This window comes from Buteo buteo, chromosome 1 (genome assembly GCF_964188355.1).
Source record: "Buteo buteo chromosome 1, bButBut1.hap1.1, whole genome shotgun sequence".
Lineage (NCBI taxonomy): Eukaryota > Metazoa > Chordata > Aves > Accipitriformes > Accipitridae > Buteo > Buteo buteo.
Genome location: NC_134171.1, coordinates 77,621,349 through 77,909,706, shown reverse-complemented (window position 1 = coordinate 77,909,706; position 288,358 = coordinate 77,621,349). Strand labels below are relative to the sequence as shown.

At 41.8% G+C, this 288,358-nt stretch overlaps 1 protein-coding gene across 1 annotated transcript; it reads left to right on the top strand.

Annotated features, from left to right (window-relative positions):
- The first annotated feature begins 108,093 nt into the window (after positions 1-108,093).
- On the top strand, positions 108,094-257,832 carry FAT4 (FAT atypical cadherin 4). The gene is made up of 17 exons (XM_075036840.1): positions 108,094-113,840; positions 185,864-185,995; positions 190,072-190,333; positions 192,878-193,228; positions 197,497-198,419; positions 199,192-199,366; positions 216,446-216,626; positions 220,946-221,196; positions 224,048-228,397; positions 235,414-235,518; positions 236,912-237,219; positions 241,005-241,090; positions 242,520-242,699; positions 243,579-243,703; positions 244,840-245,057; positions 249,717-249,978; positions 254,263-257,832. The coding sequence occupies exons 1-17, from the start codon at positions 108,555-108,557 to the stop codon at positions 256,143-256,145; spliced, it is 15,078 nt and encodes a 5,025-aa protein (XP_074892941.1). The 5' UTR covers positions 108,094-108,554; the 3' UTR covers positions 256,146-257,832.
- Positions 257,833-288,358: the final 30,526 nt, after the last annotated feature.

Genomic DNA, 288,358 nt, shown 5'->3' with positions numbered 1-288,358 from the left:
CACCAGCTGGCTCGCTGAATTTATCGCTACCCATCCTTCTTCCCAGGATCATCATTCAAATCTTTCCTGTCCTGTCCTAAAATGTCATTACGATTAGACAGATGAAGGGAATGAAAGTAGAAGTAGAGCCATAAAATGGCATAGTATAGTCAGAAAGTAAGTTTAAAAGTCATAGGTCTCCTTCAGATTTCTGAGAACATAAGTGACATTCTCTCTTTTGGCCTCTTGCTGTTTGTAAAGTTAAATGACAAGAATATAATATCCAGTAGTATCTACTCTTATTTTGAATATATTTCATTAATCCTCTATTAATGCTTTACAGCTTGATTATTAATAAGAAACCTTAATTCTGGTGTGGGAAGGAAATACTAGTGGACTGAGATGTACGTGACTGTACAGCTCCAGCAAGTTAGACAACATACTGTCCCATACTGAAGAAACTCGCTGCTGAAATAAAACTAAATATTTATACTTGCAAGGTAAAAACAACCAACTCTTTTTAAATGGCCCACACCTAAATATGGAAGTGTTTATTTCATGATATTTTGAGGCTCATGAAAGCAAGTTAGTATCAAATGAATTGGCTTGATATTAATGAAGGAAAACAGAAAAATGAGATCTACGGTAACATATCTATTTAAAATAGGTATACCTATTATATATGCTGCTATATGTGTATGTGCCTCTTTCAAGAAGCAGGCACAAATTGACTGAACTGGCACAAAGAGAAGCACTGTCACCTCCATTTTATACAGAGAGAGAAACTGAGGCACAAGGAAGGCAACATCTTCAGTGTCGCTCTGCAGCTCAGCTGGTAATAAGAAGAGGTGTTGCTAAGCCTCCTCTCAGACTTATCCCTCTCACATGTGGAGTGCTTTCTCTTGCCTTTCCCTCAAATATTTGATTAATTAAGTTGCGCTGCAGCCCTGGCTTTATTAACCTATACGGAGCATCTTTATAGGTACACGTTATGGAGTACCGTCGCGCCTCTTCGGTCGCGAAGGATTATTCATTCTTATGGCAAGGGAGCAGACTAAAAAATTTTTAATCCTGCCGTGGATTCAACTGTGATAACTTCAAGTTATATATTTAAATAGATAATTTTTGTATATTTAATAGATAAATTTGCTTTCCACTGAGGGGAAGCAGGACTTCATCCCACTTTATGATCCCCAGGGAGGAACTAAGTTAACTTCCACTAGAGGTAAATCTGGCCCTGCATGGCTATCTGCACCCTCCATCTAGTTACACAAGAGGACCCAAATGGCACAGTTGTGTCTAGATCCTGTAAAACTGTCAGAATAACCAGCAAAGTACAATTATTTATGATTCACAGTTCATTTATTTACAATAATGTTTTGCATAACAAATAAATGAGATTTCGAAATCTGCTTGTGGATAAGTTCATGGTTATTAAAAGTGGGGAGATTCATCCAATAAATAATTTACTGTGAATTAAACATTCATCACCAGTGCTAGAAAGGCAATAAAAGTCTTTGTTTGCAATCCTTTTTTTCTTTTTAATTGGTTTTTAATGATGGATTTAAGCCATAAGTGTACATGTAGACTCTGAACATGTGCAAGGGATTGTTTTCACCCCTTGAATTTTACTTCAATCTATTATAAAAATAGGAAATACTTTGCAAAGTATGTATCTAAATACACAGGCTGGGGAGACTCAACGTTTCAGTGACTTGGATCTTGGACTTTGATTGAATAAATCAAATCAGGGAAACATTTACAGGGAACAGGTATTGAATCTGTGTGAATTGTGTCTAAAATGTAAACCAATCTATCTTTTTTACTATTATTCTTTTCTCTTTTGGATAATGGACCAAAAATGTATGCTCAGAGTCACTAGTTTATTGCTACAGAATGTTAAAAGCCGAGCATGTTTGCAGGCTACTGCTGCATTTCACTTGCTTTATCTTATAGATAGAAGGCGAAGATCCTGAGCAGCACTGCTCCCAAGGAATAATGGCTCCTTTGCCAGAGGAACAAAGGTCAGAAGAAAAAGCTGTTCGGTGAAACCCTGTGGGACACTACCACCAAAAGAAAGGACCATCCCAAGCTTCACCTCCAGCAAGTGAAGTGGTGCATTTTTTATTTGCCTTCTTGTATCAACAAATAACAGCACGTGCAGAACTTAGTTCTGCCAAAGCAAAGTACTGTCCTGTATGCACCGTTCTTGCTTCAGAAGCCAAAAAACCCCTCATCCCATCGTTGTTAATGAAGTCATTGGAAAATGTGAGCTTACTCCATCCGAGGGCCGGGTAAGACCCTGGGTAGCCAGGAAAGCCCAGAAATTCAGGATGAAGACTTCATGAACACCTCCCAGCTTGAACACAAACAAGCCAGACACAGGGTGCTGCTGAAGGGGAGCAGAGCCAGGGTTAGCCGTGCTTTCCAGCTGCTCAGACACCGATGCTATTTTCAAGGGCCATGTATTTTGTGCTCTCAGTAGGAATCACCCCCATTTTTCCAAGATGGAAAAATGCACAAAAAAAAAAAAGAGCTCTTGGCAGAGTTATCCAAAGCATGAAATCTTAATTTTGCAATTTGCGGCAAGATTTCTGAGATTTCAAAGGAGCCAATAGTTTAATCCAGGTCAAGTGACTTTGTTTTTATTTACTGTTACACAGGAGCTTCTTTTTTGGAGAGGAATACAGATTTTTACAAATATTTAGTTCAGGCAAACATTTGATGACAATTACTAAGAAAAAAAATATTTTCTCAGAAATAATTTTCCCTCTCCAGGGGAGTTAAAAAGAAGGAGGCTTTTTTTGTGGGAAATAGTTGAAATATGAGACAAAAGTATTAAGTGTTTTGTTTTGTACAGCTATCAGAAATGTGGTGTTTTATTGCTTTTGGCGCTAGCATACATCTTTTTCCAGCTCCACCGCTCATGTTGCAGCACATACAACCTTACACAACATGATATGCATGTCACTTCAGTACCTTATGTAATAGGAAATTCCCAAGAAAGAGAATGGGATGACTCAGATAGATGAAGCGCAGCCACACATTGGCCAGGAGAAGATAATCTCTTCTACTTCTAAAGTACAGTGCACTTTAACACTCCTCGTGACTACCGAGGAATGAAGCCCATGAGATGCGTGGTGGCTTCTGTTTCCCACGAACCTCCTGCAGGACTGCAGAGAGGTGTTAAAACTTTCCTTGTTTTGCAGTAGTTGCTATCATCTGCAGCATCCTAAAAGTGGAATTTCTGAGGAGGACGGCACAAATCTTGCAGCTTTCGATGTAAACAGCAGAGATCAGCTGTCAGCCCTGACCACTCTCCTCTGCAGTAGCCAAGACTCAAACAAGAATTCACATGTTCCATAGGCAACAGCTTGCTTCTGGGTTAGCCGTCACCTTTTCCTACTTGTAATGATGTCAGCTGCTCTGAGGTTATCTCCAGCCGAGGAGGGCTTTTGCATATTTTGCTTCAATGTGTCACTGTCGGAATAGAAAATGCAGTCTGCAAGCACAGAGCGAAAACGTATGTGTTCGTCGATCTGGTGGAAATAGGGCCAGCTCTATTATTGGCTCTGCTATTGGCGTTCTAGTTCAAGAACAGAATCTGACTTGTTGAGGCTGATTTTCATAAAACTTTTGTTAATGATTTATGTTCTTTCTGCAGGTATTAATTTAAAGGACTGAGAGAGGTTTGGGCCATTGCATTAAATATATTAACATGTAGTTTTGAGAGTATTTCTGGGCATGTATACTAAATTTGAAAATTCAATGTACTTGCAAAATTAGAAGTATAAATCAAATAACAACTAAAGCATTTCCACAGACCAATGGTTTTAAGTGCTCTCAACAGCTGGAAAAAGTGCAGACTCTTTGCTATGCAAAATTGGCGTGTATAGGTTTGGAGCACAGACAGACCTTTGCAAAACTACAGCAATCCGTCATGTTTAAATGTGTTTGTTGTTAGCAGGGCACAAGCATGATTTGATTACCGTGGTGTTCTGAAAAAAAGAAAACTATGCTCGTATTGGGAAAGGCAAGAGAAAAAGCTTTTGGGAACCAGCTTAAGCTAGAAGGGGGAGTTGTGGTTGTCATCTCCATCTGTTTTGGCTTTTTTGAGCTTTTGGGGGAGAGAAATGGACAAGAAATTAGCAAAATACTTAAGAATTCACAAAAGCACATGACCTTCAAGGTGAAATTTAGGACTGCAGCACATGAAGTCTCATATTTTTTAAATTATTTATATAGTTCATTATCAATCTTAGCAGTTAAAAATAGCCCCTTAACTTTTTCAGCATAAATCCTGCACCCAGCCGGGGAGCGGGGTGGAGGGGCAGCTGGGCTGAGGGGGGTTATAAAGCTCCCTGAAGGGGGAAGATGTAGAACAAAACAGAAAGATCTGTGAACTACTTGGGGATTACCGATCCTACTTCAAGTCTCCGTGGTATCTCCTGTGACTGGCTAGATGAGAAATCCAGCCAGCTTGCAGATTTAATTAGACTAAGGCTTGCTAATTTTATGGTGAAAAACGTACTCTGAGGTTCACTCTCCAGAACGTCCAACTCCTTTGGCTTTACTTGCATAATTCACCTTCTGTGGAGCAACAAGTTTGTGCTGCTTCCACCAGAAGAGTTCATTAAGACGTGCCACTCCAAAAAAGCCTTTTGAGTTTGAATGAATGACCACCGTTTGGGAAGTGCCTCCTCCGTTATCGGCGTGCGAGGAGAGGACCTGGGCACCACGCAGACCCCCCCTTCACCAACAACCTGCAACGCACAAGCAATTGTCCTGAAGCCAGGGAAATCGGTGTGTGACCACGGGAAAAAGGACTTGAAGACCACAATTGCACACCGAGATGGAGCTCTGGTGTCTCCCAGGCTGTGTGAAGAGGGCAGCGGGTCCTGATGAAGGAGCTGTGTCGGTAAAATCAACAGGGTGCAACCATCAAGGGAGTGGGGAGAAGAGGGGGGCACGGGCACAGACTTTTAATGAGCTCTTGGATGGTACGGCTGCCTAGGTTTTCTCCTGACAGAAAGCGAGAACGGTGGTCGCCTTCTTCACGGGGCAGAGACGCCCGTGAGCGGAGTTGTGCACGGGACTGGCGTTCAAACCACTTCGCTTCTGTACGCGTGGGACTGCGCTACAGCATGCTTGCTTCAGGTTTAAAATAATCATCTTCGTTAGCTGCCATAGCCACATATTTCATCTTCACACAGTGGTCGTTGTACTTGAATTTAAGGGAGGCTTAAATTGCACAGGTGAACTCATTACCGATAGATCTACACCCGACGTTAAAAAGCAAAAGTGCACATGCCTTCCTCTCATAAACAGGCATGATCATAATGGGCAGACGGTTGCAGGAGATGAAAGCAGATAAAAAGTCAAGGATATTTTTCTTTACTTACAAGGCACATGGGAATTAGGAATAATGACTATGTCCTGGCACTTTGATAGGAGCCTGGGGAGAAAATCTGCCAAATGCGGTACTGAAAAACAATGACAAAATATTTATCATTTTCAGCAACATGCATATGCTGAGTTTAACTATGCAAATAGCCTTAGCTACAAAGGTCTTATGTAATAAATGAAAATAATTCCTGTATTCTTCTTGTCCTAGACAAACAAACAAACAAAAACCAAGTAGTGAGCAGTTCTTTTCTTTATGGTAACGATGTTTCTAAAATTCCCTAAGCGCAACAGGTATTCATCTAAACTTGGGAAAGAAAAAAGAAAAATGAGCTGGTAGGCAGAATCCAAGTAATACCTTAATTTTCTAATAAATTTTCTTTCCTTTGAACATTGACAGTCTTTTGTTTTCCTTTCCAAGATGTTGCTGTAAACCAGTTTATCAGATGCAAATAAAATTTTCTTAAAATCAGCGGAGGAGAATAATGAATTGGTTTTATAGGCCTATAAAACAACCTGAGTCTGTGGGCATTTTGAAATAATGGTGTCAATTAAGATCTGTAATGTATTCTGGGAGATATCATGAGAAATGTGGCAGCAAACTCATTTTTTCCTTTCAAAATGATCACCTGCAATATGCAATAAAATACTAGGATGTACTCATAAAAGAGCCATTGCAGTATCCTCCCTAATATATATGCAAATATTTCATCACTTTGAAACTTTGAGGCACACGAGAAAGCTGTTAGAAATTAACATCAGCTTCCAGTTGCCATATAAATCAAAGCAACAGCTCTTCTCTAAATAAAGTACCTGCTTAGGGAAGTAAGCTACTTTGATTAAATGCTGATGGGAATTGGTCCTGCTCGGAATCATTGCTGTCGACAGGCAGAGCCCGACTCTCATCCTTCTTTGCAAATGTTGTGACGTCTACCATCGCTGCTAGCGTGTCTTACGTTGTTCTCACCTTGGGACCATCACCTTTGTAAGGTGAGGACTTTTGTGGTTTAAAGGACTTTATAGTCATCTTTGGTCACTGCACCAAATGGAGTATGTTGTTCTGGGGGATTCTGAGAAGTCAAGAGGGGATGGAAATAAAGCCTCTTCCTCTGAAAACCTTCTCTGAAATCACAGGCAGTGGGATGTTCTCTGCTCTTTGTACCAAAAAGCACAATAGTTCTGCAGGAGACTTCACCCTTCACAGCAGCAGGAGGCAGCAGGATGCCTACCCACATTAATGCACTTCTGGAATAAAGCAGCCTGAAGGAAGTAATCAACATTTTTCCAAAGTTTGTTTAAGTTGGGAAAAAATACATATTGCTCTCTAGGACTGAATCGTCACAACAAATTGATTACAGAGGAGATTAAGCAGAAAGTCAGGAAGGTCAAATTACATTAGTACCCACTGTGATGCTACAATGGGCGGCATCCATTCAGGACCAACAGTTACTCAAGTGGCATCTTATTTTTTAAGGTCCATAAAGTATTCTTGCCCTCAGTGGATGGAGAAAACGACCATTTAATCTCTTTAGGAAGACTGTAAATGAGAAATCATTTGTTCCCAACCAGATGGGGAAGTGCAGAAAAATGGGACATTTATTTTAATAGGTGGCAAGAACCAAAAGGTACAGGTAGTGCAACAAACTCATTTCCACTTGTCCTCCTGTGTATGCATACTTTTCTATGCATAATCAGCCTTTTTATCCATCCCTGTCAGACGAACATTGAAACCAGTATCTAGTTCTGTACAGAACTCAGAAACTCAAGCCAGCTAATGAACAAAGTGGTTTTGCAGCCTGCTGTTTGTCCTCCCTGCTCTCTGGTGTTGCCCTGCCACCCTCTGTTCTTTAAAAACAAACTAAATGGCATTGTGGGTGTAGAAATGGACACTCTGCAACAGCTCATCTAAGCTCCTGCCCTGCTAATGCAGGCTTGTTCCCTGCTGACAAGCAAGTGTGTTCTCCTTCTAGTCTAACTTTAAATGTGTCAAGTAGCTCTGGTGGAAGTTTATTTCACAGGATAATTGATTTCACTGTCGGAAACAGAGCCGAGAAAATAACTCATGGCAAATAATGTATTCAATAAATAAAGTTTCTTCCCTTGCCCATGCTCATCCTGCTAGCAGATCATGAGTCCCTTGATTGCATTCAGTCTTCGGAGTGTTTTGTACACTGGTTTGCCAACAGGCAAAGAGCCACTCATTGCAGGTGCAATCTTCCAGGGCTGCTTTGGCTGGTTATTCACAACATTTCCTTGCTGGACACAAAATTCATATTCAGCAGGAGGATGTGAGCAAACCACCGAGGCTCATAATCTCTCAGGAAAAAAAAAAAGATGAAACATGATCAAACAGCCAAAGGGAGGAAGACTCTTACCGGTGAGGCGGACACACATGGGGTATGAGCTGTTCTGCAATGCCTTGACTACGTGTTCAACACCATGAAGACAAGTGGTTTGCTAAGGTAGCCTTCTTGTCAACCAGCAATGTTTCTTACTGAGCCCCCGTCATTGCGCTTCATCATCACTCCTCCATTCGTGTGAGCATTGTGTAGACCCCACAACTCAGTATTACTTCTCATCTATTTTAGACAGGGTCCCTAATTAATGGCAGAGCTGAGAATAGACCCTGGATCTGACTCTCATCTCTTTTGGCCTGTAGTATTTCTGGAAAATTTCAAAAGCACAACATGTCAAGCAAAAAAAAGTGAAAACTTCTGCATACTGTGAAATTTCAGAAAAGAAAACATTTCACAGACTGAATGTTGAACATTTTTAGCGCTAAACTCCAAGGAAAGTTGCACTACGTGCTAAAGTTCTGCTCTGCTTTTTGAAAAAGATTAAAAACAGTAGTCTAGTTTACATTAGGGAGTATGTCTACATATTGTCTGTGAGTTATATAGCATAGAAAATATTGCCCATTAAACAACAGTCATTGAAAGCCCATGACTCCTCTCCAAGACCTAATGTTTCTTTGCCTTGCCTCTCTGGGGAAGAGTTTATGATGTATGTGCTCCCCACACAAGCCATGACCTTGCTCATTCCAGAGGTGAGATGTCTTATTCTCGGGCAGACATAAGGGGGAAATGGTAGGAGAGCAGCAAGGTTACCAGTACTGAGGAGCAGTGCCTTCAGATTTAGCTGGGTCTTATGAAAAGCAAAACATGCAGGAGAGCAAAGAATGAAGAAACACAGGTCTTGGCTGCAGCCAGACAAGCAGACATGGTTTATTAGCCAGTGCAGAGCTGCAACCATGGGAAGGAATAGCTGCTTCTACCAGCAGCGTGGAAAGTCCAGCAGTGTGGGGACTCGCATTAACTGCTTTTATATTCATTCATGGGAACAACTACTAACTCAGCCCTGCTGATTGCAAAAACCAGGAATTTCATGCTTTGAACAACTATAATAATGCCTTTGTATGTGCTTATACTATGGAAAAAAAAGGACAATCAAGGCCCTTGCTTTCAAGTTAGAGATGAGTGCTGGGTAACACTAGAAATGGTTGGATGCTGTGGAAATAATTCAGGTAATACATTTTGTTCCCACAAGGATGTCTTGTTTATAAATTAATTCTGGATCCTGCACTCCTGTGATAAATTATCTACTCTGCTTAGCCCCCAAAAGTGTGACTGATTGGTAGGAGCAAGCTCGGCTGTGGTCTCCAGCCCTCTGCTCCCCTTCCCATCTCCCATGTCCACCTCTGGTGACACAGCCCTGCCGCTTGGGAGAGGAGTGCCAGGCATGGGCTCTGCTGGCTGGAAATGCTAGCAGAGAGGCAGGACCCATGGAAGGGGCTTTTGGAGGTGGTTTAGGGGCTGAAGGATTTGGGGGTATTTCTACAGAGTGGAAAAAGCTGATATTCTCAACAGCAAGTGGGTACGACCAACCTGCTGGTGGGCAGCAGCTGGCTTATCTCTCCAGCAGCTGGGGACTCCAAAATACACGGTCCTGAAACCCAAAGACTCCCTGCACTGAAGGTGAAGGCAGAAAAAAAATCTTTGGGAAACTGGTAGTGAAGGCACAAAAGGGCTTGTTTAGTTATGTTCCCATTATTTATTATCTACAGCAGCACCCAACATGCACATCCCTCTTCTCAGGCAGTCCTTGCTGTGTGGAGACCATAACCATCTATATGCAAACTCTGAGAAGAGAAACTATTACAGGGTCCCAAGTGCAAGCCCGTCTCTGCACAAGAACAGGGGAAAACACAGAAAGTGCCAGTTCTCTGGACTGCTCGAAGAGACTTTAAGAACCAAAAGGACAACTGCATAGCAATGAATTTAAAAGACCCTTTCACATCTTTTATTTTGCTTCCCTTTTTTTTAGACAGACATCAACCATTCAAAGAAAGATTTTTGAGTGGGCAGATCTTTTTCTTTGCTTACCCACCAGGGCTTGTGCTGGCACAACATGTTAAGTGTGCATGCAAACTATAATTTGGTGCACAGAGTAAAAGAAAGAAAGAAATCTATTCCTTCCATGACATTTTCCCATTCTAACAGTTCCCAGACTTTCATAATACTTTTTAATGCCAGTAAAAGACACTACTCTGGATGACAAATTCAGAATGCCCTCACTCCTTTCCCTGCACATGAAGGCCGCCAAGTCCTTGACAGGGCAAGGTACTGAACCACAGTGCAACGTTACTGCCCTGCACAGATTTTGGTAAGCTGGTTATGGTAGAGCTGGAGCTCAGGAGCAGTCCCAAAAAGGTCTGTGAGTAAGTGCAGTCTCCTGTATCTGTACCCTTTTGCAACCAGCACAGACAAAATCCCACTTGCGCGATTCCTTTGAAAGAACTGCTGTTTGTGAAATCAGTTCAGAGCTATGAATTTCAATGAGAACATTGTGTTGTGCACTAGGCAGCCAACACCTTGCCTGGCTCTTCAGGGATAATTAAGCCAGTTAGCTTACCTAATGGGATGGCTGAACCCAGAGAGTTTAAAGGGTATGTTTGGATAAGCATATAAAGCTTATCCCAGCTCCTAAGCCAACAAGAAATTGCACTCCCAGCCTTGCTAGAATGATCATTTCTAGCTCCAGGGGGCATTTTCTTCAGCTTTCATCCAACTACCCTTTAAACAAAATACGACTGCAAACGTTTGCAGAAAGTCTGAATTGAGCATATCTGAAAATTACTAGTACTCTAGTTTGGCTCTATCTATCTTTTTCACCGCTAATCGCTAACCTCTGACTAAATACAGAGAGTTCTTCAATGTTACCTGCTGTGCTTTCTGCCCCTGCCCTGCCTTGATGCTCAAATGTTATTTCCATGGTAGTGGATCAAAACAATCAAGGCAACGGGAAGAAGTGGTTTATTAATGAGGTACCCGTGGCATTTTAAAAAAAATAAACGAGTGCCTGAACAAAAATCAAAAGATGGAAAAAATAACAGGTTTTTATTGCAGGAAGCACACAGATGAGGGAAATAACTCTAGAGGAAGCAAAAAGACATATCATTTTTAGAGAAAAGAGGAGACATGCAATCTGCTACATGATTTGGGGCTTGTTTGAATGACGCTGAGCAACCCTTCTTTTTAGCTGATGCCTAGGAATACAAATTGTCTACTAAATATCTGCAGCTGCAGTCTGTTCTGCTATTGAAGCGGCTGCAGAATGTCACTGCTATTTGCTTTGTATAGAAGAGCGAAGGGGGAAGGGTTCAAAGAAAGACAAAGACCACAGCAGCATTGCTAAGACCTCCGTATTAAGCCTGTGGTTTTTAATGTTTCCCCTGTCAGTGTACCCTGCTCCTCATGGTTTGTTCAGTAAGAGGAAGAGGAGTGGCAGCACAAGGATAGCTGAACAGCCTGGGCTTGGTCAGACCCGTGTTCACTTTGAGATAATTATTATTTACTACTTGCAATATAGTAGGATCTAGAAGCTCTGGTCATGGCTCAAGATCTTCTTTTTCAAGGGACAAATGCAGACTAAGGCAATGTAACCTTTTAAAGGACTAAAGATTTATTGATTTTTTAAAAAATGTCTGTAGTATGCAAAGGGTACTCCATAATGCAGCAGATCACATTATAAATAACACACAAATGGCATACTGGAAGCTGAACAGAATGCAAAGCACAGCTTTATCAAAAGCTAGAAAGAGTCATAGCATGCAAAAAAGATCACACTGAGCCTCAAGATATGAAACTCATATGACCCTCTGGGATTAGATATGACGTGCATCTTTCACCTTCAAATATGAGTGATTAGCAAGAGGAGTAGAGGAATTCATAGCAAGGTTATATACTCTCACATTGCCAAAGTTAGAGCTTTCTTTCAAGTCTGTCTTATCTGTAATTCACGACTGCCGGGAAACTAAAAGCACTTTTTTAAAAAAAGAGTGACTCAATTATAATACAATGTTAGACAACAAGACAAAGATCAAACAGTCACATTTTTAACATTTTAGTACAGCCATTTAAAATACAATATCCATGATGGGCCACAAAGAGGAATACTGTCCCTTTAGGATCGGGTATGCTATGTGTGTGTGGAAATCTCAAAACACACAATGCTCCTCTTCAGCTCTGAATTCCTTCTTTTAATGTCAAATAATATCACCACTGTTCAGTCATGAAGAGTGTGAATCCCACTCTCTTCCCACTGCCTTCATGGGGGAGAAGGGCTTTCTTCTGTCCGACTTCGAGGGACACACCTGCCCATAGTACCTAGTTGTCTGAATAGATGGATACAGAAGGCAAGTTGAATTACTTCGGGAAATAGAGACAGAGAATCATACAGTACTTTAAATCATTTCAGCTACCTCTATTTATCAGAAAAAATCTAAATAACAAACGTACATAACTTGCAGTTAACAAAAATCTCTCCAATTCAAGGCATTCCTTAGTCACGCTTAAAAATCCAGACATTATGCTATTCAGACACACTTGAAATAATTTTGGTTGTGTTTTGAATACCTAATCAGCTAAAAGATTATACCTGAGTCCTACAAGTTAAACTTAGATTCACAAAAAAATATACCCCAGTTGCATCATGCATGTGTAACACTTCAAGTTGGGGATATTATGATTAATAACAGATCTGAATGTTAATTTCCTTTATTTTTCATAGTAAACATATTATTGAAATATAGTTAATCAAAGTTATGTGACATCTTCTACATGTAGTAGCGTGAGTACAGATTTTTGTAATAAAAAAATGACAGCTGAAGTGGGATTGAGAGGCAGAAATATGCAGTTCCATGAAAATAACTGTATGTTTCAGACTCTTATGTTTGACAGCAGGAGAGGAATAGGAGTAAAGAAGTAAAAGAGAGGAAAGCGAGGGAAGGATTAAATCAGAGGCAAAAAAGACATTCAAAGGTGCTGAAAGGCAGGTTAATATATTGAAAGAAAAATGCAATGGTTTGGTAAACGTTAGACTAGTCTTAGTCTCTTGCTATTGAATGTAACGTACAGTAACACGTTGAAATGAATGCCCATTTACTGAAGCTTTTTCTGGTTTAGGTGAGTATTTGCGGATATATTAGTAGCTTGCCTGGGTCAGGGTGGTATCATAGCTGAGCATTAAGTGCAGTCACTGATACGTGTGTTCATTTATGCTGGCAGAACAGAGCTTGACAAGTTTCAGTGCATTTCTGCTCTATCGGTCGATTAAGACATCTTTTCAGGAGGAATCATCTCCAAAGGCTCCTTCAACCAGTGTTGGATTGAATGTGATTTGTCCACATGCCACAGCACTGCAGGCAGTATGAAACCGTCCTCACCTCATCCTGCAGTGCTCATCTTCATCCTCGCCCCGTCTGACCTGAAGGGAGTAAGGCAAAGTTTTGCGAGCTTCTGCCTTTTCAGAGGGTATTTTGTCATCCTCTGTATTACCGCACATGAGAGAAGTTCAACAAAGACAAGGGAACCTTGGAATGATTGACCGAAGAAAGCATGTAATAACAGCAGAAATTACAAGTTTTCTCTGTTTTTAAATATATTGCTGGTTTCCAGTAGTATTTCTCACGGTAATATTAGGAACAATTCTTAAGCCAGTATAATTTGCTAAAATGCAGCTGCAAGCTGTTTTTTCTCTCTCTGCAATGAGATTTTTTTTAATATTAATAGAATTTTACCTTCCTTTAAGCCCATGAGAACCGTGGAACCTTTCATAAGTATCGGTGACCTGATTTCTGAGAGCAGTTACTGAAATCGTGCCTAATTCGGGGTTCTGCGCCCACGTATGTCTGAAAACCATTCTGGCTTTGCAAGTGCCTAACTGAGAGCAGGGCAGTTTTCAGACCTGCACAGAAACCATCAGGCACCGAGACCTTTTGGAAGTCTTGGCAGCTCCTTTTTCCCGATCTCCTTCCAACTTTTCCCTGTTTGCAGAACACCCACAGAGCAGCTTGATGACAGCACCAGTGCTATTGAGAGTTGGGAAGCAATGCAGGACCGCAGCGTGACATGGAGGAAGCTTCGGCTAAGGCTGGGATACATCTCACCCAACTTCAGCCACCCAAAAGTCAGGCTTGCAGCTGGAACCACCTCTGTGAGTCCTCGCCGTAACCAAGTAAAAGGGTTGGGCACCACTAAAGGCCAGCGATGTGTATAAAATAGACCCATAAATGATACACTGAAGGTACTTACCTCTCCCCGTGACTACAGAGAAAGCTGGGTCACGAGTGACAGAGCGCCTAGGGAGCTGACTTGGACTAAATGTTTATTTTTTTAGCGTCTTTTAGTGTTAGAGGTAGGTGAGAAGAGTCACATCCTAATTCACCATATGTTCCCTCATTCCGAGATAGTATAAAAGGCGATCTGGCTAGAATGATAGTTCTGCTCTCCTATCTTGTGTATGTGGAGATCTGCACTTAAACTTACCTATTTCGTTACTTTTAGTGTTTTATTTCCAATATAATCACACATGGCTTATATCAGACAGGTGCTATGCATTCTATTAAACTGCTTCCAGAAACAGCTAAAAGTGGTTATAGGTGACACACTGAAATTTGATTTATTTTCCACTGGCTAAAGGAAAGCAAAACAATTACCACTATGCCTATTGAATGTTTGAACATTAGCATGTTCTTAAAGACGTATTGTTAGGTTATGGGGTTGCTACTTATCTTAGAAAGGCAATTCTGCTGGCAATTTGGCCATTAGGAGCTGCTGAAAAGAAATTAAAATCTGGGCTGAGTAACATTGAAAGAAAATCATCTGAAGGGATTAATTGATTCTACACTGTAATGTAACTCTTCATTCAGCATCTCTTTTTTGTAGCGCTTCTTTAAAATCAGGAGCGAATTTCGGCTGAACAGCTCACAAAGACTGCAGAATGGCTTGCCTGGGACTGCGGAGACCACCCCAACATCAGGGATTAAACCTGCCTCTTGCTTAACAGGGATTTGTATGGGCTCCCAGCATCTTTAGGGCAACGAGCTGCTGCTGCTGCTGGGACACTGGGGAAGATCTGGGGCTGCTGCTGCCAGTGTGCTCTGCCAGGGAAATAGCTCCCTTTTATTTGAAATAAACGCTCATATTACATTTCTTCACGGTTATGTACTTCGGTTGAAGTTAGAAGGCACTTCCCATATTTGTGTGTGCTGTTTACAGTTATTTCATTACGTGTCGTGTCCAAAATAACCTACACAAAATCCCCTCTTACAGAATCTGGCCCCGTCAAATCTGTTGAATGGGGATTTCTATCAAGCATAGCTATATCTTTACTTCATGTAACGAGTGATTCTTGCTATTTTACCCATCCTAAATAGACATATTTCACATGTGACATTTCAAACTACTCTAAGAAACAGCATCCTTCTGTTGCATGAAGTACTTAGATATTTTGTCCTACAGTAACAGAATGGAACAGGTAAAATGTCTGGATCTGGCTTATGAAAAGTTTATGACTGCACAGAAGAGATTTGTAAATATGACACTTGATGGTTTCACTTAAATAAAAAATATTTAACAATGAATAATGAATTCTGACCCATATATTATATTTATGGTTTTAAAGTATTTTATAAACTAACCGAAAAAACTCACCATGTGACTGAAAAACAAGTCAGGTAATTAAACCTATGAGAAACTGGACAGTCTGAATGTATAAATACCATTGATGTTACTGATAAACATACCAAAGCTGCTTTCCAATTGAAAATAGTTTCATTTAAAAAGTAACTTTCTGAAAAGATATACTTTCCATTGAGGGGAAAAAAAAAGAAAAGCATATTCTGATAAACCCTCAAGTGCCTTTCTGTTTGCAGACTTTTTGACAGAGACTCTCTGGGGCTGCTGCCCACCAGAGCCCACTGGTGACACTCCCCCGCCACTGCCGAGGTGTAAATCCCTTGGTTCAATCTGCTTCTTGAAGCTGGGTTTCCTTCTCTTTGCCACTTTTTCTGCAGGTGTTTTTCCGTGGTATTGTAAAGAACTTCTGTTTATTTCCCTTTTGGATTTTTAAACCAGCAGTTTGGAGCAGTAACCGTATTATTTGCTCCACCGATTGGCTGCACAAAGCTGTTACAGACACTTTATTTAGTAAAGGCAGCTGGCTAGGCAAAGGCAACGTTAACTACTATCATAGCTATAAAAATAAAACAGAGTATAAGATCATAACTGTAGCAATAACCTTGCCCTAATAGTATAAAACAAAATAGGATCCATTATGGATTTTTTTTTTATTGCCATCTGTCACAATTTCCATTTTGGATGATTCTGGAACAGTTTCATAGTCTCTTCACACTAAACAAGCTTGGAATAAAATGCAAGTCAGAAGGAAATGAGATAGCATTAAATCAACTTGTCCTGGTAAGTGCAAACATTGGCATCATCATCTTGATTTATTTCTTCCCATCCTTTAGGATGGCGGCATATGGTCTCCATTCCAGTGAGAGTGTACGAGTGGGGAAGCAGGGAAGAGCACAGAGGCACAGAGCATTTCTGTTTGAGTAAAACTCCTTGAAATCACACCAAAACAGAAGGGGTACAGAAGGTAAAGCATCTTACCTCTGTCAATGGGCATGTCTAAAGAGTTTTGGGTTAACCTTCCTATTACCAGTTTGTGTCATTTTCCCAATGTTTACTGACCACCAGAGAAGACCTCCACTCTGTGGAAATCTCTGTTCTCTTTCTTCCTTCTATTCTACTGACTGCCTTTTCCAGGCTTTCCATAGCGAGAAGGTCCTTCAGGTAGGAGAGCTCAGCAACAGGACCTCCACAACTCATCAAAACTACTTTTAGTGTCACTGTGAAGGTCACAGCAGAAAATCTGAGCTCTCCTATGGGCAACCAGGGCAGGTACTCTGACAAGGTGACTAGGATAAGCAGAGGTATCAAAAAACATTATGCCAGAAGAGACTTCGTCTTCTAGAGCTCTGCATTTTATACAAGAGAAAGCTAGAAGGGATGTCATAAAAAGACCATATTATCATACTACGAGAAACAATATTCTTTCCCTTTTAAAATAATACTGCTCATAAGAACTCGGTGAAATCTAGGATCATTACAAACAGAAGTAATACACTGAGGGATAAATATGATATATTGGGAAGGAGCCAACCTAGCTTTTGCAAACGGCAAGTATGAGCTACGTGTCTACCCAAGCTTTGGGAAGGGAGGTTGACAATATCACCGAGTATATTGAGATGAATGATCTGGCCAGAGGAAGAGCAAAGGGACAGCTTCCACAGCAGAAGAGATCCTGCTGGAGGTGACGCGTTGTTGTATCCCCGCTGCCGATCCCAGCGCTGCAACCCACCCGGCCATCGCTCTGGCTGCACCGAAAAGCTACTGTCTGCCCCTGCTCTGTGAAGCCGTCCCAGATCACACCAGCGACTGACCCGTCTCCTTCGTTATCTACTGCTTCGTCAGGCTTTGGGCCACCTGGAAACCAGATTCGCCGTGCTTTTGAGGTTTGCTCTCCACGTCACTGTAAAGTGGCACACAGCCAAAATTTCTGGCCATGCTCTGGCCGCCCACTGTGAAGACCCACAAGAAATGCCAGAGGTGAGTCCTCGCTTGTAATTAAACTGCTATATCATAGCTATCAATACTGACCCCATTTAAGCCAAGGCCACCGTATAAATTTCTGCCATCAAATCTATATCCATTAGGAGTATGCAAAACTGCAGTCTGTGATTTACAGTTACATCAGCTGAAGAGCCCAGCGTAGATGGGGTTATACTCTTGCTCTCTCTATATATCAGTTTAAATTCAATCTGGTTTCCACCTACAAGAGGCTACAAGCTGCTGTGGGAAGAGTATAGCTGGAATAATCTAACTACAGACACAATCAGAGGGTTTTGATAGCATGGCTATGTCATTCTAGCTATGCTGGCACAATTTTTGGGGGGTGTAGGTACAGAAAGGGTGTCGCAGCGGGTGAAAACAGTCCTCAGCTATCCCCCAAAATATGAAATGAAAGGATTTTAGTGTTAAAATTTGTCACCAGATTAAAATGTCCTCATCTGGATAGGTCCATGCGATATTTTTTTTTATTTCTGTTGAAATTATTTTAACATTACAAGGTTTGTTTATGAGAAATTATTTTAAATCCAAAATTGTTTAGTTGCTAGCAAACTGAGTTATAGTAAGTATTTATTTACAAATTTTTACATACGCTTCTAATTTATGGTTTCACTGATTCTTCTTTCCCAAGGAAAAGAATTAATAAACTGTAACTGTAGAGAATTTCCTTGACTTCATCTTTTCCTTTTCTAACAAAATCAATCTGGAATTAGAGAATTTATCACCGGGACAAATTTACAAGTACCACTACATGTAGGAGTGAAACAGAATGTTTGGGCAGAGGTCCCTGAAACAAAGTAAAGCAGCTGCTGGCCTGTCAGTATAAAACATCCTACAAATGCATAAATGTGTGACATATGTTCACTGGAACATTTTTGACATGATTTTGGCTCAACATACTGTATGTATCTTTCCGTAAATGCTATATATATAAAACCTTGTTTAATACTCACAGAATTGTGTATCATTTCCCAAAATCATAAATTAAAGAGACACTATTTCTCTGTCATTAAATGTTTATGTCCTAAAATAAAAATTCAAGGTCAAAACTATTTCCCAATTGCTGTAACAAAAAGAAAGCATCACAGAAAATACACATACATGTATATTTTAATAGACAAGTAAATGTTGTATGTTGCAGCGGCAGAAGAGAATTATTCACTTTTGTAGCAACCGAGAGAACTTGGTGCTCAGTTTTCAGCAGTTGTAGAAGTTGAGGGAAATCTGGCTGTTATTTCTGTTAAATGATTAACTGAGTGGCATTACCAGCATTAGATCTAGCACACAATGCTTTCTGAAGAAGGTTTGAAATTCACTTCTTCCTGCAGCAAAACTCTATCATTGAATAATTTATCCCCTTCCCTCCAAGCTCCGGTTTGCCCATTCAAAAGAGAAAAATGCTCTCGGCGACCAGGCGTTCCCACCCAGCGATCTCCTTCTTCCCAAGACATTGACTGAGTCACAGCCATCCCCAAAGAAACCCAAAGAAATCCCCAAAGTCCGAGGCAGCCTGCAAGCTGCCAGTACTCCAAGGGGCAGGCGGGGAGAGGATGGGAATTTGGAGGGGATCCCGATAACCTGGAGCGGAGCGTGCCGGCGAAGCTTTTCCAAGGCGCGCACCCCGTGCCTGGCAGAGGAGGCCAGCTCTGCTTGTGGCCATCAAGAGGAGAGTCCCCTGACTCATATTGTCACCTCTACAAGCCACGAGCATCTTCCTCCTCCCGGCATTTCCGATGGGTTTGCTCATGGGAGGAAAATGGCTGGTGGGGGCCAGGAGGTGCTTGGCAGCGGGATGCGGGGTCCCGCCGGCTCCTTGCCCTACGCTGGGGGATGGAGGGATATCCTTTATGGATATATCCTTTATATCCTTGGTTGTGCTCGTCCAGGTCCAAAAAGCCACCGCTCCAAGATCTGTCAGCAACACTTGCTCCTGGCTGGGACCGGGGGCTCCATCCATCCCACGCTGAGCTCCCGCTCTGCCACCGCCACCGGGCCACTGCTCTCGGGCTTGCCCCTGACGGGGCGTAAATAATGCATTATTTACACGGGGGGGGGGGGAAATGAGTTGCATGCTGCATGCCAGATTTTATTTGTTTACCTTTCCGAACTCGAGCTGAGTTTTAAGAGTCCATTTCACTTGGCACTAGGAAGCCTTGTCAGAAAAGTAGCAAGATACATAACGTGGGTCTTCACAGGAAAGAAGTGTAAATTTTGCTCGGCGTTTTTTATGTTCTAAAGAACTTAATGTTTTACAAAGTAATAAGTTACATACTATTGATTTTTATATGATCTACATACTGGTGAATAAGTTTATATCCAATAACTAATTCCTATTCCACCTTTATTTATCTAGTATAATGTTATTTCAGTCAGGAGCAAAGCTGCTGCAGAAAACCGTTGTCGTCAATGAGTTGAATCAATATGTTTCCAATTCTGCTTTCAGAAGCTGTAGTTTCCATTGCAATTTTTGTGGATGTTTTGGTACAAATCTCACCGGCAGAAAGAGTGGCACAAATTGAGAGAGCCAGAAGGTGTGTCTGGATCCATCCGGTGGGTTTGGTTTCTGTGCTTACTCCCAAGCCACAGCTGGGACATTTGCCATAGCAAGAAGCATCCCGGAGCATCAGCACCTTCACCTGAGCAAAAATATAGCCTTATCTAAGTGGAAACAAAGAAATGAAACCCTTAATTCAAACAGTAACTGGCTTTTTCAATCAGGCCACATGATTACATTTGTGATTTAATTTGATACAATTGCAAAGTTCTCCTGTCATTTATTGGCTGTGGAACATTCGAAAATGCACAGAATGAGGAAGATACTGAAAATTGCTTTCAGCTAGTAGAAATACAATTTCATTCTGTATTGGTATAGGACGTATGTGTCATTCAGTGCCAATGGGAAGATTTAATATCATTTCCTTTTATGCTTATTGTTAAGAGAAGTCAGACAAAAGTAATTCACAAAGTCTCATCAGCTCATGCTGCCATGAAAAGCAAGATGACAGCAATTAAACCAGGTTGATGCTCTAAGTCCCCTTCTGCTCTCTCTATGAAGAGCCAGCCAGCAAAGTCATTCCTGGACAGTAGGTGCTCCAGAGGGCAAATCTGGAGAAGGACAGCTACACCAGAAACATCTTGTTTAAGGAAATGAAACAAAATGAACAAACAAACAAACAAATAAAATTAATCCCTCCCAAAGTCCTCTGAAAATAAGAAGGCAAAATTACTCTGAAAGTCACCTTCAACCACTTCGGAAGGACCCAGAAGAAAGATGAAATCCTCTGCCAACCTCGCTTGGTCAGCATTTATTTACCTTGACATGTATACCTTGACATTTATCTGAGAGCAGGATCTAAGCTGACCAGTAGCATTTCTATATAGCAGCCTCCAGACAAACCGCAGCCTTTATTTTTCTCAGTGCAGTAGGAAGAGTTGATGGCAATCTCTGCCCATTGATAGAAAAATAACATGGTTGAGAGGTTTTTTTTCTTATGATTTTGAGAATTACTTTTTTCCTTAAGAATAGGCTTTCTTCACAGCAGGGAATATGCTATATGCTGGAAGCAGCTGCAAATTAATTTCTCAGTTTCCATAATGCTTAGCATTGTACATATTATGCTATGCCTATTAATATTAGAAAGTAACTAAAATCTCTTAGTGTGAGCAGAGGGCTAAAACTAGTAAGACAATAGAAACCCTAGACTCAATTTTAAGGGAAAAAAGAGTGGGCAGGAGGTCAAGGAAAAAAGGATGTATGGTCTCTACCTTATTGCAAAAAGCATGAGATAAATTCTGATTTTTGAAGATTGCCTATATATCTATAAGATTTCTCCATTCTTTTCTCAAGGTTTTCTTTTATAGAAAACCTTCCTTTTAAGGACAAGGGCTTGTTGCAGAAATTACAGGGTGAAAGCAGATAGCCCATGTTTTGTAGCAGGTCACATTCTGTTATCATCATGGTCCATTTTGCTGGTAAAATAAAGCAGCTAAATATTCACAGATTTCGCCAGTAGTTTCTGAATTGCTTTGACAGCCTTCTGTAGCAAAAGCTGTAATTAAGATTATCTGATATTATCTTAACAGGGACGGACAGTGATATGGCCACATCTACACTGAGAGATGAGAGTGTGTATCGCACAAATCAGTGTTAATGAGGGTCCTCGGGCCTCCTTCACCCTTTGCCTTCTTAGTCCCCAGCATTTCTTCTTCTTATCCGGAAATCATCCCTGAAAAATTCAAGGCCAAGGGGAACTATGTCCTAATTGAAAACAAAGCCTTATTGAGTAAAAGGATCAGTGCATTTAACTCAATTAGAGTCTATGTTTGACCCTGTGAGCCATAATTTATCTGGGAAAAATGTGCCTGTAGTTATATAGCAGCCCTTCAAACTGACCTACATCCTTGGGGAATGAATTTTGTTCTTGCATCCCTTTGAATCCGTATCTACTGAACGTTGCTGATGGCATAAAGGAAAGGTTTGGGGATTGCGGCTCTTTTCGTTTGTCTCAATGTTGTGTGCCATAAATATTGTTGCCTATGCGATGGCTGTGAGACTGCAAACTGAGCGGGAGAGCAGAGCGTAACAGTAACTGTTAATGAGCTGACTTCCCAGCGTCTGTGGGCAATAAGGTCAATTTAACAGAAAAAGGGGGATCAGCAAAACATTCCATACTCCTAAATATAGATTTGGTATTTGAGTTCAGTTCTTTGTCAAAGCACCGCTTTGTTAAGTCACCACTTAATCCTTTGACTGATGGAGGTCTTCAGGACCTCTTCGGAAGTTATTACTTTCTCTCGTCCTACTCTTTAAAGTATTTAACACCCCTAAATCTCTAAAAAGCACACTTATGATATCCGCTGCTTTTCTATCAATATTCTGTCTCCGTGGTTGCTTGGAACAGGACACCTTTGGGCATCTGGCCTTTATAATACCAGTTATATCAGTCACAGAGGGACACCCGCGCCTGACATCGGCTTACAGCTCATGCAGCAACACCTCCAGAAGATGAGCTGTCAAGCTCCTTGGTGCCTGAGGGATATCACCTATGCCACCGACACAGGAGCTGAATATATAGGTGTTCATTCTTAGCAGCTGAATTAAAGGCACTTCACTAGTTAAATGACAACAATGTGTGGACAGAAGTTTCGGGTTCCGTACTGAAGAACATTTCATCTTCAAGATCCTAGTACATGGCAGAATAAGTGTACGTGGTTAGCAGGGCAGGGAGGTGGGGTGTATGATGACCTACATTTTTGCTTTGTAAAGAACTTTTAAAGAGTCTTCAATGTCTTTAAAAGTGCAGATATATATTAGAAAAAAATACAGCTTGAATTCATTCATGAACAGTCACATTTGGCAGTTTTTTGCCAATATAAAACTCTTCACAAGAACATACATTTCTAGTATGGGACTAAGATCAGAGGCTAAGGTTATGTTTAGGTGGCAGAGAGCAAAAGAAGGTCAGCCATTTCTTAACTTGTCACATACATGGCACAAAGGCTTACAAAGCTCTTTACCACGTTTTGGTTTTCGTCTCACATTCATTGTTTCTGGGTTTTTTTCCTCTAACTTTTTTTAGATGAGGGTGATATTCTGCCATTTAGCCTACACATTGCTCCCATTGATGTCCTACTTATCAGGAAAGGACAGTGTATTTAAGAGTTAAACATCTGAGCTAACTGTTATTCACATATCCTTCCTGCATGTTGGTTACCTCCACACCCATACATAATTTTCCCCTTCCCTGTACCTTTTCCCCTCCCTCTTCCTTTCTCCCCAGTTTTCCTGTTTGATTCCCTTTATTGTCCCATTTACCAGTTCTCTCTGGTTCACTCTCAGGCTCGTTTTGTGTCAGTGAATAGCAAAAAAACATTTGCTCCTCACACCACCACCTCCACAGAGCCCTTTGCTGTTAGTGTCCACTTGGACGAAAAAGAGACTTTTAGCACGAGAAGCTGCCAAACCACCGTAACCAAACCAGCACTCAGCCCACACGACCACCGCCTTGTATCGGGGCAGATTCAGGCTTATATTTTAATAAAGTACTGTACTTTGGAGGATTTGAAGTTTTGCTGGGCTGGGAGTTCTGGGAGGGCAAGAAGCTTTGGATCAGCAGGGAGAGTCTCACAAAGCATATTCACACAACCTCATCATGCTCCTTGGGGCTGGCTACAGTAACTGGGAATTATCTCCATGTGCTCTGGCTGCTATGGCAGTTCTTTTTTCACTGAGTGGTGGAGAACAGACAGCTGTAATTTATACATCAACAGATCTGAGGATTTAAGTCATGGAGCTTAGAACAAGGGATGAATTGTTTTGATCAAGCATTTTTAGAAAAAAAAAATAGACATCTGTAGCCACAGTAAAACACTAAGAGGCTTGATATATGTGCTCCTTCAAAAAGAAAGACAAAAAACCTCAAAACTTGGAAAAAATGAGAAGTTTCACTTAAATATATTATCACCACACCTGCATGCCTTTCATTTTTTAATGAGTAAATGTTGCAAAATTTCTTATGTTTCTTTTAAAAAGTCGTCCGTTATATGGCACGTGGGGTGTCCCTACTGATAGTGCTGGTGACAAAAATCGCAAGCATGGTCTACTCAGAAGAAAAATGAACCGGTTTTATTCCTTGCAAAGGTTATGACAACCACCAGCATCCCACCGCCGCTATCCATGCAATGTATTTATCTGCCTTTGCAAGGAAGCATACCTTCACCTGGGACACCCATCCTCTTCACTCCTTTCCCTTCCTTCCCCTAGACAACGTCCTTCCCTGAACTGAACGAGCTCCAAACTCAGTTTTGCACCAGTAGAAGTAAAACTAGCTAACATCCAGCAAAGAGAAAGAAACCCCAGCAAGGGCCCACACTACCACAGGTGCTCCCTGCGCTCCACCAGCCTGTAGGTTCCTCCTGGGATTCAGTCACGAGATGCAAAAGATCAACGGTTGGTTTTTGTGCATCATTAACGTCTAGACCTGAAGCTCATAAACCTACCAGTAATAAAAGATTTGTCCAAAGATGCCCTGTTTTCTTTTCCTGCCTATGAGTCTGCTGTGATCTTGTTGGAAAACCTCTGGACGTGTGGATCCTCAAGGCGACCTGCTCCCCATCAGGTTTTAGTGGGCTGATAGAGAATTCCACGCGCCTGCTGCGCTGCCTGACAAAGGCTGCCGGAGGTAGAGTGTCAGGTGAAACGCTTGCCATAGGATGAACAGAAGATAAATGTGCTCTATCACTCCATTGTGTTTATTGATCACATTCAGGTTGTGCTGGCTTGAAGACAAATAGCCCAGAAATCTAAGACAAGAACAATCTTTATACGTCTCTGTATATATGAAAAACAGATTTTTAAACTTCATATATATATATATAATGAAAACTTGACACAGGTTGGACAGTAGTATTCCTAGTCTTGTGGATTGCTCTCGTACTGCAAACGGCTGCGTCCCTTGCTGCATCTCTGAGAGTAAATCACACAACACTTGAGATGATTTCATATTTTAACAATCTTCTTTTCCTATTGTATGGCTGGGAGGGACTTCCTACATTTCATGTAATCAACATGCAAATTTGAGAGCTTCCCATAAAATCCTGCAGTAAACAGGATATGTTTGCTCTAAACAGATTTCATCCAGTAACAATTCACTATAAATGCAGCTAGCATCAACAAACTGTTATTTTCCCTCATGTTCCTCTAACATCTTTTTCCCGGTGTAGAACAACAGGAGAAAATTGCTGCTATTTGTCCCCAGATTGAAGTATTTAAGGAAAGCTAAAGACACTATGTACCAATAATGATAGCACTCTGGGAGTCAACTACATTCTTTTTCATTGTAAATGTAAAGTAGTAAATGGAATTACAGTTGAAATCAATTGGATTCAGTAAGAGTAGTTCAGAGGTATTGCAGAAAACTGAAATGGGGATAGGTTATTAGAAGTTTACTACTTGAGATACAGAGCAATTTCACAGCAGCTATGTTTACTGAAGTGTACTAATAGAGTATAGATATTACAGAATTGTAGCATGTTATTTAAATAATTGTCCCAAAGATTGACCCTGCCACAATGTTAGAAAGGAAAAATAAATTAAAGGATAATTTCCAATTTTACACGTGCTGAAATTCCTACCTGCTGGTTTTCGGTGCTGAAGATAGGGATAATAACATGCTAAGGAAGCCATAAAAACAGTAAAAAAAATCTTCACCCAACAGATTTAGTGCTGTGTAAGGTTGGGACATGGCAATGAGTCTCACTAGGCATTTACACAATACAGATTAAAATATATACTGTCCTAATTCATAAGCTGCTGTTTTCAGAGAAATATTTTCAGAAACAGGTTTTTTAGTTTCTAAGTAGTCTTACCAAGGAGTAAGAGAACAAACAAAGTAGACGCTCAAAGACAAATGTCAACGGTAACTTGGGCGCCACATTAAAATGGTTTGAGACTGGGATCAACAGTTGGCAGAGCAATAAGAGGGTGACAAAATGGGCTGATTTATTTTAAAGGGAACCTAAACATTGTGTTAATGTTGACAGTTGACAGCGAAAACACTGCTGAAAATTGAGTGTGAGACAGAGGTTTTCTTGATAGCCACAGGATGTCCTTGGAACAGAGTCTGCATCTCAATGAGCTGGATGCCACTCGCAGTACATTAGAAAGAAATTAGTTAGGGCTGAACATAATTATAATGTCAGGGTAGTTTCTAGTCCGAGATCCATTGTTCCGGTTAGGAACCATGTCATAGGAAGGGAAAATTAGCTTGCTTACAAATGCAGAGCAGATCATTTCCAGACCAAACATGATGCTTCTCTCCACTTTTCTTCTTCCTCCCACTGTTTCTTTTTGTTTAAAGCACAGCTATAAAGCCTCACATCTCATCTCAGCTGCTTTTGTCAGGACAGCTAATGAGCTGGGGCGGGATGAGAAAAAAACACAGTGGAAATGGGGTCATGGAGAGGTTAAACTTCATGAATTTATTCATTGGGATTCAGCTCACGCCCTCCTGAAATGAGATGTCATCATTAAAATTGTGGATGATACTGTTGCACAATGATGTTTCATGACAAGCTGTTAGAAAGAGATGAAGGAAATAGTTTCCATTTAGACTTTAATACATCACTGTGGTAAGAAGACAAGCCTGACTTGAACAAACAATATCAGAAAAGTCCTGAAAACAATCTATGTAGAGATGTTTGCAAGGGAGAAATGCTCCAATTTAATTTAAAAAAGCAAGGATCTTGACATTCTTTTCCACTTTTCTGGAATTACAGTTGTAAGACATGGATAGCACAAGTATCTTGGAAATAAAAATACTGTTTATTCCATCCCAGTACTTTTGATATAGCAGAAATGTCGACTGGGTATTTTTTAACAGGAGCAAAGAACCTAATTGTTTGAAAAGGAGAAAAAACAGAGTTACAATCAATTGTAGTGGAGTCTGAAAGGTACAGACTAATTAGGGGTGTGACCTGGAGTGGAGCTAGCCCATTTCAGTGCACGGGCTTACAGCGGAGGAAGGTGACTCCAAGGGCCATCCTTTCCCCTGACCCAAGGCAGAAATCAGCTGTATCTGGGTCAGTCCTGACAAGTGCTGCTCTGCTTTCTTCATAAAGGCTCGTTATCCTCTCCCAAAAATCTGGTTCAGTGCATTATTATCTTCTACTGTCAGATGCTTTTCAAGTGGCTAAATGAAATCTTCCTTGCTGTAACCTCGCTGAGACCATTACTTCGTGTCTTATCCACAATAAACCCTTTCCTCGAACACCCCCTTATTTGCTGCAAACCATACCTGCACTTTGGGAAGAACTTTTTGAATTTGAACCCCATCGCCTAACACATCTTCAGCCCTTCCCACCTCGGTGTGGTCTGCAAACCTAATAAGCCTACTCTCTATTCATATATCCAGCTTATTATAACTGGATGTCTCAGTTATGAATGGTATTTTTCCAGCCATCCTTGAGGGCTGCCTTTTTTTTTGGAGAATTTACGGGACTCTGAAGCTAACCGAGTTGCCCACAGAAAGGTTGCTGGCTCATCAGTGAGATTTATGGCCTGCTAACTACTTCGTAATAAGGTAAATACAGAACTGGTGGGCCATCGGGGAGTCCGTCACAGAAGAAAACTGACAGCAGTTTCTGTTCTTTTCCCAAGCCTCTTTTCTCCTGATGTGAAAAAAAAAACCCAAAACCCACCCCCCCTCCCCAAAAACACCACACACCCCCCAACCTGCTCTGTGATTTAAAAAGAGAGTTAAGTTTTAATAAAATGGAAACTTTCCATTGTAAGATAAAGCTCGAGCTCCTAGTGCTACGCTTTAAATGCAGTTGGTGAGATTAAAGGAAGTCAGGTCTGAATAAATACGGTGGAATGCTAAACAGGATTTCTATCAAACAATAACAAAAAGCTCTACAGAAGAAAACCTGCGCGCTGATTATTCTCCAGTGCTGTGTAATTACCATCCATTTTATCATAACTCTCCAATTTGGAACAGCCTTGATTTTACAACTGAGAAAACAACATATAGGAGAAGACAAAGTCTCGTGAGATACTGATTTTATTGGCAGGGAGCGGAAGCATGCACATGTCCAGTAGATAAACTATGCTGTAAATTAATTTTAATGGAACTGAGATTTCCTGGAAAAAAATCTTATCATTTTCTAGCAGAATCTATGGCACTTTCACTGCTCTGCATTGGTGATGTCTCCGCTTCCATTTTGCATTGCTCTGGAATAGATTGACTTTCTGGATATCCCTTGTCACCACATTTCATTGTGTCGCAGCATTTTTGTACTCCTAAGCTTTTGAAGATATTGCTGTACACCTACTGCTGGATCCTTTCTCTCCTAATCAGCTACCCAGGGAAAGATACAGACTGTAAACAAATTTGTCTTTTCTCTTCTTAGAGTCAAAACATAAATCTTGACATGATGAAAAAAAGTCCAATTTCTCGGTGATATTAGCTACTAAGAGATAAGGTATCCGAATACAAGAAACTTTTTAATCAGAGCCTATATTAGCAGAACTCCAGCACTGAGACGGACAAAGACCTGAAGGACCACTGCTGCCTTTGGAAAAGGCACATTGAAAAGAAGCTATTTTTCTCTCATCTCAGTACATTTACTGACTATAACTGCATAACCTTAAGTAAGACAGCCACAAAATGCAGGTTCTTTTAGTAATACTTTGCTTAGGTGCCTTTTTCAGAATACTGTACGAGGTGGGGTTTTTTTAGGCTCAAGTAAACAGATAAAAAAACTTGGTGCAGGGAGGCAGAAGTAAAAACCGACCTAGAAATTATCACATAAATGGAACTGCAAACACTGATCTTAGTAAAAACCTGGAGGAAAATGCCAGCCAGAATTACACATTACAATGAAAAGAACAAAGCAAATATTTTTTCCTAGAGCTACTGAAGTATCTGTTCTGGGTCTACAGGAATATGGTGTGGTTTATATTCCAGGTGTCCTCAGTGCTCTTGCTTCACTCCTGATCTTAAGAAGTTCAGTCTGCAATTTGTTCCGTCCAGGTGGACAAGTGCAAGCAACAGAGTTACGCTGATTGTGACAAATTAGTTAATTTGCTTGCAATTGCTGTCAAGTATTAGTTGGAGGCTGAGAGAGTTGGAAAGTGGAACAGCGAAGATTTTCCAAGTAAATGGCAAAAAACTGCACACACAAGCATGCAAAATCTCAACTGCAAGGTGGTAGTAGGGGACAAACTGTTATCCAAAATACTGAAAACAGCTAGGGCAAGGGCAAGGACAAGGTCCTGTGTCGAAGAAGAAAATCTGGGGGGAAGTTAAGACTGAGATTCTCCTGGAAGACCTAGCTCTGCCAAGGGCTCTGTTTGAAGTGGGCAGCTGGTAAAGAGTGCTTGAAGTGAAATACAGAAATGTCATAAAATCACTTTATTTTGAATAATTACACTTTTCCCACAAAAACGACGGTGTTTTTAATGCAGCAGGCGCTGCTACATGCCAAACCAAAGCAAGCCAAAATCAGCAAAAGCCCATAAGCTGCTTCCTCTGAGAAAGGCAAGATACGGCTTTTCGTAACCCCGTCACCATCATCCAATCCCTCTGAAGGCTTTGCTTGTTTCGTCGGCGTTTGAAACCCTGTTCTCATTTCAGGCACAGCCTGTAGGGACAGAGCGAAGGTAGCTGTGCTACGTGGCCATGGTGTGATGCCAAGGCACTGCTTTCTGTTCTGCCGCTTGATTGTTCAGCCCCTCGCTGCTGTACACTGATATTAGGTACAGAACACGTACATCGACTGTGAAGTGTTTCACAACGATGCCTTTCATATGCTGGTAGAAATTACATCTGCGCTAAAGCTCCTGACCCAAATCCATAATCCTGATCTGAGTTGCCTCCAAGAGGAAAAAAAATGTTTGCATAATAAAGATATGCCTCACCTCAGATCTTAATCTGGAGAGACAAGAATCAGAAGGCAGGGCTCTGGGATGACAAGAACTATCTTATATTCTCATTTCTGGTAACAGCTCACTCTGTGACCTGAGGGAGTCATTTCATCCCTGTGTACCTTGCTTTTCCATGTAAACAGAGGTAATAATGCTTACCCTCGCAAAGGTAATTTGAGGTCGATCACCAAAGGCTGCTATACACATTTATAACTGCCTGGGAAAGTTTGTGTTTTCTTTCCTAGAGAATAACCAGGATATGCAGCTTCTAGTTTTGAGAGTTTTGAGATGTTTACATGGGGCTGTCCAAATCAGCCCATTGCTAACACAGATCTCATGAGGTCTTTGGGAACCTCCATATATTTATTGTCCTTTGGTGCACGCCATAATTAAGCTGCAAATACAGGAAGAAGCTGCTGTTTGGAGCTTCTACCACTGTCTCTCTGTTACAGTGAATTTCTACACCGGTTGCCCTGTTGCAGCATAGCAGACATTCTGGGGGAGGAGGAGGAGGGAAAGAGAGATCGGAGCAAAGACATAATTTCTCACAGCCCTGCTACATCCCTCTGGGAACCAGGCCCCTTGGGGCAGACCCTTCTTTTCTAAAGGGACCCTGAGATCCTCACCATCCCTCTTCATGATGCCACCCGGGTACTGGCTTGCTGTCACCGCTACCCGCTCTTCCAGCTCAGCCTTGCTCTTTTCTGCGTGAATCTGACCTTTCCATCTCAAAGAAAACCCCACGCATCTTTATCCGGGGGAATATTATTCGCCTGGCAGAGAAGTGGGCTGATGTCTGTGGCAGCCCGTTGTGGGTCGGCTGCTGGTGGCGGCTCCTTGCAGTGTGTTAGTACAGTTAGCCCCGTCTGAGTCACTAACCCCAGGCTGGATATACAGGATGCAAACCCTTCATTACAGGAACTCCGTCAGCTAGATACACGGTCTTTCTTCTTTCTCAAACTTTGAAGTGGTTTTGCGGTCGTACAGAAGCTCTTTAGTCAGCACAGCTTCCCTGCCGGGCAGCAAAGCAGTTCCTGGGATCAGAGATGGAATGTCAAGAAAGACAGAAATTACACTTTTGCATTCATTTGGAAATTATACATTCATCTCTTTGTATTCCCGCAAGGTGGGAAGCGTCTCAAAATTCACCTAGAAAAGCCACCGTCTTCAGTTGTTCCCATCTTGAACTTTGAGCGCGGGGCTGACCCCAGCGCCTGTGCCCACCGCTGGAAGGCAGAGCCGAGCCGAGGAGCTGCAGCTGGGGGTATGGGCTACCAGCACACCCAGCAGAGCCTGCTTCCCCATTGCCTGCCCTCCACTCTGCAATAAAAAAGATCCCACACTCCAGTTTCCAGGCCCTGAAATCGGTTCTGCCTGTGGAAATCGCCTCATCCTAAGTCTCACTGCATTACGGATGCCACTGCTTCCCATTTGAGGGCTATCTGACAACGCGAGCAAATAGGACAGACTGTCTCTGCAAAGGCTTTGCTACATACAGACACTTCTATCAAAGTCACAAGGCATATGCAGGTTACGAAAAAGAAACAAAGCCTGCCTGGAAAAGCATTTTACTAACCCTGAACACCCATTGAGTTCAGAGCAGTCATTTCAGAGGATGAGTTTCATAGACCTCCTTACTCACTCTCCACTTTTTGCCTACCTCTTATACTGAGATAGATTCCCTCTTTCTAAATTTGCAGTGCCTTTCATCAAAGAGGGCACAGTCCCTTCAGGGGATCCAGACTTTGTTTTCTGGGAAGAAAAAAAGAAGGAAATAAAAAGGGAAAAGCTTTTTTGCATAGATGCATTGAGAAATACTGGTGCATTTGACTATGTGGTGTTCCAGGTTCATAACTCTTGATCTCAAACTCTAGTTCACTTTTGTAAATGTTTGTGAGAAGTTTAGTCCAGCAAGAAGAGAAGAAAAGAAAAGGAAAGCAATCGAGTTGCCTTGTCAACATCCTGCTCACAGAGCAAGAAGGAGCTTTTAACCTGAGGAAAGTCTCCAGTTTTCTGGCTTTTCATCTAAACGTAAGGCACCATCTCTATCTATAAAATTAATATTTATTTGTAGTATTGTATTACTTAAGGATTGATCCATGGATGAGAAATGCTATGTAGTTCCTTAGCAAATATATGCGGAACCACAGAGTTGGTTGTTGCTGCAAAGAACTGATCTTAAAGGCTCAGAGAAAAAAGATGAAAAAGCAAAAAATTTATTCCCAGTCTAACTCTCTTTTAACTCAATCATTTTTCTAGTTTCAGATGTTCAAGAAATAGTCTCCTGTTTTATATAGCCAATTAGTCAGTGCTTCTGCTGCATTATAATCTGTGATTTGATGTAGATTTATATATGAGAAAGCCGTACTTTGCACAGTCTACGTGTATGAAAGCTTTGAGTAGTTTCATTTACCTCAAGAAGATCGCATTGGTCTAACAAGTACACACTGACAAGAAATTCATTCCAGTCAGATTTTTACACATCATTTTTTTCCTTCTCGGGTTGGCTTTTCTCTGCTTTTTTTTCTTTCCTCCCTCAGTTCATTAGCCTTACCCTTTCCCTCCTCTCTCCTTGTCCTTCCCCAGTACAAGCTATCGTCTCAGGTTTTCCTATTTGATGGCTGAAATATATCAGGGAGCAGCTGCTTTTACTGCTACTTCTGACAGTACAAGCATAAGCAAAAGGGTGACAAGGCTTCAAATAACAGCCATGAGTGCCTGTAAGTTGATTTTTTCCCCCCCCACATTTCTCTTGCTTTGGAATTAAAGGGAAACCAAACAGCCCAATGCCTCCCCTGCAATACACTAAGTCCCATGCTGAGCAAGGCTGCGTGGCATGCAAGGGTTCAGCCTTAATTACGGAGCTGCACAAGTAATGTCGTGTCCTGAGGGTTGGACAAGACCCAACCAGGGTCCCACTCCCTGTCTGATTCACGCTACCTCTTCTTTAGAGTTATAAACGAAATCTCTGCTGAAAAGCAGACTGGAGTTTTCCTATCCAAACTGAAAACCAACCAGGTTTTCAATGCCAGAGGCTGGCAGGTGCCGTTCCATACCTGCATGGTACTGAGCCGAGCCGTGGTGGGACAGCTGGTGAGATAGTGCTCACTGGCTCCAAAAGTTTAAGTCGCCTTCTTCACCTTAGAAGTCGTCTTGTGAGATGTATCTCTTCGTAGCAATATCATTTCTTCTGCTATGAAACCTAATTATTACTTCTGCTCCTCTGATTTGAATAGATTTACACTAAAGAATAAAATCCCTTAAAGTTTTAAAGCTCTAAATGTGCTAAAAAAAGACAAAAAAGCTTCCTAAAAGATAAAAATTTTGTCCTCTGAATATTTTTTCCTGGTATCCAAAAGAACATAGTGGTTGTTAAAATTCAGCATCCTGGAGGTTAAAGCCTTCTGCTTGCCGGCTGGAAGAGCTGGCAGCCCAGAAGTTCTCTCACGTGGCTCCACCAACGCTCTTGGGGACACGTCTGAACGCGGCAAACCTAGTTGACAAGATGACCCAGCATGGCTATCGCTGTCTTCAAACAGCAGCTGCCCTAAACCAGTGCTCTGGTTGAGAGCCAAGGTCCATCTGGTCAAGAGCTGAGGGCCATTTTTATGGGGCAGAGCCCTGTACCCCTGCGGGTACCCTACCGGCCTGCCCTCCCAACTGATTTGGGTGAGGAGGTTTGGTTCAGGGTTTGCTCTGCTTTAAGCGGCTGATTTCAGCAACGTCTCTTCCCTGGTTTCGTTTTAAACCTGTCTGAAGGCAGCTACTGTGGTTTGCCCCCGTGCCGCAGAGAGGATGCTCAACCCCAGGGGCGCAGCACGTAACGGGGATGCGTTTGAGCATCGACCCGGGACCTTGCCCAGGTACCGCTCTGCCTTCGCTTGTCCCAGGGGCACAAACCTTTGGTCATCCTGGCCAGTGGATTTTCATGCAGAGAACTGGCCCCGGGGCTCGCCTCTGGCAGGCAAAATGCTTCTGGGATTTCCAGCATCTCTGCCCCCGCGGCTGATGATCTTCCTACGGCAGCCAGCCGCTCGGCGCCGGCTGTCCCGGCACAGCTGTGGGGAATTATTTTGTATAAAACTGCAGTTTGGAAATGCTCTGGATGCATTCTTTTCAAGCCAAGGAGGCTACTCTCCTTCAAACAGGACTTTGAATTGTAAATAATGTCACTTGTCTTTATAGTAAAAGATGACACTCAGTTAATAGGATGGCAAAGTTCATACGCTACCCTATAATTAAAAAACAAGGGGAAAGACAGACCACTTAAAAGGGTTTCCCGCTGTGACAAATTCTGTGGATAATAACATTTTCGCACTGCTGTGAAAAGCTACTACGCTGGCTGTAAATTCTCCAGCAAGGGTAATGAGTAGTATAGTTCACCTTTCATTTGTTTTGTAGTCTGATGCCCAATCTTTTCTGAAAATAAAAGCACAATGCTTGCATCCCTTGATCAATTGATCCAAAATATATCTTAAAGAAACAGCTTTGCTTCCCCTCCAGTGCCTAATTTCAGTTGTCTAATTAAAGCAATATCGTTTGCATTTCTGAGGGACGTGACTTCTGGTCTGCACAAATAAATACCATGTCCGTAATTTAATTCTGGTATTTTTTCTTTAGTGGCTCACTTTTCATATCTGTCTGTACATTGGCTTCAATTTATTTTATTTTTTAATATTATTTTTATTTTTAATTAAGTGTCTCAAACACTCCCATCCCCTCCTTCCACCATAAATTTTTGTGGCAGGGACCAACTTCTTTCCTTGTTTGCCAGCAGTCTCTTAGCACAAAACCCTCGGTGAAGCCCACTTCACAGTAGACAACATTTCAAATCTTAGTGGGCTCAACCTTCGAATTTCTTTTGCACCTTTGTTCACCTTAGAATATAGCAATTTCACAGCTTTTTCTTTTTTTTGTCTAAAGTATAATGAGAGAGACCCCTCCTCCCATCCTCCTATTTCCTCCTGAGATTAATTGAAATGCAGCCCTCTAAACCTCCACTAATTTGTTTTGAAGCCAGCTATTTCCTCAAACAGTTGCAGAAGATGAAAGTCGTTGATAGGAGCTGCAAATTTTTTTTTCTGTTCCATTGCTACGTGCCGCTTAAATCCCTGGCTTTGCTCCCGTATCTCTTGACACATGTATCTGAGCCACCATGGATAAAACCCACAAGGCTCAAATACACATTCGTTTGACCTGCGGGAGGCTTGGTTCGCTTTCTCCTGCACAGTTTGGTAACGGGCTGTGCGCGCAGAGGCAGAGGAGGTGGGAGCAAAGAGCAGGGGGTTTAGAATTTAAGGTTATCATTTCACATGCTACTTCGGGGGTCAGATTTTTCCAGCCTTTCCCAGCCCGAGCACTTCAAAAGCACACAGCTGCTGAGCCAACGCAGGCAGGCAGCATGGAGGGCTCTCCGGTTCAACTTGCAAAAAAAAACCAACAACTGGATTACAAGACACATTTATTCGAGCACTGGAATTCAAGGCAGCGGAGGGACTAATTTTACCAAACCATTGAGAGATTAAAACTCGCCTTTAATAACGTGCGTGGTAGCACTAGCGAAACCTATTCTCCTCCTGAAGGCTACACATAACTGGGTTGTTCAGACAAAGCTCTTGCTCCTTTTTTTTTGTCGCTGCAGTTAGCTTGATTTCGTCTGAGTCATTCTCATTCTTCGCATGGCATGCTCTGCGTATGCTTGCTGCCAAATTTACATCCTAAGTCGGTTGTGTCAAAACCTTCTGTACAATTAAGGTTTTTTTCCCCCCTTCTCAAATGTAGATGTTTTCTTTCTGGGCCTGAATCCCAGTTTCCTTCTGTTTATTGTTGTCCTTAGTTTTCGGCTTGTTTGGGGCGGGGGGTTTCCACAGTCCTCTTGGTGTAGGGGGAAGCTGAGCTGCAGTTGATCCAGTACTTGACTGATGTACTATGTTTCTGTTTCATAAGCTTTCCACACAACCAACCATAAAATTAAACGTACGTTTCTAAAGCCTTTCAGAGAGCTGTAAAAATTACCCATTATGCTCACTTCTGTATGGGGTTTTTTATTTTATTTTATTTTTTTATGCCGGTCTACTACTTTGCATCTCAATGTTCCCATTAGTAAAAGATAAAAGGGGCATCGAAGGGCCACAGATGCAGGGAGACATGTAGCCACCAGGCTCTGAATCATGGGGTTTTTTTCCCCGCTTTTGTCTCCACTGGCATTGGCAGTGTTCGTAGCCCAATAGAGTCTGTAAGAAAATGTCTTCAAAGTGCAATTCTGTTGCTGCTTGACTGCGTTTGTCTATGGGTTTTTTGGCTGTCACTGAAGCATTGACTTAAGAATTACTGAAAACTACCATCAATTTCTAATGAGTAAGACTTTACCAAGCAGGTATTTAAACAAAGAACAACAAAACCCACTTTTCTCTCCACCCCAGCTGCTTTTGATCCCATTGAATGCTGTCAAATGGGTTAGAGTCATGCGTGAAGTTTGTCACTCCTGAGTTGCTGACAGTACCTACCTCAATGTACTACATGCTATGAATTTTAAATGTTTTTATTGAAATAACCCAAAATTTATTGAAGTATTGCCATCTGTTATGTAGCACTATTCTTTCCACTGGCAATTGGGAAAAACAAGACAAAGTGGCTGCATCTTGCCATTAGATGTTTTATTTCTGGGAAATATGAACATTTCAGTTGCTGAATAAAAGTAGTCACTATACCATATTCAGCCCATCTATTCCAGCACAAGTTTGATATTCCTACTTAGGGCTGGCTGTGCTTTTACATACCTAAATATGCGACAGGAATAAGCTTTCTGTCAGCTCACAGTGATATAAAAACTTAATAGCAGGCAAAGACGGCCTCCTTGTCTTCCAGCTTTCTAAAGGACACTCTTCAATGTGCGTGTGCCCTCTCTGTTTCTCAGCATGTTTTTATCAATGCTGAAGGACCATGCACAATGACTGTTGCACATCAGACGATCCATCACGGACCCATCCGTGGGTCCAGACAACAGGAGGTATAACGACTCACTTAGGGACTCCTTCAGTATCCAAAAGACTCCTTGGGGTTATATTTAGCGATGTACTGAAGACTTTTCCTGAGATATCTTTTCTGCAGAGGAGAATAATCAAGCAAAATACTAGATTGCTTGGCAAAAATCAAGTTTGAGTATCAGAAATGTCTTTATCGATTACTCTGAAGAACACTTACTATAAAATAACCACCCCAAGCCCCACAGTATCACTATTTCATCATATGGTTTAGATCATTTTTCCAAGAGCCATAAGTAAGAAAATGTATTCACTGGAAATGGCATCCCTGTGGTAAGATATTAAATGAAGTTACTTTTTGTTTTGTTTTCAAACTTCAAAACCACTACAAAGTAGGGCATCATATTAAGTGGTGAAATGGAGAAGGTCCTTTTTAATTTCGTCTCTCTGCCTGATCCACACTAGAAAGCAGAGTTATTTTCTTAGGAGACCAATTCTTCGATAAGATCTGTCTGTACCCAACTATCTGATAAGCTGGGAGCTAGAGATTCAATGTCACCTTTTATTTTATTTACTTATTTATCTGTCAGTGGTGCAGGGATCTGGGGATATGGTCACTCCAAATTTTTCAGAATATTTTCTTAGCCATAATTTATAAAATAAATCCCCACCTAACTTTTTTTTTTTAAATTGCAAATGAAATATGATTTGAAAGGAGGGGAAAACCCCAACATTTAAAATGGTTTAAAAGGTTTGAAAGCTGTAAATCAGATCTCCTAGGGATATCTCTTGGCATTTGTAGTCCAAATCATAAGGTTTGGGCATTACTATTCAGAGGCCACCTGTGTTGTACTGGCCTAGCATTTTGACTAGATAAGTAATAAATCGGTTAGATTGTTAAAACATTAACCAGGCTAACAAGCAGTTCTTAATGCCGTATAAATCAGTAGTTACCTCTTTTGCTCGTAACAGAATTTTGTGTGAAACACCTTGGCCTAGGATTTTGAGATGCACCTGTTCCCAGGCTTTGTATTTTGATCCGTCCACCTGACTGTATTTTAACATTTAATGCTCTGTTTTGAAATTCAGGCTTGCTACTTCAAAAGAAAATGGCCTGGAAAGATGATTTAAATAACTAATGATCAGTCATTTATTGTTTTTCAAGGGAGACTGCAATGTAGCATGTATTTTAACACCAATGGAGTTTATATAATGAAATTATTGTACTAGTAATGTAATTATGGCAAAACCACAGTTTGGGGCTATTTATTTATTTTCTGTTACTGTATATGTATATAATGCAAGGCTTTCCACAGATCCTCTGTGTGGCTTTTTTGTAATCTAATTTGATTCTATCTTGCTTTCCCTGATTAACGCACATTGATTTGCAACTCTTTTAGTATTTAAGCTTCAGCTGCAAAAAGGTTGCCTACTGCCTCTGCGAGCATGCCCACTCCAGGCCTTTTTATCAGACAAAATCATCACGAAGGAGGAATCGCAGGAATCCCACTCTGGGCTCTGCTGGCCATTAAAGCTTGACCTGTGACTCTGTGGCATTCCTCACATCTCCTGTGCAGTCATTCCTCTGCTGCTACAGAAACTCCCAGTTATTACTGGTAGCAATGGCCAGCTGCTTTGATCACCTGCCTTGCAGGGCACGCTTGCGGTAGAGGAAAATTACGTACACTCTTCCGGCACAGCTACAAAGGCAAAACTTAGTGTTTTCCTCAGCTTCTTCCTAAGTCAATAGTCCCTAAAATAAAAATACGAGAAGTTTAGGCATTATTTTGACTATGTCTGCGTGGTGAGGAAGATGCTCAGCTTCTTTAGAAGGATTGCTTTAGAGGCACGATGACTGTGAGCAAAATGAGGATCTGCCTCATCCCTTCTTGCTGGGGATTCCCTGTACTGTGTTACTACTACAGTTTAGTTGGTCATGGGAAAGGTGGCCATTATTTTTTTTTCCTTAAACACTGACAACAAAAAACTTTATTTTCATTCCTGGGCTATCACCTCCTAGTGAATACATCAGCTTTATCCCCAAGCTTGTTCCTTATCTTGTATTAGGCTTTTCACATACTCGTACTTTACACTTTTCATATCCTTTATATAGCTGCATGGATATTTACGTAACCATATGATAATTTAGGTTTTCATATACATTTTGTTTTCATTATTTTTTTTTATGTTGCTCTGGTTCACTTCATTTCATGAATACAATCTTATAAATGCTACTGAGAAATAAAGCAAAACAAATTTCAGATGGAACAGAGTCTTAGTAGTGCCAAGATTTTCTTTTCTGCGTTGCACACACAAAGTTTTTCTAGTTAATTAAGAACAAACACGCACACAGCACAACTAGCTCCTACAACATGAATTTCATTTCCTTGAAGCTAAATAAAGACCAAACAAAACCGTTCTTGTTACAATTCCGATCTTCAAAGGAGTTTATTTATTTCCTTTTATAGGTCTGGACAGCCTTGAGCTCTCTCTGTTTAGATTAAATCAGCTCCAGAATCCTCCTGTCCCTCTTAGCTGTAAACAATGCTGAAATGGGAATGATACCTCAGGATTAAAGCTGAAATCGGTGGGATTAAGTCGAAAGAGGTTGCCAAGAAGCAAGAGTAGCCCCGGCGTAGGCTCCCACGGTCTGGAGCCCCTGCAGGTCTCTGGTGCTGGGCTGGAAACAACACCATGGTTCCCTCTTTATTTACTGGAAGGGGTATCTATTCAAAACACACTCTCCAGCATACTAGAAGTAACACTTTAATGCACATGAATGTTGGTGAATCTGTATGATGCATTCAATAACCTTCTTCATTTTCTGTTTCTTTGTCTTAAAACTGAGAGCTGCACCTCCAAATTACAACATTTAAACTATTTTTGTCCACTACATTCTCATTTGTAAAGGGTTTACATCCCCTGCAGATAGCTAAAACATAAATCATGGCAACAAGTCTAAATTTTTTATTAGCCACAACTATTCCTAATTTTTTCTTCACAGTATTCAGAAAACTTTGTTGAACTTTTAAGCTGCCCATAACAAAAGAAAACAGTGTCGTTTCTTTTCCCTAAAAGCTCGGGTTTGTTATGTTGATGGTGGAGCTATGTAGGAGAAATGAAGCCCACGTAGGAGTGATAAATGCTGGATGTCTGGTGGAGCTGTGCTGGAGCATGATGGCGTAAAGTCACCAGAGGGAGGGGGACCACAGTCTAAGAGGTCACCTGGCATGTATTTCTTGTTTAAGCAATAGCAAAGATGTGTTCGGGATACTCTGGTGTGCAGAAACTTTGCCTCTAATAGGTCGGTTGAGGACAGGCAATTGTATGAAGGCTAGAATCAAGGAGTATGGGAAGATTTATTTCAAAGCGTCATAACTTCTTGTGGTCTGCTGGGATTGTTTAATCGTTTTCGATATACATTTTAAAAATAGCATGGTATGTGAAAAGTTCAGTTTTCATTGCAAGGTATAGTCTGTACAGAATGTACTTCAGTTCAGAGAGAGGGTCCCTGAAACTTAATAGCCTTGGCCCTCCGTCCTATAGCTCCTGCCTAGCACCAGAGCGCTCATTTCCATCGCCGCTAAAAGCTCAACTGTTCACCTACAGCAGACCATCTGGCTAGATGCTTGTAAACTCAATTTTCATGATTGGATAGAAAACGTTACTCAAAATAATGCTATTTACAAAGCCCTTTATTACATTCTGGTTGTTTCTGTGCTGTCACTTGAGAGACTAGCTGAGATTGTCTTTGATGGATGAGCAGCGGTTTATAATCCAGGGTCTACCTTCCCTCTCAGGTTTGAAAATGCCAGCAGTGAAATCTCCCTGGAAGCCAGTGGAGCCACCACAGATTAATATTAGAAAGGAAATTACAGTATAATACAATATTTCAATATAATACAATATTGCAGTAACCCCACATTACCACTGCTTATTCCTAGCATGTTACCACTGCTGTTTCTTCCAGTGAGGAGCAATTGTGTAGAACAAACTGCTGCCTTGTCTCAGGTATAAAACACCCACGGTGAGATCTCCCTTGCCTAATCCCAGAGTTTTCCAGCCCAGTCCCTGGCTTCCATCATTTCCCATGAACAATTGCCCAGTAAAACTGAATTGTTGAATACTCACGGAAAGCAGTCACTGTAGGGGTGTAAACAGGACTGAGACAAAATTGTTATATCTTGGGGTGAACTAATGAAAAGAGGAATTTACGCCTGTGTCTGTTGTCATGACTGTGCATAGCAATCAGACTGACATGGTATACGTGCACCCGTATCTTGGCTTATCTGGGAAAAACCCATCCTACTCATAAAAGAAATGCTTTATTGGGGGTCAAATGAAGACCTCACTGTCTGCCCAGACCTGGTGCTATCTGGGAGAAAAAGTGCCCTTTGGGGGACTTGTGTCCTTGTCCTTATCCTCCCCATGGCTGTACCAAAAATGTTACGTTGACTCGGCTCTTGATTTAAGTCTGACTCTAAGAATCAGGGACTGCTCCATGTTCCTCGATCTCCTTTAAGGCTCTACACATCATCAGAAATGCTTTCTACGATCCGATCCTGACCTTGCCCACCCTCTGGGAAGTCCTGAGCTCAGCGTTACTCCAGAGGTCAAACACCATGATCACAGTGGTCCCTCCTGGCCTTTTAATGGACAGGTCAATGAGACTGGTTGTGTGAGTACTCAGATGGGTAAAAATAACAATTTTGAGTGTTTGAGCAACTCTAATTCTCCTTCTGATATATTAGATAGAGATTCTTAAAATCAGAATAACGAGATCTCCTGAAAAAAATACAAGAGAGTGGTTATGAAAATGTGGTCTAAATACTGACACAGGCTTATAGGCTCGCTCATAGGAATATGTGCTTGTATGAATGTATATGAGCATATGAAGCAGAATGTATACCCTCTGGTACGTATGGCAGCTGATGTCTCATACCCTCGGCTGCTTGGAGAGACCCACCTCAGTGTAACTGCGGTAGCTGCTGGTGCTGAACCTTCGCATGAGGTGGGGCTCAAAATTTTCTCCCTTGCCAGTGACAGCAAGAAAATAATCTAGTTTAAATAATTGCCCGATAGAACACAGGTCATGCACAAATGACCTGCTGGCATACTTTCATTAAACTGCTTTTTATGCAATTGAAATAAATGAATAATAAATAAATTGGATTGCTAGTAGTAAACAGCAAGCAAAACAGTGTTTATCAAGAAAATTATGATGATGAATTATTCACTGAACTCTGGTTAGGAGAAAGAACCCCGTGATGAAGAAAATGATAATTTTATTTGAAATGAAGTTTGGCTATCCATGCAGTTTAATATTTTTTGAAGTTGTTCTGGCAAAAACAAGATTACCTGCATTAACGTATATTGGATAACTTTTCAATTGTTAAAATAAACATTCCAATTAAAATAATATGAAGTATGGTGAAAACATGCTATACCTAAACTGTATATAGAGCCCAAGAACTTTTTTCCCCTCGTTGAACAGGCAACTATGTCTGCCACTGCTCTGTGATGAACGCTGGCTGGAAGAAACAAAAAACTCGCATCAGGACAGTGCCGTGCTGAAAGTGCTGCGCTTAAAAGAACAGGAGGTTAATGAGATCCTTGATGATATTTCAGTACTTGAGAAGAGCATACTACTCACGGAAAACTTTTTAAGTTATTTATAAAGTATGTTAAAAACAGACTAATTCTCCTCAGACTACACCAGTGTGTGAGGAATTCTGTTCTGTAAAAGCCAAAAGCCATTTCTTCTCATGAAAGTGATGCTTAATTTATACAGATAGAATCACTTTAGAACACTTTCATTTCCATTTATCATTATTACTGTCACAAGTAGCTGATCTTCTGTAGTATTGAAAAGCCAGTAAAGGCGAACATCTCTACCAAGCTTGTCACTAATTTATATCATACTGGGCATGTTTCACAGGTTGTCTGCCTCTTAATCTCTTGTTATAATTGCAGAAATAATTGTACTTGCCCTCCTTTGCACAGTACTTTCAGATCCAGAGGTGAAACTACTATAAAAGCATTAAGTGTTATCTTTCCAGTGGCAAGTATATTAAAAATTACTTCAAAACTTGCAAGGAGAAAATGTTGCCAAACCCAAATGTAATTTTTATTGCATCCTTTTCATATTACCCTGGCAATAATGTATCTGTAATAAAGCTGAAACACACGACTTTTTTTTTATTAGATGTAATTTTGCAATTAGTTCCACGGTATAGCTCAGGAGACAAATGAGACCGATAAAAGTATTTAGCTGTTTCATCTTCAGCATGCACGACAGTTCAAACATTATTAAACTGAATTTGCAACCGTCCTCTGGGATTGCAGATTGGCCACGAGTTGCCGGTGCGGTGCACCTTCCCTGGAGAAGTCATCCTTGTTTTGCTTTGAGCTGCCCTCCCCACTCCTTCCCCTTACTCTGGGGGCTGTGAAAGCCACATAACCCACCGGTGAAATGGGCTGCTTGTTTTTTTCTACTGCTGAAAAGCAGGAAAAGTCGGATGTGGACGGGAAACATTTCCAACAGACAAAGTTAGTCACAAGGAAGGTTTCAGCGTGATAACCCAGAGGAGGAAATCCTATCAGTGTGAGCAAGAGCTAGAATAAACAAGTCACTACAAATACTTCTTTCCCCTTTAATAAATATTTGACTGAGGTCGTCAACCTTGCCTGAACTGGACCCGTATTTGATAATGCAGACCATTCCTCTGCCTTACAGCTGAAAAGTCGTTTTGCTTGTTTTAGAAGTCAGAGCTTGCAAATTTGTTTGCACACAGGCTTTTCTGCCTTGTAAATCAGCAAGAAATCAAGAACTATTATTCGGTAGATTATAAAAATCCAATCACACGGCCTCTATTATTTTTAAAGCTGGCAAGTGAATACTTATTCTTTGTCCCTCTGCCCCAGCACACCACTCAAAATTGTTTCTGAAAAGTGATGCTGATCACGGCACCCAGAGCCATATGCCCATGAGGGACAGACAAACCCAGCTTTGGCAGTTTACAGCCATGCCATGCTGGTCACTAATGATTCAAAAGAGTTTAGGCGACATATCCCTCCACTTTATTTGTCTCAAAGACACTGTTTGGTCTATAGGGAAGAAATAATTCAAGTATTCCTCCAGTCCAAATTTCTCATTTTATGTTTAGGCACATCCAGTTTTATTGTGCTTAGTTACAAAAGATGAAGAATGGGAAGAAACCTGAGAAGCATTGAAAACAGTTATTATCAGTTGCAATGTATTCCCATTCCCCTTTGCTTTCTGAGCTTTCTACCTAAATATCAGGCCCCCACCCTGTGGCATCCTAATTACCTGGTATTGCAAAAGCTCTCTGGCCAGCAGAAAGCACTGGGATCTTTCCAACCTGCACTTCGCTTTAGAGTATTTTCACAGAAATCAGTTTCTTTGGCATTTGCTGCAAGATTATTTCCTTGTACCATGTATCTGTACGTACATGGTCTCACCGTACAAATGTACAAGTTATCAAAATATTTGAAGTCCCAAAGAGACAGCAGCCATCATCTCAATTTTGGAGGAAGATCTGTCTGATTTCAGAAACTAGCATGGCAATTCTTTCTCAAATCCTGCAAGTTGACATCGTAATTAAGCAGAACGTGCTCCGCTTTGCTCTCTAAAACACAACGCAGGTGATAGCTTGCAAGGAAACTGCCTGGATTCCTGGTGACTAGAAACTACAACAGCCTCATTTTCCCTACGCTGGTGCTGCTGGAGCACCAATGTCTAAAAAATGTAGTGCTCCTATCTGTAAGGCAGCGTTTCACGTAGCTGAATATTTCACAGAAAATGCGGCAAAGCTGTTGTAACTCTATGTGAGAGATTTGGTAAAATATATTATGTCCTAAAGGCTAAAGAAAACATTGCATAAATTTCTGAGCTGTCTGAGAGCCAAGGTGTTTAGTAATTTTCTTATCTCAAACTGTGTCCTCTAAATTGGGCATAAAAAGGACTCGGACATCAGCAGAGTTTGCAGCTTAAAATGCCACCACCATTTATTGTAGCTGAGGAAAGGGTGTTACAGGCTGGTGCTTCATAAGGAACCCAAGGGGGAAATTCTCAGGCCCCAAAACTTTGTGCTTGCTGTCACATCTGCCACCTTACCGTACGCAGCAATTCCCAAAGTCTTTGGCTTTGCTATGGGCGTCGATGTTCACAAATCTCCATCTCCCTCACACCAGTCATGGGAGCAGAGCAGGCGAGCTCCCAAAACATGAAAGAATATCTGCAAATATACAACTGCAAACTTTCACTGAGTCATGCATACCCCAACCACTGACATGTTATCCGTATGGTCTGGCCTCCTCCGAGCCATGGCAGGATGCCCACGACTGTGCTGGTTTGCTACTTGAGCCACCAGTAATAAAAATACTGAAAAACGAATACCTGTATGTTCATATAGAGACACAGAGGTATGGACCTAGCTTGCTTTTTACTGAACTCAAGATACACATCAGGTTTGACTTCCACAGCCTGTGGCACATGTATATATCTGGATGTTTAAGAGGAACAAGCTCTCTCAAGCATTTTTCCACTGCTCTATTTCTTCTAATATTATTGTAATCTCTTTCTTAGTGCCTTCCCAGTACATCTAAAGAACAAGAGCAAAGTCTTTCTGTGGCTAATCTAGTGACCATAAATTCTCAGACCATAGTGAAAGCTTGTGTGACCTCATGGATAAAGTGTTTGCTTCATATTTTGAAGGCCATAAATTCAAATCCTGTTAATAGTCTCCTTTTATTAAATGTCTCATAGCTTATTTTCAGCAGTATAATTACACACTAGGTCGGTTAATTATTACTGAATTCCTCCAGCAACAACAAAAAGGGCAAACTACCCACTAAAAACAACTTAGAAAGTAATACTTACAAAATGATTAGCAATTTAAACAGTCCAATTAAATGAAATAATTAAGTTTAAGTAGATTCCTCATTAGAGTAATGTTCTGTACTCATAAGTGTACAAAAGTCTTATAAGGCTTTTTGGGAGCTGGGGAGCTTGATGTATTTCCATGAACCTATGTGTGTCGTGACTGAGGCTCATATGTATGTATCTGATGAAAGAATTTGGCTGGGGGAATTTATAAACACACATATGGGAGCTCTCGGTCAGAGAAAGATCTATTTTCTTTAATAGAATCTTGTTTAACTTATTGAAAGACATACCACAGGCCTTTCCTGAGTTTATTGAGAAGAACGGCCCTATTCCATACTAGAAGAGCAAATGACACCTTGTTTTGAACCTATATTTCTTGGAGACATGAGAACATAATACAAATAAAAACAGCCTTCTGTGGGGCTTCACGGTTGTATATCAAAATGAATGTGCTGCTTCATTAAGTAGCTGTAACGTTTTGCGTGGAAACACCTTGCCTTTCCTGACTTGGGAGAACATACATTTGTTTTCAGGGCTCAGTGGCAACGCTTTTGCTTACCTTGAATAATGCTTGACAGAATAAATAATAAGCCAAGGAAAATGCTTGTGATAGAAAGTACAGCCATGTGTTAGAAAGTCAGTCTGTGTCTTTTAGTTATGTTTTAGGGTGTAAAAGAGATTTCTGATTACTAGTTGTGTTTTATTCCTTGATGCCCTTTCTTTATAAGCGTTGGATAAATGCAACGGTCCCAGGCAGCATGGAAATGACAAATTATTTGAGGTGCCCCTTGGGCAAGCTTGCTCAGGGAAGGCAAGCCTGACCTGTCCACCGCTGGCCATGATTTCTGGGAGCTGCGGACAAGACCCAAAGAGCTCCGCGTTCGCCTTCAGGCGTGTGCCAAGAGAGGAGTACAAAGCTGGGGAGGAAGAGTTGTCATTGCCTAGAGGACTGCAGCTCTGCCAGCGAGACGTGGGGCGAGAGGGCTGAGGAACTCCTTGCTGAAGGAAGGGAGCCTTCGGTGGCTGCAAAAGCCTAGAGAAAACCAGCCCCGAAGGAGTTCTTGTACCTGTACAGCAGTGTACAGGTTTGTATTTAAAGAGTAAGTTTTGATGCGACAATTTTATCTTAACATGTCAGGATTTAAAAAGAAATAAAAAGTGGCATGAATAAGAAAATAAATGCATTCCTCCCAGAGGTGACTTTCAAACTAAAGCCAGGACCATTTGTCTTGAAGCTCATTTCACATTAGGACGTGTTTCTTACAATGTTAAGCCCTAAGGGGATGCTAAGATGAAAAATGAGTTTTAATTATTTTGTATGGGTTAAATAAAGAGACTTGAAACTTTATCTCTGCTTTCTACAGCCATCCATGCATGAAATGAGAAGATTCTATAACACACAGCAAGAGAAATAAAGTAGCAACAGTACAAAGAGGTTCAAATCCGGCACAGACCTCAGCACTGGGGGAAGAGGGCAGCCGCTTTTCTGTGTAGAAATAACCCCACAAAATTCCCTGGTAAGGTTTGTATACGTGTATCTTTGCAGATAGGTCATCTTGTAAATTAAAGATGAAAATAATTGTCGGCAGCAGATAGGTATTTATGAGAGCAAGTGGAAGTTATCAATGGTAACACACAATGTTACTGATTCTTCCACAGGTGAGGATTTACTCTCCCTATCTATGATATTATATGAAAATACTTAGTTATCCCCATTATGTTGAACATAATATCCGAGGCAGGAAAAGAGGTGCTATGAAATAGCCTCACGTGTGCTCTCCTTCTCTGGGGCAAAAATGAACCCCTGTCATAGTCTAAGTTTATCTTCCTGCATGGCTGCAGCCAAAGGAACTAAATATTTCCTTCTTCCAGACTCCTGGGCAGTTTGGCAGTCGGGATTGACCTTATGCATACAGCAGAGGATGAAATAACACTTCAAAAGTGTTCAGTGATGAGGAATTCATCATGCTGAGCTGTGCTACCAGGACTCCGAGGTCTTGATTTGAGATCCAGAGATAATAGGAAAGAAATACCAATGAGCTGAAGCTACCAAATGACACTTCAGAGTGCTGCTCTAGGAGGAGAAGAGCTATTTTTGCACATCTCCATACTGCCATGCCCAAATCTGCAATCAGTAAAGGTAACCTTAATGTTATATTTTCATTGCAAATTTAGAAACACCTGTTATATCCCAGAGGTATAGGACACAGCCTGTGTATTTGATGAAGATTTATTTAGCTTGTGCACTAACACGCTTTCTGATCTTTTCAACTTAATTAAAATGTAGCTTTATCAATGACTAACTTATTCACAAAACCTACTGTCACAAATTTTAATTTACAGCATGCTACTTATCAAAGAAATTTTCTTTGTTGCTTACATGATTGAGTGCCAAGTGATTGCTCTTTAGTTTCCAGAAGATTATTATTTTTTTTTAATGGAAGAAATTAGAGATTATAGCCAAATAGCTAAATAGTGTTCATGAAGAACAATAAAACAGAACTGTGCATTAGAATACAAGCTGGGAAAATTATTCATCTAGCTGTTTTATTGGACATTCAATTACAAAAACTATATGATAATCTTTATTTTTGTTCCCGTGTTTTATTTCTCATTTCTTTTTTTTTTTTGTTGTTCCCTAAACCATAATTCAGAAAGGCTGAAAGGAAGAAAGTTTAGTTAAAATGGTACACAATCATATATATACAGAAACATTTTTAACTCATGTGGGTTTCTTTAGTCTTGGCTTGGAGGATCTTGACTGAGGTTATAAAATATATTAGCCAGTGCCAAGAAAGAATCCTAAACACTGTAAACTGAGAAAATGGCATTCTGCCCTTCTCCCAGCTTCAGAAAACCCAACTAAAATCTAAAGCAGCCATATTGTCTTATGAAGCAAAAGTCTGAATATTGGTCCTATCAAAATCAATGATTAAACTCCTCTGTCAAACTGGGGCCATGATTATGGCTCCCTGAGAATAAATGTATTTGCAGTTTCGCATAATCTGTGTTCATTTTTTAATTCAGTTTGAATTCAATGAATGGTTTCAAAGTAATGAAAAAATAATGAAAAGTTAATTAGCCCAAGCAGTGGAGAAGAGCAATTAGCACTCCACGGCTCCTTGCAAAGTGACAGTGCATCTTTGGAAAATACAGAAAAATAGCAGCAAATTGGGGTTTCTAGCATATTTACCTTATAAGGACAGAAAGCATAGTTAAAAAAAATACATTAATGTTGCAATTCAAAGAAGCATTGCATTAGGCTTTCAAGCTGTAGTTCTTCTTTATTGTAGCTGATATTTACTCTGTATCCACTAGTGCTTTTGCCAGTCATAGTAAGATGCAGAGATCAAAGTTAGCAGGTTGATATGCAATGCAACACGTGGAAGCAAAGAAAAAACATATGAGGAGAACAGGAGCAGCCAGCTTTATTGTACTTGCATGAATAAAGTTAGACACATGTGTGTGCATGTTCGGGCCCAGATACATACCTTGCTGTAAAAACACTGAAATGAATAAATACAAGGAGTTCATAATGCCAATTATTGTGCACCGAGTAGAGGTTTGCTCAGGATAGATAGTTCATAGGTTTCAAGTATTTGAAAAGCTTCACAGACGCCTACCATTAGTTGTCTATCTTTAGACAACCCTTAGCACTGTGTGTATTTGAACTGTTTATTTGGTTTGTGTTTTGTTTACATGCTCTGTTTTGCTACTGTGCCACCCGTAGAAATCTCTCATCTGCCGTCCCCAAAGAACAAATAGCGCAGCAAAGTAAATACACAACATGAGAAGGAAAATACAAAACTGGGCGAGGCCACAGATGTATTTGATATGACAAAAAAGGGATCATGAGCTGAATTTCAGTTCAGTGAGAGCACTGCTCGCCTGGTAATTACCTCGGACCCATTGCATCAGATTTTCAGTCTAAAAGCTGCCACCTTTCAGATAAACCAACCTCGAAACGTACTACTGAGTAATCACAGAATGCAAAAGTGAACCGCATAAGAGTTTGTCTCAAATAACAAATGAAAAAGCAGGATTGAAGTGTGCAAAACAAGCGAGAGGCAGGCAGAAATGGGAAAATCAAGTTGTTGTGGGCATCAAGTCGGGGCTGCATGCTGGACTCCCAAAACTGCAGATGAAGGTTTTAGAAACAGCCAGAGACTTCTGGAAGGATTTGTACTGTGTCAGCTAAGGCTCCCCACATGGACACCTGCTCCCCAAACCCTCCTGCTACCAAAACTCCCAGCAGTTTCCCTAGGTGTTTCAACAGTAAGGAAAGAGCAAGCTCAGCTGCTCGGGAAAAGAAAAATCTTTGTTCTCAGGAAAATGCTTCAGGACACCGAACAGGGTGATACCAAGCATGGGCTTTTTTTTCTAGCCTCAGAGGTGCAGTGAATTGTGCATTCGGATAGAAGAAAAATAAAGCAGGGAAAGCACTCACGTAAATGGGCCCCAGGAACAGCTTAAAACCCCGCTCCTGCTGAAATCCATGGGCACGGGACCACTGACTGCACTTTGGACAGGACTCTGCTACTAGCACAAGGGGCTTCAATCCACTTGCTGACATGAAGACTCATTTTCAATTATGCTGCTGTTCACTGGACTATTTATAGAAATAAGGCATTTCAGGTAGTTTTAATTAATATCATTCAGAACGAGTGCATCCTAAAGCTCCCTAGAAACTCACAGTCCTAACTATTTAAATCAACAGGAGTCTTTAATTGCAACAGAGTTCTCCATGGCTTCCAGACAGGGAAGATGGAAGTTTGTAGCAGGAAACAGTATTGACATTTTGTAGTCACTGCATTAAAACGTTCAGTAATGGACAAATAAGAGAAATCAGGGTAAACAAAAGAGTGTGCATTTGTAGAGGTATATACAACATCCCTCGGGGTGCCGTGAGCACAGAAACAAAGTCCAAGTGACTCTGCATCCAAGACAAGCACATTTATCTTTGGGACTGGACACATTTGTTGTTCTACCTGCACAGGGGCACATTTTATTAAGAACAGAGTATTAGGGTAGAAGTATTTACATGTCTTAAATGTATACAGGCCTTTTGTTTAATAAGTATTTAATTGTTTTCATGTCAACGGCATGTACAGTTACTCTGTTAGTATCGTCATTTGTCTCTGTGGTGATCTGTTCAGAGTTTCAGTGTACATCTCATACAGTGACCGCAGTCAGAAGTTTAACCAGCTTCTTTATGACTCCTTCATTAACTTTTAACCTTCAGTTTCCTATTTCCTATGTAAGTGTCACAAAATAAATAGCAACTCCATGGCCACTTGTATGCAATAATCCTGGAACCCTTTGGTGTGCACTACTGCAAGAAAAAGCAAACAGGGTTTTAACTCCTTGAGAACTGAATCATCACCAGTCTATGAAAGTGTAAACAGTGGTAAGCATGAAGGAAGAGCAAAAATGAAAAACAAGTTTGTGGAGACAGAAGTGAATACTGCAAAGCATTGAACCCGCTCCAGAGATGAGAGAATCTGGGAAGACTCACGCGTCTGTAAGTTGTGTTAAAACAACAGCATGAACAAGGGCATAGGAAAGGAAAACCAAAACAAACCAATTAAACCCAGTACCTTATATTTTGGCCTTCCTTTAATCCAGTAACATGCCAATTATGGGCAACATTGTTTTTAAAAGACGGCTTTACTCAGGAAGACTTTAAAACCTGATGTGCTTTGATAAGCAACATTCTTTTAAAGTAAACCTGAACTAACAGTTTAAAGCTAAATAATGTAGAAAGCTGAATTAAAATTCTGGAAAGGTTGTAGGTTAGGTCAAGGAGCTTACTGGCACCTAGAAAATCAGTGCTGCTTTCAGATATCTATTGCAACAGAACAAGCATGACTGTAGCTTATGATAGGATATTCTCCTAGGAGATTGAAAACAAGGCTTCCAGCCCCTCCTCCACAAGCTTTCACATTTTATTTAGTGATGATTTCTTGCAATGTGAGTGAAAAATCTTATGAAGAACAGATTTCCCCCTCTAAGGGCTGGGACCTAGACACTAACAAAATCATCTTCCTCTTTGGTTCCTCTCTAGAAGAAGAAGCCCTGAGGACAGAGCAAGGGAAGGTGCTGTTGCTGCTACTGGGTTTTTTTTAACCTTTATTAGAGCTGCTTTAACAAGAGTAGTACCACTCTTCTGAAGTTTTTGAAGCCTTCAGTACTTTCTCCCATAGTTCTACTGCTTCACATCAGCCTAGAAGTCTAGAGAAAATTTAGAGCCTGCTCTAAATATAAGGAGGACTTGAACCCAAGTTTCTGATGAAGAATGCTGTAATCACAGCATCTGACTGAAGGTACCAGGGACCAATTCTAGGTCCTTGATGTCCTTTTCCTGCAGGTATGCCCTGCCTCACAGCCCAGCTAGAGCTGAAACACAAAATGCTTACCCGTAACCAGAGAGTCAAAGCAAAGTCCCCTACACTAGAAATATTTTTTCAATTTTTTTAAGTATCTTAAACCCTATCAAATAGAAACAAGTAAAAGAGATACACTTTGCCAGAAACAAGACTATCAGCTACTGAGAACCAATATAGCCCCACTACCTGAAAGACTCCTCAGTAGCTACTAGCAAGAAAAAAAATCCCCAAATCTCTTTCTGCCCTGAACTCTCCTTTTAAGGATTTTAACAACCCTGGGCTCCACCCACCATCCCAGGTGAAGGGCATAAGTTCTGGAGTCACAGTGTGGGTGTTGTGATATATAAATAGTGCACCTGGGGCAAGTAGGAAAAAAAAAGATAGTACTTATTTCTTGGGCTGAGCTGCTAGCAGAGAAGACCTGATGTACCTTGATGCTTGAGAGCCTGCATGAAAGGGGGTAGGTGAGTTTATCTTGCTTTAATAAGAAAATAGGAGATGGTAGAGAGTATGTGAAATTAGTTATTTTAAGGTATTTTTTCTTGTGGGAACAAATTCTAGTACTAGAAGAAGAGGGGGTTTATATTTTTGATGCAATACAGCAACAAGTATTTAGTGACACTGAAGGCTGTTTCATATATTGAGGGATACCACCTGTGACTGCTTTTGAGGAAAAAGAAAGAAGAGATAAAGATTAGTGGTAGCAGAAGAAGGCTAAGAGAAATAATTTATGCAACTCTCTAAGCTTTCTTACAGATTTGTGCTAAGAGTTAAGGATGGTGTGGTACAGGGTTTGAAGACCCACTGCAGGTCTGTAGATCCATTCAACATTTGCTTAACCCACCTAATGATTCTTAGGCTATGCAGTAACTTTTAAGTTTGCAGCCCAAATGTAAAATATGAAATACAGGATTTCACTGATACAGAGAAAGGTGTACTGCTTCTTCATTGTCTTACTACTGATTCCAATGTCTCTTGACCTTATGATATTAAGCCATGAAACAGTTTCTGTAAACCAGGATGCAGATGTAGAGGAATGCAACAAAGCCCTTATTGTAAATGTAAATATCTGAGGCTTAGGTTGTGTGCATAAATGGTATTTTTCTTATGATCCCAAAGATGTATAAAAATAAAAGACAATTATGAGAAGGGACTAGGCTATTAAAGCCATATTTCTGCAATGAAGTATTTGCATAAACATGCTAGAAATTCAGTGGAATTCAAATACAGTATGATCATGAACAGTGTAATTAAATTACAATTTAAGATATGTGAACCATCTGCACTGCAATGTGAATTATAGTGCTACATTGGGAATATTGATGATGAGTTTTGTATTATGTAGTAAAATAAAATCTACCAAAGCTCTGCCTGTTTTCCTGTCCCTTCAACATTTGCTATTAGTAGAGCATTCCCCTTGGTCTTGTCTAACTTATTACTGAGTGTTACACTTCTATGGCTCCGTAATTGCTTTAAAGACCTTGCAAAAGCTGCATCTAATGTGTTTTATCTTGGGTATGCCTTCTCTAGGCTTATAGCTAAAAGGAATAGGAAAGACACTGAGAGAGCTAGGTGAACTTGCAGGAGAGAGCTTCAAGTGAAGAAATTAAAGCAGGCTGGAGAGTATTCAAAATAAAAGTTCTTTCTGGATTGTTCTTTTTGTGCTGGTAGCAAATACAGGAGAGGGTAGCAGGTTGCCAAGCTGGTGAAGAGGGCTTTAAACTAAGGTTGCCGGGGGAGGGGAACCTCAATCCATCCCACTCCTACCAGTTTGATGCCAGTGCCAGCAATAGATGCCCAGAGCCTGGAGAGGGATCACAGGTCAGCAGGAGAGCACTGAAGAGCAGCACTGAGGAGCTCCAGCCACTAACTCAACTTCATTGGGGACCCACCTTGAATGCCTCTATGCAAGTGCATGTCGCACGGGGAATAAGCAAGAGTTGGAGATGCGTGCACGCCTGCAGGGCTGTGATCTTACTGGCATCACGGGGATGTGGTGGGATGGCTCCCAGGACTGGAGTGCTGGAATGGAGGGATACAGGCTCTTTAGGAAGGGCAGGCAGGGGAGGTGAAGGGTTGTTGGCCTCTATATCGATGACCAGCTGGTGTGCATGGAGCTCTGCCTGGGGATGGATGAGGAGCTGGCCGAGTGCCTATGGGTCAGGATGAATGGGAGGACAGGGACAGGTGACATTATAGTGGGGGTCTGCTACAGGCCACCTGGCTAAGAAGACTGAGAGGATGAGGCCCTCCCTAGACAGATAGGAGCAGCCTCATGTTCACAAGCCCTGCTCCTCATGGGGGACTTCAGCCACCCCAATATCTGTTGAAGGTACAACACAGCAGGGCGTAAGCAATCCAGGAGGCTCCTGGAATGCACTGATGATCCGATACCTTCCTTCTCCAAGTGATAGAGGAGCCAATGAGGAGAGGTGCCATGCTGGACCTCACCAACAAGAAAAGGCTGGTGGGGAATGTGAAGCTCGAGGGCTGCAGTGACCATGAAATGGTGGAGTTCAAGATCCTTAGGGCAGCGAGGAGGGTGCACAGCAAGCTTGCTACCCTGGACTTCAGGAGTTTTTTGCCTTAGTCTTCACCGGGAAGATGGGAAGTTGCCAGGCAATGCTATACAGTAGCCTTCTGCTACCATTTGATCCTGCTGCAGTTTCCACATCTGATGGCTTTCAGTGGGATTTCAGGCTAATTCACAGAGGCTGGTGTAGGGGAGAGGCAAAAAAACCCACCATTAGGGGCTCTGGTAAAAAGGGAAAAGAAATTAAATGGGAGCACTCTCTGAAGGGGATGATCAAGAAGTGGTGGAAAATGCCTTTTAAATATTCTGAGTAAGAAGTAGAAGGTATAGAAGTAATTTGTTGAGCAGACTGGGCTATATGGTTGGACATTGTGTTAAATCAGAAGTGCAAACTAAATTGGTACTTTGTAGGATAGTTCAATGCAATTTCTCTTTCTTTCATACACTTTCCCCTTAAGAATGACCATAGGAAGACTTTGCTTCTTTCCTGACTAAGGTAAAGGGAGGAAAACTCTTAATTGTTTTGTATTGTATGTATTTTGGTGAGATAATGTTTCTTCCTGGACTGTGACATGAACTACTTGTCTATTTTAGCTCTCAGATTCCTGAAAATCTGAGTACATTTAGGACTGGACTTGCCATCCCGTGTTCTTACAAACTTAAACAGAGGGAAGAATTAAATGCTGGGAGGAGGGGGCAAGGGCAGATGGTTTTCATAAAGAAAAAAGCTTTTGCAAGGAGAAAAAAAAGGCAAGAGTGAAGAGTTGGCTTGATTTTGATATTTGATGCCACCTAATTTTAAAAATTAAAAGATAATAAAGGGTCAGGACCCTAGAGAACACTTCACAGCAAAGCACAACAGGAAAGGAAAGTCAACTAGGCTTACGCAGGAGTGAGAGTTTTGTTTTGTCCCATACTGTTTAGAAGTGTTTGTAAACTTGTTTCTTCAGGCTTAAGTTACCTTATAGATGCAAGGGGAATTTGAACCATGCTGTATGTGCATACAATCTTTTCCAGTCACTCCCATCCAAAAGACACCAAAACTACCCTGGAGAGATCACTGCTTCCATGTCCAACAAGACCTTCTTTTCCTGACTCTTCTTGAAAGGCAGGAAGGAAAGAGTTTTTACAGGCAAGCTCTATGTAAAACTGTAATCAAAGTGGGTTAATTTAAAAAAACAACCAACCTCATTAAAAGAAAAAAAAAAAAACCAACCAAAAAAACCTCAAACCAAAGCATTGGAAGCTGGTGCAGAATTGATACTGCATCAGGTATCCCTAGATGTTATGCAATAATGTTACAGGGAAGTCTTGATGAATCAAGAAATTTAACACCAAAGCTGTGACAGCAGTCCTAGATGGCTGATTCTCTCAGCTGTGAAGACTGCATCTGGATCAAAATTGTATTTCAATTTAAAACCTATGTGAAAGATAAATGATACTCTAGCCAACCTTCTTCCAGTAAGTTTTGAGTACACTGAGTAAACTTAGTCAGGAGCAGTATCTCACTAAAGCAAGAAAATTGCCATAAGATACTGCTGGTCTATAAAATCCATTAACAGTGATGCATTTCTAGTCTAGTTCCTGCAGCATATTACTGATAATTGGCAACTCCAGCATTGCTCATGCTGAGGGGGTTCCTGTTACCTATATTAACTGGGGACTGTGATCCTATGCGGCCAGAGAGCTGTGGTGCTCCTTAAGCTAAGGATGTTCGTGAAGAGTACTTTTGGACTGGATCAGTAAAACACATGCCCGACAGAGAAAGTCTAAAATATAGTTGTACTGAAAATCCTAGATAGATAACTTCCTTTTTATAATCAAAACAACAAATTACAGAGACATAAGTTGCTAAAAGGAATATAATAGTTATTGTTTCTTTCTTCCTGTAGACTAGTGTGCTGGCATGAGAGTGTGTGGTTTAGGTAGTTTATTTTTATTAGTTAATTGCAGCTGATGTTTCATCTTTTGTATGCATTTAGAAATATTTGCTAAGTGACAATTTCCTTACACCTAAATGATCCTATTTGGGCTGAATAAATATTATTTCCTAGGACTAGGAGCATAGAGTAAATCCCTTTAATGTTGTTTCTTTTGCTACAACAAACCTAAATTTGCCTTTTACCAATTCTTAAACATAGGTCACAGGCTATTTATTATTCTTAACTTGAGAACGTTAAAAAACCACCCCAAACATCAACTGCCTGTTCTAAATCCTTCTTTCTATTTTACATGAAGAATAAGGAAACAATGTCTTTTTTTGGTGTGAAATATGGAGATGTTAGACCGATTTTTAATCAAATTTATTGTTTGTCTGGAACAATTATACTTTCCATAGCTCATTGAGATTATCATGCATGATTTGCATGTCTAATAAATAATGCATATTCCAACTAGTCTCTGTTGAAACTCCTGGAACAAAGATGATGAACTCCCAAAGGACTGCTGGCAGATATAAATTTAATGTAAAATACATATAAATATGTCTTCACTTACCTCCTTAGACTTTAATTGTGGTATCTGAACAAGGTCCCTACATGCTGTACTTCTTCCTGTTTTTCAGATCTTGCCTTTCAATAGTTCTCTGAGCTAAAGTAGCAATGTAATATAGCTTTACTTGACAGAAACCATCTTTCAAAATTAGCACAGTCTGGTTTTGCTACATTTAATATTCAGCATTATATTAAATCATGTAATGACATCATCACCAGGTTGGTAAAAATACAAATGGAGGGAAGGGGAAGAGAACTGGTATGGGACAGTCTTATGACCTGTATTCCAACCACGAGCTTTTGTTTTTCATCTCTGGGATATGAACCTCCAAAAACCGCAAGAAGCAGGCAATTGTAAATACCTGGCATCCTGGGTAGGTCTAAAAGCATTTTCCATATCCTGGGTGGGTTTTCATATGCACGCTCATGTCATGTCTTCCTGCAAAGCCCAATCAGAGCTGGGACATTCAGTTATAATGCAGTGCTCTCGTACCATTTTTTTTTGGCCAAGGCTGTTATTGCACCTGCATAGGAAGGCTGCTACATCAAAGGCAACACATGAAAGGGAGAAAAAACCCCAGTAAATTTAGGGATTTGATTATTTGCGTAAATCATCATAGATATGGCATCTTTCTTTGATGTAGCCAGCACAGCAAAAGGTTGGAAGGTCATACTTAAATTTAAACTGCTTTCCAGCTCCTGCATTTGTCCTCCAGAGTGAGATTTTGGTGCAATAGTTTCCCCCTTTCTTTCCCCCCCACCACTTCCTACTTTCCATACAGAGTGATTGCTCATTCATTATTTATGCAACTAGCGGAGAGAACACTACCAAAAGTCTTGACATATAGCCCAGTCTCCCTTTTGGTATACTGAGGTCTTCAAACTAGCCCTCCAAGTATGGATTATAAGAGGATATTTCAATGAAGCTGAAATCTGCCTCCTGAAATCTCCTGGAAACCAGGCTAGAAGCACCACAATAAAGTAATGGTTCTTGCAAAACCAGGAGACAGCCAGGTTGGGAAGATGCTCTGAACCTGGGAGATGCAAACTGGGCTGCTCTCCGTGCTGAGAAGTAGCCTAATGCTTGCTGAATGTCACTGAGGTTCCTCTAATCCTCAGCCTCACCCATAGCGGGGTGAGAAAATCTGGTTTGCATCAATAAATGGTAAATTAAAAAGCTTACTAGTGTTCAGAATCTTATGTAAAAAGTATTTGCTGTTTCAATCACACTTGATCAAGATAACCGTAGCTCATTTGCTTAAGCTAATTAGCTGGGATACTGTTATCAGTGTCTGCCAAATAGCATGGAGTTCTATACAGGCAAAGGTCTCCGTTAAAGGAACTAGGTAAAATCTCACATCATTGGTCCACGCAAAAAAAGCATGGCTTGACTTGGCAAGTTTGGTGCAACTATGTTTACACGAGCTGCTAATTTCTCTTTGTCATGCGTGGCATGCGGTCCACAAGGCAGGTTTGCCATGGGAACCCTAGCAAGCAGAGATTTCAGATTACAGCTCAGGCATACTTTGAACTCACTCCTGCAAAGTCCTACTCATGAAATAAATCTCAGTGAAGTCAGGAGGATTTAGTGAAACACAGACTTAACAACAGTCTTTTTAAGGTCTGATCCTATTCTTGCATCTGAGTAATTTCCGACACCACAAGCCATCAGTCTTCCTGTGCTTTTAACTAAAAGGCATCTTTCAAATACAGAAATTCAAGGCCATTTCTCTCCTCAGTATGAGGAAAGGTTTTTAGGGCTGTGAACTTGAAGAATAAAGATGTTCCTAAAGTGGAACTCTTTGGCCTCTTTGATGTCGTTATTATTCTACAGGTGTGGATGAAGTATCAATAATCGCTTTGGGGAAGCAGTATGTCCAAGCTCAAGTCAAATTGTTTCTGTGAATTGGGGAGACAACTGGAGAAAAGCATAGATGTACTAGCAAATTACCCACAGGATATCACAGTGATCTATCCCATGGGGCTGTTGAGTGGATTAATTAGTAATGCTTGGTGAAATAGTCACAATTAATGTATTTTATTAGCTCGATTTTTTTTCCTTTTATTTTTCCCCCATGAAATTGCCTACAAGAAGCCTATGGATTTTTAAAAATGCATGTAATTGGGATAACAGTCCGTCTGGATTTCAAGTGCTTACCCAGCAAAGCAACCTTCCTGGCTGTTCCGTCACATAGAGATTGTACAGACTGCGGTCCCAAAATGATGCTGAAAATGTATCCTGCTGTTTCTTCACCTGCCTTCTGAATCTGACAGCTGATGGAGGGAGCTGCCTCCCACCTCTCTGCGACTATAACACCTCCAATTCTGCCCAGCTCTAGGACACCCAGTGAGTATGGGTCTCGCTATGAGAAAGGGTGGTGGTTCACTCACCCTGCAGAGTTTGTTGTATAATGTTCCACTCCAAAATTTTTGCCATCAGGCAACAGTGATGTCCTTCAATAGCTTGTGCATCAGAGACTGAATTTTGCCTTTAACATATCACTGATAAGCTGCTGCAGGCAATGACCTAGCTACTTAACTCAATGAAGATGACCTGAAGAAAAAAATACCAGTGGTGATGACTTTAGGGGGAAAAAAAAAAAGGCACATTGTTAGGGTACTATTTGAGCCCATACTATTGAGGGAAACAGATGATCTTTCAGATCAGACTAATAGCGACTTAAAGATACTTTAATGTTTCAATCCAGAATTCCAGACAGCTCTGAGAGAGGAAACTGCAGTTTCCTATGCCATAATAATGCATTATTACTTTAAAAATACTTCAAATGCATCCCGAGGCACAGAAAATTATCCTACATCTTGAATACAGATTATGCGCAGAGTGCAGGGGATAAAACAGGAAAAGTGTTTTCTGAAAAGCACATTTCAGTGAAAAAATGGATTCTCTACTCTTCTACATCAATTTTAATTGTGCTAATCAATGCGGACTGGAATGCATATGGAAGCCTCTAGTGAGGTAGAGAAAAATACATTATATTTTCTTTATATGCGCATGGCATTCTAAAGCACAATAATAAGAAAGAAGGCAATTACATCTACATCATAGATTTTGTATTTCATAGCAATAAATTGCACTTTAAGTCTCATGTGGTGGAGCAATGGATTAAATAATATGCATGAGAGCAGACCAGTCACTATCATTTCAGAGAAAATATCCCTCAATGATTTCAGAAGGAACCAGGCTTTTTAACACCGATGGGTGGGTGGGGAGGGGAATTAGAGTTCTCATGAGTCAATTGCTCAGGATTAACTTTCAAATTCCTTGAAAATTACATCTAGGAAAAATGTGATATGGCATGTTTCTTTATTTCTGGCAAAGCCATTTATTCTCATGTGAACATCTCATTAAAGGTAAGATCCAGGTGTAATTCCCAGAGGGTTGAAACGGAACCAGCAGCAAGTGAACTGCCTCGCGCACACGCTCTTCCCCAGCCCCGGGAAACAGCAACGGGGCATTGAGCGTACACATTTGAAATGCTTCTTGCTTTCATCAAAAACCATCTGATTAGATTCATCATGGGATTAAGAGAACATGTTAAGAAAGCCTATCATAACATGGAAGCGGTGAAGTCTTTGAACATCTGTACGCATAGCGAGAGCGTCGTTTTTCAGCCGAAGTCACGTCGAAGGAAAGGGAGCTAACCTCTCCGTGATGGCAGCTGCGGCATTTATTCTGGCATAGACTTTGCGCTTATGTATGGGGATCCTTCATATCTTGGCACGGTTTAAGTTAGCGGTGCTAATTGCGACAAGGTCCCCAAACCTTGGAAGGGGGGGATGCTGCTCCAGCGGACGGCTCTCCAAGCGCTCCCGGAGAAAGCGTTGGCTTTGAGATTGCCGGTCTGCCGCTCTTCTACTGCACACTGCTTACACTGATTAGTTTTGATGGATGAATTGCTTCGGAAATAGTATTATACAATAGCGCGCTCCAAGCGAGTCTTTCATTCCCTTACGGACGTGATTATCCTCATCCTCCTTTTGACAGCGTTTTCTCGGAGAGGAGAAAGGCAGGAGAGGGGAAGCTGAAGGCTCGGCCCTCGCGAGCCAGCGCGGCTGGAGCTGCCGCCGTTCGCCGTATTGTGCAAATCCGATGGGGCTGACAACATCAAATAAAAGTATTGCAAATTACATTAACGGTACTCGAGGTAGCGGCTTTTGAAATATCTGGTGACTGATGCGTATGAATGACTAAAACCATTAGCTTTTCATACTAATATTTCCACTAATGATTTCCAATTGGTTTCTGTAACAAGGAAAGCCACACAAGGGAAGTGAAAACAAAACCATTTAGTCTGTGCTAGGTAAAGCTCTTCAGCTGGAGAAAAAGGTACAGTTTTAATAATTGGATCTTTTTTCTTTCCTTTTTTTCCCCGAAAGCATACAGGAAAATTGACAAAAGAACCCAGCTAATAATTGGCTTTATGTCAATGTTCTGTGTGTAGCACCGAAGAGACAAAAATCCTTCTTGAAAGCCCTAAGGCGAGCTGCGGGGATGCAGCATGGCCACTTTGTGTCTGCTCCTTCAGCCCCTGGGCTGGCAGAGCAGCTGTTACCTTTTGCATTTCCGAAGAAGCCTTTCCCAGCTAATTGTTTTGCATAAGCACAAAGGGTCTTTTCCCTCAAATCTCCCCTCAAAGGCAGCCTTTTAAAAGCTGGCAAGAAGCCTACGTCCGCACTGAACAGGGCTTTTTGTGGGACCCCTTTCAGCTCCGCCGCAGATTTGCTTTTACAGCCCTACCACCTTGCGTCGGTTCTCTGCGTGGGGTAAATTCGGTCAGGTAGCTCAGCTGTGACATCTTTTTGTGTGTACGTCCATATATATGTGTGCGTAACTCCGCCGGCTTCAGCAAAATGGCTTGATTGTAGGTAGGTCTGTACAGGACAGCTAACGTCCAGATTTTTTTCATCTGACAACCCTCTCCCAAGCATCTGCCCAGCTTTGGGTGAAGCCCTGCAGTCTGCTCTGCTGTGGCAGCTTCTAGGTGCACAAATAGGTTCGGCAATATCTGTGGATGCGGTCACATCCAAAAAGCTGTTCTTCCAAAGATTGTTTTACATTTGTGCTTAACAGTATCACAAACCGTGCCTTCTATTTATGCTTTGCATATAGTTATGTATGTATCCAAGTCCTTTCTTCTTATGCATGTGTAACAGAAAACTCAATTAGGACTTAATTGCCCGGTGCAATGCCGCCTTTCTGAGACAGTAGGCATCGAGTTATTTTTAAGTGACTGCAATGTTCTCTCGAACCTGCAGTTTTGCCCTGGAGAAGCCTCTGGCTCGTCTAAGGCACCCCATGGGTTACACTATGGTCTGCGCTGCTGCTTCCTCAAACTTCGGTGCCGTCAGGTTGACGGGGTCCCTTTTCCAAGTGATGCTATTTGCCCGTACCTCTCTTCTCAGCTTGCTGCTTCTGCCAGCTTTGCTGTGGGTCTCTGTGATGGTCTCCTGCAGACCCTCTGCTGACCAGGGCTGCTCTCATCACAAATGCAAAAAAAGAAATACATCCTTTGCATTTATTTTTTTTTCCCAAGCTCTCCATTCCAAAGAAGGCCAGCCAAACAGAAAGTGGTATTTAAGCACCTTATCCCCATTAGAGCAAATGTTGAAATGCTGATGTTTTCAACAGAGCTGCAGTTTTGATTTTTCCACCAGCTGTACAGCATTGACCGTATTGCCACCTCTTTGTAATTGATGCGCTGAATTCTAAACTTCGTGTCTCTTTGATCAGATCCCTATATCGCTCCAGGCTTCGTGGATTTGCTTCCCTGTGGTTCCTGTACAGACAAGGTGGCCAGATCTATTAGACACAAACAGCAAAAATGAAGGTCCTCCCATTTATGCCATGAAGCAAGGCTGTTCAGCAATTAGATAAAGGGGGCGAGATGGGGAAAGATTCAAGCGGGTGGGCTAGAAGCAGTGTCCTGTTGGGGTGGTGGCGGTCTGTGTACGGGACAGACATGCAGGTCAGCAGGACAGGAGCAGGGGTTTCCCATCTCACTGATAGCTTCTGGCTTTGCCCTTGCACAAGGTTGTGATCGGGAGAGGGGAGGAGTGTTGCAGTTCCTTCAAACTCTGCCATATACAGATAAAAACCTATCTCCAGTGGTTTCACCGCTCCCGTGGGCTCCTCTTCTCAGCCTATTTGGCAAGTTGTTTAGTTTTGCCTCACAAGCCAAAATCTGGCCTCTGGGCTGTTGCTTGAACCCTGTAATAAAGGAGTTTTTGATATTTCCCTTAGGACCAGGAGGTGGTTAGACAAAATATGCTAAATGTACGCTAGCTTGAGAGGTCACATCCACCTACACATACATAAGACTGTCTCCATCCCTGGAAATGGGTAACTAACTGTATGTTTCTGCTGTTCCCAAAGGTGCTGTGCATTGCTCCTGGCTCGGGTCAGCTGCCTCGTCGGGACGGAGGAGGTCGAACATCACCATTAGTCAGGTACTCTACAGCTGGTACTGCACTCGCTTCAAGAAGGACAGTGCTGGATAACTACAAAATCATTTTTTGCATGTCCACGTAATGGCTTTTAAGTATCAGGGTTCCTCGCCATACCCAGAATCTGCACCCGGGAGCTCCGGCCAAATGGGACCGCTGGTACCCCTTGCCCCGCTCGAGCGACGAGGTCCTGGCTCCCAGGGGCAGCCCCTTCGCCCTGGAACGAGCCACCGGCTCCTCGAGTTACCCTATTTATGGTTACGTCGCAGAGCCGTAATTTAAAAAAAGCTCAAGTAGACCTATCCAGTTAATCTGATAAAATGCCAAAATACTTCTGTGTACAAGATAATCATCTGCAGGCTTCCTACGAGTGCTCTCCGAGAATAATGGAGGCCTTGTTCGGAGAAAATACCTGGATAAAACAGCACCTTTTGAGGCAGGTAATCATCGGGAAGATATTCTGATAAAACCACCTATATATTAGAAATGAGCTCTAGCTCTTGCTGCAGGAGAACTCCCCACAAACAAATACCTGCATACCGATATCACCAAAATTTAATGAACATCCATCTCTTGTACGTAAAAACTGATGTAGACCCCTTGCCTCCAGTGCAGCTATGCCTCCTTTCACCAGATGAGGCTATGAACTGACGTAATTAGAAACTGTGTCTTGAGAGGCAGTTTTAAGCAGGGCAAAAAAAGGTGATGGGTGACTGGACCGCCTCTCCTTACATTTGCCAAATGCCTCTATGCTTATGGTTTTCATTTCTTCTAAGAATGTCAAACCTAAATACTGAGCTGAAATTTTCCCAGTTGGAGGTCAGCTTTCTGGTGGTTTTATTTACTATTTACTCCAATAGAAACAGTCTGGTAATTCTGAGCAGGAGAAAATAGAGTATTTTACCTTATTAAATAATTCTGGCGATCCTCTTAAAAAAATAAAAAACAAACCACAAAAAGACTAATTGTTCCCATTTTGAGGCAGAACGTTTATATTTAAGGAAGAATCGATCTCTGTATCACAGGAGTTTCCTGACATGGTAAACTTTTACTTTTGACATGACAACTTCAATAGTTTTATAGTATTATTTTTCATATAATATTATTTAGAACTGTGCAATAAATGGAATAACTTCATTTCCATTCAGACTGTTTCCCTTCTCTTGTTTCACTCCCTTATGGACAAAAGGATATAAGGCAACAGGGTGTGTAAGAACTGTAAATTGGAAATGAGTCCTTGCTGTAAGTCATAGCTTCAAATGTGACTTTGTCTAGTTCAACCTCAGACTAGGTTTTCATCCCACTTCTTCCCTATGCAAATTGTTAACAGTGCAACAATAGTAAAGATTTAAAAAAAGGAAAAAAAAAGTTTCAAAAAGGCACGAGTATTTTACTTCAGGAACTCCCTCTAAACCAGAGACTGCCTTGCAGGCATTTCATAATTGCCTGTTGTAGGTTTTCCTGCACCCTCGTCTCCCATCAGAGACAGGGTATGACTGATCAGAACCAGGAGGACGATTGTATTAACTTTATTTGGAAGTTCATTATGAGCTGAAGGTGGAAACTCCAGACAATCTTTGTGTTACTGAGAAACTAGGGAGAGTCGCTTTATAAAACTCTGAATTGAATTTAAGCTCTGGGCTCTTCTTTTATAAATTGTCATTTTTCCTCACCACCTCTTCTTTGTTATGAACAAAAGTTTGTAAGGTGATCACCTTTAATATACTGTAGTGATTCTGGAAGGAAGATATTTCAGTGTCAGATGTACCACTCAGAAGCAAAAAGCATACTCCAGTGAAGCTTATTTTCAAATTAAAAACAACCCTTTCCCTTGGGGAGTAATGGTTCAATTCTTCACACAGGAGAATAGCATCTATTTAGCGTTTTAGAGGTATTTATTAACAATAGATTATAAGCCTAAATCCCGTAGGATTCTCACATCTGTGTCATTAAAGATGAAATATCTCAGACCAGAGGCAGCAAATGAAGAGACTTTTCTATTTCGTGTGCACTGGAGGTTTCAGATAGTCTGGCTTAGATGCAGTTTATTCTTTTTCTTTGCAAGAAGAGCTTTCAGCTTATGGCTGAGGCAAAAAAAAAAAAAAGGAAAAAAGTTTTACATTTTTCCCATGTTGTTTTGGATTTTCTCTGTTTCCTTTTCATTACCACGGTCACCTAATTACTCCCTGTACATGTGTGTTTCCTCTTCGACCCCCCCCCCCATCTGTCTGCTGCATCCTTTCTGGGTTTCCCCTTCCATTTGTTTTCTGCTTCAGCCCCACTTCTGGGCCTACTGATCCCTATGTCCTTGTCCTAATTTCTTTCCCAGACTGAACTCATTTCCTTTCTTGGCCATATTTCTCCTGACCCAGTCCAAGCTTCCTTTACACCTGCCCAGAGCTATTTTCCTGCCAAACCCGAAATACAGTAATTGTGCTATGAAAGTCTCTTAAAAAGGCCAAACACTGGAAGATGCAGAAAATGGTTGTGTTGTATGCTGTGCTGCTCCGCACTTCTACAGCTTCTGGTGATCCAAGTATGGGTGCCAGTGAAGATCGTATCAGATATTGGGTAGCATGCGTCCCAAAAACACTTCTGAGCGTAAAAGGACAGATGCAAAATTTCAGTAAATTCGTGTAGCTCAGTTGCGATAATAAAATGATATTTTATACCAGATGTGGATTTGATCCCTGGAGGAGGAAGATACTAGAGATTATGAAATAAAGCACACTGGGTTTGCCGGTTTGTTTGTTTTCAGTGCAATAAACTTCGAGAGCTTTGTTTTGCATTACGATGACATTGCTGGCATGTCTGTACTTTATCCAGTGGAAAAAAAATTGTCCCAGCCTGTTCTGTTTTGTTCTGAGCAAGAACTTCTCCATTTACACTGCCCTTTTCTGTTTCCTGTCTCGCACTTGGAACTTTGGTTTCTTTACTCACTTTGATTTAAAAGTTCCCTAAAGGCTGGTCAAGCACTGAGCGTTAACTTTGTTAAGATCTAGGTTTGATCAGAACTTGTAAAGTTTCATTCCTCATAGCCTCCCTTGCTTTAAAATTAGCTAGTGCAGTGTTTCCTACATTAGCTCTACGAAAAAAAGCATCATAGGAAACAAGTTACTATCGGAAGTTACTTCATGGTATTCAAATTGTGAAAGAAGTCTGTAGTCAAAGATTAGCTTTTGTTTCAAATCTGGCTGAGCTGCCAGGAAGGACCTACAGAAAACGGCCCTCTACACCCCCACATACTATACTGTACATGTAATCTAGAGGAGTGGTGATGGCTACAGATGGTAATGTATGTTGCAGCCACAGTGTCTCTGGCTGTGATCTTGCCACATCTTAAAGTAATGTAGCTTTCAGGGCTGGTCTGCCTTTGGGAAACTTCCAAAGAAAACCTAAGTGTTATAATAAGTGATGTTGGTGATTTAAGAGGTGGCGCTTCCCTTTCTGTAGTAATCTTAAGCCAATGCCCCAGCATGATGCTAAAGAAAATTATGTTTCTAGAGGTGTTATGCTTTGGAGGACATGCAAAATGGTGACCCACTGCTCATGTCTTTATTTTCTGTCATTCTGTGATACCCAATGTGGAAGTTTTATTCCTTAAAAGGCAGCTTGGAGACAGTTGTATTTCTGCAATAATTCATTTCACACTTGTGTTAGGTCTTTGAAGTGCGTTAGTGCAATGTTATTTTCTTATGATATGTCATATGTACTAAATGTGGGCTATGGCCACTGGTCTTAGTGATCTTTAATGAAATAGGGAGAAACATCCATAAGACTAACTTGCAGAATGCAACGAGTATGTAACCAAGTGCTCTTGCTAACCCTACATTTTATATCGCAAGCTGAAGTCTCAAACCTGAGTTCTTGCATCATTTTCTCAAGGTATTCATATACACACATGCAAACCACGGTCCTGAATGCAGATAGGTACTTCCTTGTGCAAGTAGTTATTTTGACTTGACGCACTTAAATGGGCTTTTTGCTCAACTGTTTCAAGATGCATCCGATGGCTCTGTCTGGAAATACATCCTAGCTCACTGTGTGTATCAAGAGACAGATAATAAATAGTTGGGAAAAACACAGTCACTTGCATAAAGAGTCTAATAACTTCTCCCTGTTGGTGGTATCTATAAGATACAGATGTGGGAAACAGCAAGAGATCCTAATTGGTTGTGGTAGAGGGATACTGACAGTGAGAGAAATAAAGGTAGTTGCAAGCCAAATATTTTTTTCCCCATCTGAAAGAATGGCTGTACTACTGGAAAACACTAAATGACAAAGTCAGGTAAACACTGATTTCACACTGATTTCCCGCTGTTACATAAAATCTAACAGGGTCATGTTTTCAGTATTCCCCTCTCCCCCAAATGCATGCTGAATTTGATAGAGTATCTCCTGTTGGACTGCACATTGTCCTGTACATTTCCTCTACGACATCAGCACCTCTGTGATGAAGATCAGCTGTACCATATCCCAGCTGGTTATAGAGTGGCCAACATCTCACTCAAAACTCATCTTTCTTCTTGGCAATTGAAGGTCTGGGGATATTTTTGAAATCGCTTTCTCTCCCTCCAATTACAAATGACCAATTCTTTTCCAGCCGCGGGAAGTCATCAGTTCCTCTGGGCTGCAAGTCCAGAAAGCTCTAGTGAAGACAACCTTAAGGTATAAAACTGCTGTGGAATGAGGGATTTGTTTGCTTCGTGTGGTAGAGACTTCACCCAGCATCAGGGTTTCACTGGGTTATGGGCTACAAGCACAGAGCAAGGCAGGTCAGGATGAGGAGCACTTGCAGAGGCAGCTGCAAGATTTTAAGAAAAATAGAAAAAAAAAAAAAGAAAAAGCAGCGCTTGAGCAAAGTTTAATCCATCAGCAGGCTGCAATCACAACTGTTATGTATAAATGCAGTCTGTGTAAAATGGAGCCATGGCAATTAAGCTTGCAACTTCTTTCTTTTAATGTGGCTGGAGAAGAGGTTTTAAATCGTGGTGTTCTAAAAAAAGCCCACCCTCCTTCTGTTTTGAACACATTTTTGTTCTGAAACTTTTACTTCTTCCTCCAAAAATGAATTTGCCTCCATATGTCATAGTCATTCCCGAGGAAAGATGTCTAATAGTATTAAAAAATATACATGAAACATTTGGGCCACGATATACATTTGAATATCATATGGTTTAATGCCCTCAGTCACCGTGCAAAACTGTGATGATGTTTGGAGATGTGTGTATGGCATCAGCTGTGGCTTTGCCAGAAATCCGAGGTGCAAACATCATTTTAGTACGCTGCTCCAGGAGCAGAGGCCAAATCCTCATCTAATTTCCTTGGTCAACTGCGTTGACTCTGCAGCTAGGGTGTGTTATGGTACACTGACACAGGTCTGCTTTCTGGTGCGATTGCTGGAGGGGAGAAAGAATCCCACCTCTGCCTACTGTGCTTATTTCTCTTACAATGCAAGAAGGAAATATAGAGTAAAAAATTCAGTCTGCCAGACTATTATGATAGCAGATGGACAGGCCACTGTTAGACCCTAAAATAGACATAGAATGTGTTATACTTAATAACTAAAAATGTTATGACACCTTCTTTTTGCCTTGCCACTTCAATTTTTTAGTTCACAAAAGCCTTTACACAATGTTATTTTGAGTTCCAACCAGATTAAATAGCAACATTAACGATTACTATAAACCAAAATGTGATATGAAAGGTTTTATTGTTTCCAAGATAACATAATACCTATATTTATTATAACAGAAAAAAAAATCAAAAAGGAAAAGAATCCTACTTAAAAACCCATGGCTAAACCCAAGAAAATTCTTGATTGCTGTTAAGGCAATTCCAGATATTCACATGTCAACCTCCATTATCCTGTTTCTTAGGCTGTAGGAAATTCCACTTACATCATTGACTTCCTGCCGCTGCGGAAAATAGGTTTTGGTAATGGTTTAGAGTTAGGATTAGCCCTCATCTGCCTTGTTCCCCAGTTCTCGGCCATGCCAGTTTAATTACCCAGAAATTATTAGTGCAGTCTTTTTCTCTTTCCTCCTTTCATTCCCCAGCATTTCCCCTCTATTAAACAAAATCAAGTTTTTGCAAGCCAGAGAAAAAAGTAGGATTTAAAACATTAATGCTGTTCAGAGCAGCAACCTCCCTCAGTGTAAAAACCGTACCAGACACAGGGAAGCCCAAAACTGGAGGGAAAATCGCTGGTTTCTACCATCGAGAAGAACTGCAGTGCTCATTTGCAGAGCTTTAAGGGCCAATAATAATGCCCGCAATGCCTGAGCAGCAGGAAAGCTGCTGTTTCTCACAACTTAATCCAAAATGCAGCCGCGAACATTAGATTAGGATTGCTGCCGCTGCACGTCAGAGATGCCCCGTAGGAGCTGCCCTTTTTGCTGCCTGCCTTTTGACAGTTTCCAGAGGTATCAAGTAGCCGAGACACCAGTGGGAAGTTTCTGCTGGTTAAAGATGTGGCAGTGACCTTCAATGAACTAGTCGGGGAGGGATTTTTACTTCTTGAAGGACACGTGTAAGGGAGGCAGTGAAGCATAATGAATTAATATGGGTGAGTTTAGGTCTTGTGCTTCATCCTCCCTTCTCAGTCTCACTGTGCATGACAACATACATTTGTCGTTCGTGTCTGGCAAGCATAGGAAACAGAGAAAAGGAGATGATCCCAATGGTACCCGCAGTAATTTGTGCTTTTTGCTGTAGTTGATATATTTATAATATTATCAGGGATAATATCTTAAAGCAACACAACAGCAAGGGCAGCTGATCTTCTCCCTTTGACAGCTGAGAAGAGATTCAGAGCCTAAAATGGCAAACGTTATCTTTCCTTGAGAGTAATTGCTTTATTGGTTTTGCATTCATACCCCTAATGATGTATTCCAGGAAGGTAATGGCTCCTTACCTTAGCTCTGCAATAAATATTTGCGGCTTTTTTTAATGAGCATTTTGCAACTCCCTCCCCATTCCCAAGTGAGGGCACTTCCACGCAAGGAGGAGGAGGAGGAGGTGTCATGCTCATCCATTCCCACCCCCACTTTTGGGTTTGTTTTTCATCTGACATGCTTGCCAGAAGCTCATTCCAAGGGCAGAGATTTCCAGCTCAGGGTATATTCTTGTTTACTCAGATTATTTTGCTGAGAGAAATGCCCTGCTGTGATATCAAATGAGAAGAAAACAAAGCAGGAGATTTGATTAATGAGCTGCCTGTTGACGTGGGGATGCGTGGGCAGATTAGGCACAAGAACAAAATTATCCGGCTAAACCTGGGTGCTGAGAGGGCTTCTCAAAGCGTTAAGATATTTGCATGCGTTTTATTCTGTAGACTGGCATCTTAATTCAAGCTGTTGGATGCAGCTTATTAATAGCGAAACTGGGAGGCTTTGCAATTTGTCAGCTTACATGGGTACTAATTAGCCATTAGAGTGCAGTCCTATTTTTTGTAATTAATTTTGTGTCAAAATTTCTCTGTTCATTATCTGTGGAAAACACTCACAAAACAATCAACATCCATTTTACTGGAAGTACTGCTGAATGCCCTTGTTTTCTTCAAGCTATTCCCTTCTGATATTACCACAAATTCCCCTACTGCTTGCTATCTCCTTCACCTTAACATGCTTTGGAGGGACTGAATGAGGATGGCGTAAGTTTGAGGTCTTTCTTTTTTTTGTCATGTCTATGAATGTGCCTGAATAGTTAGCAAATCTTGTTCAGTGCAAGTAAAGAATACATAACTTTAATATTTGTGTTTATAGTCATACCTAGAGGCTTAGTGTATATCTATCTATACTTCAGGACTATCAATGACAGCAAAGCAAGGCAAATGCTTTAAACTAGCTATCTGGTTTAGACCTACCTAGATACAAAGTTTGTTACTGGTAACGTGTAATTCTCTGGGGCCTGATATACCCTGCCCTGATGATGCTCCCTTAGAGAACGTGCAAGAGTTGTCACCTTCAGACGGTGAATTGTGAAGGCGGTCTGTTGATCACATGTTGATCCAGACCACTCACCTTGTTTAATTCCAGGGGAAATAAAGTTTTGGTTGCAAGCCAAGGCTGAGGATGATGCACTGCATATATTTTTTTTTTCCCATACCCTTTGATTCTCACGGGAAAAGAACACACTAAATTCAGATTTTCAGACCAGTCTCTAAAAACAAAGGAGGAAGTGGGGTCTGTTAGATAGGACGATCACAGGCAAATATTCATGGGAGATGTCTCCTTCTAGTGAACCCCTTTTCTCACCCTCAGACATCATGTAGGTATTACACGCATTCAAGAATTCAAAGGACAACAAAACCTTTCCCTCTCCCCAACGTTATTCTTTTCACTCCCCTCTCGCCAGCTGGAAATAGGCGGATCACTAGCTTTGATGTCTAGGTGGTAGAAAAATATCCATCTCTGCAAATACAGACAGGGATGTATCGTCATAGCAATAGACAGACATTCACTCCCCCACCAGACGAGCCTTTCTCTGAATGACCACTTTACGGCTAGAAAGCAAGAATTTTACCAGAAAAGGGACTTAGCGGTGAACAAGGCAGAAACACACTAAGGGCAAGTCTAATTGACCCAAAGGACATTCTTTTTCTGCCAAATCCAAAGTGAGCTAATGAAAATCCCTCAGGAGGAATTGCACATCAGCCTTTCTGGGCCCAGGGCTCCCTGACCTGTCTCCGTGCGGAGAGCTGGGTGCTGGCAGCCAGGAGCAGGGCACACGCCCCGAGGATTCACAGTTTTGTAAAGCTTTCCCCCATTTATTCCGGATCATGTGCCGCTGCTGGGCAGTGCTTGGGGGAAAAGTTTTTAAAGAGAGAACTTTTGCATTTTTAACAGCCCCATCCACAACAAGGCTCAGGGTGTCCCCCAAGGTTTCTCAAGAAACCCGAGGTGTACTCACTCTTAAGCCACCGACAAAGGAAAAGCTTCATCCTGACTCCTGCTCTTTCTGTCCCTACCCTGCCAAGTCACTGCTCAGCCCAGAGGTGGTCCCCAAATGCTCGTATGAGAAAGCCACCGACAAGGAAACTTGAAAAACTTGAAGCTGCTGCTGTGTAAGTCCCTGGAAACTGTGGCTTAGCCTAGCACTCTCCTGGCTTTTCAGCTCTTTCCTCATAGCCTCCTATTTTCCCTTTTCATCCTAAGAGCAATTGAAAAAGGCAGAACACAGGGAATTTTTTCTCTTTCAGACAAATATATCACCTCTTTATGAAATCAAAACAGATCTCTACTAGCTCTCATCCCCCTTCATTTAAACAAAAGGCAGCTACCAGGTACAGCATTACTACTGTCCATAATTGTAAAAAAACTTGCATAGTATAAAACAAATTGGCTCCCAGGAGTCATAGGGACTAAACATAATGGTCCATCAACTCTAATTTTCTTTAAAAGTGGTTGGTATGAACTGCATTAGAGGAGGGAGTTAAAAATCCTGCATCGCACAGCTACTTGCTTGAACTGCTCTCCCAACGGACAATTATTTCCTAGATTTACACTCTGAAATGCAACAGTTCCCTCCCATACCTGTTATTTTCTTGGGCAGGGGGATGTCTTTTTAAAAAAACTTCTGATCTTTCTTTCAAAAAAAAAAAAAGCTATTTTTTCAATCATGCTAAACTTCTCAAAATGTCTTGGGACAAGTTCCATCAGTCACTGAGTGAACATGTATCTCCTTTAGAACACGGCAAATGTAAACCCCCCATCCACTGAATGCCCCTAGCCATTATTTTTGTGTTTATAAGAATGGGCAAGGCTAGCTTACCTCCTTTATTTCCTTCTTTATTCTGCTCAGTTACATGTTTTCTTTTAGTCATCGCCTCCGTAAAGGGGGCCAATCGCCTCAGTCGCTCAGGGCAGGCGTCCCTAACGCTGCATGCCCATGCAAGGGCCGTTTGCAGGCTGACTTGAAGGCACTCGTCCTGCTGCAAGATACGTTCCCATCTCCTCGTGCCCCAAACATACAGCAATTGCTTTAAAATAAGAGTATCGCGTTTGTTTGCTTCAAAGGAGCAGCTTCTTGGCTTTCTCATTTCTAAGCGTGCTCTCCCAGCCAGCCTGACATTTGAAAAGAGAAGAATCACTTCACTTTAATTGTGGCTTTTTGAGGTGAGTAACGTATAGGGTATTTTGTAAAATAGCAGAGAAGACCATAAAGCTTTAGAAAAAGGTTTCCTATTTATTGCAGAACACCTTGTTTTCCTGTTAGTGCAAAGACTAAAAGACACAAAGACCCTCTTTCCCTCTAATCAGGTTACAGCATCACAATATGGCTCTCTTTATAGGGGTCATTAGATCTTTTCTTTGGGGAAGAGAGTTCTTTCCATAGCTTTGGTGAATTAACTCTTTTGTCTGTAACAGAAGGTGCTTCCCTCAAGCAAGCTTTTTTAGGCTCTACAAAGCAATCTCAACTGCCTGGAAGTTGCGTGTTTATTTTACTCCCTTTGTTTGCAGAAATACTTTCTGAAGAAAACACTACACAAACTTCACACTACCTCAAGTGTCTTTCTTTACATAGTGGCTTGTGGGTTTTATGCCATTAGGTCTCTGAAGAAACATGGAATAACTATCACAATATTCAAGCAATGCAAAACTTTTCAGGAAGGCTGTCGATGAAAACTCTGGTGCTCATTACCTAACCTGAATTCTGGACAGCAAAGGCAATGTGTTTGAATTTCTATCTGCTAAAGCACCAATTTTAAGAAGGAATGCTTTTCAGATTAGAAATTTGCCTTCATTCAGTCGAGTGGTGTGTGTATTGGTTAATATCATATGGGTTTCTTTCTGATTTGCAGACTTCTTTTCACATAAGACTAGTTGCCACAACCTTAGCTTCCACCTAAGAACACAGCACCCTGCTGGCAGCACTCCACATAGAATCATAGAACTGTTTAGGTTGGAAAAGACCTTTAAGATCATCGAGTAGTCCAACCGTAAACCTAGCACTGCCAAGTCCACCACTAAACCATGTCCCTAAGCACCACATCTACACGTCCTTTAAATACCTCCAGGGATGGTGACTCAACCCCTTCTCTGGGCAGCCTGTTCCAGTGCTTGACAACCCTTTCGGTGAAGAATTTTTCCCTAATATCCAATCTAAACCTCCCCTGGCACAACTTGAGGCCATTTCCTCTTGTCCTATCACTTGTTACTTGGGAGAAGAGACTGACACCCACCTCACTACACCCTCCTTTCAGGCAGTTGTAGAGAGCAACAAGGTCTCCCCTCAGCCTCCTCTTCTCCAGACTAAAGAAACCTAGTTCTTTCAGCCGCTCCTCATTAGTCTTTGTGCTCTAGACCCTTCACCAGCTTGGTTGCCCTTCTCTGGACACGTTCCAGCACCTCCATGTCTTTCTTGTAGTGAGGGTCCCAAAACTGAACACAGGACTCGAGGTGCGGCCTCACTGAGCCCAGTGCCGAGCACAGGGGGACAATCCCCTCCCTGCTCCTGCTGGCCACACTGTTTCTGATACAGGCCAGGATGCCGTTGGCCTTCTTGGCCACTTGGGCACACTGCTGGCTCATACTCAGTAGGCTGTCGACCATCACCCCCAGGTCTTTTTCTGCTGGGCAGCTTTCCAGCCACTCTTCCCCAAGCCTGTAGTATTGCGTAGGGTTGTTGTGACCCAAGTACGGGACCTGGCACTTGGCCTTGTTGAACCTCATACGATTGGCCTCAGCCCATCGATCCAGCCTGTCCAGATCCCTCTGCAGAGCCTTCCTGCCCTCGAGCTGATCAACCCTCCCTCCCAACTAAGTGTCATCTGCAAACTTACTGAGGGTGCACTCAATCCCCTCATCCAGATCATTAATAAAGATATTAAACAGAACTGGCCCCAATACTGAGCCCTGGGGAACACCACTTGTGACCCACCGCCAACTGGGGTTAAGCTCTAAAGTAGACATAGAGATATAGAGAGATATATAAAGATATGTACAGGTTAGAAAAGCCCTTTGCTACAGCTTTCCACTAGGGAAATCCATAACAGAAAGTTACAGTTACCAGGGTCTTATTTGCTAGCTTTTCATGTCTGAAGAGCTCCTCTACAAAAACCATTGTTGCATTGAAAAATGATAAATGTTCTTCTGAGTTGAGATTTGCATATCTGCTACAATTAACACTAGGAAAATAAAAACTCTCCATGCTTTTTATCTTGGGGCTCATTCATTACTGAAGTGATGTTTCCCTGCGAAGCCAAAGTCCCACGACGAAGCAACTCCTTTCCAAAAAGGGGAAAAAATGATATGATTAAGCAGTCAGAGGAGGTGTTTTGAGAGAGCTGGAGTGACCTTGGACTATGCAGCAGTCTCCAGGAGGGAAGCAACCGAACCACCCTGCGAGCACGTGACTCTACGACAATTAACAGATTTTACCATCGCCCCAGATGTTATCTACAGGGGGAATAATATCTCGTTGTATTATACCCAGAGGGTATAAAGCTAGCTCATGCCATCCATGTGTATTCACTGCAGCAACTAGGGAGAGATCCAGGCTGTTAAATTCTTTGCCTGTACTCTGCTGCTGCAGAACTGGTGGGCACACCTGGATGCCCACTGACGCTGAGGAAAAGGGATGCCTGGTGGGACGTGGGTGAGGGAGATCGGTCCCTTGGTCACCCCGCTGGCCCCCCACGAGTGACCCTACAAAGGTTTGAAGAGGAAGCTAAGGAGTGCTGAGCAGGGCCAGCGATGGGGGAAAGGTCCCAGTGTAAATGCACTAAGCCAATTCCCAACCTGGAAATTGAGGAAATAAGAGAAGAGAGGAATTGGAGAGGAAATAGAAGGATCACTGCTAGGGAACACCGCGCTCCTCGTTCCCCTCCTTCTCCTCGCTCTGTCTGGCAGGAAACCCTACTGCTGTCAATCCCTGCCTGCAACATTTTACCTGCTGGCCTACGCTGGTTCTGAAAGTACCAAATGCTCTCCCTGCTGTGAAAGACCAGATTTGGATTGCAGATGTCAGTCAAGAACCTACCAACCCCTATTATATACATTACACTGTTCAGTGGACAGTTAAAAAAGGGGGTTAAATATGTCCAAAAAGAAGATGGGGAAGAAAAATTGAAGAAACGACCTAATTATGTATTATTTTTAAGCAAACAAAATGTGAGTATTAAATGTGCCCTACAAAGTATTTTCCACAAAGCCAGAGTAAGCTGGTGGCACCTAAGTAAAGGCTGAAACATTTCAGTCACAAAAATACGTCACGAAATCCCAGATGATCATGGTACGCTATCACGCGTGGGGCTCCCATTGACCACAGCCCACGCATGACCTGGACGAGCAGCCTGGAGGGAGGAGATCTTCAACCACCAGGCTGGACAGGTTAAGTTTTTGCAACCCTCACTGCTTTTTCAGGTAACTTGGGGTTTATCTGGCTCTGCTATTTTATTTTTTTCAGATTTATTTCTTTTTTTAATGTGGGTTTAGAAGTCAATCACCATTCCGTGTCCATATCAAAATGATTCTGGAAATTAGAAGAACAAGGATAATGAGAATCTACAGGACCCTCTATTTTTGCTGATAGTACTCAGCACAAGTGAAATCTGTCCTTTCTTTCCCTCTCTCTCACTCTTTTTTTCATCTACATATCTAATGTATTACCAAAAATAATTTCATAATTTTAATAACACTTTGAAAAATAAAATAAGAGTACAAATAATATGTTGCTTGAAAGTTATTCCTAGGTCATCATGAAACTCCAAAAATGTTTTAACCTTCTGAAAAGTATTGGCTGCTACTCAATATTCTGCTCAACTTTGTTATCACAAGCAGAAATGCATGATTTCTCTTCCTTGAAGCCACTCTAATTCTCCTTGCATGTTATAAGGTCTCCTTCCTCCAGGAAATTAATCTTTGTTCCACTTGTGAAGGAAATTTTCTCCTTCCTAGATCATACTGAAAAATTTTAGTGGTTTCTAGAGAATTTAAGGCTCCTGTTGTTGCACTTTAACTTGAATTCCAGCAATTCTATAGGCTTTTCTTTTCTTTGGTTGTTTTTTTAACTTGTTTGACTGAAATCTTAAAAACATTCCTTTAAGGATCATCAGGAGAGCCTTTTTGTTATTTCTCCTTACCTTCAATTACACATACCTTCAGTACAGATCTTACTATTCCCTCTACTCTTCCAGACTGGTGAGCTGCTTCAGCCTTAACCATCTTGTTCCTTTTGATTTAATTCCCACATCCCTGAATTTGCTGAATAGTCTGCACAGCCTTGTCTTAATTAGCAGCTTCTGGGTCAAGCAGTCATATAACTTAATTTATTATTCCTTGTACTTCAGGACTTTTATTCCTGCCTTTGTGTGACATCTGAGCCGTGACTCTGCTGTCCACCTTTAAAACTGGGACAAGGATGCTGCTGGGATTGCATTAAGAGAAGGAACAACAGTAACCCTCAGAAACTCCAGCTGAAGCTGGGACCCGCTGTCGGTGGTGGTCTCCATCTCTGACATGTCTTCTGTGAATGGTTAAGCAGACAAATCAGATGAGGGGACAGCGGTAAAAAGAGGTGATGTGATCAGGCTTTATTATTGTCTCTGCAAGGAAGAAGATGCCATTCTCCAGGCTCCTAATTTCGTACCAACCTTTTGATCACGCTTCCTCCTGATAATGTGTTTTGCTAGCAAACAATATTAATTATTATGTCATAATCTGAACGACCCAAAGCAAGCAGATCAAACCCAGCCTGGCGACAGAAAATAAACAAGAAAGCCATGGCAACACAACTGAAAAAGTAGTGGGCTGCTCTTCAAAAGTCTTTTCAAAACTGCTATCGCCATGCTGTGCGCATTCAGTAAGCTTTTAAAGAACAATCCTCTTTTGCCAAATATTATTTTGGCAGGAAAACTTAGGAAATAAGTTAATAAATCTAGCAACGTCTAAGAGCCTTTTGAAGAGTATTTCCTTCCACTCACATCTCCTCCTTACCCCACTCTCTCAGTTTACAATCCTGGCTTTTGTTTGTTTCGCATAATAAATGATAGGGTTAATCGGTAGCACGCTAGTAGTCAGAACTTGATACAGCACCAGACTCCTGTGAGATGCTGACTCCAACGTCTGTTGGATGGAGAACGACCTGCTTGGTCGCTGGAAGCCCATCAAAGCCTGCGTGGCGTGTCCCCTCCGCAGCGTGGGTATGGTGGCCAATGGAGGACCTTGCAGCGCACACAGTGCCAAAATAAAACCGTACACTGATCTCTTCTCCCCCTTCAGCTTGATTACCGCTGTAGTGGTTTTTCACCCGTGAAGATGTACCTGTATCATTTATTTATGGCACGTTTGATATACCGAAATATGTCAACCACAAGCCGCTGCATTTGGAGTCATCCAAGGACTTGAACTTGAGTGTGTAACTGAGCGTGCAACAAATCAGCCGACACAGAGGAATTGCACGAGCACCAGCACGGAGGCAGCGAGGGTCCGTTCTAGCTTCTGAACGTAGTCAAGACCAACGCATTTTCCATTCATGACCCCTCTGATCTTCATGATGGTTAAAAATACAGCTGCGGACACTAAGACGTACTGCTAACCTTTGTAAAGTACATAAGAACAACTGAATAACTGTTTGCCCTAAACGTAACTACTGCAACAAAAATCAGCTGTAAAGCTGTCTTTGGACTTAAAGCTATTTGGCCTACGTTTGCGCTGATGTCAATGAAAATATCCATGAGTGACGCCTGTTAGCGATAAACTCTGACAAGGCACGTGTTTGTTGGGGTAATAGCCAGTTATAAAAGCAGGAATGCGAGTGGATATTTCTAGATCTGAGCCTGATGGGGAGGGGAAGACAAGGAGGAAAGGTCTGCCTGGCTCATCCTGGGTGTCATTTTAACACCAGCACTACTGAACAGCACCAAGCCAAACAGAACTGCTCCCACCTTGGTTCCGGATGGCGGTCATCATTTTTTATGCTCTGCAATTTCATACTATAGTTATTTGAAGATGGAAATTACCTCAAGATTAATAGGTCTTCTTTCCACAGTCCTAATTCTTCTTGAATCTTGGAGAGAACGCAGAAAAAGGAGTATATTCTACTTCTTAACTGGAAAAAAATCAATTCAAACCAAAGGGAAATGAAGAGGTTTTCCTTCACAGCTGCTGCCCTCTTTCGCAGCGAGACAGCTTTACTGTTCCAGTCTGTTGAGTTTATTATATTTACTTTTTTCCTCAGATTCATTCATTATCACAGGTAACCTTTTGATGATCTCAAAACAAGCTATCAGAATACCTGGGGAAAATGGATGCTCTGAAATTACAGTGCTTCTGGTGAAATCGTTGCTGGTGTTGTCTTTACTGTTGGGTTGTTGGGGTTTTTTTGGGGGGTGGGATAGATAAAGCAAACCACTCATACAAATCTTTATTTATCTATCCATCATTTGAGTTTCAGTAATAAAAATAAAGTGATGATAGTGTTTAATGGTGGTGAACCAATCTTTCAGCTGATGGGAATAGTCATAGATTCTGACTTGTCTGTAGCTGTCCCCCTCTAAACCAACTGATGCACATGTCGAAGACAAAGGCGGGGGTAGTCCACTTGGAAGGTCACATTTTTGTGCTGACTTAATATCGTCTGTCCTACCCTTGACATCAGTAAAAACACCTAGGAAGAAGGAAATTCATCATCACCACATCAAAACTTCTGGCTCTGTAATATACCCTAGCAGTATTTTTTTTTTTTCTGTGCCACTCATCTTTATAAATCAGGGTTACTCTTTTTTTTTCCTTCTTCTTCTGCATGTGAGTCTAGAAGCAAACACTTCTTTCTCAGGCCTAGGAAAGTTGTTTTTCTGGGGGAACTATAGAATTTGGTCACTTGAATTATGACAGAATAGCTGTAGCTACAGAAATGACAATTTCTGATAATGGCTTCTTCATTATGTTGTCTTCTGTGGCATGAATACAAGATCCATAGCTTCTGTTACAATAAGAGATATGTTTGTTGATAGGCAAACAAAAGAATATCTTTAGCCTGGAAATAATATAATCTACTAGCAATTCAACAAAATGTTACACTGCTGACAGACAATCGATGCTTTGTCTATGATTTTAAAAACAAAGCAGTTGTATTAAACTAAGAACTGTGTTTATTCAGATACTTTAGGTTTTTTTAATGTTCCTTCAGTATTTGGAGCCACGTACTAAAAAAAAAAAAAAAAAAAGAAGGAAAGAGAAGTAAACTGGAAAGCTGTAAGCTTGCCAACAGCCTCCCAGACCTCAACGTTAGAATCAGCTCTCTGCAACTAGGTGACAAATAATTTATTGTCTTACTGGATTATGCAGATGTTGAAAATATCATGAGGTTTTCTTGATTCCACTGAGTCCTGCTAGGCTGCTTGGGCTCGCCTCCACAGTACTGGGATTTGGCCAGCCTGACTTTCCTGGACTCTTTGATGTTCATATGCTCTGTTGGGCTTCCTGGGATTTGCTCCTTCCTGATTAGAAAAAAAATAAGTACTTTCCCAAGCCCATCAATTTCTGGCACTTCTCTGAGCCGTGAGTCACAGGAGGCTAATTGAATCAGCGGTGCTCAATTCCCTCCAACCCAAGACCTGCCCCCGAGCCCCCGGCAGCCGGCACCGACATCAGGGAATTGTGGCTGGGAGCTGCTGATATGCCGGATACGTATAGGAAAAAAGAGAAAGAAGAAGGATTCTGTGTAAGAAGGAGTGAAATGCTGACAGTTAGGTGACACCTCAGTAAATGTTTACTGCGAAGGAGGGATAATGCATGTTTATGAGGGCTACTCTTTGGGATTTTTTTCAAACCAAGACAGATTTCACACCTCCCTGTTTGTATACCATGCCTGAGCTTGCTGTGTCTCCTATCCCTTGCCCTGTCATCCCTTGTTTCAAACTAGAAAGGCAGGTTCAACCATGCCCCACCGCAGCGAGTCCAGCCAGAGCAGCCTCGGACCGGCCACCGGGAAGCACGGCCAGAGGAGATGCTCAGAGCTGCAAAAGGCGGGCTAGGTAATACACCCGAAAAGCGAGTCGTCAGCGTCTTTCCACGCAAGCTGCTTTCCATATGTCCTGTGGTGGCTGTTAACGCTTCTCAAAAGAGAACAGAAAATGCCTCGGTGTGGAGGCTGAGCCACGCAGAGCCGGAGATCAGGCCACAAGTCTCCACCTGCCAGGCAGCGCTGCAACCACAAGGGCAGGCAGTCGTGTTCCTTCTTGCAAGCTCCCACGGAAGAGGGGAAGTACAGCCAGATTTCGCAACACCTTGGATGACAGTTTCTAAAGTTTCCAGAGAAGCCAAAACACACATATGATAGAAAACAACGGGAGAAGCTGGATCTTCGTGTTTAGCGTGAGGTTTGCACCGGAGTCATGGGTTTAGAAGGCGAACGAGACCTTCTGGAGGGTTTTGCTGGGATGTCTCCTTTTAGCACGTGTCCTCTTTCTCCTAGAAGGCCACATTGCAGGCGCTTTCTAGTTCTCAGGTAGTGCCGCAATTTCTTTATGTCGAAAAGCCTAGAGGAGAAAAATATGCCAGCTGTGACTATGTAAAGAAAAGCCCTATTGATTTACATTTAAATGCAGCTGTCACTCGCCGGTTATAGCCGGTAAAGCAAAGGCAATAGGACACGGTACTAAAACACTGCAGGGCGCTTGTACTTTCATCTGCTCGCAAATGGGTGAGAAAATGGGTGTCCTTCCAGCTTAACGCACTGTCGGTGAGGGGCACGAGCAAAACCCACCCGGCTCTGGGGGGTGGACTTGGGGGCTCCGTTTGCTTGCAGGGAACAGGGGGGAGGCTCGGCTGCGGAGGAGAGCCGGGGGGAATCGGGCAGCACGGCGGGAGCGGCAGCTGCTCTCCTGGCTGGCTCCCTCTCCCAGTGTTGTACGTCAGCGCTCGCACACATAAAGCGCTATTGTTCACCGCCGAAAAATTGCCAGGGGAGCACCGGACGGTATCGCCGCCTTACGGTATCGGAAAGCGCGCCTGTTGCCTTTCCCACCCACGCGAACACGCGGGCGGTCATCCCGAGCGTCCCGCTGACAGGCGCGGAGAGGGGTACCGAAAATCACCGCTGCCTTCGGGCTGTCCCTTAGCGAGATCCCGGGGACCGCTCAGGCGCCGGGAGGGCTGGGAAGTGATGGGCGACCCCACCGGGCGCGAATTTAGGTACTCCAGATGGCACATCCGAGGGCAGCGGTGACCGTGGAGAAAACCTGTGTGACAGCTGAAGGAATATCTGGTATTAAATGGTGGAGCTAATGCGCTACGTTTTTGTACCTCACTTGGGATGGGATATTTGATTTTTACATGCCATTCAAGGGGGGGGGGTCGAGCCCTCTGAAACACTTGTGAGTGTAGAGTGACATGTACCAACGATAAAAGGGAATACTTCCCCTGTGCTAGTTTTTAATTCTGTATGTAACAAACACTTCTTTCTTCAGTATTTCTTTCAACTCCATTTTTGAAGTTGATTTATATCTGCCTCCTGTTTTGCTCCAGTTTCAATCTTCTGGCAGCGTTCCTTGCCAAGCCAGCCTAATGCCCACATGAGCCCCATTAAGCTGCATGCTTCTGTATAGGCAGAAGTACATGTTTTTTCTGGGCTGAGCTTTGTTTGCCAAATCTGGGCCTGTTTTTACAGATAATGACTTCCTTTTTGTCCCTTTCTCCTTCTGTGTGTGTTTTTTCCACACGTGGGCTTTTCAAAATGTAATGTGACCCTCATGCATTATTTTTATCAGCCTTATAAACCCAGCATAGTACGGTGTATGATGTATGTAAATTCATGCACCTAAAGGCAGTGAGGAAAAAAATCTTTTAGTTCTCTGTCAGGAACAGAGGATACCTCTATGTCATTCAGAGTCAAGGTTTTTTCCATCTGAAACTATTAGCTACAATAGTTCTATATTTAGCATAAAGAATAGAAATACCTTCTTTTCAAGATGACATAATTCGTTTCTGCATTTTTTCAAATGGTGAGATTCTGACATTCTCTTCCAAAATCTCTTTTCATTTTGAAATGTATTTTTATGCATTGCTATAAACCCCTTTAAATCAAAACTAAAAAAAAAAAAGTGACTGACCAAATTTCACAATTTTATTTCACAAAACTCTTGGAAGCTTTAGCCTCTTTTTCTCACTCATAATGAAAAAAATATTCTGGAGAAATGCAAAAATATACTTTTGGAGTGGTATTGATCATGGTCATATTTGTTGAGTTGCATCTGTGTGCCAGATGCGGCGTTGTTACCAACGAGGTCTCGGCGAATGGACTTTGGCCGTTGAATCACAGAATGGTTTGAGTTAGAAGGGACCTTAAAGGTCATCTAGTTCCAACACCAAGGCACTCAGCTTTGCCACGGTAGCCAACCACAGTTTCAAGTTGGAAACTAATTCTGCAAGAAGAGAGTTAGTTTAGTTAGGGGCACCCTGAGAACGATGGGGAAGTTTTACCAAGTGTAAAAAACTTTCTCAGTGTGCTGTGAGAAAGCCCACACCAGCCACCAGCACCACCGAAGAGTAAGCTGTAGGACCCTGCACGCTAGCAAAGGATTTCCCATCGCTGGCGGGTCCCACAGCGCTGCACCGAGGAAAATTCAGGTCTCAGTGTTACAAAAGCACGCGGGGCTATAAGGTTTCAGTTCGTTATGTTATACCCCTGTCTATTGATACTCCCTGATAGGATCTGGGACTTCTGAGCACTACAGGGACTTTTGTAAATGAAGTCGCCTCAACGATGTTTGTCCTAGACTGAATACGCTGAGGCAGACAACTGATAAGGGACCTACAAGTTTGACATCAATACAGGGTTGTGCTGTCATAACAATACAACCTCAGCCTCTAGGTTACAACTTCTCAGAAATAAGGAATGCTCATTAAGGGCAAAGATAATTGGGAGCGGTTTCCTCGAAAGGAAAGCCACTCCAGCAGCTGCAGTGTCGAGGGCAGGCCTTCACAACAGTGGCATTGTTTAGAAGCCATTGACGTCTGCAAACAAAAATCTATTTAACTCAGTGTTACAGTCTAAGAAAAAAAAAATCAGGAATCTGTTATCCTTCTGCTCCAAACAGAGTAGATGGAGATTCAGCAAAGCTACCCACGGCTGTAGACAAAACAGGGTTATGTTTCTGAAAGCGTTAATATGAATGCCACAGATTTCCTCGGAGGTATTTTCTCCTCCGCCCGTAGATGTGTGACTAGGCTATCTTGGCAAATATCAGAAGTCATGTAGGGCCAGAGCAGTAGAAACATTTTTCAGCAATGACTGTAATGCAGAATACTGTGGTATCTTTTCACTTTAAAATATTTGTACTTAGGTTTAAATGAAAACATTTCTTTGAAATCTAATCATCATATGTCTCTCAAATTCTTCAAATTTTACAGGCAAAAGATGAAGCCATTTTTATAAAAAAGATCTACCTAGAACTGAATAAAGTGTTTAATGTACAGACAAGTACCTCTAACACACAGACAGAGAGATAGGTAATCTTTACCTTAGAGCTCTTTATTTTAAATCTAAAAACAGAGTCTGAAAGACCTGCAAGCCAAGCAAAAATATCTCAGATCTGTCAGTTTTATCAACAATTATTCTTTCCAATGCTACAGCGGAGACTGCAATCCTATTCCTTGGGCCATACCCTGCACTTGCTTAATGTCTAGTGTAATTTATCTTTGTTGACTTTTACACCGCCCAGTATTTTAGATCCTTCATTACGTGGAAGGTAGAGAACAACTTATATTTGGCTATTAGAAACTTTGTTGGCCAAATGTATGACAGACAGAACCTGTTATGGCATGTCCTACGTTCTTACAGACTGGATGAATCAGAGCATTTGTGGCAGTATACTAAATCTGTGCCCTTTTGTGTCACAGCCTGGGTCAATATTGATCGGTAATTAGCACCTCTGAGGGAAGTTTCCACCAAGAGGGCAATTACAGGGACAGCAGTTCAACCCTCCCTCCCTGATGGCCCTCTCCAGAACCTGGAAAAAACGTATTTGTGAGACCACGCGTTAACTTTTTCAATGGCATTACTTCCGTTGCATGCCATCTGTGACCACACAGACCGTCCAGAGCAAGGCAGCCCTTGCACCACTGAATTCTTCTCCTCTGCCATCCCTGCTGTTTCGGTAGAGCAACCTTCTTGCCTTATTTCTCACCTCACGTCTATGGAATTCCCATTGAAATCAAAATTCGCTCATGATTCTCTATGTGAGCTAAATGAAATTCCTTGCTAAGAGATACCAAGACAAACAAAAGCTCTTCACATGCAGAGAAGCGATTACAACTTGAGTTATGGCATCAGTATGTCTTACTACGTACACAGAGCATGCATCTATGTACGTCTACTTCATCCTTTTTAAGATAAGGTGATGTTAAATTGTCTTACCAAATGAAAAAAAAAAAAGGGTGGTGGTGGTGAGGTTTTAAATAGACCCAGTTATGTCCATATTCGTTCTAACTCCTTTTTCGCCTCTTTCTCTCCCCTACCTTCAAGAGCCCCCTCCCATACTCTCTCCCTCTCTCTCTCTCTGTAACATGTGCCCATGCACAGACATTATGGCCAAAAATGAAAAGACAGGAGTGAAAGAGGCATAAGAGACTTCTGCACGTTTCAGATCGCAAAGTGAAGACAATTTAGTGCCTTTGTGGAACCAACATCTTTTGCAGTTTTAAATTTATGAGATTTACAGGTACGCACGTGTTTCCTTGTCAGCAAAAAACCCATATGTCGCTGGAAAAAAATCCTTGATAGCCACCAGTTGCACATCAGCAGCTCCAGTATGCTTAATACTTGATGAACAGAGAGGTAGCAGTGAGGTATACGTTGTTTTGTTTTTATGACAAATAACCATAATTATGAGAAGAAAAAGTATTATGATATTTAGACAATTTTTTCCTTTTCTGTCCCTAAGGGACTTTTCAATGGCTGTTTCTGAAATGAGAAACAACAAAAAAAGAGAAAAAAAAAAAAAAAGAAATCCTTTAATCCTATCCTTTACTTTTAATCCAATCCATGTGACGCAGAATAAATTATTTTAAAAAGAAGTTGTAACTGGGGTGGCACTTTTCAGTTCTTGGTTGGAGAGTTGCGCTGCCTGTGCTGACCAGGGGTGACATTTGCCGCCGCAGTTACAGAGCACATGCCATGTCACTGCCTGACAAAGCCAGCCAGAACAAATGATATTCAGGGATGGTGAGATCTGTGCTTGGAAAAAGCATATTGTTTGCATTCTTTCAGCTTCCGTTCTACTAATTATGGCATTTTATGGACTGCCGTAGGCAAATTATGCTCCCTTTTATGAAAATTTAGATTTTATCTTCTTTTTTTCTTTCTTGGGGGGTGTTGATGGGTACAAAGTGGCAGGATTGCTGTGATGGTAATGCCACACTGGGAAACACTCACAGCATAAGTTTCTGAGCCAATCTGGATATTAAAGCAGCCCCTATCTCCCGCTGTTTCAATCCTGCTGGATTTATAACACGTTCCTCAGCCGACCATACATTATTGAAGAGTTGTCTGGGTAAACACAGCCTACTGCAGTCTCTGGCTGTACAAGAGACATTACCGAGCTGCAACTGTTGTGACAGCAGCCAACTCCTTTCTTTTCCATTTCCAACTCCTGCCTGAACCCAAAGGAAGTGCCTCTACCACCAACGCTGCGGAAGTCATGGAGAACGCACCCCGAAGACTGCAAGAGGCTTTTGTCGGGTCCAGGGTTTCCCATCTCTAGTAATGGCTTTTACCTATCTTCACTGGCTGCAAATAAATCTAAGCCTGACATTAGAATACTCTTGTATTTTTAAACAACAACCAAGAATTTCTTAAATCACCTTGTAGTCAGAAAAACCAAGGTGAGGATGTGGAGCCCAGGAACTTCTACAGCACCTGTGACAGAGAGACGGAGATGATAGGAGAAGCTCTCTAGGCTTTAGACAGCCCGCTTTTCAGCCTCAAAGCGTGGCTCAGTGATTGAGCATAATCACTGCATTTTGTTAGGCTTTTGAACAAGCAGTCGACACTTTGGCACTGGAGAAATCAATGTATCCGAGTGCCAGCCACAGCATGAAACCACCACATCTGAACCTGTGAAGGAAAAAAGGGCATGTAGATCCAGCTGGCTACCCAACGGGAACCGGGAGGGGAAACGAATAAGAATACAAACACAAATAAGCATGCATCGGTCTCTGTCTGCAAGACTGATAAAATGACTGACTTAATTTTATTTATCATTCTCTATCGCTAACTCGTCATGGACAGTGGGAAAATCATCGCAGAAGGAACGTGACTGCAGGTGTCAGATGATATGAACAGCTCAAAGGATCAGGGCAACTCTAATTACAAGTGCTCCATCCCATCCAAAGATACTTCTTTCTTTCAGCCCCCCTGCTCAGGAGGTGGAGCGATACACACTCCAGGCTACATCTCTCTTCTACATATGGCATATGAGCTAAGATACTGCAAGTTTTCTCCAGTATTTGCACAAAACAAGGAGTAAAGCATGCTGCTTGCTTATTAATTAGCATAGAAATTCAATACTGACTGGTTTACTGGCTTACAAATATATTTTGGCAATTACAAGAACCTACTGGATACACCCATAAGGTGAAATCCTGGGAATTTTTCCATTAATTTAAATAAAGCCAAGATTGACCTTGATTCAGTAGAAGGAAGATGAACATTTTATCTTCTTAGGCATCTTTCAGTATTTTGAAACCTTTCCTTTTACGTGTAATATTTCACATATGAATATATAGAACATTTTATGGTAAGCTCTTGGCTTGTTTAATCTTATCTATATTTTTTTTTTTTTTAAGTTACAGTAACTGGACATATGGAAATGCTTGGAAATTGATGAATTTGCATAAGGTCAGCGTTGTTCCAAATTTTCTTCACTTAAGAAATGATAGTAAATATGCCAGTGAGATTCGTGCTCAGATAATCTCTGGTATTCTACTACATTTAAAAAATGCAATACTCCCATTCCTCTCTGTTCACAGTACAGACATTGATTTCATGTTATCCTTACAGCCTTTATTACCAAATACAATTTGTGTTCCAGATTCTGATGCCAGATGCTATTATCTTGGAAAGCATTTGATATACATAAGCGTAACAGCCAATTCTATAAAACGTTTCATGGGTTCCCGTGTTCCCACACAGCACTGACAACATTTTGTTAATTAGGAGAATCAGGTTTGCTCAAAGAGGGAGAAAAGGTCATCAATATTAATAATGGCAAGGTCTTTCTCTCATCGTCTGAATCACACATTTCATAATAAGAATCACAAAGTGATGTTCTTTGGAGGATAGAGAGAAAATCAGTTTTGCCAGGCATCCATTGAACAAGGACAGAGAGGTGTTCTGCAGACTATGATGAGCAAAGTATTTGTTGTCTGAAGTGGGCATACGACAGCACAAGCTTTCAGACACGATTTCAGGCTCTAAGAGGAGCGATAAGGAAGCTCTGCTCTAAAATACTGGTTCATGTGGACCTAGCAGTGAATGTGAAAGGGCTTTTAATTTCTGTGATCCGAATCCAGGATGAAATTTGGCTCAACCGGATTAACTTTAAACGTGAAAGGAAGATGCTGGTGCCCAATTAGCAGACAGGCACAGGAGAGAGCTCTGTAAAAGAAGAAAAGCGATGCCAGGAAAAGCGGGGCGTACCAGCAGGGCGCTGCTCTGCAGGTCTGACACGTGCAACGCACAGCGGCCAGGGCGAGCGATGGTCATCGACGTCTTTTTTATTTTTGTTTTTTTTTCAAAGAGGAGGGTTATCAGATGATATCAGCAAGGCTCTCAGGAAATCCACTGACTTGGAAAACAGAAAGGAATCAAGATGTACTGAGGGTACGGAGCAGTGCCTTTACAAACGTCGTAGGAAATGAGTGAATAGCGGAGGCGGATGGTAAACAGGAGGGACCTTAGGGGAAGCAATTCATACAGCATTTGCTCAGTAGCACGAACAGATTTTGAAATCGATGTTGATAACAGAGCAAGCATCTGGGTTGTTTTTTTACCTTGAGACTTCTTTGTTTGGAAACAAAGGGATGCGGGACCAGCCGGGCAGCACGGGGTGCCGGCGGTACCTCCTGCGGGCACGGAGCGGGGAAAGCCTCGGCAGCCTTCCCGAAACTGCAGGCACCTGCTTCAGGGACGGAGGTGGCACGTCCGCCCAGTACACGCAAATCCACCTGCAGCAATCGCTGCCGAGCAAAATACCCTTTTAATTTGCAGCGTATCATGTTTATGCCACAAATTTATTTTACGATGAAACGACGCATGCGGGCTAAAGCAGCGCTTCCTAGCAAAAAAAGGAGTCAGTTTGCTCTACAGCAATTTTATTATAATTCAAAGATAATGGGAGGGTCCTAATCGAGGATTGTGAGCTATTTTTCTAGTAATCAGTTTTGAATTATTATTTTTCTACATTTACTCATCATTCAGTATCTATTACGTATCCTCCAGCATATCCCATTTGACAGTGGTGAGAAAGCTGGTGTGCATGGATTTTGCTCACTGCAGAATTTAATTGCGCCTTATGGGGATTCCCTTCTGTCAATGATTACTTGGACATTGATCCACATAACTGGAGGACCTTTTTATTTTTTTTTTTCTTTTTTAAATAATTGATCTATAAACAGACAATTGAAAGAAAACACACTAGGCAAGGAGAGCTTCATCTTTCAAAATTCTGCTAGTAAAAAGCCTACTAATAATCTGCAGACATCTTGGACCATGTCCTGTGCTGATGGAGAAAACTAAATATTATTTCAGGGAGTAAACTGGAGTCAGAGGCGTTGATTGGGTGGTTTTTTATTATTTTATAAGACATGCCATTATTTTTGTGGTGCACAACAGGTGCAGGGAAGATTATTCAGCCAAAGGCAGAAAGACCTAATCATAGGGCTGCTGTTCACATGGTATCACCTTGATTATCTGAATGTCATGGGGACACCGAGTGTGTTTGCAGAATTAAGGCCTTGGCTAATAGTAGTGCTTTTAAATGTAATTAATAGCTTTCTGGGGATACGATTATTTTGAAAAACAAGGAGATTGTGGTAATTGCATTTCAGATATCTGTGGTAGAACTAACAAGAGCTGGCATGAAATGAATGAAGAGCTATGTGAAATATTAATTAATGGAGAAATATGAAGTTATCATTCATTTTTGAGGATACTATCAAAACATATTACCAGATTACTTCCAGTCACAACACGTATTAAATTTAGCAGAAAGCATGAAAGCAAAATTACATTTACAAAATTGAAAAAAAAGATGTTAAGTGCTATACTAGATTTAGAAAGGCAACAGACAAATTCATTTCCTCATTTAATGAACAGTTTTCCTTCTTTGAGAGGCAGTCGTTCCCACTTTGTTTCAAGATTCCTTCCTGTATGCGTAACAGAAATAAGACACTTTCTTCCAGCACAATTTGCATTTTTTAAAATGAGGTACATGACTCAAGCGAGCTTTTATTGCCCTTTTTTTTAAGGAAAAAAAAAAAAGAAAAAAGAAAATGTCGAGTAAACTTAAGAATGATATGCAAATACCATGCAAATATGCAAAACACAGCCCCCTCTTAGAAAAGCAAGACTACACCTGCACCGCAGGCAGAGCAGAGCAGCGCAGTGCTGTTTTCGGGCTTTCCCAGGCACCAGGCGGACAAGGGCGGCCTCCAGTGCAGCGTTGGGAAATATAGTCCGTCTTTTCATATGCTCAGATCTAGGCAGAGAGAGCGAAAAGGGATTTACGTAGCTGCTCCAAGAAAATACTAAGGCTATTAGTTTTTGCAAAATCTTTACCTTTTTTTTTTTCCCCCCCTTTTAAGAAATAACAGAGAGCTACTGTACCCTGCTGAGACCAACATCTGTGCAGACAATTAAACTCTTTTAGACTCTGAGTGGGGGAAACTCAGAGGAACTGGCCCTTTTCTACTACATCCTCTGAAGGATTACAGATAAAGGAAAGATTTTGCAAATAGCTAGGCACATACATAATTACAAAGAGGTCTCGCTGATTTGTTTTTTAAAGAAATTTGGTTAACAATGAAGTTTTGTTGTCTGAAAAATACTTATTGATACTGGCACTTGGATTTGAAATGCAGCACTAACATCTCTGTTGTCTACCCCCTTTCGTAGGAAGCCAGATCTAGGATGACAGAATAAGCAGCTGAACAAATCCTTGGGTTTCATTCTTCAACTTTCACAGGAAATGGTTTATCAAAACTTGATTCATAATGGTGTGACACCAACAGCTCATTATACAGCATTCTGGTTTTCTTCTCCAAGTGTCTTTTATTTTCCTTAACTTTTTTCTGTCATTTAGCTAGGGTTGGGCAAGTGATGCAGAATATCTTTGCAAGGTATTTTCCCTAATTAAAGTTTATACCTGGGATGATAGTTAAGAAAGGTTGTCCTAACAAGGCGGGATGCCACTGTGGTATGAGTGGTTTAAATGTGGAGCCGGTTGAGTCCCTGCTTTAAAATCTAAATGAATAAGGTGAGAGAGGAAACCGAAATGAAGACTTCTGCAGGAGGAAGATGAATGAAACAGACACAACTTCAGGTACCATTTTAATGGCACTTTCTGCTGAAAAATGCTTCTGTTGAAATGATTCTGACGCAGGGCTGTGTATTCACAGCTCTCAGCGCTAATCACTGTACATACCGTTCTGTAGAAACAGAATTCCATACATTTATCAAATCACATCTCGTTCTGGGAAATGCCCACCAACGATTTCAGGTTTTCCAGGCAGACAGATGAGCTGTGGTTCTCCTTCCCTGCACCCATCCTGACAGCCTGTGCCCTCCCTTGTGCCGCAGGAGGGAACTCCAAACAACAGGTGGATGCTTTTCACACACTGATTTTGGCAGCGCTTTGGTTCACTTTGGTATGTAGAGGGAACACTACGAAAAAGTACGCTGTGGGAAATACATAGTGCCTTCAACTTGAGATGACAGCGTGTGACGCTTCCTATCATAGAAAGGATGCCTTAACAAAATGTGACCTGTCAAGGTTTAACGCCTTGGCATATACACAGTGCAAGATACAGACATTGCCTTTTATGATGCCATCTTTTTTTTTTTTTTTTTTTAAAAAAAAAAAAGCCCTGTACTAATGGCACAACATCCGGTAACGAGTTTTACGCTGTTTCTAAATTGTCAAACCCAGTACAATTCTCGGCATACAACTTCAGGTTTGTAACAGCCTGAGAAACTCCGATTGTACAGATTGCATGCAAGAACAGTTTGCCTCCTGCGCTCTGAGCAGAGACTTTCAAAACTGATTTGCCCTGCAAGGCTAGAAATGTAAACATAGCAGTTCACTCTAACACCAACAATGCAAAATTACTCTTGCAGATTTCCAATAGGATATGGAAAATGACAGGCATTAAGACAAGCCAGGCTATTTTTTTGGTGATTTTTAAGAAAACATGACCTACAGCAAGAACAGTTCAATGGTGAGAAACTCCAGAGCAAGGAAAGGAACTATCTCATCGCTACAGCACCGCGCCTGGCTCCCTGCCCCGGCAGCCTTTCCTCCCTTTTCCCAACACCCACATTTCCATGCTACAGAAATCTGGGGGCAGAAGCTGGGCAAGAACTGTGCTGTACAGGGGCTGGTTGACTACCACAGCAAGGCCACCGGGTCCGCAGCACACCCGTCTCCTCCTCCAGGTACATTCGGCAAGGGCAAGGAAGATGCGCCTAACCAAAGGCTTTTCTGCCTTCATGGGTCTTCTGCATCCCTCCCAGGCTGTGCCTCCTATGTTAAGGTCATTGCTCCATCAGGGAAGCTTACAAAAGTAAATTTGAAGGTAGAAGATAAAGTAATTCATGTTTGGGTACATCCAACACGTAGCTTACGCTCTCACCTGGCCAGCGTATACGCTGGGGTACAGCTGGATACAAACCTGAGCTGGGCTGGGGGGAGCACCCCCAGCGAGAATAGAAGCCCAGAGAGAAAGAAAGGTTTGCGTATAAACATGGGGACAAACCTTCCTTTCTGAAAGCGTGATTCTGCTTCGTATGTAAACATATACCTCAAATCCAGCCTGGTGTGCAGTAACACTATGGTATAAACGGTGATGGTTTCAAGAGGCACCATAACTGCAGCGATGAAAATGTTTCTTTCGGTGTGAAAATATGAGCTTTCCTACTGTTTAAGTATTTGTTTCCAAATGTGGCTCAGATTATAAAGACAAATATTTGAAGAGCAAATAATTGTTTCATTAAGTTTGCACACGGGGCTAACTTCATAACAAGATTTATAGAACATGTAATTATGAGTGCTCGTCTAATAAATGATCACGAGATGAAAGAACACTCCCGCCAAAGCAGAACTAGTCAAAACCTAGACACCTGCAGTGCCTCCCCACGGTTAAGCATCTGCTGTCCCTGCTCTGGGAGAGGACCCTGCTGGCCCAGGGACCCTCTGCTTTCAGGTGCATCATGTAAGAAGGAATTAGTTATGGGTTTTTTCATGAAGGGACCGAAACGTGTTGTGCCTCTTTCCTACTGTGCCTTGAAATAGTGACTCTTAAATCAAACACGAGCTTTCCAGTGACGGGCACACTAGAAAGGGGGTCCTGGTAGGTTTGCTTTGTAAGGAAGCCAATCCTTTTGGTTCCTCCACTGAAGTCCAAGCTCAGAGAGGCCAAATGAAAACGAAAACGTGGCTGTACGGTTCCAAGTGCCGCGCAGAGGCCATCCATCGCTGTTGCAATGCCAGCTTTTATTGGCTTTTGCCAGTGCTTCACAGGAATGGAGGCAGCTTTACTCTTTTCTCTCTGACTTCACTTCAGCGTGAGTTTTGTGGTATAATTCCTACCGGCTCCCAAGCCTGACATGTTCAGGAAGTATAATGGTCAGTAACAGAAAAAAAAAATAGTAACAGAAACGTCAACCTTTTGAGGGGGATTTTCATTCTCATTACCTCAACATTAAATGGAAGCAGTCAACTCTAAAACAGAGGATGGGTCAAATGTAATGAAGGGTGGCTTTTCCATATGGATAGTGATTCCTCAAGGAAGTGAAGCGGTTTAGCCTCAAATACAGCTTGTGTACAAATAAATTAAAAAACCACCCTTGCTAATATAGGTGATGCTGTACTACAGCAAAAACTTCACAACAACATTTAGTCTGAAATAATACAAAGAGTGTATAAGGCAGTGTGTAAATAAAATATTCCCTAAGGAAAATCAAGGCAGAAATTTTAGTAATTACCAGTCCAAGAGCATTTCAAATAATGAAGACACGTAAAAGAAATACTTGCTGTGCTCATTCTCCCTCTTCTGGTTTTCTGTTTGTGTTGCTACTTCATTCCTTGACAGGGACAGATGCACATATATGTACATCCATGTGAAGTTATGCGTACCAGAGAGGTTTATTATTAAGGTATCTAAAAACCCAAAACCTGGGACGTCAAAGAGCATCGGGTGGACTTTGCTCTCTGTTCAGGGGAGTGCTCCGAGGGGAGGCTTCGACTTCTTGCTGCATTTGACAGCTACGCAAGAACACGTGCTTTCTCTGCCTGGGTGCAGATGGAGAGCAGGCACTGGGGAACGCATTAAGACAGAGGTACCTGAATGCATGAAATCAGCCTCAGCATAATCGGGTTATGCTTGATCGTAGCTGTGATGTAAGGGATGCAGAACAAAAGATTCTCGTTTTATGTTTTATAAGAATTAAAGACTCTTTGCTAGGCATTTTGCCAGTTGGTGTCATACAAGGAATACGCCTGCTGGGGTCCTCCTCAATGCAAGAAACAAACTAGGGTCATTGCTGACTTTTGTGATGGAGGCTACAGCTATGGATTCAACACGTAGAGAGAAAAAGTGGCTTATAAATAGGACACAGACACAAAATCTACGTGGTTTCTTTACATTTTCTTGGCTCCGCATGCAACATTGGATTCCAGATGATGATGCCTTCTCAGCCCTTCGTTCCCTCTGGTACCCTACAGAGGATGCACACTGCTTATTCACTTTCCCAGTGATGGACAGCGCTTTCAGATCCCATTAATGTGACGTGTGTTGTCTGATCTCAGCCAGGAAGGTCACAATGAGAGTCTGAGCTGCCTTGGTCACTACCTGGGTAGTGTGGCCACTGCCCCGGATTTAGCTGCCAAATAGTCAGAGGATTTCAAGACTCCACTGATAGCTTTTCCTCCATGTTAATGAGTCAGTCTTAATACTTGTCACTGGACGCAAGGTCACTGGATCCTAGCAAAAATCACGGTGATGAATAAAATTGGGGCAAATTACCCACATCCACTTAGTTTTTGCACTCAATAACAATCAAGAATTTATTCCTGGATAAAAAAAAACCTAGCATGACAAAGGAGCTGATTTAGTATAAACACTAGTGAATGCAATGCTGGAGAAGCCCTTATTTCCCAGGAAATTCAAATCTAAATAGGTGGGAAGCAGAAGCTGCTTCAGTAGCGGACGATCCATCCTATAATTAGCCAACACCACCACACCGAGTGTCAGTACTATTTGGCTGATACGGCTCTTTCGGTAGAACAGCAAAATTTGATGAAGGGGGGGGCCTCATTCTGCATGTCAAATTTCTTTATTTCTTTCTGACATTTCAATGGCAAAGATTATACTCAAACCCAATGTTTTAAAGGAAAGCCTTAATTGCAGCAAATACTGCTGTGAACTTAATGACCAACTTGCCTTTATGTTTTCACGTAAAAACTTACTTGATGCCAATTTCTGTATATTATTGGACTTAATTTCTAATTTGGTAGACCCACTGTAACTTTCCTATGCAATCTATTTTTTATCTTCCTTTGATTTTTTAATTTTTTTTAATAATGATGCACATTTCCAAACTATGAAAAAAGTTAGCAATTTTATAGAATTTGGTAGGAAAAAAAGAAATACTTTATAATCAGTGTTGTAGTTACCAACAACCCCTAGATATTTTTTCTCTGAGGAGTACTATCTGCTGATTCTACTTAAGATATTTAATAAAGCTTGCTTTCTTCGTGTACATCATTAACCTCCCTATGAAATACATTTCTGTCTCATACTCAATCTTACATCACACATCGAAATGAGTTGGTATGGAACTCGTGAGAGGGTTAGTTAGTCAGGTCCAAGTCAATCAAGTAAATAATGTTGTAAATGTATTGGATAGGCTTTATATGCCCCAGATCAGTCACTCAGAAGGAGGGGTAAGCAGTTTCTGATGAATTATTTGCATAATTTTGCCTGTACAACTGAACAGATATGATTTAATGAAAAGCAACTTCTCAGTTTGAAGTCCTGTAAGTTAAGGCAAGACTAGCCCCAAGTACATTAAGTAATGGTAAGGCTAACTTTCCATTGAAGTTCATGTTATATTGTGTTTATTGGAGTGCTTATGTGCGTATCCAGATATGTATATGAACATCTTGAACAAATTTCAAGAGAAAGCTCTTATTTTGCCCAAACACGGGTTACTCCGTCATCTTGGTATTACCAAATTCCTCTTACGCTTCAAGGGGCAGTTCTGCACCGAAAGGTTTGAGCAGTATCTGCTAATCAGAGTTTAGTTATCTCTTCTCAGAGGACTGTTCCCAGGCACGGCTATTGGTGTTTAAGACGCAGTAAGGTGTCTGTTGTGACCAGGGCAGGGGTTGCAGGGGAAAGCGGCTCTCGACCACCCTTTGCTGGGGACTCAGCTACCCTTTGAAGGAAACGTTTCTTACCTTTTTCTTTTTGGTGAAGCTAACCTTGAAAATGCGAGTGCAAAGGCTGTCGGGCGGTTCTTCCTCAGGAAGCCCACTATTGTTTCAGGGATGTGAACTGCCCTGGTATCCCCAGCAGATATATATATTCTCTCGCTCCAAAAGCTCTGTTACAGAGGTCAAAGCATTGCTCCCGAAATCCTGCACTGTTTTTTCCCTGGGGAGAGGCTGGCACACCAACCCAGAGTGGCTCTGCCGGCGGCATCGCCAGCGATCCCCTTCCCGCTGCTGCCCTGTCCGCGGGGAGGCGAAATTGGGGGGTGCCACCGAGGCGTTACAGCTGCTTCTCCAGCCCCAGGTTCCTCATTTATTGTCACCTGCTGTGAGTTCCAGCTTCTGTTTATAATCCCCATTCAGCACTTAGTTTGTTATATTATTTTTTTTTTACCTTAGAGTAACGAAGGTACTTTTTAGGATGACATTAAGGAGTGATATAAAGTGACCATGCCTTACCCTTAGGGTCCCTTCATAATATGTTAGAATTTTAATATTACTGGCATTTTTTCTAAAAATAAAATTCTACCTTACTTAATCAGTGAAAGATGAAACGTTTAATTAACATAAAACATGATGTATTTCGCCTTCTGTACAGCCTGAAGGCTCCAAGGTTTTTCCTTTCAGTATCAAAAAGCCTTCATAGTAAATCACCGTGTGATACTAGAAATAAAGACATAAAAGTCTTGTTCTGTGTTATTCTAAGCCTGATTCAATTCTGAGACCTTTATTTTTTTTATCGAGCACAAAATACAGGAATTTGCTTTAAGGTGATGTAGGATAAGGCCTGCACACCATTTACATCTCACACACAACTCAGTACAGAGCCTGCATGCTGTTTGCGCTTGAATGCTTCACAGTTTTTCTAAGGTATTTTTTTAAAAAATTGAGGGAGGTGTGGTTTTTTTCTTCCCCTATAGAGAGTACACATTTCTGAATGTTATGCATGTGCTGTCTCCTCCTTAAATTTAGTTCCTGCTGTTTTTTTCACAGATTATTACCTATTAGCAACTTGGGTTGAGCAACGAAGTCTCCCAATGATGAGTCTGAGGAGGGAATCAGCAGGGGCTGAGCCTTGTTAGCTGCCACTGCATCAACAGCTCAATATGAGCTCATTTATTTGGGTTTATAAGCAGCTGTAAGTAAAGCTCTGTAGAAAGGGTGGAGGTTTAGGTTGTTCTAAGGCTTTTATGGGGGTTTTTCCCCCCCTACAGCATCTGACCAGAGTATTGCAGGATGCTAGGAAGCGGGAGCTGCTTTTGGATGATGCTTTCAGCTCTGCAGATCAGCAGTGCAATGACTGGTGGAGGCAGCCCTTGAAAACATATAAATTATGGTAATGTATGTCAACAATTTTTCTAACCAGGCTTTTTCCTAGCTTTTCTGCTTTATCCTCTAATTGCACCCATGCTGAAATAGCTGCCATTGAGGGCCAAATTTATGCCAAGTTTTTATTCTTCTGAGCTCCAAGTTGTTTTGATATTAGTGGCTTTGCTGCTTCAAACACTGCATTTGAAACATTGTGGGTACTTCTATTTCTCTTCCTTGAACAAATGGCATCATGACAAGAGTCAGTAAAGCACTACTTTGCATCAGGAAGACTATCAGGAAAGCTGTTGGACTCCAAAGGATGGATTTAACTTTTAAATTTGTAGATTTGCAGAGCTGTTTTACTGGATAATAGACTGTATTTCTGATTTAGAGGCAGGTTTGGGTTTTAATGAAGACTGAGTAAAAGCCCAGCAGCTTCACAGTAACCAATGTCCTAAGCTGTATTACAGATCTACTGGATTCAAGACAAATAGTCTGTTTTCTCAATGTCTCACTGTCAGTAGTTGCATCCCATTACTAAACATGTCAGATGAGAGAATGCCATCCAAAGAGTATGGTATACAGATGCTGGAAGGAGTAATGAGATGCATTCACTCACTTTTTTTCAAATAGATAACAAAGGCTAAGCAAGCAATGAAAAGCTTTCCTAATGTTTACACAGATTATGAAAGAAAAGGTTGAACTTGAGCTTCTGGAACACTAGCAAAATTAATTGGTAATTCGTTAACAATGGTATATGTTCGTGGCCCAGGCAATCGTTAACTCAGTGTAGATCGTGCTACTTCTCAGCTGAACTATACCATCTTGTGGGTTCCCAGGAAATTACAGTTTCAGTATCGAAATCATCTTTAGTAAGTTTGTCAGTCTAAAACTGCTGAAAGCATTGCTATTTTTTTATGACTAGCTGGCACACTATGAACAGAAGACTATTAAAGCTTTTCTGTAATTTGCACTTTCCATTTGTGACTTTCCAAGCCATAATGATATATATACATCCCACTTAGTCCAGTATTTTCCAGTTATTTTACAAACTTCTAACTTGATCTGTGGAAGTTTTACAGTGAAAATAGAAAAGAGGATAATGCAAACCTTCTGTTGCTATTTACGCTTTTAAATCTTGTGACAAGGAAATCAGAACAACAAAATTTAAAAGAAAGAAGCTAACAAAAAAGAAACATTAGCAATTGCTTTCAAAACCCCTTTCTTTCTGCTGGCCAGTTAAAGTGTCCTTAAGTGCCAGAGTTCCAGTACGGTTTTGTCTGGGAACTGCAGGATTTCTATTTGTTTAGGGCTTTTTGTGTGGTGTTTTTTGTTGCTTTTTTCTTTTTCTTTTTTTTAATGTTCAGAAGTGATGAGAATCTGATGGGAATCTTCTGATCGTTTGATGGGAATCTGACTTTGAGTGGGATAATGCTGAATTCAACACTTGAATTGTAGGGGATGTTTTTAAAAACCTTTAAAAATGTGGCAGCTGCTGACTTCAGCAGGGTTTCACCAACAGCTGGGCCATGTGCTATTAACCCCCCCCTTAATTTAAAAACAAAAATGCCACAGCCACGATATACAGTTAAGAGCACTGCTGAGTACTCTAGCTGTTAAAGGAAAAAGAAAACATACTGTTGCAGACAGGTGTTGAAAAATAAAACTAAGTTCAGACCAGTATATTCCTAGGCTATAAAACATGGCTGGAAAAACATTAAAATGTTTTTTTTCCAAGCACAGCAAGTCTATTAAGTGCTAAATATCAAAAGACCAATTCAGCTCTCATTAGTGTGACTGGGAAAGCAACTGAGAATTGAATCAAACCCAAAAGAGCTGACACTGCTGTCCCTATCTGGGATGACACGATCCTCAGTAACATGTTACAACTATCCCCATCTAAATTCTTTAGTGTCAGAGCAAGTAAAACTTGAACGTTATGAGGACTAAACATGGTGTATAAATAACAGGGCTCCATGATGTAATATCTATTTTGCTTTTTTTTTAATTGACGCACTCTGCTTACAGTGACATGTGAGCCATAGCAAGCTCCCTGGCAGCCTTGGTAAGAGGCAAGGGCACAGCCACAGCAAGGGAAGGAAGAAATAGCTGATTTCTGCCAGCTGTTTCTGTAACCAGTGACAAGTGGGTGTGCATGTTGAAAATAAGAACGTTGCCCATGTCTGCAGATAGGATTTCCCATATCGTATCAATTTCCAGAAAGATTTTCTGCATTGAGGTCATAGCTGTGAGCCCCATGACAGTGTTTATCAAAAGGTCCTGGGCAGAGCTGATTATGATGATGTGAGTCCCAGGGAGCCAACTCTCCCTCTCTTTTCCAGAAATAGTAGCAATTGTCCAACTTCACATTTACAGATTTTAAAAGACGTCTTTCAGCTGATGACACGTGGACCTTGGGATATCCATGAGCGACTCCTGAAAGTCCCTGTGAAAGGCAATTGTGGAAAAGCAACTGTCTTGTCAGGAGGCTTAAATTATCTGCAGTTATACCACTGCCTTGCTTGCTTGGCTACAGGCTGGCTTCTGTTATTTCTAACTCGCCTGTCACTCTACAGTTGGCCACCTGTACTCAGACCTCTGTTTTTATGCAGAATAACAATGAAAAGGTTGGGTTGAATACCTATTGATTTAAATTGACATTTTTCTGCCTCAATGACTGCTAAACTGCATCCTGAGAAAAATATTAAAATATTTCATTCCTATAACATTGAAAGAGAAAGCAATGGAGCAAAGGTGTTTTCCACTGTATCAGCCCCTAACTGAAATATAAAGTAGTGTTACAAATTTGAATGCAGTTAGTAAAAGAAACCAATGGAGGAAAAGCTTGGTAAAAGAACCAGAGAGGATTAAGTTTACCCATTCATCAAACAGGCGCTGCACACTCTTAAGAAAGAAATGTCTCAGATGAGGCAGAGGAGTAAGACAGGTAAACCCATTTTCAGGTAAAAAGCTAGGAAAATATTCTAGGAAATAAAGAAACTGAATGAGAAGCTGGTAAGAAAAGTGAGAAGCCCTTATCTTTGCATCTGTATATTTAACAGAATACAATTAAAACCCACCTTTGCCATCAAGTTTTGTAGGGGGAAATTCACAATTTTGTTATAAGACCTAGAATTGCTGATTACTGTGCTAGTCTAGGGCCTGAAATAACACTTCTGGGGGGAAAGCAGATTCCAATATATGCCTGTGATAAGCCAGCCTGAAGCCTGATCTCTTGGGCTGCTTTGAGGATGTTCACAATTCTCAAGCAATTTGGTTATCATAGCACTGCCAATAAAGTCTGGCCAGAACATAGAGATGTCACCTCTGAGGGGTTGTATAGGACAATAATCCAAGCTGGCTTGGACTGGCATCGAGATCTAGAATAGAGGCTTTGACAACAAATAAAGAATTATGAAATGTTGCTGTATGCCAGTAATGACAAGACTGGTCCTGTGGTAAAAGCTCCTGGAAAAAAAATCACACTAGACCACTGATGAGGAAAACATTTGTTTTCTTCAAACAGACAAAAAGAGAGAAATAGAGCAAAAAGCGATATTTACTGTACAAGTCAAGAACTGTAGCTCTCATCTTGGCTGCTGTAAAATGATACAGCTTTACAGAACACATGAAACCCCAGTGAGCTACGTATTGGGTAACCTACCCCGTTCTGCCTGAAATCATTCCCTCCCCAAAACTGACAACTAAAACCAAAGTTAATTCCCCTAAATAAAAGGAGCATAGACAATTGACCTCAGGCATGGACTCCTACAAATGCAACCTAAATCCTAACCTCAGTATCAAGTGCTCGTTTAGACACCTATATCATATTTTGAGATCATAAAATTAGGCTTATTGACTTTCTACTTTAAGACTATAAGGCAGCATGGCTTGAAGAAATGACCGAAATATGTTGATATAAGTATGTGCTTTAGATTTTGACTGAGGTATAATTCTGCCAGGAAAACAAATATTTTCGTTAACTGCTTTCCATGGTCTGAAAGATCTCCTCCATTCTTGGCAGCTGCTGTGGACTTACTGTATAATTTGTCTCTTTTCCTGGTATGTGATGGCTGGGTACAATAATGTCAGCAAAGCAGCTATTCTGGATTCTGTGCATTTAAAAAAATTAAAAAAAAAAGGGGGGAGGGGGGAGGAAGAAAAACATTAGAGTAATTCTTGGCTTCCAGGACCTGGAATGCTCATTTTAAACAAATCCTTGAATATATCTATGAAATACTAAAAGACAGTCAAATATTAATACTATACATTTACACAGGCTGGAGAGGACAAACTGGATAGTCTGTTGTCTATTATACAATTGCACAAGGCTCCTGTGGTGTGCAAGCACAGAATTAAAGCAATGAATGCCAAGCTGGTTTCTAACATATTTAAAAATAGGATTTATCTCAGAAACAAACAAACAAAATCTAACAAAATCAGGTTTGATACTGGTTTTGTAAGTAGTGATACTAGGATTCTTTCAAATATTTAACTTAATCCCATACGAATCCTGATAAAATATCCCTGCTCAGAGAGCAGTCTGTGTTCAATACACTAACACAGGGGGACTGATAGACCTAAAAAAATGCATTAATGAGTTATCCTCATTCTGTTAAGGTGTTTTCAGTGGCTCTGCCAGGAACCACATAGTCTTGGTCAAATACCATTCCAGATATTTATCAATGGTCTAGAAGGAAATAAAATTAATTCTGATCTAAACATCAGCTGATGGCAAACTGTGTGGTGTAGCGAAACGATAAAGTCAGTTATTCAGAGCATCTTGGAATGAAAACATAAAAATGAGTGGTAATGTCCCCAGACAAGCTGCATTATTGGTTATCTTTACCTACTGGGAAGCTGAGCTCAAACCAAAATGCATTTTAATACAGCATAAAGTTGCATGTATAGGAACAAGGAGTGCATCTTACACCAAGAGGGTAGCTGTTGGTGTATTGCTGGGACACACTAAGATTTTAAAAAGATATCTGCCTAATTTCCTGACTACAAAGCTCCCCAGCCCAGTGCTGATGAGAAATAAATGGATTCGACTGCTCCACATAGGAGTACAGGAATTTCTTCCCGGAGCCATGTGGTGACATTTCCTTTATATATCACCCTAGTGAATCTAGAAACTACTTCCTAGGAAGACCTAGGAGGTCTTCTGAATGGCTTCCCACTCCACCAGGCGCCCTTGCAGGAATGCCATTAGGCAGATGAAATGATCAAGTCCATCCTAAAAGGACTCTGTCTCCTACCATAAATATAGCTGAGGTCCGTAGGTGATCATAGAATCGTAGAACCATTTAGGTTGGAAAAAACATTTAAGATCCTTGAGTCCAGCCGTAGACCGTAATGATGTAAGTGTGGGCAAGTTTCCAGCTGCCTGCAAGGAATAGTGAAAATGCCCGATGCCAAGTCCCGCATTACTCGGGAGTGTGGTGCATCAAACAGGGCTTTTGTGGTCCTGCCCTCAGCTCATCAAATACAAAACACAAACTTACCCACCAGATCTGCTGAACTTGTAACCGGTTCCTATTCTGGCTGCAGAATAAAATTCTCTGCCTGTCTTAATATCTGATTATAAGCCCGAGACCTCTGAGGACTGTGTGAGATAACAGGTACGGATCCAATTTTCATTTAGTTTACATAGGAAGAAAATGTACTTAAAAACTAACTTTCTTCCCTATGATGCTTTTCATTTCATTCATCAGCCTTCCACTTGCTTCTCTGCTTTCCGTGCCTTCCAGCACAACATTTCAGCAGCGTCATTGGCCACTTTAGGCAAAACAGCGTTGGAAACACATTACACGTGACAGCCAAACGTGTCGATCTGTTGACACTGGACACTGTGAGGTCGCTATTAAGACTTCGCAGTGGAGTATGAGCTGGACGGTGTTGGGATTAGATTGCTTTTTCTGTATCTGGAGGTGAAAGCCTGATGAAGTGTTGGGCTGCGTTATCAACAGAGCTGTAGGCAAGACGAAAAGTGCAAAATGACCTTTTCTTCGCTTTATTTCCATTCTTATGAGTGACCGAACACTTCCTAGTGCAGCCTTAACTGTGTCTAAATTTATTTGTGTTAATCTAAAAGGGGTCAAAACTCTACCCACGCTTATGCTGATGTACCACCAGAGCAATTCCACTGACACAAGCAGAGCTGCTCCGGGCTTCGGCTAATGCGATGTGAAGTGGAAGTTGGCTTAGGATGTCTCTCTGTCATGGTTTACTCACAGGCTTTAAGAATTGCAGAGAGGAAACAGATCTACATGTAAAGTGGGCTTCAGGGAAGAACTTGGGGAGTTTCCCTGAGTTTTAAGACCTCTCTTTTCTTTTTTTTTTTTTTTTCCCCTCCCCCTTCTCTCTCTTCCTTACCCTCATGTTGGGCAAAAAAAGCTTTCTTAAAGTACCCAGAGCTTTAGCTTTTTTTGAAGCAACTCAGGTAGCACTTCCACTGGTGGTGGTCATGGTTTCCACAAGCTTTAGTTCTTTAGCAGCTTTCCTATGCCAACAAAATCTTAGGTTTGTTTTAGTTACAGTCTGAATAACAGGTCCAAACTCTGCTGGGGGGGATGAATGATTTCTCTCCTGCTTCCTAGCCCACCAAGTTCCTCGTGACTACTCTTTCCCAAGGCAAGATGGGGAGTCCTTGCTGCAGCCGGCACTGTTCTCACCTGGGCTGCTCAGCAAGACCTGGACTCAGGGGAGCTGCTGGCTGTGACCCTGTGGCTGGCAAACAAGCTTTCCTTATTACCTTTTTTTTTTTTAATTTTAATTCTGTCCCAGCCTGTCTTTTTACCACTGATATGTAGAAATAACGCAGGGTGTGTGACAGTCACATCCGAATCAGAGTACAAAAGGCTTAGGCAAATTCTGTCTCTGAAACAACCTGCTTATATTTACAGTCATCGTATTAGATCAGTGACGTAATTCCAAATATTAAATTACAAGGCCTGTAAATCAACACATAGATATTGTCTGATTTATTGTCATATGTGAGTTGCAAAATTTTGCAATGTATCATTTGTGTTATGATACATGCCCCTTGTGTTATATCAATTCTGGTATCTGATATTGACAGGCATTATTTACGAATGTCTAGAATAGCATAAACCTGGTGCTTTAAAACCTGTTGTCTAGGTATTCTCCTGTTTTCTAGAAATTCTCATTTCCAGAATTTTATGCAATTTGCTTACCTCAGATGTACAGCATTTATACGAAAATTCAACATTGGCCTTTTTGAATTTGCGCACTTTTGTAGCAGCATTTTTAGTTTTGACGTTTGAGAGAAAAGCCCAGAGGAAAGTGTAAACTGTGGCCACAGAAAAGCTCGAACAACATTAGAACAAGATTGTGTCTGTTCCATACATAAAATACTTGGTTAATGATTCATTCTGACCTATTCATTAGTGAATGGTCCGGGGGTGTTAGAATGCCCACCATGTTTTCAGTGCTGCATTTTTGACTTGGAGCTCAAATTTAGCTGGCAGATATGAAAAATCCCATGTAGCAAGAAAAAACTTTAGTGATTATGCCACGGTGAATGCTTGAAGAGTTATTCCAGCTAAGGCTGATGTTAACTTATGTTGGTAATCCTCCCTCCCCTACCCTGTATAATCTTTTTTTCTTTGCGAAGAAGGTATTACTGTTGTTTTCTGCTGATTCTAAACACCTCATCTGAACCGGGGGCATTTCCTATAACACGAATAAAGAAGCCACCTAGATAGGCAGGGCTGCCTTTCGAGAAGACCCGGTGAATTGCTCACTGCAGGCAAGGGTCGCTGCACGCCTGTAGATGGAGTTAAATATCAAAGAACTGGTGCAGACCTTAACAGCGTTATGCGATGCAGGCAGACAGGACCGATGATCCCTCCTTTGCTGTCGCGTTGGTTTACTGTCCAGCTCCTTGCAAGATGGAAAGAGGTGTTACCACTAAGAATAGTTTGTAGATAAACTGGCTATCGTCTCCTACTGAACCAACCAGTGCAGCTAGAAAAATCAGTGCACTCCCAGGCACAAAAGTCCTTCCCCAAGTCCACAGAAGATACTAAAAAGCACAAAACTAAACACAGGCTGAGGACGGCCGCGTCCGAGAGGAAAGGTCCCCCGCAATAACAGTGCTGGCCATGCAGGGAAAAGCGGTGGGCACCGGGATTCCCAACCGTGCCGGCCCTCCCGGCTGGCCACGGTGCCCACGGGCTTGGGGCTGGCCGTGGGCCTGAGGCTCCGTTGCCTAAAGGGAACGGGGATTTGCAGGAGTTGGTTCCCTGAATTATCTCTTTGTGATGGATGACAAGCCATCCAGGGATGGGTACTGCTACTTCTTCCTTACTAACCACTTCCAATAAAGGTTCCTGCTAATGTTTATTTTTTTTCTCCCTTTTTTCAGCATATCCAGGGATTTTTTTCTCCCTTTTTTTCATCATATCCAGGGATTTTTTTTTCTCCTTTTTTTCATCATATCCAGGGATTTTTTTCTCCCTTTTTTTTCATCATATCTAGGGATTATTTTTTCTCCCTTTTTTTCCATCATATCCAGGGATTTTTTTCTCCCTTTTTTTCATCATATCCAGGGATTTTTTTCTCCCTTTTTTTCATCATATCCAGGGATTTTTTTTCTCCCTTTTTTTCCATCATATCTAGGGATTTTTTTTCTCCCTTTTTTTTCATCATATCCAGGGATTTTTTTCTCCCTTTTTTTTCATCATATCCAGGGATTTTTTTCTCCCTTTTTTTTCATCATATCCAGGGGAACAGGGGGGAACAAACCGCCTTTGACACCTTACCCTCCCGCTTCTTCCGACTCCGTGTTACTCACAGGCTCCCCTCGTTTCTTTCCACCTCGCTCCTCTCTTTTCCTACTTTTCCCTGTTGGAAAATCCGCTGGCCGGGTTGACTGAGGATAAATCAACTCCGTTACTGCGGAATGGTTACAGGGCCACTCCGGATTTACCCCGTCAGCTTAATTGCTGCCTACAGCTCGCTCGACCGCCCCGTTCACATTTAAAGGTTAACCAATTTAAAAGGGAGACTTTTGCCGCCCACTCCACCAGTGGAGCCTCCCCGTCCCCCCCCAGCCCCGGTTTGACCGGGGCAGCAGAGGGCGCTGCCGGCCCACGCGTGAAGAACGGCGGCGTGGGGCCGGAGGGGGGGGGGACGACGACGAACCGGACCCCCGGGGCTGCCCACCACGGCGCTCACCGCTGACGTGACAGGCCGCTCGGAAGTTTTTTTGGCCGGGGGAGCAGCCCTCCCGTTCGCAAGAGCCGACGTCTTTGGGCGGGGGGCTGCGCCGATCCCCCCCCCCCCCCTCCGCCCTCACCTCACGCCGCGGAGGGGACGGGGCGGGCGGGCGGGCTCCCCCCCCCCCCCCCCCCCCAGGTGCGCGGGGCGGTGGGCGGGGCGGTGGGCGGGGCGGCGGTGGGCGGGGCGGCCAATGGGAGGCCGTGGGGGGAGCCGGCGGCGGTCGTCAAGAGGGAAGGGATCAATGAGCGCCGGGCAAAGTTGGGGCCGGGCGGCGGCGGCGGCGGCGGCGAGCGCCGCGGTCGGTGGATTACAAACCCGGCCGGGTATGGTGGCGGGGCGGCGGCCGCCGCTGAGGAGCGGCGGAGCGCGGGAGCCCCAACGGTAGCGGCCGGCGGCTGTTGAGGGGAGATGAGGCGAGGCGGCTCCGGCCGCCCCTCAGCCCCGGAGCGGCGGCGGAGGAGGAGGCGGCGGGAGGAGCGGCGGAGGCGGCGGCAGCAGCAGCGGCGGCGGAGCGTCCCGTGAGCGCGGCACCGCTCCCGTCCGCGGCGGGGCAGGGCGAGCGGGGAGCCCCCGCGGGTGAGGAGGGAGAGGAGGAGGAGGAGGAGGAGGGAGGCTGAGCGGCAGCGGTCGGGGCGGCTGCGGGGGCAGGCGGACCCCCGGGGGGAGCCGCTGAGAGCGGCGGCGCTGCCCACCACCCCCCCGGCCCGGTCCCCTTCCCCTTTCCCCGGGCCGCCATGGGCCGCCCCCCCGCCGTCCGCGGGGCCCCGCCGGCGCTGCTGCCCCTGCTGCTGCCGCTGCTGCTGCCGCTGGGCGCCGCCGCGGAGCCCCGGCAGGTTTTCCAGGTGCTGGAGGAGCAGCCGGCCGGCACCTGGGTGGGCACGATCGCCACCCGGCCCGGTTTCAGCTACCGGCTGAGCGAGCAGCACGCCCTCTTCTCCATCAACGCCAGCTCGGGCGCCCTGCACACCCGGGCCACCATCGACCGCGAGAGCCTGGCCAGCGACGTGGTGGACCTGGTGGTCCTCTCCAGCCAGCCCACCTACCCCAGCGAGGTGCGGGTCCTGGTGCTGGACCTCAATGACAACGCGCCCGTCTTCCCCGACCCCTCCATCGTGGTGACTTTCAAGGAGGACACGGGCAGCGGGCGCCAGCTCATCCTGGACACGGCCACCGACGCCGACAGCGGCACGAACGGCGTCGACCACGGCTCCTATCGCATCGTGGCCGGCAACGAGGAGGGGCGCTTCCGCCTCAACATCACCCTCAACCCCAGCGGAGAAGGAGCTTTCTTGCACCTGGTCTCCCGGGGCGGGCTGGACCGGGAGGCCACCCCCACCTACCAGCTCCTGGTGCAAGTGGAGGACAAGGGCGAGCCCCGTCGGCGGGGGTACCTCCAGGTCAACGTCACCGTCCAGGACATCAACGACAACCCGCCCGTCTTCAGCCAGACCCTTTACCAGGCGCGAGTGCCGGAGGACGCGCCCGTCGGGGCCAGCGTTCTCCAGGTGGCCGCGGCTGACGCCGACGAAGGCACCAACGCTGACATCCGCTACCGCCTGGAAGGAGGCGACGGGGCCGGCGGCGGCGGGGAGGGGGCCGGCAGCCTCCCGTTCGAGGTGGACCCCGAGAGCGGGGTGATCCGCATCCGGGAGCGCTTGGACTACGAGACGCGACAGCAGTACTCGCTGACGGTGCAGGCCGTGGACCGAGGGGTGCCGGCGCTGAGCGGCCGGGCCGAGGCCCTCATCCGCCTGCTCGACGTCAACGACAACGAGCCCCGGGTGAAGTTCCGCTATTTCCCGGCCACCTCCCGCTTCGCCTCCGTGGACGAGAACGCGGCCCCCGGCACGGTGGTGGCCCTGCTGACGGTGAGCGACGCCGACTCCCCCGCGGCCAACGGGAACATCTCCGTGTCGATCCTGGCGGGAAACGAGCAGCGGCACTTTGAGGTGCACAGCAGCAAGGTACCCAACCTCAGCCTTATAAAGGTGGCGGCCGCCTTGGACCGGGAGCGCATCCCGGCCTACAACCTTACGGTGGCGGTGGCGGATAACTACGGGGCCCCGCCGCCGCCCCCCCCGGGCTCCCCCACTTCTGCTCTTTCCCCCGATGGGGGGGCGGCTCCTGTGAGCCGCTCGTCGGTAGCTAGCCTGGTGATCTTCGTGAACGACATTAACGACCACCCCCCCGTCTTCGGGCAGTCGGTCTACAGGGTGAACATCAGCGAGGAGGTGCCCCTGGGCAGCTACGTGCGGGGCCTGAGTGCCACGGACCGTGACTCGGGCCTCAACGCCAACCTCAAATACAGCATCGTCTCGGGCAACGAGCTCGGCTGGTTTCGCATCAGCGAGCACAGCGGGCTGGTCACCACGGCCGGCCCCGAGGGCGGCAGCGCCGGCCATGCCGCGGGCACGTCCGTCTCCGGCGGGCTGGACCGGGAGACTGCTTCTCAGGTGGTGCTCAACATCAGTGCCCGTGACCAAGGGGTGCAGCCCAAGTTCTCCTACGCGCAGCTGGTGGTGACCATCCTGGATGTCAACGACAACAAACCTCGCTTCAGTCGACCCGAGGGCTACCAGGTGTCCCTGGCGGAAAACTCCCCGTCAGGAACTGAGCTGCTGGTCCTGAGCGCCACGGATGGGGACCTGGGGGACAACGGGACTGTCCGCTTCTCCCTGCAGGAAGCCGAGCCGGCGCTGGCAGCGGTTGGCCCCTCCTCGGTCACCCCTCGCCGGATCTTTCGCTTGGATCCCGTGTCGGGCAAGCTCAGCACCATCTCGCAGCTGGACCGGGAGGAGCAGGCTCACTTCTCCCTGCAGGTCCTGGCCACTGACTTGGGCTCTCCTCCCCTTTCTTCGATAGCCCGAGTTAATGTCAGCCTCCTGGATGTGAATGACAATAGCCCCGTGTTTTACCCCGTTCAGTATTTTGCCCATATCCAAGAGAATGAGCCAGCCGGAACCTACGTGACCACGGTGTCTGCCACGGACCCTGATCTGGGACCCAACGGGACGGTCAAGTACAGCATCTCGGCTGGAGACACCTCCAGGTTTCAGGTCCACGGCCAGACGGGGGTCATCACCACAAAAATAGCCCTCGACAGGGAGGAGAAAACTGCTTACCAGTTGCAGATCGTGGCCACCGACGGCGGCCATCTTCAGTCGCAGAACCAAGCCATTGTCACCATCACCGTCTTGGACACCCAGGACAATCCGCCTGTTTTCAGCCAGGGCACGTACAGTTTCGTTGTCTTTGAAAACGTTGCCCTAGGTTACCACGTAGGCACTGTTTTTGCTTCCACCATGGACCTCAACACCAACATCAGTTACCTTATTACGACGGGTGACCAAAGGGGCGCGTTTGCCATCAACAGAGTGACGGGGCAGATCACCACAGCCAGTATTATCGACAGGGAGGAGCAAGCATTTTACCAGCTGAAGGTGGTTGCTAGCGGTGGGGCGATAACTGGAGATGCTATGGTCAATATTACTGTCAAAGATTTAAATGACAACTCCCCGCACTTTATTCACGCGGTGGAAAGCGTAAACGTGGTTGAAAATTGGAAAGCTGGGCATACCATATTCCAGGCCAAAGCTCTTGATCCCGACGAAGGTGTTAACGGCGTGGTCCTTTACAGCCTTAAGCAAAACCCAAAGGGCCTGTTTTCAATCAGTGAGCAAACAGGTGCCATAAGCTTAATAGGGCCACTTGACATAAATGCTGGGTCTTATCAGGTTGAAATCCTGGCCTCGGATATGGGGGTGCCGCAGCTGTCCTCTAACTTTATCCTGACCGTCTCCGTCCACGACGTAAACGATAACCCGCCTGTGTTCGACCAGCTTTCCTATGAAATTACTATTTTGGAGTCAGAGCCTGTGAATTCCAGGTTCTTTAAGGTGCAGGCTTCTGACAAAGACTCGGGAGTGAACGGCGAAATAGCTTATAGCATAATTGAAGGAAATACTGGGGATGCCTTTGGCATATTCCCAGATGGCCAGCTCTATATAAAAAGCGAACTGGACCGTGAACTTCAGGAAAGATATGTTTTACTGGTTGTTGCCTCTGATAGAGCAGTAGAGCCGCTCAACGCTACTGTGAACGTTACTGTAATTCTGGAGGATGTAAATGATAATAGGCCCCTGTTCAACAGTACCAACTATGTATTTTATTTTGAAGAGGAGCAGAGAGGTGGATCGTATGTGGGTAAAATAAATGCCGTAGATAAAGACTTTGGGCCAAATGGTGAAGTCAGGTATTCGTTTGAGCATATGCAGCCAGATTTTGAGCTGAACACGGTGACGGGGGAAATAAGAAGCACTCATCAGTTTGACAGAGAAGCTCTTATGAGGCAAAGGGGGGCTGCAGTATTTAGTCTCACGGTAATAGCAACAGATCAGGGGTTGCCAAAGCCTCTAAAGGATCAGGCAACTGTACAAATCTACATGAAAGACATCAATGATAATGCCCCCAAATTTTTGAAAGATCTCTACCAGGCTACTATATCGGAACTGGCAGCAAATCTGACGCAGGTTCTGAGGGTTTCCGCCTCAGATGTTGACGAAGGGGTTAATGGGTTGATTCACTACTCTGTAATCAAGGGAAATGAAGAAAAACAGTTTGCAATAGATAGTAGCACGGGCCAAGTAACCTTAGTAGGCAAACTAGATCACGAAGCTACCGCGTCGTATTCGCTTGTCATCCAAGCGGTAGACGCTGGAGCGGTTTCCCTAAGCTCAACTTGCATGTTGAGCATTGATGTATTGGATGAAAATGACAACAGTCCTTCCTTCCCTAAATCAACCTTGTTAGTGGATGTCTTGGAGAACATGAGAGTCGGTGAACTTGTGTCATCTGTCACTGCCACCGATTCCGATTCGGGTGACAATGCTGACCTCCACTATAGCATTACGGGGACAAACAATCATGGGACCTTTAGCATCAGTCCCAACACCGGCAGTATTTTTCTTGCAAAGAAACTGGACTTTGAGACACAATCTCTGTATAAGCTGAACATAACAGCAAAAGACCAAGGAAGGCCGCCGCGGTCATCGACAATGTCGGTGGTAATACATGTTAGGGATTTCAATGACAACCCTCCTAATTTTCCTCCGGGGGACATCTTTAAATCTATTGTTGAGAACGTTCCTGTTGGTAGCCCTGTCATTTCTGTGACTGCTCATGATCCGGATGCGGATATTAATGGGCAGCTAACGTACGCGATCATTCAACAGATGCCAAGGGGTAATCATTTCCGTATAGATGAAGTGAGAGGGACAATATTTACCAATGCTGAAATAGATCGCGAGTTTGCTAACCTCTTTGAGTTAACAGTGAAAGCCACCGATCAGGCTGTTCCTGTGGAGTCCAGGCGATTCGCTTTGAAGAATGTGACCATTTTGGTGACGGATCAAAATGACAATGTTCCCGTGTTCATATCGCAAAACGCTCTCGCGGCCGACCCCTCGGTTGTGATCGGTTCGATCCTCACGACAATTATTGCTGCAGATCCTGACGAGGGCGCCAATGGAGAAGTGGAATATGAAATAGTCAACGGGGATACCGAAACCTTTATTGTGGATCGCTATAGCGGGGATTTAAGAGTAGCGTCAGCTTTGGTGCCTTCTCAGCTCATATACAATCTGATAGTTTCTGCCACGGATCTTGGCCCTGAAAGGAGAAAATCCACCACCGAGATGACTATAATTCTGCAAGGGCTTGACGGGCCTGTTTTCACTCAGCCGAAATACATAACCATCTTAAAAGAAGGTGAGCCTATTGGGACAAATGTGATCTCTATCGAAGCGGCGAGTCCGCGGGGGTCCGAGGCTCAGGTGGAATATTACATCGTGTCCGTCCGGTGCGAAGATAAGAGTCTCGGGCGCCTCTTCACCATCGGGCGCCATACCGGTGTCATCCAGACCGCTGCCATTTTGGACAGGGAGCAAGGAGCGCGTCTCTACTTGGTGGATGTTTATGCCATTGAAAAGTCGTCTGTTCTGCCCCGCACGCAACGAGCAGAGGTAAAGCTTTTATTCAGTAATTATTTACCTGTTTGCTTTCTGAATGAGCCGTTTTGTGTATTTGTAGTTAGCTGTTTTACAGGTGGTAGTGTGCAGCAGAAGACCCGAAAGCTATGTCTGCTGATTCATTAGTGAAAGACAACCTTTCAATTAGTATACCTCAACCTGTTTTCCTCAAAGCAGCCTCCCTAGAAATTTGAGAGAGGCTTGGGCATAGCTCTTGAATTTGGCTACTGTAGGCACAATGTTGGTCAAATAAACTTTAGGTACTAAATGCTTTAGGTGCTAGAAGCTTTAATCGCGGGCATTTTGGAGTTTCGCGTGCCTTCTCATTTTAGCAGTTGTTAATTATTTTAAGTCTTTCTGTTCCTGTGTGAATTACAGCTGAGCTTCTCTCGCTACAGTCATCATGTCAGCATTTGTCTGAGAAGTGGCCAGCAGAGGACTGCTCTGAACAGCTCATCCAGTGTCTCAAGTCCTGGATGTGCTTGGCATCCCTGCCTGGTTAAAAGTCCCTCAGATAGGTCTCCTCATGCATCTCCAATTTAGGTTACTACTTTACCCTCACTGATGAGTATGCAAATGGTCTTGTTTCTGTTCTGGGATGTGGCAGACGGTAAAAGCGGAACGTTTTAGCTGGCAACTCTCCTTATCACAAAGCTGTTTGGCTTGACTGAAGGCTCTTTAAATGTTCTCTGCGTGACTAGCTTGAGGACCAAATGGTGGAAAGCGGGTTTGAAACATCACCTGTACAAGTGTTTTATTTGCTCTGTCTGGTAATTGCCCCACAGAGCTGATGGTTTACACCGTTCTTGCTCTCTTCTGCGGGCACACTGAGAAGCCTGGTGTGAAAGGGAGCCTCGTCTTTTAAGTTGGACCATCTTCTGCGCTTCGCTATCAGCCAGTTAACTTGCAGTCCCTGGCAGTTTGGGGAGTGGGTCAACCAGCAGAGGATGCTGGCTGGTAGCGTGTGGCGGTTCAACCATTTCCCTCACCAGCGGAACGTATTACCTCAATATTGCACAGCCCTATGCATCCCAGGCATTGCCCCCAGCTGTGCTTCCTCCTGGGAGTTACGTCTTAGTTTTGAGCCACCAAGGATACTGTGGTGGTTTGGGTTTTTTTCTTTTTGATTTCAGCAGATGTGGTATTTCTAGTTCTTTACTTGGCAGCTGTAGCTGTTTCTCTTCATGGCTGCTTTTTTTTTTTTTTTTTTTTACATTGTATTTTAAGTCTGATCTGTATAGGTGTATAACCTCGCTCTCCTGTACTGGCAGTGACTGATGCTTTACAGAGTAATTGTTAGGCAGGGAGTTTGAGCGCTGTTCGAACTCAAAGATTTCTTAGCACGGATGAGAGAGCTCATCTTAGTGTGTGTGCTAGGTGCTGTTGATTATCATGTTTTGAAGAGCAGTAGTGTATTGGAAAATGACCTGTTCTAGTAGTGCTGCTGGTTCAAATAATTCATGCTATTTTTATGAGAAGATTCCTGTTATACAAGTCTTTGTACCCCTGCTAGTAATTTGTAAAAGCCTAAACCTTTATCCTTTTTTTTCTTTTATTATTATTACATCATATTTTGTCTTGACAGATAGTTGTTTTGAGGGTTAAGCCTTTGTCAGTGGGTATTTGGATCACAAGCCTTCAACTTTGACTCTGCCTCCGTGACCAAAGAGTTTCTTGACTGGAGAAGGACTCATGAGAGACCCTATGGCTGCAATAGTCTCACATGTTGTGAAAGTATTTTAATAAGAATATTTGGTGAGCAGGGAAGAGAACAACCATTGAAACTTTAAACAAATTTTACATTGTTGAATACAAACCACTCCTGAAATCAAAAACAAATGTTTTATTCTGTAAAGAGCATTGAAAGCAATAGTTGGGAGCTAGGATTTCATATTACTGGTTGTATCTTTATAGCTTCTAAAATGCTTCTTCTCCCAAACGTAATTAGCTTACTGTGCTTCTCTAGAAATATATTGAAAATTATAATCAGCTATCAACTTTAAAAAACATAACCATATGCAGTCTTTCTCCTGACTGATTGAATTTCTCTGGAATGGCTTTTGCTGTCCCAGGCTTGAACAAGAACCACTACAGTGACATTCTTTGTGCAAGCTGACTGTCAGTGGGTGCTGAATAAGCAGCGCAGCTTTTTTTCATGTTGCTTTTGGATGGCAACTTTTGGGGGTTTTGGTTTGATGTATTCAGTGCACATATTTTGGTCTTAGAGTTTGCTGCCTATCTTCTCTCATAAAAAAACAACTAATACCCAAGTGCGTGAACATCGTGTCTTACCTTTGGAAACTCCCCTTAAAGCACACTCATGCTAAAGTCTTTCTGCATCAAAGGTGTAATTTGGAAGGTTTAATGTTTATTCCAGTCCTGGTTTTTGAGATAATGGCTTGAGTGGTGGTATAACCAGGACACTGACGAGGGACAATGAACGTGCGTGAACCTGTAGAATATCTAAAGCCACAAAACTAAAGTGTTCTTTTGCCCATGATGTCTTCAACTTTTTTTGGTATATACATGGCAAGATGAAGACTGACTGATTTTAGATTCCCCCTTGAGAATTAAGTTGTAAAGCATTGATGCAGACATGCAGACAGAGCCTAATAGGTCTGGTACCACTACACCTGATAGCTTTCTGAACAGATAAGCTGGATATACGTTTTGTTTGGGTTTGTGTTTAGGTTTGAGCTTTTTTTGTTGTTTGGGGGTTTTTTGTGTGTGAGGAAAAAGCTTGAGTATTGTGTATTTTCTTTCTTCCTTCTCTTCTGAAGAGTATATTGGGTTTTGTTTCTGAATGTGGTTAAAGAAAAGGGTAAAACAGTAATAGGATCTGCTTAACAACTTCTGCATTCTTCACTGCCTGCTATGCCTTCTGCCCTGATGCCAGACATCATCTTAATTGCGCTGTGGCATTCGAGTGAACCGCTGAGCACTCAGAGCCACTCACTGTTAAACTTGCTGGCTGAGATTGATGAAGAGAGCAGCAGCAGCAAGAAAGTTAATAGATCTTTTGCCTAATGTAGACTTTAGGAATGGTTTTGGGTGACAGATACCTGGTGTGAAATAGAGATATTTACGGCTTCGAAACAGTGACTAGGCTTTGTCTAGCCAGCAGGCAGTATAAAAGAAAAGCAGGCTTGCGTGAAACCACTTACTCTAGAAGTGAATCAATCCTTGTCCTTGAGAAATGGTGTGATACTTTTTTTTTCCTCAGTTCTGTCACTATACTTTTTTCTTTTTTTTTCTTTTTTTTTTTTTTTAATAATATCAATTCTGTTGAAAAGATCCACTTGGTGCTCCAACTGAAAAAGACTCTTTCCAGTCTTTCTCATCCATCCCTGGGGTTTGCCCTATAGGATCAGACTGTAGATCCACTGATTGCATAGGTACCGGGGTTGTATGGTAGCCCTTTCTGACGAGAAGGTCCGAGGGAAGAGCTCTGCCACGGCAGAACTGTGGTGAATCCCCTTCTGAAGCCAAAGCAGCTGATGTGCCTTCAGACTGAAGGGTTACGTTCTCTTTTCGGTAAAGCGACAGCAAAGAGTTTAGAAAACAAAGAACAGTTTATTTACAGTTTGTGAATTATTTGGGTTTTAGCACTAGGTTTCATATTTGTGTATGTTTCTGTGCTTGTTATTAATACATGAAGGGAAAAAGGAGGGAGAGGGGTCAGAAAAAGTGCAAATTGTGAGGTTAAAGCTTTATGCTCAAAGTACCAAATACTTTGAGATTTGCAAAGAAAATCCAAGTGCTTGTTCCATTATATTTTACAGCTAAGGGGTGTAATTTTGGATAGTTATTACTGATTTGAAAGGGTTTTTTATTCTTTTGGACTTTTAGCCTATTTCTGTGTAATCTACAGTGACAAACCAGATGATTTGACATTGTGTGAACATGTTCTGTGATCAGTCTTATTTTTTTCCCCTCTTGTATTAATCATTAGGTGTTGCACTGTTCTTCTCAGATAAGAAAAAAATAACGTAGGTGTCCTGAAGGGAGCCCTTCTGTTTGCCATTTTATGCCTTTTTATGTGTTTCTGCTGAAGGAAAAAAACTCGGCAGTTGCTTAGCTCCTTTCTCTTGGCTCTCCAGCGTAAATTCTCTTTTAACCTCTTCAGGCAGGGCTGGGGGTTTCACCATCATTATTTTATATTTAATATAGAATGACTAATGCATATTGGCATCGCTTGAAAACCATGTGACTTTATTGAATCCTGCCTCCCAAAGCAATGATCGTCTGCTCTGGGATATTTTGGGTGGTCATATGTTGTACCTCGTTTCTCGGCTGGCAGTAATAATAGGAACCCAGGGACAATACCTCATCTTCTGTGCTGTGTTACTAGGGATTAAACGGAATTAGACAGGATCGCTAGTTTGCATGTTTAACCCTTCAGTGGACGGCTTCCTTGAAAGGAGTAGTGGGTTTGCCAGGGACCAGTGGTGCTAACATGTGTATCATGTATGACAAATGAGAGGGTAACAGTTTGGGAGGTGAACTACTTGTTTGGTTAAACATCTTTCATATACTTTAAATGGTTTCCAAGGAAGGGAGACAAGGGTACAAATGAGGAAAGTGTATAAACTTCAAATGAGAGATTTAGTGATAGTACTGAGTTGAAAATGGAAATACTTGGAGAGGCAGAGCAATGATCCTAGTAGCACTTTTTACCTGCGAATGTTAGCATGCTCTCAAAAGAGGGGTGATTGTCTTCATTTTCAGCCAGGGAAACATTAGGCACTGAGCTTTCCTTTTGCATTTGTACATTCGTAGCTGCTTCTTGTGCTACATTTCATGACAGGTACTGTTGGGAAGCTTGGACTTCCAGGCTGAGGAAGGCTTTTATCTCCCGAATCCATAGCCTAGGAAAAAAGCATTCTTTCTTTAATCAGGCAAGATATGGGGATTTTAGACAATGCTTACTGCTGGCATCGTGAAGATCTGGAAATTAATGAAGACAGGCAGAACGAATGGCCCTCTCCTCCTGGAAAGAAAATCACAGTACGTTTCACCATGACTCAGTGTGAACTGCAGCCGTGGCCGTAAAACCGCGATCGCATGATGTAACTAGTTTATGTGGAGCTTTTTTGACTCAGCCCAGCCTAGGTCCTGTGGCTTCGCTAGCTCCGTGTCACTCCTGCACCCCGCGGGTCCTCGCTGGACCTAGGTGTGAGATGGAGGTACTCAAAACCCATCGTCTCCGTTGCGCGTATCTGGCGCAGAGCTCCAGAAATCTGGACCAAGAAAGGGAAGATGCTGCTAAGCAGGAACGACAGAATACGTTGCAGGAGAGTATAGAAGCACGATGCGTCCCGTGTGTTGTTTGGGCTGGGTACCGCTTCAGGGATGTGGGGCGAGACCGAACATCCCTCTGAGATGTGGGGGGGCAAAACGTTGAAGGTGTTACTTTTCTAACCAAGCTGGTTAGCGGTGGAGGGCTTTAAATTGAGCAAGAGGATTTGAAACCTACTTCAGAGAAGTCTTATCTGACGTGTCTTTTATTTACTAGTACAAACAAGAACAATGGGGTAGTCCTTGTATTCATACTATTTATAAATCATTTTATTCTTTAATGATACATGGCACATTAATTGTAGCTTGACAAAGGAAACTACTTATGAAACGTTTGAGTAAACAATGAAAATCTGCTGCCTTGTCCCAGCTCCAAAGCCAGTTTTTTTTTCTTCCTAGCGCTGATATTGCTGATTCTGAGAAACATGTAATTATTTAAGTCATTGCTGTCATTTGCACTGATCTGAAAAAGGATCTCTAAGCTCTCCTTGAACTAGAGTGGGAGACAAATGTGCCTTATGTTGAAAACTGTTCCAAACCAATTTCTGGGTTTCAGTTCAAAGTTGTCCCTTTTTTTCATCCTCTCTAATTTCTCTAATGATTCGGCCTTGCTACATTTTCTTAATATCTAGAATTTCTCATTTCTTTGCTATGTTAGCAGCCTCTGGGCATTTTTGCATGTGAGGTCACTTCATAATTTTTATGTTAAAAATCACTAGACTTTAAAAACAACATTCTTTATTATGGAAAATATTATTTTTCATGCGTCTCTAATGCAAACACTAGAAATAATAGCCAAAAACCAGAGCGAAATTTTCATGTGCTTATTTTTGCTAAGTGTTAAATTCTTCATACAAATCTCTCAATGATTCTTGGGTTCTATTGATGTTAATAAGTGAGTCCTTTTCCATGTAAAATGATACCCCCCTAGAGCTGCTGGAGTGCAGGTTTCTTTCCGCGTGTTAGTGTTAGGTGAAGCAATTGGTGGCTGTTCGATCAGGAGAACTGCAGAAGTTGGTCACCGAAGCCTGCTTGCCCTCTTGGTGTCTCTAGCTCTCACCACTAGCTTTACTGGGGTGACACTACGTCATCGGTGGGTCCTGAAATCTTTGCTACAGCCTTTTCCCGTTTCCTGTGCCTATCTTGAACCTTGAGACTGCATCTCATCAGAGGATGTTCGTACCCTTTTGACTGACAGAAGGAGGCTCCAGACGTTTCCGTGGTCTCTTCTGAGTCTTTTCAGAGGTTGGATTTTGTTGAACCACCACTCCAAGGACCACTTCCCACCCCTCCAATAACAAGGTGCCCATTTAATTTATATCAAAGCAACCCCTTAGCATGACATAGTTCTACTGGTATAGTTTGTTTTAACTGTGTCTAGACTAGGGAGGAGCGTTACCGTTAAGTCAGTTTGGTTTCTTACCCGTGTAATTGTGTCTGTGCAAAACCTGTCTGTAGACAAGCCCTAATACTCTTGGGTTCTAATTAGGAAAGAAATTTATGGTGACTAAAATTGAAGTAAAATAAAGAGTTTTCCTAACATAGTCTCGTAGTCAGGAAAAGTGATGCCAGATCAGTATGGTACATCAGTACCATACTGATTTGTTTCAGTAAATTTATAGCCTTACTTCACTTTGCCAAGAATAATACCAGATATGTTAGGGAAACTGTGTCTTTGTCTTACTGTGATGTTTCTCTCTATTCTAATAAATCTTTTTTTTTAATTAGACCCTTAGTCTAGACTGCCACCCAGGTTTGCATTTGTAGTGATCTATTTTTGTTTACTTCCTCAGAGCAATAACACACCAAAAGGACAGTAGAACAGATGGAAACTGATAGCTATGATTGCACTGTAAAAATACACGTAGTCACATTAGTTAATGCAAAAGAATTTCAAAGAGCCTATTATGAAGTGGTAATTTATGTGCCAACAGCTATGCAAAAAGTAATGAAAACAAGCGTTTGCCTTAGCATTTTGTATTCTGCAGTCTTTGCACATACGCACTGTTAATAGGCTGTTGCTCGTATTGACGTAGTGATCTTCAAATAGTGTGTAAGGGTTCTACTATGTTGAACACAGCCATCCAGACATCCAGCTCAACGGACAGAAAGGCGTGCTCCTGGTGAAAACATTGAGCAGCCTCTGAGGCTCAGACAGATGGAAGGAGCTCTGGGGGCTCTTTCTTTTGGAGAAGAACATCTCCTCGCAGTGCATCACCTTCTCCCTCTCTCTGCCCTGTGGCCTGGAGGTGGCATCCCCTGGCCAAGTTTGGGTTCCCTGCGGTGGCCACGTGAGGGAAGCTAACTCCTGAGAGCCCTGTGAAGTTGATCTGGATCCTCTAATAGAGCTGAAACGCAAAGAAAAATCTCACAGATCTTTAAGTGAAAGAAATGGGACTAGCTTTGAGATCTGCCATATGACCAGTGAAGTATCATCAGCATTCACACAAAACTGTAACTTTCTTGATTTCACGTATCCGCTTTTTCCAGCCTTGTGGCTAGCTATGCTCTTCTAAATATGCGTGTACGTGCACGTGTCAAAGTAATTCTCTCTTCACCAACTCAGTTGGACGCACTTGGGGAAACAACCAAACTGGGTCAAGCGATGCCGTAGTTTTCTCTGTAGGAACTGCCCGTACCGTTTCCAGTTCTCATGGGGTACCTATCCGGACTGCTCCCAAGCAGGAGGCAAGCCCCAACTTGCCATTACAAGCAAAGAAGTGTGTAAAAGGCGAGGGAAGCGTGGCAGCGTGACCCTTTGAGTCGGTTTTTAGGAGATTCAGAAGGGAAATGAGAAGGACGCACTCGTTTCTTCCATAGTACCTGTGGTAGAAGACGGGCGACGAAGGTTCAGAGCGAAGGCGTCGTGCGTTGGGTTTGGTGTGGCACACGCGCGCACCTGCACTGTATCCCCCATAATCTGAACTCTGACTTTTTTTTTTTTATTTTTAAATAAATGTAAGGGCATAAGAGAACGCTAAACCTGCTGTTTCAAGGATTGACGTTGGTAGGTGTCTTCTGGGCCTCTGCTGCAGCACGGCAAGAGATCAAGTGTCCATCCCTCCCCTGGGAGCTGGGATTTTGTACCGGAGCTGTACCGCAGTGCCCAGCCCGCCGTGCCCCCCGTCTGCGTGGAGGGCCCGTCACCTACTACTTATTTAATCCTGTATGAATGGCACTGGTGGAACTGATGAGCCGGAGACTCTGTGTCTTACAAGTTCCTTTTGACTCGTTTCCAGGCCCTCAGTTGGGTACATCTTTTATGGGGCAGCTTATTAGTACAGAGCACAGCGGTCCCTGTCGCTGGTGGGAGCGAAGAGCGGATTTACGAGCTGTGCCACGAGAGTGACCGCTTTTGGAGGTCTCCATCGCGATTCATTCCTGCCCTCTCCGCTGGAGAGCGGAGCTGGACCAGCGATCCCCGTGTGTGGGTCCTGCCCTTGGGATCAGGGTCCGCAATCCTGCCCGTGCCTTTCTGCCGGGCATCAGATGTGGAGCTGCTCGGGGCTTCATTCATAGCTCTGCTCTGCTATTGCTGCGAGTTTTAACACCTGCTATGGAGTGAGGAATGAACAAAGGACAACTTTCCACCCAGTGAGTTAGGCTAGCGAGCGTTAGTTTTGGTCATAAAGTCATTTAAGTGTTTTCCTTAAGGATTCCGTCGGCAGTACATTCAATTTTAACACTTTTGAAGCCTTTTCAAGATGTGTTTTTGTCTAGAATATGGATGAGTAAAATATTAACTTATAATTTTAAGCAAGTGCTTCATATCCAGTCCCCTTTGGGTTTTTAGGCAAAAGTTTCACTTTTTGTAGCTGCAGCGTTTCTTGAAATATGATCCAGCAAAAGACTATTAATTCTAAGAATGTGATGTTTCACCTACCCAAATCTGTAGTCTTCTTTTTAAGCTATGTTCAGAATTTATATCCTGCTTGGACCAAACTGATGTAAATAGCATCTAACACCAGATAATGCTGAAATAAATCCAGCAAAAGCGATTGGCTATCAAAACAAGAATTTGATGTGTAGCATCCTGAAGCAGCTGGGGAAAGGAAAAAAAAACCAAGTTCACATCATGGGGCATATTTATATATTAAGATAGAAAAAGCACTACTTAAGACTTTAAGCTAGAGGTGTGGGTTTGCCACAGGCTCTGTGTATGGGGAAATATGTGATTGTTTCCCTTGCAGTGTACTAGGAGATAAATTGTTCCTTGGAGAGCTGGAGAGAAAACTGAGTTGAGGGCTTTTCATGTCAACTCCTTTTTGGATCATTTTTGATAAATTAAGAGAATTCTGCTGAAATACTTCAGAGGAATAAATAAGATGCCTGAGCTATGGTACACATCTGTAGTATATGTGCTTAAAGCTTGTATTTTCCATAGGGGTTTTCTTCTATCATATTACACTTCAGGTTTCCTGGTGCTTTTCCCCATTCCACGTTCTTTATTCTTTTCAATACAGCAAATCTTTTTAATCCATCAAAATGTCATGCTGTCTGAAATATGAAGACATGTTGCAATTACAAGGCTGTTTAGAAACAGAAGGCGAACTCAGTAGTTTATTGCACTCTTATTCTTTCAAGACCTGCGTTTTTGTTTGTGTGTATTTAAATGACTTTTTTCTGAGCACGATTCTATTCCCTTTGAAAGTTGCCTAATAAAGTTTTTATGCCTGTGTGCTTTGAGAAAAGAACTTGGGCCTTTATGATTTCAGTGAACAAATTAATGAAAATCCAGCTTTTAACCCCGGTAGGGACATGTCAGATTGTCTGGAAACTAATTTATGGCGGTGGTGATCTTGCATGAGGTAGAGGTTTTCTTTCCACTGTTTTCTCTCTCTAACAGCACTCTGAACTCCCGCGCTTCTAACTTTCAAGGCGTCAGCTTGTTTTATTTTATTTTTACGTATGAATTTCTTGACTTGAAATAATTCCTATGCTCAGCACTGAAAGCTGCATGGGTTTTTATGATCTGTTTATTTCTCCGTGCCGCGTTATCGAGTGGGGTTGCAGTTACGCAGAATAAGGCGAAGTGATCGTGTCGGGAGCGTAATTAATGAAACGTAAGCACCGATACCTTATTAGTTCAAGTCCTGCAGTCGACAGACTGGGAACGCCGCTTGACCCGCACACTGGTGGAAAGGGGAGGAAGTGGGAGTGGACTTTTTCTTGCAGGGCAGGATGATATTGGGTAGAAGCAAGCGGTGTACATGCCTGCCAAAATACTTGGATCAGACTAAAGGAACACAGATGGCTGAGGCTGATAAAGGTGTCTCTTATTGTTTTGTTTTGTATTTTTTTTTCTGCTCAGTACTGTTTTGAGTTTGTGTGTGAGAGAGGGGTAAGAGAGGAGGAAGACAACTACAGGAATATGTTTATTTTAATACATTTTACAGTGTAGGAAAGGAGTTGTGTAAATTCAATACTCCTGCTCAGTAGGACACCAAAGGCTGGAGCGAAGCCCCCCTTTTAGGTTTCTGTAACAAATGAACAATAATGTGTCCCTCAGGGATTTATGTCATGCTGCCCGACCTTCGGTTCTTATCTGCTCATAGAAAAATCCTGATGCATTGCTGGAAGTAGCTCCTAAAAATTGGACGGAGAAGCCTTCAAAGCACGTGGCCACCTCTGCTCATAACCGACCTCAGTGCTAGCTCTCCTCTTACGCGGCCCCTTCGTGTCTCCTTGTTCCTCAGGTCGTTCATTACCATGCTTATTTGTTTATTACCGTGCTTTATGTGACGTGTGTGTGTATATAAATACATGTATATGTGTGTATACACACATATGTATAAATAATGTCTTGTCCTTTGAGGAGGTAAAAAAGTTTGTTTGGCAGAAGAGGAAGCCAAGCCACCGCAGGGCAGGGACGTGTAAGGGAAGATCAAGTCCCACAGACTCTTAATCTGAGCAAAGTCCAGGTCTTAGCATTTGTTATTTATCGTTGTAGAAATTAACCGGTCGCCGCTATCTAAAAATGGTATGTCTGAACTTTAACGTCGCTTGCAGAAATAAATCACCGTCACCAGACGTAGCGGTTGTTCCAAGTCTGTCGGACCTGTTGCACCCATGAGCAACGCCATCCATCAGGGCAGGGCCGAGGAGAAGGGAGTAGAAGCAAGACCTTTTTTTTTTTTTTTTTTTTCTCCATCTATTTAAAGCAAAGTCTTAAGCAGGCAATTTAATTAGAAGGCCTTAAGAAAGATTCTTGTTTTGTAAATGATGGCAGTAATGTTCTCCTGCTCGTGACAGCTGGAAATCCGCAGGATGTTCTTGCTGGTGAGCATGAAAGAAAAATGGAACTTGAGACTTCATGCTAGGGCAGATAAATTTCGTTTTGAATATCTTTTTCAATTTGCAGTCATTAAGTTGAGATATTGCAGTTATTTTTGCACACAAATGAATATATTAAAAATCTAGTTGCAAAGCTGTACTCCTAATGATATACTGTATGTAACTAAGACCAAACTTCATCCAAAACAGTGCTATTTTGGTCTATTGTCTTCTAAATGCTCTCCTTCCTTGATCACCCCATATGTATATGTTTTTAAAACAGACACCAAAATACTTTTTTTTTTTTTTTTTTTTTGTGCAGCAAAGCTGCACGAAACTGATGGAGGGAGACTCTTTCATTCTGAGATGCGGTGCTATAAAAATGAATGTGTGCTTTTGATGCCTGGAGGTCTTGCATGTGCAAACAGTCTTTTCTATAAATACACCATAATATTATGATTATTAATTGTGGCTACTACTATACAAATAGAAAAATAAATGCAGCCCAGCTACATTCCCTCTGAAAAAAAAAAAAAAAGCCCTTTGTGTGAGCAGGAAAATGCTACTTTTTTTTCCATGAAAATGTATCATTGTTATTACAGCTTTGGCTCTTTAAAGGACATACGAGCAGGAGAATCTGGAATTTATAAAAGAAATTATTACTAACAGTGGACTGGCTTTTCTTTGAGTTATGCTAATTTTCCATCACTGTAACTATATTCTATTTAATTAAATTACTTTTCATTTACATTGGTATAACCAAGCAGAAAATGAGGCCCCGAGTAAATAAGACCGACCTTCTATTTGTGTAAATTAAAATCTATATTGAAAGTGACACAGGGTAAACACTGAACGTCTAACAAAAAACTTGCCTTTGTCAAGGAAATAAGGAAATCAAGACGTTCTGCAGTCTATAATTAGGCACTTTACATGGATGCAGCTCCGTAAAAAGGAATATAAGACAATGGTATTAGCACAGTACTCCAAGGAAAAGAACTAGGGATAAATTATAGAGCGAAGTGGGCTACAGGACAACTTAATGAAGAACAGTTTTTGTAGGAGCCTCCATTGAGAAGTCAATTAAACTCTAGAAATTCATTTGTAAACATAAGCACTGCTCACTGTTCCTATAATTTAAAAATAAAGGGGAGCTTTATCTGGTATTAGAGTGCTTTCTGTTGTGGCGTAGTTTTAAAAAGACAAAAATTAGCTGCTTTATCCGACCTAAGTCAAGGGGTAGGTACTTTATGTTTACACAGGCCGGTAAAAAGAACAGAGAAGCCATCTAAAGTAGTTTGGTGGGGGCATGTAAACAGCCTAAATATTGTACACATACCACATCTCTTCCAGCTACTGATACCTGCTGCATTTAGGAAAAGCAAAGAACAGGAGTTTAAAAAAAAAAAAAAAAAAAAGGGCAGCGCTAAGAAGGGTTGTGTTGACATGCCCACCTACATAATCTTACAGGTTTTATCTTAATGAAAATATTATTTAAAGTCCTATTTCTTGGGCATAAGAATGGTTCTTTATGGGGGGAAGACACAGGCTTAGGTAAATGCAGTTGTTGAGAAATTGAGTGTGTGCCCGCATAAAAATCCTGTTGTCTTTACTCCTCTGGTTATCTCCTTGGAGACCAGAAGGACTACCAGTGTAAGGCTAACAGAATTTGACCTTCTGATAGCACTGAGACTTCTTGTAGGCCATGTCCCAATTTACAGGAATATAAAATATTTCCTATGTAAAATAAAATGGGCTGCTCACTAAAATGGGAAATCCTCGAGGAACGTTTAAGTGCGTGCTGCAGGGAAGGACTTCACCATATCATGGGGCAGGAGACTTGTCCTCCCAAAGTGTCTACACCGGGACCTCTATGCCTTGCTTAAAGTAAGCCACTGTATTTGAGATTTGGCTAAATTTGAGTAGTGAATCCCATAGCAGATGCAGGTTTCTGTGTACATCAGGAATAGTGACCAGCAAATGCTTATAGCATGCTTGAGAGCAGGTTGGGGCTAACAGGTCTACCTTCCTGTGGCCCCTAAGTTCACCTGCAGATGGAAGGGCATGGAATAGACTGTGTGTTCATTTGTTCATAAACGTTTAACCGAGTTTACGTGGCAAGCTTCTCTTTAGAAAAAATTTGCTTTATTAGGCTTTTAAATTTTCAGTCAAAAAAGTTGTATTGAAAAGAGAGACTTGCTTTTAGTTGGCTGAAAGGTACTATCTTTCACCACCACTCCAAAATATATTAAAATATGATTATAACAGATACCTAGCTGTCTGTGTATTTCTTCCTTAACAAACCCAGAAGTCTGGTTTTTAGATTAAAAGATTCTCAAACAGAAACGGTGCATTAGATTTCCTTTGCGACTCCCACAGACATTGATTAATTGGGACAGTCAGCATGGCTTGCTTTTAGAAAGAAAAAGCTTAATGATTAACTAAGTTCTTTTTCTGTCCCCCCCACCGAGCATATAAAATGCTTATAAAAGAATGTAGAAATGAGACAGTTGGAGTTGTTGTTGTGCACAATAGAAACACAGCCAAATATTTCTCAATATACTATATATAGCCAGAAACATTAATTTCCATGTGATAGCTGTCAAGATCTGAATATAGTAATGTATGCTCCAAGTCATTCGGTGTTTTTAGGCGAGAAAAGCTGTCATTTTCCCTGGGTTGTAGATAAAGTAACACCTATATTGAATGATTTACCAACACTTGTATTTATTTGTGTTGCAACACTGGAATTGAAAACCGGGGGTTTGGTAAGTTGTTACCAGTTCTAAGCCAAATGACATTGCTCTGGCTTGACGTTTCCAAATGCCTAGTGCAAAGTAGCGAGACTGGAGATGTGCCCTCTGTGAACGTGTGAATTTTTTCATTGGTGTCATCTAGGGAAATGAGAAATTTGTTCTAGGAATAAGGGAATGGTAAGGCACCCTGTCTAATGCAGTTGGCAATGACTGTCATGCTCTACTTTTAATTCCGTGTTGTTGGTGACTGCCAGCAATGCTTGCAGCATGCTAAAACATGTAATTAAGCATCTCTTGAATGAAGCCTACATAACATTCAATATTTCTTTTACTTGGCTCAAATTCAACTCTGTTGAAATTTTGTTTTCAAACTAGAGTAACGTATAAAATTTGGGCATATGCTTTTTGCAAAACATGTTCTTGAGGTTTGTTCTATCGAAATATCTTCTTATTTGTCTCTCTAAACTAGGATTTTATTTTTATCTAAAGGGATAGTGGGATGACAGCTGAGCTTCTGTTGTGCTTTAGGAAATTATTTGCTTTTACATTATACAAATCTTCCAAGTTATTTAAGAATGCTTTCTCTGCATATGGGAGCCTGCAAAGTAGAGGTGCACTCAGGAGGGAACAGGACAGTAAGAGGGTCGATCGATCTTGTACGAATTGGATTCAACAGGAACAGCCCAATGTATGTAATAGATGCAAAGCTTTTGGAGATACCATGATTCGTGGGGCACCACAGTTTTTGCTCCTGTTCAGTGACATTAGTTGCATTTCTCTGTTGTTAACTTCTCTCAAGACTCTTGTTTTACTTTCTGGAAACTTTGTTCTTTTGGGGAAGAGTTTTCCTTGTATTAGCTGATAGTGCTTTGTAAATTGCTGTGATTCCCCCCCCCCCCCCAAAAGAAGAATAGTAGGATATAGCTATACAATTCACCACAACTTTTAAAATACAAAAGTTTATGTAACGTTGTGGTGCTCTTGAATCCATTTAACAGATGTTATGTTATAGACTGATGTGAAAGTTACAGCAGGGTAGTTTCAATGTGGTGACTTTAATGTATATGTTTTGAAAGATACAGCCTTTGTAAAACTACTTTGTAAATATGGCATTGTGGGTTTACACAGTCAATGCCTGTCAGTAGCTTCTAGCTCAGTGTTCTCATCTGAGTCCCCTAAAAGTTGTTTTTCCTCTAAGTTATTCAACTCAACTGATGCTAGTTTCGTACATGCCAGCTTGCACGCACCTAAGCATTTGAAATTTAGTTTTATCTTGACAGATGCTGGAATTAGGTCTCTTACAGCACGTGAAGGGTGTTGTCAGAAAAATTTACAACTTCAAGCCCAAGCCTAATGTATACTTTTGAGGGAGTGTTTGTGTTACAGGCTGATAGGTTTTGTCTGGCTCCCCTGGCTTTCTAAAACACTGACGGGATGACAGCACGGTGGTGTGATGGTCTGGTGGTCTCTCATCTCCAGGATTTACTCTCTTTTGAGGAACGTAAATTCTGCTCCAGCCTGATTTGTATTAATTTGGATCGTGACAGTGGCTTTATTTTCTGAAAGTGGCCTGCATTGGTCATTAGTATCAAAGCTTTCAATATGATTGGAGCACCTGGGCATCTTCCAGGACTTGGTTCCTTTCTTGTGTGCCTGTTTTGGGTGAGAAGGGGGACCTCTGGAAGGTTGGACTTTGCTCTCAATGGGAAAGGCCACCATACTGTCTCCTTGACATAGCTGGAGCCACAGAATAACCCCGTTTTCTTTGGAATCTTCTCTGTACTGAGACTTCATCTATTTTTTTAGTTTTCTATAGAATTCTCTTATCTGTCCCTGTATCTTTTTTTTTTTTTTTAATAGAGGCTTATGTTTATCAAACAGAGAACCATGTTCTTCGTGTTTAAAAACGTAACTTTTGTGTTTAATAGCTATTATTTTGAAGCCAGAAATGTTGTAGTAGTCAGGTTGTAACTACCTGTGACAAGTCTGCCAAAAAATAAGAAAGTTATCTAAGGATTTAGTTAGCAGTGCAACCGCTCCCTCATTTCAAATGCAGACCTGCCTGGGTGGATAACGGGATCCAGGAACGAAGGAATGCAGCTGGGTCCCAGGGCTCCAGGAGAAGTCAAGGTCGCCCACAGCCAGGGCTTCAGTGGTCACTGAGGATGAGCACCTGGCCGATCGCAAAGTCATTTTTTTCCCCAGGTGACTGAGTCCCCTGGCCGGGGGGGTGGATAAAACCCCACGTCCCTCTTGGCAGAGTACGGAGAACCTCTTCGTGCGTGCGCAACGACGCTACGGAGTGAAGGAGCCTTGCCCCGAGGGCTCCCACCGTGCCTGCCTCTCGCTCTCCGTTTTGTGAACTACTTACTGGGGCGGTGGCCGAAAGTGAAATTATTGCCAGGTAATTCCTGGTGTAAGAACTCAGGCCTTGACTAGAGAGGATCACTTAAAACCAGTAAGGTAACGTACCTTTACTTTAGAAGGCAGGTGCTGGTTTTTCCTTGCTATTGGACTCTGATTGTCACTGGCGGCACCTGTGGGTACTTTACTCTTCTGTTAATTTCCAAATGTTAATTATATATGTATGTGTGTTTATTTTAGTGTGTAGTCATTCATATGTGTTGATGATATTTAACACTTCTTCCTGCTCTGTTACTGGCAGCAGTATTTGATTTGTTTCTGTGATTAATTCTTACCCCTTTGAAATCCACGGAGCCTTTAAAAAAGAAGAAAGAAATCTTAACAATAATAGTAGCATTCAAGCTCCTTTATCTTCATTTTGTTCCAGTGCAGTGGTGGATATTCCAAATTCTCCATGGTAATAGAGAAGTATTTCAGAAGCAAATATCTTGCCAGATCTTTGCATTTTCATTACAATTATTGCTAAGCAGAAAGAGTACTTTATCAGCCATAGGCTTTGTAGCACTAGAACATGGATGTTTAAAGCCGATGCAAATGAGCATTCTCTTTTCATTGTGAGTTTACTGCTGAAGTAGTGCAAGATTTTTTATTTTTTTTTTAAGAACCAAAGATCTTTTCTTAGAAAAACTTCACTGGCATCTCCTTGGTAAGCAAGCGGTGCAATGCATCCCTGTGGTTTCTTACAGGCAGAATAGAAAGATCTCCTTTACTCGGCCTATTTTGTTACTCGCGGATTATACGCATTAGCTGTTATCCCATTATATGGTACATTCATAACTGTTCTGTTCAAGGTCTTAAGTAACCAGGTTGGGACTGTGTATAGTCCCACTGACATGAAAAGACCACAGACAAAAAAGACCTGAGTATTTGGCTACTGCGAAGACAAGTAATTAAGCAAAGATTTTTATTTATTTGAATCAGTTCAACATTTCTTTCTTGTGTGTTTACCTGCCCGACTGCTAGGCTCGGGCAGACATCTCCCCTCTTTGGTTTCACGTATCACATCTGGCCTCAGCCGCAAACGGGGAAATAATTTGTTGCTCCTGAAGGTTCTGCCTAATCTTACAGTGGCGGAGATAAGGGTTTGTTCCTACGCTGTAAATCTTACGAAAACAGGGGTTGGAAGCTGCGGAGCTTCTCTGTGTTACTCAAAGACACGGTTAAGTTGCAGTAACAAGTACATTTCTTTTCCTGCAATAATGTTGTATTTTTATTTTGTTTCATTCTCCTCATTTAATCCCAAAGCTGAGGTCCTACTTTGGACTGAATGTAGAATTAGCACTTGCAGCATTAAACCATTTTAATATCCGTTTATTCTCCTTTGAGAATTTATGGGATGAGCCCTCTACCCTTTCAAAAGAAATAATTGTGGATTTTTTAATCTAAGCTTTCTTAGGTGAAAAATAGTTCTTACTGAGTAAAGGGTAGGAATGAATGCAGCACTGTCCTTGACCGGACTAATTACCGAATACTTCACATTATTCATCACGTAAACCCACAAAAGAAGTGATCTAATAAAAAATAGTATTTAAAAAGCTTTCATCTCCAGTGAGATTACTTGCATGAGTCAGTTGAAAAACATTCACCTTTGTTCACTGACATTTAAGAAATTAAGTAGCTTGGAGCTACTCGTTATGTTGTAGTTACTTAATACTTAACTACCGATTGATGCATCTATAGTATGGAGGATTAATTCTGGAGAAATTACGTATGATAGCTAATTTGATATTTAAGACTTCCTTAATTGCTAAGCAAAATGATTATTAACAGTGAAACTTAAAAAAAAATAGTTATTATAATAATAATAATTAGCACAGTAAAACCATCTCCATTCCCTTTATGAGTATGGTATAATATCTTATTAAAAATTTATGCTCCTACCAAGTTTTGCCTGCAAGGCAATGGAGGTTTGTGAGACGTGGGCAGACATCGGATCCATCCACTCAGTTATGGGTGGGACAAGTATAATAAAGCACGGCAGAGCGCATGGAATTTTCTGCATTTGGATTAATTTAAGTGCTATTTGTTAGACTGCTCTCTTCCCCAGGGTTTGATGTGCATTTGTAGCAGCATAAGAATATGCGTGTTGGTGGGAAGAAGAAAATAATAAACTATTTCATGCAATTGTGAGAGTTGAGCCTAGATGAGAACATTGCAGTCAGGTCTGTCATGGGTGTGTGCCCCTGTATCGGCTAAATAAATGGAATAATACGTCAGTAAAGGAAAAGGAATTGTTTCTCTCCTTACAGGCTTCATGCTGACGGATTATTTTTTGAGATCTCCTTTTTAGGTAGATAAAGATTTCAATCCAAGTGGTAGCATCAACTGCGGAATATCTTAGACGTAGCAGCATGTATTCTGTAGAGGACAGCCCAGAAATGAATGTAATCATCCTCTCATCACCTCCGAGAGATCTGTATGGCTCTGCTGCTGGAAGAGGATGACATACCTTCCTATGGGTAACAGACCCGTAACTCTTGAAGGTATCGCTCTCCATTCGTTATAAATGTTATCCTGATAGCTTTCTGTCATAGCCCAGGAAAATGAACAAAGAAGCAGAAAAAGGCTACTGTAGGGAAGGGTAAACTCCTGGTTAAGGTCTGGGCATCAATCCCAACCCGGACGCTAAGGAGATTACTCAGTCTGTGCCATGACAGCTCACCCGAGACTTGTCGGAAATATTAGTCACCTGTTAGTTTAGATTAATGAACTTTACCAATTCGTATTTGGCAGGTTTGGATAGGTGTCGCTGATTTTTTTCCCCGTAGCGTGAGAGGTAAGTCACAGAGCAGCACACCCCATGGGGCAGGTATCTGTACCAGTACTTGAAATCTCTGTGTCTGCCCTATTAACTGGGGCCTGGTCACTAAGGGCGAGAGAGCCCCAGTGTTGCCCATGGTCGTGTCTAAAGGCAGTTTTGTCCCCCTCTGACCCTTAAATTGCTTTTCCCTGGTCATCCTTAATGCTTGAGCATATCCCTCTTATTTTCACAAATCCTGCCTTGCAGGTTCCCCACATCCCTTTATTCACAGGTTCTCTTGGCAGTAGGAAAATTAACAGTTCTTATTAATTTCAATTCTTAATTTTGATTGATTCCAATTTTTATTAATTTTAACTGAGGGGCGTATTGGTACTAAAGGATCCCTACAGATCAGAGCTCTATCAGTTATATATCGTGCTACATTGCTGCTTGGTGTAGTTAAAGAGCTCACATCACTAGAATATAATCTCATAACTGAAAAGGAAAGCATTGGTGTGGTCAATCTGTTTGTGCCACGCTACTTTTGAAGCATAATGAAGACCTCTGAATGAACAAACTAAATTGTTACTACCTTCTAGATCTTCTTATTCAGTACCGAAAGCTCCCTTTTGGCACTAATGCATATTGTTAACTTTTAAAACTGTTAAATCCATATTATAGGATACTGTGCTATTATTAGAAAGTGTTTATAAGAGGTAGTTCCTACAGCCAAAAGGTTATGAACTGGTATAAAAGACACAGCAAACAAAAGCAAAAGTCAGTAACATGGATCAATGAGAAGTTGTAATGCCAGGGCTCTGTAACGCCTGGAGCTTAGACACCTTTTGAGAAGAAATCTTTGAGAAAGATGTAGTCCTATGGTAGTGTTCACAGATGATTTTTTTTTTTGTAGATTTTTCCAGCAGGAGCGAGGATTTCTTTAGTCAAAAGCAAAATGGTATTTGTCAGATGATTTTTCTGAAAGGGGATGTTTAATTAGAGCAGGACATGCTATTTGTGGGTCCACAGCAGATAGGCTTAAGTCCCGAGTTAAGACTGGGTAGAATTAAGTCCGAAATGGTGTGAAACAATAGATAAAAGTATGAAAGTAGGTATATTCCTGCAATGCTGAATGCAACTAGATAGGTAGCAGTGAAGTTAGTTCTTACGGTGAAGGTACGTAACTGCATCAGCTTCTGCACAGCAAAAGCATCAGTCTAGTGGGGTCTTAGTATGTGCTTATCAACAGGAGCTGCCCATCTTCTCTTGTTTTGTGCACTACCTGAATTCAAGTGTGCAAACAGCTATCTCCTCTAGCAATACACCGTTATTTTGTTATGCAGAGTTTTTTTCTAAGGTAGAAAAGTTCGTTTCCTTCAGTAAAAAAAAAAAAACAACAAAACCCAACCCCCTGAAAAAACCCAACCGAGAAACAATGGTAAAAATATTTCACTAGAAACATTTAGAAAGACTTGACTAAACAAAACGGAAGGAAGATGCAGTAGTTAAGATTCAAAAGGATGGTGCCCTTGAGAAGAATCCTTGCTATAGGAACTGAGAGAACTGACCAGAGCTGCAGGGTCTTGTATTGGGAGGAAGACTGAGTTTTAGGCATGGAGTAGCTGGTGTAATTCTGGAGACAAAACTGAACTGGAGACGATGCCTGCCTGATAGGACTGGTGGTGCCTCGTGGGAATGAATATATTCAATGAGCTGTGATTCGGATAACCTTGCGATTAAGGACAAAAGTTGTCCTGTGGATGTAACTTATTTTCAGTGATTGTCAATGTGTACCTGTGCCCTGGAACTGCTGAGACAGATAAACAGCATTTCTTAATGAAACTTGTTAGATTTTTGTCCTCATCCCCATGTTTCATTACCTGTGGGGGTTAACTTCCAATTGATATTTCATATATTTCATTTAAAGTTCATCATAGACCGTCACAAATAAAAGCAAGTGCTTGGTTGTCCTCACGGTATAATGTTTTAGTGGTTTGGAGTTTTTTGTCTTATGTGAGCTGTATCTTCCTGTTTTCAGAGACATAGTTCAGCTGTGTTCTTGTGAGCTGCATGGGATTGCTCATTTCTTAGAGACAATCAAGTTTTTCTTATTTAACTTGCTGTTGACAAGTGGGGTTCTTAAGTAATGCTCTTAGAAGGTCATTTGACTTTTGAGGGTTATTCACTTTGTTAGCCCAAACACTAAAACCTTGTGTCCTTGGGTTCTGATTAGTGACACTTTAATAAAGTCATTTGAAGTTCAGTAGACTGAATTTTCCACCTTTTCTAATGTTTCTATGGTCACAGGGAAGCGACCTGTATTCAATCTTTTAAATGCAAATCTTTTAAAAGTTACTGTGCAATTTTGTGTACCAGACTTCTTCATGGGTTACAAAAAGTGCCTTTTTTTAAACAGCTACAGCAGTGTCTTTTCTCTTTCTTTCTGTTTTCCTCCTCTCTTTCTTTCTAGTGATGTGACAGCAATTGACTAAACTTGGGTCTTTTGGGATAACAAAGGATTGAGAATAATCTTAGAGGTTTTTATTGCTGCACTTTTTTTTTTTTTTTTTGACTGGGCCAGGGCATACAAAGGCCTTTCCACTTGATTAGATAATAAGGCTAACGTGGGCTTTGAGTGAAAAATATCTTTGCATTCTGCTCTTCTTTTTCCTCCAACCACAAGAAAAAAAAAAAAAGAGGGGGGTGGGGAAAGAGAAAACTATGCCTAATCAGCCACAATTAAATCTTTCATGGTGAACTCACTTTGGAGGAATTAATGCATTTTGTATTGCCTAACAACTCGAGTGAACATTAACAACACGTGAGAACTGAGGGGAAGAAAAATTATGGCCGTCTTTTTTTTTTTTTTTTTTGGTTCTCAAGGAACAGGGAAGGGCAGGTCATTGACTTGATTTTCATGGGAAGATTGACTCTGGAGCGCTCGCATATCCAGGAGCGGAGTGAGGGGGTATTGACAGCTGGGGTTTGGGGAGGGGAGCGTGCGGGAGCAGTGATTGCGCTATGGCTTGTTGGGGAAAAACAAGGGAAAATGGAAAACAAAGCCCAGAGAGGGAACAGTAGCTGCAGTGTCCCGGGGCTGAGGGGCTGTTTCCCCTCGGTGGTGGGTACGGGCTGCACTTGGACTCGAGCGGTTGCGGTAGAGAAATATTAGTATAATGAGAGGGGCTGCCCTTAAGTGAGAAATAGTTTGCTCTTAATGAATCTGAAGAAGTTGTACCATGCTCCTCCATGCCTTCTGTGAAAGGGTACAGAAGGTGCTCATTCAGTCCTTTCATCCTCTTTGCTGCTGAAGAACAGCTCGAGCAAAAAAAATTTGGGAATCCAGGTGTGTTTTCCCAAGTTTTCCTAATAAGTACTACAGGCTAACAATAACTAAAGGTGGGTTTAATTTTTATTTTAAAGATTTCTTTCTTCTGACACCTGTTTTGTTCGTACCCTGTGATGAAAAATAATCTGGACACTGAGGTGTGCTCTTCCCCTCCACGGGTCCTGGACTTTGGCTGATGTAGGCATCCAGACAGACCCTTACGCGCGCCTGGGAATGCAGATATTCATAGTCTTCTCCTCGCTTCTCCAAGGAAAACGGGCACGTCCCAGACCTTTGCCTCCTTCCCCCTCCACTCATGCGTGCTCATTCCTAAAACGGTCACAGCCCTATTCACTCGCCCGCGAGACCTCAAATCATCGTTTGTCTCCTTTTACCCGATTAATCTCTTGTCTTTCTCATCCCTCCCTCTGCCATCGTTTCCCACTCTCGCTGCGTGCCAGCAGCTCTACCCCCGGCCAAGTTTCCTTCTAATGCAGTGATTTTTTCCAACTTCTTCCCCAGGAAGGTTTTGGGCCATTTTGAGCATCACATGCAGGATACGAGATTGTTATTTAAAGTAAATAATTTTTTCCTTTAAGAAGCCCACACTTAAAATGAAGTTGCAATATGTTAAAGCCTAATCTCGTGAGCTATCAAAATAACTTAAACCAAACAAAAATGCAAATTGTATGTGGTTTTGTGGGTAAAAAGGAAACACGGCAAGAGACAAACCAAACATGTTTGGCCCTTAAATGCTGTCTGGGTATGCTCTTGCCAGTCCTTAAGGCTTTTACCTTGGCATCCAGGCTCTCATTTGGGCTCCAAAAGACGGATACCCCGCCATCACAGCCAAGTGAACCCCTCTCCTTGCTCAGGGTCCCACGCCTGGTTGTGTAGCCCAGTCCTGAGTGTTTCACCACTGCATATGAAAAAAATCACCACCCAAAAGCTCAGAACCCTTTTTTTTTTTTTTTTTTGAGTTCTTAACCAGGTTTTGGCAACAAAAACCTTGTCTCCTACATCAGAAGTTTCTTCAGTTCATTCAACTAGTTCAGGTCGTTTAGAACTGGGAAACTGGAAGCTGGAAAAAATCAAGAAAGCATACTTTCCTTATCCAAAAATAATGACGAAACTGTAAGAGAATGAGATCTACTAATTGTGGGCTTCTGAAGGGCAGGGTGACAAGAAATGATGGCTGGATTTTTCCTTCCAGTCTCTGAGGCCAGAGGAAAGGTAATGAGGTAGCTAGCTCACTGTGGTCTGTTATAAGCTTTTGCCTGACTAGCAAACAATTAACTGGATTTTTTTATAGATATTTCTCTGTATTTATCAGACCCTTTCTTAGCATGCATTGCGAGATTACCACAGTTTTCAGTGGCTGTGACTTCATAGGTGACAAAACAGTTAAGTACATCGTTGTAGTCTCGTAGCCAAATTTTCATTAATTCTTTTGAATTGCCCATAGTGGGCTTGTGAATATATATCAAGATATGCAAACATTGAAAGCTAGTTGTTTTATTTAGGTGTATATGTGATGTTCCTCTGGGATGTGCTACCTCATTTTTCTCTCATTGCAATACTTATTACTATTTGGGGGTTTTAAATTGTTTTTTTCATGAGTTGCTTAGCTGGTCTTGTGCAAGTACTTTTTTTTTTTTTTCTCAGTTTTTTTTAAAACTCTTCTGAAATTCATCAGCTGAATTTTCCTTTTTAGAAAGGCGGAGTTATTGTTCACGCATGTAGCTCTTAAACAATTTACACAGTTGCTCTGAATTTGAACTGGTCTCTGCAATGGCATATAAAAGCTATCCAAAGCAAAGTCCGCAGTTTTTGATGCTGACTGAAAGCAAAGCGACCCACGCTCCCCAGCATCCAAAAAAACCCTGGGGTTAGTGCTGCACAAAGATCACTATAGGAAGTGGCTGAGTTGTTTTTTGTTGGTTTTTTTTTTTTTACCGCTGGCTTTTATCTGAATCCCTGCTTTGCTCAAGCTTTAGAAGTCAAATGAGCAGAAGAAATGCAGTAGATGATTTGAGATGTGTGTGGGAAGAATGGAAGCTGAAAGATTGGCTTTCTGAAGGCTTCGCTCAGTTCCTGCCTTCCCAAAGAGACCGCGGGGAGGTTATTCTTCCTGACTGCATCTCTGCAGCAAAATAATTGCCTTGAGGATGGCGCTGTGGAAAAACACTTCTTTCAGATTATCTTTGTTTTAATGGAGGTTTAAAAAAAAAAAAAAAAGTAGAGGTGGGGAATTGTTTTGGATAAATTGAAGTGCTTTATGGATAATTTAATAATCGTGAATGGCATCATTAAAATCAAACAGAAACGTGGATTGCTAAACACGATGGCTTTAACTACCACGCTGTATTTCACAAAGCGAGAGTTGTGAGCGCTGGAACATAGCTGTGCTTTGCGAGCTCCTCAGTCCAGATGGAAATGGAAGTCTCTTTATGTTTTTTTTATGTGTGGGGGTGTAAAATGGTGCAAATGCTGGAGGAAGATCAGGTATTAGGAGGTCTCGGTGCACTGGAAGCTCAAGGCAACCTTGTGGGCACCGCAGAAATGGGACTCCAGCACGTACTCTAGCAGCAAGTGACTTCTGCCTGCCTGAGATACCTCTTACTGGGTGTCTTCTAGTGGTCTTCTTGAAGACCTGGGAGCAAGCCCAGGTCCCGCAGAGGCACCCTGCGCCCTCCCTAGCACCCGCCAGATCAGATGCTGTCCTCAGCTTAGACCTACGGTGCCTTAGTCGATTAGTCCTGGGAAGCACTTCCAACTGTAATTGGTCTGATCTGTAATCTTATCACCTCGCCCGGCAGATTATCCATTTTTAGCTGATTTGTGGGCCAGCAACCTGCACGACCCAGCAAGCCGATGCTGTCAGGTCACTCCTTCTGCTTGCAGGATTTCTATAGCTGCTGCTTTCCTTTCCGGCAGCTCAGTGCCCCTCTAAACGAGGGAAAAGAATTGACTGAAAAAGGAACATCAGGTCAGGAGAAGAAGTCATTTCAGTGTTCAGAGAAAGCTACGTGTTGTTGCTAATCATTCAAGCAAAAAAAAAAAAAAAAAAAAAAAAGAATCCACTTTCATTGAATTTGGAGCTAGTGTATTGAGATGTCAAATCACGGTGCTACATGTTGTAGATAAACAAATGTAATGCAGCGACATTGCATTAAATACAGCAATATCTGTAAAGAACTGAAGGCACAAAAAAAGAAAAATTCATTCTTGCTCATTAGTATTTCTCCAGGCAACTGCCATTTTGATTCCGAAGCTGTTTCATAGCATTATGGCTGTTGTCTAATGTATTTCTTAAGTTGTAGTCTTTTTGTCTGAAGTTAAATGAAAAATTTCAGATCCGACCCATTGTGCATATTTAATGAAATTATTTCAACAGGGGAGAAGGGTGGAAAGTCATTCCTAGACATGTGTCTTTATTTGTCAGGCCATCCATGACTTCCAATTACTTGCCACACCTTCATTTCTGCCCCTGTACAAAAAGGGAGAGCAAAAGCATTTTCATTGCCAGCCCTCAGGCTGTAGAGCTTAATCCTGGCCTTTCTGCACCCCACGCTTTCTGACTCTTTGGAAAGCCTGGGGTTTTTGTATTTGTACCCCTTTCTAACCTCTCGAGCACTGAAAGGGTGGGATCTCTTGATTTATCACTTCCATTGTTTGTATTAATCTAAGCCTCGAGTAGATCTATTCTTCGTCTTCAGCTTTTATTACTGATAGTTTTCCCAAGTTGCTTGGCACTTTTTTTAGTGGTTATGTGGTTGGATATTGCAGAAATGTAACATGGTGTATTTCTAATTTTGCTGAAGTTAGTAAAAATCCCATTGCTGTCGGTTGCAGTAGGATTTTGTGATCTCAAAGAGCAAGCTGATTCTCCATGTAGTTTCTCAACTTCTTGTCTGTGCATCATTAGAATAAAGGCACATATTTCTACTTGCAGTTTGGGAGAGACAATTTAGATGATGTAGTTCTTCTAAGTTAGACAGCTTTTATTTAAAATGCATGTAACTGATTAAGTGGCTTGGCAGCCAGTCAGAATGATTGCTTAAGTACCGCAACTTCACAGTAACTTTAAAATGGAAAACCGGCCAGTAATTTAGTGATATCATTGAGAAACATGACATTCTTTCAAAGCAAGCAAAGACTTTATACACAAGGGATAGACATCATCCCTGCTTTTGGCCATTGCTGCCTCCTACATTCCTATACACTGCTTTGCTTCACGTTAAGCAAAAATGAATGTTGAGTATTTTCTTTAATCTAGTGCAAACTTTCCATTTGCGAAAGCCATACGAGACATTAGAGCGCATCCACCCTAGAATTAAAAACTCTTGCTTTTGCTGTGTTAATTGGATTAAGTTCTTACTGTTATCTCTTCAAGAAGAAGAGACAAGCTCTCTCTGGCAATGCTAGCATGGGACGGCTTGTTTACATGGAGCGGCTGTGCTTTGTTGTAATCATTAGAAAGCTAACTAGCAATGCTGGCTTGCCGGTGGTGATACATCTTTCCACCTACGGAAAACAGGGCAGATTATGCTCCAGAAATCCCCACCATTCACAAGACAAGACAAGCAGTAGTGTGGGAAGATACAGGCACAGAGAAGTGAGTCTCCTGAGTCTCATTCCAATGCTGTATCGCTTGCCATTTCTGCTAACTTTTTTACTGAAGGCACTGTGCAGACCGGTGTAGCGTGGTCCAGTAGAAACCGGAGAATTTCTGTTCTAGTTGCAAAAGCCACCTCGTAGTTCTACAGCGTTGCTCTAATTGCCTACTGTTCATCTTCAGGACTAAAATGAATCACTGTCAGGCTTGCACATAATTCCATGTTTGGTCCTAACGCAGTGGTTGCAGAGCTTGCCTATAAACCACACGCACATTTATATCATGGGAAATGTATTTTCTTAAAAACGGAGAAGGGGAGGCTAACAAACCACGGCTTGCTCCAATTTTCTTCGCAGAAAGGCTGAGCTAGTTGTGTAAATCATCCCTTGGAAGCTACTGTCTGGAGGCACCCGTCAGAAGTGTCGTATGCTTCGGAGAGGACGGCTGCTTGGGGTGGCTGGCCTGGTTGTGCTTTGGGAACGACAGCCTGCTGCGGCTTTCCTTACGAATCAAAGCGGCTTTTAGGCACAGTTCTCGGGTCTCGTTGTTCCCGCGAAGGTAAACCGGTCTAAAATTGGCCCGGGCGAGCAGGCAGGAGTCGGGCTGCTTTGTCAAAGGGCTGCCTGCGTCGCAGCTGCATCCTGTGATTGACGCGGTCGCATCCGGAGAGGAGCAGTCCTGCTGTTTGGATCATCTTCTGTTTTCTGTCTGCGGCGTGTCTCAGGCGCTCTCCTCGGCGGGTGCCGCCGAGCCCGAGTTGATAAAAGGCCTCCGTGTCACCGTGTACCGTCTTTGAATTATTTGGGAGACGGGGCGGCAGCTCCGGTGGTCGTCTTTCTGTGCCCTCTCCTCGCCCGTACAGCGGTGCGCGTCCCTAACTCGCGTCTCCACCGGCCGCTTTGTCCAGCAATGACTGGAAATACCAATTATTGGATAATTTGCCCTCGCTTGACACGCGAGACTTGTGTGTGTTGCATATAGCAATGCCACAGCTTTAGGGAAGGGAACGCCGATAGGTAGACGATCCATTTTAATGTGTTTTCCTATCACGCTTGCTTTCGGATCAGGGCTTGCTTTCTCTGCATGGCTTACAGCTCCGTCCCTGCGCAGGGCAAGGGATTTTTGGGGAGCCCGGAGGCAGGGGATGGTGGCTATACCAGTGGGGAGGCTTCTGCATCCCCCGGAGTGGTACCCACCCCGGGAGGACCACTGTGCCCACGCTGAGGGCGGAGAGGAGCAACCGGTTTGGAGGAGCAAGGGGTTTGGAAAATCCCACTCAGGAGTTCCAGTAAGTCAAGCAGCTCTTCGTGGTCCTGTGGGCAGGAGCCAGCCTGAAGGCATGAGCAAGCCTGGTGTTAAACAAGCTGCCCAGAGTGTAATCCAACCCTCAAGCTTTACCGAATGCCGCTCGGTGTGGTTGTGGTCTGTGTGATGTGATGTGCGCTTCCTTAAATTACATGTAGCAAGGGTATTAAGATAACATTATTTTTTTTTTCCCCCCGTAAATGAAGGTGTTTCCTGAGACAGTGCCAAAAAAATTCCCGTTTGTTTGATAGGAAATGTTTGTGGTGTTAAGAGAAATTACAGCTTTAAGCATTCAATGCTCGTTGAGAACAGTTTGCTTTTGAGAAGATTTCTTAGTAGTATAAACTGTTAAGACACGTGAACGCTCTCAGTAATGACAAATTAAGAAAAACGCCCAAATCGCATAACTAGAAGACGATTTAGGCAGGAATCTGTTTCTTAAGCCCAGCTCTTCCAGCTAATGATTTGCCTGTAGTCAGGGTTATCAGGCAACCGCTACCAGGTGGCAACACCCTGAGAGCTAAAGCTCTAAGGAAGGCTTTTTCCGTAGCATGGCAGATTGTATCTGCAGACCGCATTGCTAATATATCAGTGTTGAACTGAACTATGGGGTAATTTATCCAGAAGAAAAATCTACCGTGTAACTGAGACAGAAATGGGGAAAAAAGCTAGTTTAACAAATGACTTTTCATCCTCTATCTCACAGGTCAAAAGTACTAACAGAATAATTGACTAAGTATGGACCAAAAAGATCTTTTATGGTCACTTATATTGCAGAAAAAAACGTGATCATACAGTCCTTTTATTAAATTGCTTTTTTAATATATAAAAAACCAACCAAACTTCCTTTCAGTTCTGAGCAGCACTGCAGCACTACTGTCATTCTTTCCATTAGCAAAATGAAATCTGTTAGACCCTTCCCCCAGCTAATGTTATTCCTCACATGGCGACATTCAAAAACCCATTGACAAGCTGCAAATGATGTGTGAAGCAAACTCCAGGATTAAGTTTATAACCTTTCCCCAGGGGGAAAGAATTTGGAGGCAGGAATGAACTCGGGATAGTAAAACAAAAGGGCACAACTGGGATGGATCAGGAAAACTCATATTCATATTTAGCTAAATGAAAAATACCAGCCAGTCCGAGTTTATGTGGTATCCCAGGGGTTTTCCGCACAGGTATGTAGGACATTATTTTATAGCTCCCTCTCACAGGTTTTACTGCTCTCGCTAATGAGAAACTACTTCTCTCTCTCTCTTCAGCTTTGCAGCTGGGATTTGAAAGCGCGATAAATAAAATATAAACGGTAGAAGACGGAGGGCTTACGTCCCGTGGATATGTTTGCATCTTGGGTTTCGAAAGGCATGTACCTTCCTCCTGGGGGGTTGTCATTTACTACTGGGTTTGTTGTTGGATGGGTGTGAATAGGCTTTGGGGGCCTTTAGACACCGTTAAATAGCAGACGTTAATGAAGTGATGGAGCTAGGGACCTCCTTCCCCGCAGTAATCAAAGAAACAGCTAGTTCCTTCACATATCTATAAGATTATTTCCTTTCATCTGCCAGTATTAGTTTCTTTTGAAGTCATTTAATCTTTGCTCCATATAAATTGAGAAAAGTTATTTTAAGCAGCTCAATGGGCAAAAGGGAGTCTTGTGACCGAGCGCTCACAAAAAGAGGGCTGACCACAGGAATTAACCCCTGTCACCCTGGCATCTGGCGCTCACCGAGGATGCCTCTAGTGAGTTGGCTCCTGCTGTCAGCTGGATGCCAGGGTGAGCTGTGCCCAGACAGAAACGTGGCTTTACTGGAAACAGATAACTGAGGAGAACCACAACATAAAGTAGTTTAAGGCTTTCTAATTCTGCTACTTCTTAAAAAGAAAAAAAAAAACCCAAACCCCCCAAAACCCAAACCATCAAAAAAGCCCAACTTGGGTTATAAATTCAAGAACAGGTATAAATTTGGCCTTGGGTAATTCCTAGGAAAGCTGATAGATACTCTGAAGTAAAATAAGCCTGGTGGGGTTAAAATGGAGTTCAGCCATGCCCATAAAGTGAGCAGGGGCACTTCAGGGCCTTTAAAGGTCATCTAGTCCAAACCCCTGCAATAAGCAGGGGCATCTTCATCTACATCAGGTTGCTCAAAGCCCCGTCCAACCTGACCTTGAATGTTTCCAGGGATGGGGCATCTTCCACCTCTCTGGGCAACCTGTGCCAGTGTTTCACCACCCTCATTGTAAAAAAATTTCTTCCTTATAGCTAGTCTAATTCTACTTTCCTTTAGTCTAAAACCATCGCCCCTTATCCCATCGCAACAGGCCCTGCTGAAAAGTCTGTCCCCTTCTTTCTACAAGCCCCCTTTAAGTACTGAAAGGCCGCAATAAGGCACAGTGATCTGACCAGAGCTGGCTTCCCAGCGCTCTTCTGTGCACATACGTTACTCAACAAAGTTTGACACTTGGTGCTTTTGGCTTGTTTTTGTTTCCTGACAGCATACTTATGAAAATGAAAAATCACGACGACTTGCTAACGGTTGCCAAAAATGCAGAGAACTCCTATATAAAGCTGAGCTCCATCAGCAGGGCAATACAACAGGACAAATTCTTCTTGCCAAATTAAGATGTATGCTTGGAATGAGAGGTCAGGCCCCTGCGTCGTTACTCCGTCTAATGCTGCATTATAACCAATACGATAAATTATTGTCCCTTCATGGTTAGCTGTGGAGTGGCAGTGCTCTCCCTTCTAGATTTCAGAGCCATGGATTGTGTTTTGTGTGTCTTCATTTTTAAGGAAAATACCACTTTTTTTTCTCTTTGGGCCGCTGTATGCTTTTGGCACTTCTACACCTTCTGCATGGGTCACTTTTTTTAAGGAGGGACCATAGTCTGCAAAGACCAGAAACGTGCTTTTTCAGGAATTCAAGGCAGAAAATATTTGGCAAGGTTTTTTGTTAGCTATCCTTTGGAAATATGCGAGTTCAAAAGTAAATATTAACAAATAAATTCAGGATGAGGGGAAAAAATGTTTTAGCAGTAACCGGTCTTTTGCATATAAGAACGAAGCAGGTTTGCTGTGGGCTGTGCAAGGTGGAGCGTGTGGGTCCTGCCTGCCCCTCGCCTCCGGAGGGTCCTGCCCTCCCTTCTGGCCTGCCACCTCGGAGAAACGTGGGGCCGAGTGTTTCTGTGACTCACAGAGGTGTTACGGTGTGAGGGCTTGGCATGACGTCTTACAATCTTTCCCTTAACTAGGCTTGTGTAAACAGTTTTACTTGCTGCATTTCAGAGAAAGGAGCTTGTATTTGAGTATCTGCTCTCATGAGTGTTACATCCTGAAAAGAAACTGAGTTATTGCAGAGCCTGATGGGGTCTTCCTCCCCAAAGAATTGAAGTATCACCAGTTTTGATTCCTGAAGTGCTCCTTAAAAAGTTGAGACGTACATGTGCAATCTTTGGACACTTTATTATATTTGAAAATATGCTTATCATAGAATGGTTTGGGTTGGAAGGGACCTTAAAGACCGCCTAGTTCCAACCCCCCTGCCATGGGCAGGGACACCTTCCACTAGACCAGGTTGCTCAAAGCCCCATCCAACCTGGCCTTGAAACTTCCAGGGAGGGGGCATCCACAACCTCTCTGTTTTGTTTTTTTTTTTTTAATTCCTTTTTAAAAAGAAAACACCCTGTGTGTCACCATGCTTTATAAGCACTCTTCACGGCTGAGATTTATTTTGTTAAATACTAAAACATCTTCAGCAGTTGTAGGTAATTCAGCATCTGTCTTTCTCAGTCCTTGACCCCAGTGTGCCGTGGCCGACCCCTGGCCCTGGGCATCAGACGGCAGTGGTCTCCAGTGACCCGATGCCTGGCTGGTATCTCCAAGTGATAACCTGAAGGTGAAAGGCTGTGGGCTCCTCCCCAGCTGCCTGCTCTGTCTGGTCCTCTGGTAGGGAAGCTTCTGTGGGGAAAAAGTGGTGGCAACGGGTGACATTTTCCAGAGCTAAAATAAAACTGGGGGGAGGGAAATTACCCCAAAGTGGGAATACAGCTGAAGACTGTGGTTTTGTTTAGCAGTCTGGAGCAGCCCAGTCCTACACCCCAAATATTTTTCCTGTAGTCAGTATTAAGCCCTAATGTGATGTTTTGACCGTGTTTACCAAACACTACGGTCAAAAAGTCTTGCTCCCGTTGAATAACGTAATTTTTGTTTGTACATATTGTTGTGTTGGAAGGTTGCGTGTCGTCCTGTGGCTTTGACCTGTGATATCCATCAAGTGCTTCCCTATTATTACTTAAACCCTTACACCAGAAAACATGCACGTTCCTCGGGATGTTTCGTTCAGGTTTCGGTGTTGTCGCACCTGTTGCTATTGTCTAAGCCAGAAGATGGAGATGATGGTAAAAGCAGATGGAAGCCGTGGCCATCCGGAGACGTGGCAGCGGCCAGCTCTGAGATTCCCTCAAGCTTGGCCGAGAAGCTCATGCTGGATGTCTGGCCTTCTTGTTTTCAAACAGGCTTTGTTTTTCCTTGCTGGTTTTTTGTAGTGCTGTTTTGTAGTAGGAATAAAAGAGCAGATTACTGTTCTCCGTCAGGAGAAAGGAAGGGAAGAGGAGACCCCTGTGCAGATCTTCTTTGGAGGTTATCTCAGATGGTTTTCAGATGATCGTAGAAGGGGAGCGTGCCAAAAAAGTTGAATCATTGCTCCAGTGTCATACCAGAGGCCTGAGTTTTCCAGAATACTTTTGTGTTGCACATAATGCCCACATCTTGAATGCTGAGCTCTGAAATGTTTCCTCGGTGATCCTGTGGTGCTTTGATGAGAAAAAGTCTTTTTGAATTACAGGGATTGGTTAGCTGTCTTTTAGAAAAATAAATTCCAAGTGGTCTTTGTTAACCACTGAATGATAGGTTATTGTGGCATAAAATAGAAGTTCACTTAGACTGCACATTTTTTGTTCTGAAATCGGCAGGAGGAGGAAATGCTGATATGGGTGTATACATGGGAGGAAGATTTATCAAAGAAGCATACATTCACACACCCTCTCTTTTTTAAAGTTATGGTCAGTAAATGATAGGCTTCCTTCCCTTGTTTTTGAATGCCAAATAGATTTCTAACGAAATTATTTATATACACATTCCCTTTTAAAAATATAAAGCATCGCCAGGTCAGTGCAAGGCCCCAGCGTCCAGTTTAATGTGGGAGATAGGAAACTTCGGGCACAACCTCCAACCTTTCCTGTGAGCACAATTTCTCCCCAGGAAGGGAAGGTGGATAATGTGAATTTAACATTTTATTATCGATAGGTTGCCTATCAGTCTCTTGCTGCTTATTTTAATGTGTATCGATTGCAACAGACGCTCCTTGCGACTGGCCGCCTTAAATCTTACTGCTGTAACTTTGAGCATCTTTATGGCTTTTTTTGCTGCTTCTCTGTTGAATAAGGCTCATGGTGTCAATGACAGTGGAGTTGGGAGTGTGTGAGTGCGGCGGCGAGGTCGGTGCTGGCGGGGGTACCCGCTCCCTCGCGGCACCAACGGGTCTTCTCCTGCCTTCTCCATCATCACAGCACCTTAGAGTTACTTTTTTAAAAACATACAAGCAAACACAGAAAAAGGAAAAATATCTAACCTGCGATTCTAAAACACTAGATACCGAGGGAAGTATTTTCCCCAGGCCAAGCAAAAATAGACGAATGGAAAGTTTGTTCTTCATTGCTAGACCTACTAGATGTAGTCTATTTATATTGCTGAACTCGCTGAGACAGTCAGGATGTTAAGTTTCAAAGCAAATGAATGTGTATGTGTGCTTGCATAGCCTTCCTTCTTCAGGGACATTCTTCCTGTTTCCTTTTCAGTGTTTCTCCTAAAATTAGTTTCTTTCTGACAATAAACACAATTGGGTACTCTTATATAAAATATCATGAGTAAAGGGGAAAAATGTTACTGGTTTTAATAGTCTCGCTGTGGGTCTGAGTGATGCTGGTAGCGATTAATTAGTACCACTTGTTGTTTCACTTGGTGGTGTTCAAGCCGTACAAACCAAGGGCATGCTTAACCATAAATGACCAAACCATCTCCTGAAAGGCTTTGTTTGTAACTGGGTCGAATGATCCGTAATTCTGCAAAAATGTTTCTTTCTTTAGACTTTGTTACAAATCTTTACATTTCAAGGGACAACTGTAATTGCTTTTATGGTTACCATTCGTCTAAGGATTTAAAACCTCTTCTTCCCTCCCTTCCGCCCCTAACGTGCGCTGGCCCTGCAGGGAAGGCGTCCTCGCCAAAGGCAGAGAGCCGGCTGCCCGTGACCGCCGTGGTAGGAACGTACGTGCCCGCAGCCGCCGGTGGAGGACGAGCAGCGGGTGTTTGCACGTGCCGGTCCCTCGTACGTCCTCCGACCGGCTCTGCCTTCTCGCTCGGAGGGGACACCTCAAGCCCTGGGGCACGTCACCCACGCGGCTGGACCAGAAGGATTTTGGGGTCCCGGGTGGCTTAGACTCCCACTTGGATCTGTCGTCTTAGAAATCGCTTCATTTAAAATCCTTCACGCTTGCAGACTTCACTACTCTGTTTTAAATTCTCTTCCTTTTCAGAAAAGAAGAGGGCAGAAAAATGAGTGAACTAGAAAAAAGCAATTGGCAGAAAACCCAGTGATCTTTAGGTTCGATCAAGCTGTATTTTGCTGTACTGCAGCGGGAGCAGCAGAGGGAGCACAAGTTAACACATCATTCCTTTACTAAGAGCTGTACTGTCATCGCTGATGATATTTTGCTCGATGGGTGAAGATCAAGAATGAAAAAAAAAAAAAACCAAACCCCAGCCTAGTGAGTTTGCCATAGGACAGGAGGATAATGTCCTCTGTATTAAATGTGGAGGGGTAGCAGATGAAAAATGTATCCTGTTACGGCTTCTGGTTTAAATTTTAGGTTGTGGTCTCCGTGCAGCTCCAGGTTGCATGATGTCAGTACGTTTTCATGCCAGGGTGCAACCGAGGGAAGATTGATGCTGTGTGGTTTCGGGGGGCTGTGGTGCCGTCCTGCCTCACGGTATTCTCCTAATAGACCTGAAGCAGCAGATTAGTAATTGTAGGTATTGAAAGGGAAAATGATGACGGCAAACTGGCCAAGTTATCTTTGGTGGGTGAGGTCAGAGCCGTGAGCTGGTCAGGCTCTTACAGCACACAGCAGCCTGACCTGGCCTCCAGGCAGTATTTAAAGCAGAGCTTTGTTTTCCTTGAGTTTACAATCACGTACAAAAAAAAATAATCTTTTCCTTGAAGTCCATTGTGTCCTTTCAGACCTGGGCAGTGTGCGCTCTCTTCACCCACGCAGCCCTTGCTGCCCACCCCGCCGGGGCAGGTACATGGGCTTTTGGAGCGGATTGCCATCACTAAATCGTATTTGTCACTGTTGCCTTAATCCTTAGGCCTGCAATTTTGTCAGCTGTTTTTCCCATAACCAAAACTTTGGACAGGACTGAATTTCCTCCTGCCAGTCCCCGAAGCAAAGTCCTGAATAGGGTCAAAGAGGAGAGATACACTGGGGTTTTTTTTCCCCCTCTGGGAGTTTTGATAAACAAAATGCAAGCTTTAAGCTTTTCCTTCAGGTTAGAGATTTTCAATAGCAAATCTTTGCTTTGTTGAATTATTCAGCAGAAGTAAAGGTTATTGAAATGAGCACAGATAGATGGCTGGAGACCTAGAGCGATAACTTTAAAAAGCCCTGGCAGCACTGGGGGAAGGAACCGTTTTCGGTCTCAGACAATAGAAAGAGTAGAAATTTCTTTGTGCAGAAAAAAATAAACCGCTGGTTTACTTTCACAAATTCACCCTTTCCACCTTGCTGTTTTATTCAGCGGTCTACTTTGTTTCCGAGGCCACCGCTGACTGTACACCGGAGATAGGCATGGACCGCTAAGAAATGAAAGGTTATCTCAGCAGGTCAGGCAGCGAGTTCATTGTTTTCCAGGAACACTTGTTCAACACGCAGTTGTGTAATGCTCAGAGCTACCGTGCAGAAGTTGGATGCGCAGATGGTAGCCTTTATTATTCATTACTTATGAAATCAATTACCAACTCTATAGATTTTTAATGTAATTTGCTTGATAGCTACTTTTAAATACCTTCTGGAAGTGGCTATTTATTCTCCTGAGTATTGATTTTCATGTTTTGGAGAAGCTTCCCTGGTGTATCTCATTCATAGTCCTCTCTTGAAATCTCCACAAGGATCAGCTGGACTCCGAGCACGTAAGCAGCGCTTCCCAAACTTCTGTAGGGTTTTCTCTGCATCAGAGCACTGGTCTGCTGCCGCCCAGGAGCCCATCTCCCACGGCCATGAAGAGGGGATTAGTTGATGAATAGCTTCAGGCTTCAAGACCAAAGAGACCACCATGATGCCCAGCCCGATCCCTGGCTTTCAGAGGCCTCATTGCTCCTCTGCTTATTAAAATGCGTGTCAAAGATATCTAATGTTTCTCTAATCTTTAAAAAGGTGATGCAACTCCAGCACAAGTAGGAAAAACTTGCCTTTTTTTTTTTTTTTTTTTTTACTCATTCCAGTGGCGGTTAGTTTTCTTACAGGCAGTCTCATAATAGATTAGAACAAGGTGAGATGCAGTTACTGGCTCATTTGCATGAAGAATTGGCTTATAAAAAAGTTTAAGGTCTAATGCAAGACCTCAGGCATTATGTATCTGATACAAAACACGGTTGCTTGTTGTAGTCTATCTTTTTAAATGGCTCCCTTTCCTTTTCCAGAAGTAGGGAACTAGAGATCAGAAGCCACAAGCAGGTGTCACCATGGCCATCCCTGTTACCAATGATGGATAGAAAGGTGACTTTATCCAGTGTTGGTACTTTACCCATCTAATACTCTTAAATGCAATAGCTTTAAGGAAAACCTCCAGATGCTGATATTGGAGAGGTAGATATTTTTTTTTTCTCCTTTATAATGGTGTTGGCTATATTTCTGCCACGAATATGAGTATCATTTATCACATGCCTTGATTTAGCTTCAGCCAGCTGTTTTTTATTGAAGAGCTGATCTTGTTTCACCAGCAGGAGAGCTCAGAAGCGATAGAAGTAGCACCCGAAGTGCAAAATACAGAGTCTAGTATCATCTGTAAACTTCCAGCACTGGCTGTTTTCGCTTCTAGCCTTTCCTGTTTGTTTAATATAAATGTTGGAGATTGAGCTGTGGCATTTTTGCACGAGTGAGCTGTGAAGGTAGTTCTCTTCATGTGTGCCTCTGTCTTACCAATATCCTGTGTGGGGAGAGAAAAATGTACATTTGCAATGGAAAACCAAAATCATTGTAATTTGTGACTAAGTTATTTTTTGAGGTAGGCAGCGCAAAAAGCAATATATGAGCATATCCGCCTGTGCAGATGTAAAAAAATTCAGGGCTTTGGGACTGGATTTGCACAGCCGTTTTTGCAATTGAAAGACCTCTCTGCAAATAATGAGGCAAAGGCTATCGGGTTTGTCACTTCTCATTTCTTTCCGTTCTTCTTTTTCTCCCTTAAGGAGCAGGGTTTGGCCTCCAGAGCTCTGCTTATGGGCAGTATTTAGTGATGTCCCCCGGCGCTGCTTCACTGGTGTTAAGTGTCGGTAGGTTTGTCTCTCTCAAGCCCCTGGATGCAGATAGTTAGCTATTGCAAGAAAGAGCGAAGAACTGAACAGTCGCGCACCTGGTAGATCCATTTTTTCATTTTCTTAGAACCAAAGAGTAGTTTGCTTTATCCTAATCCAGTATTCAGTTAGCAAATTCTGTCGAGGCATTGATCCTGTTTCCGAAATCATATTCCTGGCTCTTGAGGGACAGGCCATCAAGATGAGTGTAGGACTACTTGGTCTGTCAGAGCGGTACTTGAAACAGCACATACCCTGTTGGTTTAAAGAAAAAAGTGATATAAGGAGCTAGCAACTTGTTTCGTCTCAAGAAGAGATGGAAGGAGGTGGTTTGCTACACAACTGATGGCGCTGCACAGTAGAGCTCCCTGCCAAAAAGCATTGTGTGTGCTAAAAGTCAACATGGGTTCAAGGGGATATTGGACAATATATAGAAACCACATCCTGCTTGAGAAGTCCTTGAACAGAAAATGGCTGGAAGCTGGGGAAGTGTGGGGGGAATTATTCTTACATGCGTCCCTGTGCTTTTTTTATCTCCGTGGTTTTAGACTTGCCTTTTCAGCCCCAAATCATGATGGGGAAAAAGCAAACAAACCCAAAACCCAGCAATAAAATACATTATACTTAAGAATGTTTTCTATACATGCTTTTCATAAATCACATCTTTCACAAATAATAACTGTATGGAATCGAAGTTGGGCTTTTGCTTACAGCGGTGTTGAAGGCCTGAGCAGGTGAACCTCTGGTTGGACCCAATATGATCATTCTTATGCCGTTACATAGCAGTACAGGCAATTAAAAGATAAGAATGCTGAAGGAGAGGTACAACCTGGCGACATTTAAATCAACCACATTACTTTGAGAGCATCTAGAGAGTAAACAAAAGGCCAGAGAGCTTTTGATCATCATAGCTATTTAAGATAAGAACCACGTCAGTGCTCTGCAAAGAGGATGTTCGAATAATTGTTTTTGGACCGTTTATGTTCAAACAGAAATTATTTTCACGCTTGTTAGTGGAGAAAGATCGTTTCTGTGCCCATCACCTAAACGACAGCAGACAAAAGAAGGGAAAACTGAGAGGAGATGTGCCAGCCCTCAGAAACACGGGTGGTTCCTGCAGCTCCATCTCTTTATTGGACAACAAAAAAAGCTATTTTTGACTTGCTGCATCGAGGGAGGGATTGCTTAGTCACTTGGACAACTTTTTAATAGCAAAGTTAGTAATGCCTTGTAAGGGCATGTCCAGGGAGTTTGTAAAATAGTTTTTAGTATATATTTCTTAGAGTGGTTACAGAAGTGCCTGTCTGGGATACCACAGGTACAGTTGATCCTCTCTTTGGGCATGGGGATGAACCAACTAGTTGCTTTCCAGATTTTTCCAGCCTTATTTTTTTGGTTTTTGTAATGCAGGACAGAAGAACTTGGCATTGTTTTTAGGACTGCTAATCCTAGCAGGGTTGAATAACTCAGACGTACCCAAATTTTAGGCCAAGCCGAAATATAGTACAATTAATAAATAGCAATTCAAGCTGCAGTGCCCCAAAACAAACAAATGTATTCTGAGCTGGAAAATGAATTAAGGCACTTATGAATAAATTGCAGTAAATGCTAGGAATTTTTTGTATGGTGGCTTACCTTTCTACTAATAATTGTTAGTCCTATAAACGTTCTAGCTTGGTTTGAACAAAAAACAGTTACAATATTTTTTATTTTTTTCCCTTTTCCTCTTCTCTAGTTGATTTGACAAGAAGCAATGGCTCGCTTCCAGCCATTTATCTTTCTCTAGCAAATACCTACCTGAGATGTTGTGGTGGTCTGTTAAGGCACATGCTTTCTCTGCAGCCTGGGGCATTGCATTGTTCTGGCGAGAACAAGGACTGCCAAAACCAATACTGAGCTGAGATTTCAGATTCATTTTTTATCCACTGTTGCCTTCTTGATGTGCATCCCTTTTTCAGTTAAGAGGATGTGTTTCACAGTGTCAGGAAGGGCAGTGTTTTTCCGGCCCCTGTGTGCATTTCTGAATCTTTTTTGGTCATAATTTCTGTTAATAATGAAAGCTTCACACAAATATGTATTTTGGTTTTAATTTACAATTCTTCAGCTGCTGCGTAGTGTGTATGGAAAAAGCGTTTTGCCATTTGCAGCATTGTGTGGGGGTACAACAGAAATGCATCATTTCAAAAACGTGGGCAGAAGCTGGATAACTGACTGCCTTTCTCAGAGCATCTTCGTGAATGTAAAAAAACACCAAGGGTTGCTAAAATATTCATGTACCACTGTAACTCTACAGAGGAGGATACGTCACCCAAAGAGGTCAAAGTGGGGATAAATAAATAAATAATGCACATTCAGAAGCCATTGCTGTTAAGTAAAGATTGAGCGAGCCACAGGTTTTATCCATCTAGTATGAAGTTTCTTACAAAATCTGTGAAGTTTAAGGTGAGAGATCTTTGATCTTTTGCTGTCTGGGTTTGGTCAGTATAGTATAAGGGCATTATACCAATGTGTGGATTACAACTGTAACTCCATAGTGTCAATATTTGCTTTTAAAGCACATAGGTTTTGAAAATACATGCAGGTATGTATACAGACATTATGTAAAGACAGCAAATAGATTTAAACCCCACAAAGAAACAAAAAACAAAACCCAAAACCTGAGATGGTATTAATTTATTCAGTTTTAATTGTATTTTAGTCTCTATTTCTTTGATTAGAAGTGGAAGAGGCTATCTTCTACCATGTACTCTGTCACCTAAAATAGTGTTAATAGGTCCAATCTTGAGTAAAGTAATAATTCGTAAGATTTGTATTTTTGTGACTGTTTTGTCATGGATGTAACTGAAGCTTGAAATTCTAAAGTCCTTTACAGGTCGTATGTCAAAATAGATGAATACTGTTCTCTGAACTTTACAGATGATAATCTGTCTACCAGGGACAGATTTCATTAGGAAAGTGATGAGGGTAATTAGAATGAAGGACAGACTTAGAGAAATGGGAGACTTTTTTTTACTGAGCCCTATAAAAAAAATTTCCTTCTGTAAACACAGCTGCCGTATGAAATGCTATTTTAAAATATATTGTAAGTGTCATATAAATGTCTAATTGACAGCTGAGATATTGCAGAATGTAATCTGTGTGTGTAGGTCAGGAAAAGAAAGTGATAATTCAGTGACGAGATTGTTTTTGACACAGTAGTTGCAATTTCAAACTTTATGTATGCTTCTCGTTTACAGATTTAGATAATATGTACCTTTTCTTATGGTACTTAAATCTCCCAGGACATTCATCCTCCCCGTAACACTGTTTTCAGCTTCATCAAGAGCCTGTTTAAAAGACTTGGTTAGTTGTTTGTGGAGGGGAGTGGAGCAGTGTTATTTCCCTGCATTTTCATGGCCAGGACTGGCACAGAAGCCTTCAGTTGGCCATGTGTAGATGGCAGCATTTACCTACTGTACTTTCTTCTTAAATGACTTCAGGTGATGGGGATGATTAGTTCTCAGTGCTGGAATAAATAATCTTTCAAAAAAAACCAATAAGGATCAAAGCTAATTTTGTCCCAACAGCTGAAATAAATGGGGCAGGTGAGTGGGTGAAAGAACGCGTATGCGCTGCTGACACTGTCTTTCTGGCAAACATAAAGACGCCAATCCTGCTATGGGGGTAGTTTCTCTGCAAGGAAAAACTTAAAAGCACCGTCTGCCTTTGAGGGTTTGGCTGTTGGGGCTAAAGAAGGGCAGTGCTGGGTGTTGGTGGGCCCTGATGAGAAGTGCTGCCTTGGGACCTTGCCTCTCAGCCATCGTGCCTGCAGCAGTGGCTTGCCTTTCCCAGAAACAGCTTTGCTGTTGGTTTGGGTCTCATCTGTGTGTCTGTTGGTTTTCACTGCGAAAAATCTATATGAATGCTTTCCAAACTGTTTTCACCTATTTGAGGTTTGACTCTTTTAATAAATGGCTTATTTCTTGTTTTTCAAGTTTAACTTGAGTAACAAATGTGAGTAATACAGAAATTCTTAGAGATCTCTCTGTAGGATTTTTCTTATTTATTTAAAAACATTTTTAGTAATTGCATACAGAAGGATTAGACCCCCCCCAAAAAAAGAATCTTTCCATGAAGTCCAGCTTTTGGACAAGTAAGATACAGGTTTTGGCAAGTAAACACTGTATAGCACAGAATTTGAATGGCAGGCAAGCACCACACAAGGCAGCCCTCTTCATTGTGCAGCACGGGGAAGACTTTTGAAGAAAAATGTTCAAATCATGTTGCTATTTGCTTTTGACCTAGTTTATCGCTCAACTCTGTAACGCGCTTAGGATCTGTTAAACTACTATTATTATTCCTCCCATTACCTTGCACTAAGCAATCCACCGCCCGCAGCTCACGAGCAGGAGCTCGTGTCCTTCTGAGCAGGTGACTGGCTGGTAGGTGTGTGATGCTGTGAGAAACTCTTAGGTCGAATGATGAAGCATCGTTCAGTGTGTGCTAGCGAGGACCACAATTCAGTATTCTACTTTCTTCCGTAAACTCAGATTATGAACATACAGTACAGACTGCCTCTGCCCCAAGGAGTTTGCAGTATAAATAAAATCATTAGAGCAAAGTGCACTGGGGAAAGCAAAAAGGAAATACCTAAGATTGAAAAAAAAAAAATCTTCAAATTATTATTGTTGACTCATATTTCTGGCTATTATATTAAATATAAAATGAGATGAGAACAAAAACAATACCTGGAAACCCCATGGTGTCCAAAAGTAGGAGGAATCTCACTGTACGGGGTTTTAGTATTATAAGATTTTTATAAGAGTCCATGACTTTGCAAGTTCTGTTGCCATAAGGATTGGCAGTGAAGCATAGTAAAGTAATAAAAGGGCAAGGCGTGGAGCCAAATACTTCTGTTTGTAATTGTGGTGGTGATGTGCAGAGCAGCAGGAAGAGCAAATCAAATGCAGATGGTTTTTGTATGAAGTCTTGACTTCTATTGGTGATAGTGCTCAAGGTGGTGTTGACACTGAAATATCTCTGAATAAGGGCAGTGTTTAAAAGCAATGCAGGCAAGTATCCTGCACGTCATAGATGGTGCCATGCTGCAGTCTGAAGCTTCATTTTGGTTGCCCTCTCAGTTTTCTCACTGAGGTCTCTACCATGTTGGTCTTACCAACTGCTCGTAGCAAATGCACGACCAAACTGTTTCCTGAACTGTTACGGTATCACGGGAGAGAGGGTTGGGAGGAACCTGTGTGTTTTCCAGCACAGAGGTGGGACCTGGTGTGCCTTCGTTATTCCTGGCTTCTCCTGCTGCTTCCCTGACTCTCCTCCCTTCCAGTGCTGCAGCATTTCCTCCTGTTGCTGACCTAAGTTGCTTTTATTACTGTTTAAGTCCTCTGCTTTTCAGACATGCAGAACAATTTATTCCCTTGCTCTTCATGCGTTAAGGCTATTTCCGTATAATTTCTCCCAGTCTTCTTTTTCTAGGCTGAATCTCAGCTCTTTCAATATCATTCAGTTGGTGGGTCACATTTAATGACTATGGTCATCGTTGCTCCTCTTTTCTGAGCTCTTTCCTCTGGATCCACACTATTGCTGGGTTTCTCTACTGCAGTTTGATCCGAGTGCTGTAGCTAAGGTGAGCCTGTCGGTAGCAGAATAGAAGGATTATTTCTCATGCCATACGCATGGCACTCCTGGTTTTATGCCTTAGCACGTTGTTTGCCTTTCCTGCAGCTGGGGCACATTATTGGCTTGCGTTCACATGGGAAGACCCCCGTAGAAGGGTGCGATATCTGTGGGTTTTCCCCTATACACACAGTCTGTTGCTCCATCGCTGCAGGAAATTAGGTCTGTTTTACACAGTTAGCTTTCTGCTGGTTTTTACCTCCTTGTTGTCTTCTAGGTGCCTACGAACCCTTTCTTTGGTTGTCTAGGTGGCATCTCTCTTCTTTTGTGTTTCTCTAGAAAAAAATCTATGTAAAATCTCCTGCCAGTGGCTTGGGAATGAGCAGGTAATCTTTCCTCTTTCCCTCCCTCGCTTCTCTTTCGGGAGTGATCCATCATGACAAGGAAACAATGCTGGGACATAACTGCTCTCCAGAAGGGACATATTAAACAGCTCATACCTCCCATGTCGGAGGCGTGTGTTGGAAGGTCACTTGTAAAACATCAGAATATATTGACTACACATAGCTGTCATGCTGCGTTGCCCACAGCGTTGCCTGCTTGCTCAGGAAGGATATTGAAGCATGCACAGAAGAGCAATAAAAATTATGAGAAGATTGCAGGTAGAGGGTAAGGCCAATGAAGAAAGCCTAAGGGACCTAGTTAATTTTTCACTGTTTGGCCAGTGTTTAATCTGCCTACTTAGATACAGAGAGAGACACATGTATTAACAGTAGTGGAATAAAAGTAGCGAGGTTAGGAAGGGACAGTGACCTGAGACAACAGAAGGAAATAGGTAGATTTTTGGAAAACTGTACCTTCTGTGGCACCACCGCTGCCCCTAGTAGCTAGAAGAGGAAGGGATGAATTGTGGGTGAGGTTGGGAGTGATAACTCGGGTGATCTTTTCTTCTCCTTTCCCTAAGGAAGCAGCAGACGCTGAAAATCCCACATTCCCGTGTGCAAGTAAGTGAATACTCTGCCAAGGAAAGCAGTATTAGACTCTTCCCACATAAGTCAGATTTAATTAATACAGTTACATTAATACACCCATAGTCATGTTAACTCAGCCCATTTATAACTGTGCAGCTGCATTTTATGCAAGCTACAAACAATGGAAGACTTCTCACAGCATTTTCCAAAAAAAGGGGTATATTAGCAAGTCTAAGTTGTGCCACAAAGGTGCCTACCACCACTGCTTCAGTAGGTTGAGAACACAGACAGTACAAATTGCACATCTAGCAAAATATTTGGACCTCCTCTACTTGGTTCACATGTACTTGGCAGAGCCGAGACTAAAACTGAGATAAAAGCTCTTGTTTGCCAGCCCTGAAATAATCTCAGTAGTGGGCACCCAGTGGGAAAGCAGCCATTCCCACAGGATACTGCTCTGTGTGGAGCTGGCAACAGGGAATAAACAGGCGGTCTCTATTAAATACTGAATATATTTTACCTTCTGTTTGAAATCATCTTTCTGAGACTTTATGTAGGCTTTGAGGATATTCAGTAGCTTTCAGCTTTGAGGTATGCCACACTTCAAACTCCCACTGAAATTACTCTATTATCCATCCCTCCTGCTGACATCCCCCTGCAGCTGGTCAAGCTTTGCTCTGAACTAAGTCTTAATTTGATACCTTCAGAAACCTTCTTCTTAAAATATCAGGGAGGGTTAATGCTGACAGTTCTCTTTGGTTTCAAATGTGGTACTTTGCTTTTCCTGACCATAAACTTTTTGTTTTGAGGAGACTTTTTACTAAAGTATATTTAACAGGACGTTTTTATTAAATTCTTTGTTTGTAAAACACCACTGCTAGCCAACGAATACTTACGATGAAGCTCTCCAGTGGAGATTTTTCTTTTGCTAATGCATTCCTGGAAGGTGGCTCTTCCAGTTTCACACAAACCCTTTTGTACTTGAAAACATAAAGCCCAGTCCTACTACACACACCTTTTTTAAACTGAACTTTTGTCAGGTGGGTCGTTAGCTTAGTCCCATCAGTGAGTTCATATCCAATACGTGAACTTAATATGGTTTTTTTGCTTGTCTTGAAGACATTGTGAGATGAACTCTGGTCATGTTTGTAAGTTTATTATTGACAGTGCTGAGCAGGTGCACGCAAGCACATGTGAAACCTTAAGAGGAGATGCCATAATTATAGAATTCCAGATGTACTAATTTATTCTTTTTTTTAAGATGTGCATTGATTATTCGTTAGGAATTAAATTTACCTCTTTTAGTTTGTTTTTAAACTGTACCCTATAAGTGCAGGTGTATTTTCCAATAGGGTCTGCTGAGAGGATGGCTCACTCTACAGCACTGCCCTGAATCCATCGAACTTTAAGGCTCTATCTGGTAGCAAATGCAGTAACAACCTACTTTTTTTCTCTCGTGCATCCGCTCTGTAAAAGTTATCTAGGTTACTGGAGCATTTGGCCCTTGACGAGCGTTACCTGGCCCTATGCCAAATGAGGCACACAGCTTCTGTTGCTGTGGTGCATAAGTTGTACAAATACGAAGATTTTTATGCCGACAGGAAAAAACATGTCAATTGAAATTTAGTCACCTTTTCTTAGTCACATTTTGGAGAAACAAGATGGTATCGCAGCCATTGTACAGAGTTACACAATTCGAAGAGGCATGTGGTAAGAGTAAAATAAATCTTTTTAGTTGGCCTTATTTTGTTACGTGGTTGCTGTTTTCTGTTTTGTAGCAGATGACTAACATAATGGACCACTTTCTGGCATAGTTATTGAAGTCAATAGGATTTACACCAGCAGGAATTTTGATGTAATTTAATTATGATTTCAATACCAGGAAATAAGCTCAAGTTTGGAAGAAAAAAAATTAAAGTGCTGCTCTGTTTCTGTGTAGTCTGATGATATTATTTGTCAAACTGATTATCGGATTTGTGGTGTTAATAGAATTACTCTTAATAAGATGTACACATAAATGTACCAAAAAAATCAGAGGAGCTGAGTTGTCTTTGTACATAAATTAGCAAATCTGATAAACTACTACCGTGTAAAGTAAGCCTGGTACAGAAAGCTTAATTAGGAAGTACCAGTGTGGTCAATGACTGTATAGTATAAAAATTAGTGCAGAATTTGATATGCTTTCTGTGATGATTTTATTAGTTCGGCAACATATTTGTAATGTTGTAGCTGTGTGTTAAGTTAAAGAGCTATGTATATTGGAAATCAGTTTGCAGCACACTTCCTCAATCTGCCAAGTATGAAGTTATTAGAACTACACTATATACTGAGCCCAAGAACTAAAAGTTTAAAGTTCGTCAAGCTCTTACTGAAATACAGTGGATAAATATGACTTTGAAGCTACTTGCATATTCTTAATGATCTTTTATGCAAATTAAGTGATGCTAATATGCTTCATAAGCTGCTTTCTAATGCTGTTCTGACATCCGCAGTGTTTTACCAGGGACTGCTAGAGACTTTTGTCTACATTAATGGATGGATACAGGATGTCTTCATATGTGTCAAACTACCTTAGGTAATTATCTGTCAGTAGAAAATCGATTTAGGATTCCTATTTGCATTTCTGCTGTTCATTAAGTATGTGTTCATCAGCCTGAAAAATAAGAAATGAGAAGGAGTTGTGGCAGCAGATATAGATTTACCAGAGGTGCCAACAGGGCTTTCACGCCCTAGGCGTGTAGCTCCTGTCTCCTGCATGTGGGGATGTCCAGGATGCCCGAGACCCCGAAACGCTGCCCGAAGGGATGTCAGAGCAGGTGGGTTCCTCCAGCGAGTTCGATGGTCACCTCTGCTTGGTTGCACCCCACCGTGTGTCCCGGCGTGCCATGGCTGTGGGCTTGCAAAGTCCCACTGGGAAGCTTATTCTGCTTTGTAAGGTTTTTCTTTGTGAGGTTTTTTTTGTTGGCTTGTTTTTCTCTAACGGCTGAGATGGGAAAAGTTTTAAAACCGACATAGGGTATAATTATCATAGGCCTCAATTGTGGCTCTACCGCTACTCTACATGAAAGGTATTGCTGTCTGCAAGTCTGCAGATGGTGGGGGAAATGAAAGGAGTTTGCTTTGCCTGGTTCCCTCCAGCTCTGGGTCAGACCTATTTTGCAGCTTAGCCTCCGTGGGCAGGATGGAGTCGGGAGGGGAGAAGCAGCCCTGGGGCTCAGCCACCGGCACGAGGAGGCAGTTTGGAGCCGCTCTCACATCCAAGCGTGATGTCGGTGTCAAGCCCAGAGAAATACAAGGATTCCCTGCGCTTTTGTGGCCCCTGACACCAGGGTGACAGAGCAGGATCAGAAACGCAATGTCTCATGCCATATGCTGGCCAGAGCACTCACAGAGTTGGGGTGGCATCACCTCAGTACATACAGAAAAGCTTTTTGGAAACCTCCTGCCTGCTGTGATCTGAAATTATTGCACAAAATCAGCCAGACTAATACCACCATTAGTTACAAAGAAGGGCAGGTGGAATAACATTGGCTAAAAGTAACTGGACAAAATTAATACTGAAAAAATCTTAACCTGCTTCTCACCCATTTTAACAATGTTCAAAGAAACGATTTTAGACAGGAAGAAAGTTAATTTCACTAGGTATTCAACTACTAAACATAAATACAGACAGTCATCGTTTGTTCTGAATTCATACAAACTATTGTAATCATTAGTAATCTTAATGCTTGGCAAAGCATGTACTCCCCCTTAATTTTACAATACCTACTAGTGAGTAGACAGTAAGTTGCTTAAAGTATAACCTATTAAAGAAAAGCATATTACAAGTATTTGTTGGTTTTAATTCAATGCGTGAAAGCAGACTGTTTAAAAACATTTTTTCTTGTTTGCCTTTATATGTCATCCTCCATATAGCTTTAGTAGTTTAAGTTGCTGTATACTTTTTGTTGTCCGTAAGCGTGACTATTTTGGTGATGACTAGTTAGCAAAGTAGATTTTCTCCGCCTCTTTTCCACATTTATCCAGCAGTAATTTAACAGACCTTGAGACTTACTATGAATTAGTAAATCAGTTTTATATTTTGTTCAGTTGCATTTATATATTGTTTGCACAAAATCCGGTTCTTTGGGTATTTGTTGTTTGGGGCGGGAGAGGTTCCCAGTTGCATCACTAGGCATCTGTTGATTCTCCAGGATTTGGACTTCATTAGAGAGATGCAAGGCAAATTTTCCTTGAAATGGAGAGAGTGGAAGAGGCAGTGTTTAGCCATACTCTGCATAGTGTTTATGACCTCATTTAACTGACTATGACCAGATGTGTTTCTACATGACTTCGTTTCCAGGTCCTGCATTTATTTTTCTTCCGAAGTTAGCTACAGCAGCTAAATTCTCTCTAATAACGTTAGGTGCAAGTATGTCAGTTAGAGGGGTATTACGCAGCTTTTCATTTGCAAGAATATTTGGTTCTCAGGGAACAAATTGGAGGAGAAAGTTAGTTTCCTTCCCTGGGGGAAAAAAATGCAGAAAGATGTGTATTTCTCAACTTGTGAAGCATACAAGATTGTCTGTTTAGTAAATATCTCTCGAGGATTAAGGTGTTCTCTAAGGTTCTGGTCTGGATGGAACTTCTTGCAGTCTAACGCCTGTTTTCTTCTGAAGGTCATCTTTTTTAATAGGCAGGAAAGCAGTCCTCCAAGGCTAAAAAGAGTTTTCTCACATGAAAGACCTTGACTAAACTTACAGCTTCCCCTCTGGCGTTTGGTGTTTTACTGTTCTGATTCCAGCCCTGAATCTCTAGGGTGCTATGGGCTCTGGAAAGGCAGCTGTTAAATCTGGGAGCTGAGCAAGGCAGGCCGCTGAGGAGCACGGACTCAAACAAGAAAGCTTGGCTACATTGACCACAGGGTGTGGGAAGCTGGCACATCCTATTAAATATCAACTTATCCTGCATGTTGAAAATGAGGAGATAGCCATCATTGGAGATGGGAGAGGTGGCAAAACATTTCCTTTTTGCTGGTAATGTAAAAAAGAAGGATAATTAGAATCATAGAATCACAGGATGGTTTGGGTTGGAAGGCACCTTAAAAACCATCTAGTTCCAACCCCCCCTGCAACGAGCAGGGACACCTTCCACTAGACCAGGTTGCTCAAAGCCCTGTCCAGCCTGGCCTTAAACACTTCCAGGGATGGGGCATCCACAACTTGTCTGGGCAACAAATTAATTAATTAATAGGCAAAATTTAATTCCCAGGGAATTCAAACTCCCACTGGCTGAAGGAGATGCTGCATTATGTCAGTGCTCTAAGTGTAAAGTAGATAAATGTTGGTACGCGTTGTGGTAGCCGGTTCTTCTCGGTTCCATTCACTTTGTCATTTTCACTGTATAAAATGGGTTAGAAAGTGTACTGCACTGACCAGTTGTGCAATTGCAGCTGGATTGTTGCCCCAGAATATTAGCAAGTTGCACCTGCTTTTTAGTAGTGGAGGAGACTGGCAGAGCAGTAACTTGTCATGAAAACTTTCTGTTTGTGCTGAAGTATGTCTGTCAGCCTTGCTTTCAAAAATAAATGCCCAAGAAGGGTATCAAACGATTTCAACAGAATGTAAATGAAATAAGTTCAAATATGGCATGACCAGGCTATTTTTCTGGTTCTGAAATTTCTAGATCATCAGTATATGTAGTGGCACAGAAAATTAAGACAAAGCAACATCAGAGTCAAGCCTTCATTTTTGACCAGTGTGTTGTGTAGGCAACAGCACATCTCAAGTTTTATCTGAGGATGCTTGCAGATGCTTCAGTAGACTAAAGATGCAGCGATTCAGGGGGGTACATTGCTGTGAGCCAAGGGCTGGAAAAATGAATTGTTAATGTCCCAGCTGTCTCCTGCCTACTTCATACCTCCTGAGCTTCACGTCAGCCTTTCGCAGCAGAGAGACGCGACGGGAGGGAAGGGGATTGTTCCAGTTGCAGTCATCTCAGGCGAACTTGTGAGTTGTGTATGCTGATGGATATTTTGTATTTGCTCGGAGGTTCAAAGTTAAATTGACCTCCAGAGGCATTCCCAATTTCTGCAAGCCATGTGGTGGAGACCTTGGAACTGATGGACAAAAGGGCTGTAACAGAGCTGAGCTTTATAGGAAACAAGGCTGTGTGACTTAACTGTAACTTTTCAAATTAGCACAATCTTTCCTTACTGTGAGAACTTTTTTTCCATGGATTCATTGTTTTGAAATGAATAGCCATGACTGTTTTCTAGCAAATAGAAAGTTTTGGCTGAATGCAGTTATCCAGCTTCTCAGCCTTGTCTTGACCCTCTTCTGAATGCGAGCACCAAGTTGTGTGCTTGCTTGCCTGGTAGCAGCTCGGACCCCAATTTGGATGTTCAGTACTTTTCTGTGCATGTTTCTGTAGGCTGTTATTAACAAGTTCGGAGTTTTCCTGTGGCCTTAAGAACATGGGTTAGCAAAGAAGATTAAAATGGTGGTGGATTCCATTGCTCGGTGAAGTCTCCTGTATTGCATTAAAGGGGTAACGGACTATAAAATATAAATACCACAGCTAGAAAAAAGGAATAGATTTCCTATAGCATTTATTAACGTGTGGCAGACTGTAGGTTCTGGCGGTCTAGATGGGAGAACTGTAATGTTTCTTCTGGCCTTTCTCATTAATTTTGACAGATTTGAGGGGTTTGCATTTCTGCATAAAGAGGTTTTGATTAACCCTTTTAGCTTTCCTGTATCATAGGCTCATTTTAATGTGTTCAGCAGTGTTTACCAAGTACATTAGTCTGTGCAACACGTGGAAAGAAAGGCATTAACCTTGCTGGGGTCTTTCAGGATTTTGGGGGGGTAACTGAAAACAGAATGTGAATGCAGTCATCAATTAGCATTGCTATAAATATTTCCCCTTCATTTCTTTTTACTGTTGTAATTGTAACCTGAATTACTGTAATCATAACCTGTAACGTTCTCCCTGAAGCATAGTGCAAATACTTACAGCATTTACATACCACCTCATGTTGGAGAATTACCATGGCCTGGTTGGAGTGCATATGTGAATTACTGGGCTTCAAGAAGTAAAAAAGCTGTTGTATGTTGTTTGGTGATGCCTATATAAGGAATATGTTTGGAAAAATGCACAGGCAACAGTTATCAGGAAGGTGTTTTGAATATACCAGCAATCTATAATTCATCATTTTAAGAAGTATGTTCTTTTGAGACAAAATATAACATGTCAGCACATGGCACACAGCTGGGTGTGTGTCACTGATTCATAAAGCATAAAGGAAAGGTAAAGATGCCTTTAAAAAGACATTTAAATACTGTCTTGAAAACTATGTGAATAAGCAGATGGAAACCACAAAGCAAGGTAATGTATCTGAAGTTATGAGAAATTTACATTATCCTTAATATTTGTAAGTCACAATGGTAACATAAATCCATTTTTAATGTTAAATGTGCACACTCAGCGGATACTTGAAAACAACCCTCAATATTTGTTTCTGTTGCAGAAAAGTTTCCTGACCATTTTTAATGTCTGCATCATTAAGTCTCATTTTAATGAGTTTCTCATCATTTGCACAGATAACCCATCCCATAGCTAATGATGAGAGGGCTGAGGACCAGGCTACATATGAAATATTGACTGTATTTATTCCAGTTTCAAAGCTTTCCATTCTCTGTCTGTTTCATGATCAACTCACATTTATTGCTTGCTACCAAATGTAACAGATGAGTATATTTCTGCAGTACTATAGAAAGAGAGCAGCACTTCTTAACTTCATTATCAGTAGCTATCAGAAATCCCCTGGCAAAGTTATTTTAAATTAAGTTGACCTGGAAGATGAAGACATTATGGGTTATGAATAAAACTGTAATGCAAGGTATAGTGTAGATGAGGGACAGGGTTTTTTTACCAGCTTGGCAGGTGCTTAACTTTTGCCACACTGTATTTGCCAGAGGCATTTACAACTTAGGACTTTCGTTGTGTCCATTAGGTGTGAGCAAACTCACCTACCTCTCCTGAGCATCAAAACTGACCCTATCTCAAAGAGAAATGTTGGTGACTCAATCAAACAGGAAAATGTCCGGTTTCTGAGGTACAGCGAACAAAATTCCTTTGAAAGCTTGGTGAGTGGTGGTGAGTTAATGAGTGGTGGTACTTGCAAAACTCTCCTTGAGTATCTAAAATGAGATGCAGCTTGGTTTTAAAAAGCCAAACTGAAAGAAACTGCTGTTAAGTTTAATTTGGCTTGTTCTGCACTAACTTCAATCAAATACCAACCACCCGTCCATCTAAAATTACTCACAAGACTTGCACCAGACTATTCTGTGCAGTCTGAAAATGCACAGGTGCTCATAAAAGTGTAGTTTGTTAAAAGCTGATGCCAGTTTTCCCTGATCATCAGTTTTGTTCTTCATCACACTTACACATGTAAGTCTTGTCACAATTTGCTATCCATTTATTCAGCTATTAAAGAAAAATGAGACTTTTATAGTATGTGGTATTAGCACATTATGAAATAATTGCTAGTTACATCTGAATTTATTATGCCATAATTTGACATAAAAATGAAACGCATTTTAATTCAATGTCATGTTGAACATGCTATTGTCCTTTAGGCTTTGAATTTGATTGAAATTTATCTGTGAAGGGGGCAAATCCAACACTGGCTATGTAACTCTTAGCATTTCATATGGCATCTTGCTAGGCAGGAGGAGTCCTTTTACTTCTATTCTGCTGTATTCAAGGCTCTTAGTATTATTGATTTCTCTGTAATTCAGGATTTATGGTTTTAAATGCCAGTTAAGTATCCAAGAATAAATGAAAGGCAACAGATGCGCTACTTTTTCTTTACTCTTTGAGGAGCTAATAATTTCATACAAATGTTTCAGGCTTTAATTCATCTGGTTTTGGCAGCTAGGCTTGCAATATAGATCATATAGAGCAGTGGTGGCAAGTCACTTAATGGTGAATTCACAAGGAATTTTCAGAAACGCTAACAATCTCCCCCACTTCTTTTTTGTTCTTTAACACAGTGGTAACAGGTAGCAGTAATGGTATCTATGTTTAATCATTGCTACAAAGCAGAATGATTCAGATCCGTTCAGATCCAGATGGAGGTACAGGTTTAAATTGTTGTGTGTTATTTGGTTTGTGGTGCTATCAGTTAAGATGCTGGATATTGTTCAGGAAAGCACAAGTAATATTGCTAGTGGATTAACTGAGCCAGTTCTCAGTGAGTTTTTACTTTGACTTGCCTCTTCAAAGGGCACTTGTCCACATAAGAACTGAGTAAATTGTGGAAAAACACTGCAAAACATTTAATATATTCTAAGCTTGTGCGTGCCTGTATGATATGTATTTACTTTAAAAAGGGCATGAAAGTGTAATAGTATACACAAACTGGGATTTTTTTGTTCTATGAATAGAAAAGCTTGACAAACTTCTATCCGCTGAGTTTTATATGTATTTGGGGAATGGACGGAACTGTAGCTAGATTATTTCACTGTTATGGTCATCACTGTAGCAATACACTTTGACCCTGTGGTAGTACATTGCCATGGTAGTTTTATAAATCTAAAGTTACCGTATGGTTAATTTCTCATCTTTCTGCTGCTCGCAAGCTGTGGATTTTCAAATTGCGGTATGTCATTTTTAGACCACGTACCTTAAGATTCCAAAATGAGGATACTGTTTATCTTACTGTCGTGGTTTCAGCCTAGCTGGTAACAAAGCACCATGCAGCCGCTCGCTCGCTCCTCCACCCCTCCGGCCACGGTGGGATGAGGAGAAAATATAAAGAAAAGCTCCTGGGTCGAGATAAGGACAGGGAAGGATCACTCCCCACTTACGGTCACGGGCAAAAGGCAGGCTCAACTTGGGGAAGAAACAAATTCAATTTAATTTCCTACCAATCAAATCAAAACAAGGGTATTAGGAAGTAAAGCCAAACCTGAGAACAGTTCCCCCTGGCCCTCCCTCCTTCCCGCCTCAACCCTGCTCCCTCGTCCCGCGGGGCTGGGGTCGGTTCCTCACACGTCGTCTCTGCCGCTCCTTCCTCCTCAGGGGGAGGAAGACTCCTCCCTCGGCCCCTGCTCCGCCGTGGGGTCCCTCCCACGGGAGACAGCCCTTCACCAACTTCTCCAACGTTAGTCCTTTCCGTAGGCTTCAGCTCTTCCCGGACTTCCCTGGCGTGGGCCCTTTCCGCGGGCCGATCTTCAGTCACAGGCTGCTCCAGCGCGGGCTTTGCCACAGAGTCGCCGCCATCTTAGGGGGCCTCTGCTCACCCGCTCACCTCCGTGGGCTGCGGGGGCGTCCACCTCCTCCCCTGCCTCCCTCACGGACCTCGGTGTCTGCAGAGGGGTTCCTCTCACATTCCAATCCCCTCTCCACTGCAGGTTTCGCTTCTTAAATCTGTTCTCCCAGAGGCACTGCCACCATCGCTGACAGGCTCGGCCTTGGCCAGCGGTAGGTCAGACTTGGAGACGGGGAAGCTTCTGGCAGCTTCTCACAGGAGACACCCCTGTGGCCTCCTGCCCCGCTACCAAAAAAAAGTGCCACACAAACCCGTAACGCTTACCATCCCGTGAAGTATTTTTTGTATTAATAGCAGCTTCTGCTTTTCTGTGCTGTGGTTTGGTCACAGAAATCACTGGAGGAATGACTGCATGGTACACATGCTTCTGGGGCCTGAGGGCAAGACACAGATTTCTTGCGAGAGGTTTCCTTCCTCCCTTTATCGCTACCGTCCGTACAGCTTCTGAATAATGTCACATTCTGACTGTGAAAATGAGGAATGAGGAGGGCTCAGGCCAGCAGCCAGATCTGCCATAAACTGCGCTATACCAATCATATCACCTTATTCCTCTGTCCCTTATTTTTTTCTCCAAATACTACGGTATTGTGTATTTCCCCAAATACACAAATACAGCAGTCATGTTACTACTACAAAGATGCCTTTAATCATGTTTGAGAAGTCTGCTGGAAGTTTGTAGTAGGCAGCTATTGATAAATGCAAAAGTTGATGTTATTAATTTCTCACAAATGCTAATAGTGCTTTTCAAACAGTATGTTTCTAGATAGATATTTACATTTTCGGTTGTAGAATATTTTTAAACAGAGCATCCACATCTCTACATCCTATGCAATTACTTGTAGTATGTGAAACAAATCCCTGTAAAGCACTCTATGAAGTCTTTGAGGCATAACGTTTTCCCAGTTGCCCCTATCACCAACTGTTCATTATGAAATTACATTGGTAATTATGTTGTTGTCACCATTAACGCTATGAGCTAGCGGAGGCTTTTGAGTCGTTGCCACTGTTTTAATTATTCAGAACTCTTTGGCTGCCTTGTTTTCCTTCTTTCCACTGTTTGATGACTTTCTCAGAAAGCTTTCAGGATTATTACATTCTTGCCTTGAAAATAATTTCTTACATAGAAGTTTTGCTCTGGCATTCTCTGCATTATGCTGAGGAAAAATATAAGTTGTGTCATATTCTGTGGAAGGATCAAACGGGGCTGAGATTTAGGAGGTTTAGGTGGTGGTGGGGGGAACAGTACAAAAAGGGGGGAAAAATGCAGCATTATTTTCTAGACCTCTCCATGATGCCCAGGTTTGTTGCTGTAATTTTCTTACTAAGAGTCAATATATTATTTTATTTGGTTTAATGTATTAATTTTTGCCTACCCTCTGTTTCTGTTCTCCTACCTGTTAATATAATATAATCATTTCACTGTAAATCATTCCGATTTGTCCTCAAAGTACTTTTTTCTTGATTGTTTGTAAAACTATTGAAATGCTTTGATTGTGAACATACAATGAATGATCACCCTCTAATCTGTTCCACGTGGATAGTGGGCCAGTTTGTACATCCAGTACATAGAACTTCTTGATTCAGTTAAAACCAACAAGACTAATGCTGTTGCAGTTTAACCTACAAGATCATTTAGAAAAACTGTACATTTCTTAAAAATTGCATGTCACAGCATAAACACCCTATTGAAGACATGACGTGTATTATCACCTATGAGGAATGGAGAAACAAAACAAAGGATAAACGCAAAGACATTGAGCTTAGGTTCAATCTTCCAAAGAAAGAATTACAACTTTTAGTCATGTATTTAAGGGTGCTTAAACTCTGTGAAGAATTTCTGAATTTTATGGTTACATTTGAACATTCATTCTGATTTTTTTTTTCTTAAGTATGTTTCTCAGAAGGAAACTAGTGATTCTCAGCACTGCTAAAATTCTTCCCATACGTTTTTAAGAATACAGAGGCTTGTAGTAATGACCAGTGGTGGTGAACATTCAAAGGATCAAAGATTTGGCATGATCAGGATAATAACTGAAAAACCCAAAAGCTATAATGCAAAGGATAGCTGAGTCGCTTTAGTCAGGACATCAGACAGGGACCTGAGCAAGAAAAGTCTCTTTGGTTTCACTAGTGCTGGAAATACCATGAGAACCATTCTCTTGTGGTATTTCTGCTTCCTGCCACACTAAAATTAAAATATGCAGGAATGCCAGTATATTTCTTTCTTCTTTTTTCCCCCCCCTTTAAAGTTTACTAAGATTATCAAAATTCAAAGTTAGTTTTGACTTGATTGAAGGGAGGCTTTGGTTTGGTCATTCTTTGTCTGGACTAGTCCAACTCGCCTTCCTAACAGCTGTGTTTGTACTATAATTGTCAACTGCTGACTTGGTAATCAGGGCTTGCTTAGGACTATCCACAATAAAACCACATTCTTCTTATGTCCTTTGGGAGCAGGTGGCTGTGAAGTGTCCCCAGGTCAGTCATGGGGTGTCCTATAGGAGGGCTGCAGGACAGCATGTGTCATCAGGTGTTAACCTCTGTCCTCTCCTCCCAGGCAGCCTAGAAGCGTACTACACTAAAGCTAGAAAAAAAGAAAAGTGTATCTGTCAACCCTTTGAGGGAGGACTTAAACACAGAAACTGTTAAGTAAGTTCACTCTGCTCATGTGGTGTATATACATATGTCTACAGTCTCTCTTTGCTCTTCCCTGAAGGTGTCATATTTGAACACATTGAAGTTGATGAGAGATTGGCTGCGATACATAGTCATTGGTGTTGGGGGAGACATCTGTAATATAGCACTTGGATATCGATGTACGATTTGGACTATTAAAAGTTCTCGTTATTGACTGTAGTGGCCAGAGAGTGTAACTTCATAGGTTGATGTAGGTCCTACATATAAGGAAAGATGTAGGAGATCTTTAGGAACCAATAAAAGTCAAATCTCTGAATTTATGCTCAAATAAAACACTTCATATTCTTTATTAAGGAGGATGACTGTAAGAATCCCACATAAGCACACTGCTCCTGCTATTCCTGTGAATGCCTGTTTTCTTTCGCTTTATTTTTCTTCAGTGCACAAGGTCATATATATATTTACAGAAGTGCTGAAACGATAAATTTGAAAGGTACCTTTTAATTAGTCTTTAATGCTTGTTTTTCTAAATTTTTCTATGTCAAATCCAAAGTCCAACGGCTGAGTAAGAAAATTCAAAAGATAAGTGTGGGAAACTAAAATTGTTGTTGGCTGACATGAAAAATTTTATAAACTGAGTCTCAGCCACCTTCAACATTCGCAGGCCAAAAAAATGTGTTATTCAGCTATTCAGAACATTTCTGGAGATCAAAGTGTGTAGTCACGTGTAAATTTGAATCTCAGTTTGGTAAAGGTCCAATGTCGTTGTCTTTATTCAGCTTGAGGAAGGGTCTTACTGCAAAACCTCATTGCTAGAAACAGCAATTTTTTAAGGAGAGATAATGTAGACCAGTTGAGTGTTGTTGGGCAGAAAAATGAAGTTTGGAGGCATGTGGGACTTTCTTTTTTGTCCAAGTATGAGTGGGTCTAATATGGACTGCAGCAGTCTACTGTTAGCAAGAAGAACTTTCTTGTTAATTGTAGTAGAGTTGGTATAGTTATGATTGACCAAAAAGGGAACTGGTGTTAGATTTGGATGAAGATACAGCTGCCTAAACAAAGATTCTGATATAGGGGAGAAAAGTGGGTAAAGGAGGGCTGGCGTGCCCAGAAAATTGAAGTTCTTGGCTGTTTTGCTCAATTTTGGTGAGGTCAGCAGGGAAAGCAGCATAGCTGTATATTTTGAAGATGCAGATTTGGATAAGAAAGGGAAACAGAAGGATCTGCTTCTCCGAAGATAGGTTCCCCAGACCTGCAGCCCTGCAGGGTTAACCTTTTTCATCATCTGCAAGACCCTCGATGAGCCTGGAAGGCCTTTGTGGTGGGATGAGTGCTCATCCCACTGATGTACATTTTCTTGTCCTTTTCCCAAGCTGACAGTACTCACGGAGCTGTTTTTTTCCTCCAGGAAGAGGAGAAGGGCCTTTCCAGCCAGTTCTCAGCTGCCCGACCCCTCGGTGGAGCAATGCTCCTGCTGCCTTTGGTGACTCGGGGGACATAGCTCAGTCACGCTGCGCCACTGGACCCCGGTTGAATACACATGTTCCCATTTCGGAAGAGCCGAACAGCTCTGGTTGACTTGCTGTCATAGCCATTGTAAAGCTCCCCATCGTGGACACTTGGGGGCTGTTGTCTGGTTCCCACAGATAAAAACCCCAGCACGTTTCTAAATGTCCCTTAATCTGATTAGGCTGAAGCCTCATCTCTCTCCTTGGCAAATTTCCTTGACACCAAGGATGAAGCTGGATGAATCTAAGTTGAATCTGTTTTAGCCTTCCCAGGACTAGCGTTTGCCCCCAAAATGTTCCAGAGAACGTACAATATTTTCTAAGTCCCCTGCATCCTATGTTTGTTTGAGCAGACCTGCAGTGGCTTTCGCAGCCATGCAGAAGAGAGGAAAGGCAGGGCGTACGAATCTGCAGCGTATAGCCAGGCGGTGCAAATTTGCTGGCATTAAGCAAATTCACCTTAACAAACCTCTTCGTGATCCTCTGAGTACCCAGAAACTTGCCCTGCTGGCAGAGCAGACCACCACCATAGCCTTGGTGGTCAGCTGGCTCTGCTGAGGGCAGCCACAATGAGAAGGTCCATCTGTGGCCACATAAAAAAGCCTTTCTGGCCGCAAGTGGCCCGTGGCCACGGGGAGGGAACCCCCCTGCTACGCTGCAGGAGCAGATGCGAAGCTGCTGTAGAAGGCTGCAGTCTGCAAACGAGGAATAAGGTGAGGAGGGCATTTCCCTGGAATTTGTGGGAGGATATGAAAATATTTGGAGTTTCTAGCCCCACAGTTCCCTGCTAGCAGCCTGTTGATGCTGGGGGGGAAAAGCTTTTAGGCATTTCTAGAAAATGACCCTGTTCTTCTAAATGTGAAACTAGAAAGTAACACTTTGGCCTTGTGTGTTTTATTTGCTAAAATCTGTTTAGACTTATAGAGGATTTCTTCTCAGAGAGGTGCAGCTATAAAACCCTTCTAACACTGCAAAACATCAGCCGGCATTCAGTCCTATATCTTTAATTCCCTTCCACTCACAGAAAAAAACCTGTGGTTTCTTAAGCGAGTATAGCAATGCTTTTTCTACCACAGGTCTGGGTAAAGAGCTTTTCTTCTGCTGTTTGGGCAGCCTTCAGTGATGGAGTGGATTTATCCTTATGTCCTGATGATTGAACGTGTCTTAAATGTCACACCTGTAAGTTTAATTAGGTGATTTATTTAATTTAGAGGTGTGACATTCCCATCCTTGAACTACTAATGCTTACTTTTTCTGTCTTTATCCTTTTTTTTTTTTTCTGGCAGGGACAGAAATGTTCTTACCAATTCAATCTATTTCTTATTACATGGCAGTAGACCTCATTTAATTAAATGCAAAGTTATAAACTAAATGGTTCCCAAATGTATAATGTTTTCAGTATTTAACAAAAAAAAAAAAAAGAAAACCAACCCCGAACCAAAAAGAAAAACCTCACTAGCAAGTGTTTGCCAAGTGTTTGTATTGCTTTGGCAGGTATTTGGAATAGGCTTTGTAACTAGAGGTACTGCTAGATACAGAAGAATTAATGTCTTTATGAGAAAATCACCTCTTTTTTCTGGGGAAATGACATAGGACCATGTGTGCATGCATGTCCCAGCATCCATGGGTAGGCAGTGAAAGGATGGGTGGAGGATTTTTTCTGGTGCCCACAGTGGGCAAGCAGTGCTGCTGACTCAGCGGTCGAGGGACGGATGGAGCCGCTCTGCTCTCCCTGCCCTCCTCGCCATGCACAGTGCCCTGACGGCAGCTCAAGGAGCAATCGCACCTCTTAACACGTGATGTAGTAAACTGGTCTTTCTGGTACATGTGGCGGTCTCTGAGGTGCATACCCCCATGGTGGTCCCCAGGTCCCCAGTGCATTTTCACATTGAGATTACCAGTTGGGCCATGTACGCGCTCAAGGTCTCCTGGACTAACCGAATGCAATAGTGCCTGGGCTATAACTTGTGCCGCAAACCTCTCCGAGATGTTGTTCCAGCACAGACTGAAAAACTGATGCTCTCCAGTTGTGGGAAGGAGTAACGATTCATGTCAGCTTCTCCAGGGAAGGCATGCTCATGCTCGGCCGTGCTGTTGGGACTGGCTCGGTGGGCGAGGAGACATGCAACAGCTCTGCCGTGTCACTCGCCTTGTGCCTGCTCCGAGCAGGTAGGCTGGCATGGCAGCCTGGCCTTTGTTATATATGTGTGTATACGTACACACGTGCATTTAGAGCTGCTTATGGTCCTTAGTGCCAGCCCAGCTATGTGTTGGTTCCACTGGGTTGCCATTTCTGGGCAGACCTGGGAGAGGTCCTAGTGTGTTAGTTGGTCCTATTGAAATGGAGCTCAGAATAACTTATTTAAACAATCAATCTCTTTTTAAAACTGTATGAATATTGACTGAGCTACACATGTTACTCATTTACCAGTACTGACAAAATAACCTGTATTTCATTATGGTTTTGGTGGTGATGGGGGGAAAAAACATGACGGCTTGTGGCATTTCTTATCATTTTTATTCCTTCTACCACTTTGATGTTTCTCTCTCATTTATTGTGAAGTTGGATTATTTCGGGTTTCCATGTATATGACTATGTATGTTTTGATGTGTGTTTTAAAATCAGCGTGCTGTTGCTTTCTTAAATTAGCCAAGGTTTGAGTAGTGCATTCCTTAACCCAGTCTTAATTCCCCCTGTTGCATGTGAGACCGTGCCTGTTTTTAGAGAGCAGTAAATGATGTAGCACTTAAACAATTACTTAAAAATACTGTTTTCAGGAAAAGCAGGAATGGCAACATGGCTTGCTTTGCCTTTAGAAAAACATTTTTTTTCTGTTCTTGGCTTTTCAAACAACGGAGCCAGCCCCCAAAGCCCCTCTCATCGTTATTGTACCCCATCCTCAGTGAGCCTTTGCAAGTGTTTTGGGGCCGGGAGTGGAGGCACCGACGTCCTGTCCTGGCTAGTGGCCTTCTGCTAGGTCGGCAGAAGCAGCCGCCTTTGCCGTCAGTCGTGGTCGCGTGCATGTAACGCACCCAAGCAATAAGCAATTGGTAATTGAAGCATAGCCTGAATTGTTTGCTTTACTTGCATTTGAATATCCGACCCTTCTTTTCCCCGTGCCACGGGGTGCGTAACACAACATCGTGACAAATCTTTGCCTGGAGCGACCTGACAGCGTATCTGAACATGGGAATGGCCTGGCTGAAGTGGAGGGAGTCAGTCTGGGCAGCCCAGAGAGCATCTTCGCTTCTGACTTTGGACCAGGGAGCCGCTGAGGTGTGGGGGGTGAGGGGCAAGCACCCGGGTCCAGCACTTATTTCATTAATGGCTGTGTCAGGATACCACTTGTGTCCCCTTCTGTGATGTATGGTATGCATGCGAGGAGTTAAGTGCTGCAAATAACAGTTTCTGAAGTTAATTTCTGTGTGCTGCTCTGGTGTTTATTCATCTGTTTCTGTGAGCATGTAGAGGGATGCCATTTATCAGCCACATGTGTTTACTCAGAGGCTCATGATGCCGTTTCCCGTGTTGCTGGTTTTAATGAATATTCTGCCCAGGTACTGATGAACCCCTAGCACGAATGCATAAATCATACTGCAAGTCTGCTATAAGTGGTATTTGCAGCTCTCTCACAAGAACAAGCGGTTTCTTTTCGGTGGCGGTATCATCTGGACTTTGCCGGAAAGTTAGATGTAACCACAGTAGGTAACGCGTTTCCAGACAATGCCTTATTGTCTGCACAGGCGAGCGCAGGCTGGACGCAGAGACCTTGCATACCTACTTAGAATCAAGATTAAATTACCAACCTTTTTGGCATTTTTATGTAAAATGTTCTTTATTATGGTCTTCTCATAGCTAAAGCATGAGTCACTTGCAAGCCATAATAGATTTTGGCTAGGCTGCATGATGAAGTGTTCTGGATGCAGTGAAACATTTAATCAAGACTCCAGGCAGTGCAACTCCCAGTGGTCACCTTAACAAAAAAAAAAAAAAAACAGGGGGAAAAAAAAAAGGGAGAGAAAGTAGAAACAAATTATGGCACCTTTTCTTTGCAGCGCTAAGACGAGTATTTGTTAGAGACAACACAATAAAGTGACATCTTTTTAATTTTAAATAACAATGAAAGCAGATTTACACCTGATTTAGACTTGATATAAGGAAAAAAATTTTACCATGAGGGTGGTGAAACACTGGCACAGGTTGCCCAGAGTGGTGGTAGATGCCCCATCCCTGGCAGTGTTCAAGGTCAGGTTGGACGGGGCTCTGAGCAACCTGATCTAGTTGAAAATGTCCCTGCTCCTTCCAGGAGAGGTTGGACTAGATGACCTTTAAAGGTCCCTTCCAACCCAAACTATTCTACGGTTCTATGATTTTGTCTGATAGTGTCAGTTAAATCACTGAGTTTTTGAAAGCACTCTCATCTCCCAGCATTTTTTAGAAAATATTGATGCTTTATAAAAGCGACTTGTTTGCAAAACATCAAATCAACTTACTAAACTGTCCTTTACAGTATGATTTTAATTCCAGGAAAGTTACGCATTGTTAAAATACTGGAATTAGAGCCCACAGATGAAAATTACCTGGGAAATTCCAGCATTACATATAAATCTTATTAATCATGTTTCCACGCATGTTTGTTTAATGGGGAAACCAAAACATGTTGACAAAATGCATTGAGCCCTAAGTTTCCAAACAATTCCAAGGCTGGTAATCAGTAGTAACTCCTGATTTTGTGAGGGAAGAGGAAATATTGCTATAATCCCTATTCTCGATGAGCTCAAACTGTTGTCTTTTGCTGGGTTGATATTTGATCTGCATTGGAGTGAATGGAGTGGGCAGTTGTGTAGCCCAGGACAGCTTTCACATTCTGTCTTTCATTGAGGTACTCCTGAGCTCAGGCATCGAAATTAAGTCTTGTGCCCTGGTCTCCTTCTGCGGAGAGATCCTAAGTGTTTAAGGTCTAATTGTATGGCTGACACATCCATTTATTACCTAAACGCTTGTCACCGTCACCTAAAATTAAGGACTTTGCTTGAAATGTGCTAGAGGGAGTTTGGATTATATTCACTACACTGATTTTTTTCAAAGATGTTACCCCAAAACTCAAAGATCAAGTGACTACTGCTGCCCCTAGACATTCAAACTTGTCTTTTTTTTTCCAAACACTGCTTTTTTAGAGGGGTTTTTGTTTCACGTTTTCTCCCCAGCTGCAATCTTCCCACTGTTAATAGTGGGATTCTTAACAACTTTGTATTTCTATTTAACAGGTTTGCTGGCCTGCAGCACAATAGACTAATGCGATTTTTATTGTACTAGCATGCACTGGGATTGTTTGCCTCCTGGAAAATGGGATATTCAGATGCCTCATTCAGCCTCTGTCTAAGCAAAAACTGTGGCCTTGTCCCAAGACATTTTCTTTATAAATGGTCTTTCCATCTCGTTATGGAAATTGTAAATATGCATGGTCTGTAGTTCAGGTTTTCCACCTTCCCGAGCTCTGCTGTTATTGGTTATTCAAGTAATTTTAAAACCCAAGTGTTTATTTTTCACCCCCACACTTACTGTTTCCCCGTATTTTAGTTAGAGCAAGGTGGGAAACTGGTTCAGGATGGCCTATGGGTTTTTATCACTATTAGAAACATTATTTTAGAGATTTTCTAGGAATATCAAGATTTTTAAATATTTTTTTTAAAGGATTTTTCTTCTTTTCTTTCTGGAAATGCATTTTTGCTTGCTTGTACTCTGATACTTAATCTTTCTGTTCCCTTGCCTTCACAGTTCAGAGGAAGCACGCACACACCGGTCCTGCAAACACTTAGTATAACCAATAACTTCACTGATGTGAGTAGCCAATGTGATTACTCACATCAATAAAAAAGGAAACTACACATACGTGTGTGTTTCTCAGGATGAGTGAAGCATTGTTTGCTGGATGAACAAAAATGCCAAAGTGATGGAGGCAGGAGTAAAATGGCTAGTGTTGGCCAGGTTCTTCAGTAAGTTACATGGATGTGATAAATTAATAGTTGACTCTTTCTCTTCTATCATCATGAATGATATTATTTAGAAGATTTACCAAGGGATGGGGAATAGAACCCTTTCACTTTTATTCTGTTAAAATTGATAACATACTGCCGCAATCTCCAGCAAAGAAGAATAAGCTCCTTTATTGTTTTAATACGAAGGATCATATAATGGCTTAAGCATAAACAAAAGTCTTCAGGGCGATGTGTGCCAATGGTGCCTGTAGATTATTAGATGGTATCTCTGGAGAGAGCAGTGAACATCACGGCAGCAAGCAAAGGGAAGAAGAATGACTCAACAATGTATAAATTGAAAGAAAAGCTGTTGCCTTTCCAACTCTGTTTGATCTTTAATCAAATAGCTGTAGCGTTTGAAGAAGTATCGAACGCGTGAGACATCTGGGAGTTCCTTTCTTCTTAGATCGTGTTCTATCTATAGATCTCTGATCGAGCGTGTAACATGGATAGGGTGGCTGCAGGCAAGAATTACTGCATGCGTTTTGGGACTCCTGGTGAAACTTGCTGTTGCCACAAGAGCTCATTCATGTGGCATCTTTTTTTTCTCCCCATATTCATTCGATAGATGGAAGAACTTTAGAAAAGTTTTCTGTCTATGAACCCGCATCACCTTGAAATAAAAGAAAAATAAATGTTAATAAGTGTAGTAAAACAGAGGCATAGTTTCTGGCCAAATGAGCCCATTGGTTTATAGAAGGTGTTACGATCGGATAGAATTTGGCACGTTGCCTTCCAGTTACCTTTACATACCTTTGTAGCTCATAAACCCAGTAAGTTTGGTCACTAAAATAATTTCTTGTTCCAGAATAAAACTCTCATGTTAAGCTTTTTATGTTGAGCATGGAATTTGTCTAGCCTGTTCGGCAATAATTGCCTGGGGTACTAGTATTTTGGAAGTGGATTGGGTCTTTTGCTCTAAGAAATGAAACTTCATCTTTTAGCGACTTTCTTAATTCAACAAATTATTTTGAATAAGTATAAGAATAGATTATTCAAATGCAAACTCATATTCATTTTGGTTAACCAAAAAAACAATCGGTTTTTTTCTTGGTTTCCATCAAAAATGAGTTTCTCCTTGCCCCCCTCCCCCGAATAAATTGTTTTCAGAACCATGTACAAAGTATGAAGCTATTGAAGACTTCACATTGCAGCATCACTCTCTGTAAAAAGTTTCTTTCACATAGACACCTCATAAATGCCATCAGTTAATTCAAAGAGGGTATTTTCTACTTCCTTCGAAGTAAAGACAACATTTTGAAACAACAGTAAGTTTCCCAGTGACTTCTTGTGTTCAGGTTCATGCCCTAAATGCTTAAATAGATACTGTATGCTTTACCAAGTGAGGTCCTGGTATGATTCCTTATATCTGTTAAGACCTGAGGCTTGTCTGAATGGAGAAAAGAATTCTTATTTTTCTTAGATCTACTTTTAAGGTAAATTGAGGCAAAACTGTTTGAGGCGAGTGCTGCCCTGCCTCAATCTGTTCTGAATTTGTTTGTGGAGAAAAAACACAACAGGCTAATTTGAGCAGCAAATAATAATCTTAACAAGATCAAGGTAATTAATACTTCCTCTGCTTTGAAAATGTCCGTGACAGCAGGCTGCAGCAATCAGATTGTCACAGATGAGGATGAGTTGACCATCTGTAATAATGGCAGGGGCATGGCATTATTGTGAGAAAGTTACTAAGCCTGCAGAATGAAAAATTTGATTCAGACATGGGGAAATTTGTGGTATTGTTTGACTCACTACTTTTGCTAATTCTGTGGTTTGTTGTATGTTTGTATTTTTGCATCTTAGTTTCATGTAGGTTGAATTGAACATAAAAAAAACCCCCACAAATGAACGCAACCAAAAAAACCACCCAAAGATAGTTTGCATCGAAATTGTTATGTAAAATTATTGTGTTTATTTTCCAAGGCATAGAAAATAAGCAGCATGTATTTTTCTGCAGAATAAACTGTGAGGGAAAGCTTTAATTTTCAGTCTTTTTTCTAGATGCATTAAACATGTGAGGGAAAAACATTATACTGGAATTTGTACAAAAGTAGAGTAATTTTGTAGAGATTTACACACACATGCACATGGATAGAACAAAGCTTTCTGATTTTTTTCATTTCCCCTTGAATAAATAAAGCAAGGCAATATTTTGAATATATTCATCAGTTTTCCATCACAGTCTTAACAGATTTAGAAGTGTCTGTGACTATTTATGGTCCCATGGCTTCTGCAGAAATTCAAAGCTGTGCAGAAGAGCAAGCCCACATCAGTGCCTGGACCACCGGAGAGAGCAATTTAGAGAATTAAAAGGCGCACACGTGTGGGCAAACACACTTCACTACCTTTGCTGCTGCTGTATTTTATTATACTTGAGTCCTGTGATTGACAGTAAGAAGTTTTGGGTCCTATATTAAAGGTACAGTCGATACAAATGGGAGTCAAGGATTTGTCAGGTGGAAAGTTGCGAAAGTTTTGGGTTGGAGACTGGCCATAGTGCAGTACTTTGAGCGGTCCAAGGAGTGCTCTCAGGTGACTGGTTCGTGTCTCTGGCTTGCATCCTAGAGTCACATTGGCTGACGGGTTTGAGGTCAGGCAAGAATATTCCCCATGTTGGATAGATTTGGAGAAGGGGGTGGTGGTTATCACTTTCCGTGTAGCCTGGGCATGTTGCTACCCACGGTCGTACAGATGTTGTCACCTAATGGTTCCTTCCTGTTCCACGGACCAAGGTTCAGACAAATCCCTTACACTCCCTTTTTTAATTGCTGTGGCGTATTTCAGGTTTTGAGGCCTTTGGTTTCCTAGGTGTTTATTCTTGTAGTCGCTGTTGTCGCTGGTGGGTGTTTTGCCATTGGTGCAAGCTGAGGGCACAGCAAGCCTTCTGTAGACCCTTTCAAACATGATGCCCGTGGTACCGACAACCGGTAATACTGCCATGACCACCTTGTCTTGCCTTCATTAAGTCTGAGGCAGAACTGCACATAATTATTAATTGGTAGCATATGATATTAATCAAACTGTGTATTTCAAGAATCCGAGTGACACACATTGATATCTTTATGCAAATGTAGTGTGGGATTAGAAAGATAGAGGCAGTTGGTTGGGAAGAGATTTAGTTGAGATGTTTGATTTGAAGCTTTGTGGATTTTTTTCTTTTTCCTCCCCAGTAAAGCTGTGATAAGACATGCTGAAATCTTCCAGTGCCCTGGGGCAATGAAAGACTTTGTGGTTGTGGTTGTCCTAGGAGCTTCTGCTTGGGGTCGGAACTTCTGAAATAATTTCAAAGTGAAATTAATTTCTGAACTCCTGAATAGAAGACTGGACATGCAATTTACACCTGAACTCGTTCAGGATGTATACTTTCTTAAATGAGGCCTTTGGCGTAAAACTTCACAGGCTCTCTTGTTTTGGGGCAAATGTGAAGATTTTTCTCAAGTCTTCCTCAGAGATGTATTACTTGAGAGAAATTTCTGCAAATGCGCACATCCCAGGATCTTATTCCTTAGGTTTGCAGTACTGTGTGTAAGCTGAAGTAATAAATAAATTATAGCAGAAGTAAAAAAATAGCTCGACGCAGGGTTGCTAATTAGACTTAGCCAACAGTGAATTATGAAGCAATATGCATTATCTAAGCCCTGTGGATAAATAGTAAATCATGGTGTAAACGATCTTGAAAAATATTATGGTATCTTTCTAAAAATTTCTCTTTCTTATTGGAGAATTTCTTATTTTTCCACCACCTAAAGCATGTCTTCAGTATAAAAAACAGTGTCTTTGTTTACCTGTGAGCTGATTTTTCAGGATAAAATTACTTCATCTATTATTCTTCTCATTTTTTTCCAGTTCTCCGGAATCTCCAGAATTAATTTATTTTTTGTCACAAACCTTAGCCATCTGTATTCTTGGATTCTGACTATTTTACATTATGCAAGCTGTAGGCAATGCACAGGTCCTAACCCAAAACCCCACAAGTTGTCATATATTATTCATAGGATTTTTACAAAGGGCAATCTCTCATCATGAAAAAGGGTTCCGGTGGTGAAATGTCACCTGCAGGTGAAACATTAGCTGTGCGTGACATATATGGTATGAATAAATAAATTGCAGAGCTGTGCAGCTGCTTTACCATATCTGGGGAAATGCTATACTTTGAGCAGAAAAGCATAAGTTTGCTGTGCTGGTCCAGGGGGCTGGACCTGCTTGGCAGGGATAGCTGGCAAAATCCTTTGTCTGTCATTTCTACTGCATCTCTCCCATTTCTGTGATTAATTGTCGCCCAGATGCAGCAGTCACCCTGAAAACCAACATGGGCTGTTTTATTCTCTGAAAGTTTGTGTCTGGTTGCTTAGTTGTCGAATCATTGCTTGTGATGCTCTGGTCAGCGCTTCTTGTGCTTCTGTTGTCAGGGATTTAAATTTGATGATAAAACCTCCTGGTTTAATCTGTCTCAGGCCATGAAGTGTTTTATGTACCATTTGTGAATGGTCAAAGGAATTAAATATGGTATAAATAAATAATGGCCTTCTCTAAAAGGCCATGCAGGGCCTATAGGACCAGTGTTTTGTCTGCACTTCCAGCGCATATATATATAATATTAATGTAATATTTCCTGGGTTTAAAGACACTTCAGTTCTCTCTGATGCTGCGGAAAAGTTCTGGCAGGCTGACAGTAACAGTAAGCTACTGTGGGCATAAATACCAAACACAAACTGAAAAAAAAAAAAAAAAGAAAAGAAAAAAGCTGACTTACTTGAGGTGAGTGAGGATGGCTTAGTTCCCCAGGTGGAAGGGGTCTCCCTGTATGGCATATATACTGACCAGAGACCAATGTAGCCATAATGCTCATAATGGTCTAGATCTCTCCACCCTCTGAAGAAATCCTGTTGGAGGAAAAATGCTTATCAGGGAAGCAGCTGAGCTCCTTGCAGCCTTCTCTGCATTAGAAATGTCCTCTGCAGCAGAAGAGATGGTGTGTTAGGATCAAATATACTCTCAGACTATTTACGTGTCTACAGCAATTTATATTTTCAGGGTCTTTGATGAAGGACAGTAGCACAACACACCAAATCTGTTCCATCACGAAGTCTAGCACTGGTGGAAATGTTAGGTTTTCTGAAACAGTTGCCTTTGGGAGGACAGAAGGATGGAGCATCCTTCAGGATGTGGTCTCAGGAAGCCCACAGAGGACCGATGACCCTAGGGTGCAGCCACTGAGAGCTCGGGGAAAGATGCAGCAAGTGAGCCCGGGTGACTCAGTTGTCCTGCGGGGACTGCCAAGCCTCTGTCACTAAAGTGCTTAACTTTGGGATCATCCTGGTGATCAAGGCAGAATGGCTTGGCAATTGGTGCTCTGTATGAAAACAGAATGAAAAAAGAAAATATTACGGCAGGTGACTAGAAATAGTAGAAATCATACACTTGAGATCACCAGAAATGTCTGCGTTGGTTATATCCGGAGGAGCCTAACCCATGTATTTTCAACTAAGTGCGGGGAGATCCCTTGTGGATAGTAGCATGGCAGGTATAAATAATATTTTGTCTGTCAGTCTAGGTATCTTCCTTAAGTCATCCATACCTTTGCCTCCCTTCCTGTGCAACAACCCTATCTACCTTTCTCTATTTCTTGAGCAATAAAGACAGACTTCATTCAGCTACTCAGTTTTCTTGTTAGTGAGTCTTCAGAGTTTGGTGGCCGTTTAATATTTTGGGTTCAAAACAAGCCTTTTTTTCCATTATAAATGTAAAACAGCTGTGTTTTCTCTTTCTTTCTTTCTTTTTTTGGAATATTACATGCCGTACCCGGCAACAAGGGAAAATGGAGCTCTGCAGCTTTTTGAATTAACATCAGCAGGGCAGCAATCTTGCTTATGAAAAACTAGGAATAAAGAACACACAACAACCTTTCAGGAACTATCATTACTACTTGGAAGAGCATACAAATACTGCATGTGAAAAGAACATTTGTTTAGGTGTGCGTAGGCAAGGAGAGTAGATGCTAGTGGGTGCTCTAAAGTAACATTTATGTTTGCAATTAGAGGAGAGCTTTGAGAGAGAGAAAAACAGATTTATTTTTTTTAAAATATAAAGTGCAAGGGTGTTTTTTCCTCTCTCAGAACGGAGAGTTGCCAATATATAAACATTTCAGAGAGAATTTTACACCACCTCATCTTTATGTCAGGCAGCATTTAATGGTTGAATGATCTCCTGCCCCGGGACTTGGCAGCTATCCTCCAGGGGCCGACTTTGAGGATTACAGTGACAGTCTATCAGTGGATCTTTTCCAATATAAACTGGGCTAGGACCATTTAAAATCAGCTGCTATCAACAAGTCAAATTAACTTTATTTATGTTAGAGGCTTTCCTACAAGTATTTTATAACAATGTGGAATTTTAATATCCGGAGGGGCTTTTCCTGCTGTTGGTGTGATTTGGGAATGTTCTAATTCATGTGATTAAGAACAATTTACCTGATTTCTCTCAAAATTATGTGATTTGTAACATTCAGGTCCAATCAGCGTCTAACTCACAGTACTCACACAACTTTTTCTTATTGCTGCTTTTTACAGGTGGAAATAACACTTCAGGATATCAATGACAACCCACCAGTATTCCCCACAGATATGCTTGATCTGACTGTAGAAGAGAATATAGGAGATGGATCGAAAATATTGCAGCTGACAGCCATGGATGCTGATGAGGTAGGAGCATGGTTTCATATTTGAATATCTGTACTAAAAATGCTGTTCTGGAAATACGTGTTTTTATCTGTTCCCTTCATAAGAGCTTGGCCCTGGGAGTTGTCACGGTCATGCTTTAAACTGTGTTTGGCCCATTCACAAAACTGTGTTCAGTATCATGGAGTCACAAAGAGGCAAACATATGAGCAAGTGAGACAAATACTCTGTTACTTGAAGGCTGCTCACTGGATTGTATATAATGAGTTAATGTTTTCCTGACATCTCTTAATGACTGGTTCCATTAATGGCAAAATAAGCCCCACATTTTGGGTTTAGAGGGTCTTGTTATTATCAGTCTTATCATACACCATACCTGATGACTTGGCGAAGGTGCTGGACTGCCCAGCTTGTGATAAAGATTTACTGACATTCAGTTTAAGACCACAGCTTGAGATTTAAACTAACTTTGAAGCAGAGATGTTGTAGTGGAGCCCAATTTCAAGGTGTGCAGTAAAATTAATGTGAGACAAGCCTTGGAGAACAAGAAAACTTTTGATAATGCCTGCTTGCCCTTTGACTAGAACTACTTAATATCAGTATAATCCTTTCCGAAAGATGGTTTTATTTCACCCAAAAGAGGGGAAAAAATTAATGCTAAAATACGTCCTCTGTATGTGAACCTGTTTGCAAAATGGTTTTGCCCGCTTAGATTCATTACTGTGAGGACGCTGCAACTAAGGAGCTGTTAAGAAACTAGCAAAAGCCTTTGAGCAACTGATGTTAAGCAGTTGGCGAGTCAGCTTAGTGAGGGGTATTGCAGTCTTATTGTATGTGTCAGGCAAATATATCCACATATAACTTGATGTATTCATTTCTTTTGGATGTAAGCTATGAGAATGTTAACCATATTGTTTCATTCACCTGAACTGATTCTTTCCACTGGGGAAAGGCCTAAAAAGTCAATATGAGCGTGCAAAGAAGTTTGTGTTGTCATTAAAATATAGGGTTACACTTGACAGCAACGAGCAATTCTTGCATTCAAATAATAAGGTAACTCAACCTCCTCAAGAGAATTTTATTTCTGGCCTTTTTTGTGTTGGCTTGGTTAGTCATCCTGTGATTGTTAATTGACGTACTTAATCTTACTACTGCGGAGGGAATGACTGGAACACCCCCAGGAATGGTACGAATGTGATTATGAACTTTTTGTTCTTCCTTTTATTTTCTGGTAGCAGCCTGACATACAGACAAAAAATAGGATTTTGGAAAGGTGCATATCCGTAATAAAAATTCCAGCTGTTTTCTTCAGATTAGGAAGAAGTAAATATTGAACTAACACTCTCTGCTGTGATATGGCAAACAGGTATCTAAGATTTTAGCTATATATTGTGCTCCAGCCTCTTTTTGACCATTCCTAAACTACACCTAATATGTTATCCATTCTGAAGCACTCCATCCAGTGGGAATTGATTTGTTACCTTAGACAGAAATCAGTCAATCTTTTTATAAAAGGGGATGTTTTCAGTTTCCCTACCAGAACATTTGTAACTCAAACCCTTTCAAAGAGTCCAAGTTTTTTTTAGCAATATGCAGTTTCAGGTCAAGATACTTACCTTCCCCCCCCCCCCCCCCCCCCCCCCGCTTTGAAGTTGAGGGCACAGCGAATGCTCCTTGGTTTTTATATAATATTCCTGCAACACTACACTTTTCTGGCTTCTTTCTTTGCACATGCAACCCATACAGGCAGCTCAGTAAAATGGCATGCTGCCTTTGCTACCTGCACAGATGCTTTCAGAATCAAAGTTTTAGCTTCAAAAGGGTAAGGGACAGAACCCTTAAAACTCATAGCTGAGTGGTGTACCAGAACGCCTCTTACAAATATTTTAAAATGGTAGTAGGAAGGCAGCAAATTTCAAACCCTTGTCTGTTATAATGTCTGTTATACAGGACATTGTAGAGATCTGAGAGGAGATGTGAAGACATTCTCTAGGTGCTAAGTGGTGCAAAAGGCTTTGACAATTACAACAGCTTCTAGCACTTGGCAACTTTTTAAATTCAGTTGTCAATGGGAAATTTCTGTAGAGGTTTTTAAGAGGTTTTACATACCTGTATTTTGGTTTCCTTCTCACCTAACTCACATAAAGTTTGATTAAATCAGTATCACACATAGCTGCAGTTTTAGCTGTGCTCCATTAGGAGGAGGCTGGCTAGTCCAACAAGCATAGAAGAATGTGGTCACCTCTGAAATCGTAAAGTCTCATCAGATGTTTTTGCTAAGCCGCACAATTGGAGGAAGGCATGTGACGTTCCCCAGGTACACCTGAGCACACAGATGCTATGTACGCTGAAGCACTGCATGCAGCTCTTCAGGGCTGGGCACATGTAAAATCTTGTTTTCTTTCTAAATTTCATTTTATCAGTTAGCTCAGTCTGACTCTTTGAAACAACACCCCAGAGAAAAAGTTTGGCATGAGGCACTCGTAAGGTCAGGTAACAAACGCTTGTCTCTCATTTCACAAATACGAGTGGATGTTTATTTCTGTTAATTTGCTTTTTTAGGCAAGAGTGTTTGAAACAGCTGTAGAATTTCTTTCTCCCTGATCTCTTTGATCTGTTGTTCACCGCAGAAGTGCCAGTCGCGTGCCAGTGGCAGGTTTCAGCTGTGAAAACTAAGCTCTGGCGTGGCACCAGGGGAGGGCATGGTAAATATCTGCTCGCCCAGCAAAACGCATTGCCAGGCATAGTCAGCACGTGGGGTATAGGTACCTGTATCTGATGCTGGAGGTTACCAAACCTTCAGTGCCCTTAAACCTGTCTTGGAAAAAGAAGGACGTGACCGCAGAATCTTAGATCTCTTTCTGTTTTCCCTTGAAGACAAATGTCAGTCTGCTAAGAAGCAAAATTTAGAGCTGAGTACTGGCTTTTGGGGAAAATGTCACCCAAGGTGGTGCTGAGCGCTCTAGCCAGCCGCTTATATCCCCTGGACCACCCTCTGGCTGCAGCATCACACTGCACAACCCATCCCCAGGAGGTGGATGAAAAAAGAGCATCACTTTTTCTAGGAAACCTCAGTACTCCTCAGAGCTAGGACCTGTAAGGCAGATCAATTTTCTTGTTAATAATCAATGATACAGATGGGATGCAAGTGACTTTTCTTAGTGTTTGTGACAGGGCAGGGCTGAGGCAAAATGCACTGTGTCAATATCTTGTGAATGGAAGTTTCCTTTTTTTTTTCCTAAGTTTTAATTTCAACCTTTAAGGGGAAGAAAAAGAAAAAAAGCAATAATTTTTTTTCTATGTAACATTACTTTTCTTTAATTTTCCTTTTAACCAAAATGCTTAAAGTCCATATAAATAATTTTTTTCCAAGGACGAATGAGTTACTTTGTTTGACCCAAAAGCAAATGCATTTGATTTCCAGCACAACCCAAGAGATCAGAACTGTGATTTTAATGACACATGATTTGTCACTTCAGGGCTGTTTATTTACAGGGGTAAATGTATTTCCATGTCGAAACTGGCCTTTGAGGGGCAAGCACAGCTCCCTTGAGTTTACCCTGACTGGGAGCTGCAGCTCTTGCCTGCTGGCTGGTGGAGCAGCCGTGTGGCTGCCCCTGGTCATCCCTCTTTACATCCCTCCCTCTCCTCCTCCCTCCATCCCACCTCCAGAGAGCGAGAAAGGCAGAGCTGATCCCACTGGCAGGAATTTAATTTAACCTTTGAACATTAAACGAGAAGAATAAACACTGATCCCTGTTAAGAGGGAAGATGTTAACACTGCTCAGTGATGCTGGCTTGAAATTAAAACCGGTATCAGAGCTTTATGGTATTGACTGGATGCGATCCTTTTATGAACAGCGGACCAAAAAGTATCAGGGTAATCTCGTCATTTCACGACTCATAAATAAAAACTGTGTGCGTATGCATCTTTACTGGGGTCTGAAGCAGGGACTGGGCAGGAAGGCTGTTTATTAAAGGAAACTGGTCTGAAAAATATTCGCCAAGTGCAGTTACTGGAACAATTCTTGTCTTACTGAAAATTATGATGTGGTTTTCCTGGCAAATAACTTGATTTGACCACTTCTGTTTTTACTTAGGGAGCCAATGCCCTCGTCACATACACTATTATCAGCGGTGCAGATGATAGCTTCCACATTGACCCCGAGTCAGGAGACCTGATAGCCACCAAGCGCCTGGACCGGGAGCGCCGCTCCAAGTACTCCTTGCTGGTTCGTGCTGATGACGGCCTGCAGTCCTCAGACATGAGAATAAACATCACGGTTAGCGATGTTAATGACCATATCCCCAAATTCTCCAAGCCAGTGTATTCCTTCGACGTCCCGGAAGATGCCACTCCAGGTAAATAGAAAATGGCCCTAAAATTGACTGATATTTTTCTTTTTGTCAATCCACAGGGACTTGAAGTCGGGGGGTGAGGGGGCGAATAGCAGACCTGTCTGACTTGGCCAGGAGACAGAAGATGCTGAAGGCATCTATCGGATGGGGTGGAGAAATGGAGGGAATCACATCATACTGAAAGTCTGCTTGCTAGGAAACCTGTATCACTAGTGAGGTCAAATTTCTTTTCAATGGGAAATAGAGAAATGGTTACCACTTAGATAAATCCTAGATGCAGAACAGGAATTATGCCTGTATCCCAATGGAAGCCTCTGAGTGCGACTACTTAAAAAACAGCAAACAAAAAAGTAGTAGGAGAGCAACTTACAGGATACAAACAGTATAACCTATCATGAAGATGTAATGGTGATGCTAGTATTGATTTAGTGAGCCATCTTCAGTGAATGTGACTTACAGTACTTAATTCATCAAGCGTAGGATCACAAAATGGGTGACCATTGAGCAGCCAGTAATACACCAATTCCTTAATAATATTCCCTGCATGTGCTCAGTTACTAACCCTAACATCATATTTCCTTGATCTTGTCTTTGACTTCTGTTTTTGACAAGGTTTTTGTAGAAAATCTAACCTTTAGATAGTTAATTCTTGCTCCTAAATATGATCACCAACCTCTAAAGTTGTTGTTTTCTTCTTTTAAAGCTTGTTTCCTATGCGAGAGTGTTTTGACATTTAAAAGTTAGGTCATAAGCTAGAAAATATTTAGACCAAAAAATAGTTTTCAAAAACTGTGCTATATTATATGTCTCCAGATGAGAAATGAATATTACTTGCAATACAAAGTTTCCAGTATTTTATACAGACTGCTAATATAAAAGCAGTATCTGCCAGTATTAGTAACTTAAGCATCTAAGAAGCTTGTTTTAAAACATGAATAAACAAAACAGACGCAAATGACATGGTGATTTTTATTAGGGCTTTGACTTATAAGCATGGGAGGCTCAGGTTGGGATAACCAAGATTACCCCCATGCCTCCAACTTTTGCACTCTGTCCCACAGTCAGAGTCCCAAAATTCAGTGATGTTTTGCATTAAAGGATTATAGTGCTATCAGCTGTGCCTCAGGAATCTGATCTGGAAGTAACTGAGGCATCTATGTAGCATGGGGCGGCTTGGTTGCCAATCCCCAGCTATGCTCTTCTCTCTTGTCACTCAGAGTCCTGAGGCTTGGTCTGTTTTAGCAGGAATAACCCTGGAAATAGGGAGCATAATTCCCTCCATGTTAAGATGATGTTTCTCTCTTCGATCATTGATGGGGTGTACATTTGTGCCCTATACCCAGCTCAGCAGTGATGGATGCCAAAGGAAGAAACAGGCTGATTTTGTACTTGAAATGCTGCAGCTTCTCCTGTTCTGCTCTCCAGCAGTCCCGGAGCAGCTGGCAGGCTCATCCAGAGGTAAAGCACTGCAAGGTTTCCCCTTCGGGGCTCTGCTTTCTATCCGAGAGAGTAATCCCCATTCCCCCTGCAGTCTGGCAGCTGAGATTGGGAATTGTACCTTCCCTGGGCCTCAGCAAGGCTCTTTGCTGAGCTTCCCTGAGCCTCCTGTGCTGCAAACTTGCCAGAGGGCTGATAATCCCCTCCAGCTTCGGGACAGCCCTTTTCACCAATTAACGCGCCATCAGAAATGTTAAAGTGTGAGGTAATCAAATGGATATAAATGATACCAGCATATTCAGATGGATTAAGGGAAGTTGTAGCTTCCTATTCTTCATTCTGATTTTCATTGTCACGTTGCTCGAAAATAGTTAACTGTGCTGCAACGCATGGAATTCATCTGGCTCCATGGAAAAGAAATTAGCTGATTTATTTTCTTGGAAATGAGCTGATCTTAATTATAATTAGTGTTCGAAATACTAAAAAGTGGCACTTAATTTCCAAACTTTAGTAAGATAGGTCAGTCGTGCGAACACAGCTATGCAGAAATGAAAACAATGGCACAAATTCACAAGGAGTTGAATTTCAGAAAACAGTGAAGAGCGGACCCCTATAAGGTTTCTAGTTTTCTAACCGCAGTTACCCTGCGAAGGCACTTTTTCAAAAAGTGGAGCTGGGATATTTGGTATGTACTGACATTTCAGTTTTGGCATTTAGAAAGAAATATCTAGAAGGTTGCAGAACTCGTACTTGTCTGCGGGGAGAAGAGGGTCCTTTGAGTCATAGAAAGAAAATACCTAGCAGGAGAAAAGGTATTTTTGCCCCAGTTGGTATCTAATCTGGACATGTTCCCGTTTAAAGATAAAACCAAATATTCCTGGCCATTTCTTGGGTTTTTTTAGTAGCCCTTTAAAATAAACATACTGAATACTGTTCCTTTCAGCTTTGAAAAACCTTTCCTTGTAGTTAGTCATATAATATTGAAGCTTGAATTTCTACTGGAGGATACCTCTTATTCTACAGAGCTGCTTGATGATGAGCTGGCTCTGACCACACGAGTGAGCTGCCTTTTGCAAGTGACTGATTTTGCTGTCCTGTCGTGCTGTGCAGGTTCCTTAGTGGCAGCCATTCTAGCCACTGATGACGACTCCGGTATCAACGGGGAAATCACATACACCGTAAGTGAAGATGATGAAGAGGGTATCTTCTTCCTGAACCCCGTTACGGGAGTCTTCAACCTGACGCGCGCGCTGGACTACGAAGCACAGCAGTATTACATTCTTACCGTCCGCGCGGAAGATGGGGGAGGCCAATTTACCACCATCAGAGTGTACTTCAATATATTGGACATCAACGATAACCCGCCAGTGTTCAGCACGACCTCGTACAGCACGTCTTTGATGGAGAACCTGTCTCCAGGATCCGCTATTCTCAACTTCAGCGTCACTGATGCGGATGATGGTACGCATTTCCTCCTATTCTGTACCTCTGACGATAAGTACGTATTTCGTCTTAGCAACATATTAGAAGACCTAGCAGAAAGGGCAAATTAGGGCTATCCCTAGGATGCCATCATATGCTTAAATTCACTGCATGCTGCGTAAGTAGAAGTTATTTTTCACATATTTCACAGTAGGTTTAAGTGGGTGGTTTCTTCCTTATTTTTATTTGTGATAATTTAAAAATACAGTCAAATACTGCTTTTAACTGCTGTTGCAGAAATGAGTTGCAGAGCTGTATTTTACCTAGAGCACATTACAGCCGTTGAACACTATGATTTCTCCCCTGGTGCTTAGGTTGCACATTTAAATTAGACCTAAGTGTTCTTTCAGATTATTTTTTTTTAAGTTTATAATGTATTCTAAATAAGGTTCTGGCAATATGAGACATCATCTGCAATCAAATGTACTGTAACTTCCAAGTGGATCCTGAAGAGAATTGTGATCTATAGGGTATTGATAGTGGAGGTTAAAAAACTGATTAAAAGAGATCATGGGAAAATTTCTCATTAAAATAAGCTTTAATCTTGGGATTATTTATGGCATCTAGAAGGTATTAATGTACTGGAGTGTAAAAGATGCAATCTTTATAGCTTGCTTAACCATTTTGCCATACAGTTTATGTCCAAGCAAGAATAATTGTAGAATATGGCCATAAAATATATAAAAATCATTGCATAGCATACTGCATTTTCTTAAGTGTCCACAGACATTTGTCAGTGTGACTTGATACAAAATGATTCATAACACTCATAGTGACTTTACAGGTGAAGGTTATTTTTGTGACATGTTAAGCAACCTTGTCTCCTCTCAACTTGGCACTGGCTCAGCAAAGCCTGTAGAAATGTCTTACGCTGAAATGTGTGCTTCAAGCACAAAGCACCTACATGCTTCGAGGAATCCCAGTTTATGCATGTAAAATGACTGAGCTGATGAAGATTATTCAGTAAAACAGTTTTTCCTCAGGAAATGCTGAGCTGTTGAACTCCAAACATTTTTGTGGGAACATAAATTTTGTGTTGATGGATAGAACTTTCCATGGTACAAATTGTGCAACTGGTTTTGAGATCAAACTGAGAATGTGAGCAAGAAGAGATTCCATAAGATAAGCCAACAAGTCAGAAATTATAACTTGATGATATTGGCTATTCTTGCATGAATATCTCTTTCACCGCTCTTGTTAAAGCTTTTATTTTATGTAAACTAACCATAAGTTGGAGGATGAACTTGTGCTTGCATCATGCATATCCCGGGAAGGGGTTATTCCCTCAGACCTGTAGATAAATGGGTTTTTGTCTAATCTATCTCCTCTTATTTTCCTGTTAGGAGTACAATGCTTGGTTTCAAATCTTTTTGGAAATTAATTTCACTTAACCATTATGGGTCTGTTTTCCTTTTCTCTCGCACCTCATACGTTAATTTCCATCTGCACGCAGTGGACATGAAGTATGTCATAGCACTGATGTATCATTTTACATTCATCATGCACTCAATTATCAAGGAAGCAACTGAGTATTTGAGGAGCAATGCAATAAGAAGTCAGATATCTTGCCTTTTATATTTTCTGGCGCACTTACTTTTCTAACAGGCTGGATTTAAAATTAATAGGGCAGAAACTTCATTCCAAGAGCATGCCAGGTTGAGTTCCCCCATAGGACTGTAACTTCAGCAAATGTTATGATATATTGGTGTTTCTGTTTCAAGCCCAAACTTGTTATCCTGTGTCAGCTTATATTTATCTAGAGTACAGAAATAGCTAGTACTATACTTCCCTGCATGTGTCTCATAGATAACGCACTCAATGGACACAAATGTAATTTCGTTGATTATGCATGTTATATGATCCCATAATTTGAAGGAGCTCCAAGAAGACATTGTTTTATAATGAGGTATGCCTGTTGTTTTAGGATAAACACTGATAAAAGACAAAACCGTGGTGATAGTGAAACTGCTCCCGTTTTCGTTTTCTTGTTCGACACACTCCTTGGGAAACAGTAGCTGTTTATCTCAGCTTGGACAGTTTCTTATACAGATGCGCAGTAAATATCAGCTACTGCTCTTAGTTAAAGCAATAAAGAACTCAGTTTCCTTAAACACATTCATTCTGAGATTCAGATTTTAATTTTTTCCACATCAAATTAACAGGAAAAATCTCAGGGCAAAGCACACACTTGTCTATTTGTTAAAAAGTATAGCAAGATATTCCTCCAGGCAAAAAACAGTGGGATTTCCCAGTTAGACCCTGCAGGTATTTACAGAATGGGGGGAGGGGAGTAGGATTTTTTTTTATTTGCCTCATTAGTAAATAAATAAAAATAGAAACAAGACCCTTAAAAGAGCATCATCTTGAAATTGGTGGCTCCATGTCTGAGCTCTGACTCAGAGTTTTATCAGATTAACCCTCAGATTAAATAAACCCAAAGCTCAGCAAAGAGGATGCCCCTACATTCTCTCTAAAAGTCCAGCTCCAAACCTGGGGAGAGGGGATGGATGAGGCACACAACGCCAGCCTGGCATGCTGTGTTTAAAAAGGAATAGCTCATTAAGTGGCAGTCCTGGCTCCACTGGTATTTAGGCAACTTTCCTTCTGCTTCACACTTTACTCTATTAGCAGCATTGAAACCTATGAGAATACAGGACAAGGAATGAAAAGGTACATGGAGGTGAGATAAAGAAGAATAAGCAGTAAATTTTATAGGAACAAACACCACCAGATAAAACACTGGGGGGGGGGAAGAATATTTTTAAAGTAATTTTCTTCTGTAAGATCTAATTCCTACCCATCTCCAAAGTCAATTGACAAAAATCTTGAATTGCCAGAAAGTAGTTTACTGAAATCAGAAGACTTTCATCCGTATAATCAGTCATTGAAAATACAACTGAACAAAAAACAGACTAGCATTAAACTTTCACAGTGCTTCACTGTGATCAAAGTAATGTAGAAACACTAATATCTGCATATAAATGTATTAATTTCTTTAATTGTATTAAAATATTTTGTCTTTCATGTTTGATTCTATTTATTTTATAATTCAGTTCCTACAAGAGAAGAGGAGAGAGGGAAAGATGCCAATTAGAGTAGCCACTGGGGGAAAGACAAGTAAGACTAGAGTTGCCAAGTCTGAGTGTAATCAACAGCAGAGATTAATAAATCTAATGCAGGAATAATTTTATTATCAAAGCAATTCAGTCAGAGGGAAAAGAGCTTCTGAGTAAAAATGACAAAACGCACAGTGAAGTAATCAGCTACTTAAGCAGACACCTTGGTTTCTTTGAATGAAAAAGCAAGTTTGAGGGGTAAATTAGTAGCAAAAGGTCTCTTAATCTACTAATCCTAAATCAGTCTTTATGATCCAAAACAAGAAAAGAGGATTTTTGAAATTAATTAAAGTAGGAGTAAGAGAGAGAGAGAGAGATTTGTTTCAATTAAGTGTCCTCAAAAATTAGTTGTTTAGAGTGAACTCTAGAGTTGAAGCAGTAACATAAATTTGTTTCTTGTATGGCGTATTTAAGGTCATTTCACAGCCTTGTCAAGATTCAGAATGCATTTCCCTTACCAGAATTATAAACCTCTCCCTTGACCATAATTGCTAGTTATGTTTCGATCATAAGATGACGGCTGTTCATCTGATATTTTGGAATACAATGCCGTATATGGGAAGCATACCTCTCCCCAGTATTCACTCTTGGCTTGCTCCAGCTAGGCTTGGGAGTTTCTGGTTGTGGCTTTTTTTTAATTGGGTGGAAGGATTGATCAAATAATTACATTAGTAATAATGTTGCTTAGTTGAACTGGGGAGAATGGAGGGAAACAGCTGTTCAGTGAGCAGCAGAACTATTGAGTCTTGGTTTCTGAAGGAAAAGCCTTTGAAACTTTTATCCCTCACCATTGTAGATGGGGAAAAATTACCCATGTTGCCGCTGTGCAGCTCCTGCTGAATGAAATGCAGAGATGAGCTCTGCCAGCCGTTCCCTCTGCGGCTGCTCCAATTAACATCCTTCCCTCTCTCTCTTCAACTCTTGTCAGAAAATAATTATTTCAAAGGCTTCTGTTCCACCGTGAAACTTGGCTGAAATTAGCTGATGGATTCAAAAATGGTGATGAGGAGGGTAAACAGGCAGCGTGATCGTAGAGTCCTCATTTCCATAGGAAATGAGGCCAGAAACATTTATATCTAGGTCAGTGGGATGAAGTCACGTTCTCTACCTTTCTTCTCCCCACCCCACCAGGCTCCAACTCGCAGCTCTCCTTCAGCATCGCATCCGGGGACAGCGCGGGGCAGTTTGGCATCGACAACAGCGGGGTGCTGAGCATCAGGCAGCCTTTGGACCGGGAAAGCCAATCCTTCTACAGCCTCGTCGTGCAAGTCCACGATATGGCCCCTCTCCCAGCCTCCAGGTATACAAGCACAGCCCAAGTTTCAATTATTCTGCTGGATGTGAACGACAGCCCTCCAAGTTTTATCTCCCCGAAGCTGACCTACATCCCGGAAAACACACCGATAGATACGATTGTGTTCAAAGCGCAGGCGACCGATCCCGACAGTGGTCCGAACAGCTACATCGAATACAGTCTGCTCCGGCCTCTGGGAAACAAATTCAGCATTGGCACTATTGACGGTGAAGTGAGGCTCACCGGGGAGCTCGACAGAGAAGCCATGTCCAACTACACCTTGACTGTGGTAGCCACGGACAAGGGCCAGCCATCCCTTTCTTCATCTACAGATGTGGTGGTTATAGTCCTGGACATTAATGACAATAACCCGCTTTTTGCCCAAAAGCTTTATAAAGTAGAGGTGGGGGAAAATACTTTGACAGGGACGGATTTAATCCAGGTGTTTGCTACGGATGGAGATGAAGGTACAAACGGGCAGGTCCGCTACGCCATCGTGAGTGGAGATGCCAATAATGAGTTTCGGATCGATTCTGTGACGGGGGTGATAACAGTTGCCAAGCCTTTGGACAGAGAGAAAAAGCCCTCCTATACACTGACTGTTCAGTCGGCCGACCGCGGGAGCAGCCCAAGGACCGATACCACAACAGTCAGTATTATTCTGAAGGATGTCAATGATTATATTCCCACTTTTGAACTTTCTCCATACTCTGTGAATGTCCCTGAGAACTTAGAGACGCTCCCAAAAGTTATTCTTCAGGTGAGTACATTCAGCAAATAAATACGTATCTCCTACAATTATTAGCATGCCTCAATATATGGTATTAATGTATAGTGTCTTTCCTCCAAAATGAAAAAGATGCAAGACAATTGAAGAATTGCCCCTTGGCTTTAATCTAACATGCAGTGGTTGTTGACTTGTTTTCCTTTTTGTTTGTTTGGGTGGGAGGATTATTTGCTTGTTTTTTACCAAAAGTTTATATTCTGCTTTGGAGTTTTGTTTGTGTTTTCCCTACCTATCTTCCTGCCTACACTGGGACTTTAACATACACTGGGACTTTTAACAGTTTGCTCTCTCTCTCATCTCAATCTCAACTTTCATGCAACAAATCTCTCAATCTGATCATTGCCTACATGGGATGAGGCTCTGTGCCTAACACTGAAAGAGCACTAAATGGATTCAGCCAGCAGGACATGCAATGCCTGCTTTGATACAGAGCTCAGCCTATACCAGATCATCTGTGGTTTTCACTGAGCCCCAGCATAGTCTTCACTGTATTTACGCTTGAGAAAAATAAGTAATCAACTATTTAATATTTTCAAATTATGCTTTTAAATCCATCACCACTGTGTTAAGTAGTTTTTACAATTACAGCTAATTTACAGTAGCCCTTAAAGCATTTGGATTAATTCATTCTGTAAATTTAGATTATTGTCATAGAGAATATTTCCTCCACCCCAACACAATTTTATAGACCCTGCACGCATCAATTCTTGATATATCTTCCCACTTGTTTGCATTGCTTTTTTAGGTCGTAGCAAGGGATGATGATCAAGGCCTAAACAGCAAGCTTACTTATGTGCTGGTGGCTGGAAATGAAGAAGGAGCCTTTACTCTCTCAGCCAGTGGAGAGCTGCGCTTGGTGCAGAGCCTGGACCGGGAGGCAAAGGAGCAGTACGTACTACTGATCACAGCTGCTGATTCAGGTAAAGCAAACGAGCAGTCTCTTCTGGTGAAATCTCATTATCTCTGGAAAACATTGCGTTCTGGATAGAAAAGAAATATTTTCATGATGGTCTGAAACTTTAAGTGGGTGGAGATTGGTACCCAAGGTTCAGTTTAGACCTCTGTGCGTGGACCCGGGCTTACCTGTTGTCGAAGGGAGTTCAGTTTCTGGAAGTCAGGATTTTTTTTATCCTTATGTCTAGTTGTCTGTTATTAGTAGGATTCACTACAGATTTAGGTAGGTTGATTTTTGCCCTGCAGTAGTAAGTGGTCCTACCTAGATCATAAAAGCCTCATGCATGGCAATAAAATAACAATATAAATGGTAATAAAACCCAATATAATGTTGTCATCAGAAATGTGCAGCCAGGTCAAATCAATGGCCAGAAATCAGCTATGGACTACTCAATTAATCCTTCTGAAATCTTACCCCTGAAAAGTAAAGAAAATTTACATTTCAACATTTTAATTTTCTGTTTTGCTCAGCATCCAGTCATACATATGCTCCAGAATCCCAAATGTATTCCAAGTTCCCTCAGTTTAAAGCAGGACATGAATTCTTGTTATGAAGATTAATTACACTTTCACTTGAGGTGTCCGAGCACAAAAGTATGGTTTCAGATTTTGGTATGAATATTAGTAACAAAGACATCCTGCATCATATTCTGGACTGATCTGCGGTCCCCCACGGTCTGATGGATTTAATTTACTGCAGAACTTGTTCTTACTTTCTAATAATAAAAATAGAAGCAAACCCAACTTGTTGACATGTGGGTACGATTTTGTTTTCTGCCATATTGTGTTCAGTATCTTGTGTCAGTGACAATATCTATGGCTTATATTTTCCTATTGCAGCAGTGCTCAGGTATTTCACAGTCTGAGCACAGCTGAGGCTGAGAAACACAATTTTAGGACTTGATGTATTATTTGTCTTGTACTTTGGCTAGAGATACTGTATGCTTTGTATTTTTCACACTGGCTTTCCGTTACGCTGTAGCCGCAAAGCGCTCACTTGTGAGTTGAACTTGCTTGGGCTCGAACGTCCTTATGTTCCTTCAGAAGCTGAGGCTGGATATGTGAGGGAAAGCAGATCCTTGATGTCTGTTTACTCTCCCAGTCCAAGTTGGCAGGAGTCAATTAGGCCTGTACAAAACTTACTAGCTCTACATACAAAATGCCCAAAGGCTGAACTGATAAGGGGTGTCACACAGCCAACAATTATTGTCCTTCTTGGAAAAAGGAGAGGAGCAAGAAGTCAAGCTGTACCCCACGCCTAGTACCATGTGTCAGCCAAAAGTCTGACAAGAGCACAATCTTCTCCTAGACTTGGGTTCCTAAAAAATATGAAATCCAGGAGATTTACCCAACCATACCAAATGAAAATATTTATTTGTGTTGGGAGATGTTAGAGTTTCAGATAATCCGGGGGAGACTTTAATACATGAAGTGTGTATGGGGCCTTTGCCGTAAGTGGCTGACAAGAACAGCAGTATGTTTTATTAGTTACTGTGTATAAACATGTAGGTATTATGCTGATTAAACACTGTTTGAAGCTGTTTTGTTTTTTAATTTGCTATGTTCTTATAAAGCTAACTCACAAGTTATTATTCCCTTCTATCAGTGTTAAAAGGTACTAACAAAAGTGTTCAGAAGCAGATGTTCAGTAGTAACTTTAAGCTAAATTTAACTGTTCTACTGTGTTTAAGTTTACAATCTGACTAATCCACGGTTAGTGTGATTTGGTATAGTTTTCAACCAGCCTGGTGAATAATGTTAGATAACATCATCTGATTAGACTGAAGACTTGCTTTAAATTAATGTCATCAAAGAATACATTTAAAACTATGTTAGTCATGATTTATCCAAACTAAAACATCACAGGAAAGTATCCAGCTTCAGTAGAAGTCAATGCCAGAACTTCCCTTGATTTCATGGAAGCGAGACGTGGACCGTAGTCATAATTGATACTTTAAGTACTTTAAATATATTACATACTTAAGAAATTCTAGGGGATCCCTGTTATGCTTGAATTAGTCGTAGTAAGTCCAAGCAGTCTAGATGGTAAAGAACACTCTGGCATATAATTCATTGGAGACCTCTTAAAAAGCCATGTTTGTCATAATAATGTGGAACAAATGGACCAAGTTACAGACTTTGGCATTTCTGTTGAGCTGCATCTCAAATTTTATATTGCTATAAATTACATTATCTTACATAGAATGCACATGTACTTCTGTAGACATTTGGCAGATAAGTTAGAAAAATATGTGAGCAAGCCTTTCTAAAAGAGTTGCAATTTACCAGAAGAAGAATGTATTTTTAAATAATAAAACAGTTTTTAAAATATACAAAACATTACAAAAGCTATCAGTAAGGGTGTGTGATGGATATCCAGGTGGTAACACGCTGACCTTTGCTAGTAAGTGCCTGCTTCATTAAATTGGGTAGTTCTGGCTGTACTAGCAGAAAGATGGCAATGACACAATCTTGAAATGGGTAATAAAAGTGGTTTGAATATTATGTTCTTGGGGAGCTGCTAAGTGTTTATAAAAGAAACTCTAACAGGCCTGTCCAGCTCTTTGCCTAATGTAACTATTTCTTTAGAGTGTCTTTTGTTTGTATTTGTTTGGTAATGCTTAGAAAGAATGATTTCGCATAGAGACAATTCAACCAGAAACACACATGCAAAACAGGTAGTGCTCGTCTGTAGGAAAGCAGTGCCTGCCAAAATGTTGAAGAAAGCAGACTTGTCTGAAATTATCCACATCCATATTATCTTTGAAAATAAATCAAGGGGAAGGTATTATACTTTGCACTTTGAATTTGGCTTTTATTAGCTGCAATAAACAGTCTTTTGGATTGTCTTTAGCAGCCCAAGCAACAGTCTTGCCATATATGGTACATCTATTTAGGGTTTTTTTACAGATAAAAATCATGGTAGACATCCAGATGCAGTTAACGCTGGAAATGTCTGGGTAGCACATCAAGGGCAAAATTCTGTCTATCCAACCCACTTCCCATTTTTCTTAGGATCTGCATCTCAATTTCTATAGGCTACACTGACTGGTTTAAAACATTAAAAGACGATATCCTGCTCCTATAGAAGTCTATGCCAACTCTTCCCTTTCTTTCAAGGGAGCAGACACAACACATGCTTAGAAGCGCCTTTAGACATGAGAACTGATGGATTCCCAGCTTGGTTTTGGTTGTCTTCTTGATCTCCCTATACATAATCGAGGATTTCTTACTTTTCTTATGTTTATCATCACTTCCTCAACTGGTGACGGTGGTTCTTACAGTGTTACCCTAGCCTGTGTATGAGGAAGTTGATGGAAGAAGAAGGATTTTTAGGTTTTCGTTATTTTTATCTAGAGGTGTCAGTCCAATGTACTTGAAAACAATCCATGGCCTCAGAAGGTGCAACCGCTTTGGTGATGGCTGTTATTTCATCCTCAGCACCTTATGGGTTTTGTAGCATGTATTGGCAGCACGTACACTGAGTCTGTTTGCAGCAGGTGAAGGATTAGGATGTTGCAAAGCAGCAGCCCGCATACGTGAAGCCTTGAGCCGGTAGGGCTGCATGGGATGCTGGCTCAGAAATCCCTGTGCTTCGTCACGCCGTGCAGGCACGCTCTTCCAGACCCCAGATTTCAGTCCTTGGCACATGAGAAGAGTTGTTGAGTTATTAAGAGTTGAGCTGCTCATAAGCATGCTGGGCAGGTCAGACGGGGACCACTGGTGGGACCACATGCACCAGTGATGGAAATTCGGGCAGTTGTTGAAAAAATGCTTTCCCAGGCAAGAGCTCCCCTCCAGCCCAGAGAAGTCAGTCATGATATATGCATCGTCCTGGCTCTGGCCCAACTATTCCTTGGCCTTGCCTGCTAATCCTCCTCAGGGTAGATCTTGGGTCAGCAGAGAGTCTTCCCTCCTCTCTGGGGCAGGGGAAAAAACTGATAAAACGTTTTCTGGCGCTTGGCTCAGTGATCTGTGGCCATGCAGCCTGCTTCATGCCCAGTTTCCAGAAGACGGTCTGCACAAAGGTTCTTGATTACAACCTTGTTTTATCATCACTCTTCCCTCACTTCTGCCCTTCCACCCTGCTCTAACTACTGCTGGGTCTCGGATATTAGACTGCCGCTCTAGGCGGTGGGGATTTACGAAGACACGCAAAGCGTCCGTCGCGAGGAACATGCAGCATCTTCCAGGGCTGTACACCTGTGGCTTTGGTCGAGAAATAAAACGTAATTCAACCCCAAAGTTCAGCCATCCCAATTTAGAGCCCGTCTTGCAGTGCAAGCTGCAAGACCAGAGTGCATGAATTATAAATATAATGACAGGCAAAATGATGGACTGTGGAATAACATGATAGTGTTTAGATTGCAGATGCTCCCCAAAAATGTCTGCTAGCATAAATGCCAAGAAACCTACGTGCAACTATTTGAATGTGACTTTATGGGTCTATTTCTACCACGTAAATCATTTGTTTTGCTTCACTATACCCTTCTTCATGGCAAAATGGTTGGGAAAAGACACTTTCTAAATTTTTTTTTCACCTCATCTGGTGGGGATGCAGCGTTAGGTAAACATTCACTTCTGGCACCGTGACAAGAACTGGTGCAGCCGCTTTTATCATCCCTGTCTTTAACTCTTTGAGCAATTTTCTGAGCGAATGTTAGCATTCCAACAGTCCTCCTCCTTTTATTTATTGGTTGCAGGGATGTTGAATAGCACATCTGGAAACCTGCTAGCTGCCCAGGACTACTGTTTAAATAAACTGCACCCCCCATCTCTTGATTTGGTCAGCCAGAATGGCGTATTGCCACACTAAAACCAAAATCAAAATGTGATGTTTCTAATTAGAAGCTGTGTTTGTGTGGATTTTTTTAATTATTTTTTTAAATAATCTATTTACTGATTTAGATAAATAGTTTTGAAAGAAATGAATCAGTCCACTGATTATTATATTTAGTTAGCTGTTCTTTGTATACATCCCTGGCCTGTATGAAAAACAGCCATATGTTTTTTCTTTAGAAGATGTTGGCCCCCGACTTATGCGTTCTTTCCTTCAAGAATGCAGGAGGGCAACCAAGCAGAGAGGTTATATCCTCCTCAGGAATTCTCTTTTGAGACAGGCTTTTGGTTCCCTTCAATCCTAAAATCAAATGAAATCTGACAGTGTAGTTTTATTGGTTTTTAACACATTTTAAGATATTTCCCGGTTTGCGGTGACAAGTAAAGGATGGCTGTATTTTCTAGTAATGGTAAGAAAGAGTCTTGAGGGTTAACACTGTGTGAAATTTGTTTGACTGGGCTTAGACATTTATACCTATTCTGTTTTCTTAGCACACACTGTATTTCTACTTAACAGGCAGTCTACAGTGTGAAAAGATGTTGCCTGAAAAGAATAAGTTGTATTTTTTAAACAAATTCAGCTATTTTAAATCTTGTTGCTGTCAAAACAAACGAGCAACTCACAAGTTTCAGTTAGAAATGTCCTGTTTTCCATGCTTTCTGTTCTATGTCTAAATATACACATCGCTTCAGGCTTCGGTGAGCTAAATGAAGCTGACGCTGACGTATGCTTACCTTGGTGCTTAGCGGTTTACATAATGATTGCTCTCTTCTATGGTCTTCTTTTATGCCGCAGCTGTTTCAAAATGAATATTGGTTTCTGCCCCAGCTCCATTTATTTCCTTGCTCTTATGGAAGCTCTTCCTCATGTCAATGCTGTCTACTTAAGTCTAGTTTTACTGGTTTGCTATTTTACTAGTTTTATTATCTTTGCTCTTTTAATACTGATACTAGAACTATCATTTTAGTAGTTTTGCATGATTTTTTAATTTGTTTCTAAATTACACAGTGGGAGAACTGAAATGGCGACAGACTCATCAGTGAGTTCATAGCGTTCATTTTGTCCTACCGTCATCTAAAATCAGGAGAGAAGAGAATTGAGAGTGGCTTTTTGTAGTTGTGGGAAGCTAACAGCAGGATCTTACCCTTTCACAGAGCCTAGAAACTGTTAGCATTTTTTAATTTTTCCCTAGAAGACGAAAGCTCAAAAAGCTATTTAGGAAGCAGGTTTATGGCAAAGTCAATCCGATGTCCCCTAGAGAGTAATTGTCAAGGAAGAGAGCGTATCGATGTCTACACAATGTGACACGTTTACGCCCCAAAGGAGATGAGGGCTTTAGCCTATCCCTTCAGAGGACCGCCCCGCAAGATGCGCAATCCAGCCCCAGAATACTATTTGAGGGATTTAGTCTTCTATTTGGAGTTAAACCTTCATTATTAGATCACTATTTTCAAAATAGTTCAGCGAGAGCCTCTGGGCTAAATCCAAGCGTCTGTGGTCTCTGGGGTGCAGTTACGGGAGAGATGTATATTCAGGTTGGCAAAGGGCTCAGGCTGGCCAGTGCAAGCTGAAATATCGGTGGAAAAAATGAAAGTTTTTCACTCAGGTTAAAATCGTGGACAGAACTTCAGTTTTGAAAGCAGCTCAATGGTGATGGTAGATTTTATTTGCACAAGGCAAGGGGTTAGAAATCCACGTAAAGATGTTTGTTCTCTATAGTTCAGACATACTTGTGGACTTTTCTAAAAGTCCTCAATTTAAGTGCATACCTCTCCATTCAAACATTTCTTGCGTGTGTAATTCCTTCTCTGCTCTCTGTTGGGATCATGGAGAATCCAGCAAGTAACTGACAGACTTATTTAGGATGGGATAAACTGCTTCTAGCTGAATTTTATTGGGTGAGCTGTTCTCCATTTCACTGCATTCAATAAAAGAAAAAGAAGGGAAATTATTCTAAATAATGTAAGATCTTCTAATTTGCTCTTATTAATGTATATATAAAATTGACCAATTACTATACTATAGCCTTTATAAGTATTATTCCTTAGAAACAGGTCTTCAGGGGTTTTGCATTGACAGAGATAGAGGCAAGAAGGTTCAGAAATTGGGGTGTTGGAAGAGAGCCAGCTATGGCAGAACTGACGTGGGAGGGGGCATCAAGCACAGTGTGTACATGTTTGTGCTTTGCAATATAAAAACCTGCAGTCTATCTGCACAAAAACATAGTAATGTTACTCAGGTCCAAGTGGAGTTGAGGAGAACTCCATAGGTTCTACCTCAGGAGGATGCAAATCCCATAATTGTTTTGTTGTTTTGTTTGGTTTTTTTGTTTTTTTAAGTAGACAAAGAGAATCCTAATGAGGATAATGTACTTCTCGTCTAGAGTCTAGGAAAGCATAAGATAAGATGTAGTAACACAGCCAAAAGTATCTCTCTACAGACATTCTTGGAATTATAGTTGAAAATATCGAGTTTTATTAGATAACTAAATCTTTTGACTCTTTGCATCCCTCATAAATAAAAGAAATCCAGACTGTTGGTAGAAATATCATTATTTATTAAGAATTTTTGGTTAGTCATAAATGTTGGTGCCAATTGTTGTTCTTTCTTTCAAGGAACATAATTTTATGCCACCTAAAAAGACTGAGTGTAGGTGATGGCCTTTCTTACTCTATCAGGTTACCTCATCACTAATGAGGTAAACAGGAATATCCAGTAATTCAGTGTTGTTTCTCATCATCCAGAGCTTCTTACAACAACCTTGTAAAAATAACAAAGGAAAAAAATAGAAATAAAGAGCTACAACTGCCAGCTTTGCCAGGGGTGCATGTGCCAAGTCAAAGTGGGCTTCTGCTCTTTCTTAAAGGGTTAATCTAATAAAAAGCAATTAGCGCCATCTTCAGTGCAGGATTACAGATTTAACTGATTAAAATTTGAAATATTCTCAGTCATAAATGATAAAAGTGTTGATCTATGGTAAGCTGAGATCAACTGTACTATGTACCGAACTGTATGGAAGACATAGTTCAAAGAAGTTCTTACCACTCTTTTTCAAGTAGCTTATCTGCTTTGTAAGGATATTTTTTTCTCCTTTATTTCCATCCACGTTGGGATGGAAATTTCCAGCGCCTAGTTGGGAAAAAGTACTTTCTTGCTTTGGTTGAAATACCATTGTTTTCTCAAGTTGTGTGATTATATTTTGCGTTAATTTCTTGAATGTCACCCCCATGTTCACAAAAGACTCATGGGCACTTACCGTAATGTGTAGCAAATATGAATGGGATGCAGTCACTTTAGGGGCCTGCTCAAATTAGTGTGAAGTTCATTAAATGAGCTAGTTATTGTCCTGATCCTCAGTCTCATCTCACATGCATGGTCTTAAGATCTACTGCTCCTCTCAGCCCTACCACTGCTGAAGTACAGCTTTATTGAATGTGTATTGGCCAGTCAGGCACTGTTACCTGTAAAGAGTTTACTGAGAACATATAGAGAAGAAGTGATGAAAAAGTGAGAACTGAACATATGAAATATGCCAGAGCAATTCAATTTTCATTGAATTTTGCCATGGTACAGAAAAACATTGTGCAGTAATGACCCAAGTGAATGCAAACATGACTGTCAGATCTTTAAGCTGTCTTTTTTTTTTTTTTTTGCTTTACTATTATTTCTTAACTTCTTGGTGCTAGTTTGAGGTGAAAAAAAGCGTGTATATCACTTTGAAAAAGTTTCAGGTAGATTTATTTAAACTGGAAAACAAGCTACAATATAATGCTTAATATGTGGGATTTAGTAGATGATCGAAAATTTCAGGAAAGAAAGAATTGTCAGTTTGTAACTTTTCAGGCTGTTACACTTTTCTCTTATCTCTTCATTCATCCATCTTGCTATGATTAGTTTGGAAGTTTTAAATTAAAATTAATTTAAAATTATTGTCCTTCTGCTTACAACACTTTTAAATGAAATTCTACTTCAAATATATTAATGAGTTTGCTGAATGTAATCTGTTTTGCAGAAGAATAAGATAACTAGAGTAGTTACTATGCTGTGCAATTTCTCAGCCTTTGAGAAATAACTAAGATTTTTCTAGTCATGGTGATCTTAAACCATTTTTTAAATTAAACGTTACACCTTATAAATTGAAAGCCTGCTAGCTCATTCTTCAAATACAAAGCTACAATTTCAGGAAGCCTTAATTGCAAGGATAAAACAAGTAAGACATGCACATATGGCCTGAACACTTATCCTGCTGGTTAATCTTCACTATTTATACAGGGTGTTTTTAAAGCATAATTCAAAATCATGCATTACAGGAATTTCGCTGTGGGATATTCAGGAGTCACAAGCAGTCAAAAATTGCCTTAGTCAGCAGTCCCTGCAGGAGCCAGCTTCTCTATTTTTTCTGTTTACAGCAGTAACTTATAACAAGGAGAAGTAATTTGGTGGTTTTAAGAAAATATTTTTTTAACTGTCTCTGCCTTTCTTTTAAGCTGCAGTTCCACTTTCTTTAAATCTTTACTTTGGTCACCGGAGGCCTTGGCGGTGCACGTGGTCATGCCTACCCTCCTAGAACCACCTGCGGCGCAGGCATGGGGAGATGCACCCTTACAACCAGTCATTTGCCAGGTTTTGTTATGAGCATTATATTCAGCTGTGAAAAAATGTCCTTAAAGATTCATTTTTTGAAACGTATTTGGAAGAAGGCAACTTCTTGCTCTGGAAATAAGTGCAGTTCTGGCTAAGAACGTGCAATACCTGCATGTGCCTTTTCTGAGCACCATCTCCAATGACCTGTACCTTTGATGTTAATAGCTTACAAGTGTATATCAAGGGGTTTATGGCACATGGGATTAATGCTTGTGCCTTTCGGGGAAGGAGAACGAAACCTGACAGCCACGAGTCGCTAACTGGCATCTGCTTATGTCAGCAGCCCTGTATCAGCTTGGGCGGTGGAGCAGGACGCTTTCAGCCTTTCCTTCATACGTTTTGAAATTTGCTAAACAAAAGCAGCAATGGGGAAACTGGAGGAATGTATTATCTACCATTTTTTCAGATGTGTAAGCGATAAGTTTATGATGTGCATGTGTATGTGTCCAGTAGGTCCAGCTCTGTAATAGTGCAACAGCTTTTTTTTTACTCTCAGAGTAAACAGCTGCAGGTATCTTGTTCTGATGAGCAGATCAGAGGAAAAGAACAGTGATAAGGAAATGTATATACACCAGAGGGCTTAAAACAGTCTCTGTATGTGCATACAAGTCCCACCCTTTCAACAGCATATTAAATCATTGCAATGCAATGTTGCCCCTGTTGTGAAACTGCAAAGATTAGTGAATTCAAAGGATGCAGTCAGTCAAGAATTTTGATGGGAAACTATTCAAACTTAAAAATCATGTGGATAAAACCAGATGAGAGATCCTGTCTTGCATTAGTATTTGGGACAAGGATTTCTTTTGCACTGTCAAAACATGTGTGAATATGTGTGTTTATGCACATGCATCAGCCTAAGTGTGGCTGGACGTGTCATTGCTTGAACAAGGTTGGACTCTTGTCTAGTGATTTTTTTTTTTTACTTTCGATGGCTTATGTTCCCAAATTTAGGTCTGTTTGCTCCCAGCTTCTCTAGGCTGGTAGATAAGGGAGGATATTGAGGTTTCTATTATCTGATGCAGTACAGAAAAATCTTTTTTTTTCTTGTCAGATAATCCTTGCACAAGTACAGATCTATCCCAACAGTTCCCTTGTTTTCTGAAGTACAAGTTCTGTTAAATCGGCTTTGGGAACAACTACTACTTCATACCTATGAGAAAAACTCAAGATCTGACACACTCAGAAGTTTGTAAAATCTGGGTTCCTGTATGGTCTCATTCACCAGTCACCCGCTGAGCTGAATGAGAGCAGGGCTAGCTTCTAAGCTTTTTATTAATTCTGTGTATTAACTACTTATTTCAGCTTTTGTCTCAAAATATACTAAGTTCACCAGTTTTTTAAGACTTAGTATGGAAGCCTGTAGTGAAAAATTGAGTAAGAGGAAAACAAAACACAATCAACATATCCAACCAGGATGAATATTTTTGATGCAGTCTTGTAAAAAGAACTACTTATTTTCTCATTTCGCATATGCACTTTCTTTTGCGTTCCTGGTAAATAACTTAATCTAAGGTCATCCACGTTTCAAGTCAAGCTTCGCGTGCTCTAGAAATCCAAAGTATAATGTAAGCTAGTTGCATTTTAACTTATTCTAGCTCCATATTTATTTTAAAACTCACCAGTTGTGTGAGGCTCAGCACACTCTGTCTGCATTTAAATGCATTTAGAAAGATTGGATGCTTTATTGTGAGAAAGGCCTTGTTTACTTGAGTGAAAAAGTTAATGCTCTGTAATAACAGATACAACTTCTAGTCCTGGGACTCATTCACTGAGTGTTTGACTGGAGAAGTGAAATCCGCTTTGTTGCAAAGCAACACATTTCAGTGAAGCAAAAATTCCATTTCTGTTAAATCGCTTTCCAATTTTCAGGATAATGATGTGTTTAATTTACCACAAAACATGGTAAACTGCCTGCAGTATGAGTTTTGATTAGTCATTTAGATTCATTTTATTTAAGTTTAATCCCTTTTTTTCATTTTAGTGAAATGTATCTGTAGGGTTTTTTTGCTTAAGTTTATTGTTTAGTTTTCTAGCACTTAATTTTGGCATTTTAATGCTGGCAAAAACTTTGAGTTCCTGGTTTCTGAAAGGAATGATACTTTTACTATCTGCTGTGCTAACCGTGGCACAGACAGGACATTAAAGCTTCAAACAATATGTGGATAACATGCTGAACACATTCTCCTATTTCTAATTTTTACTGTGAGCCATACGGTACCACACAGCCGAGATAATTTCCAATAGCATCATCTTTTCCTGAGCTTTCTTGACAAACGTAAATGGCTTTGCAAGTTTCCTTCAATTGTTTTCTTTTACTGCTCCAGTCCACTAAGTACTCTGATCATTCCCCACTCATCCTCGTGTCCAGCTATGGTGTGGAGAGCTGAACATACACTGGAACAGATGGTGCCACGTGTTTGGCGATTACAGGGAGCCGAAACAGCTTACCTTACCTGTTCTCCAGGACAAGGGTGGATGAAGATAGCAGGTGGCATTCCCTTCTTCGAAGGCTGCATGGGTAGGCCAAGGCGAAAGTGAAAGCGGTCTTTAGGTTCATCCCTTGTGGACGACGTCGTGGCTCGTAAGCATTAGTGCAAATTAGGGGAATGAGTGACTTATGATAAGTTAACTCAAAACACATATTTTCCTCTCTTTGCTGGTTATCCTGCATTTGGGAAGTAGAAATCGTCAGGTTAAATAATATTTCTCCCCACTGCCGCCTTCCTGCATTTAGTTTCCTTCCTTCTACTTGCGTTGCTGCACGTAGCCAGTATTTTTCATCCCTCTTCTCCTGGATGGGGGGAGGAAAAAGTTGAGAGGGCTCATTATAACTTCTAAGCTGACACATTTCCAATATCATCATATTTTTGTGGCGCTCAACCGCAAACAAGCGTTGGCGAATGGGGCGGAAGACCAGCTTGTAGGTCTTTGCCAGTCCCACCTTGCTGGGAGAAGAGGGGTCCTGCCCTCGTGCTGCCGCCTGCCCACCCCACGATCCCCCACGGCTATTTCTTCATGTCACCTCCCCAAATGTCCCATGCAGAAAGGGGAGCCACAGCCCAGCACTGGCCAAGCCCGAGGTGGCCTCTTATAACCTCCCCTTGTAAATCGTCCTTCATCGCGGGCCTCCTAGAAGCAGGCTCCCAAGGTCTGCTCCTTCTCTTCGTCCCCAGACACATGTTTACTTGCAGATGTAAGCAAAAAGCTTAAATTTTTGGAAGAACATCCGTGGGAAGCAATTTTCTTCCTGAACTCAGCGTTACTATTTTGACACTATCCCAGGTTAATCTTTATTTCAACAATGATGTGTGGACATTTGTGGGACTGTCTGCTTAATGTATATGTACAGCTGTCACCTAGAAAATAAACTGTTCGGTTCATAGAAACAGACCACAGCACACAGAGATGGGAAATTCAAAATAATAATAGTAATATATTAACATCATCATCTTTTAAAGATTTGATAGTCACTGAACAGTCAATCTCATCTCTACTATTTAGTTCACATAGTTAACTTTATGTTCTCCAGTTATTAATAATTTGATGGGTCTTTCATTCCTCTGCCTTTCTAGAAAACTTTTTTTCAACATGGATATCCTAAGCCTCCATGAGACACGGTATTCTGGGATTTGAAAAAAAACCTAGTAGTAGTACAGTGCTAGAGAAATGCTCTAAATAAGAGGTGTCTGACAAAGTAGTTGCTGCTTCTGCTGAAAAATAGTTCAGACTATTATGAAAAATTGGTAGAGGTGTCTGACAAAGAAATAGTAGCTGCTTCTGCTGAAAAATAGTTCAGACTATTTACAAAAAATTGGTAGAAATTTTAGTGCAAGTTCACTAAGAGAAAAGTGTACATTTCTTTGTGGCTCTAGACCTCAGGGCTGTTCGTAGAAGTACTCAGAGGGTCGTGTGGCTGTGTACAGCAATTTTATATAGGTTGTAACATGTCTGGTTTATTAAAAACAGTTTGGGGACATCTTGAGTGTTTGGCTAATATTACAGAATTTACACAGAATTTACTACACGTATTTATGCAAAATATTAAGTGCAGTTTGAAGAAAAAAGGAATGATGCTCTAGCATAATAAGAATAATTGACTTGGGGAAGATTTGCTATCGAAGCAAAACTTAAGAAATCTGGGAACTCAGCCTGACCATGGAAACTACTTCTCTCACCACAAATATGACATGTACATTTTATGAAACCTACTTATTACCAGGGGCCAAATTCTGTGGTCCTTATGCAAGCACAACTTTCACTGAAAGTTCACTGAGGACGGTAGAATTTGGCCCCAAGCTATTTCTTTTCCACAGAAAATTACTTCATTTGTAATTTCCTCTTCTTATATTTCTCAGTAACTGCAGAAATGTGAGCTAGTCATTTAATTTCAAGTGAATAAAAGCTTTGAGGACTCTCTGTGAAATTGCAACTTTATCTTTCAGCATAATAGAATAAAGGAGTATATTTGTGGACGTGATGTTTTACTTAGAGGAAAAAAACCTATTTGGATAACTACATAGACAGGAAACCAATGTAAATATGTGAGTTTTTCCATCTAAGTAAAATGAGAAAGATTTTGGGTTTTGAACCGAAGAGCAGTGACTTGGGATGTTACAAACAGCTGAATTAATATTGGACTTCTGGGACGTTTCTGCAAGCACAACGCAGCCACAAGCTAGCGCTGAATGAGGTCTGGGTTACTTACATTACCCCAGTTAATTTTATTAGTATGGTACTCAACCTTGGCTGGTATATTCACTTCTCTGAGGCTAATAGAAATGTGTCCATACCGCTCTGTACAGTGCCTTGTAGACGCAACCAGCGGGGAAGTGGAATGGGAGAATAACGGCACCGAATATATAAGAGGCTGAGGCGAGGGCTGGGATTTGACTCTTGGAGCGTGCGTTTGGTACCCTGCAAATTCAGATTCCTCAGAGAGGAAAGGGGGCCAGGGCTGCTTGGAGTCAAATGGCTGAGTCAAAAGCTGCTGCTATCGGTGTAATCCTGAGCAGGAGAATATGCATAGCCCATAAGCAGCTACTACATCTAGCATCCCTTTTGGTCATCTCCATTACGTGACCAAAGACGTAATAGCCGTGCAGGAGAAACAAACAACCCATTGCAGCGTTTTGCTGTTAGCGTATGTCCACGCGGTACTTTGCCGGCGGCCGTGAGCGCGTCCTTCCCATTCTCCTCTCTTCGCCAGTCCTGCGAGCGTAGCTAGCGCGGCACCGAGCCCGAGCCCAGTGCTCCCAGCCGGGACGGGGCCAGCCTGCAGAGCTGCGCTGGAGCTAATTCCATCACCCCAGCTTTGGTTTACCTCTAAAGGCGCTGCCGCTGCAGTTCATTTCTGTGAATAAACTGACAGCGTGAATTTTCCGCCCTCGGCTCTTTGTGTTAGCAAATACATTTAAAACAATTGAGTTTCAGGTTTTAGCTGTGAGTTAGCTTTCTTTTCCAGGCCGAATTGCGTTACTACTGATGCTCTTTGAATGTGACTTACCCAAGATTAATTTCTGAATTATGTATAAATTGTTTAATCACCTGTGAAACTTCACAACTTTCAACTTTTCATTAGCTGTGAGATGAATGTCAATTAAATGTGTTTGGAAGGCTAGAGCTTGATGGCACATGCAGCAAACACTGCCGATGACTCTGTTTCATTTAATGCAGTAATAATAAACACTCCACAGGCAATATTTCAGCAATCAAGAATGCTTTTGCAGTCTTTTCTATCTATATGTGTTTGGCTAAATGACAAAATTGGGTCGGGGAGGTGCGGGGAAAGGGTAAAAAATGAGTCAGGCTTATTGCCTTAATGTAACCTTCCTGGCTGAAAGTATATTAATTGGCAAAATGAATTACCTCAGACTAGAGCAGAGAAAGGCCTCCATTGTGCGCGGCCGTGGCGTGAAACCTATATTCTTTGGCTTGCACGTTCTTTCCTCGGCGTCGTGACCCATCCCGTCCGATCAGCAGGCTTCAAAGTCAGCCTGCCGAGATTTATAGCACCTTTCAGTTGGAAGCTCTTTCATTCAGTCCGTTTGTGCATTAAGCCGAGTTACTCTGAAGTATTTCATGGTGAAAAATCTCCTTCCTGTGCAGAAGTTGCTCCCAGCTTCTTCCCGCGATGTAGCGTGGTACTTCTTCAACCCACAAGGGTTAACATGTGGGAAAATGGGTCATTATTTCTTCTTCTATACAAGAGCTTGGTGTCTGGAGCCCTTGCCAGGACCACAGGAGACCTGAGAGCAGAGCCTGCTTCCTTCCCAGCCTTAAAGTCGAGGTCCAGCAATAACCTCAGGTAGCGGCGACCTAATCATCTGCTGGGTTGGAAGGACTAGGGCGGTCACGCGGGGGCTGCCTGTGTTTCATCAAATGACAGCTCCATGTAAGACGCTTACCTTGCGGCAAGGACTTGAACCAGCCTGTGGCCCAAAGCATTTCATTATCGTCGCTTTTTTCCCAGTCCAGCAAATGTTGAATTGTTCTATCTGTTCGAGATTGAAGGGGAAAGTGACACAACCTTGGGTAAAACAGGCATGGTCATCATCTGTCTTTTGAGTAAAAGGGGCCATAACTCATGGGTTTTATGCTCCACTATCACTCTCTCCTTCTCCTTTTTGTTATGTATTCAAAGAAGGTAATGATCCCATTTTTTTTCAGGGACCCTCAGTGAAGAATTTGGTTAGCAGGAGATGTCTTGCTGATTCTTGGCTGAAAATAAGTGTGATAGACTGGCAAAACTAACATGAACTTGTAAAACTCTTAATTGCCTTTTTTTAGATTTGACAAAGGAAAAGCTTAAGAGTATAAATACTGAGAGATTGCACATGAATAAACATGCTATTTCTCACTCATTTCTGCTCATTGGAGTTAAGTGTTTGAATAACAAGGAGGATGAAAGCCGTAGGTTAAATAAGTTCTGTCCAATTTCCCGTAAGCCAATATCCCATCTGAGTGAGCATTATTTGCTGCTATAGACGGTTGCTTCTACGGAGAAATCGAGTCTGAACAGGGCTGGAGACTGTGCAACCTTCCCACCCGCTCAGAGAAGGTCTCCCCAGGTCAGGGGTGCAACCGGCAGTGGAAAAGCCACGTGGAAAGCTGGGGTTTGCCACTGTTTCCACTCTATTTGTTCTGCGGATAAATAAATTGAGGGCTGGAGTCTTCACGGCTGTCAGTGTGCCACCTTTGAACGTCTTCTGTTAGAGAAACAGGAAAGTCAACCACATGTTCAAATTGGTCCTAATTGTTACAGGAAGGCTTCTGAGCGGTTCCAAGACCATCTTTTTCCACTGAGCTTGTATTACAAAATATTTCTGGAATTAGACAGAGCAAGAAAAATAACAACTATTTTTTTATTCTTCTTTCACAACTTGTATCTTATGTCAAGATGCCTTTGAAAGAAATGTGACCCTGTCCTGTACATTGAATTGGCTTTCTTGCTCTGTGACCTGTGACATGCTCAAGCGCTAGGCTTTAAATCAGGGATGGCAGACCTCGGATTAGCGTGGTGGTATTTGTAACCTCTAGCATTTCGTATCCCGCTTTCCCGCAGGATCTCCTGCCCTCACTGGCACTGGAACCATTGCTGTCACGGTGGATGATGTCAATGATAATGTCCCCACATTCGCCTTTAACATGTATTCTGCCACTGTTCCAGAGGATGCTCCTACGGGGACAGATATTTTGCTCGTAAACTCCTCAGATGCTGATGCTTCCACAAATGCTGTTATTAGGTAGGTCGTTTACTGTTGCTGTATGTAATACTGCCTCGTACCTTGCCTGAAGATTTTTTTTCCCCAGTGTCCATCACCAACATGCCATAAAGCTGTAAGACACAAAAGGACAGTTGTATATGTGTAGCTAAATTATTTTGGCAAATCTGGCTTTTTTTGTTGTTGTTGTTGTTCATAGGCTTTTAGAATTATATTAAGGACAAAGAGAGTTGCAGTGTTATTTTAGGTTTTTACTAAGTGAACAACAAAAGAGTTTAACTTGCACCTGAATGTTAATAGGCTAGATTTATATTTCTCAGTAAGTGTAGAGGTGTAGAGGTGAATTAAAAAAATAGAAAACCAAAGAAATACTGAAACTCCAAATAATATCATAACTGGATTAAGCACTTCAGCTTGCAGTCTTTATATATAAATTCTCTGCATAAAGGAATACAATAGAGGCTATGAATGATCATCATTAATGACTGCCATGAGCTTGTGTAGCCTTTGGAAAGGCTTTTGCCCTCTCTTTAGCATAGCTTTTAGAGTTGAGGCCTTGTAATGAAGGATATCGCTAATAGAAATAATACAAATCTTTTAAAACGTATTCCTGAGGAAGCTAGAAACCATTGTTCTTGGAGGCTGACAAATATTAATCGAACGAGGTTTCAGGAAGGTATTGGTGGGGAAGAGGAAGATGTACTTTTCAAACATCATTAACGAATTTGCTACAAAAGCTGACTTTGGGGCAGAGTTAAATAATTTTTTTTTTTTTTTCACTTACGTTCAAATGAAACCACTCACCCTAAAAAAAGTACGGAATGTATTTTGCAGCTTTAGTCGTCTTTAAGCTTTAATTTTTAAGCTAGGCAAATCTAGAAATCATTGTCACATTTTGCATAAAAACATCCAAACTAGTGGATAGTGTTGATTTTGTGATAGCATACATATGTTTGGGGAAGGCTTCAGTATCTCACTTTGAACCTCAAATGGCTTTTCAAACCTAACTGTAGTTTAGAAGACTGCTTATGCAGACTTGGATGCATTTATAATAAACTGGCCAAGCAGATACAACATCACCCAAGACGCTAATATACGTTACACTACAGACCACTGAACGGTCAACAGAAACCACTACCTGCCTTGCCGCTGCGTTCACATCTTTTCATATAGTAAACAATTTTCACTGAAAGCCAACATGTTCCTTGGGTAAATTTATGGTTAGCTATTGTCTTCAGTTTAGAATGAAAATTACAGAAGGTGAGGCATAAAGTTTATCCCATTCAGAAAACCAGTAAAAAGTTTGAATTTGGCCTTTTTGCTCTGAGTGCCAGATGGTTTGCAGAGCTCAGTTGATGCAACCTAACTGGGCACTGGGCTGAACACTGGCCATTCCCAGTTTCACAGACAAGAGTAATGAAGATGCTGAGTGACATGACAAGCTGAAGATTATCCACTGAGGACTGATGTATTGTGAATGGAATACGAAGCAGATTCGTGTTAGTTATTAATCGGAAGGACACGTAGGTAGTCTCATCACGTTTAACTGTCATGACTGCAAACACCTGTATCTCTGTTTCCAAACTTACAAAACAGGATATGAAAGTAGCTTCTTTGTTTACTTTTGTTAGTTCACCTCAGTTCATTTTTCAAAGTCCATAAGAATATCACTGTGATTGTCACTTTTTTTAAAAAAGGAAGTAAAATAAAACAGAACTATGTTATGGCAAAGCAAGTGTGTATAAAATACTGTCATATTTTCTTTCCAACTTGCTACAAGCCAGAAATAGAAACTTGATGGTTTTGGCATTTTAAATATTTGAAAAGCATCCAAAATTACCATTTATTAAATTGTGAAACAGCAAAGCTTTTAATTCTATTCACTCTTACTCTAAGAAACTATTTCTGGCAAGCTCCTTTAAAAAAAAGAATTCCATACAAAGCATGAATGATTGTAATGATTGCATCCCGTAATCAGAAATTATCAGGGTGCTCTCAGATTTCATTAGTGTGGTTGAATTGCTTTAATATCTTTGCCATTAGTCTTTGTCATTCACTCAGTACCTCGCAGGAGAATAGTTGATAAAAATATTTTTTACCTTTGTAAGTAGCTATTTAAAAATTGTTTTCAGGTTTTGTTTTACACTTTTTAGACTCAGGAACATACTTTGTTTTTCTTGGACAGAATTTGTCCAGATTCAGCATGTAGAGTAATGCAAATCTTAAAATATGCCTGGTATTACAAAACTGGCAAAAGCCAGAGGGACCAGAATACGTAAGGTCTTCTTGTCAGAGGTGCTGAGCACTCAGAACTCTTTTTCAGTCCTGTTAGAGCCTGTTTCAAAATCAAATCTTTGGTTTCCAAAGATGGTACATAAATTCCTCTGCTAAAATTTTCATGCTAAGTCAAAAAATGGACTGTGTTATGCAGGAAGTAGGTAATCTTCTGCAAAACTGTTACATGTCCATACAGGCCAACTCTTTTTCTCTTATTTCTCGTGATAACCTGTGAAGTCATTAAGGGAGGATGATGAGGTTGTTAACAGCAATGCACACTTGAGCAGTCTTGTTAAAGATAGTATAGGTAAGAGGGGTCAGCACAGACTAGTCAAAAGGCCAGATTTTAAGCACTTCAGCCAAATTCCTTTTATGCCAGTTGTCACTATTAAAGTTTCAGGGTTTGGTGGGGTTTGGGGTTTTTTGGTTGGGTTTTTTTTGGCTTGGGTTTGGAATTTCGTTGTAACTGTGCTGAGGCACACTTACATTGTCCAGTTTGCATGCGGTTGTACTGGGATATAACTCAGAATATCCTATGGCAAATGTAATTTGTCTTTTTTTTTTTTAAAGTTTTCATATCATCTTTCCAATGCTAAAGCTTGAGCCATTCTATATATGTGGAAATACAGAAGAGAAAGTCTCTATCTTCTGCAACACCTCACACAGGGTTAAAACATTGCAGATCACAGATGAAATTTGCCCATGCTGCTGGTATTTACGGAGATTTAAGTGGTGCTTTAGGCTTTGTGCACATTCTTTCCACCCTAGATGCACATTGCTATGGCTGGAGAATAATTACATATGGCCATCATATTATATCATAATTAAGCAATTAAAGTATGCTCATGGCATTCTGTAGAGATTAATGACTGAACAGGAGAAGTTGCCACAGCTTATTACACAGGCTGGCTATCAATCCTCTAGGTAAAGCTTCTGGCCTGTGTTATTATTTCTGTCATAACCTATTCTGAATTTAAAAAGGTGAAGATAGGAATATTATTCTCTTTCATAAAAGCTATTTTCTTCTGAGTCCTTTATAGAATTGAATACCTCAAAAAAGCTGCTGCTGTGCTGTACCAGGCTTCTCTGAAGAAGCAATGCTAATCACAGCTGTGTTGGTTTTTGTCAGGGTTATAATACTGAATATGGGAATTGTTCATTTTAGCCAGTTTTTGTTTCATTCGTTTTGTAGAAAACCAATTATCTGAATTAATAAAAACCATAATATTAACCAATTACCTTTAAAAATATGGCCCAGTGTTCCACATACCTTTGAGATTCATTCTGTACAAACAGAAGCTGATTAAGCGTTCAAAGAAAAAGGACAAATTCACTGTGCTAGTAAGGCAGAGGTAGCCCGTATGACGCACTGCAGTAAGCACACAGTCAGTTCTTATCAAATCACATTTTTGCACACACACACAGATGTGTGCATGTGTATATATACACCAATCAAGGGTCAAATTCTGGTCCCAATTAGTGTCTATTAACGTAGCTTTGTGGTTACTCATTTGCTATGAATTACTATGAATTAACAGTGAAATCTTGAATAGCAAAACTTAGCGCAGTATCAGGAAACAATATGAATTATAAATCCTCGTATTATTTTTTAAAATTGTCATCCTTTTATTTCAGAAATCAGTATTTTTCCTAATTATATTCTGTGGATTCAGTTAAGAGGTATGTCAGCCTTTTGGAATAATGCTTAATGCATTTGCCCAGGGAAATCAGTACTAGAGGATGCCTCCAGCAGGCAATTTTGAGAGTATGTCTTGACTGTATCTCTAAATGTACAAATGCTCATTCTGCTCCTCACTTATTAGAAATCTATCTGTGTTAAGCAAGTACGCTTGGAAATCCCCAGAAATGTCATTTATGACAGGTCTGAAAATACGGAAAAGAAAAGAAGCGAAGCCAGATGGACAGTCAGAATAAAATGCGTGTGTTGATACCCATCAGCATGGTGGTCTGAACAATATGGGAAACTGTTATTATCTTAAGGCAGCAGGCTGCCTTATGAAACACTAATTGAATTTTTCTTCCTTGGTTTTTCTTTGAAACAGCTATAGGCTTACCGGTGGCAATTCACAATTCACAATCAACCCATCAACAGGACAAATCATCACCAGTGCTCTCCTCGATCGAGAGGCAAGGGAGAACTACACTTTGGTGGTGGTGGCGAGTGATGGGGGCTTCCCCAGGGCTCTCTCCAGTTCCACCAGCGTGCTTGTCTCCGTCGCCGATGTGAATGACAACCCACCCAAATTTCAACACCATCCCTACGTCACCCACGTCCCATCGCCTACCACTTCAGGTAAGCTGATCAGTGGCAGTGCTTGGGATACTTCAGACTGCAGAAACTTCTTAATGAAATGCAAAGCTGTGCCACAAGAAATGTTTCTGAGATGTTCCTCTGCAGCTCTTGTCCAGGTTTTGTTATCTTCATGTTGGGTAGGAATGAATAATGGCAAGGCTCAATATATCACCTGCAATTTAGCAATTTTTTTTAGTTTGTTCCTTCCATCCAAATTCAATTATTTTCCTGCAGTTATGTAAAGAAGATATAGCGTAAATGAGCATCCACTCAAACAAATGATTAAATCATTTTGCTGGGGTTGGTAAGGCAATGGCCTCTTTTTTCCTCTGCAAGTCTCCTCCTGCATGTAGATGTTCTTTTTCCACCCTGAGCAATTCTTAAAGAGGATTTTGTCAACCTCTTCCAAAAAGGCCATATCTAGATCAGATGTTAATTACGTTGCCTTTCCTTGAGCCAAATGTTGAAGTAAAATAAAATAAAAGCAAAGCCAAGCAACAACCTTCCTTTTGTGGAACCTACACCCAAATTAAAGTGACTTTACTCAATGCAGGAATTAATTTCTGATTCAGTTTATGTTTAAACAAGCCTGATAAATAAATACATTAGAAAAGGGTAAGTCCAAAATACTGATACTTTCTATTTGCAGAATTGGCATTGCAAGGGGAAAGAAAGTAGAATATGTGTATTTGCATGAGGGTGGAGAGAATTTGCTGAAAGATTCTGCTATTTTGAGATTTTTTTCCAAGATTTAAAATGGACTAATACTGCAACCTCCGTTAGCTCAAAACAATAAAAGGATTTTATGATATGCTCACTGTATTACCACAGATTCACCAAACTGCAGTCACAGTGGTTGGCTGTGGAAGTTGGCGACACTGTGTTTTCATGTGAATATGCAGACATGGGTATGTGATGCCTACAGAGAGGATTCCAAGACAAATGGTTTACAAAACAAATTTTCTTTTAAAACAACGAAAAGAAGGGCTTTTTTCCATGTCTTGGGTTTTCTCTCTAAATTTTAAACAATTGCAAATACTTCTCCTTTTTATGGAAGAATGAATTTGTTTACATTTCTTCCCTGTTTTCAGAACAGCATTATGAAATTATTTTATTATTGCATTGTATCTTTGTGTATTCTGACTAGGGCACAGTGCCTTTGTGTGGTTTGGAGGGGGGGTGTCTTTAAATGTGTTTGATGAAGAGTACACATAGGTTTAACTGATGTTTTCTGGCAGTATCTTTTTGGATGTTTTTTGTATGAAACCCATTATAACTAGAAACATAGAAAGCCTAAGCTATGTTTACTCTGGTTTTAACTTAGCAAAAACCTAGGGATGCATGCACTTTTTTATTTGCAACTTCCTTAGTTGATAGTTCACTTTCATTTAAAGGGAAATGTTAATATCTTTTCACATTATTTTGAAAGACTGTTGACAATGATGTTACTAGCAGGCATGGTGTCCATTAAAACAAAACAAAACAAACAACTTTATTGCAGTCCAATGTAGCATCTGCAATAGCTTTTCCAAAAAAAAACCCCAAACCCTCATAACTTGATCAAGACTTGTGCCTTTATTCCAATCACAGAATATCTAGTGCATGTTTTGAAAGAAAAAGCTTGATTTACTTATTATTTTTTAGTAAATTTTAAAAAGGGGAACTAGTAATAATAATAATTAATAATATAATTTGCTTAAATGAAGCAAAAATCTTAATGTTTTCCTGTCCCATTTCTCACAAGGGTTCAAATACTGAACTTGTCTAAATATTCCTCCCCCTGGAGTACAAATCATTGCACATGACAAATAGTGACATGAAGTATAGTTTTAAGGGGACGCTGTCAAAGTCATTCCTTCCTGTAAATGATTTTGCCTTAAGAGGTTGAAAACAACATGATTTTTATACAGGAATGGGTATTTTCTAAATTTCAGTACCAGTAAAGCATCAACAGTGTTCTGCAAATGGGTTGGACAGTGTCAGATTTGAAAGACGTGCCGTGCATTAGATCTGTAAATTCCAGTGCAAAAGGACACCCTGGATTCTCCTTGCAGATAGGCAAACATAAAGGTTAATGCAAATGGTGCCCGTATAGTCGAGCTCATTGTCAAGCATGAATTCGAAAGACCTGAAATGTATTATATTCATGTTATTGCACTGGTGTGCAATAGTTTTGTATTTCTATATGATTTTTACCCCTATCTCAGAGGACCAGCGTGCTTTTAGAAATCCAGTCCTGTTAGTTACTGTCCTCAGAATACCCTTACAATGTCAGAAGCAAGAGGCTATTGGGGAAAAAGGAGCAGCATCTGGGGAATAGGAAAAAAAGGGGCTGCAAGGGAAGGTGGGTGTGAGGGTAAATGTCCATGGGTGCTGCTTGTTCACTTACGTAACCTTAATAGTCATTGAATTCCAGGGGGTTTTTTACCTGGACAAATAAACTATGAGTAATTAAAAAAAAAAATCAAAATAACATTCAATCTTATTAGATTTATGGCTTTCATAATGTGAATGTTCTAGAAGTGGGATGCTAGGATTCCAAAAAGTTGCAGGTCCATTTTCCAGTGCAGATGTATGTGCAGCCACTGACATCTGTACATGCATTTCTCTGAATGCAGTGACCTACTTTTCAAACCCACATTTTTTGGCCGCGTGCATGTCTTGCGGGTTCACAAACTCACCTACCCCTTGCTGAACTTAATCATCTTGTGACAAAACCAGTTCATTTTCAGAGCACTGTAAGGAAGAGCATACTGCTCCAGGACATGCTTCCGAGTGAAAAGCTGGCATCACGTTTCCCGCAATCAGTGCATTCATTAAAGAACTGCCCTTACTTTGTGCTCCATTTCAGGCTCGTTTGTGTTTGCTGTGACCGTCACCGATGCGGATGCCGGCTCCAACGCTGAGCTCCATTATTCCCTCATGGGGAAAAACTCCGAGAAATTCCACATCGATCCAGCAAGGGGGGCAATTCTGGCTGCGAACCCCCTGGCGGGAGAGTCCGAAGTCACCATTTCTGTTCACGTGAGGGACGGTGGCCGGTACCCCAAGACAGACTCTACAACCGTCACCGTGAGATTTGTGAACAGAGCAGAATTTCCTCGCGTTCAGGCAGATCAGGAGACCTTCACATTTCCTGAAAACCAAGCGGTTGGTACACTTGTCACCACCGTCTCTGGATCTTCAGCCAGAGGAGGCTCCTTGTCTTACTACATCGCCAGTGGTAACCTGGGCAGCACCTTCCTGGTCGACCAGGTGACAGGACAGCTTTCTGTCGGGCGGGCTTTAGATTTCGAAGCCATACAGAAATATGTGGTTTGGATCGAGGCCAGAGATACGGGCTTTCCTCCCTTTTCTTCATATAAGAAACTGGAAGTAACGGTGATAGACGTCAATGATAACGCACCGGAGTTTGAGCAAGATCCCTTCATTGCAGAAATAGTGGAAAACCTGTCCCCACGGAAGATACTAACAGTGGCTGCTGTTGACAGGGACAGTGGTCTAAATGGACAGTTAAATTACGAAATAATTGAGGGCAATACAGAAAATAGTTTCAGTATCAATCAAGCCACTGGTGAGATCAGAAGTGTCAGGCCCTTGGACAGGGAAAAATTGTCTCGATACACACTAACTATAAAAGCTTCAGATAGAGGCACCCCGCTCCAGAGCACAACCGTCAAAGTTATCATTAATATTTTAGATGAAAATGACAATGCTCCGAGGTTTTCCCAGATATTCAGTGCTTCCGTGCCTGAAAATGCACCTCTGGGTTTTACAGTAACGCGAGTCACGACATCAGATGAAGACATCGGGGTGAATGCGGTCAGCAGGTATACCATAAGGGATACAAGTCTCCCATTTACCATAAATCCCAGCACCGGGGACATCACCATCAGCAGACCACTAAACAGGGAGGACACAGACCGCTACAGAATCAGGGTCTCTGCACATGACTCTGGGTGGACAGTGAGCACAGATGTCACCATATTTGTCACGGATGTCAACGACAATGCCCCACGATTTACAAAGCCATCCTATTACCTGGAGTGTCCGGAGCTTCCTGGGATTGGGTTGAAGGTCACCCAGGTTTCAGCCACCGATCCTGATGAAGGGTCGAACGGCCAAGTCTTCTACTTCATAAAATCCCAGTCTGAGTTCTTCCGAATTAATGCAACCACAGGGGAAATTTTCAACAAGCAGTATTTAAGGTACCAAAACTCCAGCGGTTCAAGCAATGTCAACATTAATAGGCACAGCTTCATCGTTACTTCTTCAGACCGAGGCAGTCCTCCATTAATGAGCGAGACGACTGTCACCATTAACATAGTAGACAGCAACGACAACGCACCACTGTTCCTCGCTCGTAAATATTTTACTCCTGTTACTAAGAACGTGAAGGTTGGCACAAACTTAATTAAAGTTACTGCAGTGGATGACAAAGACTTTGGCTTGAATTCTGAAGTGGAGTACTTTATCTCTGATGAAAGCAAAACTAATAAATTCAGACTGGACAGGAGTACAGGCTGGATTTCTGTGTCATCTTCACTAATGGCTGACTTGAACAAAAACTTTCTGTTCAAAGTGAAAGCAAAGGATAAAGGTAATCCTCCACTCTCATCCGAGGTAGCAGTTGAAATAGTAGTAACAGAGGAAAATTACCATACACCCGAGTTTTCTCAAAGCCGTATGAGTGTTACTATCCCGGAGAGCCACTCTGTTGGAACAGTGGTCAGGACGGTTTCAGCCCGAGACAGAGATGCCGCTATGAACGGATTAATCAGATATAATATTTCCTCTGGAAATGAGGCTGGCATCTTTGCTATTAATACAACTACTGGTACACTGACACTAGCAAAACCACTTGATTTTGAGTTACGCCAAAAGCATGAGCTAGTTGTTACTGCCACAGATGGAGGATGGGTGTCCAGAACAGGCTACTGCAGTGTCACTGTTAATGTCATTGATGTGAATGATAATTCTCCAGCATTCAGCCCTGAGGACTACTTTCCCAATGTGTTAGAAAATGCCCCCAGTGGGACAACTGTTATTCGTTTAAATGCCACTGATGCTGACTCTGGACCTAACGCTGTGATTGCATATGCTATTCAGTCCTCAGATAGTGACCTCTTTGTCATTGACCCCAATACAGGAACGATCACCACCCAGGGATTTTTAGATTATGAAACAAAGCAAAGTTACCATTTAACGGTAAAGGCTTTTAATGTTCCAGATGAAGAGAGGTGCAGCTTTGCTAGTGTCAACATCCAATTAGAAGGGACAAATGAATACGTGCCCCGTTTTGTGTCCAAGCTTTATTATTTTGAGGTTTCTGAGGCAGCGTCCAAAGGTACTGTTGTAGGTGAAGTTTTTGCAAGTGATCGTGATATGGGAACTGATGGAGAAGTCCACTACCTTATCTTTGGCAACAGCAGAAAGAAAGGCTTCCAGATAGATGAAAAAAGTGGCCAAATCTATGTTTCAGGACCTCTCGACAGAGAAAAAGAAGAACGAATCTCTTTGAAAGTCCTCGCAAAAAATTTGGGGAGCATTCGTGGTGCAGATATAGATGAAGTAACTGTTAATATCACTATACTGGATGCCAATGATCCTCCCGTTTTTACCTTAGGAACCTACAATATACAAATCAGCGAAGGTGTTCCTCCAGGCACCCATGTCACGTTTGTGAGTGCCTTTGATTCAGATTCTGTCCCTAGCTGGAGCAGGTTTTCCTATTTCATTGGGTCCGGCAACGACAACAGCGCCTTTTCCATCAACCCGCAGACAGGACAGGTGACGGTCACTGCAGAGCTGGATCGAGAAACGTTGCCTGTGTACAACCTGTCTGTGCTGGCCATCGATTCGGGAACGCCGTCTGCTACAGGAAGTGCCTCTTTATTGGTAACTTTGGAAGATATCAATGACAATGGCCCCACCTTGTCCACCAGCCAAGGAGAAGTCATGGAAAATAACCGTGCGGGAACTCTCGTGATGACGCTTCAATCGTCAGATCCTGACCTCCCTCCGAACCAAGGTCCCTTTACGTATTACTTGCTCAGCACCGGCCCCGCAACCAGCTACTTCAGCCTTAGCACCGCCGGCGTGCTGACAACGACGAGAGAGATTGACAGGGAGCAGATCAGTGATTTCTACCTGTCGGTGATTACAAGAGACTCTGGCGTTCCCCAGATGTCTTCCACAGGAACTGTGCAGATCAAAGTAATAGACCAAAACGACAACCCGTCTCAGCCCAGAACGGTAGAAATCTTTGTTCACTATTACGGAAACCTCTTCCCAGGTGGAATTTTGGGCAACGTAAAGCCACAGGATCCAGATGTGCTAGACAGCTTCCAGTGCTCCCTCACCTCAGGAGTCACCAGCCTCTTCAGCATTCCCGGGGGGACCTGCGAGCTGCACTCGCAGGCGAGGTCCACGGATGGCACGTTCGACCTGGCCGTCCTCAGCAACGACGGGTTGCACGGCGCCGTCACCAGCAGCGTCCGGATTTTCTTCGCGGGCTTCGGCAACGCCACCGTTGACAACAGCATCCTCCTCCGCCTGAGCGCCCACAGCGTGCGGGATTTCCTGACGAATCACTACCTCCACTTCTTACGCATCGCCAGCTCCCAGCTGACGGGGCTGGGCACCGCCGTCCAGCTCTACGGGCTGTACGAGGAGAGCAACCACACCTTCCTGATGGCGGCCGTCAAACGCGGCAACAACCAGTACGTGAATCCCAGCGGCGTGGCCACCTTCTTCGAGAGCATCAAAGACGTCCTCTTCCGCCAGAGCGGGGTGCGGATCGAGGCCGTGGACCACGACTGGTGCCTGCAGAGCCCCTGCCAGAACGGAGGGAGCTGCCTGAGGAGGTTGGCGGTGAGCCCGGCTCTGAAGAGTCACGAGAGCGTCCCCGTCATCATCGTGGCCAACGAGCCTCTCCGGCCCTTCGTGTGCAGGTGCATGCCTGGGTACGATGGGAGTCTGTGCGAGACGGACATCGACGAATGCCTCCCTTCCCCCTGCCACAACGACGGGACGTGCCACAACTTGGTGGGGGGCTTCTCGTGCAGTTGCCTGGAGGGCTTCACCGGCATGGCCTGCGAGAGGGACGTCAACGAGTGCCTTTCCAACCCATGCAAAAACGGCGCCGCCTGCCAGAACTTCCCGGGAAGCTTCAACTGCGTTTGTAAAACTGGGTATACAGGTACGCTTTTACTTCTCTCTATCTTACCGTCCAGAAGAGATGGGAAGAGGGTAGAAACGTGCCTTTTTAGCACAAGGTTGTCCGAATACGGGCATCCCCGATAGGTGAGGAGGTCGTGCAAAGTGAGGTACTTGTAGTTATGAAACCTCAGAAGACCAGGTGCCCACAGTATTATTTTATTTTAGCTCTGTCCTCAGGCAAATCTCACTTACCTGATTTGCATTAGAACAGAAAGATTTTTACAAGAGCTATTTTAACTTATTAAATGTGTAGAAACCATTTCCAATGTTTAAGTATGATTTTTCTGTTCTTGTTATTGTTAGGCATATTGTGGTAGCATTTCAAGTCTGCTAGGAGTGTGCCAAGCAAGAAAATCGCCCTCTGCCCCAAATTGCTTCCAGTCATACAAGGCAGAAAACAGATGAGAGATATGGGGAAAAAACAGAATTCAGGCAAAATGATCAAGCATGCCTCTTCTGTATTTTGTCCCTTTGTCATTTTTTTTTTCATTAACAACAGAAATGTCTGCAGCATTCCTACCTCTTCTGAGTATTTTTCTCTAATATTTATTACACATTCAAACATAGCAGCATTTTATCCCTAGAAAAGCAGGCTGATGTTTGCTTCTGTCATGAGTATGATATTTAAGGAAGGTTCTGAACAATTTTAACCATTGCTTATGGCCACTTTTTGCAGACATCATAAAAACAATCTAACCAGAGAAGATAAGGTAAGGCTTTCATTACCTTTTCTAAGGAGCATTTCTGTATCACAGATGCCACAAGACAGCCCAGGTCGGCACAGCCGTGTTCATTATGGTGTGGGTATTTGGGCTTGCCACCACTGCCACCAAAATTCATTTGTAACCAGTGGAGTGATCAGGGGGTTATTGTTCTTTTGGGTTTTTTTCTTAAACCAGATTAGTACAGGAGATGTGATACGCTTTATTACAAAGGAGAAAGTTAATCGATTTCAAAATAAAGGTATAACTACTTCATTTAAAGCACAGCTACAGCAGTGGATACATATTTGGTGTGAAAGGTCTGTCAATATAAAGGACACTGATGTGATCTTTTTTGTGAACCTCACAAATGTACTACTGAGCCTCAGGTCAGGAGCAATTATTGTTAATTGACAAGCAGTTCTAATTAGGTTACTACTCCAGGATTTTATTTCACGTTGTATTCGTGCATCAAATTATTTTGCCAGGAGCATGGCAAAATAATTCTAGGGCACCTATCCCCTGTAACTAAGTCTTTAGGTCATTAGCAGCAGAGATTACATGGGCATATGCTTGCTGTTGCAGTGAAGCAAAACACTTCATTAACTCTAGCAGCATACTGTAGTGTATGCCTCTAGCCTATAATTTGAAACATTAAAGAAACGTCCAGCTAATTTTTTCTGGTATTAAAGCTCATATCTTAATGTTCAACCCTTGTGTCAGCTAAAAATAAAGTTCTACATGTGACAAGCTTGAAAAAAGAAGAACGTTTTAACTAAGAAAACGTGATGAGAGACTCTTACAGTTTGAAGTGTTGGATTTCTTTCACGCCATGAATTAAATGTGGCATCTGATATGAGCTTTCTTAAACTCCTTGTCAACACAAATAACATTAAAACCGACTACCACTGGGGCAGACGTTTCTATTTGGGAGTCAGATCTTTTTAAATCGGTTGGCCATTGCAGAATCAAGAATTATTTAAGTGTCTGGAGATTAATTGATCAAGACAGAAAACAAATGGCATCAAAGTATGCTATTAAAAACCAAAATGTCTTCAGAGTTGAATATCAGCGGAGCTTCTTAGATAAGACTACAATTAATATTCAGTATATTTAGACATTTTATGTCTGCAAAAGCATATTTGAAATTCTGCAAATTTAATATTCAATAGGTTCTGCAAACAAATGTCAGAATACAGATTGTTTGAGAATGCTTGACATAGAGACTATTATGTCATTATTATACTGCCAACAGAAAGAGAACACAGCTGCTTGGGCATTTAATCCTGATTCTTATATGATTAAGGATAGCCATAGTGAATGTAAAAATAAAGCCTGAAACTGTTTCTTTATGAATATAAACCTTGAGTGCCTCAGCAAAAAAAAAAAAAAAAAAAAAAGAGACATCCAAAATAGTGGATTTCTAATTCAGTTTACCATATACATAGCTTTGCTGCTTCTCTTGGAATGAAAATACGGTCTCATAATTGAATTTGCATGCTCAGTAAAAAAATAATATTTACATGGTACTGCATACAAGTTGAAATTAGTATTTTCTGAGACAGACTCTCTGTTCACCGTAAATTAGAGTACATGAGCTGTAGACCTTTATAATGGCCTACCTGAAAATTGAGAGTCTTACTTTTCCTTGATTTATTATGTTTTGTCAGCTGCATTTCACTTCATCATACTGCAAAGGTAATGTAGTTCTTTTCACTGAATAGGATTATAAAGGCTGATTACCTCAGAGCAACATCATTAGGGTTTAAACAATCTGTTATAATTACATCTCTTAATGATGATCAGGTTTTGTTTTTAAAATAATCACTTTCTTGAGGGAATATACTTTGTGATTTACAGTAGTTGTCTGCCCTTCCTTTGAACCCTTCATTTCCTGTTTTCCAGGTCTCATTAAGATGAAGGAATGTAGGTTTGTGAAATTGTTTCAAATGTAAGATTAAAATATTAGAACAACCACTTTAAAAGATGGACACAGAGAACCATGAAAACTAAAACTCTCAAATCAGCTGAAATCTAACCCAAGAGCATTCAGCTGGTATCTGTTCCTGTTACATTTTTCAATTTAAAAAAAAAAAAATCTCAGAAAGTTAGATTTTTGCATAAGCCCCTACATGTGATATCATCAGCTTGAGGTGATGAATGATAAATGCTGAATGCTGACTGTTATCAATTTTCCAGCATTACCCAAATTTTTCATGGTCTTCAGGAAAGGATCTTTCTGACATAAAAATGAATGCCCTGAATCCTTCAATATTTCAGCTGAGAAGAGAGCTATAAACTCAACTAACTGCAACGTTCACCTGAACTGGAGTGTAACTGGGGTGGCTCTGGTTTGGAGTCTCCCTGGTTCCCAAAACATTGGCTGAGGCATTTCCTTCCCCTCGCTGATACCCTGAAACACTAATCAAACATATATGATTAGCCTAATTCTTTATGCTGGCCAAATAAAATTATTCCCCAACTGAGCAGTGCATAGTAGTCTGGATGTGTGAAAATGCTTCTTGAAAATTTACTTGCTTAAGCTATGAAAACACAAACATCTCATAATTTTTCAAGGCACATTACTTAGGTGGGATAAAGGTCTATCAGAACATTACTCTTAAATTCATGTTGTAAAACTTAAATCAGCAGACTGTTGTGGAAAATGACCTCTGAAACCCCAAACTACCCTAGTTTTGTGAGGTTAAGGTCATTGGCATTATCCTTCTGGAAAGCAGTAAAACTGAGCACTTGTGTTCAGGTGAGGATGCTTTTATGCATAGCAGCAAACAGTTTCTTATCCTCTTCAATCCAGTAAGGTTCCTTGAATGATTTGCTTTATCTGTGCAAGAGAGAATTTCAAAATAGCTAGTACTTGTGTAAATTGTCTACTTAGGAAAAACAGTCCTCTCTAAAAATCCTTTTTTTTTTTTTCCTTCTGTCCACAAAAAATACTGTCTAAATATAAGCATAATATTTTAAGCAGAATGGCAAAAACAATGGGTTTGCAAGCTATGTTTTCTTTTTCCAAATCTAAATCTTTAGTACACACCTTATTGTGTCTGTAACCCATGGAACCAGTAGGTTGTCAGGGTGGACTTGAACAGATACACTCTTGCTAAGGTACTGGAAAGCTAGCATTAGCATACTGCAAGGGAGATAACTGAAAATGGTAGGACAACCTGCTGCCATCCTGGATGGCTCTACTTGCTAGAAGAATAAGGTGTTAAAAAAAGTCGAAGTTCAGTAGAAGCTGCAGGACCGAGTACAGTATAACTGGTATCACAGCCACTTACCTGGAGGAATCCCCATGGTGAAAAACAAACAAGAGAAAAACCCTGCTGGGAATGGGGGTTGGGGTCAGTTCATCACATGTTGTCTCTGCTGCTCCTTCCTCCTCAGGGGCAGGACTCCTCACACTCTTCCCCTGCTCCAGCGTGGGGTCCCTCCCATGGGAGACAGTCCTCCAAGAACTTCTCCAACGTGAGTCCTTCCCACAGGCTGCAGTTCTTCATGAACTGCTCCAGCATGGGTCCCTTCCCACAGGCTGCAGTCCTTCAGGCACAGACCGCTCCAGCGTGGGTCCCTGTGGGGTCACAAGTCCTGCCAGAAAACCTGCTCCAGCCTGGGCTCCTCTCTCCACAGATCCACAGGTCTTGCCAGGAGCCTGCTCCAGCGTGGGCTTCCCACAGGGTCACAGCCTCCTTCGGGAACCCACCTGCTCCAGCGTGGGGTCCTCCACGGGCTGCAGGTGGAGATCTGCTCCCCCGTGGACCTCCCTGGGCTGCAGGGGGACAGCCTGCCTCACCAGGGTCTTCCCCACGGGCTGCAGGGGAATCTCTGCTCCGGTGCCTGGAGCATCTCCTCCCCGTCCTTCGTCACTGACCTGGGGGTCTGCACAGGGGTTTCTCTAACATGTTCTCCTCCTTCTGTCTTTGGCTGCAGTTGTGCAGGTTTTCTTTCCCGTTCTTAAATGTGTTATCCCAGAAGTGCTACCACTATCGCTGATGGGCTCGGCCTTGGCCGGCGGTGGGTCAGTCTTGGAGCTTCTAGCAGCTTCTCACAGAAGCCACCCCTTTAACCCCCATGCTACCAAAGCCTTGCCACGCAAACCCAATACACACGCATTTAAAGGGGAAAATTAAGCTTCATAGGCATCTTTTCTTGGATCGTTATTCCAAATGTAAATAGATACATTTTTCCCAGGTCTTTAGCACTTCAGTGAAGGGCAAAGAATAGCCAAAATTTCTTCTTCCTTTAAATAAATACTAGTTTTAATAGCTCTGATGAATTGTTAAACCAGAGTATTCATCTTCTCCTGTGTCAAAACAGTTGGAATAAATGCAAACATACTTTTATTAGTTGCATGAATTATTCAAACATTTGTTAATTATGAAGATGTTGTTATTCGCTGGTTAAAATATGTGCAGCTAAAATAAACATCCATATTCTGATGCTGACTCAGCAAATATGCCAGCTTTAATGTTAGCTGAGAAAAAAAAAGAGTATTTAGACTGAATTGCAAAAAACTGAGTAAGCCTTATTAGCTACACTTGATTTTTGTGAAAACTAAGAAACGTCATTGAGCTATTTTAAGCATCTCTGCCTCACTCTTGCTACGTGTTCTCCTCAGTAAGTCAAAGATCTGTTCTATATACCATAATTTTAAAATAAAGAAAATAGCAAAATCTAACATAAAAAGTTAGCTCATCCTTCAGTCATGCCCATTAGAGAATAAAATATAAATAAATACCCCCAAAGCATAATTAGGTTCAGACACTGGAAATGTTTCCTGGATTTATGGTGAATCTACAAGTTACATATTAACCACAGGAATCCTCCAGTGCTCTGTTTCCATCCTGCTTGCAGTCACACGTGGAAGGCTGCTGCTCCCACGGAAGAACTGCCCGCAAACTTCTTTAGGTTAAACAGAAGAGTAGAGGGGGAAAATAAGAGGTTTACTTAATTAGGTGACTGAAGATGTGAAATTCTGAAAAAGCTAGCGGAGTTAATATAGCACAGTCCTGATTTTCTACAGTTTTAGGGACCAGCAATTCCTAAGGACTGCATATTGTGCATTGCTGTCATGTGAGATGTAAGAATTATAAGATAAATGTGGCATATAAGAATGGATACCCTCTACTCAAGCTCATGTTGTATTTTTAACTTAAATGTATATGATATGATCGAGCAATAAAGTAATTCATTATCAGAGCAATAAGAACCATTAAGGCAGTCTTAGCCTTTGCTATGTGTATATATCCCAGCCTAGATGAAGCTCAAGGAGAGGTCTGGAAGAGCGTGGCTGATTTTGCCGGGTTTCGTGGAGAAACACAAGGGACAAACATGACAATTCTTTCAAGTTTTTGCTGAGCAGGCAGCGAAGGCTGGCACTGCTGGCAGAAGGAAGGCAGGTACCAAGAGTGGTGTATAGTGGAAGTATTGCGAAACTGATAAAAGCTAAGCAATGAAAAACTTAGAAGTGAAGACCAATACTTCTGTAGTTAACGTTTCCATACAAAGAATATTTTAGTTTTGTACAAAGAACCCCCTTGTCAGTATTCGGCATCTGTTAAACTCTTCACTTTTTCTCTTGGTTCCCTTCCTTGTTGAAATGAATTATGTGATTTCAGTTTATTCTCTGGTGAATAATATTTGCCCCATGTGACAATGTCTGCTTAGAAAAGGACTGTATCCAGGGTAACTTGTTTTAGCTCTGGAGGACTGTGGTCCCTCCGAGTCAGGAAGGAGGTTGTAATTGATGAGGAAAAATCAGAAAAATCATATAATGTACAATAGCAGCCTGTGTTCAGCATGTTGTGCTCATGCAGGGTCCAGCCAGGGCTGTCCGCGTCTCCTTCACACTAATGAGTACATTGCATTCAGTGTGGGGGGAAATGTTTTTTCTTTTTCTTTTTTTAATTCAGCATCTCCTTTCATTTCATGATCTCTCTTTTACAGATACCAGTTAATTAAAAAAATAAAAAAATTAAAAAACAAAACCAAAACAAATCCACCGATACTACCTCTATGAGATAATTACAATGAGACACTTGAAAAGTAAAGTGAATTTCTCCGCGTTGCGTGTCGTGCCTGCGTCAGGGCTGGGAGCAGCCCAGCATCGTGTCTGTGTTTCCTCCCCTCTCCATCCCACAGCTGCAACTGGTCCCTGGCCCCCTCCCTCCTGGCTATGCGTTCAGCGTTGGTTCATAAGCTCATTACCTAAATACCAGCCTGACTTTCCTCTTGACCTGAATACTCTGACCTGGAAATTGCTTTTATTTCCTAATTGCAGGGAAAACGTGTGACTCCACTGTCAATTACTGTGAGTGCAACCCCTGTTTCAATGGTGGATCCTGCCAAAGCGGGGTGGAGGGGTACTACTGCCACTGCCCCTTCGGTGAGTACACTTCTCCTCTCTGCTTGATCTTCCTTTTCCCTATTAATAATTCTCAAATCGCTCTTTACTTTTAGCGGCATAAAACCGAGGGGTGCGTATATGGATCCCGCTTCGTGGGCAGGTGTTGGTCATCTCCTCTCCCATCCTTTCTGGTTTTCCCCAGCTGCAAGTGAGGAGCACAACATTAATATTGGCACTTTTATATTTAGTAAATTTGATTAAAAGAACCTGACTGAATCAAAACAGCTTTGTTAGCCCCCACCAGTACTTGCCCATTCAATTTATTGTATGTTAATAAAGTTCTGAGTTCCAAAACCAGAGTACTATTCCAAGAATCAGAGAAGTGTATAGTACCGCCAAAAAAGTTTAATAATTATTAGAATTTAATTATCCCAAATTTCGTTTGTGGAATGAACGCCATAAAGACAGAAGACAACACAGATGTTTTAAGGTATCATGATATAATTGCAGCAAGATTCGTTCTGAATGCAGATTAATCCAGAATTGTCATTGTTTATATAGAAAAGCATGAGAGTAAATGCAAAAGATTAACCAAAAAATAGATAAACCTGAGAAATCATCTACAATGTTTTAAGGCTGCTGAAAACCCTCACACAAAAGTATGGTTCTCAATACACTTTTCTAACTACCTCTGAATATGGTTTTCTACTATCATGTGGAATAACTTCTTTATTCTGTTTTATTTCCTTTGGTTTATGTTTCCTCAGAGTTTATTCGTTTCCTATATAGTAATAGTCCCTTGTAAATGTAACTAATATTCATAAATTAAGTAAGTTTTTTCTCGTTGTTGCTGCAGTAAAAAAAAAACCACAAGGGAAATTACATTACAGAGATCTGAAAAGAAATATATAGAATGCATCAAAATATTCAGATCAATAAAATTACAAGAAGGCATAATGTTTTGATCACACATAGGCTTATATTGTATATATAAAAAATGAACCACCGATTGAGAAACAGTCCAGATAACAGCTATAAAGAGAAAAGTAAGCTCAAGTTACAAATTTATTTCCTTAACTGGATTAACAAATGCCTGATGATAATTAACAACCATATCTGACATAGCTATCGAGCTCACTTTTTTTTGTTTTCTAAAGAAACCGTAGAGCTCAATGAAATGTACTTTGTTTTTCAATAGATGTAACTATCATTTGTAACTCAATATTTAAGTTAAATATATATACTTCACCACCCACCTATGGGTAGTAGGATTCTTCTGTTCAAGTTGCATATTTTTAATCATACATTAGACATTTCTTAAAGAGCCTGTGTATCATAGCCATGTCTAGAGCACATCAGTACTTTGTTTCTGGGAGAATGCACAGTGAGGAAAAAAACTACCTGATACCAGATTTTACTTTTCATTTTGCAGGTGTTTTTGGGAATCATTGTGAACTGAACAGTTATGGATTTGAAGAGTTGTCATATATGGAATTTCCCAGTATGGATCCAAACAATAATTACATCTATATAAAGTTTGCCACTATAAAAAGTAACGCCTTAATGTTGTATAACTACGATAACCAAACCGGAGAGCGGGCAGAATTTCTGGCCCTGGAAATAGCAGAAGAGAGGCTAAGATTCTCCTACAATCTTGGCAGTGGCACATACAAGCTTACCACAACTAAGAAGGTGTCTGATGGACAATTTCACACAGTTATTGCCCGGAGGGCTGGAATGGTAAGAAATGCTAAAATGAGAATTTAAGACAAGTTCAGCCAAGTCACTTTGGCTTCCACATGAACTCAGAGGAACATAAAATTAGTAACGTTGCATTTGCTAGCAGAACCTCCAACTTTGGAAAAAAACCTCCCTCGTTTCTGTCTTACTCCAAGACCTATAATGGTTTGTTTAGTATGATGATGATAAAGAATAATTAAAAAAACATGTGCAATGCCCTGTACTCTTAATGTGAAAAATGAGAACCAGGAATAATTAATGAAATAAATTACTACACATGAGGCTAATTAACTGATGCAGATTACAGGGATTATTATTAGGGAAGGCTAATTAACCATAGTAACTACAAAAAGCCTCAAAATAATTTTTCTGAACATTTGGAAAATAGAAGCAGACAAACTTAAAATTCCAGGCATCCCTGACCTCTTTGAGCTAGTTTGGAGATTTTACCCATTTCATCAGACTGGAAGCCTGTTTTTCCTCTGTAGCATACATGTAAAAAGTTCAAAGGTGCTACATTGAGAGGGGTTTTTTGGGGAAAGAGGGAAGTTACTTTTCTTTTTGTCCCCCAGAAAGCATCCAAGGGGAGGAATTCTGCCAAAAACTAGACTGGGACAACTGATCACCATATGCCTGATACTCTGACCCCTATCCTGCCTGCATTTTTTTTCCAGTAAATGTTTTGTATTCCTCTTCTCTCATTTTTTAATAATATTTCCAAAGCAGAACATAAACCAAATGCTCTTTGAGTTCAAGCCAAGCTTTTTGACTCCACAGTGTGTGAGCTAGAAATGAAACCAAATCTATTTGCCATCCATAATCAGTAACTATTGCCCAACAGCTCTCTTGTTAGGCAGAAATGGCCAGCATACATGAAATCCCATATTCTTCCCATGTTTGAAATTAAAGTCATATAAGAATAATATATGGTTGGGGATCCACATTTTGTTTTATATATTTCAAGCCAGAAGTGATGTAGGGAATAAAAGAAGAAACTGTTCTACCCAGTGTGGCTCCCCCTGAGTCCTTGTAGAGATTTCCCGTCACGAACTGCTGCAGAAGGCAGCGGTGCCGAGATACTGCCCTTTTCTATTTTTAAGCTGCTCTGTTCGGAGTGCCCTGCTGAAGAGCTTCAGGTCCGGGGTGAGAGCTCCATAGGCACGAGTGTCCCGAAAGCAGCACAGGGATGTATTGCCATATGGTCTGGGGTTCTTTGTAGGACCAGGGTTGTCTCCTGACCTTCCTAAATGGTGGTTTTTTTCTTCTCTCTTAGAAAGTCTTGAGTCTGAAACTGCATTTCAGTTGCATAGTGCAAGATCTGATTTCTCCATTTATTGAAGGGGGTATGGTTTAGTCTTCAGCTGGATTTGCAAATCCAACTTGTGTGTGTTTGTAGGAGTTATATATCCAAATAAGATGAAGATAATTGTGATTTGAGTAATGACTTTGTTTTAACATGCCTTAATATCAGATAGTTAATAATATGCATCACAGCTTCCAAACGGTAAAGCCCAAAGGTGCACCTACATCTTGAAAGGCACCATGTTCCCATTTTAGCAACTAAATTAGCGTGATATTTCTATCAATACGATTCAAATGGCTAAGTATAGGAGCACACGCTAAAAATCGCCACAACCGGAAAAAAATAGAGCAGGAAAATGTTTTACTTGTAGATATGCCAGAGGGCTAGACTATAGAAGAAGAGATAACATAAAAAGGACTATTTACAGAAAATTTCAGTTATGAGTGCTTCAGGCTGAAAGCAAACATTTAAGACAACCTATACGTTTGTGTGATTTTTTTTTTTAATGTTTAAACCTTCTCAGTAATGTCAGCTGTTTACAAACACAGCATGTGAAAAGAATCGCCTTTGTCTTAGATATTTCTGCTGCAGAAAAATGTCTCCCAGGTGTCCAAAACTGTATAAAATAGCCCTCCTTCAGGATTCCAAATCTGTCATTTCCTACAGCACAGTGGGATTTTATCGGAAACTGGTAAAATCATTAACTTGTCAGTCCTGAGCTATTGCAGAGTGACAGGATAGAAAGTCTCATAATGCGGCAAGGTAACCATAGAGTAATGCTTAAGTAACAAGCAGGAACATTTGACTAACATTAGAAAATAAATTGTATGAACTCTGGTCCAAGTAAAATATATTCTCAAGTATCTAGCCCTTCAGCTGGGGTTGTAACTTGGCTTTCACAGCGCATAGCGATGTAAGTTAGGGAGATTACACTGATTGAGCTAAGAACAAAACACTCATTTCATTTTTTGTTGTTCATATGCTGAAGGAAAATATGTATGCGTGTGATGGCATACAGACGAGCCAGCTTATTATTCTTTCTATGAATTGTTTCATTTATACAGGGCTATAATCTGCTTTGGAACTGCAGACTGACCTTTCTTGGGAGAAGCAGTTTGCTTATTATGTATGGAAAGAAATTCAAGATAAGCTTTCATTAAAAATAGCAAATTGAACAATTTAGGCGGACTGTAGGGCATGATTTAGGGCTAAGAGCTGTGAATGTATTTGGTCAATATAAGGTGTCAGCTCACAGTATGTGTTTGGAAATACCCTGGACAATCTATGGGGATTTCAACAGGACGTTGTTAGTGAACTTAGTTGCAGGCAGGAAAAAAAGCCATTGCAGAGTAATGATGTACTGATAGCTATTGCTGTTTGCTCAGCTCCTGTAGAGTAATCTAAATCGAAATATAAACCAAGGCCTTTTTAAAAGTGACATTTGATTTAAATTTGCTGTAAACCTGTACCACACATCTAGTTGAAACATGAGAAGCTGATATGTACAATTTGGAGATTACGTTTATTTTTCTGAAAATTTGTTTTAAGCAATAACTAACCTTCAGGAGGTTTTTTTGCAGCGCATCTGTTATTAATAAATTGCTGTGGGGAAAATTCTTTGCTAAATATGGAATAAAATAAAAGCTCCTTTTTGAATCAGCAGGAATTATTTCATGATTTTAGTGAAAGCTTTGGTTAGACTTTTAGAGATTCCAAATAAAAGTGCCATGATTCACTTTAGCGTAAATGACAGAGATGGGCAGTGAGGCAACCCCGTTGTCTGGGGCTCGAGGGCTTGGAGATAATAATAAAGAGGAAGACTGCTCTAAGTGCTGGTGATGCCTGGTACTTCTCTGAATGTCAGCTTGGTCCCAGTGCAGGTATCCACACATTTCACCATTATGAACGTGGGGCAAACGTCCCTAATGACGTATCAGCCTAAGGGTTAACTTAATCAGGTCCACTTGGTTAATCTTTTAAGTATTATTGAGTGGTTGGTTGTTATTTTTAACTAGTCATGTCAGCGTTTGTACACCCAGCTTTTGTAATGTGTTTTTTATCAAGTTCAAGCAATATGTTTAATGTCATGGTCAAGCCCCTGAAGAAATGCCCTTTGTGTTTGGAAGGAGCAGCTCTCTGTTCAGATCAAGAGTAGGATACGCTATGAGCCAAAATAACTGCAGTTTCAAGGAGTAAAGCAAACAAACATGAAAGAAACCCTACCCGTATCTGAAAACTTTGTGTTTAACTGATTCTCTGTATGAAGCAGTCAGTTGGCTCACTCTTGGTATTCACTCTGTTGATGCAGAACATAGATGATCAGTGGCTCTGAAGCACCCTGCGATCCCGAGTGACACAGTAATATACAAGTGTTCCATTCTAGCCAAGTCCTTGATATAACATATTTAATCATAATTATTTAATGTGGTTAGGGACTGCAACCTTGTAATATTCAGCGTATTCGTGTGCGTGGCTTTTGCAGGCAGCATCACTGACAGTGGATTCCTGCTCTGAGGATCAGGAGCCAGGCTACTGCACTGTTACCAATGTGGCTGTTTCTACTGACTGGTAAATAATTCTTCATTTTGTGGGGGGTTTTTTTTGGAGTAAAATGAAAAAAGAAATCACCCTCTAAAGCCAGAGGAATTTGGAGTAATGATTACATGGCCTTAGCCCAGCCTCAAGCAAGGGATAGATACCTCAGCTGCACTCCTTCAGAAGCATGCAAAGGCAAGGCTCCCAAGCATCGTTTTCTCCCGTCTTTGCAGAAGCAAATTAAATTTTCTACATGTGCTGCTACTTGCTAACTCAGGCTACTTTTCTGTATGGAGTTTATTCATGACAAGGTGTTTATTCACAAATCCCCAATTTTTGACTCCATCTGTGTCCCCAGGCTCTGGTAGCACACAAGAAATGTATGGCCGTGGGTAGTCTGCACTGTGGTCTAAATGGGGATAAGACTTATTGCCTCATGCTATGAGATTTCACGTCATGATCTAGAAAGAGTTAACAAATTAGGGTATCAGGTGCTCAATTACTGACAACTTGTAAATCTTAGCTGACAGTAAAACACAAATGTATTTGTTATAATCAACTGGCTCTTAAATATACAGCACTACTCTTTGACAGTTTGAAGTTCTACAATATTTAGTGCTACAAATCTTTAGCAAAGCCTCCTCCACTTTTACATTTTGAATCGTATCTATCTTGCCAAAACCAGGCTCAGGCTTAAAATGCTATTACTCTAGTAGCACCTATATTTCACTCCAGTGTTCAGTTTGGGGCTTTGATTTGGGATCTTTTATTTATTTGTTTGTTTAAGCTGCACCTCTCATTTCTTATAAAGGTGTAAGAAATAATATCACCTAATTACTGCTTTCTTTTAAAAAAAAAATATTAGGAGTAATTACTTTGATGTTGTTTTCAGTAATTTCCAGATGTCATCTTTTACAGTTTTCATTTCTTAAATATTGGCCCATACAGAGAACAAACCTTATTTCTTCTGTTTACCGTAACTAACTCAGAAGCCCTTCTGTCACATCTTTAGATCCTCTTTGGAGATAACAATAACTTCAATTGCAATCACTTTGGCTAATTTCGTACAATAATCACAATCATATTTCCTGTCACACGTGGTTTCCCCCCTAGCAAAGGTGTGTTATATCTTTTTAAAATAATGAATCCATCTTACAGCTGTTTAAATATCATCTACAATTTAAACGATAATTGAGTAAGAAACATTATGATTTCAAGCACGCTGCTCAGTCAAGTGAATAGAAGTTTTGACATGCAATAACTGAATGTGAATTTAGAGTCATACCCATTATAACTGTTAGTTCAAGCACTACTGACCTCTCTGTTTCCTCTTCTAAATGTAAAATACGCATTTTGGAAGAGGAATTTTTAGCCGCAGACTAGCTGATGGTTACAGTTCCTGTGTTGTCATTGCTATCTTAATGTCTGATACTGATAAATTATTTTTCTGACTCTTTTATAGGACTCTCGATGTACAACCAAATCGAGTTACTGTTGGTGGCATCAGGTCTGTAGAGCCCATCCTTCAAAGGAGAGGACAGGTGGAAAGCCATGATTTTGTGGGCTGTATAATGGAGTTTGCAGTCAACGGACGTCCCCTGGAGCCCAGCCAGGCTTTGGCAGCTCAAGGAATCTTAGATCAGTATGTCTGCTATATATGGTATCGAATGGACTGCGTTTACAATAAAGGAAGCCATCAGGAAAGTCAGATGCTATTCCATTCAGACACCGTCAGCTATTTCTTGTAAAAAAATGACTGTAGAATTTATTGTAAAGTGTGAAAAATGTAGGAAGAACGTGAATTTGGATGAAAAGTTCACAAAAGATTACAGAGGCTTCAAAAAAGCAACATCATTAGATTTCTATTGCCAATTATTTTTAATGTTGCCTTTCAGGCTGAAGTAGAGTAGCCCTGTTATTGGGTTTCTTTATAAATTTTGCCTGGGTTTGACTGTACTCGTACTATTTGCTAACCCTCTACTTCTTATTTCTTTTTAATCCACAATGTCTGTTCTATGACTTTGCCTCTCAAGTATCACTGAATTTCCCTCATATCCTCCAAGTGATCTTTCAGAGATTATGAACTATCTGATTCTGTTGGTTTTTCCATCTCAGTATTTGAAGTCACAGTTCTAGCAGTAATGTCAGTCTTTCATCCAAATTTGCTAGCTCACCCTTCCTCTTTCAACCGCCAAGTTTGCAGTGTTCATTGTGAGATGAAGTCTCTGGAGTTCTGCAGCATAAAAAGCACCTATAAGAGTTTCTTCTTCTCTTGCATAACAGATAATAGGAGTTTCACTGTCTCTGAAATTGCTTCTTTTCATAAGACTGTTATAACATGACGCTGAAAATTGGGATCTGTTTAGAAACATGAGCTGTCTACAGGGAAGAGCCTCTCCATTTTTGCATCCCTAGAGGGGAAGAAAGGGAGTATCGTTCAAACACAGGATGCTTCCCAGCACGTTTGCTCCACTTATTTGTGCACACGTTCTTCAGCATCTACTTTTCTGCTTTATTTCAGGTGTCCCAGACTAGAAGGCGCTTGCACGACCAGCCCCTGCCAACATGGTGGCACCTGTGTTGATCACTGGTCATGGCAGCAGTGTCACTGCAAAGAAGGACTGACGGGAAAGCACTGCGAAAAATGTATGGAGGGGGTTTTACTGTCTTTCTCTTTAATATACATCTAACTATGGTTTAACCAAATGCTACTAAGAGTTTCTTTTCAGGGGCATGGGGTAATGAATTTTATAAAATAATGAAAACAAGCAGCATGCGTGCCTCTTAAATAATTTTGAAGGAAAAGTCCACAATGGACTATTGTCCTTTCATGAGCTAAAAATAGTAGCAAGTTACATATATTATGTTTTCTGGTCTGTATATCACATTTTAGGTAACTTGCACTCATTTAAAACTACTGCTTCCCAATAATGTATAATCAGTAACTAAAATAAAGCTATCCTGTAGGAGGGATTTGAGGGCTATGGGGAGGTAAGAGGGCAAGGGAAAACCCTTCCCTTCATGTAAACATTGTGTGTATGTGCTTATGGCTTCTCTGAACTCTAGGTCTTTTTATCAAATGACCGTCAGATTATATGCAAGAACATATGCTAAATGTAAATGAAAGCAAGCCATTTACACTCTGGGGTTATTAACTCGCATACGGATAGCTCTGTAAATCAGTACGGGATTGTCTAGGAGAGCGATGTGATTTATTTCCATGTAGTTGTAGTATAGCGACTAGGCTTTGTTTTCTTACATGTCCCATTATTGTTTAGCTGATTTATATGCTTTTATTGCGCCGGTTTACAAAAGAATTTAGCCATAATTTTAACAGCATTTGGTAGTCAATGCTCTGCCATTTTTTATTCTTTTTTTTTATGCCATAACAAATAGAAAGTCATTATCTCTGCCCTGAAGAGCTTAGAGTTCAATATATCATGAAGCCCTGCTTGCAGTAATGGAAACAGTAACATCCCTGGGAAGGAATTACAGTTCTGAGAGCCAAATTTTTTTCCCTACTCCCTCACTTGTTCCCTAGTGAGTTTTAATTTACTATTGACTGATAGCAGCAGTAAATTACTAGCACACTCCCACTCTCAAACACACATTCTGGTTGAAGCCAAAGAATAGAGGGGCTGAAATTGCCATCCACTCCTGCTCTCCCCTCTGACCTGCTCTGAACTTCATCTCTGCTCTGAAAGAAAATGGTCATTATTAGGCAGATGATCGCAAAAGCTGTAACGAGCTGCGTACTCAGTATTTCCCTGTCCTTGTCCCAGATATTACTGCCGACACTGCCTTATCGCTAGAAGGCAAAGGACGACTTGACTACCACATAAGCCCAAACAAGAAGCGAGAATACATGATGAGACACGGCACTCGAGGCGCCAGCCCAGGACCCCCGAACGCAGACCGCTTGGAAGTGAAGTTCAGGACAAGAAGCGAGAATGGCGTTTTAGTTCACGTCCAGGAAAGCAGCAACTTCACTACCGTGAAGGTAAGATTACAGCTAATGCAGAGTTTGATTTGATTGGACTGCCTCATGCATAGTGATCAAAATCACATTTTTCCATTACTCTTGCTGTTTCCTTTATAAAATATTAGGTTTTTAGCTGAGGCTAGGCACTGCTCCAGTATCATTCATCTTCTCAACAATTCCCTTGCAATTTGCCAAGGTATCAGAAGATCTTGATGGGTTTGTATCTAATCAGTTTTGTCTAGACTCCAAATAGTGACTGTTTTAAGGCAGCAAGAGCAGTACTCATTGCCATATTTGTTATCATCAGTAAGTTACACTCTACAGAACAAATTGTTTCGTTATTGGCCTTTTATCTTCTAATTTTTTGGGCCTTGAACCCAGACCCTCCTTAAGCTAGCAAACAATTGCCAGAAAGTTTTCATTAATTCCTACTAGCGTGGCTCACGCTTATCAAACTAGGAAGTGAGGGATAACTTGAATTCATGAGGTTACCCATAGACCAATGTCAATATCAAATTATTTTGAGATACGTAGCTGAATTAATGCTTCAAATGCCACACAGTTTTGTTTTCTTCCCAAAGAGTTTATTGCTGCAGAAGTTACCTTTCTCAAGAGAAAGCGATGGTTCAATTCCTGGCTATGACTCAGTCCATTTACTCATAACTCTAAATGAGTACAGCAGTGATGTTGGCAAGCCCCTTTATTGGGTTGGTGTGAGCTCCAAGTTTCCTTGACTGCTGTAAGGCATTCCAAGTTTTTTCCCTGACTTTTAAAGAAATTCTTACAGAAATTCACACTTTCTAAGCTTCAGCCCAATGGATATTCTCCACCTGCCTGATCAGAGATACAGACCTTTCCTGACACACGGGCTGCATTTAAGAAGCAAGTCTGCATTACTTCCCTGGCATATGCTTTTACCACATCATTTGATAGGAAGTTTCTGCCTCAAGTCATATTAGCAGATAAGATCTCATAATTTTGAGTTCTGGAGAGAAAAAAACAAATACTACCTTTTTCTCCCTAGTAGAATTTGCTAGGTCAGCTCTATAGGCATTATTAAAAAAAAGAAAAAGAGAGTTGCCTTTCCTGGCTGAAAGCACTAGTGGTGTGTTTATGCAAACACTCTTATTATTGTTAATATTGGTGAAGTTATACAAGCAAGCAGAGGGTGTCAAGTCCCAGACCCAGCTGTGCAAGAGCAAAGAGCAGAGGTTTGCCTAGTAACAGATGCAGAAGTTTGAGGAAGGAGAGGTAACATCACTGTGCCGATTGTTGCCGAAAAGTTCCCAGATGATGCTAGTTAATAAAACTGTAGTAATTTAGCCGTAGTTAGTACAGTATGGCTTCTGCACCGTCGCTCATACCTGGAGTAGGTATCACGACAAGCACTTCCCTCGGCAGTGGCCCAAGATGTCAGTGAAGCCAACCCACGCGTAGGTCTCCATAGCATCTCAGTCTGCTCCCAGTGCAGAAGATGAGCTTTAGGGACTTCTGTTTGCAACTCTTGACAGTCTTCAAAACAAACCATTTTATAACTTGATTTTGGGGTCTTTTAATATGCCTGTTATCCAAAATGTAAGCATTCAGAGAAAACCTGCCATGTATTTTTAATATTAAACTGTGCTAGGGAAAAGCTACAAATCCTGTGGCTGCTTCCATGCCTCTGCATTTTTCCTCTTGTAGTTAACTGGTTTTGGTGTAGCTGGGATGGGGTAAAATTAAAGAAATGGTAATAAATCGGACCCACTGAGATTGCGAGCAGCTGATTCACTAAATGATGGATGTCAACTCCCCCCAAAGAACCCAAGAGAGGTCTTTATGATAGAAAGGGATCCTTAATCCGGGAAAGATACAAAATCTAGCAGATTAAATTAAACAGTGGTCAAATTCAGATGGAAAATGCCCCCCCCCCCCAACCCACACAAAGGAAAGAGGGTAGGGGATTCCTTATTACTAAAGCACTTTGTCACAACTTATCGTCCTACAAATAATACACATTGCAACTAATTCAGTTAGAAGTAATGGGATAAATACAGCAGGTTAAAGATGAAATTGCCTGCCTTGTTTTAGCTGGAAATCTCATCTGAAATCAGATTAAATTAACATAACTGTAGCTCTAAGAGCTATGAATTGTACAGGTAGAGAATGTGGATGACATGTTACCTATATGAGCTAACATATCCATTTGTTAGGGTGCGGAGGCACTGGGACAGGTTGCCCAGAGAGGTTGTGGCTGCCCCATCCCTGGAACCAGATGATCTTTAAGGTCCCTTCCAACCCAATCCATTCTGTGAGTCTATGCACATACCGAGTTGCAGGAATAAATCAGAACATAGCTCATTTAAGTGATATCTTATCCAGTGGGCTATAAATCTGTAAAGGCTAGTGCTCAGATTTAAGACAAATAAGCAATTTGTTTGGTAAAGGAGACTCGGAATGTTGGTAAAGTTGAATCATCCTTGTAGTTAGGAATATGTTTGCTTTAGTGGTTCATTCTTTTCATTATATTCTACTTGTCAGTTGCTCTACCACTTGAATAAAACCCAGAAATGGGTGTTACTCAATATTGTCAGCATCAGCATTTGTTTCAAATTTGGAAATATGTTATGCTTCAAGGAACCGAGAAGAACATTCCTTATTTTTTCCTGGTTGAAGAAGTCATGGACCGCTCTTGTCTCTGGAAAGTTTACTTTCCAAATGCCACTAGTATATTATTTATGAGTCTGTTAGCATTAGTCCCATGTAATTTTAAAGACACAGAAATAGAGCTAGAGAGTCATAATTCAGTATGGAAAATATCAGTTGTTGACAGGTAAATAGTTCTACAATTCTTCTCTAATGTGGAATTAAAAGTTACAATTCTGTGCTTCGTCTTCCCATAAGCTTAGATGATATTGTCTGATATGGTATATTTCTTTTGGTTTACATAAAGACCAAAATACAAGGCAGTATTTTCATGGAGCATAAAAGACAGAATAAGACTAACAAACCAATTGCAGGTTACAGACATAAGTATATGTATATATTCGTCCCGGTTAATCTTTTTATAAATACTTTTGATTGTGGCAAATGGTGTTTAATATGTTATATAGTCTGTGTGACTGCATTTCCAAATGTGGGATTTTCTTTGGACTGTGTGATAGTTTAGATGTATGCCACCTGTGTTTGCCAGTAACAAAAGCATCCTGTCTCTAAGGGGCAGCTTTATCAAAGAGTGCCTCAAACAATACATTTTCAAATAGTCCAAATTACTGCATTTATAAATGAAGTGTGTGCACATATTAACCATTGTATTTCTCAATCCAAATGGAATACGTGCTAGATACATTTAGCTCAGGCTGCTGCCAAGACATGAGCGTGGTCTTGCAGCCATATTAAAGCTGATCTGTATGAACAAAGTCCTCAGCTTGCATCACTGAAGAAGTAAATCCAGAGCATTTAACAGTTTCTGGAAACAAGAGCAGCATTTTTGTAGCCGGTGTGTCACCTCACAGTTCTTCCCAGGTGAACGTTATTTTTCCTGGAACAAAGCATGCGAGGCTTAGAAAGCTTTCAACAAACCTGGGGCTTCGACCTTTCCTGGATGATGCGTGTGCACGTTCTGCACGCTGGTGTTACAGATCACGGACCGACCGAGCTACAGCGAGGAACACGGGAGGAGAAATAGTTATCTTCTTTAACATGTATGACCTAAACATGCAGAGTATGGAAGGAAACTTGCAACAAGTTGCAGAGCCGCCCTATATGAGCTGTACACAACTCTGTACACCCTGAGGAGGTCAGCTGACATACCCAACTTTTATGCAATATTTGAGAAGCTGGCAGGTTTGGATAATGTTGTTTTTTTTTTAAATTCCTATAGCTTAAATGCAGAATTTGCACTGATCTCATTTTGGGATCATTTAATATTGAGCTAATAAGAGGTTTGAAATCCTGCATCTCATGATTCAGTAGAATTGTGAGGCGTCATTCCTAGAGGAAAAGCCAAAGAAATTTTCATGGAATTTAATAGTGCCTTTTTTCCCTAACAGCTCACAAGTTAAAAAGTAGTTCGCTCGAGTAAGCACCATTTGAAAGTTCACACTAAATAATACACTTTGCAACTCTTCAGAAAGGTTTCTAAAATACAACTATTTTTCTGCAAAATGCAAATTAGCAGAAAAAACAGATATGAAATGGGGATCTTGCTCAAGTCCTGCCATGCCATATATACTCCTACTGTGTCATAATGAAAACTAGATGCAAGGGTTTTTTGGGGCAAGGACAACATTTGTTTACTCTGCAAAGCATTTTCCACACTTGCATTGAAGAAGGAGGAAGAATTATTCTTTTATTGGTTAAAATGTTTTGTCATGTGCATGACCTATTGCTGGCCTCTCAATAGGTTTTCCTTTTATGTGGTTAGCTGAGGATTAAGTGGATGGAGCTCGAAAAAAATAAGTTTTCTACAGATGCAATGATGTATTTAATTGCAGCCAAATTTTTAGTACTAAATAACTAATGCATTTTTAGTACAAACCAATTATTTGGGGAAAAATACCCCCAGGCTTCCTATTACAACCGAAGCCACGTGTTACTGTAGCTGTACTGAATAGAATTGCCGTGGTTATATGTGTGTATAGGAGTGGTTATGTGTATATCATTTTAAAATTATGCATTTTGTTTTCTTCTGATCAGATAAAAGGTGGGAAAGTGCATTACGTATCCGATGCTGGAATTGCTGGGAAAGTGGAAAGAAATATCCCAGAAGTGTACGCTGCGGATGGTCAGTGGCATTCAGTACTCATTGAGAAGAATGGGTCTGCTACTATCCTGTCGGTCGACAAGGCTCATAGCCGAGACATTCTCCATGCCACGCAAGACTTTGGTGGACTAAATGTTCTTACAATTTCTTTGGGTGGAATCCCATCAAGCCAACCTTTCAAGAGCACAGTTGCAGGTAATTTTTATTAAATTTTTTTTTTCATATATGGTGCACATAAGCACATTTGAACAGACAAAAGGTCTCTGTTTGCTTAAAGGTTGCAGAAAGTACTGTAATTCTTTATCAGTAATTAGTATACTTCCATTCTTTGCCAGAAAAACTGCAATTTGAATGAGTAAGGATTGCAAACTTTGTTCCTTCAATACAAGTTGCAGGCTTGTTGTTTCCAAAAGCAGGCACTCCATCTGCAGGGCTTTTTGGAGGTGGGGGGTGGGGTTTGCTTGCTTGTCTGTAAATCTGTTGTTATAATTTTGTTATGCTAATGGAGAAGAAAGGGTCTATTCTTTACCTGGGTCAGAATCTGGAAAATCAAGGCAAATCTTTTGCTTGGGCAAAAATGCTAAATGAGAACTTTGTCTCTGTAGGGGTTCAGTAAGTAGTGCAGGATTTAGCCTCTTATTAATATGATTAAAATATTTTCTGAAACTCCAACTTCCTCCTGCTTTATCCTGCTGTCAAATGAAGAATAGGATTTATTCTGAGCAACAGAAACTGAGGACAATAAGGAACCACCCTCTGACCGACATCTAGCTGTTAAGAAGTAAATCAGTCTCCCTTAAGAGTTAAAGCAACTGTTTTAGACCCTGGCAAAAGAAGTAGATAACATATATTTCATATCATTCCCCCAGCAATAAGTAAAGATGGAAGTGATTTTCAGCTACAAACTGTGAGATACTCCAGACAATGCAGGCGTTAGTTTCACAGAGTTTTTATATTGAAAAATCTTCCTGACTTCAAGAATTGTGACCAGCTAAAGAATCGTTGAGTGGAGCAAATTCACACTTCACATCTGTGTATTGTGAATTTGTATGAAATGTGGTATGAAATCATATGGATGCTATGCTAACCTTTACCCTTTTTACATGTATGTTTTATGAGCAGCCTATGCATGGAAAAGTCAGAGACTTTTAAGAAAGCTGGAACAAAGAAAATTGAGGACACTAGCTTCTCACCACTGCCTGATGCTGTGGCAGACAAATTAGGAATGTCTGGCTTCCATTAGGAATACACAATCCAAAATCTCTTATTCATATGATTTTATTTTATTTTAATATTGGATTACATTGTGTACAACATACCAAGGATTTACAAGGGGGAGGTATAAAACTCTGCATGAACTCAGAGTCAAAAATATCTGCAGTACTGTTAGAGGCAGACAAAAACATACATGGGTGACAGTTCCAGGGTTGTGAAGCTGGTATATCCAATAAAGTTTTCAAAGCTGGGTAGACCTGACAAAATCCCAATTGCTGTTTATCCCGTCACTGCTGCAAGGGACCACCAAGCATGTGGCAAGGTAATCGTCCATTTTGCTTGGGCTCCCACCTGAACCTAAATCCTCAATTTCTTCTTCATTTGAGAATGTAAAAACAGGAGAAGATGAAAATATAAGTAATGCTGAAAGAAAACACATCTCTGTCAGAATGGAAAAAAAACAGAAATAGCATGCTTGCAAAACTTAGAAGGGTCTTTCATCTCCCTTTAGACCACACGACTTGCATCTCTCAGTGAAACATATTTGATGTTGATACCCACTCGTATTTCATTTCTGACATCAGAGGGTGTTCAGATTTTAAACCAACATACTTTGAAGTTTATAAATCTGTGATATCACCTCATACAACTTGAGTATATTTGCTATTTCCTGACAGAGTAAATATTCATAATGTTTATCTCTGCGCTACCCGTTTTTACAGAGATTTCCACAGTTATTCACAAAGTTACCATTCATAGTGGCTGTTTTTCCATTCCAGCAATACATTTGCAGAAATGAGCCTTTCTCTGACACCACTAATGCATGGAAAATTTGCTCCTGTTTGTTGTTTCACCCAAGTGTGATGCTTCAGAACCGAGTAGTGGCACTTTCCTTCTCCTTGTTGATTATTTTTATTGATAATAGCTGATAAACTTGGTCTTGAATAGTGTCCTCCTATAAACCTCGCACTACACACAGCATCCCAAGGAGAATCCATCACAAGTTAAGGAGAAATAAATATGTTTCCCACAGCAACCACGCATGCGGACACTGAAAGCATAATTTACAAACACATCTCTCTATACCATTTTGTCACATCTCTGAGTAGAGGTCAGCATAAAGTTGCACTATCCTAAAACCCTTGCAGAAAGGATTAAGTCTGGGTAACACAGAGAATTATTAGGCTGGCAAAGGGCTGGATTCTCCTGCAACCTCACACATAACCACCGCACAAAGGCCAGGGATAATCCCGTCTCCTTGGGCTCTCTCAGCACTCAAACTCGCCATCACCACTGACAGGGTAGCCCTACAACCAAGCTGTGGGAAGTTTGGGAAAAGGTCGCTCAAAATTCAGGGATGTGAAAGTATGGCCATGACTTTAGGAGACAGTAAGACAGGAGGCTTAGCTGAAGCACGATAGGCAACTTCAGCTCAGAATACGGGAAATGGGAAAGCACACAAGCAAAGGGGAATGGAAGCTAATGTTTTGTGCGAGCAGAGCCAAGGCAGCTGCGCACAGGTTTCTCTGTGTGGATGATAAGAAGTTTTAGAAATATGGGAAAATTAGGAAACAAAAACATTTAAGTATCTTGAATGAAGTCATTAGAAGGAATATGTGTTCAAATTCATTTTAAAGACATTAAATACTATTAGAATAGATTTTTCCCTATGGTAACCATTTGAATTCTTGGCTTATTTACTGAACAATGGAGCCTTTCATTTGGTTTCAGTGAAATGGGTCTTTAAATTGAAAATTGAGTCAGTTTAACAATATATTTTTAGAAAATATAATGTTTCCGCAAAATCCAACCATTTGCTCATTGCTTAGTATTTTAGAAAAATAATTTTGCTTCAAGGGGAAACTACATTATAATAAAGATCTGAGAATATAACCCTCAGACGTCCTGCGATGAGCCTATCTGTAAGATAAGCACGCTACAATCACAAAAGTATCCATGTGCATTGCAAACCTCAGATCTAATCTGCTCAGTGAGCAGCAGCGTTGAGTTTATGTGTGAGCAATCTGTTTTTACCCAAAATGCATTTTTTCATTTCATTTTGTATTATGTTTTTTCCACGATTTGAGTTTTATTCCCAGACTCCAAGCTTGAGGTAGGTACTTTCTAATTGGACAGTAGTTCCTGCTCCTGTGCAGCCTGTGTAATTCTTAAAAGCCAGATCCACATTTCAAATTGTATTTAGGCTTCTGCTTGCAATTGCCTGTTTTTTCAGATTTAATGAAAGCAACGAGAGTGCAAAATGTCTTACAGGCCTTCTAGAAAACATGATATGTTAATTTCAGCATCTTAATTGCAGGTTTTGGTACATTTTATTTACTCACCCAAGAATATTATCGTTGCTTTGAAATCTTAGTGTTAAAGTTAAAAAACATGGTTTCTTTCTGAATTCTTATTTGGCAGACTTAAGAGAATCAAATACTTTTTGCAAGATATCTTGGTATCATTTACGTAAGTGCCATGCATAGATCTTCAGAGAAATTACTTAATTACTTCCTTATCTTTAATCTCCATTTCTATGCACAGCTTAGATGTGAAAATCATTCGTTTTAAAAGGCACGTGTATAGAATTTATGTCAGAAGCTCCAGGCATGACCAGCCTTTACTTAATCTTGTTCTGCTTAAAAGCAGATTTCAGTTCCTAGCTAATATGAACCCCCCAAAATTATCAAAAGTTTATGAACAAAATAGTCATCGCAACCTAAGAGGAAATATTTAACAGAGGCAACAAAACATTCCTTACACCTGAGTCTAGAGGATTCAGTACAGCTTGTCAGGTACTGAAACATCTGTGAGTGGGCCATCCTTCTAGGGAAATAAGTGAACTTACTCAGATATTGCACTGTTATGTGGATAATATTGCAGGTATTTTTACATTAATCACAACGCAAGGTAAAAACGTGGGGAAGCAACCGTAAGCTCAGTACGCGTAAAATTCAGTCATGAAAATATGGAGGCTTCACGTGCATAACCAACAGCGTGATTTACCCCGCACGCTGCTTAAAACCACATCACGAAATAAGGCCGTCGCCTCCGTTGTAGCATCGGGGTTTCCATTTTGTTGCTTCTGTGCTTGTGTTTCCCCTTCCACTTCGGGGGGCGAGAGGCACACCACACATCTTGTTATCTGCTGATCCAAAAGGTTGCCCCTTTAGCGTGACGTCGACGCTCAGAGTGTCTCTGGCCTCTGTGGACAGTGCAGACTCAGTCTTCGGGTCCCGACGTGACTGTTGCTTTTCCTCCTAGGCTTCGACGGCTGCATCTCCTACATCAAGTACGGCGGGGAGAGCCTTCCCTTCGCTGGCAAGCACAGCCTCGCCACTCTCTCCAAAACAGACCCCTCGGTGAAGATCGGCTGCCGCGGCCCCAACGTCTGCGCCAGCGGTCCCTGCTGGGGTGAGCTGATGTGCATCAACCAGTGGTACGCCTACCAGTGCGTCCCACCGGGCGCCTGTGCCTCCAGCCCCTGCCAAAACGGGGGCAGCTGCGAGCCCGGGGCGCACGCCGGCTTCACCTGCAGCTGCCCCGAGGCGTACGCCGGACGGACGTGCGAGGCGGTGGTGGCGTGCCTGGGGGTCTCGTGCGCCCCAGGCCACGAGTGTAGAGCGGGGATCAACGGCGGCCACGTCTGCCTCCCGTCCCTGCACCCCGCCGAGCTGTCCCTGCCCCTCTGGGCTGTGCCGGCTATCGTGGGCAGCTGCGCGACGGTCCTGGCGCTGCTGGTCCTCAGCCTCATCCTCTGCAACCAGTGCCGAGGAAAGAAGTCGAAAGTCCCGAAAGAGGAGAAGAAAACGAAGGAGAAGAAGAAAAAAGGGAGCGAGAACGTGGCGTTTGATGACCCTGACAACATCCCGCCCTACGGCGATGACATGACCGTCCGGAAGCAGCCCGAAGGGAACCCGAAACCCGATATCATCGAAAGAGAAAACCCCTATCTCATCTACGACGAAACCGACATCCCGCACGCCCCCGAGACGATCCCCAGCGCCCCGCTGGCTTCCCCCGAGCCCGAGATCGAGCACTACGACATCGACAACGCCAGCAGCATCGCCCCCTCGGACGCCGACATCATCCAGCACTACAAGCAGTTCCGGAGCCACACGCCCAAGTTCTCCATCCAGAGGCACAGCCCGCTGGGCTTCGCGCGCCAGTCCCCCATGCCCCTGGGAGCCAGCAGCTTGACCTACCAGCCCGCCTACGGGCAGGGCTTGAGGACAACGTCTCTAAGCCACTCGGCATGCCCTACTCCCAACCCCCTGTCTCGGCACAGCCCTGCGCCCTTCTCCAAATCGTCGACTTTCTACAGGCACAGTCCGGCGAGGGAGCTGCACCTCGCCATAAGGGAAGGGAGCCCGCTGGAGATGCACAACGACGTCTGCCAGCCCGGCATTTTTAACTACGCCACTCGGCTGGGGAGGAGAAGTAAGAGTCCACAGACCATGGCGAGCCACGGTTCCCGACCGGGAAGCCGCCTGAAGCAGCCCATCGGGCAGATCCCTCTGGAGACTGCTCCTCCGGTGGGGCTGTCCATCGAAGAGGTGGAGAGACTGAACACCCCTCGCCCCAGAAACCCCAGCATCTGCAGCGCAGACCACGGCCGGTCCTCTTCCGAGGAGGACTGCAGAAGGCCGCTGTCCCGGACGAGGAACCCGGCCGACGGTATCCCCGCGCCCGAGTCCTCTTCCGACAGCGACTCCCACGAGTCCTTCACCTGCTCAGAGATGGAGTACGACAGGGATAAGCCCATCGCGTACACCTCCAGGATGCCCAAGTTATCCCAGGTCAACGAGTCCGACGCGGATGACGAGGACAACTACGGCGCCAGGCTGAAGCCCCGGCGGTACCCTGGCCGCCGAGGCGAGGGGGGGCCGGTGGGGGCACAGGCGACCGCCGCCGGGGAGAGCTCCCTGCCCGTGAAGCTGGGGCAGCAAGCGGGAAGCTTCAACTGGGACAACCTCTTGAACTGGGGCCCGGGCTTTGGGCATTATGTGGATGTTTTCAAAGATTTGGCATCGCTTCCTGAAAAAACAGCAGCAGCAGCAGCAGCAGCAGCAGCAGCGAGTGAAGACGGCAAAGGTGGTACAACGAAGCCTGTTTCCAAGGACGGGGAAGCAGAGCAGTATGTATAGGCTTTGTCTCCCGGTATTGCCGCAGCGCAAAGCCACGGGGACCGGTCAAACCATTATATGGTTGTAGAAAAAAACAAAGGTCAGCATTTGAACCCCAGGCCAGTTTGGTTGGAGGAGACTTTAAAAATAATAACCATTATGCTGCTGAAAGAGACTTAAAACATTTTTAATTTAATTATGCTTGGATGAATTTATTTCTCCTGCATGCGTTGTATTTGAAAACAAGATATTTGGCATGCAGCCTTTGAAAAGGGTTTCCTATTTACCATTGTTTGGTTTGTGAGTCTTAAATTAATAATGCTTTGTTCTGAAAATGAACTAATTCTTTTTAATTGTGAAGGATGTGCATATTGTCTCCAGCTACTAACATGTTTTACGATGCAAGAGTATTGAGGATTTAATTTTCCTTGAGAAGTGCATGGAAGAAGGATGGTGAATGAAGGAATTACAGTAGTAAGGTGTCTCAGAAAATGTAGTTACCATATCCTGCAGTTGCTCACATGTAACTTTATGGATGAAATCAGCTTGAATAATTGCTGGCAACAGTGCTGTAAGTCTTATTCCATACAAGAGGTGCTAGAAGCAGCTCAAGCCAGTCAGCACTTTAGGAGGTTTTTTTTTCTTTTCAGCTTGTTTATTTGTTTGTTTGCGGTTTTTTCCCCCTTTTTTTGTTTTGTTTTGTTTTGTTTTTTGACAAAGTTGTGTGAGAGCTTCTGATTCTCTATGAAGTATTTGGGGATGCTTAACCCTGGTCCCTGCCCGCCCCCCCTCAGTGCTTCCAGTGGGAGGGGAGCGACTGGCGGTCGGCAGCCCAGCCCAGCCCAGCCCAGCCGTGTAGCCTGGCTCCCAGCAGCACCATCAACAGGAGCGAGGGACAAACCCCTCGATTTCCACATCTCTTGGCCTCTCATCTCGGCTGTGCTGCTGCTGCAGTCCGTGCTTCTCCCCGGATTTCATCTTCCCATCTGTACTATGGAAAGGTAGGAAAAACACTTACTCACCTACCTCACAGGGGTGTTGTGAGGACTAATTAGTTAACTCGTCTGAAGTGCTTAGACATTATAAAGCACTATAATAAGTATTATCATAATTATTATTAAAGCACTGCCTAGCCTTTGTGACCTTGGAGTGGCATTTTCTGCATTATATGATTTTCTATGATGGAAACTTTGAAGAATTATTTATTGTATAGAAAATTACTGCACTCTAGCATTTTGGAGCGGATATGAGGGAAAACTACTTGTAGATTCATTAATGTAGCTTACTGTTTGTCCCAGATTCCCTAAAGTTTTAGGTAAAGTAGAACGTCACAGAGTCCTTACATCTTCATGCAGATCTGATGAACCTATCGTACTGTGTAAAAACTTCAATTTTTTTTTTTTTTTTTTTTTACCTAAGCTGTGTTTTTATATCAATATTTTCCTATGCTGAATAGTTTTCTTACTTTCAGGGAAGGTAAGAAGAATACTTTTTTTACATTTGTTACTTATGTAACATCCATATTTTTCACATTTTGATAAAATTGTAACATACTGTATGCTTTCTACCTGTAAATGCCAATAATAGAATTAAAATATTTATTTAAAATCTTTAGAGTGTGTTATTGGAAACCTTTCATCTTTTCTCTCTCTCTTAACTTCCACTTCTTGATCTTCACTTCTGCCAGCTTTTTATTCAGAAAATGGGCTTTAAGAAGCAAGGTGATGATGTGAAATGGCGCATTTGGAGTTCATTCATAGTGAAGGCAGCACTGTTATCACTGTGGAAATTAAATGAATCTCTCTGCAGAGGGGCAGCACAAGCCCAGTACACTTCTTGAGGTCCCACTGAGTCCAGTGTGGTTGTCCCTTACAAAGGGATGAATTTCACCAAAGGTGCGAGAAGCATTCAGCATATCCCTCTTGTATTTCATGAGTGACCTTGATATGATCGAAAACCAGCAGGTTTCACCTATCTCAGGAAGATGCAGGAGAGATGGTATTGTGATGTTGTGGAGCCTAAGATAACGTCAAAAAGTACCAAATCTACTTTCAGATTTCTAATAACATACTAAAACAGTATTTTAGTCCGTAGGGGTTTATTAGTAGCAACTGGTTTTATGTTTGTTAACCAAGACTTCCACCTTCGCTCAAAGCTGAAGCCTTCCAGTACATGGATAGTTAGGAGTGTGAGAACAAGAGCTTGCTTTAATAAAGCAGCAGTTGAACAATAAATAACTGCATTCTTGTATATTTATAAGAGAGTAAATCAAACTTAGACAACTTGCTGGAGAATGCAAAGAGTGAAAAAGTTAAGACTGCAGGCGAAAGGTGAGTTCTGAGGTTACACTTTGAATTGGCGGTATTTTGTTTAAAGAACTTAGAAAAAGAATAACAATTCAGGGGGTTTTATCTGTCACTCATTTGTTTTAGAGTTTTTTGGTCAGCTTGTCTCAGAACCGGCAATGAGGAACCTACTCTTTTTGGCTAAAAATGCTGCCAATTTCATCTCACCCCACAATAGTGAAAAGATAATGGGCCAAAGTAGCCCACATTTGTATATAAGTAGTTTCATCTGAAATAACAAGAGATCCACAAATGATTTTGGAGTTTGAGAAGCTGTTGTAATTAAACATCTGTTAAAAAGCTGTATGTTTAATTTGAATATTATCCTTTAATACAAACTGTACCACATCCAAGCAGTGATTTTAATAACACATGAAAACTTTAACAAATGAAATCTTTTAAATGTAACACCAAACATATTGAGAACTGCATTATGCCAGTTAAGCATTCTGAGATTATCAAACAGTTTTGTTAAAGGAAAATAATATGCAATGTGGACTTACACAAAATTTATGGCGTAACTTTAATGCAGTTTACCAAACTGTATTCCTCTAAATTTTGACACTTTCTATGATAGGCAAAAGTATATTTTACTGATTTCCTTGTTTCCCTGTTTCTGAAAAGCAGAGATATGTTTTTGACACTTAAACATATGATCCATTTCTGCCTTTTTTTTTAATTCTTTCATGATGAAGATCAGAAAAGGGCTCCAAGTGAATCATGTGAAACAATCATCCAAAGTTATTAGAGTCGTGAGGAGCGAGCTGCATAATTCCCCTGGTTCATCATTGGAACTGCACAGTCCTGTTTCAAGATCTGGGACTTATAATTAAGTCACAACTATGTGGAAAGGAAAACAGTCTGCGCTGCTCACTTCAGTGTACAGGAGCCTCCAAATATATCTCATGCCAGCAATTGGACTTAGTGACCTGTCTTTCTGCTAGTAGCTTGCAGAGAGACACTCCTTTTTCTTTCCCGTGGGATGAGGGAGGGAACTGTGCCCCTATCCACCTTCTTCTAGAGGGCTACAGCTGAACTGTCATTGCCGTCTCAGATGGGGATGTTTTCTCCTGATGACTAATCAGCTGAAAACGGACAGGAATGTGGCAGATTTACTCGGTGTTCTCTTGTATACCTATGAAAAGGAAAACATAATGGAGTTTTGAAATCCTGTAATTTCTGGTAGAGGGATAAATTATTAAAAGAAGTAAAATCTAGAATTGTGATTCAAGACCTTCCAATATTTTTCATCAAACCTATATAATTTAAAACCCACAAAATTAATAGAAAGACACACTGCATTAAAAAGTAATGTATCATCCCACGTTCTGGTGAAAACGTCCCCCATTGACAAGCAGACTGTGAGTCTACACCGCAGACCACAACCTGTGTCAAAGAGTATCGGTTAGCAGTGCAAAATTCATCTGGAGCCGTGGTACTCCAGTCTGGAAATGAGAAGGCTTGGGGTGGGAAAGGGGTGCGGGATCTCGCTGATGCCTTCAAAAACAGAAGATGGAGCCAGACACTCCTCAGATGCGCACAGCGAAAGGAATAGAGCCGCCAGCAGTCGTAAGGTAAATTCCCATTGGATATGATGGAAATTATTCTGGTAATGGGAGCGGTTAGGTGCTGGAAGAGATTGTACAGTGGTGGTGTGGCATCCCTGTCCCTGGAAACATTCAAAAGTTGCTTGGACAACATACGTTGAACCTCCTCTAACTTCATAGCTGGCCTTGCTTGGAGCAGGGCATTGGACCACATGACTTCCAGTGGTCTCTCCCAGCCTGGACAATCCTGTGATTCCAGGTATGTCCAGCACCCTCCATTTCCCCCTCCTGTTAGAGAAAGGAATGGGTGAGACGTACTGGCCTGGGGCACCATCCTCTAGTACCAATACATTTGAAGATCTTTATTTCTGAGTCACAAATGAGGAGTGCAAAGAGCACCTTGAGCTGATACCAGCAAATTAATTCACTACGGCAATTTACTGTATTTCATTTTTTTCTTCTGTGTAACGTTGATCATATTTAATTTTTGCCAGCCAACTCCTACAGGTGATAATCTGAAGTACCGCTGAGATGATGTATTTTGTGGTTTTACTGATCACCTCCTGTGCTACTCTGAGAGTACTCTCTTTTTATTGTATTGTAGGTTATATTTATGAAGCATAAAGTTCAAATGATAATATTATCTTTCAGTGTAAGTATTTAATTTAAAAACATTGCCATGTAAAAGGCACTTTCTTAACAGAAATCTGTAAGAGACTCTTAATTAATGTTTTCTGTTGTGGAGCTTTTGAAATTTGGGAAGGAGAATGAGGAGGAAAAAGATGATTAAGAAAAAAGGTTGCTATTTTTTGAAGTAGGACTGAGGGAAGAAGAAAGTGAAAAGGTTGATTCTCTGCTTTCTCATGCTAGTGTTTTACTATTCACCCTTTTATCCTCTTCCATGTCCATCTACCTATTCATTCAACAGTCTTTCCTCTGTGAAGTCAGGGCTTTGTTCATCCCAATGTGCTCACTTTGGCTTTCTATAAATAGCACTTAATGAGGATGACTGACAGCATGTGTTCGGATTGTCAGTGAGCATCACAGCCTGTCTTTTTTGAACATTTGGATATTTGCACTTAGTTGGCCTTTCCTATATTTTGTACGAACCTCACCTTTCATTCAGCTACACCTTACAAGAGCTTTTTCCAGCAAACAAATCCAGTTGGATTCTTAGTCCTTTTTACAGCCTTTTCTTTTTTCCAGTGGCTTCCAGGTTTCATCATCCTTCTGTGCTGACATGATCAGCAGCAGATAGAGTGTTTCTAAGTTGGATTTTGCGTTTAAAAGTACCTTTATCTCTGGCCTTCACAAAGTAACTTCTCAACAGAATCACTCTTCAATTTTATGGCCACGTGTATTTCATTTAGGAGCATGTACGAAAAAATAAATAAAAAATAGCGTTGTAATAGTAGCAGGCAAATTTCTCAACAACTTCTAAACGTAAAGGGAAGAGGCTACAAAAGCAGTGCCAGAAAGTTTGGCAACAGGCTAAGACAAAACCGCAGGGCATTTCAGTTGATTGCATTCTCCATTGGGAAGAAAATACTGAGGAGCGTGTCTACCGCTAACGATGAAGACTGCTTGACGCTTAACGAGCTAAGGATGAGACTCCCTCAGCAGAGACTGTGTAGGAGCCACCTTGTGCGCGGTACCTATCAGACCTGGCCGTCTTGCAGGGCCTCAGCCGGGATTCCCCTTCTGACAGCACCCAAGGCCAGAAGCTTTTACGGCGTGCTTTGAGTTTTTCAAGAGCCTTAGCTGAGGGCAAGTTCGAAAGTAATACTATCTTTTGCCTCAGACCAAAGCGGAGGGCTGGCTTCCAGGGGCCGCTCTGAAGTAATTCCACATGAATGACCAAAATCAGTTCCTCTAATTTGCCGTTTGCTGGTGGGGAAGAAAAAGGCTCTCAATTTGTGGTTCCAAGGAAGTATTTTGTTTTGCGGGATGGATGCAATTTTCGGAAGTTTCCGCCAACTTGGCTCGAGCTCCTCAAGCCCTTTTTCAGCTGAGAACTCACGAAGGGCTGCTTATGGGAAGACCCTACACGGTGCCGTACGCCAGTCAAACGGTGGATGCTCTGCCTGTTCTTTGTGGTTGTTCTGGATCACACTGTGGCTGCTTGCAGCTCTACATCATCCCGTATCTTCTCTGCTTTCAGCGTGGGGCAGAACGAGGATCCAGCAAGGTGTCACTTTCCCCCCATCCCTTACAACTGGAAAGCACAACTAGCAATAGATGGAGAAGGAGTAGAAATGGCTCCTCCTAACCACCGGTAAACAGGAATGCTGGAGTAAATGCACTTTAATTTAAATCCTTTTAGAAGGAGTATTTTCAGAGACTTATTGAACAGTGTCAGCTAGAAAAAAGCGAAGATGAAAGCCCCACCTCTGCAAATTTGTTTCAGTCAGGACAAATTAACAGCATTAAAAACCGAAATCATTACAGTCTTTCTGGACTTCTGCCTGAGCCCCGAGGATGATGCGTGGTATTTCAGATAACTCATATGTTGTGTCAACTACTGTGTTAAAATTGTCAAGAGAAGAAAGTGGCATAGCTTGGGGTGGAAATCATAAAGCAGTAGCCACTGAAGATCAGAAACTTCAGCGTGAAAAGATGGGCCAGACTGAAAAGCCAGGAGTAAAAGAGGAGATCGAGGGAGCAGCAGCAGAACACAGAAGGCCGTGATGGAATGAAAATTTTGTGTATTTTTCCCAGGGTCCTCCACCCTCATCGAACACCCTCATTGCCATAGTCAGTATACGCAAGGGAACAGTTCAGGTGTGTGTGATCAGCAACTATTGTGTAGCCTGAAAAAAGCAGATGTCAACAGAAACTCTGTTTACAAGGGAGGATGGTTTTATGCACACATGCGTAAGTTGATGCGTACACGTAGCAACGTATGATTGTAGACATTCATGAACATGCTTTCCATATGGCAATTAATACCTTGCAAATTCCGTGGCAAGACTCCATGATTGGAAAACAGATTAGCAACCTCTCTCTCCCCAGTAATAAAAAACCAAGCCACTGTTCCATATAATTCTGTGCATTCTCTTAAAATACTGTGACTCTTTGTGCAGCCCGTCAGATAAGGAGTGGGGGAAAATAAACAGGTCCCTGTCTTCCTGTTTGTTGGTTTATTTCCCCTGAGTCTTTTAAAAGCCAGAGTCTGATTTAGTAATTAGTGTTTGTTCTTGCATATCTTGTGCAATTTGCTAAAACAGCAAATTAGGGAATAAGAAATAAACATTAATATAAAAACCAAACATTAATATAAAAGAACATATACCGGATGAGAAATGAATATTGTTGAGTCATGCAAAAAGCATACTTTGGTGTAATGATCTAGAATACTTCCAAATATGCATTGTAATTTCCTTTAAAATACAAATCCCTCTTAATAATGTAAGTCTTTATTAAAACAGTTTGTTAAACCTTGGCAAAGACACTGTGTGACAGCATCGTTTTATAAGAATTCCTTGTACTTTGTAGAAAGCTAAGTGAGAACTGGAATGGTTTCTCTTGAAACAACCGCTGGTAAGCGTATTAAAAAGCAAAAGGAACAATTTTTTACAATTTTTTTTACACCTGTAGAATTCATTGCAATCATCAAAACAGGCTGGACTTTGTAGAGCTGCATAACACCATGTGGCAGAGAATACCATTTTTGTAATGATGCAGAGATAAGGCTGATGACACCTCCCCGCTTTGTAGAAGGAGGTTACAATTGACAAGACACGTTATTAGGAAGAAAGTTACTACACCCTAGTGCCAGGACGCTAGTTTTGAGAAAGAGCAGTGAGTTCTGATGCAGACAACCTGCCGTCAGTCCCAGAACACTTGGACCAGGCTTGGGACCCAAACGCAGCCTTTGCTTGTGGTATTGCCAGGACAGCATTCGTAACTGCCTGTGAATTTCTGCCTAAATATTTATTGGCAAGCGAGAAAATGCTTTTGCAATGGGACATTGATTGGCATTTCAGTCTGAACCCGTTACTGTCACCAAGAAAAAGGACAGGCAAAAGCTTGTCATCTTCTCAGCGTGCCTGTCACCTTTCCGGTTGTCCATGTTCTCCTCCAAAAGCTTTTTGGCTGGACAGGGAAGCAAGTAATACTTTGGGAGGGCAGGAAAGAATCATGTTTTCTAATGATGGCCGCAGAAGCGATGACAATCAATAGCAAGTATTCCTTTTCTTTAGGAAACTCAACTTGAATATCTTCTGAAGGAAGTGAAGGAGGCTACGAGGACAGCCGAAGATGGTCCTTGGCTGTCACATACCTCTGTGCCAGAACTGCACAACCTCAGAACGTGTTCCCCTTCCCAGAGCCAAGACCATGTCAGGACACATAACCATTCCTCCAGTTGTATACTAATTTTCCGGTGTGGGGCTGGAAATGGGTCACCGTGCCTGCTGGTTAGGTACTGACCCGTCTGATGCATCACACAAGCAGAGGAGTGCCCTGACAGCCTAGGTACCGCCTCGGAGATACCGTTGTATGCTTTCATCCCACTGCTGTTCTGGTTCTGAATTAGAGTGTGTGTAGGCAACACAGACTGGAAACTAGATTTTGTCTGGGATTTAATCAAAGTTGAAAGCACTTAAAGGTAACGGCATGTAAAAATGCAATCCTTTAAAAGCCAAAAATTAATGTATCTAACCTACAGGAGCACCCCAATGTTTCAGCAATTGTATTATGAAATTGCATAAAACTCTGGCTTCCCAGAAATGCCACAGGAAAGCCAAAGAACCAGATTATTTTATCCATATCAAATATACTTCTATTAAAATTACCTGCGGAATCTGCAGTACACTGGCTGCACAGGCAGCACCACCCAATCACTCAAAGCACAGCAAGTAGAAGACAGATCCTGGTGGAACAAATAGGTCCCAGAGGATGACAATGGTTCCCTACTTCTCCTGAAGGAGATCATTCCTGGTAAGTGCCAGTGATGCTCAAAACTTGTAGCCTGTTTTATTAGGAAATTGCTTTTCAGCTAGGACAAATCATGCACTATGGGTGTCACTTGGGGCTTTTCTAACCCTGTTATGTTTATGGGTTTGAACCATTTTTTTTTCCCAAGGTAGGTACTTTGCAGCTCGAGTCATGTGAAAGCGGTAAGAAAAATTCTCATTACTTCAACATAACTGATTTTTGTGATTGAAATTTTTAATTGCAGTAAGGAGTAGTTTATTATGAGGGAGATTAAATTACCTGCACTTCCACTTCTTTTCCTGGTGTTAGCAGAGATTCTGTTGTTGTTTGCTGTTGTGTACCCCATTTGGTTTTCTCAATATTCATTTTGTTCACCTGTTCTTAGCATTAAAACCTATAGCAGTTTGTTAATTAAGCTAACGCTGCGGATAGCAACGCCTGGGAAACTTTTCAATACTGCTCAGCAGCTTGCGGTGAAGGGGGCCCTTTTTCACTGACTTGAGTACACTTACTGAATAATTGCATCTGACAAGGTTCTGAAGCTTTGACAAAATTTCCTTTGCCTTCTGATTTTGGTTGCTTCTGTTTTGACTTTAAGATGTCCCTGGATGTTTGTCACGGGAAATGAACTTGGCTGTTTGTTTTGTTTTAAGTGACATTCAATACTCTGAAGAAAGAAGTGGAGTATGACAAGTCTGTAGTTGTCTCATTTTTTCTTTTTCCATCCATGAAATAGCTAGACATGTAGATATCTAACTGTTCTGCTCGTGCAGTACACTATGTCCTGGATTTTTAATAGGACTTCTCTGTAGCTAGTTTAGGAGTCTAGGATTGCAGGTTTTTTAACACTTAGAAATGAACTTTATGACTTTTGTAGAGCACTGAGGGTTTTTAATCTGGCAAATGTCAGTGACAAGAGAAAAGCTGTAGTGTAACAACTAGGAGAACCTTTTCCAATTTGTCTCAAGAGCATTTCTCTGCCCTTTGGCAGGAGACACTGTCACTCCGTGAAAAACAAAGCTGCAGAGAGTCTGTAGTGCCTGAAAAACAAAGGTAATAAGGAAAATCGTAGAGTTCATGCACAACAAGCAACAGGTTATGAAGTTCAAATCTGCCCTCACTAAATGTTTTTAATAAGATCAAATCGTGCAGATTCCTGGGTTTAACTGCCTCATACTGTTTTTTGCTCTGAAGGGTTGGTAGTCCTGGTGCAAAACTGGTCCCTCCGCACTCAAAACAAGGGCACCTTGCTGGTTTACAGCAGCTGAAGAGCTGACTCGTCGTGGTTAGCTGAGAAAAACAGCGCAGGTCCCCAGGCATCTGTGAGTCGATTTCTGAACCCTCAGCGACATGCGTGTGGAATTCTGAATTGGCCAGGCTGGGTGAAGCGCATTAGCCAAATTAGATGTTCCTCCTATACGTATGTACGGGCCGGCTTCCTACCGATGCACTGAGATACCGGCTGCGCAGAGTGTTGACTCGAACGTGTAAACTTCCCATGTTAGCAATTATCATGGCACAGTTTACACACAGCAGGCATTTCCCTGCTAATTAACCAGCGCCGTTATCAACACGCGCCTGTTCACCTTTGGCCCCGGTTATTAGAGCATCGCTGTGTTAACCATTATTTGTGCCCTTCCAGACGCTGACAGCGTGCGCGGATCTCGGCGGGTACGGGCTGCTGTATTTCAGAATTAACACAGTAAGGGTTCCGTTGTACTTTTAAAGGAGTGAGTCAGAAAAGGCTTAATCTGGCAACAGGTGGGCTCAGAGCAACAGCACGCCAGGGGAAATCTGCATTTCAAACCTCTGTACTGACACCCGTGGTAATTGCTGGTTTGAACAAGATGCTCCAGCTCCTTAAAAAGGCAGCTGACTCACAAACATTAATGGGCCGCAAATGCTATCGTTTTTCACTGAGTGGCAAGGGGGTTATACGGGTGAAGAACTTGTTTTGCTTCTACACTGCTGCATGTCTGTTGACTACCATGGCATGACAGTATCCCTGAGGGGATAAAAAAACAGATTTGAAGCAAAGAAAGGCTGCCACTTGTGAACTTCTTTTGCTACATAAAGATTTTGCTTCTCTAATAATAATTATTAGACTTCTTCTACATCTTTGACTTAAAAATATAATATGCGAGACGTGAAGGGATGAGGCAAATGGCGTCTTAAGCAAACAGAGCCGCAGCTCTGGGTCTGCTGTCTGGCTCGTGTGATATTTGCTGTCTGATAACACTTCCATAGCTCCACTGAATTGCCTCCTTGATTGCGTAAGTATAAGGAAGAGATTAATCCTCTCCCCCCAGCCCTGCTCTGTATTTTATACACCTACAGCTGTAGGACATCTGCTGAGACAGAAGATTCTACATAAATAAGACGTTAATGTAAAAAATGTTATTTACATTACCTAAAATGAGAACTGTTAGGGAAACATCCAAGAGGCTGTGTATCTTTCCTGTGATGGCTGGATGGAGGTTCCTAAACAAAAAGCAGCAGGCAACCTAATGTTTTCAAGGGGTCCTTTACATTTTTGTAAACTCTAAGAGTTTTGTGGAAAAAAAATCTTTTCAGGTTCTTTGTCCACAGTCCTTTATGGTCTTAATGGCTCCACCGTACTTTCCTTTCTTCTTGTACTTTCCCCTGCTTATTGAAGCTTAAAGAATGATTGGGAGGGTCACACACAACTTCCAGGTGACCTTCCATACCAGACAAAACCCACACGGAGGAGAGAAATCCTTGTCCACCTTTGAAAAGCACCAGGGTTCAGCTTCCAGTGTGAGCTTTTTCTTTCTTCTAGACACAATTTGATGCCAAAATAGTCAGCCACCACACAGATCTGGGTTTTGTTTGATCTTTTTTACTTGATCCCAAGTAGAGCCTTGATGTGATCGGCACTGTGCTGTACCTCCAGGGATTCGGGCCACACAACCCCATTTTCAGAAGACACAGGTTACCCGAACAACTATTTTAACAAGGTTATGCAGATCCCACTGCCAGCGAAAGGATCGCAGCCAATTTCCCAGCTATGGGATCATTAAGGCAACAGCTTCTGAGTTTTCGCAGCCAGCACGGAGTTGTGAGGGTGTGAAAGGCAAGCAGCTCTCTATTGCCACAGCTGCAGCTGCACCAAAGAGGCTGTTCCGCTCTTTTGCTGCAGAAAACCATACCACAGTGACCTCGGGTTTTGGGGTCCCTTTTTCTTGATTCTACTGATCTCACATCTAGACACGGGCGGCACGCAAGGAGCTGCCTATTGATTATAAACCCTTTCATTACAGAGAAAACAGTCTCTTAATTTTGCCAGACTTCAGCGCCGGTACGGCAAGTGCAGTCAGCACGGAAAAACATGCCGTGTCAGCAGTATAATATGAACAAATAAAACCATCAAATTATTTGTGGTTGGATGTTTGTTTCATGACTCTTTTGTCGCTCAGCCGCCCTTCTCTTCATCATGTTTTTTTTCTTTCCTGCTAAACCGCTTTGACACATTTTCCATTCTATACGTCACCAAAGATTGCTGCCCTGGGAGCAGCTGTGGTAGGATGCATTCCTTCCTCTTTATCCCTGATTTCAAACATTTATAGCGAGGGAACGGCCCTTCAGAGTGTGACCGGGTGCTCCTGGGGCACAGGGATCACCTCGCTGCTCCCTGGCATCTCTTCTGCTGGGGATGTACACTAGTGCTCCGTACCTACTTGCTCACCACAGAATTAAAGCAAAATAAAAAGATCAGCAGAAGCGAAGTTGTGGGGTCTCCTGCTGGTGGGGTAAGATGTGAGGGTCTGGAGAGACCATGCTATGTTGCAAGGATGTTCTGTTGCTCGTATAAAGTCTGATCATTTCCAAATTATGTTAATCCCAAATGTTTAGATCTTTAAACTTCCATGAGGTATTCAGGTGGTTTAGGTTATTCTTGACAGATTGAGTCCAGCCACCACTTATCGAGAGCCTCTGTGATGCTTTTCAGCCAACGCGGGACTTTTTCTGTTCGCAGCCGGCTTTACACGACCACATCTCTGCTTCCCAGCTGGCTTCCCAGAAGCTGACCAAGCAGAAGAGAACCAAACCTTGCTTATTGCACGACCCTGGGCGTCCAGTGCAGCTCGCAGGCTGGAACTGGCAGGGCTCCTCCGGACCATCAGTGCCCAGATCAGGACTGCCTAGAGCCGTATCCAACCTCAAAGCAGTGTGAGGGGTACCAGCTTGGTGAAAAGAGGCAGACTTTGTTAGCGTGAGAGTCACAGCACAGCAGGGACTTCGCTGCTGGATGTAACCCGAGTGACTGGAGTAGAACAAGAAGAGAAATAAAGGAGAGGTGAGGCTGCTGTACGGTAAAGGCAGTAAAACTACCTGACAGTCACAGATGTGCACACGCAGACTCCACGGGGATCTTGTTTGGTACAAGATCCCGACACGATGGTCTTGCTTGGAAAGTTTCCTGCTGTCGGTTTGGCTCCCGGGCTAAGAGCTGCTGCAGGCTACTTGCCTCCTGCTTTGGCAATGGGCTAAGGGCATTGCTTTTACAGGCTCATTCAGCCCCACAATAAAGAGTGAGCCTTCCAGGTAAGTGGCAGAAAGCTTGGGAGCTCTAAAAGCGGTTTCTCAGCAGCTTTGGATCTAATAGCAGATGACCCATGCTTTGGACAGGTTTGTCTTTAAAATGCTATAAACAGCACATTAATTTCTCAGCAGTGTTTTAGAGTCATCGAGTGGTTTACTATTTGTTATTTACTCAATGTGCACAGTTATGAGATATCTACTATCCTGAAATCTAAGCGCACAGCATTAAATTGTGTCACTTTAGAAGGACCTCCAGCATGGGCCTCCTTTCCTTGCAATGTGTTACAGCAAACCAACTGCTTGTCTTCAGATGCTTTAAGGAACGTGCGTTTATGGTAGTTGCTGATCCTACTTTTAATGTTTCCACCAGGCCTGTGCTGAAAGACACACCATGTTTAGCAAATGTGTCTTTTGGACTCTCAGTCTTGCAGAACGGGCTAATAAATTGCTTTGTGTACTGCTTTTCATTTGGTGCTATTTCTCCAGCAGCTGTTACAAAAGGAGCTCTGTCAACCTGCACTCCAGGTTTGTGTGCATAAGAAAACATGCATGTGCAAAATGGACAGAGGAGAACCTTTAAAAAAAAAAAAAAAAATGCGGTCCCCTTGCTTTTTACCTTAATGACATTCTGATTATTCCACAAACCAGTCTTTTCAGCCCCAGCTCTATCTAGGTCTACCTCTCTGGGATGGGGGTCAGGCAGCATGCAGCTCTTTGCAGCGTGCTGCAGCTCTAACCCACATCACACACCCATGCTCCTGGGCACAGAAATCAGAGGTGTGTGCACAGGACAGTGTTTTATACCAGAATTTAGGTGCTGAAAGGCCCTCCTTAGGATAAAAGTCTCTACAAAAATTCATAGGCTGAAATGGAAACACATGAGAAGTCACGCTGGGTAAAGTGGTAGGATGCAGCTCAAAACAGCAAAACTTTCCTTCAAGTTACACAAAAATACTGCAGTAGTCTTCATTAATATATCTAATGAGTTAGCCTTTCCCTGAGCCAATGGGATTTGGGGTCAAGAATGAAGAACAAAGAGAAAAATATACATAAGCTATGTTTTACACCATAATGCTCTGGTCACCCACTAACCAAAAATGCTGAAATAGCTAAATAAATGAATTCGTCTGATGCAGAACCGCATGAAAGTCTGTCTTAAGGAGCTCCCCACTGCAGACTTGCCACTCTCTGTTTTTTTCCCTAAGGACACCAGCTGTGGTTTATCCTCTCCTCCCCTCCTTTCCCCACTTAAAAAGTGCTACGTTCTCACCGAAATCTCCATTCCCAAAGCAAAGAGAATCGTTAGTTACTGACGCTTAAAAACTACCAAATCTTCCTCAGCTGAACCTCATCTCAATAACGTATCGGGAGGATGTACCACCCTTTGCCAGAGCAAGTCTCACCTTAAAGAAATCAGCCTATAGGACCCTATTGAGACACCCTTCTGGTTCCTCCTCGAATAAAGGATTATCCTCCAAACTCTGCTCCAAATCCTGGATATAAGCAGTGATATGTGGGCAGCGCTTAGACCCATTTCCTAGTTCCACAATCTGCAAAGAACTGGGGCAATTGATCTACGTTTTGTTGTTCGGTCCTTCCTGGTTTTGGATGACTTTTCCCACTTGTTTATACTGTATTTCTTTTAGTAGTTTATGTTATCTGTATATGGCTGATCAATTATAGCTAGAAGCTGTAAATCTAGGAAAAACTCCAGAGAAAATGTAGCACTTAGCAAAGTGCTGATGGAGGCACACCCAAACAGAAATTTAACCCTCTCTCATCTGTAGAAGAGCCTCGGCATTGCTTGACTGGGCAATGAGAAAAAGTTGTGTTGTGAAAAGGCTGCGTTTCTCTTTGTGACCGTTCCCCACTCCCCTGCCTTGCTAATTAGAGGCAGATTTATTTGGCTTCATTGATGCTAACAGGGGTTAGAGCCGCATGGGGGTATGTGAATTTCGTGAGAGCTTTGTCACTTCTAAAGGACTGATAGCACAAGTGGTGCTTTGCCCACTTGTGTTGAGGCACCTAAGGCTTTGGGAAGAAATCTCCCATGTGTTTTGGGAATAATACTAGTCATAATAACATCCATTCAGCATTTCATGCCGCAGAGTACAATTATACGCTTCTCTGGTGTGCAGGTTCAATGCCGTTAATCACAAAATGTTCCACATTGTCCGTTTTTTTGATGGGTTTAGCTGTTACATTTGGCTAATGAAATCTCTGCCTTGCTTGGAGGGATTGTTCTTTAAATAGCAGATAGAAAGGGATCATCAAAAAAGCAGGTTTGATCGCACGCTCTGCTGTGCAGAAAGAAAAAGAGCCTGTGCTGGCCTCTTCCATTGCAGCCCAGGACCTACCTGCTCTCAAAACACTGATTTCAGCCTATCAATTTTACGCTCGTTAAAGCCAATCTCAGGTCTCCAATTTACTCCGATGATACATCAGAGTGCACGACTACACGGAGGTGATGATTGCTGTCTTTTGGGCTGCCAAAGCAGCGTCCCACCTTAGCCCTGTGCCCTGCCCAGCTGAAACCAGGACACCCCTATACAGCGTTACGTACAGCAGGGCCCTTCTGGGTCTTACCGGTTACATAGTTCCTTGCTTAAACTTTTTCTATAAAATCAAAAATTTAGGCCAGCATCTAGTGATTCCAAAATATGGAGTTATCAAGACCTAATTACTTTTTGTTTGCTTTCATAATAACAGGAAGCATAACAGAGTGGTGTCAAAGTGGCTTGTAATTGCTGTTGGAAGAGTCTGCTGGTATTTATATTGTGAATGAGTTCACTGAAATAAAGATAGACTTATTATGGATTAACAGGGAGCAAACATTCAACCTTAACAATAGCAAAAAATAGGAATATTATTCTTCTTGCTATCTGCACGTTGTCTTTACAAGAGCACTCTTTGTGTTGCTGGGTGGTTCTTTTTTTGGAGGGGAAGGGTTGTTTTTAATGCTCAATGATAAGAAGACCCTGAAAAAATAAATAAGCTTGCTGGGATGGGGGGGGCAGGACTGCCCCCATTAAAGCATTGTGTTTCCAAAGCTTTACTCTTTCAACAGCCTGGCTTTGGAGTCATGACTCTGTATGTTTATTATTGTATTATCATTGTATATATTGACAGTCTGACTAGTAAAACCCCACTAGCATCATTCCACAAAATGCTGGTGAGAGAAAACAGTAATGAGCCGTGCAAAACATTACTTGCTGAAGCTATTTTTGTCTGTCAAGGAACTAGCAAACTGCTGTGAGTTTGTTCATATGGTCTCTTTCTTTCCCTTTTTTCCCCTTCTGTTTTGTGACTTTTTCCTCTCCTGCCCCCTTATTTTTTTTTACCCGTGTGGCATCTGTTGGCATCACACCAGGCCACAGAATATTTGGTTGCATTTTTCAGGAGGGAGGGAGATAATCAAGTTAAAACCTCATCCCAAATTCACCCAACAGGCTTGATAACGGTCTGAGCCAGTGGCAGGGATGGGAACAGAAACTTGAGAACAATTGCTTTCAAATTCCCAGTACTAAATTATAGTCAGGCCACCTCTGAGACTGCATAAATTAGCTGCCCCAATTTAATCATCTACAATAGCTTCAACACAGTTTCTGTATGGCCTGTCAGCCTTCAGAAAGGTGAGGCAAAACACCCAACTGGAAGCCTTTCCTCCTCCTCTACCTCCCTACCACTCCTTCCGCAGCCCTTTTTTTGGTTGGGTTTTTTTTTTGCATCCGTTTGTTTTCCTTTTTGACTAACTACAGTCAGACTCTGGGCTGGTCAGAGCACCAAGTCAGTCAAAGTGCCTTGCATTTCTATAGTCCTGAAATGCAAACAAGGGTGAAAAAATCCTTTTCAGAAGGACAAATTGGTATTAGCACTGAGGGAAGGGAACAATCTCGCACCTATCCAGCCATCAGTGCCTTGGAAAATGTGTTTGGAGGTTTTCTTCTGAGGTTGAGCTATGTGAATGGGGTGAGGTGGTGTTGACTGCTCGGTGTCCCCCAGCTGATAGCACTGATTGCTAGGTGTCCCTTAGCTGATAGCATCAATTGCTTGGTGTTCCCCAGCTGATAGCATCTGGGACTTTTGGGCAGGAGCTGCAAAGCCACGCTGGTACTCTCGGGGCAAAGAGCGGCAGTCCTGGTTTGTGAAATCCACCTCAGGCTTGTAGCCTCATAAGGAAAAATATGCCTTACTAGAAGGAGGTAATTGGCAGAAAATAAGGGAGAGGGAGAACTCGGCTCGAGTCGCCGTTCTCGTTAGTTTTAAATTAGTGGAACTCCATTGGCTTCACGGGAGTTATTTCTGATTTACAGGGAGATCAGAATCAGATGCAAAAAGTATTGAAAGCCTTTGTGTTTACAGTTGTGTGACGGTCCTGCGAAAATAACCCGGATAACGCCGTATTGTGCCGGACTGCCAAGAGGCCAGCGCCCGGCAGCGCATCATCCAGCGCCCGGGTACCCTACCCACAAAAGAGAAGCAAAGCACAGCAACGTTTTGTCACCAGCCTCACATCATGCGAAACTCCACTGGCATGCTGGGTATCCCCATCACGCATGTAATGCCTTTTTTCGCAGAGGTAAGGAAAATCCATTAGTGGAATTAATCTCTGCTTCAAAAGGTGACCTCTCCACAAGGAAAAATGGTCTTTCAGTTAAATGCAGTTTGCTGATAAATAGTTTATGATGGTGCTGAAGGCTGGCATTGCCATGATTATTTATACTGTGTTATAGCGTATCTGCTATGGACAAACCGCGCTGCCGGTCCTTCAAGCCTTATTTCTCAAAACGAAATGTTCACTCAGCAGCCAAGCTTGTTTTCGTAATTAATAACATTTAAAGTGACAGAAGCTTAGTCTCTCCCTACAACGTTTCTTTCAATACTGTTTACACTGCAGAGATTCATTGACTTCTTTCAGTCAGTACCAGTTAAACATAACCTAACATTACTGAGGTCTGCTGTTCCTTGATTTTTTTTCTAATACTTCGGTTACACGGATTGCATTTTAATCAGATAGGAAATCAGCAGTCTGGAGGAGGCAGAAGAACTGAAACCTGAGAAAGTCAATGTGTTACAGCAAGCCAGGCACACTGTGTGTGCTCCGTGGTGGCTCCGAAGTCTATCTGCTCTGTGCTGACAGCTGAATTTTCATAGTGTGGGCTTTGCTTAGGTTTACGTCTGCACTTTTGTAGTTTTAAGTAGGTTGGGCTGCGCTATCTCAGACATACACTGAGGTAACCAGGAGCAGAATCTGATTTGCAAATTAAACTTAACAAGAAAACCAAAATAATGACTCCATAGTGGAGTCATTAAGGTCATTCAAAAGCCTTTACAGTGCTATGGGTAAAATTTGAGCTGTTCTGCTTCTGTGCTCATTCAATCTCATCAGAAGAAACAAGACAATTTGAAGGAAATAAGAAGTGATATATTTTTTAAAACCAGAATACCATAAGTTATTCGTTTATTTCAAAAATCTGCTTTTGCTAAAGAGGTGAACATATTATAGAAACAAATATCTGTACATTTACCTATCTGTATATACATTCTGTACAGGCATGGGCTTGCTTCTTCACCGTTTGCAGTATTTAAAGTTCTGGCAAGACAGCATTACTGAAATACAAGAGAAAAAGCTGTGTTTCAGTAAGGCCCAAAGCTGTTGGGCCTTTCCAAGAAGAATAAGGTCTTAAAAGTACCAGAAATCCTTCATGAAAGCATGCTCCCAAACTTACCTTTTAAGGAAGTTTATGATGATTCAGATAAGACTGGAAAGAATTTCCCAACTTTCAAGCACTAACCCATTTCTATAAACAAACTTAACACCTAAACTTTTGATAAATTACTCAAGGGTTTACCCGCTGCACGCTGCAATACGTCCAGATGCGGTGCCGATGTATTCTGCAGTTAGGGTCTGGTAAAGGCAGCGGGGGGAAATTAAGACGTGCTGCAGTGATTTCATGACCTGAACCATAGTTACTCATTTCGGTGTATCCCGTTGTATTTCTACCACAGTCTCTAGCCACACGGCTGCGATTCAGCTGGGAAAATAGAGGGTTTGTTTGCAGTGACATTTTGGGTAGCCTTAAAGCTGTCTTCCCCCAGCTTCAGCTGCATGAGCTCATTCGCAGGCTGCCTCGGCATTTGCGATACAGCTGTTCGCCGTATGCATCCTGACCCTCGAGCGGATCCCCTGCTTCACTCAGTCCTGCTTCCCTTCCTAGGCTTGTCTTTGTCGATCAAAATTAGAGACGTGAAACATAATATCATGACTTTATAACCTAAGAAGAACGAAAAAAAGCAGGAAATCAGAGCTAGGGTTTGGTCCGATTGTTCCTGGCGGAGGGGCCCTGGTTTTGGGATGGACTGGGACACTAGCACCTTATGTCCTCAATATTGCTACCTTTCCAGGCTTGGGCAGAAATCTGCTCAGATTTAAGGGGTTTTTTTAGTGAGCTGATGAGCGTGAGGTTGATGATGATCTTAATTGATGCTTGATTTCAGTTCAGGCTGAGAGTCCTTACTGACTAATTTGGGAAGGGAGGGAGGGAAGGTTGTAATTAGGTTGGTCTGAAGGCATGAGGGCCACGCTTACAAGGCACGATCATAAATCGAGCCCTAGCTTTGCGGTGCCATCCCTGCACCCTGGGCAGGTGAGCGGGTACTCGACCGACTCCAGCTCCAAAGGCAAAGCACTGAGCGACATCTTTGCCTGGCTGACGGGTTCAGGTGGTTGTATTCTGCAATGCCTCCAGGATTACATCCTCCTCCACAGGGCAGCTTAGGCACTTTCCCAAGCTCGTCTGGCAAGCTTGGGACCATACTCAAACTACATATGTTAAAGGATGGTGCACACGTATGAGGAGGAAACCTTTTAACCCTGTGGAAAGTCCGTGCTTTGGAGTACCTGTTCTGCAACAGGAGCAAAGAGGTTGTGTAACATGGTGTTTGGTGGCCATTTCCCAAATATTAAAGTGGGTTTGCTAGAAGAGTGATTTGCTAGGAAGGTGGATGGAATTCCTGCTAGCAGCACCAAATACACTTTCAGCTGGGGACTCTTCTGTGGGGGGAAAAAAGTCCTGAGTGAAGATTTCAGGGGTTTTTCAAAGGATGGCCCAACCCAGTAACATCCATTCAGCTACTGATGCTTTGATCTTCTGCAGGAGCTTTAAAACAAGCAGGCAAGGAGGCAGAAAGGAGGAGAGAAGAAGAGACAAAAACTGTCAACAGTCCAAGTACTCCTAATGCTTATGCAATGTGTATGGTGCTAATTGCCATTCTTGCTTCCAAGCCAGCTCATCATCTTTTGAGGTTTTCCACAGATCAGTGTAAAACAATTTTCTGTAATTCCCAAGCCTAACAAAAATAATCCTTTTATTGTTTAGCACTTAATTGCAGGTCACCACTTCAATTCTAAACAGAAAAAAATTACTGTAACCTGTAGGGGTAAACAAAAGCACATCCTACATCAAATCTAGTAAGAGTCACTGAAGTACATAGGTGGATCTGGGAACATATTTTTCTGGTAATTAAAAGTGAGTTTGGCAATCCTTGGATGAAAGTCTCTGTGTTTGTCAGCTTCAAAATGGGCTGAGATCACACTGCAGATTACTTACTGTTAAGTAAATTCTGATTAGCTGTGTCTTTCTGCCCTGGAAGACAAGGCACTGTGGCAATACAGACAAAAAGAAAGATGCTTCCCTCGTGGGAGATACTCAATAAGTAACTAATTCATAATATAAAAATATACTAATAAAACTTTGAGATTCAATGCCTGATTCCAGAAACTGAGTTGCTGCTGGATGTGGCAAATTCTTTCCTGCTGTGACTTTAGCAAGCCTATTGATTTTGGCAAAGCCAGGCTAGTTTCTGCTATATGTGTGTATAACCATATGGGGCCTCCTGAAGCTATGAGGTGGGCTATCACAAGGCTGATATACTCTTACCCTTTTTTGAGCATGTCCAGCTCCATTTTAAAAGCAGCTTGGTTTTTTACCACTGCTGTTTCTTTACGGTGAGCAAACTTAATGTGAAAATTGCTGGAAGACATTAAATATGGACCTCCACACCACCACTCCAACAGACACTTTGGTAACAGCACGGCCACGGTCTGATATTGCTTTAATGTTACTTGTTCTTTTTTGTACTCTGATCTAATTCTTGTTTCCCCCTAATGGTCAAATAACATTGGTCTAATTAAAATCAGGCAAATATTTTGTGTCATGTGTAATAGGTAATATAAAGTACATATGTAATGATTTAACTGAACATCTAAGCTTTGGATAAAGAAAAGTTTTCATCTGGCATTAACTTCCCAGTAGACAGAGACCAATGACTGTTGCCAGTCCTGTCGCAGCTCTCTGATAGATGCTGCTTGGGTAGCACTGGCCTTTCTATAGGGATTATTCAAGCACAGCAAACTCAAGATTTTTTTTCTTCTTTTTTTTGGTAGCTTTCATTTGCATGGGAAAATTATCCTCAATGATAACAGAAGATAGAACCATCATTTTTGCGATACCTCTCTGAGAGTGTCCCAATCTAATCTCCATTGGGTTATGGTAGTTGGATTAGTATGAAACATTAGCAAATTGGGTCTCTGGCCTCACAAAACCAAACACAAATATTTAACCTGGCAAAGGATTTTTCAGCAACAATCCCTCAAAAGTCTAAGAGAAAGTAGGCCTTGAAATACTTTTAAACTGATAAAATACTCATGTGCCAGGCTTCAGCCACTGTTCAAGAATAGCAGAAAGGAATTCTCTCCAGCCAGGGATATCTATTCAGAAACAGAGATCTAAGTGTTTTAGTCCCTTCTATATGTTGAGAAAGAGCCCATCTAAGTTCCTACTTTTTCTCTTCAGAATTTGAGAGGTGAAAATTAAACACAGGTAACTCTCTGTAGCTCTGTCTGCGTCCAGTGTACCCAAATTTTAAAGCAGTGCAGTGAGAGATGGCTAAGTCAGTCGATGGCCATCCAATGGAGGAACAGGTAAAGGGAGAGCTATTTTACTGCTGAAAGAACGGTACTAATATTTTTATTCCCTCCAAGGTTTATGACTCTGTAAATTGCAGCATAAAACTATAAATCCTTTCCCCCTTTTTTGCAAATTTATGTGTCAATGGTGTTTTTCCTATTCTGTTTTTAAATAGCCTTTTGCTGCTATTTCTATTTTTTGTGGCTTATTAAACAGAATCATCTACAAAACACAATGACAACACTTAAAAACTTAGAAAATACTCACACACAAAGAGCAACTTATATGTATTGGCAGGTTATAACAAATATGTGAAATTCATTCTCAGAAGTTATTACTGGTATAAAGGATCTGACAGGAATTGAGAAAGTTTAGGCATTTATGTAAACTCACGTCTGCATTATGCAGGATTTAAAAGTAGTGTAGAATTAAAAAGAGAAAAAAAATAGAAATCCTCATGCTTTGTGGCGTAAGCCAACCATTAATAGTGCTTTCCTTGGGGACCTTTTTTTCGGCTTGTGTTCTCTTTTTGAGACCTTTCCCACTGTTATCGGAGAGAAAGGATAAAGTGGATCACTAGTCTGATACAGTATGGAAATTTCTATGCTTATATTTAAGATGTTTCTCCCACTCTCCAGTCTCCTGACTTGGATGAGAGTGGGAGAGCCTGCACCAGGAATCAGCACTAGCAAAAGTTCCCAGAGTCCAGTCCCATTCACTGCAATTCCTAAGGCACTGGTTTTTATATTAGGAATTGAAAAACACTAGTTTAATGTTAGGGGGAGGAATTATTTCCTTAGATTCTTTTTTTTTTAGGGGAGTGTCTTTTAAAAATTTTGACAGCTAAGCAGTTTAAAAAAAACACTACTGTGAAATAAAACCTTTAACTTTCCGTAATTGGAATAAGTTGCATAGGCAGTGTTTGGCAACTCCAAAGAGAATTAATTAGGATTTTCTTTGATTGCAGATTTTCTTCTCCCATAAAACTGTGTTCTGCGCATGGACTCTGTTCTCGGACATCTCCCATTCCTGCTTTGCTGGCCCCTCAAGAAGAAGCCCTCAGAGACCTCTGGCAGAGGGAGGACAGCCAACCCTCTCCACAAGAAGGGCACGCAGTCAGGAACATCTATAACTTGGTCCCCTCGGATTCGGGTACACCTTCCCTTCCAGCAGCTCTGGGTACAACTAGTGCCCCGGGCTGAAGCAGACCCCTCGGGGCAATACTGATTTTCAGGAATGAGTCTCCTCCTCTCAAATTCATCATCCACACGCCCTAGAGCACTTGTACCAGCACAGCGAAGGAGGCAGCTGGGCGCAAACCAGTGGCAGGGACTTTGCTGTGAACCGCGTGAGCCCTCCAATACCTTCAGGCTAAACACATACCAAAGCAGCAGAGGAATATAGTTACCAAGAGCCCAGTTCTGTAAAGGCAAACATCTCTTTTTATTAAAAACTATGGACTTTTAACCCACCTTGAACAGAGTTTTGAAAGTTTCATTTGACTTGCAGGGACTGTAAATTGCGTGGTCTTGTATTTAGCCAAGGTTCCAGTCCTTAATTCCCCATATACCTGAAATCATGCTCACAAGCATGACCAGTCACTCTAGTCCTAATAAGACACGCTGACTTTTTCTTAGGGTTGGTCAGGAATCACTGTTTCAGCACACCTCTCCCTTTCTCCTCAGCCTGTGCCTCCCACCCATCCACCCCCACATGGTTGCTAATTGCACCTTCATTGAATTTGGGTTTTTTACCTGGACTAATTGCACCCTCATTGAACTGGAGCAAGAAGCTGAGTGGCCAAGCCACTCAGTAGCGAGCGCATTTTCCCAGGAGGAGGGAATCAGTGAATCTAAGGCCTGCTCCAATGAATTTTGCATACTAAAAAAAAAATAAAAAAAAAAAAAAATCACTGGAGTAAGGGTTTGAAACCTAGATCTGCCCTCCAGGCATGACACCTGCTTTATAGAGCTGCACTCCATCTTCTGCTTGCATAATTAATTCCATGTAAAGTGGAAGGGCCTTTTTCTATTCCAAATTCCAACAGCTCAGCGTGAAAGCACTGCTGTCAGATAAACTCGTGGTACTAAGCTTAGAGGGCTTTGGGAAGAGTATTGCGACACGCGGTTTGCGGTGGCCGATGTCGTACACGTTCAGCTGACTCCTGAAAATCTGTCATCGAATGCAGCGTGGCTGCTGACTGGGAAGGACCAGGTTTGAAGGGCTGGGTGGGCACTTCCAGTCCCGTCTTACCAAAATCAGGGGGTCTAGGGAAGAAGAAGGGTAATTTTATCTCGGTGTTTCATGTGCTAGGTGAGAGCTTCTCGGTTAATGGGGGAAAGGGAAAGTGGGCACAGCTACCTTATATTTCTGAAAGGAAAAATACCCACCTTAGCTTTATTCACCTCTCAAAGAGCCAGCCCAAGCCTATGAATTGTAACAGGATGGAAATATCTTTGCACCTTAATGAATAAAGGATTTCCAGTCCTGGGCAGATGTCAGGATGCTCAAGTGTTGATATGATGTGCCTTGGTCAAATTTAAGAGCGGTTAGGTGTAGGCAGACATGAACCCTTCTGCTGACACTTCCAGCCGGCTGGACCCCTGCCACCTCCCGCCCAGACGGTGTAGCGTTATGTCAGTGCCACGGTGTGCCTGAGGGGATGCCAGAGAAGGGGACGTGTTATCCCAGGCACTGAACTCACGTCTGGCTCTTCCCATCGGAACTGGCCACGTAGGAGCCGGTTTGGAGCTGGGGCAGAGCACGGTTGGGCTGGCGTGCACCAAGGCAGCATCTCTCAGATTGGGGAGCTCTCCCTATACCCTGGATGGGCATAACTTGGTGCCGGGGAGCTCCTGGGGGTCCCGAGGGAGGGGTAGCCTTAGCTGATGTGCTGATCACCACTCACAAGACTTTGCAAGGGTCTGCGTATGGTGAGGAGATACTCACCCGCCAAAGGAATACGGTTGTGCAAGCGCCAGGCAGGGATTTCCGAGCACAGGGTTCCGGGGTTGGCAGCAATCAGGTGCCTCACTTCTCGTGCAGGACTTTTTCAAAACATCTATAAAAGAGATACCAGAGCAAGGTAGGTGCTACACGCAGTTGAAGACGGTTTTGTCATTTTGTGGCCTCGCTGCTAAGGAGAGCGGCATGAACACTGAAAGGTTTGTGCTTCCAGTGTCTGTCTTCCCTTTTAGCGGTGCCTGGGTATGCATGGCTTCTCGAAGGAAGGGGTGGGTCAAATTCCTTTACAAGCAGGATCTGGCAAGGGCAGGGTTAAAAATCAGCCCTTCCCAGGGAAAGTGCCTTTGGAACAATTGTCTGTTGCGGGGAGAGGAGCCACCTGCAGCCCATCAGCATGGGAGGTGTTGATGAGGACCAGTGGCTCTTCCCAGCAGTGGGAGAAAGTCACACCTCCACGGAGATTATAAAACTGAGCCAGGAGGACCTTGGAAGGAGGATGCTCGTGCCTTCGTAAGGAATGAAGCATTTATTATTATTGCTACTACTTTTGCTTTTCGTCACGTTAGGAATTTTCTTGAGCTCCAGCATTCTTTTCTCCTCATTTCTTTCCCCTTTCAGAATTCCTTTTTGGTTTTTTTTGTAGCAGATTAATAGAAAAGGATTTTTACCTCTGTAACTTGGACAAGGGGCTATTTGAAAGGGAGCGTAGCTCTGTAGGCTTGCGTGGTGGCGGACTTAAGCTGAGCTTGTTTTTTAGTCTTAGTTACTAAGGTTGGTGTGTCTTTATCAGTACAAACCAAAGAGCTGGTAAGGCACTGCGCTTAAATCACTAGGATAGTAGTTTACAAGCATACGTCTTGCTGTGTGTTTCCTTCTGACAGCTGTAAATATCAGATAACCTACTTCTTCAAATTCAACTAAGCTTTTAAAAATCTTGCAGATTTTATGTCTGACTCTGCATATTGCAGTTCATCTCATTTTATATCTTTAGACTAAATCTAGCGACTGGCTTGGATTAGAATGAAGCATTTCAATTCTCGGGAAACTTAGCTGTCATTCAGAGTTGTAGATGGGGGCCGCACCTGCCTAACCTTCCTGTAGTAACCGATTTTAGCAGCTGAACTATTCCTGTCTGATCCCAGCCCCGTTTCTCCCTGCGGAGGGGGAGGAGGGCTGTGTATAGGTGACCTGTGGGCAATTTCTCTTGTGTTCCTGCCAATCTCACGGAGTGAGTTAGGTGCATCAGACGCTTCAAAGTCAGCACCTTGAAGCGTGTCTGAGTAATAAGGTTGTGGGGGCAGAAAAGTGCAAGGCTTGCTTTGACTGCCGTTGTAGCAGTAGTACAGGCTGTATCTAATCTGCTGTTAAGGGCTATTGTAGTTGCCAGCACTGTTATTCCCTAGCTGGGAGAGGGCTAAACCATCCAAATGCTGTTTGGGTAGACAAAGTAGTACAATACTAAACCCAAGAACACATTTGGCTGCCTTTCCTATTGCAAATAGCGTTGCCAGTCTAAGATAGAGGACTTCTGTAGAGGAAGGAAACTAAACGTTTACTGATGCTGATTAGTTTCTGAAAAGATTTAGGAAATCTGTTTATACGTGGGCTGGCGGTGATATCATTTTGTCTGATGTCTGGAAAGAATTAAGACTTCTTTAATTTGCTTATTCAGACATTAAGGTCCGAGAGGTGAACAGAGAAGGCACCACATTGCCTCATCACATCAGTCAGAAAATTCACAAAAAAAAAGCACAAGGCCACATAGTCTAGCTTCAACAAGAACAGCTGACTTTGAAAGAGGGCAAAACCTTATTTGTGGCTCTCTTTTCAGGCCGGAGCCTTTGAGCAAACTTGTGTAACGTGCCTGCTGGGCAAAGCAAGGGAGCAGAAAGCTGTGCTCTGCAGTTCCTGGCGAGCTGCTGCCTGTCTGCCTCCCTCCCTCCCGCTCCTAATCCGCCAGGCTGCTGGGGAAGGGGTTTTAAAACCAGTCCTTTTACCGCAGGACAGCTGTTCTTCCCCCAGGAGGCAGCGGCTGAGCTGGCAGAGAAGCTTTCTTGGGAGCAGGAGGGTCCCCAGGGCGAGCGAGGTGTGTGCCTCCTGCCCAGACCTCCCTCGAGCGCTGCCACAGGGCAGGCGGCTTGCAGAAATAATAATACCGTTTCTTCGAGCAGGTACCAAAATCTGGAAGAGCCTTAAGGTTCGTATTTGTAAAGAGCGTGAACTGAAGTATGTGCTTTACCCAACGTCAGAGGCGTTTTACCCAGGTCAGAGCGTGGGATCCCTTGGTTTTCCCGAGCTGAGAGCCAGACGTACCGCTCAACGCTGCGCGGCGCAGGACTGTGCTGGGAGGTGATGGTCGCAGCGTGGGTGAGGGGAGATCCAGGGAGGAACGAGAATTTATGGATGTGGTAGACTGCAAAATGGAGCCTGATGGTGAGACTTTAAAACTGACCTGCGACAGTGATTTAGTATTTATAGATGCTGGGGGCAATTAGATGGCTCTGGTTTGCTCAGAAGGTAGAGTTACTGTTTCAGCATTCAAAGTATCAAACCAGTATGAAATCCTAGCCAATACTGATGTAATAAATCACTGATCAATAGAAACTGGAGAAGTTCAAGAAAGTGTTTAAGAGCATCAAGTACCATCTCCTTTGAATGCAAATGGATGTTGTCCCAAACAACCTGCAGAAGGCTAGGCTAGGTTGTGATTAAAACTCAAGATGCTTTTCCTACAAACCTAATCCCAAAGAATATCGTTTCTGCCATGGTGTAGGAGGGAAAACATTTTTCCACACACAGTTGAGGTCAGAAGCTGATTGTTATTCTGTAAAGTAGAATCTACTTTGGTTTTCTGAGTCTTACTTCAGGTTTGCTTGCTGTCTGTTTGTATTATACAGGTTATCTTTCAAAACTACAGCATGAAAGCTGGGGTGGAAATGCAAATCACTGTTCTGGGGGTCCCTAACAATCTAAAACACACTCTACCTCCCATGCCTGTGTGTAATATCTCCTTTAGTATGTGATCGTGTAATTCTCTTTCATGTAGCAACCTGTTCAGCAGCTCTCCTTTATGAATTTCAGGTAAGCAATAGTGTGCAGAAAGCATAATAACCTATCAGATATGGAAAATGCAGTGTCAGTATTTGGGAAATTTGAGACATACGGATTGGATTTGGAGGGGAAAAAAGGTGATCGAAGGAAGCCTAGGGCCTGAATGCTTTTAAAATGCTGGCTCAATGTCTGCTGCACTTTTAATTAAATCCTGATCCCTTCTAGCCTTATGCATATGGTTAAGTGTCACTGAAGCCAAAGGGGTTTAAGAGGACTGTTCAGCACATGACTTCTAGCATTGCTCAAATTGCATGTTATTAGTAAAGATCTGAAGAATTACAAATTTCAATAGCTTAATTGTTTTATAGGGTTCTTCAGTGTCATGATGAAGTTTATATCCTGGGGGGAAGGGGGGGCAGGAACACCTTATTCAAATTGATGCCTTTCATCTCCAGTGGAGTGTAGATATCGGAGGGAGTAAACAAAGAATGAGAAAGTTTCTCTCTTTTTTTTTTTTTTTTTTTTGTTGTTGTTACAGAATCAAGAATGTACTGAGCACTTAAAGCAAAAGTCCAATGCTAGCTTGCAGATAGTAAACAACCAACAAATGGAAACCAGTGACACCACAACACCATTGATATTTTAGAAGTCTGCACTAATAATTGTGAGATTGATATGACATTGAAACTAATACATGATTTATGTATAGTAATGACCTTTAAGACTATAATTACTGTAGAGTTTAGTTTAGCCTGTATTTTGCTTCTTTCCCTTATTTACTGCTTTTGCATCCATTATTTGGCCTGTTTGTTGGAAATTATTCGTGTGGTTTTAAGTTCGATACATGTGTTTTTAATGTATTGGGAAGATAAAACACTATCTTTTGTCAATCAAGTTAGTGGCTGTGGCCAAATCACAACTTTGCAGAACAAAAATTAGTCCCCTATTATTCTGGGTATACGGAATCCTTTTGTTGTTATTACTTTATGTCCAGGTTTGAGTTAGTATACGGACACCTACTTTTTCTTCCTTCCAACCTCCTCCTCCCTGGGGGACAGCATGGCTCTTTTTATTTGTCATCTTCCTGGGGCCTGAGACAGGCTTGAAAGAATGCAAAGAAAGAAAGATTCAGGATTCAAAAAGAAAAAGGTCATTATACAAATGAAGAAGCCTTCTGCTCCTCTTGAACAGAGAGAGCATTCTGAAGACAATACCATTTTTTTCTGAATTCTACCCGGTATTTTACCAAGCACGTTTGCACACTACATGCTCCTACTCAAACATTGTTGCAAATATTTAAACTGGTTGTGCAATAAATGCACAACAAAATCACAGCTAATTTGAAGGAAATATGCTTGACTGACTTGAAGTGCAATAACATCTTCTAGTAGTTCCCGTGCAAGCAAGACTTCTGTATCTTTCTACTTTGATTCTGCATGTGGTTTTGCTTTGTACGTGTTTGCTTATTTGAATAAAACACTCCTATGCATTGATACGAAAACACTAAAGTCTCAGCATCAGTGGTACGCAGGGCAAAAATCCCACGGCTCTGGGATTTGGACGTTATCAGTTCTCATTGGGAAGTTAGGGAAGCATGGACAATTCCCATCATTCTGTCCAGCCTCCTTCAATATTGCCCACTTTTTCTCTCTTGAATGCTATTTATTCAGGCCATGGCTATTCTCGTTCTCAGTATGAGCTGGTCAGCACTTCCAGGGTCTCTGTAATATAAATAATATTCATGCCTGTCCCAAAGCCTTGTAGACTTCACTGGATACCTATACAATTGCAAAGTTTGTTGCTCTGATAACAGGCTAGTGGTTGCTTACCTCATGAAGGACCATGTTCACTGTGATCTGTAAATTTAAAATATTTTACCAGGCAAGTCTTTCAAGACTGATTTTTTTTTCTCTTTTTTTTTTTTTTTCCCCTTAAAATGGTGTATTGGGAAAACAATGTTTTATAACCCTAGTGCCTAATTTCCAAAACAGTATATTCATAGGACAAATGCCAATAAGCTAGAATGTTACACAAACAAGAATGCTATAAATTACGTGTGGACTCTATACATAAAAACTTCAGTTTGAGAATTTACACAATAATTCATTTTTAAGTATTTTACAGCATATTCAGTAGAAAAGAGGAAGGTAACAGAGTTAAACCGTTTCTTTTGTAACTCAGAAGTTTAGGAAGGAGGATTTATTGGATGGTCAGTCAAATTTTGCATAGCCATGAACAATAAACCCTAAAGTTATGACAGGTGAAGTTATTTGACAGAAAAGACCATTCAGCTACCATAATCCAGTAACATTAATTGCCTAGTTGTCGCTGTAAACAGATGTTTATACGTTAAACTCCAACAACCATAGGAAGTAATTTTGTAGGGTATGGGGTATTTCTTGCTTAATATTAGTAGTGTTATATAGGTACATTAGAAGGGAAGAAATCTTATTCGCCTTTCTGATAATAATACTTGCACAACTAAATTCAGATGTCTGCTATTAATGCTTCTCAAGTCTGGTAAAGTTGGAGACAAGGAACTGGGATGTGAAGACTGTCCCCCTTGCTGCCTGCCTTGCTCCTGTCCCTCAGAGCTCCTCCCCCCATCATGTAATGTCTCTGACATAGCCTCTTTCATCACGGTGGGCATCTTGACAGTTTAAACAGATTTTTTTTTTCCATTGCATCAGCTAAAGTGAAAATTTTAACACAATTTATAAGCTGTTTCTTCATTTTAAACAAAAATCTGAAGGGGTTAAAACCACATGGGCAGAAGGCCATGGGCTGAAGTTTAGGATCTGAGTTTTCCTGATAAATGAAGAATGTTTCTTGATTTCAGTTCTGTTAGTGCTTAATATGTCATTCTACAGAAAATATACTGTATTACAGCTGAAATATAAACCCACTTTTATATATAAAGTTGAGATGCTGTTTGTTTATCCTCTGTTGCTTTCTCTCCCCTGACATAGCAGGTTTAAGGAGGTTATGATAAAACAAGTAGAGTTGTGATCTACTTAAACCTGCTATGTCAGGGGAGAGAAAAGAACAAAGTTTCTTACTGCAATACTTTCATTTATGATGAAAACTTCAAAACTTGTGATGATCTGACAAGTTACAAAACTCATTTTTCTTCCACTGAGTGGCCATAACAACCCAATAAATGTGAATCTAAATGCTTCAGTCAGATATGCTGCTTGAATGTTTTCAGAGGGAAATGCCATCTTCCTTCCCTCTTTTACAATACAGTCTTTCTCTATTCCCTCTGTCTTTGTTTAACCTGAAAAAACCCCAAAACCTTGAGAGACTTAATATTCTACCATTTCCCACCGCTCATGGTGTTAAGTGGTCTGAAATACTGCCTCCATCTTAAAACCCACAAAAGCTGTCTTTAGCACCTGGCACTCCTAAAGGAGTGGTATATTCTTGGACACTGCTCCTATTGAAATACAGTTTTCACAGATTCAACAAGAAATGTAGAAATGTATTTTTAAGAGAATTCTTTACACTGAGGCCAAATCTAGCCTATATTTTAACAAAAACTTTCTGGAATCTCCCTTCTTATATCGAAACAGGTGGTCAGTGAATTCCCCAGTTGTATAGCTTCTAGCCTGATTTTAGGCTTCCATTGTCTTCATGGGTGACCAGCTTACACATTCAATTGCATTCAATAATTTCTGGGTTTGTAACTTGAAAAAAATGTGCCTCAGGGCAACATCCCAATTCAGTTTGTTTCTCTGGAGATAACGCTGTGACGCTTGTGAACAGCATGACAAACAAATTAGGGTTAAATGAATTCTAATATTCATAAGCATTTCTTTCATTTTGCTCTTTAAAAGTGAAAGTCTGTTCATTCTTTT

Bases quoted from the DNA above. Each gene is read 5' to 3' on its own strand.
- FAT4 (XM_075036840.1), top strand. From the start codon at position 108,555: ATGGGCCGCCCCCCCGCCGTCCGCGGGGCCCCGCCGGCGCTGCTGCCC. The intron at 198,420-199,191 runs GTGAGTACATTC...TTGCTTTTTTAG, and splicing joins TCCCAAAAGTTATTCTTCAG to GTCGTAGCAAGGGATGATGA. The intron at 216,627-220,945 runs GTAGGTCGTTTA...TCTTTGAAACAG, and splicing joins TCCACAAATGCTGTTATTAG to CTATAGGCTTACCGGTGGCA.